This window comes from Microcaecilia unicolor, chromosome 6, assembly GCF_901765095.1.
Source record: "Microcaecilia unicolor chromosome 6, aMicUni1.1, whole genome shotgun sequence".
NCBI classification, from domain to species: domain Eukaryota; kingdom Metazoa; phylum Chordata; class Amphibia; order Gymnophiona; family Siphonopidae; genus Microcaecilia; species Microcaecilia unicolor.
In genome coordinates, this window is record NC_044036.1 from 314,749,819 (window position 1) to 315,038,176 (window position 288,358).

Below are 288,358 nucleotides of genomic sequence, written 5' to 3' on the forward strand. Positions count from 1 at the left end.
TAGAAATGGGAGTATGGGTTTACTGGGAGCTAAGTGTTAAAGTATCTGAATCTATTTTGAGAATGCTGCAACTACTGTTTGTATTATTTTGAAGTATTTTTAAAAATTGTTTTGGCAAATAAATACGATATCTATCTACTACTAATCACTTCTATAGCGCTACAAGGCATACGCAGCACTGTACACCATACACATAAAGACAGTCCCTGCTCAAAGAGCTTACAATCTAAAGGTAACAGACAGAACACTTAAGAGGTAAGGGGAATAAGGAGGAGGGGATAAAAGGTACAGGCAAGTAAGCAGTGGTTAGGACTCAAAAGCAGCGTCAAAGAGGTGGGCTTTTAGCTTGGACTTGAAGACGGCCAAAGACGGGGCTAGACGTACATGCTCGGGAAGTCTATTCCAGGCGTGTGGTGCAGCGAGATAGAAGGAACGGAGTCTGGAATTAGCAGTAGAAGAGAAGGGGACAGACAAGAGTGATTTGTCAACAGAACGGAGTGCCCGAGGGGGGGGGGGGGTGTAGGGAGAGACAAGTGGAGATGTTCTGGGGAGCAGCAGAGTGAATATACTTATAGGTCAGTAAGAGAAGTTTGAATTGAAATGCGCCAGTATCTAACGCTATGTAGCAGATTCTGTGTGGATAATTATCAGTAACAGAGTTACTAGGGAAGGTAACTGGTGCAGATGCACCATAGCCACACTGAAAGGGTCCTTCCTTGCTTTATTCAAATTGCTCCATGGTCTCTTTACTGTGAATATAATTATTACCCCCCATCCATCCCACCCATTTTAGCCTTCCCAAACAGCTAAGTCACCCAGTATCTACACTTCAAATTTCTCTCATGCATATTGATTAGAGATATCCTGAAAACCTAGCTCTTGCATGACTGGGAGGGTGAAGAAAAAGGAACCAGGACCAGATCAGCTTTCAGCAAAAAGATCATTTGGAGATTGAGCATCTTTGTGCGTGGGCAGCCTAGAGGTGTTCAGACACAGAAACATAGGTCTTCCTAGATTCCCAGAACTGGGCTAGTCACACTGGAAGACTCCCATCGACACGCTGCCAGCTCTTTTCCAGTTAAAGTACTGGCAGAGGCATCTAAACTCAAGAGCTGCAGCTTTTACTTCTTACAAAACATAGCGGCAAAATAAATAGGGCTTATGCAACCTGTGAGCCATGGTTAGCAACAGGGAGTGCAAGAGCGTAAAGGAACAAAAGGTATGAGGTCAGTTCTCTTGTTTTGAGGTTAATGAGCATTGTTAATGTGGGCTTGCAAGATGCTCCTTACTTATCAGAAGATTCTGCCAGGCTTCAGATAAAAGATCAAGATCTCCACAGACCAGCAGAGTACAGTCCTTACAGGGACTCAAGCATAGACCTCGCCCTAGGCAACTGCTCTTCATTATTTTTCAAGCAAGGGTCACATTGGCAAAAAAAAAAAAAAAAAGTTCAAGGTGAGAACAAGACACCTTGCCAAAGCAGCCAGTGCCCCTGGCAATAAAACAAAAGGGAGGTCCTCCTGCAACAATGCATTCAGTCAAGTGCAGGGGTTCTCAACCCAGTCCTCAGGGCACACTCCTATCCAGTCAGGTTTTCCATGAGATAAGTTTGCATACAATACAGGTAAGCACATGCAAATCTTTCTAATGCATATTCATTGTGGTTATCGTGAAAACTTGATTGGCTAGGTGTGTTCCGAGGACTGGGTTGAACCCCCCCCCCCTCCCCGGTCTAGCTGTTCAAAGCATACTCAGATCAACATCTGTAACTAACAGGACAGCCACTTCCTCAGACTATCCCTGAACCCATCCTGTCTCCCTCCCCCCCAACACATAGTTCGCCCAAAACCTTCTCTAACCAGTCTCAACTCCCATCACCCTACCCCCTTTCTCTCCGAGCCAAATCACCACTCAGTTTGTTAATATGCCCCACATTCTAGACAGTTTTTCAGGGGGGCGGGGAGGGGAGGGCAACACCTTTGGAACTGCTCCTTTTTTTTTCTTTCAGCATCCAAAGGCAGTTCTGTTAACAGCACACCTACCTTTCAACACTTATTGTAGGAAAGAAAACATCTAGCCCCGCCTCCCAACCACCAGAGCTGGTGGTTGGGAGGCAGGGCTAGTGCTGGGCAGACTTATACGGTCTGTGCCGGGGCTGGTGGTTGGGCAGCGGGGATAGTGCTGGGCAGACTTATACGGTCTGTGCCAGAGCTGGTGGTGGGAGGCAGGGATAGTGCTGGGCAGACTTATACGGTCTGTGCCAGAGCTGGTGGTGGGAGGCGGGACTGGTAGTTGGGAGGCGAGGATAGTGCTGGGCAGACTTATAGGGTCTGTGCCAGAGCTGGTGGTGGGAGGCGGGGTTGGTGGTTGGGAGGCGGGGATAGTGCTGGGCAGACTTATAGGGTCTGTGCCAGAGCTGGTGGTGGGAGGCGGGGTTGGTGGTTGGGAGGCGGGGATAGGGCTGGCCAGACTTATACGGTCTGTGCTCTGAAGAGGATGGTACAAATAAAAAAGTAGCACATATGAATTTATCTTCTTGGGCAGACTGGATGGACCGTGCAGGTCTTTTTCTGCCGTCATCTACTATGTTTAGTATTGACAGATATGACAAGGTGTATAGCCCGTCAGAGGCAGGGAGAACCCCCTCCCCCCCCCAACTCCAAAAAGAAAACACCACAAAATCATACAGAATGACAACTTGGGTCTAGTCCCTGCTAACACAGTTAAGGTGAACATCTGGAACCATGCTTGGATGGTTGTAGCTACACAGGGAAGGCTACGGGGGAGGTGGCAGAGGAGAATTAACCTGTCCAGAAGTTGTTTGGATAATTCCCTGTGCGTTGAGTGATAGAGCAACTCAGAAACTGAATTGCAACCTAATTAGCATACAATTTGCACAGGTGGACAAACCAAGAGTTTTGACTTGTCCACAAGTCCTAGGAGGAGTAAAACAAGGCCCTGTTAGCCCTAGAGGGGCCAGGGTGGGAGTACTGGTGCCCACTGTTCTGCACTGATTCCAGAGGTAGGTGGAACTTTTGAGGGTCTTGGCTTCCACCCAAGCAAAGAGTGGGGCTCTGATCAGGGCCTGACAGGGGAGACCAGGAGATTAGAGATTGATCTCTGCTTTCTGGGAGGTAAGAGATCTTTTGGCTTGAATGGTCCTCTTGCCAAGGACTGCCATTGACTAACTCTTGTGTTAGATTATTGGCAGTGGATAGATAATCATACCTTAAGGTGGGCAGCGGAAGGTTGCAGGATACTCGGCCCATACCATTGGGTAAGTTTGAGCACCCACAATCTGGTAATAAACCATAACTAAGAGTATTCTATAAGTTATATGCTACTAGGAAAAAAGGCCAGTTTCTGACAAATGAAATGGGCGCTAGCAAGGTTTTCCTCGGAGTGTGTGTGTGTGATACAGAAAGAGTGAATGTGTGAGTGTGTGTGACAGAGTGAATGCATGAGTGTGTGTGACAGAGAGAGTGAGACTGTGTGCGAGTGTGTGAGAATGAGTGTGTGTGCCAGGGGCCCCCTCTCACCCAGTTTCTGGGTCCGCCTGCGCCCCCTCCCAGTTTCAGGGTCCGGACCCCCTCCAAGTTCCAGGGTCCGCTCTCCCTCCATCCCTCCTACCCACCCAGTTCCAGGGTCTTCCTCCCCCTCCATCCATCCCAGTTTCTGGGTGCGCCTGGTCCCCCTCCAAGTTCCAGGGTCCGGCCACCCACCATCCAAGTTGCAGCAGCCGCCCACCCTCCCACCCAGTTCCAGGATCGTTGCCCCTCCTCTCTCCCTCCCAGTTCCAGGGTAGTTGCCCCCTCTCCTCTCCCCTCCAGCCACCCACCTGCAACATTGTGAAGCTGACTCCGTGGCTTCATTGAAGTGAAAGGTTCGTAATTTTCGTCAGGTTCGTCGTTCTTTAACCATCTCTGTCGCCCCCGCGCCACTGATAGGTCCACCACCTTTGACGTCGAAACACGATGACATCGATGGCAGCGGACCTATCAGAGGCGCGATGGCGGGGCCGAGCGAGATGGTGACAGAGCAACGAACCTAACGATCCTTACGAACCCTTCACTTGAAGCCACAGAGTCAGCTTCAGAACATTGAAGGTGCCTTTTATTATAGTAGAGATGTGTGCCCCACCCAGATTCTGTATGTGTAAAATATGCATAGTTATGGAATAGCATTTATATACATACACAAATATATGTCAGTATTCATTTATACATGTATTTGTCATGTAAATGTTGGTACTTTATTTATAGAATTACCTCAGAGAAGAGGGATTTGGGTATAATCATATGTGATGATTTTAAGATGGCCACACAGGTAGAAAAGGCAACAGCAAAAGCCAGAAGGGATGCTTGAGTGCATAGGGAGAGGAATAGTCAGCAAGAAAAAGGATACTTTTTTTAGTGGCTGCTGAAACCTCATTTAGAGTACTTTGCAGAGAGACCTGCACCTTCAAAAAGACATAAGCAGGATGGAGTTGGTCCGGAGGGCAGCTACCAAAATGGTCTGTTGTCATCATAAAGCATATGGGGGACCAACTTCAAGATCACAGTATGTATATTTCAGAAGAAAGGCAGGAGAGGGGAGATATGATAGAGACATTTAAATACCTCCATGGCATAAATGAGTAGAGGCCGAGTCTCTTTCAACTGAAAAGAAGCTCTGGAATGAGGGGGCATAGGATGAAGGTGAAAGACTCAGGAATAACCTGAGAACACTTCTTCTCAGAAAGGGTGGTGAATTCGTGGACCTTTCCAGTGGAAATAATGTCAGCAAAAACTATCTTGAATTCAAGAAAACTTGGGATCTCTAAAGGAGAGAACGGGATAGCAGAAGGCACGGATAGGCCGACTGAATAGGCCACATGGTCTATCTGCCATCATTTTTCTCTGTTCTTATGTTTCGCTGCTCTCCAAACCATAGGCAGAACAAGGTGGACTTTTGAAGATTAGTTGTTTGTGGGGTGAGAAGAAAATAAATAGCATCAATGCCTGCCTCTCCCCCTGAATGGGCTGAATTCTTTGGGAAAGAGTGGAGGACCCTGTTCGTTTGCACCAACTCCCTTCTCTTCCTTCCCTCCTCCACAAGAAAAACATGACATTTCTTTCTAAAGCAGAACAATTCTCTCCCAGTAACTAAGTCTTCCATCACCACCACAAAAACTATGGAATTAGTTGCCGGAGAACGTGGTGAAGGTGGTTAGGTTGGCAGAGTTTAAAAAGGGGTTAGACGATTTCCTAAAAGACAAGTCCATAAACCACTACTAAATGGACTTGGGAAAAATCCACAATTCCAGGAATAACATGTATAGAATGTTTGTACGTTTGGGAAGCTCGCCAGGTGCCCTTGGCCTCGATTGGCCGCTGTCGTGGACAGGATGCTGGGCTCGATGGACCCTTGGTCTTTTCCCAGTATGGCATTACTTATGTACTTATATAAGTAAGTCTGGGGAGCCCAAGACCAGAATTTTGTATTTAATTCTACAGGAGACAGGGGAAAAAAACCTGAATGTAATCTCACCTTATTGTACTCCAATCTGTACATTCTGTGACTGAAAAAGTAAGCACTAGCACATGTGATGAGGGCATCTGCCTAGTTTAGTAGCTTGTGGGGGGGGGGGGGGGGGGGGGGGGGGGGGTAGGAAGGAATAGATAAGTTAGAGTGATCATGTTTTCTGGTTCATTCTGTTTAAAAAGTGTTTCAATAAAGATAAGTTTATTAAAAAAAAGAAAAAAAGAGAGAGAGAGAGAGGAAAAAGGGCTAGCACATGTGATGAGGGCATCTGCCCAGCTGGGGGGAGGGGGGAATAGATGAGTTAGCGTGATTATGTTTTCTGGTTCATTCTGTTTAAAAAGTGTTTCAATAAAAGTAAATTAAAAAAAAAAAGGGGGGGGGGGCTTGAGCTACAGACTGAAATCCTCAAGTATCATCCCACCATCAAAAGTACCTGTGGATCTTTATGTCCCAAGCAGAAAAAATCCTACAGTCTGATCTCACAGCATGGATCCCAGCACCAGGTTTTACAGTGCTCGCCATATGATGACAGAGCTGCAGACCCCAGAACAAGAGTCCAGTATAAGTGAAAGAGAGAACAAAAGTATCCAAAACCAAATTCACAATGAACCAGTAGAGACAGGAGCCCTTGGAGGAAACCAGTCTCTGAAGTCCACCAGAAAGCTTTTGTAATCTTTGGCCCACATCTTTTGCTAGGCTAGTTTTATCTTGCAGGAGATTATATTGGCTGTTTCTACAGGCAGCAACACTGCCAGTATGAGATTAATCTCCTGCTTCTGAAAGCTCTGCAGGAAGGCGTTTGCTTTCACAGTTGGTTTTAGGACGGTAAAACAGGGTAGAGTGTAAGGATTATAAAATGCCTTCCTGTGACTTTCAGACACTGGTTTCATGTATCAGTTTTGTAGTTTTCTTTATGAAGAGTTGCTTGCTTGGAGCCTTTCCTTTGTTTGTTTTGCTTACTGTATCAAACCCATGGAACCTCAAGGGTTGTGTTCTTTTAACCCAATGTACTCTCTGCCCCACAAGCGGAACTCAAAAGTTGTCTTTTGCACCAGGGCGTACATTACTCCCCCAAGTATGATTTTTAGCCCTTGTATGCTCTCTACCTCTCCTCTAATGGAACCTCAAGAACATGGGTCCGGGGGGGGGGGGGGGGGGGGGTCATTTGCCCTCCCCTGGATTGGCTACTGCATAAGAACATAAGCGTTGCCAGACTGTGACAGACCAAAGGTCCATCAAGCCCAGTATCCTGTTTCCAACAGTGGCCAATCCAGGTCACAAGTACCTGGCAATATCCGAGAACAGTAAAACAACACCCTTCCTAGTATAAGCTACTGGATAGAAAGGTTTGTAGGGTAATGCAAAAAAATTACTTTGCCTCCCTCCTTGGAGAAATTCCTCCCTACATCGCTGCACTCTTTCTGTCTCAGGGCGCACTCTACTCCCTCAGCAAGGACCAAACTGCAGCCAAAACATTGATTCAGTCAGAGGCACACCTAACCAGTATTTCCCAGTACCAGAAAAGTAAACCAAGGAAAACCATACTAGTTGTGTTTAAAAAAGTGATTATTTTTTTTTATTTTCTTTAAATTAAAAATAACCCTTCAACCTGCTTTAAGCATGATTCCAAAACTAAACCACCGACAACACAGCCCTCTGTTCCTTTGATGCCACGTGCACAAAACAGTCTTTTAGAGTTCAAGGTCCACAGCAGACCAGCTGCACAGGGTGAGCAGGCTGGCCTATTTTCCGCACAGGACTGGTGGCAGGGCGAGTGTGCCGACAGTCTGATTACATGCCCATACAGTGCCTTTGCTGGGGAGGGGGGTGCTATCGGCGCTTTCCCCCCCCACAACCTCCTAGCTGGGGAAGACAATCACTTCTACATGGTAACAAAAACATGCTCTTCTGCACATCCCATGAGCAGCCACAGGGTCTTGCAACCCTTCCCCAGGTTAGTGAAGTGTTTCAGCTGCCATGGTAAACCTACAAAGTTTTTATATTTCTTTTGTTTAAAAAACAAAACAAAACAAAAAAAACCTCAGCACCATTCATCTTGGTACCAGTAACTCTCCGACGCTGGAAAGATGCAGTCTGATTTGCCATGAATCTGCAGAGGGGTGAGCAGTAACTGGAGGTGGAAAGAAAAAGCCATTCCTCCACCAAGTCGAGAAAAACCAGCCAGTGGAACATTTGTCCTAGGACATCATTGCTTACAGGTGTCAAATTCTTCCTTTCCTTCGAACAAGAACCAGCTGTAGAGGCAGAGGCTGAGAAACCTATGGTTGCAGTTCTGAGAAACACATGTTGCCTGGTTTATTCAGTTATGATGGATTATAAACACGGGGGAGAAAATGATTCGTCCTCTTCCCTCTCCCACCCCTGCTGCTCCAAACTACATGCATTAGAAAACTTTCATTGACCAAGAGTAGCATAAACTCCTCAAAAGTCACATGGCCTACACGGGAGAGTCAAACCCACAGAGTCCCATGAACATGCTTCTACCTGCCCCCATAAGCAACACAGAAGGACTTTCTAGGTCTTAAGTGGTGACACGTCCTTCATAACTCTTCTCACCAAGTTGGATGAAACATCCACAGAACCAAACCACGGAGGAAAAAAAGTGGTGAAGAGGGGGGTCGTGGGTATGGTTTTTCCAAAATGGCTGTACTGCTTTCTCCACTGCTGCAGTGATTTAACCAAACATCACCCTCACAAGGCCATGTTTGGTGGCGAACTTCCAAGTCTCTTGCTTCTCAGATCCTCTCTGGGCATTTATGTACATTACATATATTTATATATTTATATATTATAGTTATATATTAAAAAGAGAAAGACCAGTTAATTTGACTCTCCTGAAGAAAACAAGGCCGAATTGCTGTATCTGATTTACAAAAACAAAAAAGAAAAATAGAAAAATCTTCCAGTCTGTTCCACACGGGGATGCCACCATCTCTAGCCCCGGAGGTTCTTCTCAATCCCCCATCCTACTTTTGGTAGGTAGGTACCAAGTCTTATCTCTGTCCCTCCATTGCAGTCATAGCCTTTGGTTGAGCCTTCCCTTGTTGGGACACGGGGGGCCAAACCGGTTGCTGATGGTGGAGGTGATGATGGAGGTTGTGTCCTGTTGGAGACGAAGGTGGCATCCAGCCAGGCTGGTGGTTGGGTGGGGAGGATGCCCAAAAGGGGCTGAAGTTACCCGGAGGGGAACATGCCATTGAGGTGATGGGGCTGTTGCTGTTTTGTAGGCTCTCCGAGGTCCGTAGCTTTGAAAACATGGCCAAGGCATCGGGGAAGTTGGGTGGTGTTGCTGGGGTGTTACTGGGGGTACACATCTGCAGAGAGAAGAGGACAAGAGTAAGTCACCGGAAAACAATAATGGATGTTCACAGGGCAAAAGTTTTTCATTCATTTGCTGTTACCACCCTTCCCCCAACCTCCTTAGGTGTTTTGTTGGTTCATTTTACACATTTGTTTTAATAATAAAACAATATTTTTAACATATATTAAAAAAAAAAACTTTGTAATGAACACTAATCAACTTAACATGCATTTATTTGTAGGTTAACGCACAATCTACTTAGCACATAAAATTTAAAGTGCACTAATAAATCAACTAGAAACAATATACATTAACTATGTTACAGACTGATAAGATTCTGATTTACAGTCGTAGACCAAATTCAATGTATGGAAAAAATATATACACACACACCCCACCAAACAGGAAAAATGAAGTCCAGTTATCAAATGTCTTGATTGGTGGCAACCTAAGATCAGTTTTCTTTACTTCCTAGGGATTCCAAGAAGAGGTCTACACTTCATTTCTTATAAATATTTATTACACACACACAAAGCCCAAGTTGCTTTTCTCAGTTATGACTGTTCTTATGCACTGGAAATTGAGTCCTATCCAAAGGCTTATGAACTACAGAGGTAGTGCTAGGTCCAAATAAAACTGCTTAAAACAAATACTGTGCGAGTCACCTGAGAAAGCCCATTTGCTCAATAGATTCCTTGAACTGCAGAAAGAAAAAGTGCTTAGTCATTTCACACAGCACCAAGTGAAGGTAAAGGTAGCTAACTAATTATGCGAGGAATTGACTACATCTTATTGCTGGGTGGTTGAAATCTTGACAATTACACGATTGTCCCTATTAAGGTAACATCATATGCCCCTGAAGAAAGCACAATCTGAAACATGGCAGCATTGGGCAGATGATGACCTTTGTACCAGAAAATGAACTAAACATTATTAAAAGACTTTGTCCCATACTGCTTTCTGTTCTCAATTTTTATCCAACTCTACGTTTTGACTGGGGGCTGTTTGTTGGGGTTTTTTTTCACCTCTCTTTGAGAGTCTAAATAAAGCAACTTTTGGCAACTGACATGAAAAAATAGTAGTAGATTTAAAACGAATCAGAGAAACTTTTTCTTCACTCAACGTGTAATTAAACTCTGGAATTATTTGCCAGAGAATGTAGTAAAAGCAGTTAGCTTAGCGGGGTTTAAAAGAAGTCTGGATGGCTTCTTAAAGGAAAAGTCCATAGACCATTGTTAAAATGGGGAAAACCCACTGCTTATTTCTAGGATAGGCAGTTTTGTACTTTTTTGAGATCTTGCCAGGTACTTGTGACCTGGATTGGCCATTGCTGGAAACAGGATGCTGGGCTTGATGGACCTTCGGTCTGTCCCAATATGGCAATACTTATGAATTTATGTATATTATCCCTTCAATTTATGTATATTATCCCTTCAATTTAAGTGATGCCAGGTGTTTGTTTATTTTTGTCCATGTATTTAGTATAGCTCCTAAGGCCCTATTTTTAATTGGTACTACCTTTGATTTATAGTTTAATGTATATTGTGACTTTACATATATAAATTATGTATATTTGAATTTAGCTCATGCTTTTTCAGTAGTAGCTGAAGGCATGTTACATTCAGATGCACTAGGGATTTCCATGTGTCTAAAGGGCTTACAACTTAAGGGCCCAGTTTACCAAGCTGCGCTGTAGGCGCACTAACTTTTTAACACACGCTAAAAAGTTAGCGTGCCTACAGCGCAGCTTAGTAAACGGGGCCCTAAGTTTGTACCTGAGACAATGGAGAGTTAAGTGACTTGACCAACATCACAAAAAGCATCAGCAGGATTTGAATCCCAACTTCCCAAGTCCTCAGCCCATTGCTCTCATCATTGGGCTACTCCTTCACTCTGATACCGTATCTTAAACGGCCCTTAAATACGCCTTCCAAACTCCTAATCAAACAGAATATACACAGCAATCAAAGCATTCAAATATTCCATCAAGATCTATGCTAGAAGAATCCTGCCCAATATGACACGCAGCATTCAGAGTAAATTCTGCTCCTCGGTAAACCTACATTAACAGAGGTTTGTCTAAGAGAGGTGCACACACAAGCAGTCACAGGTTTCCTCCTCCTCGAAGGTGTGCACTCAGCTTGGTCTGCTTTGGGCGCTTCCTCTGTGGGTTTTCTTTTAAAAACCACACCTGGAACGTTCCGAGAATAAAACTGCACTGCAGGGCAAAGGCCTTTTACTTTCATTTTACTGATCTTGAACTGGAAAGGCAAAGACAGACAAACAAGGGCTGGAATGCGGAGTGCTGGCAGGTGTCCAGCTCTCCAGCCGTAAGACCTTTATCATCACAATGTCTCCTAAAAACCTAACAAACAAAATTCCACAGCATTCTACTGTTTCATCATCGTTATAGGATAACCAGAAAAAATAAAAACATGATAGGCGTTCCAAAATTGATCAATAATATCACGTGCCAAGAATATTCTCAGCTTCCTTTACCAAGGTACAGGGGAGCAAGCATGAAAACACCTTCAGCCCAGATATGTGACCCAGGTTGAAGGTCACCAGATATGTGACCCAGGTTGAAGGTCACCAGAGTAATCTAGCCTTCCCAGTCTTCACCTCTGAGGCATGAACACAGACTCACAACCTAGGTGCTTTGACTCAACCCCCCCCCCCCCCCCCCCCCCCCCCCCCCCCCCCCCCCGAACTAACCCAAGAGATTTTACAGTATTCAGTGTTCTATCCAGATGATTCTGGACACCTACAATAACAAAAAATAAATATTTCTTCTGCTCAAACCTGTGGAAGGGAGTATCAGCTAGTCAATAAATATATTAAAGTCTATGTACTCTTACATTAGAAGGCTGCTATTTTTGGTTTGATTTCTCCTTTTCAGTTGGAAAGGTGCCTCTGCTCACCACCACCAGGAGCTTTCCTCATTTTATAGTCTCTCCTCCAACTCACACAACCCATGGCTCCTTCAAAGCACAAAGCCTACCATCTTATCTCCAGCTACTAGATATCACTGCTTGCATGATGACTGGGACACTCAAAGGTTGAGAACACTGGCTCCACAGCATCCCCAGCTGGCTCAAGGAGCAGAAGCTAGGCCCACAAAACGAAACCCAGATGATCTATACACTTAGGTCTCGTTTTTCACACATTCCTACTGCCAGTGTTATTCAATGTTCCATTCAGGAGGAAATACAAAAACAAAACACCCCCCCCCCTTAATCCCTTCTCTATCATCAGTACCATACTATTGGGGGAAAATTCTACAATTGTGGGTGTACATATGGGTGCCCAGAGAGCCCCCAACTGGTACATAATAATAAAACAATTTATAACCCGCTCAAGTCTAGCAGTTCACACTAAGAGGCTGGTCAAATCCAGTAATTACATAACTTTATGATAAATCAATGTAATAACTGTCAAAAAGGTATGACCCCAGAACCAACGTCCAGGCAGGGAATCCCAACCCCACCTCCAAGCTTCCAGCTGGAAGCTTGGAGGTGGGGCTGGGATTCCCTGCCTGGACGTTGGTCCCGTTGGTGATAAGGGGTGGCTCCCCCTAAGGAAGAGCTACGAAATGCAGTCTTGCATTGGGGAACTTTGGAGTATACCAACAATGTGGGTTTATTTATCCCTGGAAGCCTCCCACTTACCTGAAGCATTTTTTGGCTGCCTTTAATTTAAAGGTTTGACCGTGTGCAGGAGGTTCACAGTGCTTCTCTGCGGTTTTTTTTTTAATCACAGGGATAAGAACAGTGGTTTTATATTGCAGTGGAGTTTTTTCTTTCTTCACTTGAGAACTTGTTGGATACAAAGATCAGCAATGTTCAACATTTGCTACTATTATTAAGAACTGGGTTCAGTGTGCCCTGGTTTTTAGGGCTTATTGACTGATCTTTATTGAGACTGTGCTCTGATGATACACAGAGACTGAAGAAACTGCAATTTAGAGTTTATGTTTAATGTTTTTCTTTTTGTGGGATTTGCATATGTGATCAGGGTATAAGTTTGGTGTGGATGGCAGTGTGAGTGAGTTGCAGGGATATTACTTAATAATTCTTTTAATGTACTGATTTGTTTTCACTAATAAAGACTTTGTAATTTATACAGAACAGGAGTACTGTTTGTTGTTGATGTTTTAGGTACCTCCTATTATATATATATATATATATATATACATATATATATACAGTGGTGGAAATAAGTATTTGATCCCTTGCTGATTTTGTAAGTTTGCCCACTGACAAAGACATGAGCAGCCCATAATTGAAGGGTAGGTTATTGGTAACAGTGAGAGATAGCACATCACAAATTAAATCCGGAAAATCACACTGTGGAAAGTATATGAATTTATTTGCATTCTGCAGAGGGAAATAAGTATTTGATCCCCCACCAACCAGTAAGAGATCTGGCCCCTACAGACCAGGTAGATGCTCCAAATCAACTCGTTACCTGCATGACAGACAGCTATCGGCAATGGTCACCTGTATGAAAGACACCTGTCCACAGACTCAGTGAATCAGTCAGACTCTAACCTCTACAAAATGGCCAAGAGCAAGGAGCTGTCTAAGGATGTCAGGGACAAGATCATACACCTGCACAAGGCTGGAATGGGCTACAAAACCATCAGTAAGACGCTGGGCGAGAAGGAGACAACTGTTGGTGCCATAGTAAGAAAATGGAAGAAGTACAAAATGACTGTCAATCGACAAAGATCTGGGGCTCCACGCAAAATCTCACCTCGTGGGGTATCCTTGATCATGAGGAAGGTTAGAAATCAGCCTACAACTACAAGGGGGGAACTTGTCAATGATCTCAAGGCAGCTGGGACCACTGTCACCACGAAAACCATTGGTAACACATTACGACATAACGGATTGCAATCCTGCAGTGCCCGCAAGGTCCCCCTGCTCCGGAAGGCACATGTGACGGCCCGTCTGAAGTTTGCCAGTGAACACCTGGATGATGCCGAGAGTGATTGGGAGAAGGTGCTGTGGTTAGATGAGACAAAAATTGAGCTCTTTGGCATGAACTCAACTCGCCGTGTTTGGAGGAAGAGAAATGCTGCCTATGACCCAAAGAACACCGTCCCCACTGTCAAGCATGGAGGTGGAAATGTTATGTTTTGGGGGTGTTTCTCTGCTAAGGGCACAGGACTACTTCACCGCATCAATGGGAGAATGGATGGGGCCATGTACCGTACAATTCTGAGTGACAACCTCCTTCCCTCCGCCAGGGCCTTAAAAATGGGTCGTGGCTGGGTCTTCCAGCACGACAATGACCCAAAACATACAGCCAAGGCAACAAAGGAGTGGCTCAGGAAGAAGCACATTAGGGTCATGGAGTGGCCTAGCCAGTCACCAGACCTTAATCCCATTGAAAACTTATGGAGGGAGCTGAAGCTGCGAGTTGCCAAGCGACAGCCCAGAACTCTTAATGATTTAGAGATGATCTGCAAAGAGGAGTGGACCAAAATTCCTCCTGACGTGTGCAAACCTCATCATCAACTACAGAAGACGTCTGACCGCTGTGCTTGCCAACAAGGGTTTTGCCACCAAGTATTAGGTCTTGTTTGCCAGAGGGATTAAATACTTACAGTGGGGGAAATAAGTATTTGATCCCTTGCTGATTTTGTAAGTTTGCCCACTGACAAAGACATGAGCAGCCCATAATTGAAGGGTAGGTTATTGGTAACAGTGAGAGATAGCACATCACAAATTAAATCCGGAAAATCACATTGTGGAAAGTATATGAATTTATTTGCATTCTGCAGAGGGAAATAAGTATTTGATCCCCCACCAACCAGTAAGAGATCTGGCCCCTACAGACCAGGTAGATGCTCCAAATCAACTCGTTACCTGCATGACAGACAGCTGTCGGCAATGGTCACCTGTATGAAAGACACCTGTCCACAGACTCAGTGAATCAGTCAGACTCTAACCTCTACAAAATGGCCAAGAGCAAGGAGCTGTCTAAGGATGTCAGGGACAAGATCATACACCTGCACAAGGCTGGAATGGGCTACAAAACCATCAGTAAGACGCTGGGCGAGAAGGAGACAACTGTTGGTGCCATAGTAAGAAAATGGAAGAAGTACAAAATGACTGTCAATCGACAAAGATCTGGGGCTCCACGCAAAATCTCACCTCGTGGGGTATCCTTGATCATGAGGAAGGTTAGAAATCAGCCTACAACTACAAAGGGGGGAACTTGTCAATGATCTCAAGGCAGCTGGGACCACTGTCACCACGAAAACCATTGGTAACACATTACGACATAACGGATTGCAATCCTGCAGTGCCCGCAAGGTCCCCCTGCTCCGGAAGGCACATGTGACGGCCCGTCTGAAGTTTTCCAGTGAACACCTGGATGATGCCGAGAGTGATTGGGAGAAGGTGCTGTGGTCAGATGAGACAAAAATTGAGCTCTTTGGCATGAACTCAACTCGCCGTGTTTGGAGGAAGAGAAATGCTGCCTATGACCCAAAGAACACCGTCCCCACTGTCAAGCATGGAGGTGGAAATGTTATGTTTTGGGGGTGTTTCTCTGCTAAGGGCACAGGACTACTTCACCGCATCAATGGGAGAATGGATGGGGCCATGTACCGTACAATTCTGAGTGACAACCTCCTTCCCTCCGCCAGGGCCTTAAAAATGGGTCGTGGCTGGGTCTTCCAGCACGACAATGACCCAAAACATACAGCCAAGGCAACAAAGGAGTGGCTCAGGAAGAAGCACATTAGGGTCATGGAGTGGCCTAGCCAGTCACCAGACCTTAATCCCATTGAAAACTTATGGAGGGAGCTGAAGCTGCGAGTTGCCAAGCGACAGCCCAGAACTCTTAATGATTTAGAGATGATCTGCAAAGAGGAGTGGACCAAAATTCCTCCTGACGTGTGCAAACCTCATCATCAACTACAGAAGACGTCTGACCGCTGTGCTTGCCAACAAGGGTTTTGCCACCAAGTATTAGGTCTTGTTTGCCAGAGGGATTAAATACTTATTTCCCTCTGCAGAATGCAAATAAATTCATATACTTTCCACAATGTGATTTTCCGGATTTAATTTGTGATGTGCTATCTCTCACTGTTACCAATAACCTACCCTTCAATTATGGGCTGCTCATGTCTTTGTCAGTGGGCAAACTTACAAAATCAGCAAGGGATCAAATACTTATTTCCCCCACTGTATTTCCCTCTGCAGAATGCAAATAAATTCATATACTTTCCACAATGTGATTTTCCGGATTTAATTTGTGATGTGCTATCTCTCACTGTTACCAATAACCTACCCTTCAATTATGGGCTGCTCATGTCTTTCTCAGTGGGCAAACTTACAAAATCAGCAAGGGATCAAATACTTATTTCCACCACTGTATATATATATATATATATATATATATATATATATATATATATATATATATATCCCCTATTAGGATTAAGATTAAATTTTAACTGCCAGACCCTCAACCATTCTTCTAACTTTCAGAGATTCCCTTCTCATCGTTTCTACTCCCTCCAGGGTATCCACTCTATTGGCTATCTTTGTGTCATCCGCAAAAAGGCAAACCTTTCCTTCCAACCCTTCAGCAATATCTCTCACAAATATATTAAACAAAATGGGCCCCAGCACCGACCCCTGAGGAACCCCACTGCTCACCATCCTTTCCTCCGAGCGGATTCCATTTACTACCACCCTCTGCCACCCATCGGTCAACCAGTTTTCTATCCAGTTCACCACTTTGGGTCCTAAGTTCAGCCCTTTCAGCTTATTCACAAGTCTTCTGTGGGGGACCGTATCAAAGGCTTTGCTGAAATCCAAGTAGATTACATCTAGCGCATGACCTTCATCCATTTCTTTTGTCACCCAGTCAAAGAAGTCAATGAGATTGGTTTGGCAGGATTTTCCTTTGGTAAAGCCACGTTGGCTCATCGGTTTCTAGAAAGTTAACTATCCTTTCTTTCAGCAGCCACTCCATTAATTTTCCTACCACCGACGTGAGACTTACCTGTCTGTAGTTTCCCATTTCCCACTTCTTCCCTGTCTCCACTTTTGTGAAGAGGGACCACATCCGCTCGTCTCCAATCTCGCAAAACCTCTCCCGTCTCTAAAGATCTATTAAGTCTTTAAGAGGTCCCCGCCAAGACCTCCCTCAGTATCCTGGGATGTATCCCATCCAGCCCCATAGCTTTGGCCACCTTCAGATTCTCCAGCTGTTTATCAAATCTTTCTTCCGTAAAGAGCGCAGTAACCACTCCATTCCCAAATATTCCTTCAGCAGCCAACCACGGTCCATCACCAGGATTTTCCTCCGTGAACACCGAAGAGAAGTAATTGTTTAGCACATTCGCTTTATCCTCCTCACTTTCCACATAACCATTCTCATCTTTCAGTCTCGCAATTCCATTCCTATCTTTTCTCCTTTCTCCAATATATCTGAAAAAAGTCATCACCTCTCTTTACATCTGTAGCCATTTTTTCTTCCGCTCGCCGTATTTCCCTCTTCACTTCTTTGAGTTTAGTCCGATAATCTTTTCCGTTATCCTCTCGTTGTGTTCTTTTATATTTCTTGAACAAAGCTTCTTTTGCTCTTATTTTTTTCAGCTACTTGGTTGGAAAACCATATAGGCTTCCTGTTTCTCTTGGTTTTCTTTACTTTCCTCGCGTAAAGATCAGTCGCCATATTTATAGCATCCTTCAGCTTTGACCACTGATGTTTCACTTCTCCTACGCCTTCCCACTTCAACAGCTCCTTTTTCAGGTATTCCCCATTTTATCAAAACCAGTACGTCTGAAATCCAGTACTTTTAGTTTTTGCCTTCGCCCTTATATCAAAAGCATACGGTGTGATCACTATTACATACGTGGGCACCCACCTGAATATTAGAAACAATTCTTCCATTCGTGAGCACTAGATCCAGCACTAGATCCTTCTTCCCTCGTGAGTTCCGTCACCATTTGTCTGAGCAAGGCACTTTGACAGGCGTCCACAATCTCCCTACGTCTTTCCGATTCCGCAGACGGGACATTCCAATCCACATCAGACAAGTTGAAATCTCCCAACAGTAGCACCCTCCCCTTTCATACTAATCTTTTGAATATCCTCTATCAGATCCTTGTCCAGCTTCTCTATTTGTGTCGGAGGTCTGTAGATAACCCCCATGTGGATACAGGTTCCATCTTCTCTTTCCAGGACAATCCATAAAGCTTACTGTAGATCACTTTAATACTTTATAAAAAAGTGTTAAGCAGTATGTCAATAAATCAAATCATGTTCCACTTCAGTGTATCACAATAGTGATTTTTTGCTTTATATCTTGCACTACAAAATGTGTCACACATGTCTTATGCTTCAAAATAAAACACTAATATATCTCAGCGATCTTTCAGCAGTTTTCAACCCAGTCCTTGGGGACCATCTGGTCAATCAGGTTTTCAGGACACTCACAATAAATACGCATGACAGATATTTGCGTACAATGAAGAACATGCTAACACATTTCATGCGCATTCATTGTGGGTATCCTGAAAACCTGACTGGCCAGATGGTCCCCAAGGATTGGGCTGAAAACCACTATCTACGACATGACGCAAAATGGCTTGCCTTATGTTGGGTGGGCTGTACACAGAATGCCATGTAAAATCCTGAAGAGAGAGTTTTCAGCGTGCACAGACAACCCCTGCAATACCGCTCCCTGTAGTTGTGGGACTGTAGACAGCAGGGTTAGCTCAAACAAGGCCAATTTATTGGCCCTGCAGATGACTTTTGGCCTTATTCCTAGGTCCTATTCCAGGTTCTTAGTTTGTTTTTTTCGTATTCTAGTATATCTTTGGAATATAAAAAGGGTACCATGACCATAACTGTTTGCTTATTTATTTATTTTGATTTTGTTCACACCTTTTTCAGTAGTAGCTCAAGGTGAGTTACAATCAGGTACTCTGGATATTTTTCTGTCCCAGGAGGGCTCACAATCTAAGCTGGTACCTGAGGCAATGGAGGGTTAAGTGACTTGCCCAAGATCACAAGGAGCAGCGGTGGGATTTGAACCAGCCACCTGTAGATGTCAAGACTGGTGCTCTAACCACTAGGCCACTCCTCCACTGGCAACATTCCATGTAGAAGCCTGCCCTTGCAGATCAGCAATGCGGCCGCGCAGGCTTCTGTTTCTGTGAGTCTGACGTCCTGCACGTACGTGCAGGACGTCAGACTCACAGAAACAGAAGCCTGCGCGGCTGCAAAAGGGCAGGCTTCTACATGGAATGTTGCTAGTGGAATAGCAACATTAACATTCCATGTAGAATCTCAAATAGTAGCAACATTCCATGTTCCACTGCACTAACCACTAGGCTACTCCTCCACTAACAACATTCCGTGTAGATTCTCACATATTTATTTATTTGGATTTTGCTCACACCGTTTTCAGCAGTAGCTCAAGGTGAGTTACATTCTGGTACTCTGGATATTTCTCTGTCCCAGGAGGGCTCACAATCTAAGTTTGTACCTGAGGCAATGGAGGGTTAAGTGACTTGCCCAAGATCACAAGGAGCAGCGGTGGGATTTGAACCAGCCACCTGTAGATGTCAAGACTGGTGCTCTAACCACTAGGCCACTCCTCCACTCCTGTTCTCTCCTTAAATCCACACCATGCTGAATTTACAATTAATCAGAACTGTAATAACAATATATTGAGACCTAAGCAAATACAAAATTTGTAGGCCTCCGTTTGTGTTTTATGTCTCCCCCTCCCCCTCTTTTTACTTCTACATGTAATCCTTGCACTTACTCACAAACCCACTGCCATACTGGAGGACCAGGCCCTGCAATGTTCCTTTTGGGAAACAGGAGTGGAGGGAGGGACTGGAGCAGGGCTAGATGGGAAGAGAGGGGAAGTGTGGTTTCATGGTTTGTTTGTTTTTAGGGGGAGGGGGGAAGAATGGAGCTATACAGAGGCAAGTAAAGCATGTCTACTGCTAGGAATGGAGCCCATTGCTAGATTATTGACAATTATTTTGCTGATTTAAAAGGATGTCTGTGAGTAAAATAACCTTTAAGTAAAGCTGCTGCTTGGAAACTCTACTCGCCTTCACTGTCACAGCTTTTATCATTCTCAGGTGGGACATTTGGCAGGTCTGTGGACTCCCTCTTGGCTTTGAGCCCCAACACCAGAATGAGGGTTACAAAAAAAAAAGTGTCCTCTGAGGGACAGCAAAGGACAGCAGCACCTTGGTTTACAGCTCAGAAAATCATGCCAGTGGCTCAGACAGGAGCCATAAATTTTAAAAAGAAAACAAGACATATGTAGGAAGTAATCTTACTCCTTACAACTATTTCAGTTCTATTGGGGGGGGGGGTTTCTCCCCACAGGTACTGCTGCTTATAAACATCAAAGCACCATAAAAGCCCAAAATGTTTTAAAATGCTAAAGTTATATTTCTATTTATATCATACAGAGTGTGCAAGAATACTAAACTCTCCTTCTAGCTGTCTTTGTGATGGGAGGCACTCTGATTACAACAGCTTCCCGTGGGGATTACCAAAAGGTCCTTATGCAGCGGAAACTGAAACTTGCTCCAAGGCTCCATCTGAGCAGACTCCGATCTATTTTTACCATTGAAAACAAATGACCATTACTGCTGAAGGAGTCATCAAGACTGGGCCAAGAGCCAAAATAAATCACAATGACTTTACTAATACAACCAAATACATAAAGGACATCTTGTGGCAGCCCAATTATAGACGGTTCATTTTCAAAGCAGCTCTAAAACCATGAAACAAAACACCTTCCAGGGTAGAGAGAGTCAGGTAGCCTTATAGACCTGTATGACCTCCTATAACTAGATCACGCCACACGGGTTTAGCAAACAAGTAGGATCTTATACGTTGGCAATAAAAAACATCCTATAAAGCTGTTACCTTCTGGATGGGACCAACAGGTGAGAGTTTCAATTATTAAACGTGAAATGAAAACCAACAAAGGTACAAAAACACACAAGCAATAAAATGCTCTCCTCACTGGGAAGGGACAAAAGCCACACTCCACTGGCGCCTCCGAGTGCTACAGCAGTGGTGCAGGGCACTGGCGAAGTGACACATCCCTCTGCAGAACGTACAGTGAAGCACGGTGTCAAGAGTAGCGACCTTTGCATTTCAAGGGGCTAACATATTGCATCAGTCTTTTTTGTCATTTGAATTTTGTATTTTAAACTAGTCAACATACTACATCCCTACATCAAACAGAAGTATAAGAATATCCCTTCTCAATATTAATAACTTTATCTGTAATTGTATCAATAACATCAATAAAATTGTGCTAACATACATTCCTTTGTCAATTTCTGCAGCTCTCTCGTCATATAATCGATTGATTTAAATCCTGTTCAAACCAAGGGGTCCTTACGCTAAGGCATGCCAATGGATTTAAATGCATGCTAACAAATTAGTGTGCATTAAATGCCATGCAGCCCACAGGTATAGTAAAAAGGCCCCCAAATGAGGTAGTCTTTCCTCCTAAGAGGAATTCAGCATTGATGGGGGAAGCAAAAGCTGTTTAATTTTCCTCCTTATACAACGTTCAGTCCAAGATCCCAATCACACAGTTCTTCTCAAATTCTCCAGCGTATCTGCTCTTTGCCCCATCTGACTTTTTTTTCCCTACCCCCAAGTGAGATTCCAAACCCTGAACTCTCCCCTAAACCCCAAGTCCCTCTCTCAACAATCCAACTGAGCACTGCAACACCAAACCCTGCAGCAAAAAGTTCCACATAATTCATTTTATTACCTTGTGCAATGCAAGTTCTACATTTTGGGGGGTTTTTTTTTTTTTACATTTAATTAAATCCCACTCAGTACCAACAGCCCAAACCATGCAGTAAGAGGTCTCCTGTCGCTACACAGCAACCATCCCAACATCCCAGTTCGTCAAGTGGTGAAAGCAGACAAAAACATGTTGCCACAACATTCCTGCTCCCTATGTCAGCAAAGTGTTTTCTGTTTCCATCTACCTTATCCTCCCCAAAGGGAGTAACAGAAGACAGATCCAAGAATCCAGGGTAAGCAAATGGACAAAACACAGTGATGAGGGAAAAACAGGGATGGGGGGTAAATTCTAAAACATAGTAGGTTGATTCCTAGAGCAAAACCAATGCAGGCCAGTTACCTCTCCATGAATCCCATCACACATTACAGTCTAATCACACCTGTGGAAACAAAGTGCATTAAAAGTCAAAACATGCCTGGAGCGGAGAAATGTGATTCTTGAAAGAGGTAACTCGCATGCTAGGACGACTGTCAAGGACAAGAAAGCGGGTGTCCTGCAGCAAGGTGAGACACGCTCACAGGCAACCATGTCCCTTCTGGCTCAACTGTCAGAACACGTCCTTGTTTGTCTGTTCTTAGTGGGCATGCATGAGTTCAGATCCCCCTCCCCCCTCTGGTTTGAGATAGTGATGGCTAAACATTTGCTACTTTAATTGAGGGAGGGGGGGGGAGGGCTGCAGACCTGTCATATCCCCTCCTTTAAAGAACCCTTCATCCTCTTTGAACAGATAGAGGGGGCCAAAGACTCCAATCTCTTTGGTAGGTCACTGGCCATTCGCCAACCCTCCTTTCCTCTCCATAGGGTTCCCATTATGAACAACAGGAGCGGAGGCAAAAGAAGTACAAAATCATTTAGTACCAAAATTATAACGATGATGTCATCAGCAGCACAATATAAAGGTAATATAAATGTTTACATCCTCCAAGTGTTAGTTTTATTAACATCATTATACTTAAGCCGGTAACGTCAACGTAGAATTTTACTGAACAAAGACCATGTAATCATAGGAAATGAAAAGTCAAACTCCCTGTCGATATGTCATGGCTATTTTTCAGGTTCATGCCAGCAAGAGGGTTATGTCATACAACACTAGGAAGAAAAGAAACAAATATGATTCCAGCGATAATCCAATAATTAGAAGCAGCAACAAACTCTGGTTACACCTATGAAAAACATAACAATAATATAAGGAAATGTGTATTTCTGGCATGTCCTTTTTACATAACAGATGAAATGGAGAAGTGGAAAAAAATATTAATAAAGACTTAACTATTCAAGGCAGACAAACAGGATTAGAGACTGGGGTGCGGGAACGATTAAAAACATGGGTATTAAGGGAAAGGGAAAGGGGGTTAAGATTTAAAAGGTAGGGTTTTAGACTGGGAATGAGATAAGCTCAAGGAAACTGTAGACAAAGCACCTAATATTTAAAAAAAAAAAAAAAAATTCCAAAAGGAATCACTCTCTCTCAAAATGCAAGTTTAAAAGAGAAACCTCCCAACCCCCCCCCCCCCCCAAAAAAAAACACGTTAATTTATAATAATGGACTTCAATGCCTATAGAAGTAATATTACTCCTTTTAAGGCCTTCTCAAAGACCTTTCTTATGAATTTCCTCTTTTTATCGCTGTTTTTCATTTACACTTGCAGTAACACACACATTGCCTCCTTCTAGTTTATGTTTTCCATAGCTACAACATAATTTGGGGTCCTTTCACTAAACTGGGGCTAAAAAAAATGGCCTTAGGGCACCCTAAGTGAGTCCTGGAAGGGAGGGAGAGTGCTGGAGCTTTGCTTGGAGAGAGGGCTGTACTAGGAGAGGAGGAAAGGATTATGGCTGAAGCTGTGATTGGGGGGGGGGGGGGGGGGGGGGGAGGGGAGAGAAGTGCCAGGACCTTGGTTACAGTACACTAATGCCTGAACTGTAACCAAAAGACTTTCCTTGAAGGTCCTGGTACTCCCCCCCTCCCCAATCATACCTTTCCCCTCCATTTTCCTCCCTCTCAGTACAGCCCCAGTCCTCATCCTCCGTCCCGTCAAATATTAAACTTCCTAGACCAGAGTCGTTATGTTTGAATAACTGGTTGAACTATGAATAGCATTTTAAAAGGCACATGACAGTTTTGAAAGTTTAAGCAACAGTACCATACTGATTTTCACTTCTGTTTCAGTATTACATTTTGTTGGCATGATACTTTATGGCCTAAAATGCACACCATTCTAATCGCATGATTAAAAATTTCAGTCGTCGCCCACCCCTAGTTATAATTATCGCATTATTGCCAAACCATTGAAAGGTTTTAATGTTCATTCTTTTTAACTGTTGAATGCTGAATAGTACTTTTTTTTTTTTTTTAATGTAACTCTAATGCAGCCATTAAGCTGAAACACGGCCATGTCAGGTCAACACCGAGTGTGATGTTTTGTATGATTAAATAACTGGCTGTTTATTACATTTCTACATTGTTTTTATCCTATTTTTATCATAAACCTGTCTATTGATCAAAAGAGCAAGGGCCAACCTAACCAGAACAGCTGCTATAACAACATTAAGGCTCTTACAATAACGATTCAGTGCTAACAGTTTTCCTAATTTAACAACCCCCCCCCCCCCCCCACACACACACACACCCTTTTTCCAACCCCAACTCCTCCACCCCTGCAAGGTTAAAGGTTCCATGGAAATACTACAAAGGGCCTTGTGTCTTATGGCCCCCTGTGAATAACCAAACTAACCCCACCCCACACCCACTCTAACCCTGCATGTATCAAACTACTCATTCCCTTCCCCCACCTTCCCCAAAGTCCTCCCTACTTTTCCTGTACCCCACCCTGTCACCGTTTTTACCCTTTTTTTTAAAGTATACTTTTTATATCTTTGCTTAAGTTTTACTAATTATTTATTACAACCTCGATTGTACTATTTATATTCTGGGTGTTAAAGAGTTTTAACACCTACTTTACATTATATTTTTATGGAATGGGACCATTGCTAACATTTTTTTGGTTTACAATCAATAGTTTTTCCTTTGCCTAAACTCCTATTATTGTCTGGACAAATGATGTGCAAACCAGAGAAATCTACAAACTGATGTGTCATTTCAGATACAATTTCTACCTCCAACTGTACCTATTCACCTTAGAACAGAAGTATCACTACAGCTGAGTCACCCTTTCAAAGTAAGAAAGCAGGGTAGCCAGATCAAGGAAAACCTGCAGAAATCTTGTTTTAATCAACGGAAACTTTCCACAAGTTAAAGAAAAAAAAAAACCCCAAACTGCTCATTTTCCTGTTCATGGAAACCTTTATTTTTGGATATTAAAGAAACAATGTGTCAAGTCTCTAAAGCATTCACCTACTCCTTCTCCCTAACACACAGGCTTTTAAAAATAATGTTTCCACACTTTAAAATCATATATTTTCTATGAAACGTTAGCGCTTGTGAAAGGTGCTGGATTGGCAGAATGGTCCTGCCAGTGTACCCCAAACCTGCTTTGCAAGAACTCTCTCAAGAGGTGAGGGGGCAAGTTAATCTCTCTAACGGAGAACATGAGAAATACCATGCCGAGACAGACTAAAGGTCCATCAAGGTCAGCATCCCGACCATGGCCAGTCTAGGTAACCTAAGAGCTAGCAAATCTTAACATCAGCGTCCATGTGGAGGAGTAGCCTAGTGGTTAGTGCAGCAGACTTTGATCCTGGGGAACTGGGTTCGATTCCCACTGCAGCTCCTTGTGACTCCGGGCAAGTCACTTAACCCTCCATTGCCCCAGGTACAAAATAAGTACCTGAATATATGTAAACCACTTTGAATGTAGTTGCAAAATACCGCAGAAAGGCGGTATATCAAGTCCCATTTCCCTATTTGAGATTCTACATGGAATGTTGCTGTTGGTACTATTTGAGGTTCTGGAATGTTGCTACTGTTTGAAGATTCTACATGGAATGTTGCTAGTGGAGGAGTAGACTAGTGCAGGGGTAGGCAACTCCGGTCCTCGAAAGCCGCAGGCAGGTCAGGTTTTCAGGATATCCACAATGAATATGCAGGAGATAGATTTGCAAGCACTGCCTCCATGGTATGCAAATCTATCTCCTGCATATTCATTGTGGATATCCTGAAAACCTGACCTGCGGCTCTCGAGGACCGGAGTTGCCTACTCCTGGTCTAGTGGTTAGCGCAGCTGACTTTGATCCTGGGGAACTGGGTTTGATTCCCCTGCAGCTCTTTGTGACTCTGGGCAAGTCACTTAACCCTCCATTGCCCCAGGTACAAAATAAGTACCTGTACATATGTAAACCGCTTTGAATGTTGTTGCAAAATACCACAGAAAGGCGATATATCAAGTCCCATTTCCCCCATCAGTGCAGTCATAACATATATAGTAACATAGTAGATGACGGCAGAAAAAGACCTGCACTGGCTTCTGCATCATCACCATCTGTGATGCCCATTGCAGCAAAACTGTGGTAACTTTTAGGTGATACACACTGAACCCATCAACTTATCACAGACTACCGAACAACTTTCAAGACCAATCACAAGTTGCAAGACCTCAGAACTACAGCTGGGCATGTCATTTAATGTTTTTCAAACCAATATAGGAAACACACATAAAAACACTTTCTTTTTCATGTGTCATTAACAGTACACACTCCATGAAAATGCGCACATGCGTGAAGCTCACACACACTCCCTCTCTTTCCAAAACAGCAAGGCTCTATGACACTATTCACAAAACAAGGCCAACATCTCAATATCTCCTCCCCCCCAAAACAAATAATCACTCCCCTAAATGACACAAGGCGCAAAATTTTCATGCTGCACACTCCTACCTCAGGACCATGTCCTCTCTCACCTAAATGAGAGGAAAACCACTCAAATCCCACTCCACACGCCCACGCCTCACCAATGAAAGAGACAAGTCTCCCAAATTTTCACCTCTCCAAAATAAAAATCTCCCATCCCTCCTCCCCAATCTATCTGTACAAGAAAAGCCTCCGAACCACACCATATCAAACCACACAAAAATGTGCCTCTGAACTCCACCCCTCACCACCTACCCCTGCTCTTCCAGGGGCAATGGAACTCCTTGTTGGTTGGAGGAATCAAATAAGCCATTCTCTGGCCACACCCCCAAGCTCTCTAGTTACTGCTGCTATATTGGGCAAAATATTGCTAGACCATTCTGCTGCTTATGTTCCAACTCCTCTTGCCCAAAGGGCTGAGCTTCCCTCCCTCCTAACTCATGCAAGAGAGAAGCCTCATAATCCTCTCACCCACCCATTTATTTTCCGCTTCCTGAAAAACACACAGTAAAACTGCTCAAAACGCACAGCATGATGCATGCCACACAAACATCCCATTTAACTTTTTTTTTTTTTTTTTAATTATTATAACAGTGTTCTCCAAACCATCAGTGGGCAAACTGTAATGCCTTAGCTGAAGCAATATTACATCCTAAGGTAGGGACATCGAAAGAAAGCAAGCTCATTTGCTAAGGTCTATTTATATTTTCATGTTTTAAGGTGTGTGGGGCCTTGCCCTACACAGGACGTGGTTATGAGTCCCAGGAGAGCGGTTTACTTTCCAAAGTACTATGGTTGTGTTAGTCCACCTAAATGGGTGGAAATAAATATATACTATTCGGGTTTTTTTTTGTTTTGTTGTAATGAATTTTTATTACCAGATTAGCATTTGTGAGCTAATATCCTCTTCAATAGGTCTATACTAAAATTAGGTTGGAGTATAAGGAATGGTTTGCTTGATCATGTCAAATGGAATTGATCCCATTACACTGGTGGTGGGGAGACAGGAAATGAAGGGGTTTCGAGTCAGAGCAATAAGGTGACAGAGGTACAAAATGATATCTTCTAGCAAGTTAAAAATAAGAACCCCCCCCCCCCAAAAACACACACACAAATCTCTGCGGGCCCCTTTTACTAAGCCACGTAGGCGCCTATGCGCACCAAATGCGTGCCAAATTGCAGTTACTGCCCGGTTACCAAGTGGCGAGTCTGAAAAATATTTTTTATTTTGGGGCACGCGTAACGGATTCGCGACAAGTGACATCTGACGCGCAAAGGTCATTACCGCCCAGATTCTTTACCGCTAGGTCTATGAATGGCAGTAAGATCTGACACAAAATGGACACACAGCAATTTTGATTTTGCCACACGTCCATTTTCAACAAAAACAAAAAAAAAGGGGGACTTTTTATACAGGCGTGTTGAAAAATGGATTGGCGTGCACCTAAAACCTGCATGTACACTACCGCAAGCCATTTTTCAGTGTGCCTTTGTAAAAGGACCCCTTAGTCCTCATATGTAAGTTCCAAAATGTTTTACCTTTTTAACATCAAAATGTCTTATGTTCCTGGACTGCGTTGACTTTTCCTTTTAATGCCCTGTCATCAAAAGACCATTAATACACTGCTCTGGTTCTGAAAAATACAATCTCCCTCCTCCCCCAGGTGTTATATGGGAATACATCAGAATTATTAATTCAACTTTTTTCTTACTGCTTAATTCAGTTTGAGTTTGCAATAGCTTACTATTAAAATTTCCGTTTTTTAAGAATATATGATTTAAGCGTCAGCTTGGTTCTCCGTTTCCTTTTCAAGCTATCTCTGAGTGGAATAATTTACCTGGTTTAATTAGTTCAGAATTAGATTATATGCGTTTGCGTAAGAGCCTGAAAACTTTTTTTATTTGATAAATTTTATGGATAATTTTTATTTTATGTATTTTGTTATTCCTCACTTTGTGTGACTTCTTGTATTGTAAACTGCCTGGAACCTTCTGCTGGGATAGGTGCGGTATATAAAACTGTGAATTAGATTAGAACACACCCCTTAGAAAAGCGCGGGTTGTCCTACTCTACGAAGTGAAAACAAGCTGTGGGGCCCCCGTAAGTGTTCTTCCACCCTCCAGCTCAAGCACACTCGGCAGGAGAAATAGGCAAACCCTACCCAACACATACCGGGAGGGCAGGCAGCAGAATCTGAGAAGTGTCTTTCAGATGATGACTTATGGGTGGCTGGCAGAGGTGATGCAAATCTCACATGAAGTAATTACAGGCCATTGGACAATAAGAGCAGCAGTGGCAACAAAAGGTAAAATTAAGTTACAGGTAGGGTAATTGCTCAGAAGACCAGCAACCTCAAAGAGAAAGCATGCATACGCTTAGGAGATAGAACTGGCTCTTTTTGGTCACTAGGATACCAAAACCAGGCCATGTAAGTGCGTGAGAAGTTGGATGCTTATAGCCCTGTCTCCCACAAATTTTCTTTACCTTACTTATGTTTTGTAATTAAGCAGGAGGCAGTACACAGAGGCCTTTCCTAGAACCAACCTCCAGGATAATGAAAAACAGAAGCCCACTGATTTATGAAAAGAAAACATATTTCACTTCTCTAAAATAATTCCAGGACAGTGTGCAAACTGTGGCTTCTGAGGAGGGATCTGACAGCTGATGCCAGAAGAAAATGCAAATTAGGCCCTGGCAGGCTAAAGGACATTTTATGCACCATGGAAACAAATTCAAATTGAAAAGCTCTGTTTTCTGGACACTCACGCATGTACAAAACCCCTTTATGAGCACAGGGAGCAGGTACAATATTACACAGTTGGAGAGCTGGGTTGCTGGAGGCACATGGTGTGAAGAGACTTGCTCAAGGTCATAGTGTCAGTGGTGAAGGAATCTGAGCTCGCATCTCAGCTTTCACCCAATTCGTACTGAAAGCATTCGCTTCCAACAGCATCAGTTTTCTTCCTAAACTGGTATTTTAACTTTGATCACCTCTAGATGCACAAAACATATGGAGTCCAAGGCTGTTTTCAGCTTCACACAATGTACTGTGTGGTATGTGTTCTAAAATATACCCAAGATCCAGAATCTAGGTCACCACTCTGAAATTCACTAAAATCAATGTATTTCATTGGGAAAGGGAAATGGGATTTGATATACCGCCTTTCTGAGGTTTTTGCAACCACATTCAAAGCGGTTTTACATATATTCAGGTACTTATTTTGTACCAGGGGCAATGGAGGGTTAAGTGACTTGCCCAGAATCATAAGGAGCTGCAGTGGGAATCGAACTCAGTTCCCCAGGATTAAAGTCCACTGCACTAACCACTAGGCTACTCCTCCACTAGCAACATTCCATGTAGAAGCCTGCCCTTGCAGATCAGCAACGAGGCCACGCAGGCTTCTGTTTCTGTGAGTCTGACGTCCTGCACATATGTGCAGGACGTCAGACTCACAGAAACAGAAGCCTGCATGGCTGCGTTGCTGATCTGCAAGGGCAGGCTTCTACATGGAATGTTGCTAGTGGAATAGCAACATTCCATGTAGAATCTCAAATAGTAGCAACAGAATCTCAAACAGTAGCCAACATTCCATGTAGAATGTTAGATAGTAGCAACAGAATCTCAAACAGTAGCCAGCATTCCATGTAGAATCTTAGATAGTAGCAACATTCCATTTAGAATCTGAAATACGGAAAGGGAAATGGGACTTGATATACCACCTTTCTGAGGTTTTTGCAACCACATTCAAAGCGGTTTTACATATATTCAGGTACTTCTTTTGTACCAGGGGCAGTGGAGGGTTAAGTGACTTGCCCAGAGTCACAAGGAGCTGCAGTGGCAACTCTAATATTGGTATTCAATCTAAATAAGGAAACTACTACATTTGCATTGATTCGAGAGTCATCATAAAAGTATCTATACATGGAAATAGTGGTATTTGAACATGTAGATCACACTGCCTACATGTATAAATGGTGATTTCAGTAAGCTGCTGCTTACAGGTACACATCTCCGCCGGATTCAGATATTTCAAAGGGGCAGGGTACTATTGGCTAAACATTTATGCGTGTATTTTCCATTCACAATAAACACATGTATACATAAATGAAATTTCACTGTCTGGTTTTGCCCCAGCTCAGAGGCATGCACAGGTTTAAAAAAAAAATAAAAATAAAACGCTTCCTTCTCTATCCCTCCCTATGACAGGAAAGTGGCAACAGACCCAAGAGTAAGAGGTGCTAGCTGTTTTCAGTGATGCAAGGACTGAGGGGGGAGAGAAAACGGGAAAGGAGAGTTAAAAGGGAAGAGGGTAAGTGGAGCAAGAGGGGAGGATACAAGAATGTATAAGAGGATGTATGTACCGTATCTCACCCAAGCCATCAGCCACTCATCTTCCACTATCCCGAGGGGCAGCAAATTCGGGGGTGGAGTTAAGAAGCTGGGTTATCTGCTACTCTCCTGGGAACCCCATCTCTCTCTTTCCCCACTATATGAAAAATCAATTAAAAAGGGTCAGACATGATCCTCTGCATCCCCTCCTACTCGGGCAATTCTTCTCCCTGTCCAACGATTCATGAGATACTTTTGGGGATACCTACCTAAAGGCCTGCTCTCATTTCATGTCATAGGAGGGAGGGAGACCATTTAATGCATCCGGTCCTTTGCGTTCTCATTTCTCCAGCCATCCAACAACTCATGACGTAATCTAATCCACACACAATGCAGCTTTCTATGTGAACTTAACTCGTGTGCACATGCTTTTAAGTACAGCACCATCAGATTTCACAAGGAAAGCGTGGTGGTGACCACAAATATCACTGAAACTATAGTGATCATCTCTCATACAAGATCAATCATCCCCTAAACAGAAAAGTGTCACAGAAGAACAGGGAAGTCTTAATAACAAAACTGAAATGTTCAGTGGATTAAAAAAAAAAATCACTGATACACCATTCTGTGGGTAATTTTCCAAGTTTAATGTATAACTAAGCTATTCCAGGAACTAACGTTGCTCCCATGAGTTATCTACAGTTTGCTTGAAATGGATCCAAAACGTTTACTCCCTCACACAGACATGAAGAGCTGAGGGCAAACGGCAGAGAGGTTCAAGTACATTCGATAAAGGGACAGTTCTAAAGAATTTCAGCGGCATACAACATTTTCCAAAAAAACTCACACACACTGACCTACTGGGAGTAAGCTAACTCTGGTCCTCCAACATGTCTGGTTTACAGGATATCTGTAATGGATATTCATATTGCAGAATGAGGGCAGGTGAGTGCCAATCTGAAGGAAGGATAAAAATCAAACTCAAGCACAGCTAGGAGGGAGGCCACAAGACAAATTCTACTAAAAGAGGCCTGAGATTAGTGTCTTATGATTTTAAAAAAACAGGTGCAAAAGTGTATGAACCATAACTGCTCACCTTCCACCCCTCTTTACAAACGAGAAAGACAGGAGTTGGTAAGCCACTTTCGGGCTCTTTTACTAAAGCATAGTACACGCTAAATGCTGCACGTCCTATTTTGTACCAATGAGTTACATGGCGCTTAGCACATGCTAATTCCCATCATCTCAGGTATCCGCCTAGAGTGTAAACTTGTCACCGTGTAGATGCAGTAGTTCTATAAGTGATTATTAAAAATATAAAACAAAACTTCAGATGTACAGAAAAGGTGGAGAATCTTAAAAATCCTGAGGATGTCATGAAATGTTAAAGGGGGGGTGGGGGGGGGTTAAGACTTCCAATTTCAGAATGATGTGGTGAGGACAGAAGTCTGAAGGCTCCTGCTCCCTCCAGTTTAATCTGCATCATCAGATCCCGACTGGCCCTTCAAAGGATTTCCAGACCATTTCTCCACGCTTGGGGGGGGGGGGGTCTTTTTGCTGGCTGTTGATGGCTTCAAGACTCGCAAAAAATAACTGCGAGAAAGGCCATGTTGCAGAAGTTAAAATAGCAGAAAAGAGCGCGCCACAGTCCCCTTCTCCTAGCTCCGAGTGGGCGGCAGAGATCATAGCAGAGGTGAACACTGCTATGGAAACAATGGGGAAGCAATTTCATCGAATAATGGACAAACTGGATATCACGGAACATAACTCTCACTAAAGATTTCCAGGCTATGCAGCAATGTGTGGGCAACGTGGAAGAAGTGGTGCGTGACCTAGAAAAAGATAAACCCTAAATGGCTGCACAGAGATTGGTGATCACGCTATGATATAGATTCAGCTTCATCTTCCTGAGGGTGGGAACGGGGTTTGGGGGGGGGGGCAGAGTCACTGGCGATTCTTTGTTAAGTTGTATGAGGATCCTTACTTTCATGATTTCTTAATTAAAAAATGGCAGTAATCTTATGGACTTAATAAGACCCATTTGGACAGACCGATTTTATTCTGGGAAGCAGCCAAGGCTGTTCTGAGAGGTGAAGTCATTGCTTATGTATGCCATAAAAGAAAAATGAGAGATGAATATTTTGTGCTTGGAGGGGAGAGTTCATCATGACACAGCCCAATTTGGGGCCTCACCAACAGAGGTTAATAAAGCCAGCCTGCTTGCTGCTCAGCCTGAGCTTAATGAACTGATACACCAACAGGCCATAAAATCGCAAAATGTATTATAAATAACAGTTATTCATCCATGGTAATAAAAGCGGGAAACTCTTATCCCATTTGATAAATCAAAGGATGAGCCCACAGCAAATCCTTCAGATGAAAAATGAGAGGTGTCATCTGACCCACTTAGATACTGAAATTTTAGATATCTTTCGGAAATATTACTTAGCTTTATATGATAGCGAGCATGATGCAGGATTGGATGGCTCCTTATACCTTTCGAATTTGGAACTTCCTTCAGTTATTGCTGGTCAACTGACCTCCCTTAACAATCCCAACACCCTAGATGAGGTTCAGTTAGCCAAAGCGCACTTGGTAAGACTTCGGGTTCCAAGCTGAAGTCTACAAAATCCTCTTTGAGGAAACTAGTTCATATTTAACCTCTATGTACACTGAAATAATACATCACAATAATACGCTGGACTCTTTCCATCTGGTGCAAATGATTGTTTTGTTAAAACTGGGACGAGATCCTTTAATACCATCCTCCTACCGTCCAATTTCACTTTTAAATTACGAATCTAAGTTGCTGGCAAAGATATTGGCTAATTGTATGGGCTCAGGTTTTGCTAAGTCTTATAGATGACTCACACGTTGGTTTTGTTCGAGAGCGAACAGCCACTAAGAATATTCGGGCTATATTGGTTTCCTTGGAATATGTTCAACATCACAGCCTGCTCTCCCTGCTTATCAGTTTTGATGCAGAGCAGACCTTTGACGGTGTATCCTGGAGTTTTTTTTGTTTGCACTCATGGACACGTATGGTGTATGGGATTCAAGGTCCCTTTGTTGAGGCACTCAAAGTACTATATTCCTGTCCACAGGCACTCATCTTGCTTAATGGGGTGATTCCTGCCCCCTTCCCTATCCGAAGGGGAACTATATCCAGAATATCCCTTTGTTTCCACTTTTATTTGTTCTAACCTGAAGATTCTTTGAGACATTAAATTCCACCCATAGGTTCAAGGCATAAAATATCTGCATTTGCAGATGATTTCTTGGTTCATGTCCTCAGCCTCCAAATGTCCTTACCAGCATTAATGGACACTTTCGAGGAATATGGTGATTTTTCTGGGTTTAAGTTAAATTTCACCAAATCTCTGGCATTAGCATCTTGGCGAGACCTTCGGGATTCTTGGCATGGTGTATTCCCTCTTAAATGGGCAGATCTTTCTTTCCGTTATCTCGGGATTTAGCTCACTATGCAGACATCACAGTTATATCGTCTTAATATAGATCGGTTCCTGTAAACTACTTCTGAAGCCTTACTTCGTTGGAGACACTTTCCCCTGAGTCTACATGGTAGAATTCATCTCTTTCGAATGATAGTTTCCACGTTGGTTATATACATTACAATTGTTACCACTAAAGCTTTTACATAGAGATATACAATACTTTTGATCAAATTTTATTTGGGGGGGGGGGGGGGGGGGGCTAGGATGCCCTTTAGACTACTCTTGGAAGGAGCGGGGATTTGGTATCCCTGACATCAAGAAATATAATAGGAGCATGCTTATTACAACACTTGAGAGATTGGCTTCTGGACTTACATGATTATACACCTCTATTATTGGAACAATACTTTAGGCTTGGCATCTTCAATAGCTCCTTCATGCCCTTTTACATGCTCTGCCTTCGCCACTCAGGTTCCGTATCCTGCTTCGTCCTTTACGAGATCTTTGGAGGGAACTTACACCTCTCTGGCAAATTTCAGCAATAACCTCTGATTTATAGCCTATTCAGGAAAATGCTTCCTTTAAGCCAAGCCTGGATGCCACTTACTCAATGGAGAGCCAGTGACCTCCAATATTTATCTCAGATGCTGGGTGCTGATGGCAGGTTGCAGACTGTCGCGCCTTCATAACTGGGGGCGCATTGAAGCCACTTCAGGGGGTGTCCAGTGGCAGGCGGCGCCAGTGACTGGTGCGATGGAGGCACGGGGTCCTCGTTTCTAGTGGCATGCTCTTGTGGCGTGGCTTCCACATGTGCATCTCTGTAGCGCTGGGGGTCTCCACCCCCATGTTTGATGGCATTAGCCCGCTGTGACATCTGCTACGTGCTCCATTTTCTTCTGACCACGCGGCCTGCTACCTGCCTTGACCCAAGTTGACTTCTGACCACACTGCCTGCCTTTACCTCTGCTGACCTTGCCGTCTGCTGCCTTGACTTGAGCCGACTTCTGAACACGCGACCTGATGCTTGCCTTGACCTGAGCTGACTTCTGACCACGCTATCTTGCCTTTTGCTGACTTCTGGCCATGCTGTTTGTGGTCTGCCCCTGTCCTGAGCTACCTGCCTCCAGACACCAACATTTCCTGGCTGTGGACTAGTCCTGCTGGCTGCCTGAACCTGAGGGCTCAACCTTCGGGGGAACAGCAGTTGGTCATGGTGAAGAACCCAGGGGTTTGTTGGCCGTCTTTGGTCCTCCTGGACTAGGAGTTAGGGCTCACTTCCTTTAGCTCCAAGGCCAAACAGTACACAGCCTCTAGTGAATCTTGGCGATGGCTCTCTACCTAGCCCAGGGGATTGTTTCACATACCATCAGCTTTCACACTATGTTGCTTCCCTGGATACCGAAGCCCTAAAGGCTAAAACACACACTCCGCATTCAGACGTTTTTTCAAGGGGCAGGGGAGGATCACTTGTCAGTATCTGTTCTTCACAAACGGCTTATCTTAATATACCCCCAGCAGGAATTATCTGATCTGTTGCGCCGCTGGAGCATTACACCCTCTCTCTTCCTTGGACATCTGAAGCTTTGATTAAATGAATTTCAACCCTTACTGTCAGTGCTGAATTAAGGGAATGTCAATTTTGTTTGATGCACGGAGCATATCTTACTCAAGAACACTTATTTAAGATGGGGAAATTTGATCCCTGCTCCTGTGAACACTGTTTCATGCTTTTTGGGATTGTCCATGCATTCAGGATTTTTGGCACTCAATTCATGATTTTTTTGGTGTCTTTATTGAAAACACCAATCCCATTTTCCCCCATGGGTTTTTTATTGGACAGATATGAGCTCTTTGTGCTGCAGGGTAGGTGTACATGCCAACTGTTAAGGAAAGCTTGCCTCATGGGGAAAAAGATCATTTTAGGGGTTTGGACACAGCTGGACTAGCCATCCTTTTGGGCCTGGCGTAACAAACTCCATGCTTTGATGCTTTTGGCGAGCACAGGGGTTGGGAGCTTAAACGGGAAAAAAGAAACATCCATTTGGGAGGTGTATATTCAGTCTCTGTCATCCACAGAATGGAATGAGATTCTTAATACACTTTGAAGGGTTCCCAGACTGGCCAGTACAGCCTAGCTTTAATTTTTTTTAACATTTACAGAGATTATTGGTGATGGCCGGGAGGTCATCAGAGTACAGACCTCTTGTTTCTAGATTACTGGCTGTAGATGAGAGATGTGAATGGGTGTATTGGGGGGGGGGGGGTGTCTGATGAATATTGAAAGTTGACCACCTGTTTGCTCTTGATGCAAAGCTGTTTTGGTTATTTTGGTCTCAATAAAAATATTTTCAAATTAAAAAAAAAAAAAAAAACTCTAAATGGCTGCAAAATTGCAGGACTGAAGACAAGCTGGAAGAACTGGAAAATAGATCTAGGAGGAATAACCTTCGTTTGGTGGGCCTCCCCAAATCTCTATCAGACCAGGATTTACGATCATTTCTGGAGAGGTGGCTTGTGGATCCACTCCAACTCCCGCAGGCCAATGGTCCTATACAGATCAAGAGGACCCATCATTTTGGCAACACCGAGACCAACACAATGAAACCTTATGTGGTTATCTTCAAACTTCTGAACTATGTCCACAAAACGGATATTCTACACGCCATACGAAGGGGCAGAAAGCTGGAATATGAAGGGGCTGCTATGTTTTCAAGCTTACTCTGCAGCTGTTTCAACGGCGTGGAAAGCTTTTACAACTCTCTGTACCAAACTAGTCCAAAAGCAAATATGTTTTACATTGGCTTACCCAGCAAAAATAGAATTTTACATAATGGCACTTCCAAAGTGTTTGGCTCTTCTTTGGAAGCAACTACTTTGTGGATCCTCATCTTCATCTCCATGCTGAACTGCACCAAGGGTGCATCAATACTATGCTTGTTGTATATTTTTTCAGTTCTACCACAGCCCTTTTGGAAGGCTAAGCTGCTCATATCCAACTATAGCACTTTAAATTTCGGACACAGTCTAGAGGAGACAGTTGTTTATTTCAGGTATTTGAGCTTTGCATGGTCATAGCATTCGGGGCTGCAGTCATACTTTGGGACTTCACGTCCAGTGGACGTTGGGTTCTGTGATGGTTTAACAGGGCTCTGCTGTGGCTTCTACACAGGAGCAATTTGTTTTATTATTTTCTCATGTCATTTAGCACTCTTTGCTCATTTCTGGGACAACGAAGTGCTCGGACTTTTCCTTTGAGCGCTCCACACTGCTCCTGCAGTGCTGATTCTTCGTTTGGTTCTCATGTTTGCAAATTTATTACTGTTCAGACATTAATCAGAAGCCGCTCACATCCTTTTATTGATGTTCTTGCTGGACGTCAGCTGGTGTTGTCTGGGTTGCTGGTTATCCTGAAACCCGCACTTTCTGGCTATGGTCATCTTCAGTTTTTAGTTGTCTGCAGAGCGTTAGAGTTTCAGGACATGTGGCCCTCTTTTAGTGATCTGTACTACATATTTTGTTGGGCTCTTATTCGGTTTGCCTCTCCAATTATGACCCTGCTTATATTATTTGTTCCTAGCACAAGAGGTTGTGGTTGATTGTCGGTGGTTGTTTGGGGTTTGTACATGAAATTGAGTGCGTGTGTGGGACACAGGGGTTGATGCTACCTTTTATTATATTCTGTTAGGGATGGGGTCTCCAGGGAATGAATACCTCTATTGAGTGGTTGTTTTCTTTTGGGAGGGGCATTTGGTGTGGGAGAAGGTACAGATGAGGGTGTTGTGGGGTGGCTATGTGATATTTTATCTCATGTTTCTTCTCTTTCTTGGCTGGGGCGGATGGAATATGATCACTTCATTGGATGTAGGGCAGCCTGGGGATGTGGGTGGGGGTCGATCCATGACACAGCGGCTATGACTGTTTTACTTGTCTTACTTAGTACATCTTACTAAATTACAACACTCGCTTGAAGCTCTGATGGAAAATATTTAAAGAATAAGGGGATTTTTCCGATTTTCATCTAAACTTCCAAAAGTCCCTGTCTTTTGTGTCTTCAGACCGAGTGTGGCAGGGGTTGAGAGGGACCGTTCCCATTATGCTGGGCAACTCACTCCTTTCGATATTTAGGGATCTGCCTTTTCATGCAGAACTCAAAGTTATATCATCTCAATATCTCCCGACTGTTAGACTCAACTAAAACTACTTTATGCAGCTGGCAAATATTACCTCTGGGTCTGCATGGCAAGATCCATTTGTTTAAGATGGTGGAATTTCTCAAATGGCTGTACACTCTCCAGATGCTCCCATTTAAGATACAGCAGAAAGATCGTAGCACTCTTCTCTTTATTGCCAATTATCTTGTTTTTGTTGGGAAGTAAAAAAAAAAAAAAAAAAAACAAGCTCCCTATACACCTATTACTGGGTAATTGGTGGGTTGGAGGCTTAGGTTTACCAGGCCTGTCTTGCTAGACATTTGGGAGATTAGTTTTTGGATCGAGAGGACTATATTCCTATTAGAATGGAGAGGGAGCTATATTACCCTTGGCGTTTTAGCTTTCTTTTACAGGCGCCCAACAAGGACCTTTCAGTAACCGTGCAGGGCAGCATTTTGTTACAACCTTTGCAGGACTTATGGAAGACCCTTATGACTTCCTGAATTGTCTCTCCTCACACCTCCACTCTGCTGCCTAGTCAAGGTAATGCTAAGTTTCGTCCTGGGACTGACAACAGAATCTTTTGTAGGTGGGAAACATTGGGGATCTCCAGTCTCGAATATGTGTTCACTACAGAGTGCTCTTTGTTACCACTGCGGGCTCTGAGGGAGGGTATTTCTGTCCAAATGGCAAACGTGTTTGCTTATCACCAGTTGCATCACTATGTTTCCACTCTGGATGGTGCTGCTTTGGCTGCTGGTCATGTTGCTCAAGTAAGTCCCCTTCTCAATCTGGAAGATCGGGACCGCTTATCAGTCTCCACGAAACAAAGCTCTCCTGCACTTCCCTCCTAAAAACACTTCAAAACATGACTGCCATATTGGCGGAGGACTTACACAGATTGCCTGCTTCTCTGGACCTTGGTAAATTGATTGCTTGCATCCCACTGCTGACGATAGCAGCAGACTTACGTGAATGTCAGTTTAGAGTGATTTATCGTGCATATTTCACCCAGATCCAACTATTTCACATGGGCAGCGCTAACACTCCCCTTTGTTTGAAATGTTCTCAACAGCTTAATTCTTGCTTTCTTTCATACGATCTGGGAGTGCCCTGTGGTACATCACTGTTCGAAGCACAGGGTTCACTACTTGAAAGGCCTGCTGGGTTCGGCTATTCCAATATCAGCTGTTTTTTTTTTTTTTTTAATTTGACAGATATGATCCCTTTCCAATGCAGAGCGGGGGTCGCCGTTTGCTTCTCATGGTCTGGACAGCATCCGAATCCCCTTCTTTTTGGGGTTGGTGTAGTATGATCCACCACAATACATTGTCGAAGTAGGGGGTGGGCCTATCCTTTAAGCGCAAGAAGAGTTTCTTGGGTGGGATGGTTAGGGGGGCCAGGTTGAGGGATTGGAGGCTAAAGGCACAATGTTCTTTTCTTTGGGACGGAAGCTATAAGAACCAAAGCCTGTCTTCCTGTTTGTGTACAGTTTTGTGTGAGTGATTTTGTATTTATTTATTGCATTTGTATCCCACATTTTCCCACCATATGGTAGGTTCAATGTGGCTTACATATTGCTAAAAAGGTGGTTACAAAATTTAGATTTGGAGAAGTCTAGTACATAATACAGAAGTACAATAAATGCTCAGGTTGATATATTAGCATATACGGTTGTGTGTGTGTGTGAGAGACTTTGTATGTATATATATATGTATATGTGTGTGTGTGTGATTTTGTGTGTATATATATGTGTGTGTGATTTGTTTTGTGTTTCAGTGACGTAGCTATGGGGGGGGGCCTGCCCCCCCAATTGGCACTGGGGTCCCTGGTTTGGCTGGCGCAGGGTCCACGACCCCAACCACCACCAGCTGAAGTGTGTATCTGTCCCGTGTTGGTCTCGCACTAGCCTCCTCTCCTGTTTCCAGTCGCGCCGTGCATGCTCTCGTTTTAATGCTGTTTCATTAAAATGAGTGCACAGTGCACGGCGCGACTGGCTCTTCACAGTGTCGCTCTCTCCTTGTTCTGTTTCCAACCCATAGTAGCTTCTATAATACTGATAAGGCTGGGAGGGGAGTAGGGGGTTGGTAGGGTGGGGAGGCATTTGAGGGGACTGAGTGGAGAAGTAGCCTAGTGGTTACTGCAGCGGACTTTGATCCTGGAGAACTGGGTTCAATTCCCACTGCAGCTCCTTGCGACTGGGCCACTGCCCCAGATATAAATAAGTACCTGTATATACTATGTAAACCACTTTGCTGTAGTTGCAAAAACCACAGAAAGGCAGTATATCAGGTCCCATTCCCTCCCCCCCCCCCCCCCCATCAAATAGGTTTTATAGACTGTTTTAGGATTTGTTCTACCATATCTGTTTATGCTAAATAGGTTGGGGGGGGGGGTCATGGAAAGTTTACATTGTTCAAAGCTGAGATATGTATTATTGTATTCAGGGCTTTTTTTTGAGGGGATACTGAATACCGGCACCTTTTCCATTGTCTGCTAAAATTGACCCATGGTCCCAAGTTTTAACGAGCTCAGGCTTTACACACCAATTCTACCTTGTCATAGATTCTGTGACTGGTTGCAGGGGGCCTGACTATTGTGGGGTGGGTTCCTTAGTGATTACCCCAACCCGGAAGGGTGGCCAGGCATTTGAGTAGAAAAAAAAACGCACCGATTGTATTTTTTATCTTCCTGTTTATTTCAATAAAAAAAATGATTTACAATAAAAAAAAGGGGGGCCCTAAATTCAAAACTAGTTTCATTGGTTTAAACAGAGCTGGTGAATACTGGATGAAAAAAAGTGCGGCCAGAAGCCACCACTTCAATGGCTAAGAATGGGTAATGCACTTTGGACCAGATTTGTAAGAGGTTTTTCCAGATACTGGCAGGAGGAGGAAGGAAATCTTTATTGACCAAGGCCAGCACAAGCTGTAAAGATGATCAAAACGCTACAAAGCAAACTAAGATTTTACTACAGTTACTTAAGTGTTTACAAGACAACCACTAAGGGCAACGCTGTGTGCAAACAAGATTCTTATTGACGAGATTCAGTGTTATATACCAAAGCAGCACTGCCTGTTTATTCAGCAGCAGCAGCTCAGAAAGACAAAGCAAAATATTTTTTCCAGACAGGACTTAGGACCTGATTCACTCACAGGACTTAGGACCTGATTCACTCAGCTTAGTTTTATTTTTATTTTGTATTTTTGTTACATTTGTACCCCGCGCTTTCCCACTCATGGCAGGCTCAATGCGGCTTACATATTGTATACAGGTACTTATTTTGTACCTGGGGCAATGGAGGGTTAAATGACTTGCACAGAGTCACAAGGAGCTGCCTATGCCTGAAGTGGGAATCGAACTCAGTTCCTCAGGACCAAAGTCCACCACCCTAATCACTAGGCCACTCTTCCACTGTTGCTACTATTTGAGATTCTACATGGAATGTAGAAGTCGGCTCTTGCAGATCACCAATGTGGCCGCGCAGGCTTCTGCTTGTCTGACATCCTGCACGTACGTGCAGGACATCAGACTCACAGAAACAGAAGCCTGCGCAGCCTTCTACATGGAATGTTGCTAGTGGAATAGCAACATTCCATGTAGAAGCTCCAATAGTAGCAACATTCCATGTAGAATCTCCAGTAGTATCTATTTTATTTTTGTTACATTTGTACCCTGCGCTTTCCCACTCATGGCAGGCTCAATGCGGCTTACACAGGGCAATGGAGGGTTAAGTGACTTGCACAGAGTCACAAGGAGCTGCCTGTGCCTGAAGTGGGAATTGAACTCAGTTCCCCAGGACCAAAGTCCACCACTCTAACCACTAGGCCACTCCTGTAGTGTTCTATAAAAGGTGCACATTGCACCATCATTGTGTTGCCCATTGTAACTATAATAGATTAGCTACTCTATTAGACATCAACAGTCTATCAAGGTATTGCAAATAAAACAGTTCTACAATTATGCCCCCCCCCCCCCCCCAATATGCCATATCCCCGCCCACAAAAACTAAACATTTAAATCTCACACATTGTTACAATAGGTAAACCCATTTTCGGGGTTGCATATATCTTGTTAGGGAAAGGCGATAGGATTTGATAAACCGCCTTTCTGTGGTTATATAGGAGGTACTTATTTTGTACCTGGGGCAATGGAGGGTTAAGTGACTTAACAGGAGCTGCATTGGGAATCGCACCTGGTGCAACTGGTTCTCAGGCCGCTGCCCTAACCACTAGGCTACTCCTCCATGCCATCTGGATTATACAGGTTACAGTGAATCGTTCAGATCATGGCTTCTCTGCTCTCCCACTCTGGAAGTTACCATCAGCACAAGCAGAAATTTAAATGTGAGCAGCAAGCCCCAGCCAGCATCACCACCTCGTGAACAAAGCCAAGAACAGAACCTATAGAAGGAACTTCTACACCGCATGCTCACAGCAAGCCCAAAGAGAGGATTGGTTATTATTTTTTTAATGAGTTAGTCATAATTCAAGTCTCATATCTTTTTAATGCAAGAAGTTTACTTCCATTGCCAGGACAAGGATATTCATGTCATTGTGTACATAATGGGGTTGGGTAGTGAGATGTTAAACACTCTGTTGTGCAAGGTTGTAAAAGGGGATCAACTTCAGCTCAGACCGTACACTTGGATCTTGGCCAAAAGGCTGGGAATCCAAATTAAATTCCATTCCAATGCACTGCTGTGTACCAGTGTAAACACACTCCTTGCTCAAACTTCTTAAACACATCACTAACTCACCTCATTCTCTTTACAAGGAGGTGGGAGGGGTAGTTGAACTCTCTCAGAAAAGTGTAGTGAAAGAACACTTTATCGGGACATTTCCAGCTCTAGCGAGGGGGGTGTGAAACGCTGGGCAGTGCAAGGTTCTAATAAAAAGAGGCGCAACATAGACCCTCCACCACCCAAACACTACCCTGGAATAACTCAACAGTTAAAGCAGCAGAGAGTGCACCAATGAAAAGCCAGGGTTCAAATCCCGCTTCTCCTACTGACGTGCCTTGTGAGCTTAGGTGAGTCACTTAGCTCTCCACTGCCTTAAATAAAACTAAAGGAGGAGAAGGGGAGAGGGGAGTGGAATTATCAATGTGGGCTACCCTTAAGGCATTTTATTTTACTGTTAACTAGATCTCATTGCATAAAATGGAACCTGTGCTAAAATAGCAGGAGTTAGCGGTAAAATAACACACCATAACAGTAGCCCACATTGATAACTTCCCCCCTTAGTGTGAAGAGCTTCTGGCAACCAGAGCTGATATTGTGATGTCATAATGCCTCATTCTACCAATGGACTAAGAGCCAACCTCCCTCATCAGTGATGTCACAATAGCTTAATTACCTTATACTTGGCTCATCTAATATAATAATTTGCTATGTGAACGTTCTAAAGTGTCTCAATGGGATCGTAACCACCTGCTGACGTCACTGGCCAGCACTAGAACCCTGCTTGCCTGACGTCAGCAGGGGGTTACGGACCCAGTGAGAGACGCGCGTTGAAGAACAGCGGGAGCGGGCAGAGATGTCCCTAAGTGCATGCCGCCCCCAACTCCAAAATCGCCAACCCTCCCCCTCTGCTACCCTCCCCTCCCTCTTACCGGGGTCCCGGCGGCAGCAGTGAAGAGCCTCATGAGTCTGCTGCCTTCCCTTCTCTTCGCTCTCAGCTCTGACTCTGGTCCCGCCCTCATTTCCTGTTGCCACAGGGTGGGACCAGAGTCAGAACTGAGAGCAAAGAGAAGGGAAGGCAGCAGACTCGCGAGGCTCTTCACTGCTGCCACTGGGACACCAGTAGGAGGGGGGGGGAGGAGAGGGTAGCAGAGGGGGGTTGGTGATTTTGGAGGGGGGGGGGGGGTGCGACGTGCACGTAGGGGAATGGGCGGGGCCAGTGTCGGGGAGAGCCGCGGGTGGAGGTATCGCAAGGACGTGTCTGTGAGACAGAGAGGAGGGGGGACTGGAACTCGGGGGAGGGACAGAGGGAAGGAGGGCCTGGAAATCGGAAGGGAAGAAAGGGGGCCGTGGGACTTGGAGGGGACAGAGGGAGAGAGCGAGGGAGGGAGAGAGGGATAACCTTGCTAGCGCCCGTTTCATTTCATACCGAAACGGGCCTTTTTTACTAGTTTTTATAGGAAAAGTTCTCTTTAATAAAGACATTATTTTTATTGTTAACCGCAGTTGTTAGTAACTAGGTCTCACTGCATAAAATGGCACCTGTGCTAAAACAGCATGAGTTAATGGTATAACAACATGTCTTAATGTTAGCCCACATGGATAACTACATCCCCTAGACTGTAATCTCTCTGGGGAAGTTAACTGTACCTGAATTTAACTCACCCTGCTTTGGAAGGGCAAGTAATTAAACCTCAAATCCACTTAATCACAAAGATCATAGAAGAAAATGCGGAACTTTGTCTCTGCAGGCTACCAACGCTAATACACCTTTATTATCCACAGCCAGCCCTTTGAAAACGGGAGCCAAAGCCCTGCTTTCCCTTCAGCATAGGGAGATATGCTTCCAAGCACAGGCCTGTGGAGTCTTGACAGCCAAGTCACACCCTAAATAAGGATAAAGCATTGCCCTTATAGGAATGAAGTAAAACAAAGTTCCCATGCTCGATTTATTGTGTCTGCACCACTGTTTGCAAAAGGAGAGAGCATGTGAATGGAGTACGTTTCTGCCCCATGACACTCCGCTGCAGTCTGACATCATCATTAAGCTAAAAATAAAGACTGCAATATCCCAAAGGAGCACAATGGATCTAAGAAAGCAGCAGCGCCATCAAGAACGTATTAACATTCAGTGTGCAGTGCTAAACTAAACCATTCAGCTCATCCTTTTACATTCTGAGAGTAAAGTTTGACAGCCGAAGCCACATCCACTAAGCGGAAGACTATTAAAAGATTTTTCCATGTGTAATGTCCATTTTAAACATAGAAAAGGGCATTTATGAAGTCAACCCGTGGTACACGTATACATAAGGAAATGTACTTATACTTGTGCTGGGGCCATAATTCAGGTGGAGCAGAAGTAGACATGTGATGCATCTATATTTTATATACAGTACATGCATAGAACATATATTCTGCACTACTGTACAGGTTCTGGGAACCTGTTTTAGAAAGATGAATAAGCAGCTATGATACCTCTTCCAAATACCTGCCACCCATGTTTTGTTTTAAATCAGTCAGATCATCAGAAGGTAAATCTGGCACGATGATTCGGCAAAAGACGTTTTCACCATAACTCCACATACATCCATTGTTCCACTATATTTACTTGTACTAAAATATTGATATAATTTTTTTAAAGCTCCAAAAAAATCATTTAATAATCACTGCTCTGAAAAACATGCTCCAAATCACTTATGTTCATATGTAGTGTGAATATACTGGAACGATGGACTTTATAAAACTGGATCTATGAGGAGTTATAATGAAAACGTTTGTGCTGAATCATCACGCCAGACACACTATCTGATGATCTGACTGATTTTAAAATAAATGACTGGGTGAAAATCTTTTTGTACCAGAGTCTAGTGTGCCTTTACAAAACAGGATTATAAAAATCACCTTTTTGGACTTCTCACATAGTTTACCTGTTATAACATCAGGCCCCAAGGGAGCATAAAGGCACAGCCATGCCAATTCTTACTACTTTCTCCCGTATCTCCTCCTGCTGCCCCATCTTTAGCATAACAGACTGGAACTCGGTACAAACTGTGGCCAACAAGAAGAATACAGTATGTGTGGTCGTAACGGCTAGCTTTTCTTTACAGAATCAAATGAACTGAACACTGGAACCAAAGTGAAACCAGATATAGAAAAAGAATGAAGAAGAAAAACCAAAGAAAAGTATCAGGATGTAAAGAGAGTGGAGGAGTGGCCTAATGGTTAGGGTGGTGGACTTTGGTCCTGGGGAACTGAGGAACTGAGTTCGATTCCCGGCACAGGCAGCTCCTTGTGACTCTGGGCAAGTCACTTAACCCTCCATTGCCTACTGCATTGAGCCTGCCACTAGTGGGAAAGCATGGGGTACAAATGTAACAAAATAAATAAATAAAACATATCTAAAGTTACTGTGACACTCGTGAACAAGGCCTGGTTTCATCTGAATGGGTTAGACGTGACTGCACAGTGTGGATGAGCCCAGGACTCAACTAGACCAGAGGAACCTTGCAGGAACCTCCCTGGGTGTATTTAAGTTCCAACGTGATATTATACGGAAAAAAAACATGAAGACACTGACCTCCTAAAACATTGTTTTACAATGGAATAAAAGGTCATCTGTACAGTCAAGAGTCACTTAACTCAGTTCCAGCTCTTAAATCCATTCTACTCTGTAGGTATGCATCAACAAACATCTGAAGTACTCTTTGTGTACTTACAACCCCTAAAAACCAGGGATCAAAAATCCAGCACATCTCACTGATCTCTCTGTGACCTTAAGCGAGTCACTTTCTCTCTTGTTTAAGGCTGACTGTAAGCTCCTGTGGACAGGGGCTACTTCAACCTGCAGATGGCTGCCTTAAGCAACATTTGAAAAAGGCTGGCTACAAATTCATATCTAATCCAATCAACAACTGTTCAACACCCAGAGCAGATGGCAAATACACAGTTCGTGTTCAAGTATTGTAATGAACTAGAAAATTAAAAAATGTCAACACAAGGAATCTAGACATGTAGCACAGACATACAGCATGCTATGAAAGCATGCTTCAGCGCTACATGAGTGCATTTTGGCAAGAGACTGAAGTGGCATTTATAGCCCTGAAAAACCACAGTTCCTGGTTAAGCAGAAAGTCAGACCACCACCGACCTGCTGATTCTAAAAGGGTTTTGCACATGTGCCATCAAGGACAGCAAACTGACAGGCAGATGATCAAAAGCCCTGCGCTGTTCCAAACAGCGCTCTAAAATAGCGGTAGAACAGCGCGGGGCGCTATTAGGCCTATGATCAGAGATAATGCATGCAAATTTAAGCAGTGCAATTATCTCTGATGATGGGGTAGAAGTGCGGGAGAATTGTGCCCGAGCATGCGCTCAGCACAATTCTCCCGCACTTGTTTGACAGGTCTGGGCTGGAGACCAATGAAAAGAGAAGGACGCCCATCTTTAAATCGGAAGATGGACGTCCTCAACTGCCCTGTTGCAGGGACGGCCAAATTTCAAGGAGGTGTCGGAGGTATAGCGACGGGGCAGTTGAGGACGTCCAAAATTGGATGATTCTATGAGAAAGACATCTTTCTCATAGAAACATCCAATTTTGGACATCCTTAACTGCCCATTGCAGAAACATCCAAATTTTGGACGTCCTCAACTGCCCCATCACAGAAACGTGGACGTCCTCAACTGCCCCGCCACAAAAACGTGGACGTCCTCAACTGCCCCGCCACAGAAACATCCAAATTTTGGACGTCCTCAACTGTCTTTGCTGGCAGGTTTGCTGTAGGAAGGAATGGGGGCCTGCCAGCATGCAAATGCATGCTGGACAGGGCTCACCATTCCTCCCCAATGATCTGCAAACCCTAACACCACCTTGGAGCTGGCGTAGGGTTTGTCGCGGCCAGCGACCCAATCTTTGGCGCGCTGGACGCTGATCATTGGGGATGAATGCGTTAAGCGCTGATTAGCATGCATTTGCATGCTACTTGCGCTAAGAGCCCTCGAGGGCTCTGATCATGGGGCGGTAGCAAACGCCGGCACTAACAGCCTCTAGCGCCGGCATTTGCTTTTGATCATCTGCCTGTCAATACTTAAGAACCAGATCTCGCCACCCCAGAAATTCCCAAGGCCAGTGGCTCACATCATTTCACAGAACTGCAAATAATTTTTCCTTCCAAATATTTTGAATCTGGAAATTACACATTTTGCACATCCTCTGTACCCCCAAACATAGGGTTATGTCTATGTAGAAGGTAAAGATAGGGCTTAAGACAAAAATTCATGGTATCAACATATCATGAGTGGGTTTATCTACTTCTAAAGACGATCATTCAAGATTTAAAAATAAAAAAGAAGCCATATCTACTCCCACCAGAATGGTTCAGTTACTAGATACTAGATCTGATAGTATATTTTAGCAACTGCATAATGAGATTTGTTTATGTGAAGGGAAAGAAAAAAAAAACTAACACCAAAGCTAAGCAACCATCTCAGGCCTTTTATGTTTTGACCATCCTTTACCTGGAAGCAAACAAAATCATATCTGATTAACATTCCTGCCTAGATCTTAGAACAAAGTGCCCATACTTGCTACAGACATACTGAGTTGGTTCAACGTAAAGCAGAGTTTCCCAAGTCCGGCCCTGGAGTACCCCTTGCCAGTCAGGTGTTCAGGACATCCACAATAAATATGCATGAAAAGAGATTTGCACATAATGCAGTGTATGCAAATCAAGTTCATGCATATTCATTGTGGAAATCCTGAAAACCTGACTGACAAGGGGTATTCAAGGACTGGACTTGGGAAACTCTGACGTAAAGGATTCGCTTACAACTTGTTGACCCCTTGCTTCCACATACCCGAAAGCACCAACAAAGCATCCATGATTCTTTATAATGTGGGGGGGGGGGGGGGGGGGGGGGGAGAGGGAGCATACAGGGTTTAAAGAATGCACACTGATCCCAAGGACAGCAAAATGATATCAAATCCATACCTATCTGTACTCTAATACAGGCTTGTCCAAGTTCATTCCTCAAGGGCTGCTAACAGGCCATATTTTCAGGATAGCCTTAGTGAATATGCATACAATGGCGGTGGTTGGCAAGCAAATGTGTCAAGCTTATTGATTAGGGATATCTTGAAAACCTGGCTTATTTCCGATCATCAAGGTCTGAGCTTGGACAAGCCTGCTCTAAAACCAACTGAGTGCAGAGAAGCCACACTGCACAGGCCAACTGAATGGCTCAGTGGAGGCTGACATGGGGACCACTTGGTCTAACTTCCTGGTTCAGGACTTTCTGGGTTTCCCATGGATGATGCAGTGGCAGCACTCCCAGCCCCTTTGTGGGGGTGGGGGTGGGAAGGAGTCCCAGAGCTCACACAATAGTAACAAGTAATGATCAGATTTAGGGGCCAAGACTGTAAGATCTCAAAATGCCCTGGGGTGCAGACCTCAGCCAAGGGTCATCTCTGCAATGACTGTATGGTAGGGATGGGGAGGGGGGGGGGGGGGGAGGAAAAACAAAGACAATCAGAGTCTGAAAAATCACTAGGTAGATCTAAATGAGGCCCACAGCACCTGAACCCAGCTCAGATTCTAACTGACTTAGAAACACAAAGGAGCAAAGGTCACAAAATACAGCGATGACTGATAACGACAAAATTTAGTTGCGATAATCCCCCGCTCCATCCTTTGACTTTCACCCAGGTCTTGCTCTGCTCCACTTTCTCTGCAAGGTATGTTTCTCCTTCAGCCTCAAGCCACTCGCCCCCTTTCTAATTGTTTTTAACCAAGCTTTTGGCCCGTTTGTAGTCCACTTGCCTTTCTGATCCTTCCCTACCCTCACGCACTGTGCATTCTTTTAGCATCACATTGCCTCTTATTATGCCTCCATGTTTGCCCTTTCCTCCCCATGTACTTTCCACCAGAATATAAATGCCATTTATGCGCTTACATTTATACAATACTAGAATTTATAGGGTTCAGCGTTCACTTGCACACATTAAGGGCCCTATTTACTAAGCAGCGTTATACATGCGTTAGCCATGTACGTGCGTTAACTGTGTACACGTCAACAATATCCCTGTACGCACCTACACGGTCAACACGCGCGCTAATTGTAGGTGCGTTAAAAATGCTAACGCGGCTTAATAAACAGGGTCCTAAGTGCAATTCTATACGTGACGCACACAACAAGCTTAGACCATAAATGCAAGTGGGAGTTGACAAGGGAGGAGCATGGATAGAACCATTTACATGTCTAACTTACAAAGTGCTGCATTTAAGCCTATTGACATGACATAAGTGGGCATTACTAAACACGGCTTTCATTTGATGTAGATTTATGTCAGTATTCCAGGATCTTGGCATCCAGAAGCCATTGAATTGTGGCTCCCAGTTATACAATTGTCCCCTTACTCTGGGATTCTATAAAAGGAGACTAAAAAGTTTGCACGTGTAGCTAATTTGCGTATACAATTGCTTGACAAGCTAATCAGCACCAATAATTGGCCACTAACAAACCAACTAATTAAAATTTATGCACGCAACTTTCTAAGCATATTCTGTAAGGCGGTGCGTGTAAATTCTAATGTGTGGATCTCAAAAGCAGGCATGGCCATGGGAGGGGCACAGGCTGGTCATGGGCGTTTCTAAAAATGATCCACACCGTTACAGAATATGTCCGATCCACATCTAAATTAGGTGGGGGCATTTGCATCAGGTTTTACTTGGTGTAAATGGCTGCACCTACATTTTAGTTGTGGGGCAGCCGCTACGCGGATTCTATAGGACGTGCCTAACTTAAGGCGAGGTTCATTGAATAGTGCTAAGCGCATGTTTTTTTCGGCACCGATAATAGAAGTTCTCCCTTAATGGGTCAAACAATTTGATACTGTGAAATCGCCTCTCGCCCTGGAGGAGGATGAGGAGTTAGTGAAAATGAACTGCAGAGCAACGGGCACCAGCACTATGGAGGCAGTGTTAAAAGACATCTTTTTATTTATTTGTTACATTTGCACCCAAACCCCTGGATTCTATATAGTGCGACTTGCACAGAAATCCGGTTACATTCTGGATTTGCGCATGCAACTTAATTAGCTAGCAAGCCAATCTGCGCTAATTGGCAGTTAACAACTGACACTAATTGGCAAAGTGATATGCTTAAATTCTGACGCATAGCTGAAAACGGGGCATGGCCACGGAACAAGGTCACAGGCATTTCTAAAATCTATGTGCGTTGTTATAAAATACACCCAGTCCGCGCCTAAATTTAGGTGTCTAGCATTTACACCAAGTTTTGCCCTAAATTTAGTTGTGTGAATGGACACTCCACGTATTCTACAAACTGCGTCAAAATTTAGGCATATTCTATTTTTTTTCCGGCACCGATTTTTTAGGTCTGGTATATAAACGTAGCCAAAATGTAGTTCCCATCCCTGTTCTTCCTGAATGCGCCCCATGTGCTGAAGACCACAAATAAATTCACAAGCATAATTCACACTTTGTCACCAACAAACTCTGCCACAGAAATCAGCACAGTGTTTAAATAGAGAAGCCACCAAAATCCCATAGCAACTCACTTTTCAAAGTGCATTATAGTACTAGGTAGACAATAATCAGAGAGCCTAAAAACATTCTTTTTTTTTTTTTTGGGGGGGGGGAGAAACAAAATCCTCTGCCACAAAAGCAATATTTCACAGATAGATTGACAGATGGGCTTTGTGTTTTTAATCTCGTTATAATCCAAGTTTAAATTTCCCCTACAATTTGCAGATCTAAGTACTGGTCTACATGTGCAGGGCTGAAGCAATAACCGCCTCCTTATTGAGAAAGCTGAAACACAAAAAGCTCAACTCAGCCATTTCCTGGAAGACATTTTGGGTCTTGTTTACATTTGGAGGGCTGGCTGTGTGTGCCTGCCTTTTAGCTGCTTGTACAATATGGCTGTCAGAAAGGGTCCCATCGTGCCCAATGCAAGACTAATAATCCTGCCAGCAGCTTCCTCTTCCTGCTATTACAAATACCAGTTTTCTATGTTTAAAGTTCCAAACGCTGCACTACAAAACCCTCATTACCCCCACAACCTCTTCCCCTTTAAAGGGCTGTGTTCTTTTAAGACCCTGGGACTCAGGAAGCAAACCCACATCTACCTAAAAACAGATACAACACTTCTCCATTCAACCTAAGTAAAAAGTGTCCAGATCTCCATCTGAAGGGCAGCCTAGTCCTATTTAGAAATGCATTTATTTATTTTGGGGGTGGTGGTTGTTTTACATGTATGTGCATCCAAGACACATCTACTTACCATCTGATGATGGTGGTGGCTGTTGGGAATGTTAGTTTCTTGAAAAAACGTGCTCAGAGCGGTCTGCATTGAAATAATAATAAAAGGAGATCTTAGTAACATCCCAGCATAAGTTGCAAGTAAACAACAAGCTTTCTTAAGTGTAACAATGAAGGCGCTGAATTCAAATATGGAGCTGATTCTGTAAACAAACACCCTCCCCTCCGCAAAGCAGTTCTGACAGCGCTTCTCAGCCCTTTTGCCATCTGATTGCACAAAACATAAACAAAAACACATACAAAAGCGAAATGAAACAAAACGCTCCGCAAAAAAAAAAAAAAAAAAAAAATACACACACACTATATTCACCGGGATCCTAACCAGGAAGTGAGGAGAAAAAAATGGAAGCATGATGATAACAAATAAATAACAACAAAATGGAAGAAACTTGAAATACCACGAGGGGGCTTCGTTTCCAATTCTCCGAAAGTGAGAGATCCGCTTCCGGATAATTTACTGCGCCTTTCATTAAATCTCCCAACACATTGATTAACACAGCGCAGAAGGAACTGTTTGTAAATAGTATTTTCAGAGGGAGGAGGTCGAGATCAATCACAGTTTGATGCCCTCCTCAGAAACACAGGACAAAGCATTGCAAAAATAAATAAATAATAAAGGTCTCCTTGCAGTTATATCACGGCTCTTTTGAAAGAACACACACTAGAAATTGAAAAAAGTGCTACCATAAAAGGGACGCTACGTGTACAGGGGTTTCAAACATCCAACACTATATTGGCAATGTTTTCACGCACATTGGTTCACAATGTAAACAAAAATAAAGAATTGTATTTATTGAACCAAGGAAAAGCGGAAACTACGTCCGTCAAGCTAAGCACATTTGTTAGAAAGGAATGCGAAAGGTCACCCCCCCCCCCCCCGCGGTCATAACATAAAAATAAGATTACTACAAAAATGCGCGTGGGGTAAGCCTATGGGAGCTCGGTCTCAGGGGTTTAGCGCACATTTTAGCGCTGGAGAGTGCGCGGAGTCTCTTGCTCTGGCAGCTCTTAAGCTGCTTCTATTACATTGTATCTTATAAATAGCTACAAGAGAATTTACAGGGGACTCAGCCCTTCTATCCCCGGGAACACGATCTGAATAACCCTGCCCCACATGCCGCCTCTCGACGCTGCAACATAATAATAATAATAACAACAACAACAACAACAATGCATCTGCTCCAGTTCCCGGGTCCCCCCATTCAGCAGAAGAGGCCGCCGGGCCACGTCCTTCTGTTTGTTGTTATTTAGGGCTTGCGATCCTGACTGCTGGAGGGGGAGGGTAAGGGGGAGAAGACAGGGCCGTCCAAATCGCCCGTTCGGGGGCGAAGAGCAGTCCACATTCCGCATGTCCCTCTCGTGATTGGGGGGGGGGGGGGGTTCGGGACACCCACCTCGAACTGCCAGTGGGCCGCCTGCAGCAGCTGCTTAGCTTGATCCGCCGCACACCCCGCCGCCAGCACAAACTGGTTGATCATGACCTGGTGCCGCAGTTCCTCCATATTCACCGACATGGCGAAAAGACAGGGGAACGTAACCGACCAGAGAGGCTGCAAACAACAAACAAGAGGAGGCAAGCGGCGGCCGCCGAACCGATCTACACCGGAGGCGGAGTGGGAGGAGGGGAGGGGGAGCGGGCGGGGGACGGGGAACGGAGAGGGGGGAACCCGAGACACCAGCGTGAAGAGGAGGAGGAAATGATCCGAACGCACGACTCCGTGCGGCAGGCCCTCGTTCCCTACTCTGCTCCCGCACCCGCAGGTAGCGCTTGTTTGTTATCGCTCAGCCCCGCTTCCTCCCACCCTCCCTCTCCGGCACAGTACACAACAGCGGCCCGCTGCGCGTCAACCACGTGGGGTGGAGCCTGCAAGTGTCTCACCACCTCACTTCACCCCTTTCTCCCTCCGAACGCTCGGCAGCAGTGGCGCAGCGCTGATTGGCCGGCCGAACTCCTTCGAAGGTCTCCGACCACTCCCCCAAACCTGGTTGGTTCCACCTATATTGTCTCGTCTCGGATTCATTGGGCAGCGAAGAGAAGTGGTAGCTGCAGCTTTCTCTCCTCCCATTAAGCTTCGGTGTGTTGAGCTATGTTTTGGAATACTTTGATTGGACTGTTGCCTGTCGAGCGTATCCCGGTTGGCTGCAGGATTAGGAGAAGGAGCTCTGCTACTGCTGATTGGCTCGGTGCGAATAGTTTTGAAACAGCAGTAGAAGCACGTCTTCGCCCGCTGATTGGTTCAGATTTTCTGTTTCTTTTGTAGCAAAGGGTTTGTAGCAAGTTCATTGAAGACTTCATTGAAAGGAACGTGCTGAAGCCTGAAAAACAAGAAACGGCAAAACCTGACCATTTCCTGTAAATCGATCAGCAGCCTGATTCCTGAATATAAAAACTGTCGGAGACAGAGGCTGCAGCTGTTATCTCATTTGCGCGCAGTGTGTGTAAACTCAGGGCTTACTTTTTATTGTACCGTTAAAAGCGATTTTATTTGGTAAAGCATGTACTTTGCACATACAATCCCTTCAGAGACCAAAGTTCAGATTTATCCCGGCCTTTTCCCGTTTTGATGGGCAACGGCTGAATTTGTTTTTGGAAGCTTCTGTCTGCAGTTAATTATCCCCGTAAGCGGAAAGGGCCGAACGCGTCCAGCTAAAAAGGCAGTTTTCAAGGGCTGACAATTACGGGGCCTGGAGAAAAAATGTTTGATGTCCAAGGAGGACTGTGCTAAAAATAAGCGTGTAAAAATAAGGGCAAGATGATCATCCCATGTATATTAGTGTCAAACAAGAAAATGTTAATGAGGTGGTTAACAGTGCCTGGGGGAGGAATAATCTCTGTAACAGAGAGAGCATAATAATTTCCTTGTATGTTTTCCACTCTAAGCCTGAAAAAGCAGCGTAGCAGAAGTGAAGTAAGTGTTAGTCATCCACTATGTGGGCAGAAGATAATAACATTACCGTTTCTTAGTCCTTTCAAACAGCCTCTTCTCGAGCTTTGTTTTGTCAATAACTTTTTTATGATTGCACCTTGGCTTCTTTTGTATGTTTTAAGAAAGGCTAAAGCATTGTCAATGATATTAATTAATATGATTGAATTAGAGAACCCAGCACTATGAATCTTTTATATGCCTTTGTTGTTATAGGGGCAGGTGTGACGCTAGCTTTGAAAGCCAAAAAGACTAGATTCAATAAATGGACACAAAGTTAGGACCAGGATGATCTGCGCTAAGCTAGTATTCTGTAAAGGGTGCTGCATGAAGCACCCTTTATAGAATACTAGCTTAACAGGCATTCCCCCCTCCCACCGATTCTAAATGTGGCGACAAAAGTTGCTTGTGTAGATTTGGCAGTGTGGCCAAATTGGAAATGCAATTTAATTGTTTAACAAGATAATTGGTGCTGATAATTGGCCAATATCAAGCAAATTTTTTTCTTACATTTGTACCCTGCGCTTTCCCACTCATAGCAGGTTCAATGTGGCTTACATATTATATACAGGTACTTATTTGTACCTGGGGCAATGGAGGGTTAAGTGACTTGCCCAGAGTTACAAGGAGCTGCCTGTGCCTGCAGTGGGAATTGAACCCAATTCCCCAGGACCAAAGTCCATCACTCTAACCACTAGGCCACTCCTCCACCATTTAGAATTTATGTGTCATGGAACACCTAACACCCACCTGGGGTTAACCCTATGGCCAGCTGGAGGGCCTGTCCCCAGCACTGCTAAGGCCCGCCTGTACTTGGGCACATGCTCTACTAGCACTCTCCATCCCACTGACTGGGTCTAACTTGCCTCTGGGCAAGTTTCCCCACTCAAGTTATTCCTCAGTGATTTCTAGGACACTGGGATCACACAGTTCCTAGAAAGCACCCACAGACCCAAAATACAAACCACTAGGATTCTTAGTCAGTCCAAGACAAACAGAGCTAATAAATGAATTGATTTATTATCATGAAAAATTTGAACGATCTAAAACAGATGGAAAAGTAACAAGCAATTACAAGTAACTGAATAATGATCAATATTTAAACTATCTAAACACTTGTTAATACTGCTCATAAATCTTGAACAGGGTTTCAGGACAGAGATGTTTCTTCTCTGTACCCCCAAGCTGAGACTAAAGATAAAGAAAATCCAGTACCTCCTGGCTAGATTTGAACTCCAGGGACCATCAGAGCCCAGGGCACCAGCTTTGAAAGTATCTGGTCTATGGTACTACAGATTGCCTTTCACCAAGCTTATTCTGGGAAAGAAAAAGTCTTTTTCTGCAACAGCTTTAAAACACAAAACAAACATCAGCTTCTGGCCAATTAGGAGAAATACACTTCATGAAATAATATAGTTCACAGGCTTAGGAACTCACTACATTATGCATGCAACTTTCTAAGTGTATTCTGTAAAATGGTGCACATAAATTCTAATGCACTGATCTCAAAAGGGGACATGGCCATGGGAAGGGCACGGGTGTTCTTAGAAACTATGTGCACTGTTAAAGAATATATATGATCCACATCTAATTAGGTGTGGGCATTTACATCAGGTTTTAGTTGGCATAAATGGTTGCATCTAAATTCACTTTTCAATCATGAGGCTTCCTCATGATAGCAAATATGAGACTACTTCAGACCAGTTCTGTGTAGGAATAGTAGTAGGTTACAAAATCATAAGTCATGATATCAAAGGTTGGTCTACTATCCAATTTCTTGTCCCCAAGATAAATATTATGACCTTGTTTGCAACTCTGTTTTATCATATCCAGTGGACCTGATTATAGTTTGTAGAACAGAGCTCCCTTATCTGTCCTGGAGAAAACTGGATTCTTCGTAGATTATTATTACTTTTATTCAGTGCTGATTTTCCTTTGTGAATTGTAGCCGTTTTCTTCATTTTCCACTCTGTAACTGGAATGGAAGGGAAAATGGCCTGGATCTGATACCTTTTTATTTTTGAAGAAAATTATCATTCTTTTGTTAATCGGATCAAGGCAATGGTAAAAAGATCTGAGGTGGTGCAAGGGTACCCTAAGCCAGGAAACCTTCAGCTCCCCCCCCCCAAATTAAATTCAGGGCAGGAGTAACCCTTTAGAGAGACCTAGGCAGTGCAATTAGGCTCCACTGTAACCTAAGCTCATTTTTAAAGCTTCCACCAACAGGGAGGGCCCCACTTAGTTCTGACTTTGGAGGGAAATCAGCAGAAGAGGAAGCAATTTAAAAGGTTTTGCTCACCAGCTCCTCCTCTCAACTGGAGGACAATGCACAAGGAGTAGGGCGAATAGAACTTAGCAGGCATTGTGACTGTGATTCCCCTCTCCCACCCTGCTTTCTGCCGGAAAATGGCTTAGCAGGGCAAACAATCTGCCTTAGGAGTCATTGAGTTAACACAGTGGTTCCCAAACCTGGTCCTGGAACCACCCCAACCAGTCAGGTTTTCAGGATATCCAAAATTAATATTCATGAGAGAGAGATGCATGCAAATGTATCCCATGAATATTCATTGTGGAAATACTGATTCACTGGGGTGTCCTCCTCCAGCACCAGATTTGGGAACCACTGAGTTAACACATCTGAGAGGGCCTTTCCAAAACATTGGGGCCCTAGGCACTTGTCTTATTTACCTATGCCTTAAGCCTGCCCTGTTTATTATTATTATTATTATTATTTATTGCATTTGTATCCCACATTTTCCCACCTATTTGCAGGCTCAGTGTGGCTTACAATATTCCGTTATGGCATTCGCCATTCTGGAGTAAGAAGATACAATTGTGTTGCATGGAAAACATAGTAACATAGTAGATGACAGCAGAAAAAGACCTGCACGGTTCATCCAGTCTGCCCAAGAAATGTGCCACTTTTTTGTGTATACCTTACCTTGATTTGTACCTGTCTTTTTCAGGGCATAGACCGTACAAGTCTGCCCAGCACTATCTCCGCCTCACACCATCGGCTCTGGCACAGACCGTATAAGTCTGCCCAGCACTATCCCCGCCTCCCAACCACCAGCCCCGCCTCCCACTACCTGCTCTGTTATCCAATCTCGGCTAAGCTCCTGAGGATCCATTTCTTCTGAACAGGATTCCTTTATGTTTATCCCACGCATGTTTGAATTCCGTTACCGTTTTCATCTCCACCACCTCCCGCGGGAGGGCATTCCAAGCATCCACCACTCTCTCCGTGAAAAAATACTTCCTGACATTTTTCTTGAGACTGCCCCCCTTCAATCTCATTTCATGTCCTCTCATTCTACCGCCTTCGTATCTCCGGAAAAGGTTCATTTGCGGATTAATACCTTTCAAATATTTGAAAGTCTGTTCTATTTGTAGGCTCAGTGTGGCTTACAATATTCTGTTATGGCATTCGCCATTCTGGAGTAAGAAGATACAATCGGTGTTGCATGGAAAATATGGATGACAATAAAGAATTAATCTTATAGTGTTTCGGAGTAAAGATATAGTTGGTGTTCCATGGAGTGCATGGATATCAGTGTAGAAATTAAGCAAACAGATAAAGCGAGAAAGTGTTCAGAGTATAGTTGAAGTGGTGATGTGTTATAATTAAATTATAGCTCATTAGGGTATGCTTGTTCGAATAGATAGGTTTTCAGAGATTTATGAAAATTGATTATGCTTATGGTCCCCCCGGTAATCATGATTGCCCCAATATCACCCCTCCCAGAATAATCAGGGTAAGTGGGCTATTTGAAACGTACCTACCCACCCTGCTGGTAAAAATACTTCCTGTTTCTTTAAGTTACTGTGGTTATCAGGAGCTATTGTTTTGCTTTGACTAGAGCTGCCGTAGGCGACTACTAATAGTTGGACTGGCCCTGCAGAAGATGCTATTGTATATGAGCTTTTCAGAGCATGTAGAACTCCTCTTAAAATGAAGCTGATGCTGGAGTCTTTCTACAAGTTGGGGTGCCAGTATCAGAGAGAGTTTTTGTTATGCCCTTGAGGTGATTTGTTACTTATGCCTCTCCCACACCAAGATCGCATGACTTGCCCTCATAAAGGTTTTTTTAATATTTGAAGCCTGCTTTGCATGCAGAAAAGGTTTTTTTTTATTATTGTGCAATCATATTTTATTTATTTATAACCCACCTATACCAATATTTGTGTAAGTACTATGAGGATCCTGGGGAAATAGGTGGGGAAGTTGCTAGGGAAAGGAGCAGGAAGGGAAAATATTACCCTGAAAACTTAAAGAACTACAAATCCCAGTTCCCATGTGGCCTGCCCCTCCTCAGGGACACAAGCGGCTTATTTCATATGTGACTGAGGAAGACTACAGTTCCCAAGAGCCTCTAGATAAAACCCCCCAGATCCCATTAGGAAGGAGAGCAAGAATTACAGGTCCTAGGCTCCTGGTGAGGAGGGAGGGGACTGGTTCAGGGAGGCTAAGCAGGAGGATTTGGGACAGCTGGGGAGGGGGTTAGAAGGAGAGAAGCTGATGGACTGGCAGCCGGTAGCAGGAGTTGAGGAGTTGTCCCGAGGGGGAGAAGCAGCTGATTCTGAACCTATGGATATCTCTGCACTGGCCAAGGGAAAAGGCTAAAAGGGTTTATAATGGCCCTATTCTCTACCTTGGGTGAGAAATAGAAGAGTGTTTGATAACAGAAGCTCTGGGAGGGTGAAAAGGGGAGTCAAGGGGAAACGCACTGCAGAAGCGGTGCCTGAAGCTAGAATTTGTGCTGAACTGCTCAAACCTTAACCTTATGGGTGGAATCCAGGTGTTTGTGGCTGGTAGTAAGGGAGAGGGTCCCCTCAACCTCTGTATATATAAGAGGTGAAGGAAAAGAGGTTTGAGCTGGAAACAGTGAACTGTGGTATTAAAAAAACTTAATCTCCAGAAGAACTGCATTCTTTGGGAATCAATGAACTTTGGGCTACTTCAATTACTAAAGATTGAAAGGCAACTACAAAGGTCCTCTCTGCTCCTGCGGACTGAGGACCTTATACGGACTGTATAACAGATACGAGAAAAGCAACTTAGACACAGGAGACTGAAGAGGGGGGGGGGGGGGGAGTTGTTGCGTGTTAGGGCTGCCCTAGGCAGTGCCAAGAGGGAGTCAGAGACTCCTGGCTCCAGATCCGGAAAAGTGAGAAGCAGTATTTTTTGGGGACCTGCCTTAAAGGAACTAGCAGAATTGTAATAACTGTAAACTATTTGTATTTTGAAATGGACATATCTTTGAGTTATTAAAAAGAACCTCACCAAGCCAGGTGTGTTGGAGTTCAGTCTCAGAATCGTCCAGGACAAGCTGAAGCGATAGCGGTCCCCAGGTGGGAGGCGTGACGACAGTACACACACCACAAAGATTACATGTAGGTATTCCTAGGAGTATAGTTTGGGTGGAGCAGAGACAGAGTTGCAATGTATGTACATATTTTCTAAAATATGTGAATACACATGGAAATTACATGTACAACTTTATACTTTTGGAAATAGTGTAAATTTGTGCACTATTGAGTCTGGTTTTGGGGGCCTATTTTATGAAGGCACTTAGGCATCTCTGTTACCTTTTTAAAATAGGCACCTTTGTGGATGTTTTACCTAGGTGCCTTCTTTTAAAATTACCACCCCATGAGGGAGATTTAAGAAAGGCTCACCTGTGTGTAAAACCAGTGTTACCCATAGAAAGAATGTTATGTAAAATTTGCTACTATACACATATATAAAAGTATACATAATCCGGAGAGGCGTTACAAGATGGCTGCCTGAATGCTGCTCGAGGTTGACTGAGAACGCTGAAAACTTTTTCCTCTTTGAAATATGCCACATACCAAAAGGAAGGGTGCGACGAAAAGCCTATTGCCGAAGGCAACAACTTCGACCCCAACTCAGCAAACCCTTGATCACTTCTTGCAGATTATCCCACCAGAGATCGGTTTGGCGAGCCCGATGCTAAGCCCCGACGGAGGAGCGTCGGCGCTTCTGGGCTATGAGGTTTCTCTCACGCCGCCGGAATTGATCCCCCTCCCTGCCCTGCTTCGACCCGAGGTGGGGAAACCCCGCTGGATGCGGAAGGCGCTGCTAGGGGGATCTCGCTCGGCAAGCTACCTCGGAGTTCTGACGGGGAGGACTCAAAAGTCCCAGGAAAATCCAGGAGAGGTCACATTAACGGAAGTCTGGAAAGTGGTTCAAGCTTTGACGGTCGCAGTGACTAAGTCCACTAATGAATTTGCCGCAATTGTGAGTAAACTAGAAAAATTTGATGCCTCATTGGAAAAAATTAAAAACGATACTAACACCCAAACTCAACAGATACAAATTGAAGTTAATGGTTTAAAATCTTCAGTAGAAGCTCTAATCAAGGACAAACAAATAATATTCAAACGTCTATTATTATTCTCCATTAATTCAATTTTCCGATGGATGAGACTCTTGACCTTCCCTATTTCTTCATTGATAAAACCAGATGAGTTATTTAAAATGTATTTGAAGGAAATTCTGCAGATACCAGCTTCAAATTTACCCCTATACAATAGGATTTATTATTTACCTCTGAAAAAAGGTTTGAATACAGGTTCTGCAAGAAATTTACAAGGGGACTCTCAGGAATCCCATAATCTGACTGCATTCCTGGAAGATTCCAATATGGAGATAACTGATAGAGGAACATTATTGGTTCAATTTGTGTTTGAGCAAGATTTAAACCATGTATTTAAATTATACTTCAAAAATTCCACTAAAATGTTTTATGGACAGAAAATATGGATCTACCCAGATGTTGCGAAGGCAACTCAGGACAGAAGGAAACAATTTTTGAACTTAAGAAATGATACTAGAGCTTTGGGTGCATCGTTTTTGCTAGCTTACCCCTGTAAGTGTAGGATTAACTTTCAGGGGAATAAATATGTTTTCTCTGATCCTTCACAGCTACGATCTTTCCTAGAAATGAAAAAAGTACAGGCACCCGTTTTGTAATAACATCAGTTATCAACTAATAGTATGTGTGGGTTTAAAGGCAAGCCGAATTATACAAATATTTTTTGATTTAAATGTCTCCTCATGTTTCTTAACGTCTCTCAGTAATAGAGGTCTAAGGAAGAATGTATTTCTATCATTTTAGATAGATATATGCATTATAATGTTACATGAGATTGTTGCTTTCTGTTTTTCCTTTGCAAGTTGATGTACTTGTAATTTAAAATCAATAAATACTTTTAAAATAAAAAAAAGTATACATATGGAATGGTCCATATGTATTCCATATGGAGGAGTGGCCTAGTGGTTAGAGCACTGGTCTTGCAATCCAGAGGTGGCTGATTCAAATCCCACTGTTGCTCCTTGTGATCCTGGGCAAGTCACTTAACCCTCCATTGCCTCAGGTACAAACTTAGATTGTGAGCTCTCCTGGGACAGAAAAATATCCAGTGTACCTGAATGTAACTCACCTTGAGCTACTACTGAAAAAGGTGTGAGCAAAATCTAAATAATAATATGTTTATATATATATATATATGAAGTAAGCATTCCCAGGGGTGGAATTTGAGGTTTGTAAGTATAAATTGTAAAATACAAAGTAAACAGGCATAACTAGGCAGACATATATGTGTATACCAGCTCTGAGTGTGCTTGCTGCAACTGAGTGCAGGGGCATAGCTAGACACCCAATTTTGGGCAGACCTGGGCACAAAGTGGGTGGGTATGGCAACACCACCCCCTGGCATCTCTCCCTCCCCCCCCCAGATGATTGGGAGGTCACTTAACTCCACTCCCCCGACTCCGCCAGTCTTCTGTGAATAGGAAGTTGCATCAGAGGGAAAACTCAGGCCAGCGTGGGCTGGGGGAATATGGTGCTGTTTGCTCCCAGCTGTTGGTGGCACACTGGTTGAGAACCACTGATTTACACAATATCAGCACTGTCCTTGATCTTTAGAATCTTGTTACTTCCCTATAGCTGTGAAGAGTGAAAAAAGTGGAGGCCAGGGTCACCTAGAACAAAGCCTGGGTAGCAGGGCCGGAACTTGAGATCTCATCTTTGGAACATTATTCCTGTTAAATGTATACCATTTATATAATACTAGTAAAAGAGGCCCGTTTCCAACAGAAATTAAACGGGCGCTAGCAAGGTTCCACGCCCCCCTCCCTACCTCCCTCCCTCTGTCTCTCTCCGACAAGTTCCATGCCCCCCTACCTCCCTCCCTCTCCGAGTTCCAGGCACCCCTCCCCTTTGAGTTCCATGCCCCCCCTCTCCGAGTTCCAGACCCTCGCGCCTCCCTCCCTCTCTGTCCCCTCCGAGTGCAAGCACGATCTGTCCTCCAGCAGCCCCTCGCCTTCCTAAGTGCCGGCTGTAATTTAAAAATTCTTACCTCGGGGTCCGGCGTCAGCAGTGAAGGCGAGTGGCGCTTCAGACTGCCTTCCCATGTGTCTCAGCTCTGCCTCTGGTCCCACCCTCATTTCCTGTTTCCGGAAGGGCAGGACCAGAGGCAGAGCTGAGACACATGGGAAGGCAGTCTGAAGCACCGCTCGACTTCACTGCTGACGCCGCACCCCGAGGTAAGAATTTTTAAATTACAGCCGGCACTTAGGAAGGTGAGGGGCTGCCGGAGGACAGGTCATGCTTGCACTCGGAAGAGAGGGAGGTGGGGGGCGTGGAACTCGGGGGGAGGGGGGTCCTGCAACTCGAAGGGGAGGAGGCCTGTAACTCGGAGGGGAGGAGGTAGGGGGACCTGGAACTCGGAGGAGGGGGTCCTGGGCTGGAACTTGGAGGGAGGACAGGAGAGGGAGGGGGCGATTCTCTACTCACCTCCAACGTTCTGTGGCTGGCTGGTGCTGGCTTCCCTTCCCTCTCATTGATCCACCCTCTGACATCGCCAGGGCAGACCAATGGGAAGTGCGTTACCAACCCAGGCATCCAGATGGAGGTGCAAATTATTATGTAGGATAATTCCCACCACACCCCCTTCCTTTTAACCTGCCCTGTTTTTCAGGGTAACAACATTGCTATGCCCTGCAAACTCCATTAACAGCAGGGTTAGTAGCCCATGGTGCCAGTGTCTGCCGTGTGAGTGGGGTTTACTTTCATATATTAAAGTCATATTGCAGGCCTACTACAGTAACTGTATGTACACTCACTCCAGCTGTTGGCAAGCTGTGGTTCCTCATTTGGGTTTTATTTTCCAGAGTTGATAAATCCTCTAGATATGAGAAGCCTTTAAGCTGCCTGAAGAGGATTAATGCCTTGGCTTCCAGCTCTGCACAGAGCACACATACAAATGTCATCTAATACTGCTTCCTACTGTCACCATGTGGAAAAGGAAGGCCCACATGCAGAGACACATTTAACCCTTCGGCTGTATCAAGGCTTTGTTCTTTGAGAGCTCTGTGGGTGATTTTAAGAGTATGTGATTGATCTACTGAGTTCTCAACCCAGTCCTCAGTCCACACCAAGCCAGTCAAGTTTTCAGAATATCCGTAATGAATATGCATGAGACAGATTTGCATACAGTGGAGGTAGTAAATGTAAATTTATCTGTTACGTATTCATTGTGGATATTCTGAAAACTTGAGTGGCTAGATGTGTCCCACAGATTAGGTTGAAAACCTCTTGTGTAGACCACTTGAAATGAGAGCTTCAATAGGTCTCATGACCTTAGAAATCCTTTCATGTGACCAATACCCTTTAAAATACTTTCATAATTCATATTAAAAATATTTTAAGTGATATTTGAATTAATTCTAATGTCATGAAGTCCCACTGTTGAATTGTCTGCAGTATGTTTGTGTCGGTAAATTTCGCCAAGGCACTGGGACAGCCATCTGACCTCTCAAGTGTGTGTGGGGACCCTATTCAAACTGTGGCTGTGGTGAGCCTAGAAGCTTTACCCCTTGATGTTGCACCAGGTGGCCTAAAACAAGGGTGGGCTATGCAAGATCGACACTTCCAGTGGTGGGGTGGCTACCTGTTGAGAAGTTCAAGGTTCAAATTTATTAGATATATCACCAATAAAGTAAGCAGTTTACAATAAAATAGTAGATGAGTAGAAGGAAATGGGATATAAGTTCAACAAGGGAGACCTAAATTGCAATAAATCGTACAATAAAATAGGGGTAAGGGTTACTAGTGGGATTAAAAAAAAAAAAGATGCCTAACGTGCAAAAGAAATGCAACAAATAATAATAATAAAGAGAGGTAGGAGAGGCCAATGCCATGTTTGGCATGGTCCACCCCTAGCTGCACTCCTTCAGGTTGTACCTCCACCCAGCGTTTCTTGTTGGCATTAATCTTCCATTCCATGTTTTGCTCAAGCTGTTCTGTGCCAAGAGTAGGTGGGTGGGTGCACGAATAGAAAAGAGGCTGAGCCCAGTAGCTCAACCCATTTTAACCCTTACCTGTAGCCTACCTCTTGGCTGATCAGGTCCACCTTTGACCTTCCACTTAGCCCAATTGCCTAGTGGCAAGGGGTCACCACCTCCTCCAGGAGGAAGGGGGAGAGGCAATGACACCAGGTTATCCTCACCTTCCTGGACATGCCAGCCCAGGGGCTCCCTTGACAATTCTGCACTCCATAATCTATGGTAGCCATTTCCAACCTAGTCCTCGGGGCACTATCTATGGTAGCCATTCCCAACCTAGTCCTTGGTGCACACTTAGTCCATTGGGTTTTCAGGATATCCACAATTAATATTTATGAGTTTCATTTGCATGCAATTGAGGCAGTGCTTGCAAATCTATTTCATTCATTGTGAATATCCTGAAAACCCAATGGGACTAGGTATGCCCCAAGGACTGGTTTGGGAATAGCTGATCTATGGCAGGGGTTCTCAAGCCAGTCTTCGGGACACACCTAGCCAGTGAAATTTTCAGGATACCCCCAATGAATATGCATGAGATAAATTTTCATGTGATACCTCCATTCCATTCAAATATCTCTCTTGCATATTCATTGGGGGTATCCTGAAAATCAGACTAGCTAGGTATGTCACGAGGACTGGGTTGAGAACCCCTGATCTATGGTATCCTGCAGTGTCACCAGAAAACTCTTTTCATATCAGAAATAGGGCCTCATGGCCCTCCCACTTTCCTACCTTGATGGTGAGATATGCAGTGTTTGCTCAGAAAACTCTGTTGCCTCTGATGTACAGTCTTCTGTTCCCCAATCATCCCTCCTCATTATGGATAGCTTCCTCCTCTGGCAGGTTTTTTGCCCTCTTTCTACCAAACCAAACTGTATACAGTCTACAGTGTATATGCTCTGTCTCTCACAAATGGCAAAAGACAGGTGTGGACTAGGGAACTAAGGCCAGTACCAGACGGACTTCTATGGTCTGTGTCCCGCAAATGGCAAAAGACATGAAGATCATGTGTTCATATTGTACACTATTATCACATGCTATGAATGAAGTTGCTGTGCATCTCATGGGGGGAGGAGAACCAACTTAATGTTGAAATTAGCAAATGAAATACTGTTAGCAATACTTTTGGTTTTAAAATATTGTCCCAAGACTGCATCATATTTAGCTACCTATGGGGGTCTTTTACTAAGCCTCGGTAGCGTTTTTAGCATGCACTGATTAACACACACTAAACGCTACCGTGGCTTAGTAAAAGACCCTCTATATGTGGTTGGCATGATGGCAAATTGCCAACCAGTGCACGAACGCCTACAACCTGCACAGAATGGTGGGTGCAGCTTTAGCTTTGTTGTTGCGCAGACTGGATGGATATTATGGGTCTTTATCTCTTGTCATTTACTGTATTAATGTGTGTCTACTTTCCATTTCACAGATACAACTGACAAAAACTGTTTGAATGCAATCCCTGTCCGTATACTGTAACGGGAACAGTGATGGGGCCATTGTTTGATATACTAATACCTGACTTTCTGCAGTTATTCAGAACTTTGGGGAAGTAAAGTTCTGGAAATGGGTAGCAGTGAGGCGTATTGATGGTAGCTTTTTAAGAGAGTTCTTTGAAATGGAAATTAAGGCGCAGCACCCAGCAGGCAAGCATAAAATAACAAAGCTTTCTAGTTGGTCAAAATTTAGCGTACCAAAGGCAGGGTGGTCCACCCCGGGTACAGGCATGCAGCAGTTGGCTCTGGCGGTCCCTGCCCCCTATGACATCAACTTCCTGTTCCGGGGCAAGGGACTGACAGAGCTGACACCCATGTGCCTGCTCCATGCAACCCCTTGCTTGGAGGAGGGGGTGCCCTGCCCCAGTTCACAAATAAGGTAGACGTGCCACTGGCTCAAAAAACATGTTTATGAACGATGACAACCTTCTTTTAGATACAGTGGTTAAGCTAAGGCATGTTTCGGGTAGGAATGGAGGGCTGCATCTCAGAATGACAAGGTTTGTTTAGTAATCTGTTCAGAGAAAGTTTGTTGTTGAAGACAAAGGAGGTTTTTATATGTTGTCTGATTAAAATACTGGAGATGATGATGGAAGCAAAATAAAAACAAAGTAACTGGATGCTATGTATTTAGCTGGGCGGATGCTCAGTTTTCTAACATGGCAAGCGAGTGCATGCTATCCTGGGATGCGCTGGATTGATCTTTGTCTGCTATTCTAAGGTAAGATATCCAGTAGTTCCTTGCTCTTCCCTAACTCCCCTTCTCAGTCCCCAGGCCTGGCGCCTTCTCTTATTCTCCTGGTAGTCAAGCTACCGGGGAATCCTCAGAGGTTGCTTACTCTGACCTTGCTTCAGTGTGGAAATCTGCTCTAGCCCTGCCTTATTCCAACCTGCTCCAATCCAGTTTAGTTTCAGCCTTGCCAAGTTTCAACTTGCTCCAGCCTCAGGAATATCCACCACTAGCCTAAGTGCTCTCCTGTGCCAGGCTCCTCACAGTATCAGCGTCTCCCAGGACATTTTCCAGCTTCATGAGATTTATATTTTCAATAGCTACAAAATACATCAAAACAAGCTTTGGGTGGGAATTATAATGCTGATACCATAAAGATCAAAGGAACAGAATGACCAGCTTACAAAAGATGACATAGAAGGATTTGTTTTCAATACAAGCCAGTTAAAAATTAAAAATGTAACTCCTTTGGAGGCTGTTCAAGATGTGCATCAAGTCTACAGACATTTGCAGCTTAAAACGATACATATTGCAGGATTTCTCCTTTCAAACATATTTGGAGGGCACATTTGTGTTGTGCACTACAGCATTTGGGCAGTGGGCTGGTTGCAGCTCCTAAACTGTATGAATATAATCCACAGTATAAAACTAAACACTGGAAACACTTTGTATACTGCGGACTACGTTGAGAGTACAACAGGTTTCAGCCCTATTCATGTTATGCACCAGATATTTCCTGTTTTGTGTATTTACAGTGCAATTTGTGACTCCTGATGCAGGTGGCTGTGCCCACCGAAACACGGCTCATTTCAGGTCTTTATTGCTGGTGCTCTGAATAACGTTTTCCTGACTTCAAGTCCCGTGGCGTCATCCTCTACTTCTTTTGGATGTTTCGTGCGATATTCAGTACTTACCGTGGAAGATAGGACTGACTTTTACATGGGCCAATATAACTGCTAAATTTAACCGCATAAGTGCCAACTCTGCCCACAGACCGCCCTCAAAGTAGCTGGCTTTTAATTTAGTGGTCTGTGGTGATTCAGTGGCACTAACTGGTTGTGCCACTCTCAGTGGATAGAAGGAAAGGGGATGGGATTTGATATACTGCCTTTCTATGGTTGCAATCAAAGAGGTTTATATATTATATACTAGCCTTTGAGCCCGTAAAAACGGGCTATTATAGGAAGGGGGGGTTGAAAGGCCCACCCCCGCTGCCGAGTTTGCCGCTGCCCCTCCCCCTCCGAATTCGCGCCCCCCACCGAGCCGTCACCACCCACCTTCCACCCGCTCCGCTATTGAAACAGCGAGGGTCCGGGAACGCAGCACTGAGCTCTGCTGAGCTGCCGACGTCGGCCTTCGTTCTTCTTCTCTGCCTGTCCCGCCCTTGTGTGACGTAACATCGTCGAGGGCGGGACAGAGGCAGAGAAGAAGAAGGAAGGGCGATGTCGGCAGCTCAGCAGAGCTCAGTGCTGCGTTCCAGGACCCTCGCTGTTTCAGTAGTGGAGCGAGGGCCCGACCGGGTAGAAGGTGGGTGGCGGCGGCGACTCGGGTGGGGGGAGCGTTAGACGGCGGTGTCCCTCCCTCAGAAATGCGCAGTACAGACCCTCTGTGTTCCGGCCCCCGTCATCACGTATTGACGCGGGGGCGGGGCAGAGGTCTCTACTGCGCATTTGCGAGTGAGTACGGTCACTCGCCGTTTATATATTTGATAGGTACTATGTTTGGTACCTGGGGTAATGGACAGTTAAATTACTTGCCCAGAGTCAGAAGGAGCTGCAGTGAGAACTAAACCCAGTTCCCCTGGTTCTCAGGCCACTGCACTAACCATTAGGCTACGCCTCCACTTGTTTGAGGATAGCCTCAAACAAACCATTTTAACCAGCCAGAAGCCGTTGCTGGCCAGTTAAATCACTTTCAATATCAACCCCAATGCCTTTAGCCTATTGTCTATTATTTATATTGAAGAATTTAGATGAACTGTACCTTCAACCAGTTAGAATGTGTCCTAGATATAGCAGGAGAAAAGTGTTCATGAGTGTCATCAGTAAGACCATGAAGCTCCTTTTAGGTGATAATTATACTTGTCGTGTGGGCTGAGAATGACAGCACGTAATCAGACATTAGCCTCCCACTGTGATATTGTATGGCCTGATACAATGAGCCAGATGCACTACATGGAAAAAAAAAACAAAAAACTTTTGGTACATCTGGCCCAAAATGTCTTCAGCTAGAGAAGCATTTTAAGAGACTTCAAGTTAACTGGAAGTTAATCATAGCTTATGCTTGCAAAACATCATGGGTACAAGTTTCCAAATAGTCATAAAAGAAGAAAATCAGATAAAAAGTGGAGTGGCGGAGTGGCCTAGTGGTTAGGGTGGTGGACTTTGGTCCTGGGGAACTGAGTTCAATTCCCGGCACAGATAGCGCCTTGTGACTCTGGGCAAGTCACTTAACCCTCCATTGCCCGCCGCATTGAGCCTGCCATGAGTGGGAAAGCGCAGGGTACAAATGTAACAAAGAAAATAACACAAAATGCTTTTCTTCCAGAGAGAGTGTGTGGTCTTTGAATGGACAATGGGTGAAGCATTTGCATTACTATCCTCTGATCATTCTGAGAGGAGGAAGCTGCAGCAAGAGTATTGTCACCTAAAGCAGAGAGAGACTAATCTACAATTTCATTTGGGGGTGGTATATATCATTCAGTGTAAAAAATGTAACGAAGGATGCTATATTGGAGAAACAGGCCAGATGCTTAAGACAAGAGTCAAATCTGCACAGACATCACATGAAAATAGCCGGTGCCAGTCAAGCCCCCACCCCTGTGGGCCAACACTTTACAAGATCAGATCACTGCACCAGTGATTTCACAGTAAGAATACTGAAAGGGAATTTTAAAACAATACAGGAACGTAAGACCTTTGAAATAAGAATGATTGAATATTTTGACACCCAACAAACAGGACTTAATAAGGATCTGGGTTTTCTAACCCATTATAAACCATGAAGCTGTATTTCTCTGTTTATTTCTCTGATTATTACCCTCCTGTCACCTACCAACCAGTGGCGTTCCGACCCTAGCTGACACCTGGGAAGGATCGCTGATGCGCCCCCCCCCCGGGTGCAGCGTGACCCTCCCCCCCCCCCCGGCGAAATGACACCCCCCTGGGTGCACGCCGCTGGGGGGGGGGTGCCGTGGCGCTCGCCTGTTGCCTTGTCTCCGAGAAAGTTCACAATTCGTATGTGTTCACTGCTCCCTCTGAGTCTGCCCCGGAACAGGAAGTAACCTGCTCCGGGGCAGACTCAGAGGGAGCAGTGAACACATGCGAATTGCGAACGTTCTCGGACTGAGACAGGGGAACAGGCGCACGCTGCGGCACCCCCCCCCCCAGCGGTGTGCACCCGGGGCGGACCGCCCCCACCTTGGTACGCCACTGCTACCAACACCCATCCTGTTAGAATATCAATGAAATGCTTTGATGTCCCCATGCATACCCCCACCCTCCCACTCTGTCAGACTGTCAAAGTGATGCTTTGATGTTTCTCTTATATATACTGTCTGCCAACACCTTTGCTTATTTCGGATCTGACGAAGAAGGGCAACCTTCGAAAGCTAATCAAGAAATGTATTAAGTTATGTCCAATAAAAAAGGTATCATCTTATTTTCTTTTCCATGTTTTATTTTGTTTGATTTCTATTGATAACATTTGGGGGTGGGAATGGGGGCTTTGGCTGACCTCCAGAATCTGCTACCTGTGTTCCTGTGCATACTCTGCTGAGTGCCTGTGGCTAAAATTATGCACCCATGCTGACTTCCTTTCAATCTGCTATTGCACTTGCCAATCTATATCCATCTGATAAACTCTTTGTCTCCAACCCTTGCTGTCTCTTTGCCACACTAAACTCCCTCCTCAACACCTTCAATTCCCCCCCTCTTCGCTTTCTGACCAGTCAATGGCTGAGTACTTCCATGACAAGGTTCACAATGTTAATTTTCAGTTTTCTGCCAGATCACCTCCCCACATTTTATTCTCACAATCTTCTTCAACCTCGATCACCCTTTCTTCTTTTTCTAAAAGCACAGAAGACACTACACATCTTCTCTCTGTCTCCAAACTCACTATTTGCTGTGCTATACCACTCCTCAAAAAACCTTTACTGGACCCCCTAGAGCTTCCCAAACTATGGGTTGGAACCCCAAATAGGGTCACAAAACTTGTCTTTGGGATCCCAACCTAGATGGCCATTCCATAGGTTCTTCGTTATTCTGCACCTCCGGGGGGGGGGGGGGAGTCGCTCAGTTTTATTTGACGGCAATCATCGGGTCAAAGCCACAACAAGATTGGGAAGCACCTACCTGTTCTTCCAACTATTGTCCCATCACCCTCCTCCCTTTCTTATTGAAGCTAATTGAAAGAAAGTCAAAGATAGTGATGGTGAACAGTATGTTAATCTCAGGCTATTCTTGATCCACTCCTATCTGGCTTTCACCCTCTACTTTCAGAAACGGCCCTTGCCAAAGTATCCAGTAACCGGTTTCTTTCCAGGTTTAATGGCCTTTATGCAAAGTGTACTGTGGGTCTCCAGTGCCCAAGTGTCAATGCTTACATTTGTATCCTCCCCTTCAACACACACTACATGGCAAAGGACTCATGCTTTTTTTTATGACTCTCTAGCTTCAGCACCTCCCTCAGGTTGGCACCTAGGTGCCAAGGCCCTTTCCTGCCCCCCCCCCCAAGAGTACACCAGTTTGTGAATGATATAGCTTTACAATAATAACAATGCTATATAACAGTTCAGCTCACTGACAACTGGTATAGTCTTTTTATTTGACTGCTGACATAAAATAAATTCCAAATTAAGCCTGAAAGGATTATGCCTATTTTTCTTTCTAAGGTCAATTAATTTTTCAAATTTTATATTTGTGACTTAGTATAGAAACTTGAAAGCAGACTTCAAAACATTTCTCCCTTGTCTTTTACACCTTGTCTGACTCACCCATAAGTGTGCATTTCAAGTTTATATCTACTATCCTGCCCTTTGGGGTGCATTCGGAGCTTATATTCTAAAATATCATAGAAAAGGAACAAGGTCAATAAAACAAAAAAGAATTTCAGACATGACCATTAGGGTAGGGGGGAGAACTACAATAGTTAATAGGACGGGGAGGGGAGGAAAGAACGAAAGGAAAAGCTACGGGTATCTTCCAGGTACGTTCCGGTCCACCTGCTAGAGCTAGAGACTCATTTATATGCATGCTTGAAAAGGTGCATTTTAAGGTCAGTTTTAAACTGATCTAGTGATGTCTGAAGACGAAAAGCTAGAGTGAATTCCAGAGAAATGGCTCTGACATGTCTAGGGTGCTCAAGGGTTATTTCTTGATAGCTTAGTATCACTAATTGATTTCAGTGGGGTAGTCACAGGTAGGCCAGTGCCCACCCATTTTGGACTCTGGTCCACTCAAAATTGTGGAACTCTTGCTCTGGCTAGAGGGGATCCCCAAGCTTCACTAGCAGGCAGATGATCAGAAACTGCATGCTGTTATAAACAGCGTGGGGCTATAATACCCCTATGATCAAAGCTAACAGCATGCAAATTTATGTGCACTATTAGTTCTGATCATAGGGGTACTTCTATGGGAGGATTGTGCCCGGCAGCACCCCCCCCCCCCACCTGCGACCTACCTTGTCCATAGTTGGAGGAGGGAGGAGCTAGCACCCTCTTTCTCCTCTTCGGGAACCTCCTTGGTACCCGAAGAGGAGGGAGGGAGTGCTAGTCCCACCCTCCTCCAACTATGGACAAGGTATGTCCGTGCTGCAGGGGGGGGGAAGAGTGCCGGGTGGGACGGAGGAAGGGAGGGAGGGCTAACAATCTCACTAGACCACCAGGCCATTTTTCTCATTGTCGATGGGGGGAGGGGAGTAGCAGTCCCACCGGCCACCAGGGTTCTTTAGTGTTTGGTGGGTGGTGGGTAGGCTTAGGTTTGACATGTCCGGGAGAAAGTCCTGGACCTGTCAAACCTCTTCAGTGGGTCTCCCCCATTCCTCCCTTGCTGGTAAACTCTAATGCCAGCTCAGAGCTGGAATAGGGTTTGCAGCAAGAGCAGTGTCCTTGTTTGGCACGCTGCCCGCTGATCATTAGGGAGGAATGTGGGAGACCCTCGTTTGCATGCAATTTGTGATCAGAGCTGGCGAGCGTGTTATTTCACGTGCTCACTGGCTCTGATCCTGGGGTGCAGGCAAACGCCTGCGCTAGTCTGGATCTAATGGTGTTATCGTCCGCATTTGCTTCTGATCATCGGGGCCTAGCTGAAGACCTCCTCTCTGTTCAGCAGGGAGGAGAGGAGAGCAGGGTGAGGGCAGAGAGAATTTCGTGCACACCCACCTTGAGCTCAAGCCTGCCTGAAATTGGCCATCTGACTACACAACTGGTGCATTTGAGTAAGTCACTTGACCAAGGCTTACATTTATGCATATTGTGGCCCCCTATAACAAGGTGGCGTAGCCACGGATGGGCCAGTGCCCACCCACTTAGGGGTTCAGGCCCACCCAACAGTAGCAGATGTTTAGTGGTATCCCAAGCTTAATTCAGCTGAAGACTTCCCCCTGATGGTAACAAAAACACTACTCTCCATGACACTGGCACATGCTCAGTTTTCAGGGCATGCCTGCTGCAGACTGCCAAGGTGGAAAGAAGGGAAGGGAAATGGGACTTAATATACCACCTTTCTGAGGGTTTTGCAACTATATACATTGAATATATACATTCAAAGTGGTATATATATACCACTTTGAATGCATATATTCAGGTACTTATTTTGTACCAGGGGCAATGGAGGGTTAAGTGACTTGCCCAGAGTCACAAGGAGCTGCAGTGGGAATCGAACTCAGTTCCCCAGGCTCAAAGTCCACTGCACTAACCACTAGGCTACTCCTCCGTTTTCCTGCCAGCTGAGATATTTTTTTGGTGGTTGGGGGGGGAGGGGGAACACTTGGTGCCCACCCACTTCTTGCCTAGGCCCACCCAAAATCTGTTGTCTGGCTATGCCCCTGCAAAGAACACCCCTCCCCTGATTAAGTACCTTTTAGGTTTAATAATTTTCCATGCTAGCGAAAAATATCAATAATAATAATGAGGTCCCTTGCAATATCAGGTCGTATGCTGTAGCTTGTTTAGCTTATACATAAATCTGACCCTAAACTTGACCCTACATATGTACATAAGTAATGCCACACTGGGAAAAGACCAAGGGTCCATCGAGCCCAGCATCTTGTCCACGACTGCGGCCAATCCAGGCCAAGGGCACCTGGTGAGCTTCCCAAATGTACAAACATTCTATACATGTTATTCCTGGAATTGTGGATTTTGCCCAAGTCCATTTAGTAGCAGTTTATGGACTTGTTCTTTAGGAAATCGTCTAACCCCTTTTTAAACTCTGCTAAGCTAACCGCTTTCACCACATTCTCCGGCAACGAATTCCAGAGTTTAATTATGCGTTGGGTGAAGAAAAATTTTCTCCGATTTGTTTTAAATTTATTACACTGTAGTTTCATCGCATGCCCCCTAGTCCTAGTATTTTTGGAAAGCGTGAACAAATGCTTCACATCCACCTGTTCCACTCCACTCATTATTTTATATACCTCTATCATGTCTCCCCTCAGCCGTCTCTTCTCCAAGCTGAAAAGCCCTTGCCTCCTTAGTCTTTCTTCATAGGGAAGTTGTCCCATCCCCGCTATCATTTTAGTCGCCCTTCGCTGCACCTTTTCCAATTCTACTGTATCTTTCTTGAGATGCGGCGTCCAGAACTGAACACAATACTCAAGGTGCGGTCGCACCATGGAGCGATACAACGGCATTATAAAATCCTCACACCTGTTTTCCATACCTTTCCTAATAATACCCAACATTCTATTCGCTTTCCTAGCCGCAGCAGCACACTGAGCAGAAGGTTTCAGTGTATTATCGACGACAACACCCAGATCCCTTTCTTGGTCCGTAACTCCTAACGTGGAACCTTGCATGACGTAGCTATAATTTGGGTTCTTTTTCCCCACATGCATCACCTTGCACTTGCTCACATTAAACGTCATCTGCCATTTAGCCGCCCAGTCTCCCAGCCTCATAAGGTCCTTCTGTAATTTTTTACAATCCTGTCGCGAGTTAACGACTTTGAATAACTTTATGTCATCAGCAAATTTAATTACCTCGTTAGTTACTCCCATCTCTAAATCATTTACAAATATATTAAAAAGCAGCGGTCCTAGCACAGACCCCTGAGGAATCCTCTATCCTCAGGTACAAATGTAACATTGCAATGATATCTCTGAGGACAGGACAAACCTCTACAGTATTTGAATGCAACTCGCCTCGAATTACTTTTAATGAAAAAGTGTGAACTAAACAAAGTAAAAAGAAAAAAAAAATCCCAAAACTGAATATATTGTTGCAAGAAAGCGGGAAAGGCGAAAAAGTACTTTAATCCGAATTGAAAATGTAAGGGAGCCGCAGCCGACTTCCGTTATTAAGGGCTCGCGCCTCGCGTCTCGCGACGAACAAGCGATCGGTTCGGGTTGCTCTGGCAACACGAACTCTCCTACCCCTTCCTCCTTTTGTCCTCCCAGCCCTATTGGTCATAGGTCGTCCGTTCGACGAGCCGCTGGTGACGTCACAAGGTGCCTCCGCCCCGCTGCTTAGCCCGGCGGCTTGCGGCGCCTCATTCGTCGTCCAATCAGCGGTGTATTCTTGGCCGCTGAGCCAGTGCCGCCGCGACAATGGCTGCAGTTTCGAGTCAGCCTTTACCGAGGCTGAGCCCCGCCACCTCCGAGGTCCACTAGAGAGAAACCCGCAGTGGGAAAGGGACTTGCCAAAAATGGCCGGGCCGTTCCACGACGGTTTGCCGGCGCCTCGCGCTGACTGACTGACGAGCGCCCGGCGTCTCGCGCTGACCTACTGACTGACGAGCGCTCTACTTGGGTTAGAAGTGTTTGAGAAGGAGGACCCGTGAGAATCATTTGCCTTCTTCCCTCTCCTTGCACCCGCTGCCCGGACTTCCCTTTGTAGTCTCTCTCTGTCTCTCCCCCTCCTTGAACCGCAGAGGTTTCCCTGCTGCTGAAAGATGGGGGCGCTGACCAGCAGGCAGAATGCCGGAGTGGAAGAGCTGGACATCCCTTCAAATTCCGTCTACAGATATCCTCCCAAATCTGGTAAGTATGCGAAAGTTGTAGCTGATCGGGAGCACGTGGAAAACGACGGGACCCTGGCACCAATCCTGGCCGCCACTGCCCTGTATCCAGACCTGGCGAAGGTGAGCCGGCCAGGGGATGCACTTAGCTTGATTATAGTACATGAATAGCACAGATTCCTCTCCCCTCCCATTTAAATCTTGGCATTATATACGTTAATCCATTGTCATCACTGCAGTGGAGTACATCAGCTTTTCAGGAAGGATGGAGGAAAACTGGTGGCTTAACCTTTTCTTAGTACAGTGCACTAAGTTTGCAGATACTGCTAGTTATTTACAAGGGTATCTTCCAAATATACTTTCAAGTTAACGTGTGTATGTGTTTTTAGTGACAATTTTATTTAAGTACCCAGTTATAAAATAGCCATAATGAGACCCAAATCCCCCCCCCCCCCCCCGTTAAATATTGATACCAGAAAAATGACCTTGGATGCCATTAAAATGACAAAACATACACATGGATTTGGTACGTTTTCAGCATTGGGATATTTGGGGGTTCATTGAGCTTAATTTGACAAAATGAAATGAAACTGTTGGGCAATACTATAAATTGTTTTATATTTTATTTTGTGCAGAATTCCAGTTTAAACAAATGGTAATTAAGAGATATATAGCAACCACCCCAGACTAAGTCATTTGTAGTCAAAATATCTGTTTTTGCAGGTGTATAATTTTTAATCTTGCATTAAATGGTGTAAGTGCTAATTGATGCATTTCTCAAAACTGTATTTCATGAAGGTCCTTTCATAAGAGTGTGCTGTGGGTGTAACATTTACAAGAACAGGTGGAATGTGTATTCCCTTTCTAATGCCTTCTAGTTTCAAAACCATTTTCTTACTACCTTCTATATGATTAAAATCTAATAGCATTCTTAATGCTAACTTGTGATGATGATAGGAGTTTTCATTGTAGCAAGGATGTTGCTATAAGGATAGATTGTTGGTAAATTACTGGGTCCTGTATTACTACAGAGGTTTGCCCTTTGACATTGTCTGTTGCTAGTGTCCCACTTTTAGTGGTGGCTTCCACAGTAAAGTTTAAGAGGGCAAGTTATTAAAGTTACACTTAAGACAGGTTATGTTACTGTTAACCTGGATTGTTAATAACTAGGTCTCAGTGCATAAAATGGGACCTGTACTAAAATAGCATGAGTTACTGGTAAAATCATCAATGTTGGCTACTATTAAGACAGGTTCATTTCCCCCCTAAGGAAGCTTTCAATGTTGCATTGAGCTAGGAAGAGAACCTTTTTGACATTTATTTTGCAGCTGACTAGAGCCCAGGTCACTAATAGTCTGGCCAGTGTCTCTAATCTATACTAACACTAGCAGAACTTTGTATCACTCAGTCTTCAGGTACTAGTTAATGTTTTTTATTGATAGCTTTTAATAATGCGACTCCTTGTCAACTGAGGACAGGATTGAAAACATTCATTCTTGTGTAAGTAGATCTGAGCATCTGCCTTGTTCTTAAGAAGGACAGTGGATTGCTACAAGTATCCTTTACGCCTTTAAGTATCCAGTGGCAAACAATTGTGACACAACAGGACTATGTTTTGATTACTAACAAATTCTTTTGGGTTTCTCTGCTATAGCTGGGCTAAAGCACTATTGGCTTTTATAGACAACTGCTTGGGGTTTATATCTCAGCCCTGTAGCCCAGTCATTAGTCCATAGACTAGTGGTTCCCTTCCTAGCAGGGGTGTAGCCAGACACCCAATTTTGCCCAAGATGGGTGGACAGAAGAACTCCGCCCTGTCCCACAAGTGATTTGGTCTCTCCTTCTCTCGCCTGCATGCCAAATACAAATAAATAAAATATGGTCTCTCAAACATCCCCCCTCCCCTGCATACCTTTTAAATAGCAGATTTTCACCAGCAGCGAGCAGCAACTAATACACACTGCTCATGCTGGCCCCATAGTCTTCCCTCTGATGCAACTTCCTGTTTCCGCATATGCGGGAATACATCAGAGGGAAGGCTGTTGGGCCCATGCAAGCAGTATATATCATTTGCTGCTCACTGCAGGTGAAGATCGGTATGCGGGAGGGACAGTTGTTGAGAGTTTTTGGCTGGTGGGGCTTGGGGATCCCTGCCAGCCACATCATAGGTGTGTTGCTACTAGGTGTTCCTGGGCCCACCCTTGGCTATGCCATTGACCTGTAGGCCAAACAGTACATGTTCTGTTGTGATGTCTGGAGCTCCATTGTCTTTCTCCTTCCTGGGAGGTCTGCATGCTGCTCTGGCAACCCCAAGAAAGAGATGCTGAGATGCAGATTTTCAAAGCACTTAAACTTTGGAAGTCTATGCTCTTTGGAAATGAGCCCCTAAGTCTTTCATCTTGTCAGTGCTACCATGAAGGGAGATCTAAGTTTGATGCCAAGTACTATAGCGAGTGTCAGCAGTAAATCTGAGAGACTAAGGTCATACTGCACGTAGTCTACGGTAGCTTATATGAGAGGTTCATTTCTGTCATGGTTCAGTATGTGCAACAGTAACCCTTTTGGAGATGTTGCCTTCAAAGTAGCATTGAAACTAACTTGTTGCCGATTGAGTTTTCTTTTTTTTGATTGGCTCAGACTATTTTAAATATTTTCCCAGGTAGCATGCCAGGGGTGACTCAAGTTTTATCTCTAGTGAATGACTAAAGAATAACCACTTCCTGACTTAGGCTAAACCCTTCAGCACCAGTTGTCTGCCAGCAGAGGCCTTTGGAGTGGGGGATATTTCCCTCTGAAGTGCATCATGTCAAGTCTTGCCAGCTCTTTTGGACAGTGCTATGGTCAGTGATGAATGATGCTTTATTGAGTTTGATTTTTCATATAGTAAAGTTTGAAATAAAGCTAAGTAGATACATCTTGACTCGTTAGCTAACCCTTTAACAGTAATGTAAGAGTTGCCCCACTGGGTCAAACCAAGGGACCATCTAGTCCCAAAAAGTGGCAAGATTTCATGCTACTTAATCCAAAGGATAAGCAATGGCTTCCCACAGTTCTGCCTCAATGTTTTATGGACTTTCCTCCAGGAATTTGTCCAAACTTTTTTTTTTTTTTAACTCAGTTACGTTTTCTGCTTTTACCACTTGCTCCAGCAAAGTGTTTGAGCTTAACTCTGCACTGAGGATTAGATTCTATAAATGGTGCCTAAAAAATCGGCACAAAAAATATTTAACTCTATTCTATAAATCACGCTTACAGTTAGACATAGTTTACAGAATAGCAGTTGGCGCCAGGAACTGCAACTGCATTTAGGCGTGACCATTTACATCAATGAAAATCTTATGTGTATCCCCATGCTTAAATGAGATGTGAATCCCCCTAATTCTATATCAACTTGCATAAATTTTAGGAACACCCTCGACACCAGCTTATGCTTCCTCCCATGGCTACACCCCTTTTCAGATCCACACACTAGAATTTACACATATCTCTTTATAGAATACACCTAAAGAAATGTGTGCGTAAATTCTAATTGCCAGTGCTGATAATTGCTTATTTCTCAATTATCGGTTCTGATTGGCTCGTTCAATTAAATTCCATGTGTAAATTAGACATGCACAAAAGTGCTGTATAAAATCCAGGGGCAAGTGTAAAAATATATTTTTATTTGTGTTAAAATGTGCTAATATGTAACTTCATATAGTGTCTTCTAGTCTTTGTACTTTTTGAAAGATAAGCAATCGATTTGTGTTTACCTGTTCAACTCCATTCAGGAATTTATAGACCTGAATCATATTTCCCCCTTAGCTGACTGTTCTCGGAGTTAAAGAGCCCTAATGCCTTTAGCCTTTCCCCATAAGAAAGTATTGTCATCCAGTGGCGTAGGAAGGGGGGGGGGGACGGACCGCCCCCCCCCCCGCCCTGGGTGTACGCCGCTGGGGGGTGTTGGCTCCGCGCTGGTGCACTGCCCTCTCTGCCCCGGAACAGGTTACTTCCTGTTCCAGGACAGAGAGAGCAGTGAACCAGTGCAGAGCCGACACACCCCAGCAACGTGCAGTCGGGGCGGATCGGCCCTCCCGCCCGTCCCTCGCCGCAGGTATGCGCTCCGGGGGGGGGTGCGCCCCAGCGGGAGGAGGGTGCGCCGTGCTGCACCCGGGGAGGGGGTGCGCAGCGGCGACCCACCACGGGTGTCAGCTCCCCTCGCTAAGGCTCTGTTGTCATCCCCTTAATCATGTTGGTTGTCCAACTCTGTCTTTTTCAGTTACACTAAACCTTTTTGATGTAAGGCAACCAGAATTGCACATAACACTCAAGATGCAGTCTCACTATGGAGCAATACAGAGGCATTGTGATATTTTTTGATTTATTCTCTATTTCTAACATTGTTTGCTTTTTTGACCAAGACCATACATTGAGCAGAAGATTTTAATGTATTGTCCACAATAATACCTAAATCCTTTTCCTAGTGGTGACCTAGCATCATGCAGCTATAGTTTGGGTTATTCTTTGCACTTATTCATATTAAATTTCATTTGCTATTTGGATGCCCACTCTTCCAGCCCCTGGTCCTCCTTCGGTTTCTCACAGTCTGCATGCAGTTTAACAACTTTAACTTTGCAGTTGACACAACTATTCAATCACCTCAGTCATTCCCATTTCAAGATCATTTATGAATATTGAAAAAAAACAACCCACTGGTCTCAGTATAGATCCCTGGGGCACTTTGCTATTCACTTTCCTCCGTTGAGAGACATAATGAGACTTATTTTCAAAGCACTTAGATTTACAAAGTTGCATAGTAATCTATGGAACTTTGTAACTCTTAAGTGCTTTGCCCCATGGTCATTAACCTTACTCTGTTCTGTATCTCTTTAACCAGTTTCCAGCCCTCAACAGAATATTACCTCCTATCCCATGGTGTTTTAATTTTCTCAGGAGCTTTTTATGAGGGACTCTGTCAAAAGCTTTCTGAAAATCTAGATACAGTCTGTCAACCAGCTCATCCGCATATTTATTTCTGCCTTAAAAAAAGGTAACTTTTCTTCTTTACTTACCATAAGGGAGTGCAAAGGTGCTTTATGGAGCCTTGGACACCAGTCATATAAGTAGCAGTTTCAGCTTTGAAGGGCTTGCATGGGACATCGCTGGTGGGAGGGTCAGTAGTGCCCTTGGAGCTGGAAGTGTGTCTATCTCTGGAGCAGTGGTTTCCCATTTTAATGCTGTGAGTGAGCCATAGCCTGGAGCTGAGTATTTCAGGCTCTGTAGAGGAGGTTCCTGTGAAGGCCAGAGTAACTAGAGGGGCATGGCAGGGGGATTGCAGCAAGCAGTGAAGGTGGCTCGTGCTCTGGGGATGGACCAGGACACAAGTACGCCTTCAGTTCCTCTGGCTGTAACTCCTGGGATAGCTGTTCCTTTGGCTTCAACTCTGGTGAGACCTAAACTTTTTTTATTGTTCAGACTTTGTGGGAAGGCATAGTACATTTGGAGCAATATTTTTCAGGTCAATTGGATCTTTGTTGCAAAAAATAAAGAGAGTTTCTTAACAACAAGACTCCGTGCAAGCGGATATAGGAGATTAAGAATCTGATTATCACCAGAAAGAAGTAGCGGTGGTTAAAGATATGACTGTGGTACACCGGAGATTAGAAGCATTATTAGATAATGCCAACAGGAAGAAAAATCTGAGTTATTAATTTTCCTTCGCATGGCAACTATATCTGCATTGGATATGTATTAGAAGTTTTGTTATTACTGTTCTGAAGGTGTCTGCCGATTCAGTTCCCACAGGCGAAGAAGCAAAAGGAGACGGAAATTGCTCCCTCTCTAGAAGCTGATAGTTTGGACTTGACAGATTTTTTTTTTTGCAAACAGCTGACTCGGACCCTGTGGTATCTACCTTGTTGGTTACTTGTGTGCTTAATCCTGATTGAGATTGGCTTCTTAAATTGTTCTTTCATGCTTTATGAACTCTAAAGTTTAACGTTTTCTGGATGTCTCTAAAGGGAAGAGGAGGTGCCAATTTTTGTTGCTTAAACCTGCACTTTTGAAGCTAGGAGCATTATTTGTTCTTTGTAACCCCTGTAAATGTCTAGTTAAATTCCAGGGAGCACGATATCTTTTTATAAACCTCAACACTTGTCTGCTTTTGTGTCCTCAAAATCTCTTTGAGTTGCAAGTAGTTACTTCTCCTGCTGAAATTGTTGCAGCTAGCTCACCGTAATTAGGATCTTGTTTACTCTGCTGACTATGGGCCCTGTTTACTAAGCATTAATGTTTTTAGCGTGTGCTAATGATTAGCACGTGCTAAAAGCTAAGTCACCCATAGGAATATATGGGCAACTTTAGCGTTAAGTAAACAGGACCCTATGAATATAATACTTTTCTTCATTTAATTTGTCTTGTAAATTGTGAAATGGATAAGTACATAAGTAATGCCATACTGGGAAAAGACCAAAGGTCCATCGAGCCCAGCATCCTGTCCCCAACAGGGGCCAATTCAGGTCAATGGCACCTGGCAAGCTACCCAAACGTACAAAGATTTGGAAGTTATAATCTTAAGTGTTATAATTTCATCTGTACATTTATTTTTCATACCTCACAAGTAATAAAACTTGCTACAGCAAAGAAGAGGTGTATTTTCAAAGCACTTGCCCTCCTGTTTACTAAGCCGCGCTAGCGACAATGCCGATACAGCCCATTTGAAGTGAATGGGCTTTGTCGGCATTAGTTACTTGGCTTAGTAAACAGGAGGGTTAGACTTAGAAAGTTACATTAGTAACCTATGGAACTTTGTAAATCATAAATGTTTTGAAAATAAGCCCCTATGTAACTTTGTAAGTCTGTGTGCCTCACCCCACTGATGCTAGGCCTTGGCAATTTTCCTTAATTTTTCTTTCTCTCTTCTCAACAGTCCTTCTTACCCATCTTGTATTTGTCCATTACTGTTTAGAGTGATTTAGAGTTGTAGCTCTTTCCTGCTCCGTGTGGTATGGGCTGATGAAGCATCTCAAGTGCTTACTCCATCTGCTGGCCAATGCAGTCTGCTGTCACATGCGGGCAGTGGCACCCCTGGTACTGTTGGCGTCTCACAGTGATGTATATACGCTTGCTAATCCAACCCTACTGTTATCTAACAGATGCCAATTCGCCTGCCTTAAAGTGTGTTTTACTAATTTGAACCCTATGTGTCCAGTATGTGCATATATAGAAACTTACTAGCCAGATTTTCTTCCATCCTATTACATGGGACTATAGACCTGGAAATAAATGCAAAGAGGAACTTTCTGCCCATATTATTCCCAAACCCCACCAAATGTTTGGAAAGACTTTATAGGGGGTATTGATTAAATGAGGATGGTAATCATACAAGGGCCTTTGGATCCATCACAGCTTTGCTCCGTGATTTTCTGTTGGTTGTTGCTGCCATTGGCATGTAGACAGCTGTTTCTCTAAGATGGTTGGCCAAGGCTGGATTTAGGTGTACAGGACCAATGAGCAAAGGACCACTGGGGATGGAAGTACCACTGAGATTGGAAAATGGGGGGTTCCTGAGCTTCAGGTTTCGGCACCATTGGAATTTGGCTTCCTAGGCGCACCTACCTGTGTTCATGTTTAAATCCAGCTCTGTGTATGACAGCTGCTGAAGATAGAGATGAATGTAGCTTTCTGTCTTTGGGCTCGGGCTGCACGTGGTTTGGAGCTAAAGCGTTTTAATTGCTGAGAGTTTGCTAATGGAAAACCAAATGGATCTTTTCCATAATGCTGGGTGGAGATTGAAGTGCTTTCATCCCACTGCATCCATTGGCTTGTTATATGCAGACCACCAGGAAACAACTGTAAATCATCTTGTCAACAGTAATATGGCCAGACATTTTGTTCTTGAAATGAATTTACCCACAGTGGGGGACATCTAGTTCTGAGGTTAATGATCATATAGAAATACTTAACTAGTAAAGTTTTTTTGTTTTTTTTTTTGGGGGGGGAGGCTTAATTTGACATTTTCTTTCTTTCTTTCTTTCTTTCTTTCTTTCTTTCTTTCTTTCTTTCTTTCTTTCTTTCTTTCTTTCTTTCTTATCTCATTTGTACCCCACAGTTTCCCAACAGTGTCAGGCTCAATGTGGCTTACAATGCACCACAGAGGCAGGCGCCAATGCAGTAAAATGAAGCTAATACAGCAAACCTACAAGAGATAATGGGGAAGAATAGGAATGGGTGGAATATCTTAACTAAATCTAGCTTTAAAAAAAACAAAAAAAACATTTTACCTGATTGGGTAGTAAAATATGTGGGAATATTTAAGCATCAGTGTTTCCCTTTAACAGCACCATTTGTAGTGTGCTTACATTTTATTTCATCACACATTTCTTTACAAAGACAATTGATCAAGTAGTTATTTGATAAAAAGGCTTCAAATAAATGTTTTACTTTATGTAGAAGAAATCTGTTCTGTTGGCCTTTTTCTTGGAATATATGAGAAGTTGAAGCAACGACCTTAAAAAACATCATATAAGAACATGAAAGTGGGGGGGCAAGGGATTTTGGATTTAGCCCAGCTACATTCAGGTACAGTAGGGAGCATACCTGAGGCAGTGGAAGGTTGTGACTTTCCCAAGATTACAAGAGACCCACAGTGGGATTTGAATTCTGACTTCCCTGATTCCCAGCCTGTTGTTCTAACCATTAGGCTACTTCTCCACTCCAAGTGCCATGCTGAGACTGAGCAATGTTGCATGAAGCCCATCATTGGCTAGTTCCCTTTTGGAAATACCTAGCATAAAATGGGGAGATCGATCATTCTCTGTTGGGATCCCCAATTCTCCCTGGTCAATAAGTGTTAATGGACTCATCCTCCTGAAATGTGTCCAAACTTTTTTTTTTTTTTTTTAACTCAGATGTACTATTGGACAACCACATTCTGTGGTCACAAAATCCACAGGACACATTGTGCATTGACTGAAAGCATGCTTTCTTAAACTTTGTTTTAAATGTTTTACCATTTTCATGGAGTGTCCCCAGTTCTAGTAATTCTTGAAAGAGGAAACAACTATTGCCTGTTTACTTTTCTACACCAGTCATGATCTTATTAAATTTCTCTCCACACCTCTCCCACCTTCTTCAAGCTCTCTATGGGTTGTGCTATTTTGCACTAGTGCATGCTAAAACAGGATGAAACTTATCAAAACAAAATTAAAAAAATTGCTCTACATAAACCCAGTTGTCTCTTCTCCAACCTAACCTGTTTAGCTTTCCATCTTAAGGCACCAGTTACATTCAGCTTTCCATTTTTCATTCCTTTCTCTGTACCTTTTCTAGTTCTGCGATATCATTTTTGGGATGTGGTGACAGGACTTGTATGTGCTCAAAGTGCAGTTGCGTCATGGGTTAATGCAGGTATTATAAGATTCTCAATTTTTGCCTTCTAGCCAGGTAGATTTGGGAGAGCCATTGCTTAGCCTGGAAGTTGATCCTACATCTTGGGATCTTTGGTTACCTATGATCAAGACTGCCCTCTTGTTGAAGACAGGATGCTGGACTCTATGGTCCTCTTTTCCATATATTCTTATGTAAATAATCTCTAATTTTGCTTTTTGTCTGCTGCTGCACACTGAACTGAACATTTCATTCTGTTTTCACAGTCACTGCAAGCCCCATTTCCTGAGTGGTGACTCCTGATATGGAAAACATCATTTTGTACATATATTTAGGAATATTTTTCCCTATACGCATCACTTTGCACATGACCACATTAAATTTAATTTGTCTTTTTAGATTTTCAGTTCCCTGGCTAGGCCACATCCTTCTGCAAATCTGATAACCTTGCTCTTCACTCCCATTTTAAATCATTAATAAATGTTGATCTGCATTGGTCTTGATTCAGATTTCCTGGAGCATTCCACTACTAGCCTGTTGGTAAATTGACAATAGGATGTTGCCTCCCTTCCCAGGCTGTAATTTCCTGGGGAACCTTTCATGGGGAATCTTTGAATCTGGATTTTCAGAAGGCATTTTGAAACTAGACAGGTTTCTACAGGGCTTACCCTTATCCATGTTGTCTTTATACCTTAAGATTCTAATAGGTTACTGAGGTGTGACTCGCCTTTAGATCAAGGGTGAGCAACCATGGTCCTCGAGAGCTGCAACTCAATCAGGTTTTCAAGATTTCTACAATGAATATGCGTGAGATTAATTTCCATGTACTGCTTCCATTGTATGCAAATAGATCTCACGCATATTCATTGTGGAAATCTTGAAAACCCAACTGGATTGTGGCCCTCATGACTGTGGTTGGCCACCCCTGTTTAAGGTACAGCTACTAAGATTGTGAGCCTAATAAGGACAAAGAAAGTACCTGAATGCAATATGCAAAACACTTACCCCTCTGTTTACTAAGCTGCGCAGCAACATCGGTCTTAGTGCACCACCAGCTCCTAGCACGGCTTAGTAATCGGGAGGGGTTTGATGATATCACACAAAAGCAGTATATAAATAGGCTGATTTTGCTTTTGAAAGCAGTGGTTTGGCTTGGCTGAAATAATTTTGAACTGGTAGGATGAATTTAATGATTGCTGTTGCTGAGAGCTAATACTTAGCTAGGCCTTGAAGGCTAGCCAGACTCTCTGGTAGACTGTTTTTGTGGTTGAGTGCATACCTAATGTAGGCTACTGTCCATAGTTTCTTGCTATAAATGGTTTGGATTGGCTTGTTAAAATTGTATTGCTGTGAAGAGATAGGAGGAATTCAACCCTGCTACTATCTACAGGGATTTAAAGCAAAGGTTAGGTATTGTTTATCTACGTGGAATTTCACATTTCCATTAGACTAAGCTTGGTGATAAGAGTCAAACTCAGTTTGATGTTAGTGCCTCCCCCCCACAATGCAGTCCATAAGTGGGCAGAGTACTGGAAGTTTGGGCCTCTTGGATGTCATGGCTGGGAAGTGAGGGAGAGGGTTGGTTATTCTCCTTTGGATGTTATGGCCAACTGACCATAGGTAAAATTACAGAAAGTATATTAACACATCTTTTAAAGCAATTAAGCATATATATATATTTTTTTCTATCACTTGTGCTGTGAATCAACTACTTGGTTACTTAACCTTGAGTATAGTAGAGCCGGGTGCAGTGATGGGAAATTGTATAAATCTCCTTCAGCACTCCCTGTATTTATGAGCACCACTTTGCCCCACTCCATCCTCCCTCTAACAATGTGCTGTGGAGTGCCACTCACCATGAGCACGATGAATGGAGGAGTCCCCTTAGATCTTCCTCCTTGTTGCTACCACTGTTTCCTTGTCACCTGCAGCAGATGAATCCAGGAACTGGTGGGTTAAGTCCGCCTACCAGCAGGTGGAGATAGAAATAAACAAACTGAAGGTAGTGATGCCAGATGGCCAGCCCCTTTCTCAGTTAGTATGTTTCTATCTCCAGCAGGTGGTGGACGGCTTTTCTCCGGCTCCTGGATCCAAGGCTGCTGAGGGTGCTCCTGGGCCAGTGGCCAGTTTGAGCTGGGGGTGGGTGACTGAAGGTGTCCCCTTTGGCAGCATACCCAGGTTCTGGGTCCCTGCTGCACCTCAAATTCCGTCTGAACAGGCTTTTGCTGTTCTTTTCCTTCCCTATTTGTTTCTGCCTCCGCACAAAAAAAAAAAAAAAAGAGAACCATAAGATTTATTAAAAAAAAAAAAGAAACAGAGGGGAGTTGTGTTTTTTGTGACAGCAGGGCTGTGTTCCTGCCCGTTTTAGTCCGGCCTGTGTTGCCTGCTTGTCTGAGCTCAGCCTGAGATTAGTCGGAGCGTTTCTCCTCGACTCATGGTGCAGGTCCCGCGCTTTTCCCAGCTGTGGGTAAGTGCTACAGGGTTTATTGTGTACGGGGACAGATGGCAGCTGAGGCTGATAAGCGGTGTACCCAATGCGGAAAACGACGTTCGGCAGCGGGTCTTTGTAGTGCGTGGTGTGCTGAGTTGGCGGGACTTGACGGAGTGGTGCCCCCCCCCCCCCCGAGAGCGCACTTTCCTGGCCGGAGCCTAGCGATTCACGTGCCATTTTGCAATCTGCCGTGGAGCCGGCTCCGGTAGCGGTTTTGGGCAAAGCTTCTTCTCCAATGTTAGGGGAGTCTGGGGGGCCATCAGGCACTGCTGGCTGTGGCTCAGGGACCATGGCTGCAGGTTCCTCCATTTCGGGGAAGGGGTCTTCAACGAATTATTTTTGCTCCTCCATCAGGCTTATTTGCTGAAGAGGACCCCCCCCCCCCCCCCCCCCCCCGCTGCAGCAGCAGCTTCTGGCATTGAACCACTTGGGGGGGGGGGGGGTCTGGGGATAGCCAGGGGATGTTGGGCTTTTCCCCAGAGGATTTCTTCTCCCTTAAAAAGCGTAGAGATTCTTTGGGGTCTGAGGAGGGGTCCTTAGTGCAATCGCCTGCAGCCCCCTCAGTGGTGGCTCTTTCTGAGCAGACGGGGCTAGAGGAGGTGGAAGACTGTGTCCTCACTAACCAGGCAGAGGACTATTCGGCTGTGAGGATTTTTCATAAGGAGGAGGTCCTCCTTTATCTCTCAGGCACTGGAAGCCTTGAATATAGAGGACCCATAGGCCTCTACTTCTCAGGCAGTCAACCCCAAGATGGCCAGTACCAGACGGCCTTCTAACGTCATCTGGTACTGGCCATCTTGGGGTTGACCAGTACCAGATGGCCTTCTAAGGCCTTTCTGGTGCATGAGGCTATAGAAGAGTTGATTTTGGCCCAGTGGGTGGACCCGGATGGGGGACTGAAAGTGGCCAGAGCTAGGTCCCAGCTGTATCCGGTTTCAGGGGGTCAATTGGAGGAGTTTGCTTTGCCTAAGGTAGATGCCCTAGTGACGGCGGTCACTAAGAAGACTACTCTTCCAGTGGAGGGTGGTGTGGCACTCAAGTATATGCAGGACAGACGTCTAGAGCCCTCCTTAAAATATGCCTTTGAGGTGGCTGCTTTGACACTTCAAGCTTCTGTTTATAGTTCGTATGCGGCTAGAGCTTGTCTCAGTTGGCTGCATTCTGTCATGGATTCAGTTTCGGAGTCCGATATGCCGGGAACTCCTTAAATGTCGCAGATTGATATAGGCCTGGCGTACTTGGCGGATACCTTGTATGATTTGGTCCGTGCTTCGGCCAAGCTCATGGCTTTGGCTGGTTCCTCTCGGCGTCTTCTGTGCCTCCGTCATTGGGCCGCAGGTATGACCTCTAAGCAGCGACTTATTAAATTGCCTTTCTGGGGGAAATTTGCTTTTTGGGGAGGACCTAGAAAAGATTGTTAAACATTTGGGGGGATTCCAAATCTCAGCGTTTCCCGGAGGATAGGCCCAGGTCTGGTTCCAGGCAGGGAGCTTCGAGGTCGTGTTTCAGAGACGCGACGGTATCACCTGGGATGGTCTAACTCTGCCTTTCAGAGTCCTCATTTTGGGCAGCGTTCTTCCTTTTGCAACGAGAAGCATCCAGCTGGACTCCCCTCTCATCAGGGGGCTCCTTCTTGAGCCTCCCAATGATGGGGCACAAGTCCATTCGGGAGGAGAGCAGATCGGTGGTCGGCTCTTTCTATTTCTTCCAGAGTGGGCCAGTAAGGGTCATGTTCTCTGCCCAGAACTGTAGATGGTGTGGACTATATTTATTTATTTATTTATTCAGAACATTTATACCCTGCTTTATACCACTTAAAGCAGCCTCAAAGCGGCATACAATGAACTGAGGAAACAATTACAATGACAGTAGAGAGGGTAGAAAGATCAGAGGAAGAAGGGAAGTAAAGGGAAAATGCACTGAAAGGCTTTGGCCAGATCAGAGGAGATACAAGTACAATGAAATCAGAAATTGATTAGATAGAAACAGAGAAAAATTGACAATAAGGAAAGGTGAAAAAAGTCCAAAATGGTCCATAAATATGTTGGCAGGAAGGACTTCAGGTGATATTTTGAGGCCGAGGTGTAGGCTGAACCCCTTTTTGCTGCCTGTGCCAGTCTCTGATGGTAGAGAAGGTTTTGACTCAGTTAGATTGAACAGTAGCAACTGGCCACCCAACCGTGGCAGGATGAGATGAGAGCGACCGAACAGGCCAAGTTGAAAAAACAGGCTGCAGAAGAAGTTGAAAGCTGTTCCTCAACCGTCCGCTCCAGCTCCTCAGACGATGGATGCAGCTACCAGGCGACGCAGTTCCAAAAGGCCCAATGGTCCAGCCGCAACGATCAACGGATGATGAACAGGTGCAACCAAAATGCGACAGCAGTAGTAAGCAGCATGAAGAGAAGAGGAGGGAACCAGAGGCAAAAGGCAGCAGCTGGAGACTGTCATCGCTCGGCCCAACAGCTGATCACACGTAATGAAGGTGGGGCCCAGGATGCCAACGGGCCCAGCGACAACACCGCCAAGGAGTAGGGACATTAGTACCCCTATATATATTTATAAAATGGGTAAATAAAATAAGAAACTTCATTTCAGGCTAAACCTCATAGTGTGCTAATGCATTAGTGGTCATTTATTTAAAAAAAAAAAGGAAGAAAATTGATGTTGAGGTAAATGATGACACCCATTAATGCATACTAATGCAATAGTGTACTTTAGTAAATTAATAGCCCTTTTACATTTATGGACTGCCTTTTGCAGGTGGAAGCCCTAACACAGTTTGCAGCAATAAAAATGCAATACATTACAATAGTAACGTAAAAATATAATTTATAAGCACCAAAAGTCATCATAATACACGTGTAACCTAACCGCAAACCCACAGGGTGGGGCAGAGGTAAAGGGATAAGACATGACTAAGCTGGACCCCGAATTTTTCATTGGGATGTCCTAGAAGTACACTATACCCATTTAAGGAACTTAGGGGTCATTTTACCAAGCTGCGGAAAAAGGGCCCAGCACTAGCGAGGACCATTTTTCCAGGGCCCTTTTCCCCCACACACCAGGGCCACACCACACAATGAGATAACTACTCTTACTGTGTGGCCATGCGGCAGGGAGCCCTTACTTCCACCCATTTAGGTGGTGATAAGAGCTCCCATACTAACCTAGCGATTAACCGGGCAGTGAGCGGCGATGCCTGATTACTGCTGAGTTATTGCCGTGCAAGCCTGCAAGTCATTTCCAGGGGTTTTCTTGTTCCCCCAGAAATGGTGTGCGCTGGGGGTGGCCGTAATCCTGGAAGAGTGAGTGCTAAACCTGTGTTGGGCTTACCGCTGCTCTGTTAAAGGGCCCCAAAGTGTATTGCAAGTTCTCCTGGCCCAGAATGATTTTGCCAGAAATTGGAAGTCAGGCTGTGGCTGAATTGAAACATTTGGACTGGGTTTACAAAGTTGGAGTTGTTATGGGGAAAATCTCCTAGTCTTTTTCAGGAAGCAGGTGTGAAATCTGTGGGGACAGGTACTTTTACCTGTAGAGTTTGTACTGGTTTTCCAAAAAAGAAAGTGCACACATGCTTTACTCTTGAATTGCCCAAGAGAATAGTATAGAGGTTTTCACCTGCCATTTCTGTGAATACTTTTGAAAATGCAAACCATGCCCCTTATTTTTATCTGGATTCAGCAGCACTGAATATTGGGCCCCTGATATACTAGATACAGGCACTACCTTATTTGTATGTATGAAAGCCACTCAAGGGTTTGTTAAATTTGCTGTGTTGTCTGACTTCTGTCAAGAGATCCCAAGATCCTGGATAATGCTCAGCCCTGTGCACGTTTTATGAGTTCATTTCTCTTTTTTATTCTCTGATTTATTTTTTTTTTTTCATGCTTGTGAAAGGAACTTGCTGTTTTCAGTTTTAAACTGAAAGTGCACTTTTTTCTTTTAAGTGTACAAGGCCCTGTTTACAAAGGCGCACTATCATTTGTTTAGTGTGCGTTAACTTTGTAGGTGCTCATAGGAATATTGTGAGCGCTTATACAGAGCGTGCTAACGAACGCTAATGTGCCTTTGTAAACAGGGCCCACAGTTTCCTTTCGCTCCTGAAAATCATTAGACCTATTTCAATTTACTGTAACAGAAAAGCACTAGGTTCTGCCAGTTAATCTAGTTTTACCCCTCAAAAGCAAGCAAATAGAATAATAAATATATACATAGAGTTTAAATGTAAGGATACGGGATCACCTGCCATTTGTCTATTTTTGTTTTTTTTTTCTTCTTGATTCTAATCTGTAATGCATTATTTAGTATGCGTAAGTTAAACTACTTGTTAGTGAATGTGAAAAGTGCAAGCTGTTTTTTTTTTTTTTTTTTTTTTGGGGGGGGGGGGGGGGGAGGCATGTATAGGAATGCTGAGGAGTTCCATGTTGGTTTCATGGAGATGGCTTCATTGTATTCCCAGGACTAGGACCTTGCCTATGAATTATGCATGTTACAGATATGGGGCCCAGAAATTGGCAGGCATGAATAATTGATTGCAGAGTCCTAAGTGATCGTTTATCAGCCCTGGACGCTGTATGTTCTATTTGTACATCATCTGAAGCTTGTAGAGGGATGGAACATTTTTGCCTTTTTTTGTTTAAAAATCCCTTATAAAAAAGCAAAATGAACTGTAGCAGGCAGATATGATAACAATAGTCTCTCACTGAAGATGACATATGAATTTTGAGCAACTTCCTTTTGACTACGTTTTGTTTCTGTTGATGTGACTTGAGACTATAGGTGATATAGGGTGGAGGCCTTTGATGCAGGACATGGCACATATTGTAGGAGCTTGCAAAAATCATTTTTATTTTTTCCATATTCATTTTGAGTTGGATACTGCGCCCCATGTCCTTTTCTCTTTGAAATAAAAAAAATGCTAAATTGGCTACCGGGTGTGTCATTTTGCAGTTCTACTTTGACATATGGTACTTCATAAATTCACAATTTATAATTTATATATGTGCTGCTATCATATTTGGAGCATCAGTCAGTCTAGTAACCTGGGGGCCCTTTTACTAAGCCGCGTAGCCTAACGCGTGCCAATTCAGAGTTACCGCCTAGCTACCGTGTGGCCCGTGTGGTAACTTGAATTTTTACGTGCATCTGCTACGTGCGCCAGAAAATATATTTTATTTTCTGGTGCGCGGCGAAAATCGGGCAGTAACTCCGACTTGACGCATGTAGGCAATTACCGCGCAGTTAACGCGAGAGACCTTACCGCTAAGAGAATGGCTTCTGATTGAAGTTAGAGTAAAATTCAAGGTTCTCATTCTGACATATAAAGCACTTCATCTATCAACCCTATCATATCTTGTAAATCTTACTATCCCATACTCACCGACACATACACTTCGTTCACTTTCAGATAATAGTTTAGTAATTCCTTCACCCTTAAGGGCTAGATGGGAATCTACGTGAGCTTCAGGTTTCTTTTTTTTAATCCCCTGCACTGTGGAACTACCTTCCGAAATCAAATGAGAATGGAAGAATCACATTCTTGCTTTCGTAAAGCTTTAAAAACGTATTTTTTTCCAAATATAAAGGGTGCTCAAACTTTATAAGCAGCACTATAACCTCTTGAAATTGTGTATGAATGGTATAATATTTGTTTAGTTACTTCTTTAGTATGGATGTTTTTGTTGTGTCTTATCAATGATGGATTTCCTAGTTTTAAACTAAAATGTGTTTGTGTATATTTAATGTAAACCATTCTGATTTGCTATTGCAATAAGTGACAGTATAGTAAATGATAAATGTTAAAATGGACGCGTGGCAATTTTTATTTTGCCACACGTCCATTTTTGGCAAAAAAAATTTTAAAGGCATTTTTTGCAGGCGCGCTGAAAAATGGAGCTGTGTGCGCTCAAAACACGCGCCTACTCTACCGCAGGCCATTTTTCAGTGCACCTTAGTAAAAGGACCCCTTGTTTAGCAGGCAAGTTACCTCTTGTAAATGGAAGAAGTTACATGCCGGTTGCATTGTGTGTGTTTTGTTTCCATGTTAAAGAATATTTGTTGAACTAATACATACTTGCATGTCATCATAAAGCTGTTAGTGTGGTGAGTGTTTACATTTCTTATTTTCTTTGCAAGCTTGCTTTGTCCGTTTCAGGCCCTGACTTGCACAGTTTGCATACCTTCAAAACATTCTTATTTACCGTGAGAGAGAGTGGTTTAGGTAAAGACAACTTGACTTGTATAGTTCAGCCCTTTCTGTATTTGCTATTGTAACACTCACCCTTCCCCTTTTGATAAGTCTCATAATGAGCCAGTGTGAGTTAAAATAGCCCTTGAACTTAGCTGATATGAATTTTGCCACTGGTGAGGGTATTATTCTTGCAGTGTTCAGATGTTTGCTTTACACCCATAAAGGTTAATAATATGAAAGAAAAAAGTTATCATATGTGCTTCCCAGCTTTTTTTCATTCATTGACACACTTTCAAGTTCAGTCTTTCAGGTACTCTGAACCATTTGTAGGATCCTCAACTCCTCTTTTGGACAGGACCAGAGCTACACTTGCATCAGGCATAGTAATTGTGTAGTGTGGGGATCCTCGAGCTGTACCAGCTGAAGACATCCGGTGCTGCCCCATGAAAGGTAAAGCATGGCAATGACAGGAGGTTAAGCTTCTACTGGCACAGCAAGCATGCTCAGTACTCACGCATTCATGCATGTAAACTGATCATGCTCACATTGCTGGTATCAGCAGGTCAGCTTGCTGCCACTGAATGCTGCGCTTCAGCAGAATGGGGGCAGCTCTGGATTTCTTCAGCTGACAGACCTTGGGCCTGCTAAGGTTTCCAATTTTTTTTTGTTCAACTTAAATTTTTTTTATAAAATTTTCAAAAGAATTAAAAAAAAAAAAAAAAAAAAAGCAGCATTCAAGCCACTCAATGTAATCTAATTATTCTGGGAGGGAGTAAGAGAAATGGGAAATGAAGTGGTTTCTGCGTTTGTCTGTAAGTACCTTATAGGAACACAACAACATAGCTTTAACTACTGTACAGGAGAGAATTGAAAGTTAATGGAAAAAATTAAATCTCTGATTTGATCCTTTTCTGTCTTACCTCATCCCGTGCCTTGCCTGAAATTTTGCATCATCTGTTATTGCAAGATGGCACTCTGTTTTTAAATAGATGCTATTCTCCGCCCCCAATCATAGTTGTTACACCATTTAAAGGGATCTACGTGACTATTAGATTACTCTACACGATAGACTAACACTCTGTCTACAAAAAGGCTTTCCATTCAATCCGACTGTTCAGTCCATTTGGAATTATAGTGTTGAGCTTATTGATCCACCGTTGTTCTCTTTGGATCAATTTCCGATCACGATTTCCTCCACGTACACTTACAGGGATATGATCAATTACATATACATAGAGGCATATTTTCAAAGCACTTAGCCTTCCAAAGTTCCATAGAAACCTATGGAACTTTGGAAGGCTAAGTGCTTTGAAAATATGCCTCATAGTAACATAGTAGATGACGGCAGAAAAAGACCTGCACGGTCCATCCAGTCTACCCAGCAAGATAACTCATATGTGCTACTTTTTGTGTATACTCTACTTTGATTTGTACCTGTGCTCTTCAGGGCACAGACCTTATAAGTCTGCCCAACACTATATACAGCATTTGTAATCCCAGAATGTGTGCATTGCTTCAATACTGTGCGTTACTAAGGGAGCTTCTAGTCTTTGAAATTTTATATTGTGCTTGTGATCACTTAATCGTTGTTTTAATGTCCTAGTGGTTTTCCCTATATAAAGATTGTTACAGGTACATGTCAAAACATACACCACGTGTGCTGCTGCAATCCGTGCTGAATCTCAGCGGGTATCTCACATTATCCAAGGGGTTGATGAATCAATCAGTGGTCTGCATCAATGGGCAAAATTAATATTTTCCACAGTGTCTGTGTCCTGAAGGCATTCTACCTTCAACTTTTTGAGTTTTATGTTGTAGTATTTCCCTAAGATTTTGGCCACGTGCATATGCAATTCTCAACTGATGATTGTGGAAGACGGGGTGCGTCTGCATAATTTTCCAATGTCTTTTGAGAACTGTGCCAGTAGAAGCTTAACCTCCTGTCATTGCCATGCTTTACCTTTCATGGGTCTATTTAAAAAGACCTAATTTGGCTCGTTTGCAAAAATTGCTGCTAAAAAGCTAAGTAGTTTGCTACTTAAGTACATAAGTACATAAGTAGTGCCGTACTGGGAAAGACCAAAGGTCCATCTAGCCCAGCATCCTGTCACCGACAGTGGCCAATCCAGGTCAAGGGCACCTGGCACGCTCCCCAAACGTAAAAACATTCCAGACAAGTTATACCTAAAAATGCGGAATTTTTCCAAGTCCATTTAATAGCGGTCTATGGACTTGTCCTTTAGGAATCTATCTAACCCCTTTTTAAACTCCGTCAAGCTAACCGCCCGTACCACGTTCTCCGGCAACGAATTCCAGAGTCTAATTACACGTTGGGTGAAGAAAAATTTTCTCCGATTCGTTTTAAATTTACCACACTGTAGCTTCAACTCATGCCCTCTAGTCCTAGTATTTTTGGATAGCGTGAACAGTCGCTTCACATCCACCCGATCCATTCCACTCATTATTTTATACACTTCTATCATATCTCCCCTCAGCCGTCTCTTCTCCAAGCTGAAAAGCCCTAGCCTTCTCAGCCTCTCTTCATAGGAAAGTCGTCCCATCCCCACTATCATTTTCGTCGCCCTTCGCTGTACCTTTTCCAATTCTACTATATCTTTTTTGAGATACGGAGACCAGTACTGAACACAATACTCCAGGTGCGGTCGCACCATGGAGCGATACAACGGCATTATAACATCCGCACACCTGGACTCCATACCCTTCCTAATAACACCCAACATTCTATTTGCTTTCCTAGCCGCAGCAGCACACTGAGCAGAAGGTTTCAGCGTATCATCGACGACGACACCCAGATCCCTTTCTTGATCCGTAACTCCTAACGCGGAACCTTGCAAGACGTAGCTATAATTCGGGTTCCTCTTACCCACATGCATCACTTTGCACTTGTCAACATTGAACTTCATCTGCCACTTGCACGCCCATTCTCCCAGTCTCGCAAGGTCCTCCTGTAATCGTTCACATTCCTCCTGCGACTTGACGACCCTGAATCATTTTGTGTCATCGGCGAATTTAATTACCTCACTAGTTATTCCCATCTCTAGGTCATTTATAAATACATTAAAAAGCAACGGACCCAGCACAGACCCCTGCGGGACCCCACTAACTACCCTCCTCCACTGAGAATACTGGCCACGCAATCCTACTCTCTGCTTCCTATCTTTCAACCAGTTCTTAATCCATAATAATACCCTACCTCCGATTCCATGGCTCTGCAATTTCTTCAGGAGTCTTTCGTGCGGCACTTTGTCAAACGCCTTCTGAAAATCCAGATATACAATATCAACCGGCTCCCCATTGTCCACATGTTTGCTTACCCCCTCAAAAAAATGCATTAGATTGGTGAGGCAAGACTTCCCTTCACTAAATCCGTGCTGACTTTGTCTCATCAGTCCATGTTTTTGTATATGCTCTGCAATTTTATTCTTAATAATAGCCTCCACCATCTTGTAAGATGAAGAATTAAAAATAAGAAGATAAAGATAAGAAAGCAATAATAAAAAGAAAAAATGTGAAGTGGGTAGATCTATGAAGAGTTACATGGCGCCCTAAAATGTGGGACGCTGTGCCCAGAAGAGACTGCTAATGAAGATTCTGATGATCCCCATATATATAAAAAAAAATTTCTTTAATGCAGGTTTTTTGAAAAGATTACCTTTCATGGGGGCAGCACCGGATTTCTTCAGCTGGTACAGCTTGAGGATCCCCTTACAGTTTACACTGTGATCTTTTTAGTTTGTATGTGCACTTTTTGTTAATATTTTTTTATATCATGGTGTGACTGTGCTTTTATTTAGCTCATCATTTATTTCACTTCATGTTGATTGTGATTTTCAGTTGTAATATGCATTTTTTATTTTATGATTACTGTGATTTTTTTTTATTATATGTACTTTTCTTTAGCAATATCTTTATTATCAAGTAATAACTTTATGAGAAGATACGTTGTGTTGTGCTGTTACTTCAGCCAGTATTTGTGTTTTGTATGTTCATAGCATGCCATTTGTTTTTTGTGATATTGATGGATTTTAAACTGTATATGTTTGTTGATAGACCCCGACACAGGCGTTTTCTGAAACATGGGCCATGTCAGGTCCTTTAATAAACTTTGCTTCCTCCCATGATTGGCTCCATTTTGTTGTTCCATCTGTGGCCTTCTTCACTTCTCTGTTGTTCCTTTGACTGCTGTTGCCCTCCGGCTTGTTTTGTGAAAGATGCCAGATAGCAGAGTTAACACAAAATAGGTGAAGCTAAAGGGTAGTGATTCCAGATTTCTCTGACATCGGCCTGATGTTTACTGAAGAGATGCTACTTGTTGGAGGGAGAGAGTGGCATTAAAACATGGTTCCTTTCAAATATCTGCTCTTTCCATGGCGTCTCTGTGAAAACTGGTAATTGTTGGGGATGTGATGGTGTTTTCTATGTCGTGGACAACTATCTACTAGGAATTGGATGAGTCTACTTATTCATATGTGTCTTGTCAGGAAATGGCCATAACGCAGCAGTGAATGGGGGTGTTCATTACATCGTACAGCAAATCTGTGCCCTTGTGCAAATTTGAGTTACTCAGTACTCCCTGCAGTGAATATTACGTTGCATATGGTGCATGTGTAGACAACTCCTTTTTAAGGGTTGCAGGCAGTTCTGGTTTTCAGCACAGCCAAAATATACACACAGGCTTGATATCTGAGAAGAGAGAATTGCAGATGGAGGTAACTTATTTTTATTTTGTATTTTTTTTTACAAATGCTTTACCTGATTTATATTTAAGCCTTTACATTCTAGTTTTATAGGTCATCTGTTGGGTTACTTTCTGTAGCATTAGTAGTCGTTCCAGAGGGCAGCTACTAAAATGGTCAGTAGTCGGACAGCCTTATAGATCTCAGTATGTATACTTTGCAAGACAAGCAGGAGAGGGAAGATATAGAGACATCTAGATACCTCCATTAAATCCACAGAAGGCAAGTCTCTTTCAATTGAAAGGAGCCTTTGGAATAAGGGGGCATAGGATGAAGGAGTAATCAAAAGAAATACTTTATAGAAAGGGTGGTGGCTACATGGAACAGTCTTGAGACAGACTATCTGAATTCAAAAAAAGCATTAGAAGGATCTCTAAGGGAGAGGAAGGGATCCTCGATGGTATGGATGGGCAAACTGGACAGGCTTTTTTTTATCTGCCATCATTTTCTCATCTCTATCTAGGTTAATCTTCATATTTTCAGACTTCCTTTCCAATTTAAGCTCAAATTGTTTAAACTGTTTTGTTTCAAATATGATAACATCCTGTGCCAAACAAGTGGCATTTTAAGTGGGTACTGAGTCAGTGGGGCATAGTGACTCATCCAAGGTCACAAAACATCAGTGAGAGATGCATGATTTGAATCCTAATTTTGTTTTCAGCCCATTACCCTAACCACGTGGCTAGGTTAGGCATTCATTGCGGATGTTATAAAAAAAAAAAAAAAAAAAAAAAAAAAGATTAGGTTGCAGCCTTGAAGGACCTAAGCTGTTAACATCTCTCTTGGTTATGGACTAAATTTTATACCTCCAAAGTGAACTAAAAGCAACCTACATTTTACCACTGTCAAAGGTGATGGGAAAACATACAGGACGGTACATGTTGAATCAGTTTTTCATTTTGTTTTGTAAAGGGTTTGTTTTCTTTAAACAATAATTAACCTGTGGGTCAAGGAAGTCTCCTAAACAGAAACTCATCTGGGTAGTTGTACAACATGAAAGATGTTGTGTGTCTGAATTTGAACCGGTGTTTGTGTTCATGCAGTTAACAAGGAAGTCTGTTGCAGAGAATCTTGTCCTGTGGTTAAATAGTAAGCAGACTGCGTGTCAGCAGAGCAAAGCTGAGGGAAATACATGTTCCCCTTGTTTACTGGAAAGCCACATTGCCCTACAAACAAAATCATACATTTTAGATCTAGTATGCTTGCTGTAGACCCTTATTAGGTGAGAGAGAGTACCTGGAAAAGAGAGATGTACTAGAGAATGACATGGGGGACGGGGATCCGTGGTAACCATGGGGATGGGGACAGAGCCTTTGAGGACAGGGATAAACTTTGTCCCCGTGCCACTTTCTACTTTGAAGCCTGTTAATGAACTGGACTGTTATTTATGTTTGAATGATGCAGATGACAATATTTTTATTTTTTGGCAAAACAAGCAAACATGCTGGCCACAGCTAGCAAAACTTGCGTGGGAATCCTGACGACATCTTCTATTGCAGGAGGTACTGTGGAAGACAGGACAGCTATACTGAATCCTGAGATGACTTATTCATCTACAGATTAAAAAATCATAACAGTGCTTCACAGGGCATATTTTCCCCCTCTAGGGCATACAGAACAGGTTGTATTTTGTACCCCTGGACATTTTAACAGGGTGGATTAGGATTCCTTGGAGCAGTAGAAGTCAGCTATTTTTGGGGTTGGAAGGGTAGAGGGTGGTGGTGGGGAGGGTTTATTATAGTTGCTCGTTGTTGTTGTTTTCTATTTGTAATTTATACACAAGTTGCACAGCATATTGTTCCTTTTTATACTTTAATAAAAAGATTTAAATATAAAATCATAAGTGTTCGAGGCCTCTGCAGATGAGAACAGAGCCCACAGGGATGAGGTGGGGACAGGGAAGGAACCTGCAGGGATGGGACGTGGATATAGATGGGACCAAATTTTATCCACACTTCATTCTCTAAGATGTACTTTTTGCCCAGTCAGAGTGTGGTTGAAATGCTACCTGTGGTTGTGTAGCACTAAAATAAAGCACTACACATCCTTGTAAATAGAAAATTTGACTAGATTCCTGTGGAGTTGCTGGAGGAAAGAACTGTTCCCACTGCACATCCACAGAACAGAATTTGAAGGCAGCTGGGTCCTTAGTACCTGAAAGCAAGCCCTAAAGATGTAAGGAATATGACAAGTGTAGCTTCATGGCCACACACCTGTTACGTTATATTATATGCACTTTGAAGTTTCCACTCTTGCTGTGACACCCCCACCCTCTCCATAATCTGAAGCCTATTATGCTGCCAGACTGGTGGGACTTTAAGAATTCAACCTTCACTCTTGCAGGGTCTACAGCTCTGCTGAGGTGACCCAACCATTGCTGTAAATCAGTAGTAACTTGACTGGTCCTCAGGGCTCTCCTCCCTATGTAACCAGTCAGTTTTTCAGGATATTCTTAGTGCATATACATGAGATACTTTGCATGGGAATACATTTCATGCATACTAATTATGGATATCCTCAAAACCTGACTAATAGGAGCTGAGAACTGGTTTTATTTAACTTCCTCAATGCCTGCTTTTTCCATTATGCTCAAAGTAAGAGAACAATCACATTAAACAGAGCAATAACTTAATAATGTAGTAGTAATGTGATAGCCTTATGTTATGATGTCTATGTAAGAAGTTAAAGGTGCCTATTTTATAAAGGCAACGTAGACAACCGTGTGCCTTTTTATATAAAAGTCTCCCAAATCCAGTCCCAGACACAATTCACACCTTGCTCTAGGACAGTGTAAGTTGTGTGTGCATTGTATGCATGTGCTTGCATAATTTATGATTAAGTAATACTTATAGGCAGTCAACTTGTTCACAGAAATAATCCAATATGCAACAACACAAGTTATATCATCTATTACTAGGTCCAAATATATTTTTTTTCTCAAAGAAATTCTCTTTAAAAAGAAGGAAAAAGACTTCAGAAGCTTAGCGATGTGCTCAATTATTCATACAGGACTTTCAGCTGAGCGCAAGCTTCACCAGTTAAAAAAAAATCTCCTTATGTATTTTCTTTTATTATTTTTTAATTTTTCTTATATTTTTCTCATTTCTCCTTTTAAACCCATATTCTGGGTAATGAAGTTAGGACTCCTATCTGAATTTTTTCAGATAAGTGTCCTAACTTCATTATCCAGAATATGGGTTTAAAAGGAGAAATGAGAAAAATATAAGAAAAATTAAAAAAAATAGTAAAGGAAAATATATAAGGAGGTTTTATAAGACGTGAGGAAGCTTGTTCAGCTAAAAGTCCTGTAGGAATAATTGGGCACAATGCTGAGCTTCTAAAGTCTTTTTCCTTCTTTTTGGGAGAATTTCAGAAAAAAAAACATTTGGGCCTAATAGATGATGTTGCATTTTGCATAATTTATAAAATATACATGTTAATTCTGTTCCTGCTACGGCCAAACTACGCCCCCAGCAGTGCCCATGCATAGAAGTACATGCCATCTTGATGGCATTCATACACTGCTGCACCTTTGATAAAAGGCCTCTCCCACATAAATGTTTCCAGAAGTAATCGTCATTATTGCCCTCTGCCCTCACTTCTTCTTCCTTCTCGTTTCTTTGTCAATATTGTTCTATTCAGTCCTAGATAAGAGAAGCACGCAGGGCAGTTGCCTGGGTCCAAAAGTTCTTTGTAAAGAAGTTATTGCAGTCTGAATAGACTAGGAGTATCACAGTTCAGTACAAATATGCTGTTGATGTACTTTAAGCTTCCTGACCACACCATGCCAGTATTTACCCAGAAATTGACTGTAAAATAGGTGATGCAGCTGTAGCATTCACTATGTGCAGGTTTGATGTTGTTAAATTGCGTTATATAAGATGTGAGTAAATTTGTTTTTTTCTCTCTCTCTCTCTTTATTTTGTGGCTGTCTCACCCAATCCAGGGAGCTATTTTGCGAGCCATTTCATCATGGGAGGGGAGAAATTTGATTCAACGCACCCCGAGGGCTACCTGTTTGGAGAGAACACTGACCTTAACTTCCTAGGCAACAGGCCTGTGGCGGTATGCTATTCTATCTTACCTCTGCATTAAGGTGTTTTTTTTTTTAATAGTATTGGACTCGCTCTCAAAATATAGAAAAATCACTGTAAACTGGTTAAAATACTAGAAGTTCCAAAACAAATAACATCAAGCTGACTTATTCAAAAGAAAGTTTTAATAGTATACATTTTTATTTACTATTCTAAACTTTATTTAACTACAAAACTTACACCAATAAATTAGGTTTGGGGTAGGAAAAAACCTTCGGATTTAAAATACTCAGAATTCCCTGGGTTAAACAGCATTCAGTCAACGGCTAAAATCTCCCTATTTTAACATTTTTGGATACAAAACATTTAGGTTCCCAGTATTGCTATTTTTATTCTTTTTCACTATAACTTTCTCTTTAAAATCTCCCCATTTTGTCATTTTTAGGTACAAAACATTTAGGTTCCCAGTATTACTATTTTTATTCTTTTTCACTATAACTTTCTCTTTAATCCAGAAAAGCAGGCAGACAAATCATAACCTAACTTTTCTATAGGTGAAAATCTTCAAGTGAACTGAATTCAGCTTAACGGTAGTTCCTTGTCATCTATACCAGACCAGTCTAGACTAATGGGTTGTGTCCATCTACCAGCGGAAGGAGACAGAGAAAATAGTTCCAAGTAAACCGCCCCTTAAGGGTATCGTGCAGCCTGGAATGTTCAGTATTTTCTCTGTCTCCTAGCGGATGGTGGACGGCTCATGCAGCTGCTCTGGATTGCTGGCTGGTAGCTCCTGTCCCAGATTCTTCTGGTGACAGTGGAGCCAGGGGTGTGCTGGTAGCCATGTTGGGGCTAGTTTTAGATGATACTCAGTGGTCCTGAGTTCCTCATCTGCCAGCTAGGGTGATATCCAGTGACCCTGGTTCCCTCCCCTCCCCTACCTCCCCTGGCTGTCTTTCTAGCAGGGTGATGGTTGATTGTGGCATGGAGTAACTTGTCTCCCCTGTGAAGTTCTTCTCTTCTGTGGTGGTAGGTATATCTGAATTTCTGCCTCTGAGGTAAGCCTTTATTTATTCCTGTCACTAGTGAAGAAGGTTGTTTATATATATATATATATATATATAAGTTTTTTTATAAAAAAAAACCCCTCCTTTTCTGCCTCTGAGGTAAGTCTTTATTAATTTCTGTCACTAGTGAAGAAGATTGTTTAAAAAGAAAAAAAAGAAACTGTTTTTCCTTCTTTCTCTTGCCTGTTTACCTATTTATTTTCCCTCCTTTGGCAATGTATTCTAAGGGGCTGCTTGCGAAGTTTCTTTGAATTTCGCTAACCGGTGTCTGATTCTGGTCTTGTACCCTTCCGAGCTGGTACCAATTGCTTTGATTTTTTTTTTATGGGGCACGGCTCGTGTCTGGATCACGAAACTCAGTTGTTTTTCTTCTCTTCACGGTCCTAGACGGAGGCTGGTTCAGAGGGTGGCCCCGTGGCTGGAACTTGTACCTTCGTGGTTCGGAGGTCTTAGTCTGCCATTTCCAAATTGGGAGAAGTCTCTTGCTGGCTCCGTTTGGCTGCAGACTCGGCCCTTTTTAGTCCAGGGCTATTTTTTAATTCCTGTCAGCCTTACATGGATGTTGGTCAGTTCTTTTTCAGACCGTCTGGTCTCTTCTGCTTCAGGCATCTTGCTTGTGATGCCCTGCTATTTGATTCTTATTTTGGCAGCAGTTTTTCCTCCCTTCCTTAGGGAGGTTATGGTTCTCTCGTCCCCTTGGATCCCTCCTGTCTGCTCTGGTTTGTCTGCAGGGTACTTTCCTTCTGGCAGGGGTCTGAGTTGCCCTTGGTGTGCAACTGCTAGCTCAAATCCCTCTTCTGAGTATCCTTGGGAGCACCATTCTTGCCAGTCTTTTGCTTGGACTCAGTTCAGTGTCTCTTTATGGGAATGTGCTTTTTTAGGATTAGTTTGCCACAGCTCTTCCTTGCTTCCCTTGCTTTCAGGCGGGAGCTTTAGCCTGGCACAGGCGGATTTTGCTTTTTCTAGTTTCAGGTGCCTCTCTCCTGGCACATTTGGCACTCCTTCCTTTTTCTGTAAGGGGCACAGTTCTTTCCTGCTGAGCATATCTATTGCTGTGCATCTGGATTATTGCCTCTTCGCTCTGCACTTTTCTCTTCTTTTCTGCAGGGAAGTGGCTCTGTTCTAGATGTGGAGTTTGACTCTCCCTTAGCTCGTTTTTCCTCAGTTTTTCAGTTTGGTGTTAGTGGCCAGCTTCCTCTTTGTTCCTGGCCTTGCGAGAGTTGTTTCTTCCCACTGAGGATCTCCACATTCAGGTATCCATGGGGGTGATATGTCTGCGTTCATTGTTACTTGGTATGATCTTGTGGTCAGGAATCCTTTGAACCATTTGAGCACTGTACCTCCTACGCCGAAGTATTCTAGTATATGTAGTAGTATTCCATGATTAACCATGTCGAAGGCGCTGGACATGTCGAATTGTAGGAGAAGTATGTTGTTACCAGTTGCAATTGCTTGTTTGAATGAGTTCATTGTGTATACTAGTACAGTTTCGGTGCTGTGATTTGACCGAAAACCTTATTGAGACTCATGCAGAATTGAGTGTTTATTTAGGTATTCAGTGAGTTTTCGTCACTATACCCTCCATGAGTTTGGTTATGAGCGGAATAGATGCTACTGGGCGATAATTGGTTAGGTCCATTGTGCTTTTCATAGCATCTTTTGGCAGTGGAGTAAGTAAGATGCTTCCTTTCTCCGTGGGAAATCCGTGCAAATCCGTTTGTTCTCGTTGAGCACGGATCCTACTCTGTCTGATGAACACAGCTTCGTTTCTGTCCCTTCAGCACTGTTCAGTCTCTGACTGTGGAGCATATTTTCACCTTTGCCTGTTGGGTACTGTTTCACCTTGTCGGTCAACCCCAGCTGTTTTCTGGATACAGTAACTTCTTGGCAGCTGTGGCATACCGCAGTTTAAATTGCTAGACAAGGCTGGCTTGTCTCCTGTTAGCTACCATTCCTGTGGCACCTTTTCTTGCCGTAGCCTGTTGGTGGCTGGCGAGAAACTTCTCCATGGCTAGAGTTTGAATTCATCTCTGCTCCTTTTGTGGCTACTTGGTACCTTGGGGTTCTTTTCCCCACATTGTGGCTCTCGCTCTTTTTGCTTCCTTTTGTTCTCTTGGATCTGTTTTCATCTCTAAGTCCAGAGCGAGCTGGTTGAGGAGTACTCTCTTTCTACGGTTGTACCCTGGTATGCTGCTGCCCTTTTCTTCATGGTTCTCCTGGAGAGACTAGCGCTCCAGTTAGTTGGCTCTCTCGACTCTGGAGTCTCTTCTTGTTCTGTGGAGTTTGATTCTCTCACTAGGCGCGGGTCTGGGTGGTTCCTGGGCCTTGCTTCCTTTCTTCTATGAAGTGTGACGCACTATTTGGGGTCACGTACTCCTAGTACTTGTTAGGGTCACTTCATCCGACCATCTTGGACTCAAGGCAGACCGACAGGTTTGGGAGTTAATCTTTTGTCCTTCCAGGGTTCAGAGAAGTGGATCCTGGTCTAGGAGAGACAGTTCTTCTCCTTGTTGCTCGGATACAACTGTTGCCTTCCTTCCAAGTGGTGGGGGGGGGGGGGGGGGGGTCCTTTGGCATGAGTATCTCTTGCTGCTTCTTTTGCTACTCTCGGGACAGGGGTATGTAATTTTTCTTTTGCTCAGGATATTTGTTTTACGTCCTACGTCTTCAATTCCTTTTCTAGTGTCTAACTCTGTTCCATTTTGGTAGCCTGGTGTTTCGGATATTCGAATCCTTTTCTGCGGATCAGTTTTTTGCTGTGTGTATAGCTTTGTTGATTTTTCAACCTCCTGCATTCTTCTTTTCTACCCCCCCCCCCCCCCCCCCACATCTTTGGGAAACTGCTTTGCTACATCCCATTAGTCTGGACTGGTCTGGTATAGATGACAAGGAAGGAAAAATTATGTTCTTACCTGATAATTTTCTTTCCTTTAATCATACCAGACCAGTCCAGATGCCCTTCCTGGCTAAAGTCTGTCAGTGTTGTTTCCTTTAGGTATCCCTGGCTGTTCCACAACGCTTCAATACGGTGGGATGTCCTACAGCACTGCCTACTTCATCTTCTCTAGTCAATCTCCTTCCACGTGTTGTTGTGCCAGCTCTGTATGACTCCTGTTACTTGGGATCATGGAGTTCTTTTCCCGGATTCAGGGGTAGATCTCTGTCCTTGGGCAAGCTCAGTATGGACCATTCCCTCCTGCTTACTTTACTGTGAGGGGAGGATGTAGTTGCCTTTGGCCAAGCAGGAACAGTGTTTTCTTCTAGACTTCAGAGCACCATTTCTTGGCTATTCGAAATACTGAACATTCCAGGCTGCACGATACCCCTAAGGGGCGGTTTACTTGGAACTATTTTCTCTGTCTCCTTCCGCTGGTAGATGGACACAACCCATTAGTCTGGACTGGTCTGGTATGATTAAAGGAAAGAAAATTATCAGGTAAGAACAAAATTTTTCCATTTAACCTAATACTTCACTAATGCTGCCAGCGTTTTGCAGTACCAAGACCGCTGCATCAGGGAAATAAATTCACTTTATCAAGTACAACATTCAGGGGTCCTCTTAGTAAGCTGCAGTAAAAGGGGGCCTGCGCTAATGTCATGTATGTTTTTGATGTGCGCTAAGGCCCCCTTTTACCGCAGCAGGTAAAAAAGGCTGTCCTTTTTCCTGGAAAAGAAATGGCCGTATGGTAAGGGAACCACTTGCCTTGCAGCCATTTCAGAGGGGAGCACTTACCACCACCCACTCAGGCGGCAGTAAGGGCTTCCGCACTAACCCGGTGGTACATCGCAGCAAAAAAAATATATATATATTTTTGTAGCACCAGACACGGCATGTGGTGAGCGTAGGAACTACCCGCTGGGATTCTGTGATAGCCTGGCAATTGTTCCGATTTGGCACGTGGCAAGCCTGTTGTCACGTGCCAGTCCTTCAATGAAAGGTCCCCTCAATGTATATGAAACACACAATCAACCACCTTGGGTGAATCTCTTCATAAAGGCAGTCAATAAATCCCAGTGAATAAAATAGACAGTATTGTAATATTGGAGCCAGCTGGCTGCAGCTTAAGGCCATTCCTGGTAAAGTTGAGGAGAGAGCATCCTTGAGCTTGAGTGTATATCGAGTTTTCCTCCAGAGATTTTTGCATAGACTCAGAAAGTGAAAAAGTTCTTTATTGTATGTTCAAGATGCCTTGCCAGCACAAGCTGTATAGTTACACGGGAGGGGGGGGGGGGATAGGGGAGGAATCTGTTAGCTGGCCTTAGGCATGCTGTTGAAGTTTTGTGGGGTGGGAGGAAGGCATTTTTCAGTGGTGACCCTTACCAACCAGCCAGAGATGGAGGTGCCTCTCCAGCCTGCCTTGGGGTTAACAAGTATTGGCTTGACATCTGGGAAAGGAGTGGGAAAAGCAGAGACCACAGAGGGCTTATAAGGGGGAACAAGACAAAACAGGTATTGGGGGGGGGGGGGGGGGGGGAGAGAATTGCCTAGAAAATAACCTAGTTCTGATTACAAGTATATTATTTTTTTTTTTAGTTAGAAATGCAGCAGAAGAAATGCAGGCTCAGTAAGGAGCACAGTCCTTGATGGCCAGAACCATTTGGGTTTTCAAAATTTCCACAATGAATATGCACAAAATTGATTCCATCAATGCAAATAGATCTCATGCATGTTCATTGTGGAAATTGTAAAAGCTTGACTGGGTTGTGGCCCTTGAGGACTGTGTTGCTCACCTCTGGTGTAGAGGAACAGAGTCTGACAGCTGCTGTTTGTAAATAAAGCTATACAATGAAATGAATGTTAATGAAGGAATTTGCATTCAATGAAATCCAGTGCCCACTGAGTACCAGCCCAGTGGTTAGAGCAGCAAGCTGAGAACCAGGGAAGTGAGTGTTCAACTTTTGCTCCTTCCACTGATGCTCCTTGTGACCTTAAGCAAGTCACTTCACCCTCTCTTGCTTCGGCTACAGTTTACACTTTCAGCCCTGAGGAGTAGAGAAATAGTTGCAGTATTGGAACTATAACTGGCTTTGAATCAAATCTGAAATCCAGAACCTCCAAAACAGATTTCTCAAATGGATGTGAAGGAGTAGCCTAATGGTTAATGCAGTGATCTGACAACCCGGGGAACTGTGGTTTAATTCCCACTGCTGCAACTTGTTACCCTGTGCAAGTCACATAACCCTCCATTGCTCAAGGTACAAAAACTCATGGGACGATGATCAGAAGCAAATGCAGGTGCTGGAGGCTGTTAACACCATACTAGTGCCTGCGTTTGCTACCGCCTATGATCAGAGCCCCCGAGCACGTGAAACAACGAGCTTGCGGTCTCTGAACGCAACAAGCATGCAAATGTATGCAAAACGGGGCTCATGCAAGTGTATGCTAAATGTATCCCTCCCCAATGATCAGCTTGCAGCACACTGTCCGTGGCAAACCCTGTGCCAGCTTGGAGCTGGCGTTAGGGTTTGCAAACCAATGGGGAGGAATAGTGAGCCCTGTCCAGCATGCATTTGCATTGTAGCAGGCCCCCATTCCCCCCTATACAGCACCCCCCACCCCCCCCAGCGACACGGGGGCTGGAGGTCCGGTGGATCCCCCCTCCCAACCCTCCCTAGCATCCTCTCAGATGTCCCTGGTAGCCCAGTGGGCCGCGAGTCAGTCCTTCTCCCCCACCTGGTGGTCTAGCGGCCCTTCTTCACCCTCCTTTTCCATCAGCGCCATCTCGAAAATGGCAGTGCCCAGCCCTGCCCAGTGCATCCTGGGATACACTGGGCGGGGCTTCACATATAAGGGAGTTTCTCCCTTATGGTGTGATGCACTGGGCAGGGCTTGGCGCCGCCATTTTGAGGCGGCGCTGATGGAAGAAGAGGGAGGCCAAATCCCTCCAACGAAGGTAGGGGGTGGGGAAGAGCTGCTAGACCACCAGGTGGGTGGGGGACTGACCCGCGGCCCACTGGGCCACCAGGGACATTTGATGGGATGCTTAGGGGGGGGGGGTTAGGGGGGCTGGAGACCCACTGGATCTCCAGCGCCCCAAACTTGTGTTGGGGGGAGGGGTTGAGGGAACCGGAGATCTGCTGGACCTCTAGCCCCCATTTTGTTTGGCTTGGAGTGGGGGTACTTGGTGTCTGGTGGTCCCATGGACCTCCAGCCCCTGTGTTTGACAGGTCTGGGCTTTTGACAGCCCAAACCTGTCAAACAAATGCGGGAGGATTGCTCTCAGGCACAATCCTTCCCTGTGATCAGAGAGCATAGCATGCTTAAATTTGCATGTTATTATTTCTGACCATAGGGGCGGTATCCCCGCACTGTTCCAGTACTATTTTTAGAGCACTGTTTGGAACAGCGCGGGGCTTTCAATCATCTGCTCATCAGATTGTGAGCTCTCCAGAGACAGAGAAAGTACTTTCACATAATAAATGTAAAGTGCTTTGGTTGTACCACAGGATGGCGGTATGTCAAATGCATTACTTTTACCCTTATTTGCATTTATTTTCTGAAACACTGCAGAAATCTGTCCTCCTGTTGCCTGCTAGTCAGTCCAATAGCCTGCATTGGTACAGATCCAGCCCCACTTGATACCTGTCTAATTTCCACAGTGGAAATCTTCCCACTCCAAAACATTCCCTAGGTGTAAATATATAAATACTTCCAGGATTCTTAGTCGCAATCTGAAAATGAAGGACCCATCTGGTCTTTAAAACAAAACAGCCCTCCCCCCTATTGTAAATGACAGTGGTGCACCTCAGTGTTTAAAGTGGCTTGGTGTATAATTATAAGAGGCTTTCACAGGGCAGGGGAGTGAGCAGGGCTGACGTCATCCTGAACCTAAGTTCTGCAGGTCATCCAAAACACAGCTGCACGGCAATCACTGGAATCTCAAGATCCGAACATATTACCACAACATTTAAAAAAAATTACACTGGCTCCCTGTGTCATACAGAATTCAATTCAAGACTCTTGTTCTGACTCATCAACGTATATTTGGGAATGCTCCAGCCTGTATTCAAAATACCCTGCTCTCATACAAGCCAAAACGAGCACTAAGATCTCAGATGTCCCATCAGCTCTGTTTACCTTCTGCTAAATCATATAATTACGTAGAGACAAAATTGCGAGCCTTATCCATTGCTGCCCCATCCTTGTGGATCGCTCTACCCGGATACCTTAGATCATGTGAAGACATTCAGAAATTCAAGTGGCTGCTAAAAACGTATCTGTTTGTGAAAGCCTTTTTGACCACATAATGACTTATCTGATCAACTATTACAGAATTCTTTCCTCCCCCCCCCCTTTTCTCTTTCTTTGCCTTTTGTTTGTTGTATGCTAAGACCAGGTTAATGATCTCATTTTAGCATAACGTACCTAGTGACTGTTACATGTTCAAGACTTTGTACATGGATGCTGCTAATATACTTGTCAATTGTTATGTATTCAAGACTATGTATGTGGATATTGTTGCCCACCTTGGATAAAGGCGGGATATAAATGTAGTAAACAAATTATGAACACAACTTACTGAATACAGTAACTTGAGCGTATAAATACCACATTTGATGTAAATGCACATACTTATATTTAGGTGCACCTTTGCCAACTTGCATGTGTGAGTGTCCATTTAGAATAGGCTCACAGTTGTGGAAAATTGGAGAGGTGCTTGACCAATGTTCTTACCCTTCCCCTAAATATTCTCTAATGCACATATTTTCTCACTGCCACTTTCTGACCTTGGTACTTCCTTTCCTTCCCCTTAAATCACTCACCACACTATATTCCATGACTTCTGCTCTGGTTAGTTATGATTATTAAATTCTTATATAACGCTTTTCTGTAGTACAACCAAAATGCACACTAGGATAATCTCCATCCTCCTCCCTCACTCCCCCACTCTACCCATAACAGAGTCCCAAGGCCTGGTATTACAGAGAGCTGCAAGCTTTCTACTCTCCCCACATGCCACCTGAAGACAGAGAAAAGGTGGAGGGTATGAGGCTCAAGCCTATAGACAGGAAGCTAGCCTCCTACCCCCCCCCCCCCCTCACCACCACAATGCTGGCTAGAACAGAGTAGTCACCTGCAAGGGGATGATCAGAAGCAAACGCTGGCGCTAGAGGTTGTTATCGCCATACTAGCTCCGGCGTTTGCTACCACCCCATTATCAGAGCCCTTGAGTGCATGAAACAATGCGCTCGAGGGCTCTGAACACAACTAGCATGCAAATGCATGCTAAACAGGGCTAAACATATTCATCTCCAATGATCAGTGATTAGCGCGCCAAAGATTGGGTCGCTGGCCGCAGAAAACCCTACACCAGCTCCGAGCTGGCGTTAGGGTTTGCAGATCATTGGGGAGGAATGATGAGCCCTGTCCAGCATGCATTCCCCCCAACAAGGCAAACGTGCCAGCAACAGGGGGCTGGAGGTCCGGTGGACCTCGGGTCCCCCCCACCCCAGGGTCAGGGAGGGCTGGAGATCCGGTGGGACTCCAGCCCCCTCAACATGTGCAACCAGTCCCTGGTGGCCTAGTGGTTGACCAACACCCCCCCCCCCCCAGTGACAGGGGGGCTGGAGGTGTGCTGGACCACCGGTCCCCCCCCCCCCCCGACGATCACCCCATAGTGTCAGGGAGGGCTGGAGATCCGGTGGGTCTCCAGCCCCCTCAACCCCCCCCCCCCAGCAAAGTGTCCCTGGTGGTCCAGTGATCAGTCCGCCCCTCTCCCTACCCCCCCTACCTTGTGGGTCGGAGGAGGGAGGTAGCCTGCCTCCCTCCTCCTCCTTCGAAACTGCAAAATGGTGGCACCCAGCCCCGCCCAGCGCATCCCTTATATGGTGTGTAGCCCCGCCCAGCGCATCCCAGGATACACTGGGCAGGGCTGGGCACTGCCATTTTGCGGCATCAAAGGAAGAGGAGGGAGGGAGGGAGGCAGGCTGGCTACCTCCCTCCTCCAACCCACAAGGTAGGGGGGTAGGGGGTGCGGATTGATCACTGGACCACCAGGGACCCTTTGCTGCGGGGTTGAGGGGGCTGGAGACCCACCGGATCTCTAGTCCTCCCTGAACCTTGGGGGGGGGGGGGAACCGGCGGTCCAGCAGATCTCCAGCCCCCCTGTCACTTGGGGTGGGGGTTTGGTCGCCCACTCGGCCACCAGGGACTGGTTGCACATGTTGAGGAGGGGTGATCGTTGGGGGGACCGGAGGTCCGCCGGACCTCCAGCCCCCCCGATGCTCAGGGCAGGGGTAATTGGTCCCATGGACCTCCAGCCCCTGTGGCTTTTGACAGCCCAGACCTGTCAAACATGCAGGAAGATTGTGCTGAGCTCATGCTCAGGCACAATTCTCTCGCACTTCTACCCCATGATCAGAGATAATTGCGTGCTTAATTTGCATGCAATTAGCTCTGGTCATCAGTGCAGTAAAGCCCCGTGCTGTTCCAGCTCTATTTTAGAGCGCTGTTTTGAACTTCATGGGGCTCATCTAGGTGCTGGTGTACAGTGCTTGCTCAGAGACGTATAGAACAGAGGTGGAAAATGGTAATGAAATAAATCTGATTTGCTCATTCCAGTTTGATTAGGCCACATAAAAATATGCTTAAAATCACAGATTAATAAAGTTTAGCAAGACTGCTGTCCTATAAGCAATCTACTGGGATGACTTCTGCCCCTTCTGCATCCCAGCTTCTTACTCAGACTAGATATAAGGAAAATCATACATGTGGGATGAGAACTGGTGTGTGTTTTTGGGCCTTATTTCATTACAGTCCTGAGCAGATCACAGACATGAGGGAGGAAACTCGTACTGGAATATTTTGGGAGGCAAATATCATGCACTGGCTCAAAGGTAAGAGCAAAGTCCTTTTAATGTGCATTCAAATGTGTACCAGATTTTTTAAAAAAAATCTAGAAAGCAAAGGAGGAAATTTGTGCAAGTTCCCCCCCCCCCAGAGGCATACTTTATCTAGAATCCATTGCCCTGTGATGATTTAAGCTCTTCCCTCTTTGTCCTCCCCCCCCCCCCCCCCACCCAATTGCTTCTCTTGTACCTGTCGTTTGCACTGACCAACATGCATGGTTTAAATAATAAAGCTGCTTTTGTACTCTGCACTTCTCAAGTAATCAGTTGTTTAGCTGCACAGTGAATGACTCAGTCCGTGTCCTGGATTTTTATATATTTGGATAGATGAATTATTTACATAAGTACGTAAGTATTGCCATATGGGACAGACCAAAGGTCCATCAAGCCAAGCATCCTGTTTCCGACAGTGGCCAATCCAGGTCACAAGTACCTGGCAAGATCCCAAAAGAGTACAATACATTTTATGCTGCTTATTCTAGAAATAAGCAGTGGATTTTCCCCAAGTTCATTTTAATAATGGTCTATGGACTTTAGAAAGCCATCCAAACTTTTTTTTAAACCCCGCTAAGCTAACTGCTTTTACTACATTCTCTGGCAACGAATTCCAGAGCTTAATTACAGGTTGAGTGGAGAAATTGTGTTTTAAATTTACTACTTCCTAGCTTCATTGCATGCCTCCTAGTCCTATTAATGGATTTTTATTTTATTTGGATTTAGGTCATACCTTTTTCAGTAGTAGCTCAGTATGAGTTAAATTCAAGTACATTAGGTATTTCCCTGTCCTTCGGAGAGGAGGGAGGGTTAAGTGACTTGTTCAAGATCGCAAAGAGCAGGAGCAGCAAAATTTGAACCTGGCTTCCCTGGTTGTCAGCCTGGCCCTCTTAACCACTAGGCTTCTACTCTACTCTTTTTTCAGAGGTCCTGGAATTAGTTTAAAGGACACCTGTTCATTTGCATATTTTGTTATTCCATGTGTATGCAGATATATTGCATGAATATTTATTTGGGTGTCTTTAAAATCAGTCTTGTTTTTATGACTTTCAGGGTCTGCAACTTATCACTCTTAATATGTATACTTGTTTGTTGTTATCTCTTGTTCTTTACTGTCTGGGCATTTCCTATAGGGCATTACATTTGTTTACCAGAGGAGAAGTTGAACTCTGGTCTGCTGCACAATCTAACTGGAGCAATAGGGTCAGTCTAACAGGAATACAGCTTTAAGAATGCCAGTGTGTTGAGGTTTCAACATCCTCAGAATGTATTTAATAGGATTGTTCCTGTTACAGACTGTATTTAATGTTTTTATGTAACATTTTAATATCTGCATAATACAGTAGCATTGAAAATGACAGCAGATAAAGACCAGCATGGTCCATCCATTCTGCCCAGGAAATTGGTGAGTGTTTTCGGCAGAACCTTCCTGCATCAGGGGTCTAAATATTAAAAACATACATAAGTGTACATATTTTTTAAAAATGCAAAATAAAATATACTAAATTTGGATCCTTATAATAATATGATAAACAGTAAAAGAATAAGTAAAATATAAACACAAAATAAAATAAATGAAATCCAATATCAATCCATGGTATAAAAATGGGATCTGCATTGGAGCACACCTTAAGACAATGCTTAAATGTCCAAAAGGTTGAATAAAACAGCAACAAAATACAGCTGAATCTGACAAAAAAGTGCAAAAAAGGAAGAAGAAAATTAAAAAGATGGATGATCTGGTCTGTTTATGAAGGATTACCAAATTTCAGTGGTCAACTCAATCAAACGTTTGGGTATAATACTTGATAATACATTTAATTCCCAGTCCCACATTTCTGAACTTGGGAGAATTTTTAGAACTTATGAATGATTCAGTCTGATGGACCCCTTTTTGATCAGAAATCCACTGCTGTACTCCTTACATGCTGCTCTTCTCTTGAATTGACTGGATTGTTGTAATGCCCTGTTTCAGGGTTTATGAACAGTAGGTACAAGACAACTTTAAACTATTCAAAATGTGGTTTTAAAACTTTTTTGCTGGGAGCAAATAAATATGATCATGTTACACTGTTAATGATACAAAAACATTGATTGCGTGTTTGTTTCCATATCATTTATAAAATTATTTTTGGCAATTTAGATCTATTATTCAGGCAGACCTTTGTTCTGGTCAACGGAACGCTCCATTGATTCTGTCTTTTAGACATACCCATTTGGATCAGCACCATGGAATGGGTTGCCTTGTCACTTCCCTAGATTTAAATTGGCCATGAAAATTCATCTTTTTACCAAGGGATATGATCTGTATTGACAAATTGTTTTCTTTGGTTGAGAGTTTGGTTCTTCTGCTTTGCAACGGACTTCTATTATGTTTTTTTTTTCCTCCTTGAATTATTTGTTGTAACTTTTCATTACTGCTCTCTTCTGTCCTTTATATTTTATTTATTTATTTATGAACATTTATACCCCACTTTTTTCCACATAAAGCAGACTCAAAGTGGCTTACAATGTACAGATTAATGAATTACAATTACATTAGATAGGGGGGAAGGAACAGGGTAAGAAGGGAAAGGGAAGCGAGACTAAGATGGACGGTGGAAATCTAGATGCAGAGATGGCCCAGAGTGGTTCGAACAGTTCACGGCAAGGCGATCCACAATTGGGAGCTGTAGCAATACCCAGTAATATTTTAATTGATATTGGATAGATGTCTGATGAATCGTATATCAAATATTGATTAAACTTAGTAATATTGACTAGATTGTAATCTCCAAGGTATATGGATGATACATGCGTGTCTGCAGTGCATACTTGCAGACTGTACTGTATGACCACACAGGGGAAAGAGGAGGGCCACCTGGAGGCATCTGTATTACAAGATATATAGGCCCAGGACCCAGTTCACAAACCCCACAGATAAACAGTGCCTTACCAGGTTCTTCTTCATTAAGGCTTCCTCCGCTATTTTCAAGAGCTGCCTCCGCTCCATCGCACACTGGAGATAACCTATGCTGGAACACCTAAAGGTCTTTTTTTTTTTTTACCATTGTTGCCAGTTTCTAGTCTTTATTGGCAGTGACGGTGGGCTTCAGTCTGCCATTTCATAGTGTTTATTTTTGGGATAAGTGGCATAAAACTGTTTTACGATCTTGACACTGTTGGAAACAGGATACTGGGCGTAATGGACCTTCGGTCTGTTCCAGTATGGGAACACTTATGTTTTTTATGCACGTGTGCTCTGTGCTGTAGAAAAAAGGATACTATATTTAAGCTGCTTTATGCTAAGTGAGAGTGCATCTTGACATTGGAGAACCTTGTTCACTGGTATGGCATTGACTTTGACTGAACTGCTCACTTCCACTTGAGCTCTACCTTGCCGATCTTATCCTGACGGTTCAGTTTGTTTTCTGGTGTGTCTGGTTTGTTTGTTTTTGTGGCCTGCATGAAAATGAGTCTCCAAGTTATAGTGCAGATGCGGTCATGTAGGCATGTAGGCAAAAGTGCTGCAGAATGCTTAATATCCATAGTACTTGAAGAAACTTGGCCTCTACTCTCTTGCAAAGTATGAGAAATATTTTCTGGTTATTTGAAGCGGGCCTCGTCAGCTTCTGTCTCCTTTCTTGTGTTGTAAAGCAGTGGATAGGATGAGGCACGTATTTGTATATGTGTATGCATTCATAGGTGTATGGTGTGTGTGTGTGTTTTTTCTTTTCTTTCTGTGAGTATGCATCCATAACCTCATGCCAAAAAAAAAAAAATCACCTAGCAAGAAATGCTGTTGGCTGCCAAGCTGCAAGATATGTAAGCTTGTTTCTTCAATGAATCAAAGTAATGCGGTTGCCAGCTGAATGGAATGCAAAGTGAACATAGAAGAAAAATCCTCTAACGAGAAGAGAGCCATTGATTTATTTGTGCTTCATTTTGCTCAAGGTAATAGGAGCAGAGCACTTTATGCCTTCATTATAAGGTACTAGCTAGTGATCTTGAAATAGATAGAGATGAGTGAGAGTAAAATTAAGCAGGTAAGGTATACACTGTCTACTTAGCTATTGCCTGCCAGCTTAATATTCCAGTTTTATCATGACCTGTTGTAACGATTATTTACCATTCCCGCCTTCACCTCCCCCCCACCTCCGCTAGCAATAGAAATGTCCCAGTAACAAGCATAGGAGTGCCTTCATGGTTCGAGGAATGAACTACACACCCATATTTCAAATTAAATTTCAAGAAGAATAATTTGGGGACTTTTAGGTTGCCTTCTCATAAATTCCAGGCAGCACATATCCTTTTTAGAGGTCTGGTACCATAATCCCTACCCCAAAGAATTTAGAACTTAAATGGGTACTTTATACAGCAGGAGATAAATTGACTAGGCTAAAGTGACTAGGGGGCAGATGCACTAAGGTCCTCGGGAAAAGAGCCCTTCCCTTACCGATTCCATAGCGAATCGGTAGGGAACAGCCATGCATCAAGGAAAGGGAATTCAAATGAGCTGCTCCTTGTAGCTTACTTGCATTCTCTATTCCCTCGGACCAGTCGGCCGGTGGAGCATGCACAGAGCAGCCAAGCGTTATGCTGGCTGCTCTGCGCATGCCAAAGATGTCCTTTATGGACGTCCTTCGCTCAAAAAAACCCCCCAAAAAAATAATGGACTTCCCTGACGAGCAGGAAACTTGTCTGAAAAGAACCCCAGTTAATTTAAGTGCTACTGCTCTGTTGTGTAACATTTCCATTGTTTACTGCTTTACATGTTAAAAGGCAGGCTTACATCAGGCAATTCGGAAGGACTTCTCTGAAGAAAAAAAAAAATCCAAGTGCTGGTCAGTGACGTCTAACAAAAGCTGGACGTCTTCCTGCAGCTTTTGTGATGGGCGTCCTTCTTGGACGTGTTTTTCTAACCTGCAATTAGGAAGGACTTCTCTGAAGAAGAAAAAAAAAGGACGTTCCTGTTTTTCTTACCTGCCTGAACTGACCACAACCACAGTTCGCTCAACAGTCCCCTCCAAGGTTGTTTTCATCTTGTGCCCCCCCCCCCCCCCAGGATTGAAACTTTTTGGACGTCCCTCCCTCCAGGTCTCTCTCGGCCAATCCCAGCACATTTAGCTGATACTGGTAACAGCTAAGCGCGCTGTGATTGGCTGAGAGAGACCTGGAGGGAGGGACATCCAAAAAGTTTTGTTTTGGACATCCTCGCATGTCCCGATCTTGGGGGGGGGGGGGCACAAGATGAAAACAACCTTGGAGGGGACTGTTGAGAGAACTGTGGTTGTGGTCAGTTCAGGCAGGTAAGAAAAACAGGGACGTCCTTTTTTCCCCCCCCCCCCCCCCAGAGAAATCCTTCCTAATTGCAGGTAAGAAAAACATGTCCAAGAAAGACGCCCATCACAGAAGCTGCAGGAAGACGTCCAGCTCATGTTAGACGTCCCTGATGAGCACTTGGATGCGGCTAGGCAGTGAAGGACGTCCATAAAGGACGTCCCTGATGAGCACTTGGATGTTTTTGTTCCCGATTTTTTTTTTTTGTTACATTTATAGAAGTTTTTAGAGGGTGCGCAGCCCCAACGAGAGGTACAGACCTCCCGTTTAGATTTTCCACAGGCAATCGGAAAATGGTAGTGCATCTCATTACAATACAATTTATACACATTGGGTACTAATTTGCTCATCTGCATTCCGTTTTCGTTAGCTACTACCGTGATCGGAAAATGGCTCGGAGAAGCATTTAGTGCATGCCACGGTTTACTACTTGCTCATTAATGGCTCGTTAAGTTTAGTGCATCTGGCCCCAAGTCTCTTCAGCTTGGAGAAGAGATGGCTGAGAAGATATGATAGAGGTTTATAAAATGCTGAGTGGAATAGGTAGATGTAAATCGCGTGTCTACTCTTTCCAAAAATACAAAGTTTAGGGGGCATGCAAAGATGCTACTAAGTAGTAAATTTAAAGCGAATTGGAGAAAATATTTCTGCTCAGCGAGTAATTAAACTCTGGAATTTGTTGCCAGAGAATGTGGCAAAAGCAGTTAGCTTAGCAGGGTTTAAAAAAGGGTTAGATACTTACTTAAAAATCCATAAACCATTATTAAGATGGACTTGGGAAAATCCACTGCATATTCTAGGATAAGCCAAAAGAAGCAAAGTACACAAGGGTGGAAGAAAGCCAAGTCCAAAAGACCTCCTTTTCTTTGTGCCCTTTTTGTATTCTAGGATAAGCAGCATAAAATCTGTTTTGTTGTTGTGGGATCCTGCCAGGTACTTGTGACCTGGCTTGGCCACTGTTGGAAACAGGATATTTGGCTTGATGGACCCTCGGTCTGTCCCAGTATGGCAATGCTTATGTTCTTGTTTTTTTATGACTTGTCCACTGGCATTTTATGTTTGCTATACTGCTTCATTTGGGCAGGCAAGTCAAAGCGGTGAACAATTTACAACTAAAAATATTTACAGAATGGGAAAGGAACTCCATTGTACCATACGATAGAAGCATTTGCAGCAGACTGATTCATACCTTAATAGGATAGGAAAGAAGGATTTAAGGTAGGTTGATCAGCATAGTCCGCAGATTGGGAATAGCCGCAAGACTTTGTTTTGTGATGTGCGTTTTTGTTTACCTAATGTAGTGCTCTTCATTATTTTAAGTGGGGGGGGGCACTTTGGATCTAGTAGGACTAGAGCAGGCCCTTGTGGGTCCCCCTGTATCATGACTGACGGGAGTCCACAAAGATTCTGTCCATCTACCACCCTCTGCCCAGAATAGGGCTGGTTCAAGGGTACTCTAGGCAATCCTCCAACTTTGTGCCCCCTCAATTAACTTTCAGGACTCGAGTTCACTCCAACCCCTGAGATTTTGATAATTAAATACCACAATCATGGCCCCAATATTACATTTTGCAGAACAATCTCTAAAAATGCATAACTGGCTATTGCCCTTTTTAAATATTAAACTTTGTTTCATAGATAATGAGGGCAGTTTGCAAGAGCCAAGTATCTATCCCATGCCTTTTTCAGTTGTAGCTCAAGGTGAGGTACATTCAGGTACAGTGGGTATTTGATAATTGACCACCGCCCCCCCCCCCCAGCTTAAATTATGTGTTGATGATTCTTTGATTTTTGCAGCGCTGTTAGGATTGTTTTCCCTAGATCACAGCTGTTCTTTGCTGCCCCTGGGAACCTGCCACCCTAGGCAACTGCCTGGTCTAAAGGTTAAGCTGATCCCGCAGGAGTGGCGTCCTAAGGGTATGAAGGTTAACTGAAGGGAACACGTGGTTGAATGTTCATCTACGGTGTCTCTCTAATACGTTTCCGCCAGCCCTGGGAATACTCACACGTTATGCAGGGAATCCAGTTCTCTGTCCCTGTCCCTGAGTACATGCAGACCTCTCTAAGGCAGGTTTGAATTTTGTCTCAGACCCTCAGCTGATCTCAGTGATTTGTTACATGCTGACAGTGCTGCATGAAAATGTAGCTGTCATTATTCATCGTCAGGATGTTGGTAATTTATAATGCTGCAGAGCTCTCTGGCTCCTTATAGGCTTTGTTTCTTCCATCACTCCATATACGTATGTGTGTGTGTATATATATATATATTTAGATGTTCAGCATTTCTTACGTATACATCATGGTTTGTACAGCAATTCATAGGTTACAAAGTATGAGCCTTTTTTATATCCACGCTGTACCATCATTTCCACTTACAGTATTTGCTTGCAGTGATTACAACCAGCAGATACATTGCAGGCTAGAACACTTATACATATCTAGCCATTTAACTTGAAGTTTACCCCCAGCTTCTTCCTTTTCCACCCCCCCCCCCCCTTGGTTCTGCATCTCTTAACTATGTTGTGCTATTTTGTCCCCTCCCTGCATTGCTGTACTGTCATTTGTTGTGTTTTTAGTATTTTTGTGCTACACTTAGCTTTTTGTAAACCACCTTGATATTCCTAGATCATACGGTGGTATATCAAATTTCCAAATAAATAACCATATTGTATGGCATTGCTGAATACTAGAAAGGAACACTCCTGACCCCCCCCCCCCCCCCAACTTCCCTGCTGGCTCCTCAATTTGTTCTTATCCTAAGTGATACTACTTGTTCTTCCACTGTTAGAGGCCGACAGAATTTTGGTCTAAAATCCTTTTTCTGCCCATATCAGTGTAGTCCCTAAACCTGGAAGAAACGAAAGTGCCTTTAGCTCATATTGACTCATCTCATTGATTAACATGGATATTAAGTGACTGACCACATTTTTATTGTATTGTATGTTTTGTTATATCTCGCCTAGAACTGTGGATAGTGCAGGCAATACATCTTTTTAAATAAATAAAAATAGTGTTTGTACTTTTTTGTTTTCCTGATACTTGTTGTATAGAGCAAAATGATCAGACATGCAGGATAATTTCTGCCTTGGATATCATCTTAGCCGCATGTAAAATGAACCCAATGGCTCACAGGCATCAGGTAGTGTTAGTGAATGGACATAAGAACAACCATACTGGGGGTCAGACCAGTGGTCCATCTAGCCCAGTATCCTGCTTCCAGCAGTGGCCAGTAGTCTTTTTTTTTTTTTTTTTCCCTGCTGAAGAGTCCTAACCTCTTTAGCCTTTCCTCATATGAGAGGAATTGTTTGACTCACTTCCCTCTTTAACATGTAGTGCAATTTGATTTATTTATTTATTGCATTTCTATCCCACATTTTCCCACCTCTTTGCAGGCTCTATGTGGCTTACAATACATCATGAGTAGTGGAAGAATGCTAGAAAATAAACATTTAGTATTACAGAAGGATTTTGGTCAACATGATGATAAGACATAGTAATAGTATACAAGCATATATTATGATCCACTCTATCATTGCGATATAATTTTGCCACAAACCTTTATTAGTAATTATGTGGACCTGTGAATAGTTCCCCATATAATTATAAGGTCTCTTGACTTTTGCTGCTGCTGTTTGTTGGTTTATTATTATTATGTCCAATAACGCTATCTAATTGACCCCATACTTTGAACTTTTTCAAGCTTATTTGGCTTTTGCTAGGTTAACAAGATACTCCACTTTCAGTTTTTCTGTGTTACAAAGAAATGAGAGTTTTACCCTATTGTTTTTATATTACATAGAAACACAGACATTGGCAAGTGAAAGACTTCCAGGTTCACCTACTCTGCCAGTTTTTCTACCTTCTGCCATAGCATATGCCCTACTTGACATGGTTTTCTCTGCTTCCCTCCACCTAAAACATTTCTTTGCTTGGTAGATGCTTTCTTGAGTTTCGGTACTATTTTTGCTTCCGCTAAGAGACTTTTTTCATACATCTACTCTAGCTGAAAAGAAAGACTTTCAGGCCTGTAAATGTGACTTTGGTGGGAGGGCAATTTAAATGGAGAGGATAGTGAAGCATCTTCAATGGGTTGTGTGATCTGAGGCATCTTGAGTTTACTAGAGGGAGATTGTGTCAGACAAATGTGATGCGTATCTTTGATCAAAATTAGATTGTGAGCAAGCACTGGATATATTATACTTTATTTCAGCAAAGCTCGTTATAAATAAACTGAGTACTCGGATATTGGACCTAATGGGATGGACTGGATTATAAACCGGTTTGAGGGATAGACTACAGTATATCATTTAAAAAAAAAAAAAAATCAATTGTGCAGCAGAAAGAGTCGATCCAAAGAAGCTTGATGCGGTTAATATGTAGTTGATGATTATAATAAATGCTCTGCTAAGCATTTGGAATGTGGGTATCTAAAAGAGTAATCCATAAGGATTGGTCATATTCCCGAAACAAAAAAGAAACCTCAAAGTACTGTGTGGTGATTTCTTTCTTTTTTTTTTTTTTTAGGCTAGAGCAGTGGTTCTCAATCCAATCCTCAGGACACACCCAGCCAGTCAAATTTTCAGGATATTCAAAAGGAGTATACATGAGAGAGTTGCCTATTGATTGTAGGTATCTGAAAACCTAACTGGCTGGGTGTTTCTCAAAGACTGGGCTGAAATCCCCCTAGGCTACAGAACAGTTTAATGGTGTGGTGGCAAAAGCCAGAGGTACAGCAAGTAAGAAAAAAAGGAAGTTTATATGTTGTAAGCAATTCTGGAGGCTGTACTTCTGAACGGTAGAGAGACTGGAAGTGATCCAGTGCTAAAATGATGCCCTGTGATGTGAGACTAACTCTGCACTTGTGTCACACTTGGGGTCAGGCGTCGCTGTTTGTAAGTTGGCAGCGTAGAGGCAGGAGCAAGTGAGGCATCACTACTGCCTCCATGCTTCAAAGGGGGGGGGGGGGAAATTAGATTGTAAGCTCTGTCGAGCAGGGACTGTCTCTTCATATTCAAGTGTACAGTGCTGCGTACGTCTAGTAGCGCTATAGAAATAAGTAGTAGTAGTAATTCAGGGGGTCGGGGTCTACTAGACCACCATGAGTTTTATTTTGGGTGTTGTGGGATGGTTATTTGTAGGGTCAGGCATGTTTGTGGGGGTAGAGGGTCTGGGGGCCTTCACTGGGGGTCTGAGGGCAAGTGCCACCCTTCACCTCAGATTACCCTCAGCTCTGAGGTAAAAAAAAATTTGCAAGTTCTCTGCACCTCCTCTGACTTGGCATTAAAGCTCCAGTGTTGTGCTCAGTCTTTCACTCTTCTGCGCATGTCTGTATCTAGCTAAATGGTGTCAGGAGGCTGTTAGAAGGGAATATGCAGGTTTGATTTTTGTTGGCTTTTGCTAGTTTCTTTTGTAACCTTGTTATATTGTGGGGTCATACTTTGTGCAAATGTCTTATGCACTACTACTACTTAACATTTCTAGAGCGCTACTAGGGTTACGCAGCGCTGTACAGTTTAACAAAGAAGGACAGTCTCTGCTCAAAGGAGCTTACAATCTAAAGGACGAAATGTCAAGTTGGGGCAGTCTAGATTTCCTGAATAGAGGTATGGTAGTTAGGTGCCGAAGGCGACATTGAAGAGGTGGGCTTTGAGCAAGGATTTGAAGATGGGCAGGGAGGGGGTCTGGCTTATGGGCTCAGGAAGTTTATTCCACGCATGGGGTGAGGCGAGGCAGAAAGGGCGGAGCCTGGAGTTGGCGGTGGTGGAGAAGGGTACTGAAAGGAGTGATTTGTCTTGAGAACGGAGGTTACGGGTAGGAACGTAAGGGGAGATGAGGGTAGAGAGGTAGGGAGGGGCTGCAAGTCGAGTGCATTTGTAAGTTAGTAGGAGAAGCTTGAACTGTATGCGGTACCTGATCGGAAGCCAGTGAAGTGACTTGAGGAGATGGTTGATATATCAGTCCAGGCGGAAGATAAGACGTGCAGCAGAGTTTTGAACGGACTGAAGGGGGGATAGATGGCTAAGTGGGAGGCCAGTGAGGAGTAGGTTGCAGTAGTCAAGGCGAGAGGTAATGAGAGAGTGGATGAGAGTTCGGGTGGTGTGCTCAGAAAGGAAAGGGCGAATTTTGCTGATGATATAGAGGAAGAAGCGACAGGTCTTGGCTATCTGCTGGATATGCGCAGAGAAGGAGAGGGAGGAGTCGAAGATGACTCCGAGGTTGCGGGCAGATGAGACGGGGAGGATGAGGGTGTTATCAACTGAGATAGAGAGTGGAGGGAGAGGAGAATTGGGTTTGGGTGGGAAGACAATAAGCTCGGTCTTGGCCATGTTCAGTTTCAGGTGACGGTTGGACATCCAGGCAGCAATGTCGTTTAAGCAGGCCGATACTTTGTCCTGGGTTTCCGCAGTGATGTCTGGTGTGGAGAGATAAAGCTGGGTGTCGTCCGCATAAAGATGATATTGGAAACCATGAGAAGAGATCAGCGAGCCCACGGAAGAGTTGCAGATTGAAAAAAGAAGGGGTCCAAGGACAGATCCCTGAGGAACTCCAACAGAGAGTGGGATGGGGGTGGAGGAAGAACCATGAGAATGTACTCTGAAGGTACGGTGGGATAGATAAGAGCAGAACCAGGAGAGGACAGAGCCCTGGAACCCAAATGAGGACAGTGTGGCAAGAAGTAAATTGTGATTGACAGTGTCAAAAGCGGCGAATAGGTCGAGGAGGATGAGGATGGAGTAGTGGCCTTTGGATTTGGCAAGGAAGAGGTCATTACAGACTTTAGATAGCGCCGTTTCTGTCGAGTGTAAGGGGCGAAAGCCAGATTGAAGCGGATCGAGGATGGCATGAGAGGAGAGAAAATCAAGGCAGTGGCTGTGAACGGCGCGGCGCGTTCAAGTAACTTGGAGAGGAAGGGTAGGAGGGAAATGGGGCGGTAGTTGGAGGGACAGGTAGGGTCAAGTGATGGTTTTTTGAGGAGTGGTGTGACTACAGCATGCTTGAAGGTGTCAGGGACAGTTGCAGTGGAGAGAGAGAGTTTGAGGATATGACAGATGGGGGGTGACAGTAGGAGAGATGGTGTTAAGTAAGTTGGTGGGGATGGGGTCAGAGGAACAGGTGGTGCATTTCGAGGAGGAAAGAAGAGGGGCAGCTAGGTTTTTCCAAGTTTAAATTGACGTTCTTTTCCGATTTCTTGTTTTTATTATTTTATTTGTAAACCACTTTAATTTGTTCGCAGCGAAAGCGGTATAGTAAATTTTAGTAAACTATAAACGATTTCCATTGTTTTAAATAGAGAGGTGTAGTAGCCATGTTAGTCCACTTTTAAAGGTAATCAATAGAAATGAAACAAAATAAAACATGGAAAAGAAAAAAGATGCTGCAAACCTGCAGAAAGCTTTGATTCTGCGCAAACCTCTTTCTGCATCATGCATCCTGAAAATGTGTGCTAAGCTGAGCTAACCACCTGCAAAGCCAGAATGCGCTTTATTGCATTGGCCCCTGGCAGGGTTATTTTGGTCTGAATCTGCCATTTACTACATTACTGTGAGTTACCTAAAAGCACGTTTTTGTTCTGCACTCTTGGGGCTCCAAGCCAACGAAAGTAGTTCTGAATGTGTGCTCTTACTGCCTGGTATGCATTTCTGGCTCACATTTTCTCAGACAGAGTAAGCTTTCTCGTTACATTTCTTCCAAGAGCTAAAAGTTTCAATCATTAGCGTAAGTCTAATGAGAGCAATTTTAATGAGTTGTGACCTCTAACTCTGTGTGGAATGGGTGATTTTCTTTTTGACTATTAGTGGTACAGCTAAAAGCCTGATTGGTTTTCCTAGCTTGAAGGTCATTGGTAGCTAATAGTCTCGGGTGTCTGGAATACTGTAGCTTTTCAGCAGTAAATGTAATGAGGCACTTGGACATCTGTTCTGTTTCTCTATGGCTCAGTTTGTGCAGCTCTCAGGGAGACCTGCTGCAGATCTGTGCAACAGCGTTTGAGCCAAATATTTTTTCACATCAGTTTAGAAAAGATTTGTTAAATGGCATAGACCCCGGGTCTATAAAATCTATGGTCAATTTACTTAGCAATACATGGTGAAGTTAAGGTGACGGTCATAAGTTGAATGCTATTGAAACGTATAGAGATGGGCTAGCCTGGTGAATCAGCGTGCTAAAGACCCATTTTCAATTCCTGTGCCTAACTTCTGCTTTCCGAGCTGGCTGGTGCTCAGGATTCTGTATTCTGTAGCTCTCTGAATTTTGTTTTCCAAATATTTGGTGGCATATATGGGGTTTTTATAGATATAGCAAAAAAGAAGAGCAATTCTGTGTTGTTTAGGTCCAGCAGGTGTAACATTTTGTTGCTTAATAACAATTTAATATTTTATTTATTCTGTGTGTAAATTAGTCATGGTGTGTTTCGTGAAGTCTTTTTGAATAAAGTGGTGTGGTAACGTAATAGAAATAAATGAAAGTAAAGAAAATGAGGTGTGATACCTTTTTTTTTTATTGGACAAACAATACATTTTTCAATTAGCTTTTGAAGGTAACCCTTCTTCAGATCAGAATTTTTTTTTTAATTTGTATAATTCTAGATACAGATATATAGCTGAAACATGGCCATGTTTGGTTGCTTTGAATTAAAATTCTCATCCTTTGTTCTGAAATTTAGTCTTGGCAATTTAAAACTGGATTTAAGAGGGTTTTCACATTTTATATACATTTATTCTGTCCCCATTTCTTTTTCTATAATTCCTAGTTTGGCGATATTGACTTCAGCTATCACGGAAGCCCAGTTTTCTTCCCTTCACACCTCTTGTTGGCTAGCTTCCTTCCTCTCTTCCCAGCTTCCCCTTTGCCCTCCGGCTCCAGCTGTTTATATTGCCATGCAAGGGCTTGCAGCATACCTTCCCCTTTTACTGCACTCACAAAGGTTCCACTTCCACAGTGCACCCTTAATGGCATCTGTCAAGGTCATCGCCATGCCGTAGGTTGGAATGACTGAGGGGACAATCTGATTGGAGAGTATTTGTTCTTCCCCCATCCAGCATATGTAGGTATGCGTTCTGCTACATTGGTCTAGTGGTTCAGTGTGACCCCTACAATGTGCTAAACTGTGGATGGTGCCCTTGAATCATAGAACACACTTTTGTTTTTCTTTTGTTAAATATGTTTCAACTAAGTCAGGGATTCCCAAACTTTTTTGGTTCACGGCAACCTTAGTGTCCGAGCAATTTTTTGTGGCACCCCTCCTCACCGACCACATGGGTCCCCCCCCTTCCCCGGGCCGCAAAGGTCTCCCTTTCCCTACAGCCCCCCCTTGAAGCTCCTCCCCTCCCATAAACGCAAACTTGTTTGGAATAATGCAGGATGCAAATATCACAAATAAATAAATCCAGCACACCTCTACCTTCCCCGAATCCAGCATCACTAGCTACCTTCCTTCCTGCAGGTCCAGGATCACTGCTGCTTCTTTCTCCTTCCTCCGCCGCCACTACAGTACTTGCAGCTTACATTTTCGGGCCGTCCGCGATTCACACAGGCAAGCCCTCCGGGGCCTTCCCAATCTGCTGCGCCCTGCCCTCTCTGATGCAACTTCCTGTTACGAGGGCCAGACATGCAGAAGGAAGTCCCCGCAGTGCCTGTATGAATCACGGATGGCCCGAAAATGTAAGCTGCAAGCACTGCAGCGGCGGTGGAAGAAGCAGGGGGTGATGCTGGATTGTGGGCAGCAGGAGGGAGGTCAAGATTTGCCATGGCACCCCTGAGAGTTTGCTGCAGCACACCAGGGTGCCGCGGTGCACAGTTTGGGAAACGCTGAACTAAGTACTTGTTGGGGAGGATCTGTTTTATTTGTCCATCCATATGCACAGGTTTGATTGCATAACCACACCGAAAAGCATGTAAAGAAGAGTATGAAGAAGTGGCAGGGAGATGAAGCCTTTCTACCTGAAGATGAGTTAGAGCTGCGGTAGAAAAGTTGGTACTACAGGACCTCATAACCCTGTCACAGAAGAAGAGGTGCTCTGTTGCAGCGGTGGTGAAAACATGTGACCTGCTCTGTAGGGAACCCCAGGCCTCAAAGCACAGGAAGATGAGGATCTGTTGTGGTGAAGATCTGCCAAGTGTACCACAGGGATTCCAAGTGCTGTGGCACAAGAAGGAAGAGAGAAGAGAAATGCAAAGAGGAGAGGAGGAGGAGGGAGGGAAAGGAGGAAAGAACATAGGATGAGGAAAAGTAGTGAGAACACTGAAATATACTCCATGGAAGCTTACCATGTGCACCCAAACATCTACATTCACTGTACCACCATAAGAGACACATGTACATTTGCAACACCCAGATAATGCCCCAAAACCTGCCACTGTCACACTATCTCTGCACTTTTCCACCTCTCTCTTTCTTTTTTTTTTTTTTAATTCTTTACAATCCAATGGGTATCTGGTGGCAAAATACAATTCACTACAAATTTAACAGAATGAGACCAGATTTAGTGTGAGAAAAACCAGCAAAATACATATCAAGTTTGAAAATGGGCCAGATCAGATTGGGGGTTCCAGAAAAATAAAGCCCCAAATGGTACCGTGCATTTTTTATGGGAGAAATGGCATCTTTTGCAGCATAGAAATATTGATACACTGAAACATAGTAGCTAGGAAATTGCCAGTTTCAAAATTGCTTCTTCCCTTTGCTTTACTCCTGGCATATACACATAGAGCCAGCACAGGTTCACCCACCTAACCAGACACACAAACAAAACACTGACACATACTTTCACGCAGCACACACATAAGCAGACTGGAAATAGTTTCATGAAACTATTCTGTTTGCTTTCCTCACCACCACCACTGCTGCATTCTGGGTTGGCTCTTAGTGATTCAGATGCGTTTTTCAATTTCTTTGTTATAAATTTTACAGTGAAACATAGTGGTTGAGCCATATAGCTTTCTTAATGGTTGCTATGCACAGTGCCACCTAGTGACAACCATATAGTTTGCTACTATTTGTTGTCTGTGTGGCCTCCTGGTGGTGAGCTCATGTGTAATTTGACAGTTGAATTTAGGATTTAGTAAATGAAAAAAATGTAATAATTTCAAACCAATGGAATGTTTGAGTACCTCTCCATTGAAATCATTCAAACACTCTCCCTTCCAGATCAGTGACACACAGTGAGAACAAACACACGTGGTTGGAAAGAATGACATCAGCCATGCTTTACATGTTTTCTCCACTTGTTTTGTATTTCTTACCCTCATTGATGAGCAAAGACTGTCATTACATTACCTGCCTGCTCAATAATATTCCTCATGCTGCCTTATTTGTTCTGTGATATGAAGCTTGTTGTGCTTTTGTAAACCAGTTACCAGCTCATTCACTTTACTCAGGGTCACTTTTGGTGCAGTCTGCATCCTCCCCTTGTCCTTTTGACTTTCATTGCATGCAACTAGAGGATCTGTGCTATAAGCCTGAATGTCTTCTTTGTTTATCTTGGTGTATTTCTCTGTGTCTCAAATGTTTTTATTTTTATAAGCAGAGCAAAACTGTACAGATAATGAGTGCCTCCCATCAATCTTAAGCCCGTGGCTGGGTTTAATCAGGTGAATTTCCATTCATCTTGCAGCTGCCCTGAGCAGAGAATAAACCTTGCTTTCCCTGTGATACAGCTAAGAACATGTTTTGCAGTATCAGCAATCTAAAAATAGCCCAGATTGCAGGCTAGGAATGTGACGCTTCCTCAGAAGGGTGAGGAAGTGGAGTTGTGCAAGAGCAAGGAATTAAAACCAACACTCTTGGAGTAATGGGAACCAGGTAGCACCATATATTTAAGAGCAAACTTGTGTTATCTGTTTTGCTACCCTTTTTTTTGGTGCTATATATTGTCTTCACATTTGTAATACTCCATTCTGAGAAGGATGGCCAACAAATCCCAGAATGCTTTGGGCCTGATGGTTGCATCTCTTAAAGGTGATTTGACTGGAATACGTTTGTCACAGATGTGTTTGAACCTGGAGTATTTTGGTTCCCCCTATGTGGTGGTTTTCAGCCTTTTGAAGCTCTACTTTGATTTAGTCACATCTGAGTTTACCTACAACATGCTGTGGCTACTGAAACTGATAGTTAAGAGCTGGGATGGCTCAAACCCCTAAGCAGTGGGCATCTCTTAAGCCTTCCTTGCTGTCTGGTCTGGTGGCAGTGCTGCCAATTACTATGTGGAAGGCAGGGCCGCCGAGAGACTTGGCCGGGCCCGAGACAAGGCTGCCCCTGGGCCCCCCCCCCCCCGAGGTCGCCGCCGCTCCCCTCCGTCCGCCACTGGGCCGGGCCCCTGCACTATATGTAGATCCTTCAAGAGTTAGTGTCATGATGTTTTGGTGCCACCTCAGTAAGGCCAAAACACAATCTGTCCACTGCAAAACACTATACACAAACTTGTGCAAAAACCCACTCATAACCTTACCAAACCATAACAGCACTAATTCCAAGGACAGGATGAGCTACAACCTTATGCTTGGAAAGGCAGCGCTATAATTACACCGGGATCTAAAACACCAGTACACAACCTAGTGAAACAAAAAAAACAAACAAAAAAAAAAGGCTGCAAATACTACATGCTAGCAGAATACTGCACCTTGATCACACATGAAAAACACATGACAACAGATATGACACAAGGAACTAGAAATAAAAAAAAAAATATGAAGGCAAAATACTGAACTGGAAAGTCTTGAGGTAACAGTATTTTGCCTTCATATTTTTTTTTTCAGACTCAGCATGCAGCAATACTAGAACAATGGAAACGTGCATGAAAAATATCACAGATGCACATTTCCAAAAGCTGACATATTCCAATTAATACATTCTGAATAAAATATTTTTTTCTACCTTTGTTGTCTGATCATTTAGTTTTTCTATTTGCTTTGGTCTCACCGTCTTCTGATGTAGTGTCTTCTTTCCATTTGATATTTTTTCTCTCACCATGTCCACCATCTTCCTGTGTCCTTATGCATCCTGTCTAGCATCTGTAGTCCTGTCCCTGTCCGGTTTCAGCATCTGCCCTCAAAGTGTTCTGATCCAGCCCTTAAATTCAGCAATTTTCCCTCCATCCATATCCAGCATTTCTCCTCTCTTCCCTCCCCTCCATCCATATGCATCTCCTTCCTGACTTACCTCCCCTCCATCCATCCCTGTCCAGCAACTCTCCATTCTCCCCTGGCCTATCCTCCATCCACCCATATCCAGTAAATTTCCTCTCTCCCCTGCTGCCTCCATTCAACCATCCATGTTCAGCAATTCTCCTCTCTCCCCTGCTCTCCTCTCCATGTCCAGCGATCTCTTCTCTCCCCCTTCTCTCCATGTCCAGCGATCTCTTCTCTCCCCCTTCTCTCCATGTCCAGCGATCTCTTCTCTCCCCCTTCTCTCCATGTCCAGCGATCTCTTCTCTCCCCCTTCTCTCCATGTCCAGCGATCTCTTCTCTCCCCCTTCTCTCCATGTCCAGCGATCTCTTCTCTCCCCCTTCTCTCCATGTCCAGCGATCTCTTCTCTCTCCCCCCCTCTCCTGTCCAGCGATCTCTTCTCTCTCCCCCCTGCCTTCCCATCCTCTCCTCGCCATGTCCAGCGATCTCTTCTCTCTCCCCCATCCTCTCCTCGCCATGTCCAGCGATCTCTTCTCTCTCCCCCATCCTCTCCTCGCCATGTCCAGCGATCTCTTCTCTCTCCCCCCTCCTCTCCTCGCCATGTCCAGAGGTCTCTTCTCTCTCCCCCCCTCTCCTTGCCATGTCCAGAGGTCTCTTCTCTCTCCCCCCCTCCTCTCCTCGCCATGTCCAGAGGTCTCTTCTCTCTCCCCCCCCTCCTCTCCTCGCCATGTCCAGAGGTCTCTTCTCTCTCCCCCCCCCTCCTCTCCTCGCCATGTCCAGAGGTCTCTTCTCTCTCCCCCCTCCTCTCCTCGCCATGTCCAGCGGTCTCTTCTCTCTCCCCCCCTCCTCTCCTCTCCATGTCCAGCGGTCTCTTCTCTCTCCCCCCTCCTCTCCTCTCCATGTCCAGCGGTCTCTTCTCTCTCCCCCCTCCTATCCTCTCCATGTCCAGCAATATCTTAGTCCTCACCCCCTGCCCTCCCATCCATTGTCCAGCGGTTCTCCATGCCCTCCCTCAGCTCCCCGACAGGCCTCCTCGCTCACCATTCCTTCCTACCCCTCCCCCCCGCGCGCGCATTTAACTGTTTTACTTTTCTTCATCCGTCACCGGCAGCGCTGCCATTCATTCTCACAGGCAGCTCCGCTCCCCTCTGCCGCGTACAACTGGCCCTACGTTACGTAAACAGGAAGTGCATCAGAGAGGGCTGGATAGACGCGGCAGAGGGGAGCAGAGCTGCCTGTGAGAATGAATGGCAGCGCTGACGGCGGCGGATGAAGAAAAGAATGCTGCATGCAAGGGTCATGCGGCACTGGGCCCCCCTGGAGGCCCAAGCCCGGGGAATTTTTCCCCCCCTGTTCCCCCCTCTCGGCGGCCCTGGTGGAAGGTCCCCAGTTTGAGACGAGTGGGCTCTTTTGCTCAGACTGTTGCAATTTTCACACACATCCCTTATTGAGAAAGGAATTATAGATATTTCTGAAGTGACACCTAGTGGCAGGATTCAGGATGCAAGATTGACACTGCAGTGCCTGGACTACAGTGTACTTGGAGGGGGATATTATTATTATTAGCATTTGTATAGCGCTACCAGACGCACGCAGCGCTGAACACCTGGCACAGAGAGACAGTCCCTGCTTAATAGAGTTTACAATCTAAAAATACAGACAAGACAATTAAGGGCGAGGGAAGTACTGGGTGAGAAGGAACAAGGGGAGGGCAATTGAGTAGTGGCTAGGAGCTAAAAGCAGTGGTGAAAAGTTGGGTTTTCAGCATAGATTTGAAAACAGGTAGAGATGGAGCTAGACGTACAGGCTCAGGAAGTCTATTCCAGGCATAAGGTACCGCGAGGGAAAAGGAATGAAGTCTGGAGTTAGCAGTGGAGAAGAAGGGGGGTGACGAGAGATTTGTCCAGTGAGCGGAGTTCACGGGGAGGAATGTAGGGAGAGATGAGAGTGGAGAGGTAATGGGGTGCTGCATACACAGACTGTATGCGGAAGCAGACAGGGAGCCCGTGAAGTGACTTGAAGACTAGTGTGGGTGTAACGATTTTGGTGGAAAATGAGTCGTGCTGCAGAATTTTGGACAGACTGGAGAGGAGCGAGATGGCTGAGTGGAAGACCAGTGAGAAACAGTGGAAAATTCCCCAGGTAGCTGTGAATGAAGACTTGTAGTGCTAGATGCCTGGCTGTGGATCTGACTGAGATAGAAGCCTAAAGCAACATGAAAAGACTGTTGGGACAAAAAACAAAACACTTTTTTCCTTTTAAGATGATGTTCAGGAAGAAAGTACTGAAAGCTTCATTTACCTAGTTGCAGTTATCTTTTTTCCCCTTGGAAATTGATATACAAGACACAGGTCAAATATTAATCTTCCACCCACCCCACCCCGCCCCCAATCATGCATCTTGCAGTGACTGCACCTGCATCTCTGCAGCTTCAGGATAATAAAACACATTAGATTAGAATTGTTATCAGTTCAAAATATTTGTGCTGATAGCATTTGACAGATTAACAAGGTTTTTTTTTTTTTTTTAAATTTCACTTCAGTTTCCATATGCAGCCCCACCACAACAAGAGCCAGTGAAGACTTTGAGAAGCCTTGTCAACATCCGCAAAGATACTCTGCGGCTAGTCAAGTGAGTTTTGCCTACTGTTTCAGTCCTTAAATTTTGGCCAGCAAGGAGCTGTCTTGGGTATTGCGTTTTGAGGCCGCAGTGCACATTCAGGCGCTCTCCTGTAGAGCTCTTGGCCCCACGTTTTCTTAAATGGGAAGAAAAATTGGGACCGAATACAGAGCACAGAGGATATCCATAACTAATATTTTGATGTGTTAACTGTTTTGAAGTGGAGAATAATAATGATGTATGGTTATTGTTATCTGTCTTGTAAACTGCTTGGTATAAGAAGGTTGGTCTAGAAATAGAGATCATAACACAAATAGATTTGCCTGCACGGTCTCCATGTTTTTTTTTTCAGTATTGATTAATAGGTTTTTTTTTTTTTTTTTGAAGCAAAGTATATTGACCCTTGTTGATTAAAAAAAAAAAATCCTGCCCCCCCCCCCCCCCACCCTTTCACTTTCCAAGTAACTTAAACCTCACAACAGAACTGTGTCCCATCTGCCACAAAATTACTTTGCTTCCATTTTAAGGCACCAGCATGGCGCATTGCTTCCGGCTGTGGGAGCAGCAAGCAGAGACATTAAAAGAGCGCTGTCTGCAAGTTTAATAGAGTACATTAGCAAAATCACTTCTGAATTAAGTAGTGCAACTTCATTTTTATCTCTAGTTTCACAAGTTAAAGTTGTAACTCAGACTTTCTCTGCGGTGAAGTAACATCACTATCCCTGGCTTGTGTAATGGTCATCTAATAATAGCAAAATTTTTTGCCAAAAACCGAGTCAGTAAGAAATGATCATGCTAGCCTATAATGTAATAACTAATTAATAAGAAACCTCATCTGCCCAGAGGAGGCTACAACTTGCATTTAATCCCTAAAGGGCTTCTATCACAGGTCTCACAAAATCGGAAAAAGAATTTAAAAAACGACGTTAAATAGAGAAAAAGTTACCTCTTCAAAAAAACCTGGTTTAACTATATTAAAAAAAACAAAACAATTTCTAGCTTAATCATATCTCACTGAAACAAAAAAATAATTTGAATGGCTTAGACTTGCTTTTTTTTGGGATGTAATTTTATTATAAGTCCATTCCAAATTATTTTTTTTCAGTGAGATATGATTAAGCCCTACAATTTTTTTTTACATAGTTAAAACTGTTTTTTTGGAGTGGTAAGTTGTTGGGGTTTTTTTCCCCTTTGTGTAGAGTTCTTTTTTACCACTTTTTTTTTCCCATTTTTTTGAGATCTGTGATAGAAGCCCTTTAGACCAAACCCTTGCAAAATTTTATCTTCAATATATTTTATTTTTACAAAGGAAACAACCAAACAATGCAATTACAACATAGAAAAAGCAATCATAACCACCACATAGAAGCATCTAAAATGTGACACAGTGTCAATGAATAGCTCCCCCCCCCTTCCCCACACACACACACTCACAGAGGATCCCTTATTCCCTGGAAACAAAAACTTCCCCACTGCCCCACAGCACAACACCAGGCAACTATCAAAGGCCAGTATTCGGACTGTAGGTTCAGAGTATTGAGAAAAGCTGAATGGACTCAGGCATTTTACACCACCCTGTTCCCCAGTGAAGCATTCCATGGTAAGCAGTTCTTTTAAACTTTTAAAGCTAGGGATGAAACTTTTTAAACCTAATCAGAGATTAAATATGTGACAAATTCAGGTTGCATAGAATAGGGGAGATAGTCTTGTGACCAATTTGTAGCTGAGCAGTGTGTGTAATTTATTTTTTCACTTGTCAGATGCGCTGAGGAAGTGAAGAGCCCCGGGGAAGAGGTCAGTAAGGCAAAGGTGTGTTATAATGTGGAGTTCACGTTTGACACCGATGCTCGTGTGGCTATTACTATTTATTACCAAGCTTCGGAGGATTTCCAGAATGGGGTAGCAAGGTAAGGAAAGAGGTCTTCAGGGAGATGGAGATGAGAGGCATGTTACTAGAATTATTTGCTCACTTGCATGGGCCAGAGCTTTCCTCGATCCCAGGGCTTTGTTTAGTCTTTATTTGAAATAACTTTACGTCCAGCAAACATAACTTCCGAATTGCATGGCATGGAAGTAATTAATGTAAAAATATAAAATGTAAACCAGTGAGCATTTTATTATTTTGACAGATTCAGGAGGATATTGCCAAATTTGTTTGCATGGAGGTTTCTTATGTTTTAGAACTTAAAAAATGTGCATGAATCCCCTGCCCTCAAATCTAGTTCTTATTATTTGTTTGTCTGTTACATTTGTACCCCGTGCTTTCCCACTCATGGCAGGCTCAATGCAGCTTACATGGGGCAATGGAGGGTTAAGTGACTTGCCCAGAGTTACAAGGAGCTGCCTGTGCCTGAAGTGGGAATCGAACTCAGTTCCTCAGTTCCCCAGGACCAAAGCTCACCACCCTAACCACTAGGCCACTCCTCCACTGTTGCTACTATTTGAGATTCTACATGGAATGTTGCTATTCCGCTAGCACCATTCCATGTAGAAGTCGGCCCTTGCAGATCACCAATGTGGCCGCGCAGGCTTCTGCTTCTGTGAGTCTGACGTCCTGCACGTACGTGCAGGACGTCAGACTCACAGAAACAGAAGCCTGCGCAGCCTTCTACATGGAATGTTGCTAGTGGAATAGCAACATTCCATGTAGAATCTCCAATACTAGCAACATTCTATATAGAATCTCCAATAGTAGCAACATTCCATGTCGAATCTCCAATAGTATCTATTTTATTTTTGTTACATTTGTACCCTGCGCTTTCCCACTCATGGCAGGCTCAGTGCGGCTTACATGGGGCAATGGAGGGTTAAGTGACTTGCCCAGAGTCACAAGGAGCTGCCTGTGCCTGAAGTGGGAATTGAACTCAGTTCCCCAGGACCTCCCACATATGTTTCATTTTCCTAGAGTGAGGAATATGTAAAGCATTGAAACTGGGAGTATGTATGGTGATAGTACCCCTGTTCTCCTCTGCCTTACCCGTGGGAATCTTGTTTTCATCTTTTCTTTGTTGACTGAGTGAAGTTAGCCTTTGACTCCTCCCACACAACAAGACCAAGACCATTTTGCATTGTAACAGATGTAATACGTTCATAATTGAATGTTAGTCAACAATTCAGATTCTGTCAAAACAACTGAAGTGTGTGGGGGGAAAAACACATCAGTGGGATATGTGAGAAAAACAGTTGAAGTTGAACAAAAATAAAGTAAACATGCATTCAAAATGATATGCCAAGGGACTGATCCTATTCCTGTATGATTGGCAGTTACGTCCCGAAAGACCGCAGCCTCCGATCTGAAACTGTTCACTACAAGCAAGGAGTCTGCCAGCAGTTCTGCCTCCCATCTCATGTTGTGGACCCCTCGGAATGGCTGGAGGATGAGGTAAATAAGATCCCCCTCCAAAATCATTTAAGGGGTTGTTTACCGGACATTTAATGTGTCCTAACACTGTTAACATGCATTATTTCTGCAGGGCCCTGTGGTAAATGTGTGTTAATGGCATTAAGAGTACATTCCCTGAGTTACATAGGGTTGAATTGCTTCCCGGCTTCTGTCAGGGCACACTCTGGGTTTATTCCAGGAAGTGCAAAAACATGCTGTAGTTGCATCTTCCCCAGTGAAACATCAGCGTTCTATCTGGTGATGTCACTTTTGTAGGGGCTTGTTTGGTCTGTGTGTTCATTTTCTTGATAACTTGTCTAGTTATTTACTTCACTGTTTCAGCTTAACACAAAGCAATGACAGACCTCCATTGTAAAACCCATGATATTAACTATAATGCAAGATTTTTGTTTACCTATTCTTCCCCCTCCCCCCAGTCAAAAATATGAGCCCCTATTGCCTTTGATCAACAGTTTAGGGCTTGATTTAACGGGCAAACTACATTTTGCCACATTTGTGGTTATTTTATGAATAGGATTCATTCTGCTTTTGTGCCGAACTGTAAGATTTCACGTGTAAAATGGGCACAATTTCCATTGCTCTATAAATAGAAATGATGCCAAAAAAATCCTACGCTTGTGCAGTTTTCAAATGTTACCTTTTTGCAAAAGCATATGCCAGACTTGACAATGAGCAAAATAATTTGCTTTCATGGGACTTTTGCCAGTACTTAAATTTGTCCCTTTTGAATGGCCTATTTTCACAGGGCTGTTGCTAGGGTTTTTGGTGCCCTCCCCCCCCCCCCCCCCAGTCCAGCATCTCTTCTCCCAACCCCTCCTTATCTACCCTCAAGCTCCACCTCCAGTTCCCACCGGTTTACATTCAATTTTATGTAAATTATATACCCCCTGATTCTATAACAGGGCACCCAAAGTCAGGCACCATCTTCCCTGGATTCTATAAAGAGTGACTTAAGTTGTGCATGCAAATCCAGTCATTCTGGATTTGTGCGCTCAACTTAATTAGTTAACAAGCCAATCAGCTCTGCCATTTAACAAGCAATTATTGATACTAATTGGTATTAGAATTTACATGCACAATTATATAAGCATATTCTATAATGTAATGTGTGTAAATTCTAAGTCTCATATCTGAAGGGGGCGTGGTCATGGGCAGGTCGTGGGCGTTTTAAAAATCCATTTGTGTTTTTATAGAATACACCCGGTCCGCGTGTAATTTAGACAGGCGCATTTACGCCAAGGTTTAATTGCTGTAACTGCCAGCAACTAAATTTAGGCGCACGGACAGGTGTTTGGCGAATTTTATAATCCGCATAGAAACTTAGGCTTATTCTAAAAAGTATGCCTAAATTTAGTTGCATTTTATAGAATATGCCTGGGCATATTTTATTTTGGTACTGATTTTTCAGGCACCATATAGAGACTCTAGTCTCATTTGTGTGTATATTATAGAAATTCTAGCACTTGTGCACATAAGTGTGCGTTATCGCCCTAATTCTATAAAAGTCGCCAAAACTTGCACATTCAATTTAAAATGAATAATGAACCAATTAGCGCCAATAATTGGCTTTTTAGCAATCAGTTATTGGCACAAATTAGATTTAATTGGCATGTACGTAAATTTAGGCATGGGATTTGAAAAAGGGTCTCAGAAATGGGAGGGCATGGGCATAATGGGGTGTTTCTGAACTTAACGTGTGTTATAGAATAACAGGGTTATGCACCTAATGTAGGCATGCACATTTGCACCACATTTCAGTTGGTGCAAATGGCTGTGCCTAAAGTTAGGTGCAATTCCTAAGCATAAGTGCTATTCTATAAACGGCGCCTGACTTCGTGTGGCTTATAGAATAGCGCTTTTTTTGGCACCATATATAGAATCTAACCCTATATGCACATAACTGCTAGAGCACTGTTCTATAATTTTCTGTAAGTTTAAGTGGTAAAGTGTCCTATTAGGCGTGAACCCCCCCCCCCCCAAAGCATCTGTCTGTCTTTTCCCACCCCACCCCCAGTCTGCTGGTTCTGAGATCCCTTTTCGTTGCCCCAGCCCTTGTATTAGCCCCCTTCTAGCATCTCCCCGACCATCAGACCATTGCCACCTTCTAGCTTCTAAATCAGAGCCATTTCCAAGCCCCAGTTCTCTTCTCCTACCTGCCCCATCAGCTCCCAACTCGTGCGCCCTTCTCTACAGGAGCATCTTTTTGCTGCTGCCTTCAAAAGGTCTCTGATAACTAGCACCGGTAACCAGTAGTTGATCTCTGACTTGGAGGAGCACCCAGTGCCAGCCGTCAGAGACCTGTTGAGGGCAGGCAGAGTGGCAACAGCAAAAAAAGGATGTGCAGGGCAGGTAGAAGGAGCAGCTGGGAAAGGCTGAAGTCGATACTGTCGTGGTGCAGGGTCAGCACAATAGGTAAACAGCAGCAGCATTTGGCACCTCCACCCCCTCACCCCCACCCCCCCCCCCAAACATCAGCATCCCCTTGCTGTGCTTACCATGCTAACTGTTGCAGCAGCTTAGAGCCCAGCCAAACTAGGATATTACAGTTTCTGCCAAAACCGAATCTGCAACCGACATTGGTCACTCAGTGTCGACAGAAAGTGCCCCACCTGACCAAAAAAAGCCCCCCTCCCATGCCCACCCCTTGGTGACAGACCCTCCTGGGCCTTCCTTATTGTTAGTGGGCAGGAGCATCCCCGTTCACTTATGTGCATGGCCAGTTCCAGTCAAAATAGCTTCCGGGACTTCCCGCAGCAGCCTCGTAAGACTCTTCTTTGGAGGTCTTGACAGCCATTTTAAGATTGGAACCAGAATGGGTGGGAAACTCGCTCCTGCCCATACTGATTCCAATCTCAAAATGGCTGCCAAGACCTCCAGCAGTGGTCTCTGTAGCTATTTATTGAGCAGCGGCACCAAACAGGAGAGTAGGATTTGTTTCTGTCCTCAGAGGCCACTAGACCACCAGGGCTGCTTAAGGTTAGGCCCAAGGAGGTCCTTTGGGTGGTCAAACAGGATGGCAGGGGTGGGAGGGAGTTTTGAGTTCAGTTGAAAATGCACTGGCATGGCTGAAACCCAAACCCAGATTTTAGGCCAGTTTTATTGCTGAATCTGAAATTCGGTTGGCCTCTACGCTGGCCCTGTCTTCAGGATAGGAATATCTAATAAGTTTTTCTTAGTTCTGAACCTTCTCGGACTGGACTATGGTTACTATTATTATTACTACAGAGCTGCATATGCATTATAGTGCTATGTGTGTATGTTTAATATACACCTGCACACATATATAAGACAGTCTATGCTCCATGCAGCTTACAGTCATCAGCTGAAGGCCTAGGAAAAAATTTATACTAGTTTCTTAACTGTTCCAGTAAAACTTGTTTTAACATGAGAGGGCTAAGAACTTGGAATGAGAAGCATTCTCAAAAAGACTTAAATATGGCCAAAGTAAAAAACAAAAAAAAACAATCCAGTGACTTAAGAAGGCCGGTCCAGGCACACTACCACTGGACAGAAAACATGGAGCCTTGAATTGGCAGGAGAGGATAATGGCATAGGAGAGAGCAGCTTGTTTGAATAGACGTCATAAGGAAGGTTTACTTAGTGCACTGGACTGGTTTCTCTTTTTGTCTTTCTTTCTTTTCACCTTTTAAGAAAAGTCCATCATAAGCATGACCTACTCGGAAAGGTTGTAAATATCATCTCATTTTCCCTTAACTTCTTTTTTTCTTCACTTGTATTTTTGCTCTTCTTTTTACAGATGACCTTTGACCTGGACAGGGAAGTTTACCCCATGGTGGTGCATGCTGTAGTGGAGGAGGGAGATGGTAAGAACAGCAGAATTCTGATTTAACGTATTCTCTTTTCAGGTGAACAAATATTTGTTCCCTTTCTTCCTGTCCTGTGGGAAGGAGGCACAGTGGCATACCAAGGTGGGGGCGGTCCGCCCCGGGTGCACGTCGCTGGGGGGGGTGCCACACGTCTTTCGGCAACGCTTGTTCCCTGCTCCCTCTGCCCCGGAACGGATTACTTCCTGTTCCGGGGCAGAGGGAGCAGGGAACGAGTGAAGCCGACAGGCGCGCGGCACCCCCCCCCCCCCAGCAGGTAAAGATGCACCTGGGGGAGGGGGGTGTCCGTCGTTTCGCCGCTGGGGGGGGGGGGGTGCCGCTCATCTGTCGGCAACGCTTGTTCCCTGCTCCCTCTGCCCCGGAACAGGAAGTAACCTGTTCGGGGAAGAGGGAGCAGGGAACAAGCGTTGCCAACAGATGCGCGGCACCCCCCCAGGAGGTAAAGATGCACCCGGGGGGGGGGGGGTCCGTCGTTTCGCCGGGGGGGGGGTGGGCATCGACGATCCGCCCCGGGTGTCAGCCACCCTAGGAACGCCACTGAGGAGGCATGGTCCTTGGATAGGGTTTTCCAAATTTGATCTTCAGGATGTTCTGTTGGGTCTGGTTTTTAACATGTACACAGTGACTGTTCATGAACAAAATTTTGCTTCTGCTTAGGGTAAGATGCATTTTTAAATTGTCTACTTTGGTTATTTTGAAGCTCAGAACTGTTGAGGGTTAAGTTTTGAAAAACCCTGAGCTGGTGGTTAAAGTATCCAAGCTATGATTTTAAGAGAATATCTGGGACCCATGTTCAAATGTCCTTGACCATTGAATCTCAGTGCGACTCAGGCCAGGTCATGAGAAGATCAAGTGGTCTTGTGGTTAGAATAATGTATTGTGACCTTGGACAGGTCACTTTCAGAGCTGTGGGTGCCTGCCTAGATTTTAACTCTCAGGAGCAGTGTCTTATTGCATCTGTATGTTTAAGATTCATGATGTGCCACCTTTCCATTGTGAACCAAAGCGGTTTGCATATATATAATTTGCTATAACTGTGCTTTGGTTTAGGGTTTCTACAAATCCTATAATCATCTTTCTTACCTTCTGTGCCTCAGTTTACCCAACTATAATTCAGTATAATAGAGCATTTTTCCTTCATGCAGTATTAGGGTTTTTTTTTTTTGTGCTTCTTTGGTAACATGAAAGGTTCTTGGAGTACTAAATCACAGGGAGGGCCATTCAGTCACTTCTGCAGGTAAAATAGTGTTTGTCTTGTGCAGTTAAGGAGTTTGAAGATTATACTCCCTACTACCATACCCACTGCAGAGAAGTTACCAGCATAGGTGTTGTTTACTCATAGCAAAAAGGGGCAGGATTAGGTCAGGAAAGGGAAAACTCATGTGGGGATTTTATTTTCATATCTGTCTGTCTATAATATGAAAATGCAGTCCCCTCATGAGTTTTCCCTTCATAAGGAAGGTTTACTTAGTGCACTGGACTGGTGTCTCTGTCTTTCTTTCTTTCTTTACACCTTCTAAGAAAAGTCCATCGTAAACATGATCCACTCAGAAAGGCTCTTAGCTGATCATAGGGGTGTTATAGCCTCTCTTTGTTCCGGTGCTATTTTTGGAGTGCTGTTTGGAAAAGCATGGATCTACTGATCATCTGGGTGCCAGATTGTGAGCCTTCTGGGGACAGGGAAATATCTACAGCACCTGAACATAACTCACTTTGAGTTACTAGTGAGGAAAAAAAAAGGTGTGAGCTAGATCAAAAATTCCTTCCCTCTCTCTTTCCTTCTAGTATCAGTAAAGTTTTCAGGGCATACGCAGGTGTCCTTTGATAACTCTTTTCAGATGGGACTGGAAGTGGTGGTTTATTTTTCACCATGCATAGGATATACACTCTTTATAGTGTACTAATGTCCAACCAGCCATGTTTTCATGTTCAAGCATGTTAACATCTTGGTGCCTTTCTCTTTTTGTGTCTCACAGAACACACTGGTCACTCCCATGTGCTGCTGGCTACATTTGAGAAGGTATGTCGCGAGCGTTCATGCCATCTTTTCTACCTTATTTGCAGTCTGTGCAGCAGGGCTTTGTGCTAATAAATAACTGCTGAAAATATGCAATATGGGGGAGGGAATTTTCAGTCGCCTGTTTAGGTGCAAACTGCACTGCAAGGTTTGCACTCGCATTTTCTAGGGTGGGGTTAGACAACAGCACATGTAGTTTCATCTCTTTTAAAAAAAAATAAAAAGACTGGTCTGAAAAAAGGACCAGCAGAAAGTGAGCACAAATCTGTGCGGTTGGTTCTCCCCTCCTTCCCCCACACCACTAGTTTTCAAAAAAGGATATGCCATCTGCCCACACAGTTTTGAAAGTCGCTTTGAAAGTGTGGTTGACGGAAAAGCAGTGGGCTTTCATAGGGAGATGCAAGCAATGAAAAGGCCTAGGTATTTTGGAATGACACAGCTAACTTATTGAATCTTACCTGTATATATAAAATCCACTGGGAAAAGGCACTCATGGGCACATGCTCTTCCTTTATAAAGAGCTTACTCTGCATGCAAAACCTGTTTTGCCATGGAAAAGGTCTTTTATAAAGTTGCACGACTGCATACATACCTGTACATCTACAAGTATAGATATATCGCTGTTGTGTTAAACCGGTGTAAAAAATGATACTTACCCCTGGAATCCTTTCTTTATTTCTCCATAGCACGCGGATGGGAGTTTCTGTGTGAAGCCTCTCAAACAGAAGCAAGTGGTGAGCTTTCCTTTTAGACTGTAATGAAAGTTATCGGGTTCAGCTTGTGAAATTTCAATCTAGTAGTAGTTTTTTTATTAGCGGCAATATCCAAAGTTCTGTGCGGAATACAAAAAACATACATGAGCAGTACTAGAATCTGAAACCCCAAGGAAACGCAATGCCTTCTAGATTCTCAGAGCCCAATGAGCTCATAAAGGGCAGTTTATAGCAGCATGTGGAGGTGCAAGGTCTGCTGACTCTTTCTTCACAGCAGCTTGCTAGAAATGAGGCTTCAGGTAGGCTTCTGTCTAAGCAGAGACCCTTTGCAAAGTCTGTTTCCATGAGACTTCCAGAGTTTGCACCCAACACTATTCATTGAACTTGGCCTCTCTGTTTGCCTTCAGGTAGATGGGGTAAGCTACCTACTACAGGAGATCTATGGGATAGAAAACAAGTGGAATACACAGGAATCTAAGGTAAGAGTGTGGTTCTTCAGGTTGGTTGTGATATGGGATGGCAGAGGAGTAGTGGAGGAACTAAGGCACCGATGCAGAAAGCTACCATGAGCCAAACCGCAGGGTTTACATGAAAGTTAATGGTTGAACAATGCAAAAAGGGGTTGGGAATGGGTGTTAACTTGCAAGTAAACATGACCACACACTGTATGAAAATGAATGCAAATGTGGTCATTACCAATTTTGGAGCAATGCAGACCAAACACAGGGTTTTGATGTGTGCACAATGCAAAAAATATTTTTGCAAAGTCAGAAGCAGTGTAGAAGGATTGGCTGAGGAGGGAGTATTTAACAGTATCCTTCCTCCCCCCCCCCCCCCCCCCCCCCCCCACTCACCTGACCTTCCTGTCCTTGCTAGCATTCTGCATAAGTCCTAGTGGCCTCCCTCGCTCTTCTGACCCATCCCCCCTGCCCCTGAACCTAAATAAAAATTCATTGGTTTTCTAGTGCACCCCTACCCTCTTGCCTTGACTTAATAACTTTCTGGCATCTAGTGGACCCCACCCTCCAACTTAACCTAGACACTAGAGATTTGAATTTTTTATTCTCCCATGCCCCCATCCCCCCCCCCCCCCCCCCCAAGGTATACCTTAACAGAAGGCAGCCGCTGACATTTTTCAAGATAGCGGCACTTGAAGCAGGAGCGATTTTTAATACTGCAGTAATTTGCATTCTTAATTACTTGTAGCATGCTGCAGTATTTTTGGAACACTAATTGTGGTAGAAGCCATGCGGCCTTCTGTACCAGCCTCCGAGTATGTTAATTGAGAGAGGACGAAGGGTTTACTACAGTACAAAATACACATCATCCATAAAGACTGTGAGCAAAATGAGAAACACAAAATGAAAGTGTTGACTGTATCTTCACTGTAAGATAGCTTTGAAATGGAGAATTAATGCAGTAAGGAGAGGCCACATTTTCAGCACTGCATTGCTTGTGAGATTATACAAGTATTGTGTTGTTTTATAAGCTGTAAATATGATGAATATTAAAGGCATCTCCTTGGGTGCTTCTTGTTTGGGGTCAGTGCAGCAGACTGCACATATGGATATACATCCTGTGCAGCATTACATGCCATCCAGCACTAGAGGATGTGGAGGTGGTGGGGAAGCTGCAGGGAGCTGAGGAAGTGAGCATTGGCGGGCATCTCAGCTATGCAGCTGCTGTACTATCAGGGTGAACTCAGATGTAAGCTAATTAGGGAAGAGACTTTTGTACCCAAGTACTAGTAATGTTATAAGCTGCCTTGACCATCATTCATAATAGCAGGCAAAAAAAAAAAATTATATTTAAAATGGGGAATGAAGCGCATAGACCATAACCCTAGCAGATTACAAACCTAAAGGAGCAGGGAGAAGGTTGTGGGCAAATAAAACAAATTATTACAAAAAACAAAGTTGGGAAATTTTGCATATTATGCTGGTAATGATTTCTAGCTGGCACCTTGCGGTAACCTCAGAAAGTGATGAGGCTGAACCATATGTTTTTGTTTCTCCTCCCCGGGGGTAGGTGGCTGAGGACGAAGTGAGCGATAACAGCGCGGAGTGCGTAGTGTGTCTCTCAGATGTCCGGGACACGTTGATTTTGCCATGTCGCCACCTCTGTCTCTGCAACACCTGTGCTGACACCCTGCGCTACCAGGCCAACAACTGCCCCATTTGCAGACTGCGTAAGGCCATAAGAGTTTATGCTTATTAAAACTTACTATACCACCTTTCATAGCAATTACAACAAAGCAGTTTACATAACAAAACTCTGGAGAAGCAGGAAGGAATGCCAGTAATTCGACAGGACACAAACGGAGAAGTTAAGAAAACCGTGCCCAGGCGTAAGACTTCATCAGTAAGAGAAAGTAGTAAAGAGGCTATGGGGCTCATTTTCAAAGCATTTAGACGTACAAACTTCCATAGGTTACTATGAGGCCTATTTTGAAACACTTGGAGGTCCTTTTAATAAGCTGCGTAAGGCTCTACGCACCCGACGTGTGCCAAAATGGAGTTACCACCCGGCTACCGTGTGTCTGTTGCGGTAATTCCATTTTTGGTGCGCATCCGATAAGCACGGCTGAAAAATCATTTCTATTTTCTAGCGCACATATCGGATATTCGCCAAGTGGTATTTGGCACGCATAGGTCATTACCACCCAGTTACCGCATGAGACTTTACCACTAGGTCAATAGCTGGCAGTAAGGTCACAGACCCAAAATGGACAACCGGCAATTTTGATCTTGCCGCAAAAATTTTAAGAGGCCTTTTTTTACAGGCGCAAAAATTTTAAACAAGGCCTTTTTTTACAGGCGCGCTGAAAAGTGGATCGGCACGCACCCATAACCCGTGCCTACACTACCGCAAGCCATTTTTCATTGCACCTTAGTAAAAGGACCCCTTAGACTTACAAAGTTTCATGGAACTTTGTAAGTCTAAATACTTTGAAAATACATTTCTGAGTCTAGCATCAAGAAAAAGACAAGAAAATACAGACATAGGCACCATTTCTCAGTCCACTATTTCCTTGAATGGTGTTTGGGTGCACCCAGTAAACAAGAGCATCTGAAGATTGTACTGAAACTTTCTTGCACAATGGTTCTATGTAGAAGGCTGATGCTAAGGCTTTCCAGAGTGATGGTACTAACATAGAAGGTACTGTTCCTGGTAGAATCCAGTCGGGCTTATGAAACAGATGGATTGGATAGAGGGAACTCTTTCATCAGACAAAGGGACCGAGTCAGGGTGTATGGAGTAAAAAAAAAAGGATAAATAGAAGGGTTATCTTGGCATATACTGCCGGATTCTGTATATCGTGCCTTAATTTCCACATGGAAATCAAAGCGTATTCTATAACAATGTGCGTAACTTAATTGGTTATCTAGCTAATCAGTGCTATCAATTAGATGTTAAGCAATTATCAGCACTAATTGGCATTAATTAATATTTATGAGCACCACTCGCTAAGCGTATTACTATTACTACTCATTTCTATAGCGCTACTAGATGTTCACAGTGCTGTACACATTATATGCAGGTACTTTCTTTGACACTAGAGGGCTCATTCAAAGTTTTGATACCTGGGGCAATGGAGGGTTAAGTGACTGCCGAATGTTCAAAGAGCTGCAGTGGGAATCAAACCCAGGTTGTCGGGATCAAAGCCTGCTGCACTAACCATTAGGCTACTCCTAACAAGGTGTGCTTAAATGCTGAATTGCATAGTTGAAAAGGGGTCGGGGCATGGGTGTTTCTAAAATCTATTTTCGCTGTCATAGAATACACCTGCTGTAAGCCTTATTTAGGAGTCGGGATTTACACCAAGTAAAACATGGCGTAAATGGCCACAACTAAATTTGGTTGAGTGGAGAGGCACTCAGCATATTCTATATGCTGTGCAGAAATTTAAGCCTATTATATAAAATTTAATCATACTCTGGAGAATATGCCTAGGCGTATTATTTTTTCCATGTGGAATTTTCAGGTGCTGTATATAGAATCTAGCCCATAGAGTCTTGTGCACCAGGGTCACAATCTTGAACTGTATCCTGTTACAAATAGGAACCAGTGTGACCTCAAAGTACAGCCGATCAGATCTCTTGACTGGCCAAACATTGAGGTGCTGTTTTCAGAAAGAGGTTGTCTTGTTTATATTGCAGACTGCGTTGAAATTTGCAGCAAGTATATTAGCAACCCTTGTCTACAGTGGTTACTGTAATCTATGAATAGAGATGTGGCCATACCTTGGTAGTAGGCAGTCTGTGGAGATCCCTTGGTCATAAGGGAATATCAATATGATTAAATGAAAATTCCGTTTAAATTCACAAAGTTAAACTTCTTTAATTAAAAAAAATGAGAATTTATAAAGCAGTAAAAAAGCAACTAAATCTGTTTAAGAAATATATTTTAAAACAGCATAAAGTTAAAAAAAAAATTGAGACTTGACTCAAGTTCTCCAATTTACTTAAGTCTTCCTCAATTCGTTTCACTTCAGAAAACTGTCGGATGTTTATCTGTTCCTGGATTAGGACTGCCTCAGACAAAGCCTTAATCTCCAATGTATTTTTCAAAGTCAAAGATTGCAAAGAAGAATGCAAGGTATAAGTCCCAGAGTGACCCATCGTCACTACAGCTGGTTTACTCATTAATCCCACTGAAAACTCCGGGGGGGTGCTTTAAGGGTCTGGTTCAAAGTAGTAATTATCTTGGACGGTATATTTGAAATATATTGTCCCACCAGGCCACTCTCCACCATCTCGACTAGCAAGGGCGGGCTCCCTCTCTGCACGTTCCGCTCGTCTTCTCCAGCAAGCTGAGCATCAGGCTCCGCTTCCTTGCTTCCTCCACCCAGCTGTGGGGGAGTCGCACGCACGACGGGGCTTAAAGAAACCCCATCTACACTGCCGGCCGATTCAGAAAGTTCGACTCCAGTATTCGGGGAAGAAGTGGATTGAGGTCCCATCGTCACCCCAAATCTTTCCAGCATCGGTTGCTGTGAAGATTGAGTTCCAGCCGGGGTTGAGGGTAACTCCCGCACCTTCCCTCTCCTTTTTCCCATCTCGTGAAGGGTTCTGGAGCTCTCCTCAGCTCAAACACGAAGCGATTCTGGAGGCGTCTGGTGCAGCATATCTCTATGGTGCATTAGCATGCTCTAAAAATGTAGCGCGCTTACAGCGTGGCTTAGTAAACAGGGCCCTAAATTTGTTTAAGAAATATTTTAAAAGAGCATAAAGTAAAAATAAAAAATGAAAATTTACAAACCAGTAGCAAAAGAAACTAAATCTTTTTAAGAAATATTTTTAAAGAGCATAAAGTATAAAATTAAAAAAAAAAATGAAAATGTACAAAACAGTAGCAAAAGAAATTAAGGGCCCTGTTTAAATAACATACATGGTATGTGCAAGCCACACATGTAAGCTATATATGGAGACCAATATTCAGTCCTTCTACATAGAGTTTATACCAGTGATTCTCAACCCAATCTTTTACTTTATTTCTTATTAGTCGCCAATATTCCCAAAAAGAGTTCAATGCGACTTACATCAAGAAATGAAGTATATCCATCAGAAATTCATAGTAAAATTGACACAAAAAGAAGAGAACTTACATATTACCTAATAAATAAAGTACCAACACTCATTGATTGCTATACATTCCCTAAAACATATCTTTTAAATAAATAAGCTTTTAAACGTTTGCGGAATACCCCATAATGAGTAGTGGTCCTTATCTGTATTGGTAAATCATTCCAACATTTTGTGGATAAATATAGTAAAGTCAGTGCATGTAAGCGGTTTACAACTGAACATACATAATCTAGAACAGTGTTTCCCAAGTCAGTCCCACTTAGCCACCTATCCCCCCTTCAATCTGTTCAGAACTCTGCTGCACGTCTTATATTCCACCAGAACCGATATACTCATATCACCCCTCTCCTCAAGTCACTTCACTGGCTTCCAATCAGATACCGCATTCAGTTCAAGCTTCTCCTTCTTACCTACAAATGCACTCAGTCTGCTGCCCCTCACTGCCTCTCTTCCCTCATCTCCCCTTACGTTCCCGACCGAAACCTCTGTTCACAGGACAAATCCCTCCTCTCATTACCCTTCTCCACCACCGCCAACTCCAGGCTCTGCTCATTCTGCCTCGCCTCACCCTATGCTTGGAACAGCCTTCCGGAGCCCTTATGCCAAGCCCCCTCCCTGCCCATCTTCAAGTCTTTGCTTAAAGCCCACCTCTTCAATGCTGCGATCGGCACCTAACTCTTACCTTTCAGGAAATCCAGACTGCCCCAATTTGACTGCCCCTATCAGACTGACTGTTTACGTGTCCTTTAGATTGTAAGCTCTTTGAGCAGGGACTGTCCTTCTATGTTAAATTGTACAGCGCTGCATAACTCTAGTAGCGCTTTAGAAATGTTAAGTAGTAGTAGTCAGGTTTTCAGGATATCCACAATGAATGTGCATGAAATAGATTTGCATAAAGTGGAGGCAGTGTATGCAAATCAATGTCATACATATTCATTGTGGATATACTAAAAACCTGACTGGAAAGAGGATTCTCCAGGACCAGCTTGGGAAACACTGATCTAAAACCATACAAACCACACAGCACCACAGCTATACATCAACTGCTCTCCCACATAAGAAAAAACCTGCACACAAAATACATTAGCAATCAATTTTCTTCAAACTGCTGAGGTATTATCCTGGTTATACTTGTGTGTGTTCCTGCATCCAAGCCAGACATATAAGCTATATATGGAGGACCGATATTCAGCCCTTCTACATAGATCTTATATAAAGCAAAATGTCTGTGTATGTTGATATGTTCAGTGATACTGACTATAAGTATAATGCTGCTGAATATGAATTTTTTAGCAGAGACAAACACAGCGAAGCTGATTGTGACAGTAACCAGACGATGTAAAAACTTCAAAAATGTATTAGTATCCAAGCCTCGACATGGGCTGTGTTTCAACCTATTAGGCTGGATGTTAACCAATATTTGATTTTGATTTCTGCCTTCGACGCTACCACAATTTATAGAGAAAGTATTCAGCCAACTTTGTTGTTGGACCGACATTTTAATTCCACTTAGCAGAACTGGCACTGTAATTAGACTCTGGAATTCATTGCCGGAGAACGTGGTACGGGCGGTTAGCTTGAAGGAGTTTAAAAAGGGGTTAGATAGATTCCTAAAGGACAAGTCCATAGACCGCTATTAAATGGACTTGGAAAAATTCCGCATTTTTAGGTATAACTTGTCTGGAATGTTTTTACGTTTGGGGAGCGTGCCAGGTGCCCTTGACCTGGATTGGCCACTGTCGGTGACAGGATGCTGGGCTAGATGGACCTTTGGTCTTTCCCAGTATGGCACTACTTATGTACTTATGTACTTATGCTGGGGCATTACAACCAGCATTTTCATTTGTTGTTATAATAGACACCAGACAGACCATTGGTTAACATCCCGTGAAGACGCCTGAATCAGGCCTAAATAGCCTGAAACACAGTCCGTGTTGAGTCTTGGATACTAATACATTTTTGAACTTTTTACATTGTCCGGTTACTGTCTGTCACCTTCACTTCTCTGTGTTTGTCTGTTTGGCTTACTGTAAGGGCTTTTGTTCTTTATCTATGTCGGCTTCTACCTATGAATTATTTGAAACATCTGACTCCATGTACTACACCATACTGAGCTCATGGACTTCTGTGCCATTAGGGGCCCTTTTTACAAAGGGAAGTATCGCCGGGCTACCACAGCAGCACAGCGGTAGTTCCCTCCCCCAGTGTGCACCATTTCTGGCACTGCAAAAAATATTAATTTTTTTTTTGTAGCGCCGGTGTGTGCCTGGCAGTAATCACTGCCCAGTTAGCGCGGACCTGCCTTTTACCCACTGCAATAAAAGGAGGCCTTGACGAGCGTCAAAAACATGCGCCGACACCAGCGCAGGCCCCCCTTTGCCACTGCACTTAAAGCATTAATTATTATCAATGCATTTGCTGTGAATTTGAATCTTGCCTGTACTGTCACATGATAGGTTTTATACTAATGGCGGTCCATTATGGTGTTAATGTGTAAGAGGGCACACAGACTTTATTTCATGCTAGGACTGTACCAAATATTTGGATTCGATGCAGTCCCAAATACGTTATTTGTATTTTAAATTTGAATATGAATAATCCGGAGGTGTACTGTGCTTAATCTAACTGAAATAAACACTTGATCTCTGATTTCACGTTGCTTTTCAAATGATTTTTTAAAGCTGAATGCCTGTTATTTGTATTCAGCTGAATAGTAAAATATACTATTTGGTACAGCTCTAGTTCATGCATACTCTCGAATTTCTTTGATTCCAAAATGAATAAACACTGAACAGAACAGGAATTTTATTCTTGCACTAAATGCATTTAATACTACAGTAAATAGCATAAAGATGCTTCAAGTTTCACATTACATGGATGACAAATTAAAGAGCGAAGAAGCACTGTAGCATTTTAACATATTGAAACAATTTAATTAAATCAGAAGATCACTAAATGGCACTTTGCTTTTGATTTGCAGGCTTCTAATTAGCACTTCTGTGACTCAGCCATAGTACTGAGCAGTATGTTTTTGATATCCAAATTTAGGCATCCTATCCTGGGGATAGGAAGGTGGGGAGGGTGTTGGGTGGTCAGTGGAATAAGAACATACTTGGTGGCAGAGATGAGCAGTGAGCTACAAGCAAGGAGACTCCTGGGAGCTTCTGTGGCTCTATGTGACCTTGGGCAAGTCACTTTTTCATACCTCATTTTGCCCAGGATGGTAATAACATCGTTCTCTCTTATCCTGTGGAAGCTCATATGGATCATACATCAATGCTGATTAGCCTGAGGTGACAGTGTGAATATTTTGCGCAAGCATGTATTGACAAATAATGTTGGAATCCACGTAAGATGGAAGGCTGTGTATAATCTGTCTTTGTATTCCTTGTCATCCTTTGAAAAAGAATGTTGATGTATCTGTGTGTGTCTCTCTCCCCCTCCCCCGTGCAGCATTCCGAGCCTTGCTTCAGATCCGGGCGATGAGGAAGAAACCAGGTCCCCGATCTCCAACTAGATTCAGTCCAGTCATCGCCTCACAGACATCCGATTCAGAGGAACACTTGGTGCGTTCTTACCCTGACATTCCAAAACCCACCGACGCATCCCCTTGTGGCTGCAGAAATATGCCTTTTACCAGTAACTACCAAATTTTATCTTGGATCAGATTGAGTTTTCTTTTTGCACCGGTGGATTTCTCCTTTTTATTTATTTATTATTTTCAGACGCTTAGAGGCTGTGCACAAATGCTTGTCAGAAATGTTTCTCGTATTCAGAACTGAAATGCACAGACCACCTTCTCCTCCCACTCCTTCATTTCATAAAGAGTTACCAGATGAGTCCATCTCTTCTGACATTATCATGTTACAAGTGTGGACCTCTTGTCCTCATTTCTGTAAGAAAACAGGCATTACAGGTCCATGCATACAGTGGAGTGAAGCAAGAACTGGATTAGCTTGTCCTGTAAAAAATGTATAAGGAGTTGGTTAACCCTAAGTCTGCTAAACTTAAGAACCTTAGGGAAACTGTTAGCACTATTGTTTCAGCAGTTTATTCAGCCAAACAATCTGACAGATGGATTTCTGGGGAAATTTCTATTTTAGTCATGCTGAGCAAGCAAAAAGCCACAAGTATTCGATTACTGGTTCCACTCTGTTCAGTCATTAGTTTCACCACAATATGCACATCAAAAAGTCACTTTCTGTATGTTTTAAGTTTGCAAATAAAACAATTAGGGCTTCTTTTACAAAGCCGCACTAGCGATTCCTGCTCAGTAAATGAGCGGAAGCCCATAGGAATTGAATGGGCTTCTTTTCACTTGCCGCACATAAATCGCTAGCACGGCTTTGTAAAAGAAGCCCACAACACTTCCTGACCACCAGGAGACCACTAATAATCGAATCAGTGATTGAATTGTTGCGGCGGCTTATATTGGTTCAGCATGACTTCATTTTTCCAAGTTTCCACAACTTTTTTTTCCCCCAGAATTTCTTCTGTCAAGTTGTTTCATTAAATCACTGAAACTGTTCCTAAAGGTTTTTCATTCATATTTCCACCTTTTAGGAGTGGTGTATTGTGTGAAGTAAATTTAAGAGTGTTATCAGTTAGCTTACTTAGGATGTCAGGGATAATTCAGCAAAACTGAAGTATATAAAAAGATATGGCTGCACCATGTCAGATTCCATAGCATAAGTATTGGGGGCAACCAGACCTGCACACATCTCAAAGATATAGTGCAACTATAAAAGGTTCAGAGGAAGACAGTCAAAATGCAAAAGACGAGTTATGATGAAAGCCTATAAAATCATAAGTAGGTAGAACAGGTAAATTTAGAATGATTTAACCTTTCAAATAAGAAGACGGGGAGAGGGCAGCCTGAAACCTAATAGGTAGTACGTTAAAAAGTGTATTTGTTACTCAACTTAAAAGGCAGTTGTGACATTTGTTAGAAGATTTGGTCAAGGCAATTAGCATAGCTGGGTTTAAAAAAGATTTAGACAACTTCCCGAATGAAAGGTCCATAAACTATTGGCTATGTAGACCTGGAAAAGTCACTGCTTATCGCCAGGTGTGAGCAAGAAGGAATGGATCTACTTTTGGAATCCTGCTGGGTACTTGTGACTTGGATTGACCACAGTTGGGCAAGTTGCTGAGCTTGATGGACCTTGGTCTGAGTCAGTATAGCACATCTTTTGTTCTTAAGTAGAAATTGCTGTCTAAAGGCAAAATTGTGAAGGCCTAGAAAACAGAAAAATTCTAATTTTTCTGCTTGTAATCTGGGAGCAGAGGCGGGCAGGAAATCATTTTTTACTGAAATTTTTGGGTTTTTTTCTGGGCCTGTTTTTGAAGTCATTAGCATCCAATAAAATGAAAGTTTGTCAGCCTTGGCTAGTTTTCTAACACTTGGTTTGGTCCCACAGTCCTCTGATCATGTGCCACCTGGATACGAGGTAGTTTCTTTGCTGGAAGCCCTGAATGGACCCCTCACACCTTCCCCATCTGCCCCACCGCTACATGTTCTCAGGGACAGTCACATGTCAGGGATGCTGCCTTCCTATGGAAGTGACAGTCACCTGCCCCCCATCAGGACACTTTCACCTCCAGACCGCCTGTCCAACAGCAGCAGCAGCCAAGGACTCAAACTCAAAACTGTGAGCAAGTAAGTGCCAGATTTTACATTCACGTTTGACTTTCATCCTCTAAGCCCATCATTAGGGTACAGCAGTGTAGTCTGGTTGCTGTACTAATCCTCTTTTCATGATTCACTTACTTTCTAGTATCACTGCCTTTTTGCCCATTCTGTTGTAACCTGAGGAAGGGAGAGCTAATCAATAAGGGGGTAATTTTTTATAACAGTTTTTACATCATATAAAGCAGGGGCGTAGCCAGACTTCAGCGGAAGGGGGGGGGGGCTAGAGCCTAAGGTGAGGGGGCACATTTTGGCCCGCCATCACTTCTGCCCCACCTTCCCACTGTCGCCCTCCTGCCGCCGCTTCCCCCTCCCACCACTGCGAAGGTACCTTGGCTGGCGGGGGTCCCCAACCCCCACCGTCTAAAGCGTTTGTCCTGTGCTGGTCTCACATTGCCTGGAGCCCTGTTCTGTTTTCAGTCGCTGTGCACGCTCGTTTTAATGCTCAGATTTATTATTATAGTGTGTCAATATTTTACACGTTACAGGGGCTGCTTTATTTTATAAAGGCAACCTAGGCACCTATGTACTTTATAACACAGTCTTAAAATGGACACTTTTTGGGACTTCTTCCGTAGACATCCTGTATATAAAATCAGACCCTAAATATACTTAGTCCGAGGGGGGGGGGGGTTATTTGTTTCCATCATTAGTATACTGATCAGGGTTTATTTGCATGGTTAGTATAATTGATCAACAGTTGGCCTTTCTCATCCAACTCCCCCTAATGATGATCTTTTGCTGCTGCTTCACTGGGGTCTCAGATCTTAGTCTATTGCCACTGCAGAGAAAGTACCTGCATATAATATATGTAAACCGGTTGTACCACAGAAAGGTGGTATATCAAATCCATGACCCTTTACAAGTTGTCTAGTGGCTTTGCCCAAGCCAAACTCTGTGGCAAGAGAACAATTAAATAAAACCAGGAGACCAGCATATACGGATCTCTGGGCAAGGCTATCTGTCTTCTTGTCGAGTTTCCATTGAGGACATTAGGATGTGGGCAGATAGTATGGTTTTTTCAAATAACTTTTATTGTGACTGAGAATAATACTAGAGGTCTTTTTTTTTTTTTTTCATACTGTGGATTTTTGATGTTTCCAGTGTAATGCAGAAGGTTCTGCTTGCTTCTCTGCCAGTGTTTAGGTTCATGTTTTCCTCTCCCTTCTGCATCATTTGTGCACACTAATCCTGCCAATGTGTTCTCTAATTTTTTTTTTTAATTTACCTGCCTAGCCTTGGGCATCTCCCAAGTTAGTTTTTGGGTGAAGTGTCCCACTCTGTATTATAGTTTTCTGAAGTGGATAAATATTCGGTGGGAACCAGGATGAGACTATCAAACTCCATTACAGTTTCTCCTACATCAGCGCCCAAATGTGGAATGCTCTACCAAAAGCCTTGAAAACCACGTATGACCACTTACAGTTCAGAAAATCACTTAAAACCCATCTGTTTAAAAAGGCATACCCTACCGTTCCAACATAAATGCCTGATCTCTGCGACACACCAACATTAAAGTTCGTAATAGTCACTACACAACTCTCCCGTTGTAGGGTTACTCTATGTGATCCTACCACACGAACCTTCATCCTACCACATCACCACCTTGTATTTGTTTACTCCGGAGTCTGCACACAGCTCTCCGGCACGATGTAAGCCACATTGAACCTACAAATAGGTGGGAAAATGTGGGATACAAATGTAACAAATAAATATCAACCAAGTGTCAGCGGAGATTTCCAGAGGTGAGAAGCTGTGGCTTGAATGCCACATCTTTGAAATGGCAGTGGAAGGTTTAGTAGTTTGTGGAATGTCACCAGGCTCAGTTGGGAACCATGTCTAGTGATTTTGTGCAACACTGGCTATTTCATTTCTCTATAATCTTTTTTTTTCCCCCTCCCTCCTCCTTTTCCTTCTGTTTGCTAATCAGATCCATCTCGCAGAATTCCTCAGTGTTGCATGAAGAAGAGTACGAGAGGTCTTGCAGCAGATCGGAAGTCGAACTTTCTAGGAGAAAGTCCTTTCAACATGGAGAGGTGAGGATAAGAACCATGCCTGCTATGGCTTATAGGCTGGCTGAGCTATGTGTCCAGTGCTGCAGGCTGTTCAGAGAAGTCTGATTTTTAATACCAGAACCTGTCGCTGTGGAAGGGTCCATAGTGGTCCAGCTAGCACAGAGTCTCCTAAAAGGCTGAGATACTCACCACTATTAACTGAGCTGAAAATGTAAAGGTAAAATTTAAAAGCCTGGAATGCTCTTCCAGTGAGGTACTGGAGAGGAAAACAGTGACGGAATTCAAAAACGCATGGGATGGACACAAAGGGTTCTTAAATAGAAAGAGAATAGTATCAGAACAAAAGTTAACACATCAACAGGTATAAGTTCATTTATGACGCACAGGAGTGGTGCTTAGATGGTGGCACCAGCAGTAGGAAAGAGAAGTCAATGCCGGACAGACTTCTACAGTCTGTGTTCTGTATATGGCAAGACAGATTAGGATAGGCTGGAGTGGGTTTTGATGACAACTCCAGTAGTTGGGAAGTAGGGCCAATACTGGGCAGACTTTTATGGTCTGACTCCTGAAAATGGCAAGGACCGATCAGGTTCAAGATTGTGTGCTGTATATCTCAGTGGGGGAGGGGAAGACATAGTAAAGAACTTGGGCCCTGATGCTGAAAACTTTGGTGCTACTCTGAATAGTGCCGTAAAAATACCACAGGAACAGTGCAGAAGAACGTCCCCCTAATACACAATGCTAATGAGATGCAAATATAGGCACGCTCATAGTTGAGCATTAGGGAGTTTGGCAGGAGGATTGTGCTTGATGCATTCGCAGAAGAATTCCGTGGTAAGCTCGACTCCTGTGCGCATGCGCCTGGTAAAACCCAAACATGAAGCACACATTGGCATTTGTTTGTTTTCTATGGCCTAAATATAAGCGTTTTTAATTAAAAAAAAATTTTTTTTTTAAAGCTTGAACACATGCAGGAAACAGATGCCAATGTGTGCTTTCGCATGGGTCTGCTGTTTCTCACGTCCTGCGCTTAAGGGCTTGCACGGGCTTCCTTCTGCTTCCAAAAGCAAAACCAGCAGATTTTGCACAAATAATCATGAGAGAATCATGGGACATTCTCACTTCCAACACCCTAATTCCTGCTCTGACTTGGCAATAAATTTTGCAGCGGTAAGGCAGTTTTGTTTCGGGCGCTCTTAACATGAGCTTGACTACATTTGCATGCGAGCAGCTCATTTGCATCCTGTTTCTTCTGATCATTGCTCGCTATTTCCAATTTGATAATTTTTAATGAGTTGGAAATAACGATTGGTGCTTTAACGGGACTTTAGTGCATTGAGATGTGAAACAGCATGAAATATGTTGATAATGCTAAGTATTGGGTCGGAAATGGATTAGTGCAAGATAACACTAACAAGTCTGTAATCAGTCTGTGCAGATTTAGTAAAGGGTGGTGAAAGTCATGGTGTGATTAACTGGGTATTAACACCTCCTGCCTCTCCAAGAGTTTTTGAAGTCCCTTTTTAAGAATTTTTTTGAATAATTTACATGCATAAACATGCAATTCAGAAAACAATCCAGCTTACATTAATGGGGATACAGAGAGAATATAAGAAAAAAAATAGGAAATATATACAATCCACTTATCACCTGGTGATTTCTAAGACCTAATAATCCTCGCCTATCTGACAAAATTAGAAACAAATATCTGTACTCTTTATCCAAGCCTTTTTTTTTTCCTTCTGTGAGAAAGTCCAGATTTCTTGTTCTGAGTTGTTTGTTCTTTACCAAGGAATGCGGTATCACACCAGACAGCGAGAACCTCACCTTTTCCTCCTCTGGGGCCATCGACCAGTCATCATGTACAGGAACGCCTTTGTCATCTACTATCACATCACCTGAAGGTAAGGGATGTTTGTGTGTTCCCAGGGTGGCTAAAGTTGATTTTCATTTCAGAATGATTACTGTGATACTCCGAGATGGTTGAATAACATTTGAGTCCCGGAGAGGAGTACTTGCATAAAGCTTTTTCCATGTGTAAAGTGGTAGTGGGGGCGGAGAACTGGAAGGCATGTTTAGTCACAGGAAGCGAGGAGGTGATCTGGAGGAAATGTTTGTGCTGTAGAAGTGGAGTATATTTGGGGGGGGGTAAATAAAGCCCCCCCCAAATACTCTAATATCTATGGGAGAAGCAGTATAAATACACTGATCCTCTGTATTATAGTGATTATATAATTGTGCCTTTCAAACTGCCTTCTGTCCTGATCAGATGCATAGAAAGCACACACAATGCAAGCATGTAAAGGAAAGGGGATGGGACTTGATAATACTGCCTTTCTGTGGTTACAGTCAAAATGGTTTATACATTATATACAGGCTTATCTTTAAGGGCAGACTGGATGGACCGTACAGGTCTTTATCTGCCGTCATTTACTATGTTACTGTGTTATTTTGTACCTGGGACAAGAGGGTTAAGTGACTTGCCCAGAGTCCCAAGGAACTGCAGTGGGAATTGAACCCAGTTGATCAGGATCAAAGCCCACTAGGCTACTCCTGCTCTCAACACTGCCCCCCCCCCCACGCCCGAAAACATACACAAGCATTTTTGTGCGGATGAGTTGGAAAGAATTCCATGAGCCGTACTCTGTATGATGTCCTCACTTGTTCATGTGTAAAACATTACACAGTCTTAGTGCTTGGGTATATCCATGTAAAAGTAAATGCTTCTACTTTTACACTAACTACACATAGGCATTTTCTGGGGACTAGTTTGGGCATTGTGATGAACACATGTATTTTAATATACGCATGCACACGCATAGTTGGTTTGGGTTTTTAGCTTGTGCCTTTTCATTGGTAGCTCAAGCAGTTACATTCAGGGACAATATGTACATGTGCAAATTTTACACTTTCATTGTACACTAGTGGAGATCATTGTAAGAGCCGGTTCTATAAAGACACGTAGGTTATTGTGTTGCCTTATATAGTAGGATCCACTTTTGACTTTGATATATCTTCAGATTATCTAAGCAATATTGGGTATTGCTGAAAGTGGTATTTGTGGCTTGGTGGGAGTAAAATTTTGCTCTTTCCTTGTGCTACAGTGTAGTGTCAAGGTCTTGGAGATACAAAGCAAAGCTTCTGACTGAACAGGGGTTATCCTTGATCCCTCTTTTCACAGTGAATTTTAGTCCTTGGGATGCGCTGGGCGGGGCTACAGACCATGTAAGGGAATCGCTCCCAGCGTATCCCAAGATGCACTGGGCGAGGCTGGGCGTCGCCGTTTTGCGGCGGCAGCGTCAGCCCAAAGAAGAGGAGGGAGGCAGGCTGCGTCCCTCCTCCAACTGAAGGTAAGGGGGCCGGGAGGGGGTTGTCCTAACACTAGACCACCAGGGACTGCTCGGAGAACGCTGGGGGGGAGTTGGGGTCACTCACTGGGTGGGAGGGAGTTTTGCTGCGACCACTATGGACCAATTTCGGGGGGGTTTGGGGGGCTAGAGACCCACTGGATCTCCAGCCCTCCCTGAACCTGGGGGTGGGGTGGGATCGTGGGGGGGACCGGAGGTCCACTGGACCTCCAGCCCCTGTTGCTCAGGCCTCGGGGCAGGGGACGAGGCAGATCTTTCGGGTGTTTGACAGGTTTGGGCTTTTGACAGCCCAGACCTGTCAAACAAGTGCGGGAGGATTGTGCTGAGCGCATGCTCAGGCATAATTCGCCCACACTTCTACCCGATGATCAGAGATAATTGCGCTGCTTAAATTTGCATGCATTATCTCTGATCGTCGGTGCGGTAAAGCCCCGCGCTATTCCAGCGCTATTTTTAGAGCGCTGTTTGGAACAGCACGGGGCTTTTGATCATCTGCCTGTCAGCTACTAAGAGCAGCTGAACACACCAGCATTTTACAAAGTCAGGTACTGAAAATGTCTCATTTTACAATCTCAACATAATGGCCCAGTAAAGGACACCTGGAGGCTGATACTCAAAAAAGCTGAGCTCCTGCTGTTTAGCCACCTAAAGTTCCTAAATTTGCCCCCCCCCCCCTTCCCCCCTGTTTTCAGCCAAATTCATGGCAGGACTAGTTTGGGGATTTACTTCTGGGGGATGAGCTCCAGGAGTTTATTTGGCAAGTTTTCTGTGTCTTTAACCTGTCCAGTGAATATAAGGATAAGACCTCTCAGAAGATAAATATGCTGTTGCGGGGAGTCGGAGACCAGGCCCTTTCTGATACACCAGGTTATCTGTAATATGATTACAGAGCAATGGGAGACTGAAAATTCATTCATTACCCAAAATTCAGGGCTTAAGTTTTGGGGGACCTTCATTAATTTTGGGGGAACAGTTCAGACTTAGAGCAGCAGGAGTGATCTGCTACAGCACCTCCATTCCAGACAACCTGCAGGGAAGAAGAGTCTGGTGGAAGGAACAGTTACTCTGCACACTAATGCAACCCCTCTTTTCCTGTTGCTCTGCCTCCATTCAGCCTACCTACTCCTCAGTTCCACTTTTTGTCTACAAATTTTGAACCCTCTCTTAATTTAAGAGCCTAATTTAGGTGCCCAGTGCTGAAAATCTGTGCTTTTAAATTCCTTTTTCCTTGGCCTAAATCCATCGTTGTTGCCACTTAAGTATTAGACTTCAGCATTTAGAAGTTTTAGTAAAACTATTGAACATAAATTTAGGTATGCAGCCCTAGCAAATTTATAGAGTGGCAAGTTTAGGAGCCAAATTCTTGATTTTAGGAACCTAAACGCTTTTGTTTAAAATCAAGGGGACAATTTTCAGTGCTTAAGCAGGCTTTGTAAATTGGTACTATCAGCTTGTATCCACTCTAGTTTACCCAGCAGGATAAAACGTTCTGAGAAAAACAAAGCTTTTTCCAGTGGTGTCTGGTATGCCTTCATAAACGTTTTCAATTGTGTTGGTGCTCAATGTAATAAAGCCTAAATTACACCACCTCAGGTACAAGAAATGAGTCTGTGAAATTTAGAGTGGATAGCAGAGAAAAGATTTACTTCTCACCTCCATTTTCAACTTTTTAAAAGCCTGTTATTGAGTTACTAATAAGCAAAAATGAACAGTCCTGAGCATGAATGGCAGCATTTTTACCTTGTTTACCTCTAGATGTCACTGTTCCCTTTTTTTTCTTTAATTCTTAACTGAGAGGTCCTTTTACTAAGGTGCACCAAAAAATGACCTATGCTGTATTGGACGCATGTATTGGACGCGCGCAGGTCCATTTTTCAGCATGCCTGCAAAAAAGGTCTTTTGGGGGTTGGGGCAAAAATGGACATGTGGCAAAATAAAAATTGGCACATGTCCATTTTGGGCCTGAGACCTTACCGCCACCCATTAACCTAGCGGTAAGGTCTCATGCATTAACCAGGCTGTAATGGTCTACGTGCGTACAATGTCAGTTAGCGCCGCGTGCTGGAAATTTTCTGGCGCACTTAGTGGACACACAAAAAATGAAATTACTGCCCGGGTTAAGCGGTAGCTCAAAATTGGCATGCGTAGGATGCACGTGCACGCCTATGTGGCTTAGTAAAAGGGCCCCTGAACAACTCTAGCCATCATTAGGCATAGTACTTGCTGGGGAAAATAATTTAATTTTTTTTTTTTTTTAACCATTGCTGTTGAAAGTTTAAGGAACTGTTACTTAAGACTTTAAATCATATCAGAACTAGGGGATACTCCATAAAATTAACAGGTATCAGATTTAAAGCACATTGAATGAATAAAGGAAAAATGCCTTCTCCAATGAACAGTCGTGCTGTGGAGTTTTTTGCCAGGGATGTCTTTACCTGTTGTTTACTGCTTTGGGTGAATATCATAAAGGCATTTAATAAATCCCAAATTAACAGGAGTTTGGGTAAGTTCCTGAAGGAAAAATCCTTAAAACAATTATTCACTAAGGAGCCCTCTGAAAGCTACTGCTCTTCTGTTGGAGGTAGCTGCAAGAATTGAAGCTTTCCTTAGCGTCCTCACCAGACCGATCCTGAAAGTGTGTGTCCCTCGACCAGCACATGGAGATGGAAGTAAAAACTTTTTGGTGTTTCACCCTATAAGGGCACTTTGCAGCATGATGTAATCAGTATATCTGTGACTCCAGTGGATGGCAGCAGATACAGCAGCTCTTGGACAGTTTGAAGCAGGCTCCTGGTCCAGTTGTAGAACTGGTGGAGCGGAGGTATCCCAAGTTATATCAAATGGACTTTAATTACATTTAAGAGACATTATGGGGAATACTCAGAGGAGTCTGAGTCTCTTCCCCTCCCCATCATTATCCTCCTCCCTTCTTTGCTTTGGCAGTTGGGAGTATATGAGGAAATAGCACTTTTTATAGCTGCTCACTAGTCAGTGACCAGGTACACCACAGCCAGATACTGCTCAAATATTTATGACTTCTTCCCTGAGAGAACTTAACTACTGGCTTTGCACTGGAAGCAGTGCTACTGACGTATGTGTCTTTCTGACCGGGAGTTTTGGTGTCTTTTTTTTTTTTTTTTTTAATCTCAGTACTACAGTCTTGGATCAATTTAAGAAATTTAGGTTTTGTCTGCTAATTTTTCTTTCCTTTAGTCACATCAGACCAGACCCTGCTATATCTGAAGTTTCTCCGTGCAGGTTCTGGGATGCACATGCCAGAGGAATTCTTAACCAGTGAGTACTGGTTAAGGTAGACCTGAGCTTCCTCTTAGCAGGGAAGAGAATGTTATGGAATACTTGGAGGAGCTTTAAGTCCCTTCCCTACTTTCCTCTTGTGTGGTGCCCTTGGAGCTTGGATGTGCACTATCAATATCACAAGTCATGAGAGAGGTTATGTGGTCTATTGCTTTGTCATTTGAAATACTGATGACCTCATGCTGCACAGTGCACTTCTGGTGTGAAGCACACAGAACGTTTTATTTCTCTCTCTCTTCTGGTCGACAAGAATATCCCACACGTTCTGGACTAGTCTTGGGACTAAAGTAAAGAAAGTTAGCAGGTAAAACCTAATTTCTCCATTCCTTGGGATCTGCCAGGTACTACAAATGACCTGGATTGGCCACTGTCCGAGGATACTGGGCTTTGATGTGACTTATCAGAATCTCTGGAGCTGACTTATCCTTGTTGGTTAGACTCCTCTAGTGATCATATCAAAAGCTCTCAAGTCTGGTGTCCATAGTGTGACTCTGCAGGCCCACACAGCTGGAGGAGCAATGTGAGAGACACACAACAGTAACTTAGACTGCCCTGGGATGCTTGTCTGACATGAGAGAAGTTTCAATAGAGGAAAAGAAGGGAGAAGCATGCAGTGAAAATCGAATTTTGGTTTAAGTTTCGGATTCTGCACCAAAACCGACCCAAAATTCAGGTGCGGGTTTTGGTGGCCTCTTTGGGGCAGGAGCATCCTGTGTTGCCCCTGCCTCCAGTGGTTCCTTGTTCAAAATGGTGGTCATGGCTTTCCGCAGCAGACTGCCACTGGAGGTCATGGCCGCTATTTTGGAACTGGGAATAGCATAAGCAGGAGCAAAGAAGCTCCTGCCCCAAAGAAGCCACTAGACAACCAGGTCCTTTAGAATGTGGCCTGGGAAGGTGGGGGGATAGGTTTTCTCTCAGGGAGGGAGGCAGTCTTGCGGCGGTGGGGCCATGGTTCTGATTCCAGCCAAAAATGAGCTGCAGATTTGGTTTCAACCAAAACTGCCGGTTTGTCACCCTCTAAGTGAAATGAAGGTGCAGCTTGAGAATACATTACTTTCTGTTTGTGCCATGCTGTTACTGCCACACTGTGGAAGGGTTCTTAGCTACTGGGACTCTGGCCACCTGCAGTTCATCATGCTGATCTTAGAAGACCTGCAACTGCAGGTGGGAGATAGAATTGAGAGATGCTGAGGGGTAGATAGAAGGCTGGCTGAAGGGGGAGGGAGAGGGTTGGGAGGAATAATGGGCATTAGAGAAGTGACGGGAGAGATTCTAATCCTCTCTTACCTTCACACTGCTTGGCCTCCCCTTACCTTCACTTCCATTCATCCTCTTGTCTCCTGTTTCTCTATCTCATCCCTCATCCCTTCAGTTCAGAGGTTCTCAACCTAGTCTTTGGGACACCCTAACCAGTCAGATTTTTTTTAGGACATCTGTAATGAATATGCATGAAATAAGATTTGTATATGATGGAGGTAGTGCATAACAAATTTATCTCATGCATATTCATTGTGGATATTCTGAAAACCCAACTGGCTAGGCGTGTTCTGAGAACTGGATTCAGAATCCCTGCTTCAGCCCAATGTGCGGCTCTAATCTTCTCCTATGTGCAGTAATTACCCAGTGCAGCCAAAACATAACTTGTTTCCTGTTACACTAAATCTAAAGCAGATGACTCCATTCATTTATGATATGTTAGAAGGTGCTGGGACTCCTGAAAATGTACTTGCTGCATGAAAGCACTTCCTAAATGTGTTCTTTACTATCATTGTTCACTGTTCTTCCATCAGATCCTATCAGCAGCAGCAGTAGCAGCCTGGCACAATCGGTCATGTCCATGGCTTCCTCCCAAAGCCAACACTCGCAGCTCAGCACGGACACAATCTCTTCCATGTCAGGCTCTTACCTTGCTGCAGGGACCGAGGAGGAGGAGGGAGATGCCCTTTCCTCGTCAGCTGCTGCCGCCAGCAGGCTACCCTCAGAAGAGGGAGAGGTACAAAGATAAACCACAGCTTACTAGGAAACATTCTTAGAATTTCAGTGCAGTATGTACTTTTATACTGAAAATAAGAGAATGGAAAGGTGTGCACAAATGCAATCAACATTTTCCCATTGAGGGTTTTTCCCCCCCTCTTGCAGTGGTGTTAACTTTGCATGCCACACTTTGATCTAGAGAATGTAGTTAAATTTATTTATAACCTATCAAACTGAATTACTCTTCTTAATGTGCTAGTTACTGTATCAGGGCAGTCTTGCATCATCTTGTATTTAGAGAGCAGTCTGCAAATATTCCAGGCATTGTGTACTGTCCAGTGTTCCAGAAGAGAATGAAAAGTATGTGGCTGAATATTGAAAGCAATTCACAGCACTGGATGGTAGTGCTCTCTGTTTGCTAATTAAATATAAAAAGATGCATCACCCTTAAAAAAGTTAATATCTGCAATCCATTCTACACAAAGATGTCTGAAAAACACTTTAGGAGTGCTGTTGGTACAGAAGGCACTATGAAATCAGCCTCTTGTCCTGTTCAGCTGGACTTTCTTTTGTTTTCTCATCTAATGAAGGGGTTGTCAATCTTCGGTCTCAGCTTCCTTCTACCTATGCGCACCCATAGCTAGAAGGCAGACTTGGGAGATAGCAACAAGGTAAAGCAAGGCTGGGGAATCCCAACATTGTCAGAACAATTCTTTGGCAGCCCTGTTATCATCTGTGAATAAATGAAGTGTCTCATATTCCCAGATCCAGCTTTAAAAACACTTTTCTTTGAGTACGATTCCAGTTTCCTATAGTAAAAGCTTTACCCTATCACTGTACCTTTTCCATATATATACTTTTTTTTGTCGTTTAAACACCCAGTGCTTAATAGCATGAACCAGTTTTTGCTTTTTTCATTGTTTCCACCCACTTTCTTTAAAGGAACCCCCCCCCCCCCCCCAAAAAAAAAAAAAAAAAACAGCATAGCTTGTTTATCCAGTCAGTTCACCGACACCTGTTGGAGGTTTTAGGTTCAGCCACACAGAAAAGGCCACGACAAAAGAAAATCTATGCCCAGCAATGAGATTGACCACCCCAATCCTGGCAGTAAAAGCCCTGGTATTTCTTGCAGTGTGACACATTCTGTTTTTGCTTAATCACAAGTGGCATGTCTTTTGTTTGTTTGTTTGTGTGTATAACTGTGCTGTGGGCTTTCCTGAGGCCTACTGAGAATGACAAACAGTTGATCCCTCTGGAGAGGGCTTCCTCAGCCCTGTTGTTGTTACTGCATCCAGTACAGCTAGATACAAATGATAACAGAGACTGTGGCTTAGGCAAGGCTTTGACTGGAATGACAGCTGCTCCCAGTAGAGAGAACTTCAACAAGTGACATCTCTGCCTTTCCTTATACCTCTCTTCCTCGGTTTGCAGTTGACACCCATGGAGTCCCCAGATGTAACTTACATCACTGTCACAGCGGAGGAGCTGGATGCAGAGGTAAATTTGCATTCTTCAGTTGATCCCTAACCTTGGCTTGGGGAAGGGGGATATCCTGCGCCTTGCACCATCCTTGCCAGAGGAATGGACGTTTCATATGTGATTGCATGAAGGTGATCTAGCACAGGAGGAGGAGTGTATAAGGGCTTTGTATATCTTTGTAGAGTCTACATATGTATATTATGCAGTGACTCACCTAGAGCACTATGTTAGGTGAGAAATAAATTGAAATAAAGATGGTGGTACTCAAGTAGTCCACATGCAAAGACAGCAAATGCAGACTCTTAAGTAAGACACCCTACCTCAAGGATTCCCAAACCTGTCCTGGGAGAGTACCAACCAATCAGGTTTTCAGGATATCCATGATGAATATGCATGAGAGAGATTTGGATATACTGCCTCCTTGATATTCATATCTTTCTCATGCATATTCATTGTGGATATCCTGAAAACCTGACTGGCTGGAGCTCCCCCAGGACAACCCCTGCCCTATGTGTTAGAGAAGGGAGCCAGGAATGTTGGGAAATAGGGAGGAAGGAGAGAGCAGAGGGAATGGCTAAGAGCTTTAGACAGTGAATGAACAGCATGGTAGGGAAACCAGATCTGGGTGGATAGAATGGAAGAAGGAAGAGGGGCTGGTGTGGGAAACTCTTTGCTGCAGGAATACACTGTACGTTTTCTGTGTCCCAGGGGAATGATGTCGTGGAGGAAGAGAGCGGCTCTCCTATCCAGGAAGATGGTAACAGATATGTGACTTTTATTCCTTTCATTCTGTTCTTTTACCTGAAGATCTGGCAGCTGCTGGGCCAGTGAGGGCAGCTGGGTACTAGGGACTTTCAGATTACAGGGAGGAGTGTTCTAAATCACCTTTATTCTGCACACAGTGAGCACTCATATGGGGAGGTAGGACAGAACATTTTATAGTGCTGGAAATGACCCTGAAATTTCTGGGTGTTCCCAGATTTAATGCAGAATTATCTGGAGTGTTGCGGACTGCTTCAGAGGAGCGCAGAATGAGACATTACTGATTGCACCTGTTAACTTCTAGAACTTCCACCCCACACCTCTAACCCCTCAAAAATGGATTGAAGCACTGATAGGGGATACTGTGTTGGAGAGAATTTATGTAAAATTTATTGTATAGGGCAGTGCTCAGTGATTTCTTAGAGGCGTACCTAGCCAGTTGGTTTTTCAGGATTGCCACAATAAATTTGCATGCAGTGAAGACCCGTCATGTGGAAAATCTGGCTTAATGCACATCCATTGTGGTGATCCGCAAACCTCACTGGCAAGGTGTGTTTCCAGGAGACAGTTAAGCACTGGTGTAGTCAGTACTATGGTGCTGTCCCTCTTGTCCATGACTGAGGTCTCCAAAATGAAAACTTAAAGCTAGGAGACTGAGTGAGTGGAATTTTGTCCTGTGAAGATATATTCATAGACGCCATTCAGTAAAGTGAGAAAAAAAAACAAGATGATGCTTTATCAGTTGATCATTTGTGTGCTTAATTTTTAACAAGTGCATTTTTTCTAAATTCAGACAATAGAACTCCACAGCTACACAGGTTACTGAGTAAAGCATACAAGAATCCATCTTTATAGGGTTTAATTTTGTCCTTTTTTACCCCGAAGGAGGTGAAAGTTCCTCTTTTGTTTCCTGAGATATAGAGACCCCCTTGATACAACCCTGTCATTAATGGTTGACTGTGCTAGAAATGCAATGTCTCTGTGTTCATCCATGCATTAGCACCACCTGAAATGCTTTAAGAAAAGCACTAGAGAGGCTGGATCATGGAAGCAAGTTGAGCTGATCCACTCTGAGACCCCTGGTCCTGTTTCTTTTGATATGCTCTTTTCCAGTGTTCCTGCTAAACACTGTTGGTGCTCAGCTCTGTGAGATCCTCTCTTCTTTCACATACAAAACACACACTTAAACTACCAGAGTACAAATTTAAGACCTGGTACTACAGCGTGATGCAGGTTAACCTAAATGAGCTTATCAGTCATGATTTCTTTTTTTTTTTTTGTGGTACTGATTTGAATAGAGATCCTGAAATACATTATAGAAACAATGTACAACCAATGAGGTTTAGCTTTTGGAGTGTTCCTTCCCCCCCCCCCCCCCAGGTCTTCTGTGTGTTCCCCTGCCCCTATTCCCCCCCCCCCCCCCCCTTTGTCTTCATCTTTTAAACAGATGCGCTGGGCAGGGGCTTCACACCATATAAGAAAGAAACTCCCTTATATGGTGTGAAGCCCCACCCAGCGCATCCCAGGATGCACTGGGCGGGGCTGGGCACCACCATTTTCGAGGCAGCACCGACGGAAAAGGAGGGAGGCCACCTTCCTCCTTCAACCAAGGTAGGGGGGAGGGGAAGGGCCGCTCTACCACCAGGTGGGGTGTGTGTGGGGAGGATTGACTCGCGGCCCACTGAGCCACCATTGACATTTGAGGGGATGCTAGGGGTGGGGAGTACTTTGGGGTCTGGTGGTCCCATGGACCTCCATCCCCTGTGTTTGACAGTTCTGGGCTTTTGACAGTCCAGACCTGTCAAACAAGTGTGGGAGGAATCCTCCCACACTTCTACCCTACGATCAGAGAGAATAAGTGTGCTTAAATTTGCATTCTATTATCACTGATCATAGGGGCGGTAAAGCCCCACGCTGTTCCAGCACTATTTTTAGAGCGCTGTTTGGAATAGTGTGGGACTTTCGATCATATGCTCATGAGAGAAGTCAGTTTTCCTCAGTTGTGGTAGCTCTGAGTAGGCAGCACCAGCAGAAAAGGATTGTCCAGGAGAGCTGGTTCTCAAAAATCCCTCACAGATCTGATTTTCAGGGTAACCAAAAAACAGCATCAGACCTGCAAGTGTGGACAGATTAGGGCGACTGTCCTCCCCTCCTCCTTTCCCTGTAATTGTAACGTGTGTATGTGTGCTTGAAAGTCAAACTTTGATATGATCAGGCATCATTAAACAATGAAAATGTGTCCCATCCTGTAACATCTATGTTGTTGGTAGAATACAGTGCAGTTTTTTTTTTTCCCTGCTGAATTTCACCTCTGTTTTATTTTTCTTTGGAAAAAATCCGACCTCCTGTCCTCACCCCAAATCACTGGGACATATGGTTGAAACCATTTTTTTCTCATTTTTTTTTAGTTTAGAGTTTTTGATGATCCTCCTTAGTATTCTCAAAATTTTCTTCCCTGGATATTCTTTCCCTGCCTGACCCACTTGCTATTTCTATTTCATAATATCAGAATAGCTTTTGTTCTTGTAGACCTCCATAGCACAAATTGTCAAATTGCGTTTTTCCCCTCCACGCCAGATACAGATGGATTGGAGAAACAGCTTGGCATCTAAGAGTTCTCTTATTGCTCACACTCTGTACCTACTCTGTGTTTTGTGTGCCTGTATTTGATTTTTTTTTATTTGTCTTTGTTATTGTAAAGTAATACAACACAAAAGAATAGTGAAGCCCAAAGCTAAGCCTCTCTAACTGCATTAACTCCATTACAGGACAGAGGACAGGTGAATTCCTAGGTATGGAGTGTGGTAATAACAATGACATCGGTCCCGGCAAAGCACTGGATAATAAACTCAGCACTCAGGTCTCCTTAGCTGGTGAGTGGCAGTCTGCTGAACGTGAACTTGAAACTTTGCCCTCTCCCAAACCCCTTTACCTCGCCTCTCCCCTGTTCCTGCTCTCCCACTGTGCCACCAGACTCCATCTCAGAGTTAGGCCAGTGGACCTACTGGACCCAGTGGTGTGCTCAGAGCTAGAGGCCAATGCTATAACGAAAAAGGGGTCAAACTGAATCCTTTGTTCAGAGTAACAGCAGGCAGTTTAAATGTGATGCCTAACTTCCCTCCTTCCCAGTATCCCCTCATTCCGAATAAGTGGCTTTAGCCAAAATTAAAACTGCTGTACTTACCTTCTCTTCCATCCCCTAAAAACAAAAATAGATGGAAATTTTGTTCCAGTTGTAGCATTTGGCTCTGTTTTTGTTGTCATATACAAACAGATGCAACCCCTCCCCCAACCTGTGGGCAGAGGATGGCTGTAAGTGATGGGGCCTTGGTAGGAGAGGATTACTGTTCCTACTTATTCTTCACATTCCTTGAGCTTAAAATGTGGGAGCAGCATGGGGACCTCTGTTGTCACCTCCCCCCCCCCCCCCCCCCCATACATACACTGTGTAGCAAGTGCCAGTAGAAGAGAAGGGTCTTCTGTTCTCTTTGCGCATATGATGTTGGTGAGAGAGAAGTGAGGAGTTGCCAGGACTTATTGCCCCTGTGCTATAAAAATAAGGCCTTTGCATTGAACCAGTTTGGGGGTTTACTGGTCAGACTTTAGGTATAGGCTTGCAATAGAAATTGGTGCAAAATGGCTGTAACTAAAGGGCGTAATGGAGGTGGATGTTGGATTCATAACCGTGAGACAGCATACTATGCATTTGGAATTGAGAACAGATTACTCACTTCTGCAGACTGCTGGAGTGGATGTTCTTTACACTAACGTACTCCATAATGGCTCTTGGAGATGCTTTCAGAAATGTTGCTAAATTTGCAGTGGCTTTCAACCCAGACCTCAGAACACACCCAGGTCTGTCTGGTTTGTGGGATAGTCACAGTGAATATGCATGAGGTAGATTTGCATGCACTTCTGTTGTATGCAAAGTTACCTAATGCATACTAAGGACCAGATTAAGAATCGCTGTACAGGAATGCCTGCCAGTTATTCCAGATACGCTCAAGTACTGAACAAATTAGCATCTCCAACGAAATGTAGAGTTTAGGTGTGGAAAATGCTGGAGAGTAGCAAACCATAGGTGACCTGAAGGGGTATGATCATTTTAGGTTCTGACACCAACCATAGTTTACAGGAAAATGGTTGGAAAGGGCCTTACTATCTCTGTCGTGTAATTGTGAAATGAGATCCATTTAAGAACTCTCCCTTGAATGGCATTTAATATAGTTCCTTAGAGCAGCAGAACTAGATTTTGTAATGAAGTCGGCTTTCTTATTTCATGGTCATAATCTTTATTCCTATCTGTCCTGTCTGTTTTCATCCCCTAATCTGTTTTGCTGCTTTTTGTGTGTGTATATGTGTGTTAGTGGAATTTTTTTTTTTTTTTTTTGAAGAGTGGGGGGAGTGGGAGATGGGTAGGCAGTTTCCTTCTCCTTTTGGACTTCTAGCTGACTCATCATTGGTGCCATGAATCTTCATTTACAACTACCTGTTGGGGAATTCTGTGTGTTATAGTCTCCCAGTTTAGCTCAGCCATTGTAGTGAGATTCCTTGGCTGGGCTACAGACCTGAGTGGCTTTCAGATGCCGATAAGTAGTCATGCACCATGGTGTGATGACTGACATGCCCGTATTCAAAATGAACAGGGCCAGATACTCAAAAGCACCTTCCACGTACTATATGCTATACTGTATGGTCCTTATATTCCGCTAAGTTCAATCAAGATTCTAAGTGGATCACAAACAAAATATCCTTCAGTTAAGGAGAATTACAGAACAAAACTACCTGTTAAACACATAATTTTAAAATGTTTCCTTAATTATCCCTTTAAAATATCTTTCTCAGTAAACCAAAAAAGTCTTTAGAGCCCCCTCCCCCCGGAAAGCATAATACAATGGTATTCTCTGAATGCTGGAAGATAAATTGTTCCAGATCTTCACACCCTGATATAAGGATGACTCCAAAATAGATTTCTTTTGAATACCTTTGATGGAGAATTGAGTTTCAAACTGTGGGTCTGACCTAGCTGAAGAAAACGATGATAGAAAATCTAAATACTTAGACCACTAGAACTTTCTCTATACAATGATTTTTATCATACAAGCAAGTTTGAATTGTAACCTTGAATTAACAGGGAGCCAATGGAGACACTCTTTCATACTTTCTCAAACCATAAGTCAATCTTGTAGCTGTGTTCTGCAAAAATTGTAACTTTTAGCAGCTTTTTAATAAGACTTCCAGACAATTAGCTACAATAATCCAAATATGGAAGAAAACCTGGCTGTGCCAGTGTTCTGAAATTGTCAGGGTAGAGTTTAGAGTGAATTGCTATTAGTTGCTGTAATCTGAAAAAAAATATTTTTAGACAGAACCTTCACATGTAACTTAAAAGATAAACTGGAGTCTGTTATAGCTTCCAGTACTTTAGAGTGGTCCTCAATATGAAATGTCTTGTCTGTTTCCAGTACAAAATGCTTCAGTAACAGCGACTCGTATGCTCCAAACCATACAACTTTGGTCTTTAATCTGTTCCATTTCAGAAAGTTAGCCCTAGCCCAGAAATCAGTTTTAATAACAGTCTCCTTTAAGAAGGACAAAGAATCTACGACTTTTTTCCCCCAAGCTTCACATAATAGAAGAATATCATTGGCATACGAATAAACCATCACTTCCAAAGTAGACAACACACTTCCCATTCTACTACATGAAAAAGTGCCCTATATGCAAATATTCAGTGGCACTACCTTAAATGGTCTTACAGACCACCTTGGCACTGTTTATGTATTTAAAAAAAAAAAACATTTATAACTCGCAGTATCTGAAATTCTCCGAGGACAAGCAGGCTGCTTGTTCTCACGACTGGGTGACGTCCGCGGCAGCCCCCACCAACCGGAAATAAGCTTCGCGGGACGGTCGACACGCAGGGCACGCCCACCGCGCATGCGCGGCCGTCTTCCCGCCCGTGCGCGACCGCTCCCGCCAGTTACTTTTTTTCCGCGACTGAGAGAGTTGTGTTTTCCCCTCTCTCTCGTTTCAGCCGCCGGATTTTTTCGACCGCGTTTACGCGGATCGTCGCTTTTGGCCTGTTCGGCCTCTTCTTCTTCTTCTTTCTTTTTTATTAAAAAAAAAAAAAAAAAAAAAAAAAGAATTTTGCGCGTGTGGAGCACGCGCTCCTTCTTTTCCCTCGCTTTCTAGCGGGGACGCCTCGTTGCGGCCTAGTGGCCGCTCGGTCGGTTTCAGTTTTCGTGGTGTGATTTTAGCCACCATTGCCGACTTTGACTTCGCCGACGCGATTTTTCCGTCGATGTCCTCGAAGGTCCCGAGTGGATTTAAAAAGTGTGGTCGCTGCGGCCGGCCGATCTCGCAGACCGACACCCACGCTTGGTGCCTCCAGTGCCTCGGGCCGGAGCACAATCTCAAGTCGTGTGTTTTGTGTCTCGGTCTCCGGAAACGGACTCAGGTTGCGAGGCAAGTTCTGCGGGACCGTCTTTTTGGAACTTGCGCCGGCCCCTCGACGTCGACCTCGACGGCATCGGTATCGAAGACCGGTTCTTCGGTACCGGTATCGATGCCCGAGACATCGGCACCGATGGCAGCGACCCCAGGAGAACAGGTCCCGTCGGCCCGCCGGTCCGCCGGCGAGAGTGGGGTAGAGAGACCGCGTGGGCAGTCGGCCCCGGTCACTCCCTCAACTCGTGAGCCACGGGACCGAACCCTGTCGGACCCGGTACCCCGAGACCGAGGGGGATCGACCTCCTCCTCCTCCATGCCCTCCGGCACCGGTGACGTGCACCGGAAAAAAGACAAGAAGCGCCGTCACCGGGAGCCCTCGGTGCACCCTGAAGAGGAGTCGACGCCGAAGCGTCATCGCAGAGAGGAGAGATCTCCGTCGGTGGTGGAGGTACCGACGCGTCGGGGTTCCGGCACCTCGGTGCCGTCTCCTGGCCCCCAGCAGCTTCCGGCACCGACACCCTTACCGGCCCCACCGCCTTTCCCGGCAGCGGGCCTGGACGAGTGCCTCAGAGCCATCCTTCCGGGGATCCTGGAAGGGCTGATGCGCCAGGCTGTGCCGGCGCCGGGGGTGCTTGCGCCCTCGGCGCCGATGACTGTGGCGCCGGCGAGCTCTAGCCCGGCGCCGGGGCAGTCGACACCGCCGCCGCTTGCGGTGCCGGTCTCGACAGCCACGCAGGTGGAGTCCCCGTCGACGTCGATGGAGGGAGCTCCGTCCCCGCCGGCGCGGGAGTCCACCGCTCGACGACACCGAGACCTCGGTGCCTCGACGTCGAGCCGGGCCCGGTACCGGACGCAGCTACATGAGCTAATGTCCGATACCGAGGATGAGGACTCGTGGGGGGAAGAGGAGGACCCGAGATATTTCTCCTCAGAGGAGTCTACGGGCCTTCCCTCGGACCCCATGCCGTCACCGGAGAGGAAGCTCTCACCTCCTGAGAGTCTCTCCTTTGCCTCCTTTGTGCGGGATATGTCTATAAGCATTCCCTTTCCCGTGGTCTCTGTGGAAGAGCCGAGGGCCGAGATGCTCGAGGTCCTCGACTATCCATCACCACCTAGAGAGTCCTCCACGGTACCGCTGCACAATGTCCTGAAGGAGACGCTGCTCCGGAACTGGGTGCGACCACTAACTAATCCCACCATTCCCAAGAAAGCAGAGTCCCAGTACAGGATCCACTCTGACCCAGAGCTCATGCGGCCCCAGTTGCCCCATGACTCAGCGGTCGTGGATTCTGCTCTCAAGAGGGCACGGAGTTCGAGGGATACCGCCTCGGCGCCCCCGGGGCGGGAGTCTCGCACTCTGGACTCATTTGGGAGGAAGGCCTACCAATCCTCCATGCTCGTGACCCGCATCCAATCTTACCTGCTCTATATGAGCATCCACATGCGGACCAATGTGCAACAGCTGGCGGACCTGGTCGATAAGCTCCCGCCGGAGCAGTCCAGGCCTTATCAGGAGGTGGTCAGGCAGCTGAAGGCGTGCAGAAAGTTCCTGTCCAGGGGGATTTTTGACACCTGTGACGTGGCATCTCGTGCTGCGGCCCAAGGTATAGTGATGCGCAGGCTCTCATGGCTGCGTGCCTCTGACCTGGACAACCGCACCCAGCAGAGACTGGCTGACGTCCCTTGCCGGGGGGATAACATTTTCGGTGAGAAGGTCGAGCAGTTGGTGGACCAACTGCATCAGCGGGAAACCGCTCTCGACAAGCTCTCCCACCGGGCGCCTTCAGCACCCGCCCCCACGGGTGGGCGTTTTTCCCGGGCACGGCAGGCTGCACCCTATTCTTTTGCAAAGCGTAGGTACAACCAGCCGGCCCGAAGGCCTCGCCAGGCACAGGGACAGCCCCAGCGCGCTCGTTCTCGTCAACAGCGTGCGCCTAAGCAGCCCCCTGCGCCGCCACAGCAAAAGCCGGGGACGGGCTTTTGACTGGATCCACGGGAACATAGCCGCCCTACAAGTGTCCGTACCGGACGATCTGCCGGTCGGAGGGAGGTTAAAATTTTTTCACCAAAGGTGGCCTCTCATAACCTCCGACCAGTGGGTTCTCCAAATAGTGCGGTGCGGATACGCCCTGAATTTGGCCTCCCTGCCTCCAAATTGTCCTTCGGGAGCTCAGTCTTTCAGCTCCCTTCACAAGCAGGTACTTGCAGAGGAACTCTCCGCCCTTCTCAGCGCCAATGCGGTCGAGCCCGTACCACCCGGGCAGGAAGGGCAGGGATTCTATTCCAGGTACTTCCTTGTGGAAAAGAAAACAGGGGGGATGCGTCCCATCCTAGACCTGAGAGGCCTGAACAAATTCCTGGTCAAAGAAAAGTTCAGGATGCTTTCCTTGGGCACCCTTCTGCCAATGATTCAGAAAAACGATTGGCTATGTTCCCTGGATTTAAAGGACGCATACACTCACATCCCGATACTGCCAGCTCACAGACAGTATCTCAGATTCCGCCTGGGCGCACGGCACTTTCAGTATTGTGTGCTGCCCTTTGGGCTCGCCTCTGCCCCACGAGTGTTTACAAAGTGCCTCGTGGTGGTGGCGGCGTATCTACGCAAGCTGGGAGTGCACGTGTTCCCATATCTCGACGATTGGCTGGTCAAGAGCACCTCGGAGGCAGGAGCCCTCCGGTCCATGCAGTGCACTATTCAACTTCTGGAGCTGCTGGGGTTTGTGATAAATTACCCAAAGTCCCATCTCCAGCCTACTCAGTCTCTGGAATTCATAGGAGCGCTGCTGAATACCCAGACGGCTCAGGCCTACCTTCCCGAAGCGAGGGCTACCAATCTCTTGGCCCTGGCTTCGCAGACCAGAGCGTCTCAGCAGGTCACAGCTCGGCAGATGTTGAGACTTCTGGGTCATATGGCCTCCACAGTTCATGTGACTCCCATGGCTCGTCTTCACATGAGATCTGCTCAATGGACCCTAGCTTCCCAGTGGTTTCAAGCCACCGGGAATCTAGAAGATGTCATCCGCCTCTCCACCAGTTGCCGCACTTCACTGCTCTGGTGGACCATCCGGACCAATTTGACCCTGGGACGTCCATTCCAAATTCCGCAGCCCACGAAAGTGCTGACGACGGATGCATCTCGCCTGGGGTGGGGAGCCCATGTCGATGGGCTCCACACTCAGGGTCTGTGGTCCCTCCAGGAAAAGGATCTGCAGATCAACCTCCTGGAGCTCCGAGCGATCTGGAACGCACTGAAGGCTTTCAGAGATCGGCTGTCCTGTCAAATTATCCAAATTCGGACAGACAATCAGGTTGCAATGTATTACGTCAACAAGCAGGGGGGCACCGGATCTCGCCCCCTGTGCCAGGAGGCCGTCGGGATGTGGCGTTGGGCGTGTCGGTTCGGCATGCTCCTCCAAGCCACGTACCTGGCAGGCGTAAACAACAGTCTGGCCGACAGACTGAGCAGAGTCATGCAACCGCACGAGTGGTCGCTCCATGCCAGAGTGGTACGCAAGATCTTCCGAGCGTGGGGCACCCCCTCGGTGGACCTTTTCGCCTCTCAGACCAACCACAAGCTGCCTCTGTTCTGTTCCAGACTTCAGGCACACGGCAGGCTAGCGTCGGATGCCTTTCTCCTCCATTGGGGGACCGGCCTCCTGTATGCTTATCCTCCCATACCTTTGGTGGGGAAGACCTTACTGAAGCTCAAGCAAGACCGCGGCACCATGATTCTGATCGCGCCCTTTTGGCCCCGCCAGATCTGGTTCCCTCTTCTTCTGGAGTTGTCCTCCGAAGAACCGTGGAGATTGGAGTGTTTTCCGACTCTCATTTCACAGAACGACGGAGCGTTGCTGCACCCCAACCTCCAGTCTCTGGCTCTCACGGCCTGGATGTTGAGGGCGTAGACTTCACTGCGTTGGGTCTGTCTGAGGGTGTCTCCCGGGTCTTGCTTGCCTCTAGGAAGGATTCCACTAAAAAGAGTTACTTTTTCAAGTGGAGGAGGTTTGTCGTGTGGTGTGAGAGCATGGCCCTAGAACCTCGTTCTTGCCCTGCACAGAACCTGCTTGAATACCTTCTGCACTTATCAGAGTCTGGCCTCAAGACCAACTCAGTAAGGAATCACCTTAGTGCGATTAGTGCTTACCATTATCGTGTGGAAGGAAAAGCCATCTCTGGAGAGCCTTTAGTCGTTCGATTCATGAGAGGCTTGCTTTTGTCAAAGCCCCCTATCAAGCCTCCTGTTGTGTCATGGGATCTCAACGTCGTCCTCACCCAGCTGATGAAACCTCCTTTTGAGCCACTGAATACCTGCCATCTGAAGTACTTGACCTGGAAGGTCATTTTCTTGGTGGCAGTTACTTCAGCTCGTAGGGTCAGTGAGCTTCAAGCCCTAGTAGCTCATGCTCCATATACCAAATTTCATCACAACAGAGTAGTGCTCCGCACCCACCCAAAGTTCCTGCCGAAGGTGGTGTCGGAGTTCCATCTTAACCAGTCAATTGTCTTGCCAACATTCTTCCCCAGGCCGCATACCCGCCCTGCTGAACGTCAGTTGCACACATTGGACTGCAAGAGAGCATTGGCCTTCTACTTGGAGCGGACACAGCCCCACAGACAGTCCGCCCAATTGTTTGTTTCTTTCGACCCTAACAGGCTAGGGGTCGCTGTCGGGAAACGCACCATCTCCAATTGGCTAGCAGATTGCATTTCCTTCACTTACGCCCAGGCTGGGCTGACTCTTGAGGGTCATGTCACGGCTCATAGTGTTAGAGCCATGGCAGCGTCAGTGGCCCACTTGAAGTCAGCCACTATTGAAGAGATTTGCAAGGCTGCGACGTGGTCATCTGTCCACACATTCACATCACATTACTGCCTCCAGCAGGATACCCGACGCGACAGTCGGTTCGGGCAGTCGGTGCTGCAGAATCTGTTTGGGGTGTAAATCCAACTCCACCCTCCAGGACCCGAATTTATTCTGGTCAGGCTGCACTCTCAGTTAGTTGTTCTTCGTAGGTCAATTTCTGTTGTTTCCTCGCCGTTGCGAGGTTCAATTGACCTGGGTTCTTGTTTTGAGTGAGCCTGAGAGCTAGGGATACCCCAGTCGTGAGAACAAGCAGCCTGCTTGTCCTCGGAGAAAGGGTATGATACATACCTGTAGCAGTTGTTCTCCGAGGACAGCAGGCTGATTGTTCTCACCTTCCCTCCCTCCTCCCCTTTGGAGTTGTGTATTTCATATTTTTTGCTAGTCATTCAACTGGCGGGAGCGGTCGCGCACGGGCGGGAAGACGGCCGCGCATGCGCGGTGGGCGTGCCCTGCGTGTCGACCGTCCCGCGAAGCTTATTTCCGGTTGGTGGGGGCTGCCGCGGACGTCACCCAGTCGTGAGAACAATCAGCCTGCTGTCCTCGGAGAACAACTGCTACAGGTATGTATCATACCCTTTCTAGCTGGGGAACAATATAAACATATAATCTTTTAATACCTAAAATTTAAACAAACAGATGGTACGATAGACTATCATATTTCAGAATTTTCAAGTGCTTCTGTCAAAATTCAACATAAGAATAGCCATACTGGGTCAGACCAGTGGTCCATCTAGCCCGGTATCCTGCTTCCAGCTATGGCCAATCCAGGTCACAAGTACCTGGCAGAAACCCAGTCAGTAACAACATTCCGTGCTACCAATCTCTGGGCAAGCAGTGACTTCCCCATGTCTTTCTCAATAGCAGACTATGGACTTTTCCTCCAGAAACTTATCCAAACCTTATACGCTAACCGCTGTTACCACATTCTCCGGTAATGAGTTCCAGAGCTTAACTATTCTTTGAGTGAAAAAATATTTCTTCCTGTTTTGTTTTAAAAGTATTTCCATGCAATTTAATTGAGTGTCTCCTGGTCTTTGTACTTTTTGAATAAATGAAAAATCGATTCACCTCCACTTTCTCCACACCACTCAGGATGTTATAGGTCTCAATTTATTTTGATTTATTTATTTCTGAATTTATACCCCACATTTTCTTGCCTACTGGTAGGTTCAATGTGGCTTACAGTCATCCAAGAGTACAATAGGTTGTAAGTATTAATGTTCTGAGAGGATTATAAGCTGATTGCCTTGTGGTTTACAGTTATTACAATGAACGTTTTATGTGACTTAGAGCCGTCTAGATTGACGCAGGCTTGGTTCAGTTCTGTCCATTTTTGTGATGATGAAGTGTATATCTGTGATCTTCATGTCTACGTTGAATTGTCTGAATAGGTGGGCTTTCAGTTGCTTTTGAAAGGATGGATAGTTGTCCACAACTTTTATATTTTTTTGGTAGAGTGTTCCATAGTATGGTGAATATATATGAGAGAAGTTGGTGGTGTGTGTGGATTTGTATTTTAGGCCCTGTCATCTAGGGAAGTAGAGGGTGAGGTATGACCTCACGCTTTTGGTTGCATTCCAAATTGGAAGGTCTATTAGTCTGGTCATGTAACCCGGTGAGAGGCCAAAGATTATTCAGTAGGTCAAAGAGCAGATTTTGAAGGATATGCATGCTTTGATGGATACCCAGTGGTGTTTTTGGAGTAAAGGTCTAGTGCTGTTGAATCATTTTTTTTCCAAACATGAGTCTAGCTGCTGTATTTTGTGCCATTCCTAATTTCTTTAGGATTTGGTCCTTGCATCCAGCGTAAATTCCATTGCAGTAGTTGGCGTGGGCAAGAACCATGGTTTGGAGAAGGATGCAAAACACGTCTCTTGGAAAGTAGTATTTTATATGTTTCAGTTTCCACGTTGAGTGGAACATTTTCTTTGTGGTGTTCGCTGCCTTGTTATTGAGGTTGCGATCTATTGTGATTCCTAGTATTTTTAGGTTGTTCTACTATTGAAAGTGATGATCCCATGGCGTTGATGTTGGTATAGCGTTCGGTGTTAGGAGATGATAATATTAAGCAGGGTGTTTTTTTTCCTCTCTTCAGTTTATTTGAAGGCTAATGCCAGGGGATGTATTATCCTTTCGCACCGAGGATATATCTCCAAATGTTGCCCGGGAGGGAAAGGTTAGGACAGCTGTTGTACTTGGTGATTCGATCATTAGGCATATAGATAGCTGGGTGGCTGGTGGACGTGAGGATCGCCTGGTGACTTGCCTGCCTGGTGCGAAGGTGGCGGACCTCACGTGTCACCTAGATAGGATTCTAGATAGTGCTGGGGAGGAGTCCGCTGTCTTGGTACATGTGGGTACCAATGACATAGGAAAATGTGGGAGAGAGGTTCTGGAAGCAAAATTTAGGCTCTTAGGTAGAAAGCTGAAATCCAGATCCTCCAGGGTAGCATTTTCTGAAATGCTACCTGTGCCACGCGCAGGGCCCAAGAGACAGGCAGAGCTCCAGAGTCTCAATGCGTGGATGAGACGATGGTGCAGGGAGGAGGGCTTTAGATTTGTTAGGAACTGGGCAACATTCTGGGGAAGGGGGAGCCTATTCCGAAAGGATGGGCTCCATCTTAACCAGAGTGGGACCAGGCTGCTGGCATCGGCGTTTAAGAAGGAGATAGAGCAGCTTTTAAACTAGAAATGGGGGGAAGGCCGACAGTCGCTCAAAAGAGCATGGTTCGGGATAAGGTATCTTTCAAAGATATCACCATAACAGGGAAGATAGAGTATCCTGATAGTGAGGTTGCAAAAGAGATTGTAGTAGATCGGGTATCTTTAAATAACAATAAAAATCAGACAAAAGATTGCCAATTAATACTGTCAAGTACTAAGCATGATGTACTTAGGAACAACAAACATAGTTTGAAATGTCTATATGCGAATGCCAGGAGCCTAAGAAATAAGATGGGGGAGTTAGAATATATTGCACTAAATGAAAAATTAGATATAATAGGCATCTCTGAGACCTGGTGGAAGGAGGATAACCAGTGGGACACTGTCATACCGGGGTACAAATTATATCGTAGTGATAGGGTGAATCGGATTGGTGGAGGGGTAGCATTGTATATTAACGAGAGCCTTGAATCAAATAGATTGAAAATTCTGCAGGAAGCAAAACACTCCTTGGAATCACTGTGGATTGAAATTCCATGTGCAAAGGGGAAAAGGATAGTGATAGGAGTGTACTACCGTCCGCCTGGCCAGGACGAACAGACGGATGCGGAAATGTTAAAGGAAATCAGGGACGCAAACAAACTGGGCAACACAATAATAATGGGGGATTTCAATTACCCGCATATAGACTGGGTTAATGTAACATCTGTACACGCAAGGGACATAAGATTTCTTGATGAAATCAAGGACAGCTTCATGGAACAGCTAGTTCAGGAGCCGACAAGAGAAGGAAAAATACTAGACTTAGTCCTTAGTGGTGCTCATGATCTAGTGCAGGGGGTAACGATACGAGGGCCGCTTGATAACAGTGATCATAATATGATCGGTTTTGATATTGGCATTGAAGGAAGTGAAACTAGGAAATCAAGTACGCTAGCGTTTAACTATAGAAAAGGTGATTACGACAAAATGAGAAAAATGGTGAAAAAAAGACTGAAAGGAGCAGCTCGCAGAGTAAAAAACTTGCATCAGGCGTGGATGCTGTTTAAAAACACCATCCTGGAGGTTCAGGACAAATATATTCCACGTATTAGAAAAAAGGGAAAAAAGACTAAACGTCAGCCGGCGTGGCTAAACAGTAAGATAAAGGAAATCATTAGAGCCAAAAAACAATCCTTCAGAAAGTGGAGAAGAGAACCAACTGAAAGTAACAGGATAGATCATAAGGAATGCCAAGCCAAATGCAAAGCGGAGATAAGGAGGGCAAAAAAGGACTTTGAGAAGAAATTAGCGTTGGAAGCAAAAATACATAGTAAAAACTTTTTTAGATACATTAAAAGCAGGAAACCGGCCAAAGAGTCGGTTGGGCCGCTGGACGAAAATGGTGTTAAAGGGGCGATCAAGGAGGACAAAGCCGTAGCGGAGAAATTAAATGAATTCTTTGCTTCGGTCTTCACCGAGGAGGATTTGGGGGGGACACCGGTGCCGGAAAGAATATTTGAAGCGGGGGAGTCAGAGAAACTAAACAAATTCTCTGTAACCTTGGAGGATGTAATGGGTCAGTTCAGCAAGCTGAAGAGTAGTAAATCACCGGGACCTGATGGTATTCATCCCAGAGTATTAATAGAACTAAAAAATGAACTTGCGGAGCTACTGTTAGAAATATGCAATCTGTCCCTAAAATCGAGTGTAATACCGGAAGACTGGAGGGTAGCCAATGTTACTCCGATTTTTAAGAAAGGTTCCAGAGGAGATCCGGGAAATTATAGACCGGTGAGTCTGACGTCGGTGCCGGGCAAGATGGTGGAGGCTATTATTAAGAATAAAATTGCAGAGCATATACAAAAACATGGACTGATGAGACAAAGTCAGCACGGATTTAGTGAAGGGAAGTCTTGCCTCACCAATCTAATGCATTTTTTTGAGGGGGTAAGCAAACATGTGGACAATGGGGAGCCGGTTGATATTGTATATCTGGATTTTCAGAAGGCGTTTGACAAAGTGCCGCACGAAAGACTCCTGAAGAAATTGCAGAGTCATGGAATCGGAGGTAGGGTATTATTATGGATTAAGAACTGGTTGAAAGATAGGAAGCAGAGAGTAGGATTGCGTGGCCAGTATTCTCAGTGGAGGAGGGTAGTTAGTGGGGTCCCGCAGGGGTCTGTGCTGGGTCCGTTGCTTTTTAATGTATTTATAAATGACCTAGAGATGGGAATAACTAGTGAGGTAATTAAATTCGCCGATGACACAAAATTATTCAGGGTCGTCAAGTCGCAGGAGGAATGTGAACGATTACAGGAGGACCTTGCGAGACTGGGAGAATGGGCGTGCAAGTGGCAGATGAAGTTCAATGTTGACAAGTGCAAAGTGATGCATGTGGGTAAGAGGAACCCGAATTATAGCTACGTCTTGCAAGGTTCCGCGTTAGGAGTTACGGATCAAGAAAGGGATCTGGGTGTCGTCGTCGATGATACGCTGAAACCTTCTGCTCAGTGTGCTGCTGCGGCTAGGAAAGCGAATAGAATGTTGGGTGTTATTAGGAAGGGTATGGAGTCCAGGTGTGCGGATGTTATAATGCCGTTGTATCGCTCCATGGTGCGACCGCAGCTGGAGTATTGTGTTCAGTACTGGTCTCCGTATCTCAAAAAAGATATAGTAGAATTGGAAAAGGTACAGCGAAGGGCGACGAAAATGATAGTGGGGATGGGACGACTTTCCTATGAAGAGAGGCTGAGAAGGCTAGGGCTTTTCAGCTTGGAGAAGAGACGGCTGAGGGGAGATATGATAGAAGTGTATAAAATAATGAGTGGAATGGATCGGGTGGATGTGAAGCGACTGTTCACGCTGTCCAAAAATACTAGGACTAGAGGGCATGAGTTGAAGCTACAGTGTGGTAAATTTAAAACGAATCGGAGAAAATTTTTCTTCACCCAACGTGTAATTAGACTCTGGAATTCATTGCCGGAGAACGTGGTACGGGCGGTTAGCTTGACGGAGTTTAAAAAGGGGTTAGATAGATTCCTAAAGGACAAGTCCATAGACCGCTATTAAATGGACTGGAAAAATTCCTCATTTTTAGGTATAACTTGTCTGGAATGTTTTTACGTTTGGGGAGCGTGCCAGGTGCCCTTGACCTGGATTGGCCACTGTCGGTGACAGGATGCTGGGCTAGATGGACCTTTGGTCTTTCCCAGTATGGCACTACTTATGTACTTATGTACTTATGTACTTATTCCATTATATTTATGCCGTTTGATTCTGGAGGTGATTTCGGTTGTCAGTTTTCAAAGGAATATAGATTGCTATGTCATTGATGAAGGGGTTGAAGCTATGATTGGATAAAGGACTTTGTGCTGGGGACTAGTATTAGGTTAAATAGTATTGGTGAGAGTGGTGAACCCTGTGGGATTCTGCACTCTGCTTTCCGTGGTGGGGGGAGATCTGAGTTTGATTTTAATTGATAGGATCTGGTGGTCAGAAAACCTTTGAACCATTCAAATACTCTTCCTCCAATTTCAGATGTGTCGAGTATTATTTATAGGATTTGGTGGTCGACCTTCACGAATGCACTGGACATGTCAATCTGAAGTAATAGGATGTTTTTATCTATTGAGATTTCTTGTTTGAATTTAGCCAAGAGTATAATCAACATTATTTCTGTACTGTTTTGAGACCTGAATCCTGATTGAGACTTGTGTAATAATGAGAATTTGTTGATGAAGTCGCTTAGCTAGTTGACCACTATGCCTTCCATTATTTTGGTCATTAGTGGTATGGATTCTACTGATCTATAGTTTTGAGATATCTTCAGCGTCTTTCTTGCTGTCTTTAGGAATTGGTGTCAGCAGTATTTTACCCTTCTCCATTGGGAAGTGGCCTTCATGTTTGGTTGTGTGAATGAGAATTGATGAAGCCTACTGGGGATTGTCAGAGCTTGCAGTTGGCAGCCCTCTGCTAAAGGAAAAATAGAACAGGAGAAACCTCTACGATGAATCGACTCAGTACACAAGGAGTAGAGGCTGACCACAGACTAGACCAACTCGGGAGATAATGTGGATGAAAATACTTTATTGATTGTTCAAGGGACCCGACATGGTCCATTTTTTGACGCCCAAGGGCGTCTGCCTCGGGTCACAAAAGGTATTCACATAGCACATATGTGAAGCAGATTTGTGAACAAGGGTGAGCTCTATAAAATTCTAATTGAGTTTCCTGCACACATCAAATTGATGGAGAAAGAACAGCAGCATGAAAGCAGGAACCTTTCCTTTCCCCATCAATTTCGCTCTGAACAATAGCCATTTTTGTCCTGATGTAAAATGAACACATTCAAAGAAAGACAGAAGATGTAGTCCATGACTTGCTTCAGATTAGACATTGAGGTGAACTTGTGAACATTAAGGAGGTTTATAGACAGAACGGCGGCAACCTGTAACTTTTTCCACCGAATCTGAAATAATACTCATTTCCTGCCACAAGGGGACCTGCTTGTGTCCTGCATTTCCCCCTTTCTGTGCTGCATTAGCTTGTCCTGTAATCTCAGTGGAGGCTATTGGGCAGACCTGTGTGATGCTATTGTTCTCATATCATTCTCACTCCATTCTGCTGCAACACTGCATGTATCAAACATTTATTCCACTGGTGAGGAAACTGACAATGCAGCAACAGGTGTGATTTTGTCAAAAGTTTCCAGATTACAACAGCAGGCCAACCAGAGCCTGTAATTTTAATTTTTCAAAGCTGTTGAAATCCAGCTCCAATAGGACAAATGCACTTTAGGCTGAATTCTGTAATGGGCCTTTTTAAATAAACAACATAGGTGCAACCCTTTTATAATTTGGCCTTCTGATCACCACCTGGAGAGGGGGTGAAAACGGTCCAGGTGGATCAGATCTATTACCAACATGCATAGGATCGCCCCTTCAAGCACATAGCACCAGGAAAAGTTCAGCTAAGGAACTTAACAAGAAGAGGACTTGAAACAGCAGAAAGGGACTTTTTGCTTTTACAAAGCCTAGAATAAGAAGTTGATACAGGTCTTTTCCATTTTGTGTGTATGGCGTTCACTGTTTTTTGTATAATTAGGAGCGCTGGTAGCATCTGTCATTCAATGACAGCTAAGTGATATGAACTGTGCACCTGGGTTGCCTGTGAGATTTGTAAGGATTGATCTGATGAAGCCTGAGCTCCTACTTGTTCCCAGTTCCACCCAGTTCCAACCACTAGAATGAAGGGGGTGGAGACCACCCACTGCACTGTTAGCACTTAGGGCCCTGTTTACTAAGCAGCTTATAGGCACGTTAACATTTTTAATGCATGTTAACCACGTACATGCCTACAATATCCCTATAGGCGCCTACATGGTTAGCGCACGTGCTAAGTGTAGGCGTGCTAAAAACACTAATGCACCTTAGTAAACAGGGCCCTTAGCCTGTTAAAGCTTTTTCTTTTTTTTTTCTTGTTCTGATTCATCACAGCTTTATATTTTTGTGTGTTTTGGGACAGTTTGGAAAATCACAATAACAGCTACAGATTTGTAACTTACTTTTGGTTAAGTTGTTGGGTCTGCTAGTATTTTGTATCTCCTGCTATAGGCACAGTCATTAAAAAAAAAAAAAAAAGCCTGCTAGGGCCCCAGGTGAAGGTAGTTTACTGAGACTGAGCACTACTGCTGTGGAAAAAAATGAATTTTAAAAAGTGATTTTTAATTGTTCTCTAATTACTATAGGTCACTATTCAGCAGTGGTATTTAAATGTATACATATTATGCAGTCACACTATGCCAGTGTTGTACAGTTAGTTTAGGCCTCGTACAACTTATCTGCACAATGGCTGAATGTCACTGCTGTCCAGATAATGTTGCAGCCACCTTTGTGCTGCCCTTCCTCTGTCCTTTTGCTAATACTCTGTGGGTAGTATATGGCTATCTAGATGGATTTTCAGTCCCATACTATCCATTTTTTTTTGTTACATTTGTACCCCGCGCTTTCCCACTCATGGCAGGCTCAATGCGGCAGGCAATGGAGGGTTAAGTGACTTGCCCAGAGTCACAAGGAGCTGCCTGTGCCGGGAATTGTACTCAGTTCCTCAGTTCCCCAGGACCAAAGTCCACCACCCTAACCACTAGGCCACTCCTCCACTGTTGCTACTATTTGAGATTCTACATGGAATGTTGCTATTCCAATAGCAACATTCCATGTAGAAGTCGGCCCTTGCAGATCACCAATGTGGCCGCGCAGGCTTCTGCTTCTGTGAGTCTGACGTCCTGCACGTACGTGCAGGACGTCAGACTCACAGAAACAGAAGCCTGCGCAGCCTTCTACATGGAATGTTGCTAGTGGAATAGCAACATTCCATGTAGAATCTCCAATAGTATCTATTTTATTTTTGTTACATTTGTACCCTGCGCTTTCCCACTCATGGCAGGCTCAATGCGGCTTACATGGGGCAATGGAGGGTTAAGTGACTTGCCCAGAGTCACAAGGAGCTGCCTGTGCCTGCAGTGGGAATTGAACTCAGTTCCCCAGGACCAAAGTCCACCACCCTAACTACTAGGCCACTCCTCCTCCACTGTTGCTACTATTTGAGATTCTACATGGAATGTTGCTATTCCACTAGCAACGTTCCATGTAGAAGTCGGCCCTTGTAGATCACCAATGTGGCCGCGCAGGCTTCTGCTTCTGTGAGTCTGACGTCCTGCACGTACGTGCAGGACGTCAGACTCACAGAAACAGAAGCCTGCGCAGCCTTCTACATGGAATGGTGCTAGTGGAATAGCAACAATCCATGTAGAATCTCCAATAGTAGCAACATTCCATGTAGAATCTCCAATAGTAGCAACATTCCATGTAGAATCTCCAATAGTATCTATTTAATTTTTGTTACATTTGTACCCTGCGCTTTCCCACTCATGGCAGGCTCAATGCGGCTTACATGGGGCAATGGAGGGTTAAGTGACTTGCCCAGAGTCACAAGGAGCTGCCTGTGCCTGAAGTTCCCCAGGACCAAAGTCCACCACCCTAACCACGCCACTCCTCCACTCAAATTCAAGCTCAAATTTGAGCTGAAGATTCACAGATAGACTTTCACTGGCAGCTGATGAATGTATAACTTGTCTAACTTGTTTTCAATATTGGCCTATATATTTTGTGGTCAAGATTACAGAGAGGTGATGCAATTTGCGTGTTCACCAGCTAACTACCACCTATCCCATTTGCTGATGTGTAATTATGTATATTGGACAAATGAAGCGCAAGAGGAATTAGATCCCTGGTGGAATAAATACTGCATATCATACTGTACCATTCAATATGCATTTATGTCATATGATTAGAACAGGGGTTCTCAACCAGTCCTCGGGACACACCTAGCTAGTCAGGTCTTCAGGATATCCACCATGAATATAAATTTGCATGCAGTACCTCCATTTTATGCAGATCTATCTCATGCAGAGTCATGGTGGATATCCTGAAAACCTGACTGGCTGGGTGTATCCCGACGACTGGGTTGAAAATCCCTGGACTAGAGGGAATGATAGCTTTCAGTCATTTGTGGGTGTTGTCCGCCTTACATTTATTTGCAGCTTTGCATCTTGTGTGGTATTTGCACATCCTCACCATGTGAAGTGACAACCATCTTGTCCCCTCTGTCCCCCTATTGTATGTGCATTGACATGTTCTGAATGTTGGTATCACTCCTTGTATTTAATGACAAAGGGTTCTCCAGGTCTTATTCTTTGCAGTGTCCGGCAATCTCATCTGTCTGCAGGTACATGTGGACTCAGGAATTTTCATGCTTTCCCCTCCTCCTGCAGGCAGATAAACTGATGACTCATTGCATGCTCAAATCTTATGTTCCTCTCACTGTTAACCAGTTCTAAAGTGTCTAATGAGTTGTTGATATATTTCTTGATTCCAGAGTCATTGTTTTTCTCCTTCTGTTTCCGTAAGGCTCTTTCCACAGGCTCAACACTATTCTTGCCTGGGTAGGCTACCATCTAAAAACTAACAAGACATTCCATGCAGCAATAATGGAGCCTATTTAATTATATATTTAGGGCTTCAGATTTTAGACTCTTACACAAAATTCAAGGTACCAAAACTTAGAATAAAAGCCAGAGCCACCTTCTTTTGTAGCTGCCGCTGACATAGTTTATATAGCGATAACATCTAAGATATCAGAAGCTGACTAATGCCCTTGTAAGAGAAACAAAAGGTCCAGGAGGAGCCGAGAAGTGTCCAGAAAGTGACCATGTGTAAAACTATAGCCTCAACAGTGTTTTCTAGTCCTATTAATAACTTTCTCCATGAGTAAGCAGAATGAATCATCACACAAGTGGATGGTTTGATCCAGTGGCACAGTTTGTCCCAGAAATAGTGGGATTGGGGAATCGTTCATGAAATCCACCCTGTTTTGCACAGGTCACAGTGTGAAAGGAAGAATGTTGGGAAGGGGGGAGAGGGGGCAGGTCTTATTCTTGTTGAGCAGAGAGAGCCTCACAGAAAAGGGTCTATACATGCAGATCCTGTGTGAGAGTTGCATTTGTTTTTTCAACTGCTGTGTTACACTTTGTTCTGTTGTCTTCTCACTTGTTTCACTGTTGTGCTTTTTTTCGTTTTGTTTTGTCTCTCTTACCAAAAAGCCACAGCCCCGGAGTCCTGTCCGATAAAAATTGAGGAATAGGTAGGAAAAGTAAAGCCCTACTCTAGCTAAAGGAACATAACTATTTGGGATTTTTTTTTCTTTGCTTTCTCCTTAATTACCTTGCCTATGGTTTGAAAATGAAGCTTGAACAAAACAGACAATTTCAAACAGATAAAATACATTTAAGGAGTGTGTGTGTGCGTGCGCGTGCAGATGTTTGCTTACTGTGCAAGGAGAATAAGTATAGTATGTTATACCAATGAAATATCTACATCACCACTGCAGCATTGACTTGTTCTGCATTCTGTATAATTCTGTGTCCTGGTATGGAAAACCCTGTCAGAGAAGTCGGTAGACAGGGTGAGGCAAAAGAACCCCCAAAAAACCTAAGAGTTGTTTTTGTTTCTCAGCAACTGCTTTGAATTTCAAAGAGAAATTTTACATACATACATGCATCAGACATGTGTTTGATGACCTTAAAGTTTCTAAACAGGTAGAAAAAGTGGTAGTCATAGCTAGAAGGATGCTTGGGTGCATAAGGAAGGAAATGACCAGTAGGAACAAAGCGGTGATAGTGCCCTTGTATAAGTCTCTGGTGAGGCCCCATTTAGAGTACTGTGTGCAATTCTGGAGACCGCATCTACAGAAAGATATAAACAGGATGGAGTCGGTCCAGAGGGCAGCTAAAAATTTGGTAAGCAGTCTTGGACATAAAACATATAGAGACAGGACCTCAACATATATAGGCTGGGAGAGAGATATTTAAATGTACCGGAAGTGAGCCTTTTTCAAATGAAGGAAAACTCTGGAATGAGGGGACATATGATGAAGTTAGGAAGAATCTGAGAAAGTATTAATTCATGGAAAGTATGGTGGAAGCATGGAATGGCCTCCTGGTGGAGGTTGTGGAGACAAGGACTGTGTCAGAATTTAAGAAAGCATGGGACAAACACATGGGATCCCTTAGGAAAGTGAAGAGTTATTGGTTATGGAGGATGGGCAGACTGGATGGGTCATTTGGCCTTTATCTGCAGTCATGTTTCTATATTATTGTTAAACATTTAATTATCTTAACAATGTTAATGTTGGCGGCATTTTGGCGTTACTACCTAGCGATTTTTGTGTGTTAAAATTTTTTTTGTGTTAAAAATATTTGAGCTAAAACACATTCAAATAACATCATTCAAAAGATACAATTAACAATGTGTCGGAATTTTGCAGTCACTGTGAATTCTCAGTATCCACCCCCAGCTTTAACACAGGCCTTCAGTCACTTTGGGAAGTTCTTAACAGCCTTGTCTATCAGTCCCTGTCGCAGGCTGTCCCAGATCATCTGCAGTGCTTCCTTGAGTGCAGCTTTGGGTGGCACATGTGATAGGCCTCCAACATTTCCCCTCAGACAAAAGTCTGTCATTGTGACAACATTAACAGTAAGATGGTACCCTTTTTTTTTTTTTTTTTTAATAATGGCAGTGCAAACATTTTTCAATGTGCAAAAATGGCTGGGTGGTCACACTAAAAAGTCTGCAACTTCACCATGTTTAAAGATAATCTCACTCCATTGGCACATAAATGTAGATAGTAACAGCAAATAAAGCTGTAACATTGTACGCTGAGGAAACAGCAAAAAAAAAAAAACTCTAGGGAGTTACTTTTTTTTGCCTCACCCTGTAGAAAATGTGAATAAACAATAACCTATTGAAAAGCCTTTGACTGTTTTGTTGCACATGTATATGTATGCCTGTCAACACATGCATACTTGGAGAGGTGTGTGTGTGTGTGTGTGAATGAATGAATGTATGCTTATTTTTGTTGATTATGGATATGATCTGTTGGACAACTCTTGTCACAAGAGAGAAATATAGTTAAAAGGAAAAATGTGAATTTGGAGTGATCCTAGGCAAATGTGAGGACAGAGTGGTTTGTTATTGCCATTTTCCAGTTTAAACCTTAGTGCAAAAACACAAATCATCTGCACTCCCCTTTCAGAAATTGCTTCCTGGAGCAGACAAGATCTTGTCACCTCTTGGGAGAGAGGAGGATGAGGAAGACACTACAGAAATGGGATACTTTTATGCTAATGTTCTAGTAATTTCAGGAATGTTCTTCAGAAAATCCAAAAGCTGGATGAAGACACCAGTAAATAGATTTTTGCATTTGTACCTTGTCTTCCAAGCTTTACTGTTGCTTTTAAAAATAAAACAGTCTAGATACCGGCTGCTCGTAATGCTCTGAACCTGTGCTTTTCTGTTCTGCAGGATTCCAGCCATTGAAAGACAATGCCACAGATCAGAGGAACAAGCAACACTACCAGCACCTGTCCATGACCAGCATTACCATGGAGGAAAGCGAGGAGCCACACTGCACGATAAGGTCTCTGGCTGTCTGAAGACTTGTAAACTGCAGCTTCCCCCCCCCCCCCCCCCCCCCCCAATCACCTGTGGCTTTCTTCTTACTGCCATGCAGAGGAAGTGGGTGACTTGGCAGATTTACTTCTTCCCCATCTCTGGGATATACTGGAATGAATTTGTGACTTGGGAACCCTTGTTCCTTTAACATGCTGGAAAGTATATCCTCCTATCAGTAAAACTTCAGTATGCATGCAACAGCAAATTTAACTGTAAGCGTTACTGTTCACATGAAGCCTGTAACTCCCAACTTCTCCTGGCACGGTGCAGTTACTAAAAAAAAAAAAAGTTGATGTCCAGGGATAAGCATCCTCATTCAAAGTTACTTCAGGAAAAAGAACCTAGATAATCTGATCTGCAGAGCCCCTCTTGTGGGCTGGATAATTGGCATATGAGCTGGAGTTGCTCTGTCACGTGCAATGAATTGCTTTTAGGTTGTCAGCATTGTATTTGCGTTATATCCCCTTCCCTACCTTCAAGAGCTTCATAACTACTGCTTTACTGGCCTCAGCATAGCAGAAATTTCACCAGTGTCATATGAGCATGATTCTTACAGAAGTAATGGAGAAAGACTGGAGAATAGATGACCACAGATAGCATAAGGGTGACGAGTGCTAATCCCAGTCTCCTTTTTTTTTTCTGACCATATGTTCTAAAGACTCAGTGTTAAAAAGATCCTTACAGCGAGTACCTGTATGCATCCTGCAGCTATTTTAACTAAAAAAAAAAAAAAAAAGAGAGGCCAAGAATATGGTCGCAACAGAGTGGAAACGAAGACACTTTTGGGATGGTCAGCCCTGTGTTAAATTGCTGCTGTTCATGTGGAGCCCGTCTCCACTTGGGCTTTCAAAGTTGATACCATCAAGATCTGCACCCATACTTTTGTAAACTCTGGGAGCTGCAGTTCTTGTAGCAGTATTCCAAATATCATCCTATTGGTACATTTTGACTGTGATGTCATAAATACTGTGTCCTATATGTACCAGTCGACAAGCTGCCTCTTTATTGTATATAGGCTGTGATGCTGTTCTATGCGTTGTTGCTCTAGGGAGTTCAGAAGAGTAGCTGCAAGGTAGATAACTGAAGTTTCAGGTAGTGATTATGATGTATGGTTTTGGTACTTGCCACATGACTCCATAAACATTATTCGCTGCAGTATTGATACATTTTTTAAAAATAGGCATGGATGTCAGGTGGGGATGAGAGTCAAAAGGGAAATAAGAATTTGCATATGTATCCTGTTCCTAGTTCTTTGGTCATGGGGAGGGGGGAAAAGGGATACATAGACAACAGCTAGAGGGTTTGGTTTTGAGTGAAAGTCCTCTGCTCTTTCTCTTTTACTTACCATGCCTTGTACTTGCTCACACACTTATATATCCTTTAACCTACAGCTATGCAAACCACAGCAACCCTCAAACATAGCCTCTGAACATGAATTATTTATACTCCGTTCAAGTGTGCCCATTGATGATCATATGCCTGTCCAGCCTTTTTCTCTAAGCAACGTGTGTGTTTTCTTGCCCAGGACTATGAATGTTTTCATTTGTTTCCAAATGTTATTTCACTTCAAGCTGCTTCTGTGGGACCTATTTCCATCTCTTTCCCCATCCCCTGAATAAGATTGTACTCTATATACTGAAAATCAGAGAGTTGTGCAGCTAAGCAATAAGTTATCCTCACAAGAGTCCAGGCAACATCTACATCATGGACGAGATAGAAGAGCGTTGTCTCATTGTTCTCTAGCCTGGCTTGCAGAGGATGTATCAAGGACCAACTTTCCGTTAATTGTGTAGTTCTTAGCATGAAAGTTCAATAGATTGTGTTAACAAGAGAGCCTACTCATAGCTTGTGTCCTTGCTGTTGGGAGAAATGCTGTGAATTCCCGTGAAATCATGAGTCTTCCAGTCTGCTAGTGAATTTGACAGTATCTGCCTGGAATGAGAGCTTTCAACAGTCTCAAAGCCTCCTCCAGGACCACCACAAAGTCTCTTATCTTTTTTTTTTTTTCTTCGATGATCAGTTTCTGCAGGATGGACCTAAGCATGCTGATCACCCTGTTCAATTAAAGCTGTTTTCCTTTTCCCCAAACCACATGGATCTGTATGTACTTCATTTACTCTTAAACTGAGAAGTTAAAGGAATAATTAGAACCCTGTATCAAAGAATATCAGCACTTAATGACATATGGAAAGAAAATGGATCATATCTTTAAAGAAATACAAAAATTCAGAAAGACTATATGAGAAAGTGATCAAGACATATGCATCGTAAGAAAAAAATGTCCTCTTTTAGGAAAGAAAATTCATTTTGGATATGCTGGAATGTAGTATCTGTATCATTAGAGGATTGTGCGTGTAAGACTGAAATCAAACACTCACACACAGGAAAGACCTATGCAGACAAAGGGGGAGAGGAATTTGGCCACACACACACACACACGGAATTTGGCTCTCCACTGTAGAAAACCTTGAAAAGCATATTGAACATGAAAAAAAGTTTTCACCCACATGGTAAAGGTAAAATGGACAGGCCAAACTGGATTCTGAAATGGAACTGTGCAGGGGATAAGACTTAACAGTTCCTTCAGGGCTCAAGGCTTTTGTTCACCACCTTAGATACAACTGTTTGATGTCCAAGGATTCCACTGCCACCTTCTGCCGCTGAGCTGTTGTATGTGGGAGGCTCTAAGTGAGACTGAGAGGTGCTCTAGACTACCATAGTGGTGATGATTTGACAACTAATTTTTACCACCCAAAAATAGGCTCTCACCTTGTTTTCCTGACTCTGGGTGGCCAAGGTTGCATGATTTCCCTAAGATAAGTAATCTCTTGGATAACTGTACTGCACATGTGTTTTTGGATATATAAATATCTCCATATTTATATGTAAACATTTATGTACATAAATACAAAGCTCTAGATACACAGAACAAAAGAAAAAGAAATAAAATGCAATATTTTATGTATGTAGTTGTTGCTGCATGGATCTACAAAGGAATAAAATTGTTTACAAGGGAAGACTGACAGTGGCTGTGTGTTTTCTGTATAGTTTTTTTTTATTTGTTACATTTGTATCCCACATTTTCCCACCTTTTTGCAGGCTCAATGTGGCTTACATATATCCGTTAACGGCGTTAGCCGATTCTGGTCTGAACAGATGCAAGGTATAACGAATACAAGGTGAAGTTTTGGTAGAATGAGGTACATGTATAGTAGGTATAACTGGGGGGAACTTAGAAAGGGAGAGGAAGAGTCAGGTAATGTCCATTACGGTCTATGGTTACGTTGTGTTGCAGGTATCCAGGTATTTTTGTGTTGTGTCGGTGGGGTATGCTCTTCTGAACAGGTCTGTAGTGCTTTCTGGAAATTTAGGTGGTCGAGCGTAGTTTTTACTGCTTTTGGCAATGCGTTCCATAGTTGTGCACTTAAGTAGGAAAAGCTGGATGCATAGGTGAATTTGTATTTCAGTCCTTTGCTGCTTAGGTAATGGAGGGTTAGGTATGATCGTGCAGATTTTGTGGTGTTTCTGGTTGGCAGGTTGATGAGGTCTGTCATGTATCCCGGTGCCTCGCCGTAAATAATTTTATGAACAGTCGTGCAGATTTTGAAAGTGATACGTTCTTTGATTGGTAGCCAGTGCAGTTTTTCTCGGAGTGGCTTGGCGTTATTAAAACACTTTTTTCCAAGTATAAGCCTGGCTGCTGTGTTTTGGGCGGTCTGAAGTTTCTTTATGATTTGATCCTTGCATCCCGCATAGATTCCATTACAGTAGTCTGCATGGCTTAGTACCATTGACTGTATCAGGTTATGAAAGATTTCCCTCGGGAAGAATGGTTTCATGCGTTTGAGTTTCCACATTGAGAGAAACATTTTCTTTATGGTGGATTTCGCTTGGGTCTCTAGTGATAGGTTACGGTCGATTGTTACTCTGAGAATTTTCAGGCTGTCTGAGATAGGGAGGGTGTATCCTGGGGTATTAATGTTTGTGGGTTTGTATGTGTTTGTATTGGGGTGAGATGATGAGACAATGTGTTTTTTCTGTATTGAGTTTTAGTTGGAATGCATTTGCCCATGATGATGATGGCGGTGGGTTTATCCATGGAACAAAGATCCTTTCTCTGTGGCCATAGTAGCAACATCTACTATGTAGAAATGTACATTAAAATGAAGACTGCAAAACTAATCTGCTCTTTCCTTTTTGTAATGCCACATGCATTAATTAATCTCTAGTTTTCCATTTGCTTCCTTAAAACTAAGGATTCTCGGTGCGTTTTGCATGCATTCCTCAAGTCCAGCAGTACTTTTGGCTCTATGCCTTTGCAGACTCATTGCATGACACTGCATTCTCAAACTTACTTTCTGCTGAAAAATACAGACTCTTGTGTGTTTATACTTTTCTATCATATCCCCTCTCACATAAGCTATATATTTGTATTTATGTCCTTATGTCTCACCTCTTAGGGCTTCTGGTGCAGATGTAGCACCATTTTTAAACAGAGAAATATAAAAATTGATAGCAGAGAAAGACCATATGGTCTATCCAGTCTGCTCATCCATACCAACTACTAATCTCTACTATCCTTTCTTCTCCCTTAGAAATTCTATGTTCTTGTTCCATGCTTTCTTGAATTCAGATACAGTCCTTGTGCCCCTTCCACCCTTACTGGGAGGCTGTTCCATGTATTTTGTCACCCTTTCTGTAAAGAAATATTTCTTTAGAGATTATTTTCCAGTCTATCCCCTTTCACCTTTGACCTATGCTCACTGGTTCCAGAGCCCTACTTTGGACTGCCCCTACTCCATCTATATCCTGTTGGAAAGTACCCTCTAGAATTGGGCCTCTTTTTTTTTTTTACTTGTTATATATCTTCCTTTACATGATAGCAGTTATTTGACTACAACAGGGGTGATCAATAACATAACGCCTGGTCTTGTATCCTGCTTACACTTTGTAGTTCAAAGTAGGTAACAGCCAGAGCCAGAACAATCTTCAGGGAGGACAGTTAAAAAAAAATAAAGTCACAAAGTTAATGTTACTATTGTACTATGGAGGGATTCAGGCGATGGGAATAGATTGTAGCAGTTCATAAAATTTGGATCCTTTTGTTTCATATTCTGATTCTTTGTTCACTCTTTCATTGATTACTTGATCTCATACACCTTATTGTAGATCTTGCATTGTGTTTTTGTTCAGCAATATGTTGTATTACTCTTTTGATCCTGAATAGAAACCATTAAAACTTAGGAAGCAAAAAAAATAATAATAAACAAGGAAAATCCTGCCAAATGAATCTTATTGACTTCTTTGACTGGGTGTCCAAAGAACTGGATGAAGGACTTGCGCTAGATGGTAATCTACTTGGATTTCAGGAAAGCCTTCGATACGGTCCCCCACAGAAGAGTTGTGAATAAGCTGAAAGGACTGAACTTAGGACTGAAAGTAGGAAACTGGTTGACAGACAGGTGGCAGAGGGTGGTGGTGGTGGTAAATGGAATCCGCCCAGAGGAAAGGAGGGTGAGCAGTGGAGATCCTCAGGGGTCGGTGCTGGGGCCTATTCTGTTTAACAAATTTGTGGGAGATACTGCTGAAGGGTTGGAAGGAAAGGTTTGCCTTTTTGCAGATGACTTGAAAATAGCCAATAGAGTGGATACCCTGGAGGGATTAGAAATGATGAGTAGGGATCTCCAAATGTTAGAAGAATGGTTGAGGGTCTTGCAGTTAAAATTTTAATGCCAAGAATTGTAGAGTGATGCACTTGGGTTGCCGAAACCCAAAAAAGAGATACTGGATAGGAGGGGAGAGATTAGTAAGCTCGACTCAGGAGAGAGACCTCGGGGTGTTGGTGTCCGAGGATCTGAAAGTGAAGAAACAAGGTGACGGCTGCATAGAGAGGGGTATAACCAGCAAAAGAAAGGAAGTGTTGATGTTCCTCTACAAGTCATTGGTGAGGCCCCACTTGGAGTATTGTGTTCAGTTTTGGAGGCCATATCTTGCTAAAGATGTAAAAAGACTGCAAGCGGTTCAAAGAAAAGCTACAAAAATGGTATGGGATTTACATTGCAAACTGTACGAGGAGAGACTTGCCAACCTGAACATGTATACCTTGGAGGAAAGGAGAAACAGGTGACATGATACAGATGTTCAAATATTTGAAAGGTATTAATCTGCAAACAAACCTTTTCTGGAGACGGGAAGGCAGAACTAGAGGACATGAATTGAGGTTGAAGGGGGGCAGACTCAGGAGTAATGTCAGGAAGTATTTTTTCACATAAAGGGTGGTGGATACGTGGAATGCCCTCCCGCGGGAGGTGGTGGAGATGAAAACAGTAATGGAATTCAAACACATGTGGGATAAACACAAAGGAATCCTGTTTAGAAGGAATGGATCCACAGAATCTTAGCAGAGATTGGGTGGTGACGCCGGTAATTGGGAAGCAAAACCAGTGCTGGGCAGACTTCTATGGTCTTACACCCTGATCGTGACACAATAGATAGGGATGTTCTTGAGTGTAAATTTTAAGGGGCTATGACGTTAGCTTCAGAACTTTTAGTACAAGAGTACTGGGCATTCTTATATGGTCTGTGCCCTGAGGATGGTAAGGACAAATCAAACTCTGGTATACATATAAAGTATCACATACCATGTAAAATGAGTTTCTCTTGTTGTGCAGACTGGATGGACCATACAGGTCTTTATCTGCCATCATTTACTATGTTACTATCAGGCTTATTTTCAAAAGAGGACGCCCATCTTTCGACACAAAAATGCAAGATGGGCGTCCTCCTCACAGGGTCATCCAAATCTGTATAATGGAAAGCTGATTTTAGGCGTCCCCAACTGCTTTCCGTCGCAGGGATGACCAAAGTTCACGGGGGCGTGTCGGAGGTGTAGCGAAGGCGGGACTTGGGCATGCCTAACACATGGGCGTCTTCGACCCATAATGGGAAAAAAAAGGGCGTCCCTGACGAACACTTGGATGACTTTACCTGGTCGTGTTTTTCTTATGACCAAGCCACAAAAAGGTGCCTGAACTGACCAGATGACCACCGGAGGGAATTGGGAATGACCTCCCACCCTAAAAAAAAATTAAAAAATATTTTTTGCCAGTCCCTATGCCAGCCTCAAATATCATCATACCCAGCTCCATGATAGCAGTATGCAGGTCTCTGGAGCAGTTTTAGTGGGTGCAGTGCACTTCAGGCAGGCGGACCCAGGCCCATCCCCCCTACCTGTTACACTTGTGGTAAATGTGAGCCATTCAAAACCCACCAGAAATCTACTGTACCCACATCTAGGAGCCCCCCTTCACCCATAAGGGCTATGGTAGTGGTGTACAGTTGTGGGTAGTGGGTTTTGGGGGCTCAGCACACAAGGTAAGGGAGCTATGTACCTGGGCGCTTTTTCTGAAGTCTTCTGCAGTGTCCCCTAGGGTGCCTGGTTGGTGTCCTGGCATGTCAGGGGGACCAGTGCACTACGAATGCTGGCTCCTCCCATGACCAAAGGGCTTGCATTTGGTCGTTTCTGAGATGGGCGTCCTTAGTTATCATTATCGCCAAAAATCAGAAATGACCGAGTCTAAGGATGACCAGCTCTAGGGCTGACCTAAATTTCAAGATTTGGGTGTCCCCGACCGTATTATTGAAATGAAAGATGGATGCCCATCTTGTTTCGATAATACGGGTTTCCTCGCCCCTTTGCTGGGATGTCCTACGAGGACGACCTCAGGAAAACTTGGGCGCCGCTTTCGATTATGCCCCTCCACATTACAAAAAAAATTGTTAAAATTGTGGTTAAATATCTTTTTGTAGTACAAATTTCTGAAAGATATTCTTCCTAAATGACAGATAAGAATAAGATAACCAAAATGTCCCGACAAACTCTTTCCAATGACTGGTGGCTTGAAATGCCAGTGTTGTTTCTAACATTTTTAGTTATTTCCTTCTTCTTGGCAAAGGAAAAGAAAACACAGTTGGACAGTTTAGTCTTCTGTCTCTTAAGAAGACAGCAAGTTGGAAATGAAAACATAAATATGTTGGCGCCAGGCCATCTAATATATATATATATATATATATATATACAGTGGTGGAAATAAGTATTTGATCCCTTGCTGATTTTGTAAGTTTGCCCACTGACAAAGACATGAGCAGCCCATAATTGAAGGGTAGGTTATTGGTAACAGTGAGAGATAGCACATCACAAATTAAATCCGGAAAATCACATTGTGGAAAGTATATGAATTTATTTGCATTCTGCAGAGGGAAATAAGTATTTAATCCCTCTGGCAAACAAGACCTAATACTTGGTGGCAAAACCCTTGTTGGCAAGCACAGCGGTCAGACGTCTTCTGTAGTTGATGATGAGGTTTGCACACATGTCAGGAGGAATTTTGGTCCACTCCTCTTTGCAGATCATCTCTAAATCATTAAGAGTTCTGGGCTGTCGCTTGGCAACTCGCAGCTTCAGCTCCCTCCATAAGTTTTCAATGGGATTAAGGTCTGGTGACTGGCTAGGCCACTCCATGACCCTAATGTGCTTCTTCCTGAGCCACTCCTTTGTTGCCTTGGCTGTATGTTTTGGGTCATTGTCGTGCTGGAAGACCCAGCCACGACCCATTTTTAAGGCCCTGGCGGAGGGAAGGAGGTTGTCACTCAGAATTGTACGGTACATGGCCCCATCCATTCTCCCATTGATGCGGTGAAGTAGTCCTGTGCCCTTAGCAGAGAAACACCCCCAAAACATAACATTTCCACCTCCATGCTTGACAGTGGGGACGGTGTTCTTTGGGTCATAGGCAGCATTTCTCTTCCTCCAAACACGGCGAGTTGAGTTCATGCCAAAGAGCTCAATTTTTGTCTCATCTGACCACAGCACCTTCTCCCAATCACTCTCGGCATCATTCAGGTGTTCACTGGCAAACTTCAGACGGGCCGTCACATGTGCCTTCCGGAGCAGGGGGACCTTGCGGGCACTGCAGGATTGCAATCCGTTATGTCGTAATGTGTTACCAATGGTTTTCGTGGTGACAGTGGTCCCAGCTGCCTTGAGATCATTGACAAGTTCCCCCCTTGTAGTTGTAGGCTGATTTCTAACCTTCCTCATGATCAAGGATACCCCACGAGGTGAGATTTTGCGTGGAGCCCCAGATCTTTGTCGATTGACAGTCATTTTGTACTTCTTCCATTTTCTTACTATGGCACCAACAGTTGTCTCCTTCTCGCCCAGCGTCTTACTGATGGTTTTGTAGCCCATTCCAGCCTTGTGCAGGTGTATGATCTTGTCCCTGACATCCTTAGACAGCTCCTTGCTCTTGGCCATTTTGTAGAGGTTAGAGTCTGACTGATTCACTGAGTCTGTGGACAGGTGTCTTTCATACAGGTGACCATTGCCGACAGCTGTCTGTCATGCAGGTAACGAGTTGATTTGGAGCATCTACCTGGTCTGTAGGGGCCAGATCTCTTACTGGTTGGTGGGGGATCAAATACTTATTTCCCTCTGCAGAATGCAAATAAATTCATATACTTTCCACAATGTGATTTTCCGGATTTAATTTGTGATGTGCTATCTCTCACTGTTACCAATAACCTACCCTTCAATTATGGGCTGCTCATGTCTTTGTCAGTGGGCAAACTTACAAAATCAGCAAGGGATCAAATACTTATTTCCACCACTGTATATATATATATACAATTTAAAAAGAACTCTAACCTCAATGGGCAACCAATGAATTTTATCATAAAATCAAAAAATTCTGTCATATTTAGTTAAACCAAAAATCTGGCATACTGCTGTGTTCTGTACGGCCTGTAGTTGTTTCAGTTGCCCCTTAGTATAATACAAATAACCAAGACTGCTGTAATCCAGTTGCAAGAGAGTGCCTATGGGCCCTGTTTACTAAGCCGCGCTGTAGCTGTGCAAACATTTTAGTGCGTGCTAAAAAGTAGTGCATGCTCACGATAGAGACACCCATTATATTCCTGTGGGTGTCTCTGTTTGTTAGCACAAGCTAATTTTTACCACACGCTAAAAAGTCTGTGTGCCTACAGTGTGGCTTAGTAAACAAGGCCCTATATCAGGAGTTTGAATTGATCTTTCTCAAAACAGTTTTGGATGCAGCGGTTTCCTCATCAGAAATAAACAATTTCTTTACCAGAAAGGAGATTTGGACTTCTATGGAAACTGAACTGTCAACTAAAACACCAAGATCTTTATCTGTGTGGATAGCTTGTGTTCTATTTGAATAAAAACCCTTTAGTATCCAATGTTCCCATCAATCTGTTCCCATATGGCTTATTACGGGAACATTGGACACTAAAAGGTTAATACAAATAGAATTGGGAATAGAATCGGGCTTATTGTCGAAACACAGAAATGTGGTCTTATCAGTTTTGAGTTTTGACTTATGGCTAAGCATCCAATCTCCTAGCAAATGTATACACTTGTGAACCCTAGAAAGATTAATCTCTGTTTCAGAGCTTGCGGGAATAAGTACAAAAATATCATCTGCATAACTGTATAACAAAAAAACATTACTTTCTAACACATACCCCAATAAGTGTAGAAAAACATTAAACAATATGGGGGAAAGGGGAGATCCCTGGGGAACACAAGAGTAATGCTGGACATGGGAGAGAATATAAACATAGAGGAAAAATGCTGGATTTGGTGGGGAGAGTTTAGAAGTGAGATGCAGGACAAGGGTGGGGGGGGGGAGACAGAGGGGTGATGCTGGACATGGGAAGAATATGGACACAGAAGGGAGAAACTGAATTTCGGAGAATAGGGACAGAGAGGAAAAATGGATGATGGACATGGGGAGAAAAGGAATGTCAACTGAACAGGAGACCCTGGTAAGAGAATTAAAAGGAAATCAGCCACCAGAGACTGAGACCAAAATGATTAAAAAAGAAATAGAATGACCAGACAACAAAGAGGCCCTGGCTGCAACCCCCCCCCCCCCCCCCCCCCCCACTTCTCCAGTCTATTACATCTGCTATTTAAAAAAAATATTTTTATTATCTTGCACAGTACAAATGGTATGTGTCTCTTGTGTTGTACTGCAATCAAGGCCTGGTTTCTTTGGGAGTTTCAGTTTAATTTCTGCCTGCATATTGTTTATTTTGTGGTCACTTATTCTGTGTTTGGTGTCTATGTTCTCTGTGTCTGACAGGCTGTGGTATTGTAGCAATCTGTATTAATTTAGCTTGTTCAGTTTACCCAATAGATATATTAATGTTCTAGGGCCCACTGTATTATTTAGGGCACTGCCTTTTGATAGGTAAGGTCTTTGTTTTGGAAGTTTGTGCTAGCATGGTAGAATTTCTCTAGTGCTGTCACAATCTGCCTGGTATTTAGAGGGTGTATGTTGCTGTTCATTAGATTACACTAGCATCAGAAATTTCTTTGTATAGTGAGCATTATGGGGAAACTCCCTAGCTCAGCTTTGTATCCATTACAGCAGGAGGGGTGAAGGTCTATGGATGCAGAATTTGGCTTTAATAGTGTATGGGGAAAGCATATGTGTGTTGGGACCGTGGTTCAATGGAAGCTGATGAGTGCAACCTCCACCTCTCCACATTCAGTTGGAAGTAAAAAAAAAAAAGGAATTCATAAAAGGGTTGTGTAAAGAAAGAACCCTGCTTGGATTCTTAGGTGGCAAATTTAAAAAGGATTTCTATGAGTAACTGGGTATTTGCCAACATAAATATTCTTCTAGATATTACGTCCACCCACATCCCACTGGAGAAAGGTCAGTGTGTTGTCCACAAAATGCGTGCTGTGCCCCATGGTGACAAGTTGAGTTGCAGGTACTCTACAGCTCACACTTGGGGACACGATCACCAACCTGTGCTGTGCTGCCTGCAACTGAGTCACAGTAAGAAGGCCAGCCCAGAAGAAGAACCGATTCGTTTTAAATTTACTACATTGTAGCTTCATTGCATGCCCCCTAGTCCTATTATTTTTGGAAAGCATGAACAGACGCTTCTACCCATTCAACTCCACTCATTATTTTATAGACCTCTATCATATCTCCCCTCCGCCGCCTTTTCTCCAAGCTGAAGAGCCCTAGCCGCTTTAGCCTTTCCTCATAGGGAAGTCATCCCATCCCCTTTATCATTTTCGTCGCCCTTCTCTGCACCTTTTCTAATTCCACTATATCTTTTTTGAGATGCGGCAACCAGAATTGAACACAATATTTGAGGTGCGGTCGCATCATGGAGCGATACAAAGGCATTATAACATCCTCAATGTTTGTTTTCCATTCCTTTCCTAATAATACCTAACATTCTATTTGCTTTCTTAGCCACAGCAGCAGCACACTGAGCAGAAGGTTTCAATGTATCATCGACGACGACGACGACAATGACCACTCAGGTAGTGACAGGAAAGTTGACATGTTTTTGCACTGAGCTGCAGATTTGCTGCAATTTTAATGTGGTATGAATTTCAATACTCCTTATTTTGAGCGTGCTGCAGCAATTTCCTGCACTAGATTCGCAGTACAGTTTCCCTCTACTGCACAACCCTTTCAGTATCGGCCTCCCAGATTTTCCTGAAGTCAGGAGCAAAGCCATGATCTGGTCAGAAATCATGAATAGCAGTCTGTACTTCTTTCTTCAATATCTCACTTCCCTTCCTTTTGAGATATGCTGTATGACTTGATAGTTGCTGAATTTTGTGAAATCTTATGAAAAACAGAAGGGTCAGTACTGATTTGTTATATTGTTCTTATATTTGCAAATTCAATAAAATTATGTGAATTTAAAAAATAAAGAAAAGTAGAAAGGATCTGTGTTTGGGATAACAGCACTGCCACATTTACTGTGTTAGAAGATGGGTGCACTAACTAGTGTTTTTCAGCAGATGGCACCCTTGGGCCAAAACTGACTCTGCTTTTGCAAAGTGATTGATCTTTTTCTTTATCTGCATGTACTGCTGCACAGGTTTCACATTAAAAAAAAACCAAACAAACCCAAAAACAAAACAAAACTGAACCACAGCTGAACAGGTTGCATGTATTCAAATGATGTATCGTAGCTTACATTTTATTTCATTACTAGACTTTGAGCCCGTAAAAACGGGCTATTATAGGAAGGGGGGGTTGAAAGGCCCGCCCCCACTGCCGAGTTCGCTGCTGCCCCTCCCACTCCGAGTTCGTGCCCCCCCCCCCCGAGCCGTCACCACCCACCTTACACCCGGCCGGGCCCTCGCTCCGCTATTGAAACAGCGAGGGTCCGGGAACGCAGCACTGAGCTCTGCTGAGCTGCCGACGTCGGCCTTCGTTCTTCTTCTCTGCCTGCAGCTGCCTGTCCCGCCCTCGTGTGATGTAACGTCGTCGAGGGCGGGACAGAGGCAGAGAAGAAGAAGGAAGGGCGATGTCGGCAGCTCAGCAGAGCTCAGTGCTGCGTTCCCGGACCCTCGCTGTTTCAATAGTGGAGCGAGGGCCCGACCGGGTAGAAGGTGGGTGGCGGCGGCGACTCGGGTGGGGGGAGCGTTAGATGGCGGTGCCCCTCCCTCAGCAATGCGCAGTACAGACCCTCTGTGTTCCGCCCCCCCGTCATCACGTATTGACGTGGGGGCAGGGCAGAGAAGGTCTCTACTGCGCATTTGCGAGTGAGTACGGTCACTCGCCGTTTATATGTTTGATTCTCTAAAACGGGGGTGGGGGGGACACAAAACATCCAGGAATAAACCCAACTGTCTTAACTGTTGATCTTTTTAAACTGACAAAAAGTGTAAATTTGACATTTTGCTTAAAGTGAGATAGCTTTGCCATCTCTCTGTGTCTAGGATGATAAGAAAAACTGAAGGAAGGGAGCTGCTCAATGGAAGAGCTTAATCATTAAAGTAATGGATCCAACTTAAATACCTCAACTCTGCAACACAACAAATCCAAAGTTTGCTTGAACATAAATTACCTCTTCTTCCTTATGATCCTAAATCTGTCTCTTATGCACAAACTTTACCACAACTTCACTCTGTATTTGTTCATACCGATATTGGCGATCACCTCTACGGTGCCTGCAAATAGGTGGGAAAATGTGGGATACAAGTGTTATAATTAGATATACTGGCTGCAGTAAGAGCTTGTGTCTACCAGTACTGCAGCAACTTGATTCTTTAGCTGTGCAGCATGAAGCCCTGCCCACAAATGATGTCATCAACATTCCAACACCTTCCACTGGTGGGTTTTTAACAGTGAGCCCAGTCTGAGGTGCCTCGCTTAAGGGGCGTGTCACAAACCTTAGTGTTCAACTTTGGGGGTAACCTTGATTGACTTGATATATTAAGATTTGGGACTACCTCTGAGGAGTTAGCAGCGTTGGAGCACAGGGACAGAATCGTCTCAATCGATCTGCTGCTTCTCTTCTTCCATCAACGACTCTGAGATACATCTGTTTGGTCATTAGCGGTCACTGCGCCTTACTACACCGTGTGAGTGGTTTAGTGACGTTAGTGATGGGCAGTTTGAATGGCGTCCCTTCGTGCGGCTCTTGGGCAGTTCATGGGTGCTATTCCAAACTGGTTTGATATGTTGTTGTTGTCCTTAATTTTAATATGCAATTCTACACTTTTTTTTAAGTACTTCTTGCTGCCTACTTCTTATGGTTCATGTAAAAATCGTAATGTCTTTAAGGGTCTTACCCTATCAAATTTCTCTTTTCCCCAGTCTTACTAATTCATAATGGGATTTCACTTAGTTAGATTGCTCCCATGCTTATGTCTTACTTAGTGAGTCTTCAGTTACATGCACTAGAGGAATTCTACTATATCCCAGTGATTTTACTTCCAGGCATTACATTATTAGGCCTCTCTCTAGGGGAATAGATAGATAATCTATTTGTTCCCATATTGGGGGTGTCCTGCTGTCTTCAATTTTTGCAACTCAGTAGCCTTAATGTAACAGCACATCAGCATGTAGCTCACCTAATTAATATCTCATACTTTCAAGCTACCCCGGATTCTTATTTACTGATACCTATGGATTATATCAATGCTAGGTCAGTGGTAAATAGATCTGAGTTAATATGCGACTGGATTATAGAGGAGTGGCCTAGTGGTTAGGGTGGTGGACTTTGGTCCTGAGGAACTGAGTTCCATTCCCACTTCAGGCACAGGCAGCTACTTGTGACTCCGGGCAAGTCACTTAACCCTCCATTGCCCCATGTAATCCACATTGAGCCTGGCATGAGTGGGAAAGCGCAGGGTACAAATGTAACAAAAATAAAATAGATACTATTGGAGATTCTACATGGAATGTTGCTATTCCACTAGCAACATTCCATGTAGAAGGCTGCGCAGGCTTCTGTTTCTGTGAGTCTGACGTCCTGCACGTGCCTGCGCGGCCACATTGGTGATCTGCAAGGGCAGACTTCTACATGGAATGTTGCTAGTGGAATAGCAACATTCCATGTAGAATCTCAAATAGTAGCAACAGTGGAGGAGTGGCCTAGTGGTTAGGGTGGTGGACTTTGGTCCTGAGGAACTGAGTTCGATTCCCACTTCAGGCACAGGCAGCTCCTTGTGACTCTGGGCAAGTCACTTAACCCTCCATTGCTGCATTGAGCCTGCCATGAGTGGGAAAGTGCGGGGTACAAATGTAATAAAAAATAAATACAAATCTTGATCACAGAATCCACTGTAGGGATGATCTTCCATCCCACTAGAGTTAAGAAAAGAAGCGGTGGCATAGCAATTATTTATAAATCCTTATTCACGCTTACACCTGTTTCTGAATTAATTACTCCTCAATTAGAAATTGTTGCTTGTGATGTCATGAACGATTCTCTGTTTAAACATATTTGTTTGATTCTACTTTACAGTCCTCCAGGCAATTGGAACGTCACAGAATCTTGACATCATTGGAATTCATTGCTAATACGTGTGTTCTTTTGGATAATGTGCAATTACTTGGTGATATTAATCTTCATCTGGATATGTTACATGACTCTCACACCAGGAGTTTTACAGAATTCCTTAATCACTGGCAATTCTCCCTTGTCACTGGTGGACCTTCTCATATCAGTTAGATCTTCTACCATTAAGAATTACGGACACTACTAACTTTTTTTCATCACATATCCAATGTGGTTTCCTGTTCCCTGGTCTGACCTTTACAAGTTAGCTCTGACGCTTAATTGGAACGTAGTCATAGCGGTTAATGTTTTGGCAAATAAAAGAACCTTCTGCACAACCCGGGGTAGAGTTAATGCTGGTGAATTTTGGTTTAATGTACCGTTAGCTAGTGTCATTTTCCTTCTCACCTAATTTCTTTAAATTTTGGGATGACAGTAGGGCAACGTTGGATAGAGTTACACCTGAGACAATGAAACAGGTTCTCTAGGAAACTTCCCCCTTGGTTTACAGACGAAATTCTGGAGGCAAAGCAAAAATGTAGGAGTCAAGAAAGGATCTGAGCTAAATCTGAAGACAATTGGGCCACCGGGAGGAGTCTATGCAACGGGTATAAGCACGCAATTAGGAAACCCAAAACTGCTTACTATGCAAAATATATAGGTGGCTCCAAACTAAGCTTTAGGAAGTTACACTTCTTAGTTAATTCCATGCTCAACGTCCATTCAGTAGCAGCGGTCAATGTACCAGTCCTATCTGCAGACCAGCTTGTGAGCTATTGTGAGAAGAAAATTATTAAAATTGGAAGCAAACTAAGTGGTACTAATATTTCCTTCACTGACCATCTTAGTTTTGCTCATGGTTCTTCCCTAGGTTCGGTCATTCTTTTCTTGATGCGTGTTCTACTTATGTAATGAACGGCACCTGACCATTTCATTAGTTGTCTTTTTTTTCTAACCTTTCTTTCATGCTGTCTTAGAGCTTGTTCCCTACAGACAAAGGAAAACTAATTCTCACGCCTGTTCCTAAGAGCCCCAAGGCTAGCATGAGCACAGTATCTAATTATAAGCCAATGGCCTCCATACCACTGTTAGTTAAAGCCATGGAAGGCCTGCAGTCAAGTCAGGCTCATACTATCTTACATACTTCTCAGTCAGGGTTTAGACTCTCGCACAGTCCTTACCATCCTGATTACCAACTTCAGAACGGACCTAAATTGGGGCAAGAAAATCTTGATCCTACAATTTGATATGTTTAGTGCTTTTGATACAGTGGACCATGATGTTTTATTGGGTCTGATTGATCAATTTGGCATTTGCGGAGAAGTCCTGCAATGGTTTCTTAAAGTCTCGAAAATATCAAGTTACGTCATCTGGTAATTTCACCCTGGCTCTCTGTGGGTTGCCCCAGGGTTCCCCACTTTCTCCCATTCTGTTTAACATAATGATGCCCCCCCTCACGTAGATTCTAGATTTGCATGGCTTTAACACCCTTATTTATGCTGATGATGTTTATTTGCCATTTAAATGAAGCCCTGCCTAGAATTAAATTTAGCTTAGATCTGATGGAATCTTGGGCTGCTGCTTTCAAATTGAAGCTAAATAGAGAAAAAAACCAAGTTCCTAATCCTGCTCACCCAATGGCTAACAAATACTTCTCTATTCATAATGTGTCTTATTCTTTTTCTGCCTCCTTGAAAATCCTGGGAATAACTATTGACCGGTATTTATCATACGCACCACAAGTTTCTGTGGTAATTTCCAGTGTCTTAAATTCCCTGTGGAGATTAAAAAGACATTCAGTATTTCGTTCTTTACTACAATCCTTAGTGTTGTCCAAGTTTAATTATTGTAATGCTCTTTACTCGGGTTTGAAAATCTCTCTTATCATTCAAACAGCCCAGCACACTGTGGCCCGTCTTGCATGCCATTTATTTGGACCAATACCAGTCAGATTTAAATATACAACAGCAGCAAACAAAAGAAATAGAGAATCAGTACACATCAAACAATAGACATAACCACTGAAAATAAACAAGAGTCCCTGTGAATATGACCAACATATACACAAATCTAATAAGACAAGAATCTTGAATCATCAACAAACTTAATGGGACCTGCTTATTAAGCTGTGCTAAGCAGCTAGCACAGGGGTTAGCATGAAGTAGCTGTTGGAATGGATCAATGCTAATGGCTGCTACATGCTAAAAACCAGCTAGTGTGGTAAAAATCTTGCAGTACCTGCTTAGTGTGCATAGGGGTGGGATCAGGGTGGGCCAGGAGGGTAGTTATTTATTTATTTGTTACATTTGTATCCCACATTTTCCCACCTATTTGCAGGGTATGGCTGCCACGGCAGCTAACATGTAGAATGGTACATGAGATGTGGCATTAAGTGCAGCGTTGCTACTGACAGTCCAGAAGTGTGGTAGCTGCCCCCAAAATATATCCCAAATCCCCAATCAGGCTTCCCCCAAGGTCAGTTCCATCTATCAAGAGCCCCCCCCTTGAGCTCCCTCCTGGAGCAAAGCAACTCCCCCCCCCCAACAAAGATAAAACCCTGACCCTCTCCCCATTCCCCTGTCACTTACCCAAGTAGTGTGCGGGTCAGCAGTGATCCCCTTCTGCTCCTGCCTCATCCAAATTCCAGGTTCAAAATGGTGGCTTTGACCCCCTAGCAGTAATCTTGTGTTACTACCACATGGGGTTCATCTGCCAGCCAGGGTTGAGGATGTGGCAGAAGCAAAGTTCACAGGCTGGACTTGATGTTCACATTAGCTTGACTCTGAAAGGGCCCTGGCAAAGGTCTACTGCTGCAATGACTGGGCTGAATTGATATGGGAGGAATATAAATCAGGGGTGAAACTCTGCCTAGTTTTGTATGAGGGCTATGTTGGTAGTGGAGACTGGAACCCACAGGCACCAGAAGAAAACTGATGGACCAAAAAAGAACCCTTGTTATGTTATGTGTGAAAGGGTCCAAATCAAATCACCCAGCACCTATCAAGTTGAAAAATTGCTTTGAATGATACAGTTTCCGTGGGAAATGAAGATGCAGTCTATTTTATAGTGGAGACAGTCCTTGATACAGCAATTCTGCGAAACATGGATTCATGTTGGCGTGAGAAGTCTCCTCCATATAATATATAGAGAATTATGAACTAAAGAAGAAGACGCTTCCAAGCTTTCAAGCTAAGTAACTTGATTTTGAAAGATAAGAGTTTTTTGATAAAACATAATTTATAAGCAAAATATATAAAAAAGTATTTTTATAACTAATCTGCCACCTTTCATAAAGGTTTTTTATTTACCTCAAAAATCATTAGAACAACAGCAACAACAACCGGAAGGGAGGAATTTGGCTATTTCTGCTTTCTTGGAAACATCGGATACTGAATTGGCCACTGCTGCGACTTTGGTTGCAACTGTGGCCTTGCTCCCAGATAAGCAATGGCTACGCCAAATGTTTTTTAAGCATAGGGAGAAGCCTTTCTTAGGTTTGCATATTTCCTTGTTTCCAGACTTTTCAAGAGAGACACAAAGAAGAAGGAAACAATTTCTCATAATGAAACCGGCAGTGATACAAGCAGGGGGGGGGGCTTTCTTTTTGAGATACCCCTGCAAGTGTGTAATTAGGTTTGGTATTACTAAATATCCCTTACTGGATCCATCTCAGCTTTCAGCACTCATCGCCTCCAAGACAACATCCGGAACGATATAAAAAAAAAAGTAACATCATACCCTTCGCATTTCCTATTTCCTTGGCTCTTTTTTTTTTTTCCCTTTTGTTCTCCTCTTGGAATTCTGTAGTGGAGGACTTGAGTGATATATGTAATATTTTGAGGAAATAACTTAGTTTGTAGAAAAAGAATTTTCTTTATGTATCGCTTTCTCTCAAGAATATAGTAACATAGTAGATGACGGCAGAAAAAGACCTGCATGGTCCATCCAGTCTGCCCAAGACAAACTCATATGTGTATACCTTACCTTGGATTTGTATACACATATGAATTTGTCTTGGGCAGACTGGATGGACCATGCAGGTCTTTTTCTGCCGTCATCTACTATGTTACTGGTATGTTACTATGTTATGCTTGATGATAAATATTGTAAATTATAAATAATAAAAAAAAAAGTATTTTAAAATGTTTGGATCAATAACGAATACATGCCCACTCTAAGCAATGCTTGGCTTGATAGATTGAGCCATAGTCATCTGATAGATCCAATAGTGCTACTAAAAATAATTGTATTATTCAAAGCAATTTTTCAACTTGATAGGAGCTGGGTAATTTGGTTTGGAGTTATAGGAGCCCCCTCTGCTGAAAGAACAGGGGGTCCGAGAGCTTGTCTCGAAGGGCCCAATTCAATGAGGGCTAGGCCCGTTCGAGAAAGCTCTAGGGGCTGGGCAGCAGGAGGGGGGAGGTGAGGGTAGCGGGAGCTTTGTCCACACAACGTGGGGGAAGGCATTGCCCTAGGTGATTGGCTGATTTGAAGGGAGAGGCAGTTCAGGGTGGCTAGGGGTCTGGCCATTGGAGGAGAGGGTGGTTAGGGGGCGGAGTGAGGTGAGGATAAGGCTGAAGGAGGGTGAAGTGTTCAGGGCATTCCTGCTGATCCTCGGAGGCGGTTCCCCGCCCTCCCTCCCTTTTATTGGATAGAGTTCTGGTGTTCCTTTTCTTTGGTTTGTTTCAGGCTGTTGGTCTTGGAATTGTTGCAGCAAAAAAAAAAAAAAAAAAAACCAACAACCAAACCCCGAGCTACAGGAGCTCTGGCTCATGGGGGCTGAGCCAGGGCATCAAAGGCGGGTCGGGTGACCCGGAAAAGGTGTGGAGGTCCACACAGATCAGGGCCCTTGCTGTGAAGGTGGAGCCTGGGAAGATGGAGACCGGAAGCGGAAGTTGCCGCTTTCCTGACATGGCGAGTGTTGGGGGGGGGGGGGCAACTGATGTTAGTTTGGACACATGTAGCTCGGGGGGGGGGGGGGAGTAATCTTGTCTTAAGTTAATTAAAGTTAAATTGTTAATAAAGCAAGCTGCAGGCTATAGTTACCCAATTTTGGTTTCAAGAAAGTTATTCTGGCGGGGCTTGGAGAGGGAAAGGGGAAAGTGGGGGGCAAGGTGGGTTGAACGGGTCCCAGCTCCAAGGTTTAGCTAACAATACCATCAATACTGAGAATATGTGAAAGGGTGTTATTTATTTATTTATTATTACTACATTTGTACCCCGCGTTTTCCCACTCAAAGCAGGTTCAATGCAGCTTACACAGTAATAGGGATTGCAGAGTATTGATAAATAAAAATAAGTTTACAGCAGAATAATGAAAGAGATAGGTAGGTAGTGATGGGCAAGGGAGAAAGGGGTGGAGGAGCTGTGAGCAAGGGGTAGGTGTACTGGCAATATACTGCAAACTTGCACTAAAGTTTTTAGCAGGGATAATTTAGCTGTGTGGTGCTTAGGCTCTGGGTAGGATGGGAGTCCAGCAGTGAATCACCAGGTACCATGCTGGTCCTTAAGGCCACTGAGGGGGGATCTCTCTATCAAACTTTTTGAGGTTGCTGTACAGCCTTGAATTTCTGTTTTCCCCTGATCAGAGCCCTCTGGCCTTTAATGATACCTCCCAGAACTTGACTAGATTGTAAACGTTGTGGAGATGGAGAATGGACATAAACTCATATAGGTACTGGTACAGTGTTGTGTACATAGTAACATATAGTAGATGACAGCAGAAAAAGACCTGCACGGTCCATCTAGTCTGCCCAACACGATAAACTCATATGTGCTACTTCTTGTGTATACCTTACCTTGATTTGTATCTGCCATTTTCAGGACACAGACCGTAGAAGTCTTGCCCAGAACTAGCCCCATTTTCAGGACACAGACCGTAGAAGTCTTGCCCAGAACTAGCCCCACCACCCAAACACCAGCCCCACCTCCCAATCTCGGCTAAGCTTCTGAGGATCCATTCCTTCTGCACAGGATTCCTTTATGTTTATCCCACGCATGCTTGAATTCCACTACCGTTTTCATCTCCACCACCTCCCGTGGGAGGGTATTCCAAGCATCCACCACTCTCTCAGTGAAAAAATACTTCCTGACATTTTTCTTGAGTCTGCTCCCCTTCACTCTCATATCATGTCCTCTCGTTCTACCGCCCTCCCATCTCTGGAAAAGGTTTGTTTGCTAATTAATACCTTTCAAATATTTGAACTTCTGTATCATATCACCCCTGTTTCTCCTTTCCTCCAGGGTATGCATTGGTCTGACCTAGTATGGCTACTCTTATGTTCTTATATAATTAATGATGTCAAAATAAATTGGGCACCTTCACCGTTAAGACCCTTGTACCCACTCAGTCCTAAAAAATATTCACAGTTTTCTTGGTGAACAGCTCCGATGTCCAGCCAACTATCCTGCATAATTACACAGAAAATTCGCACAACATTCTTGCTCTGGAAATGATAGATAGAACTGTGTCATCTGTATGTTGACTAATTTTAAAACCTGAGAATTAAAGACTCTTATGTGTAACTATATAATGTAATGTAATGCTGTCTATACAGTATCTATTAGTGCTATAGAAATGACTAACAGTAGTAAGAATACACTCGCAATTAAAAAAAAAAAAAAACAGCACCCCCCCCCCCCCAAAAAAAAAATTTTTTTTTGGTGTGGGTAGGTCACTAAACACACTCAAAAAATGAAGATGTAGCACACATACAGACCACTCTCTTACATTGCTGTCTTTCCCTTTGGAAAGCAGACTAATAAAAACACTTTCAATGTTTGTCAACTTTTTTTTTAAGTAAGCAAACTCAGCACCTAGCAATAGAATTATTTCACTGTAATTTCACAGTTTGCTTACAGCCTAATTATCTTCAGAGTGTGCTAGATGCTTTGAGGAGGAGGAGTTGCGAGCGTCCTCGAAAATCTTAGGAAACATCCATGAATGCCAAAAAAAATACAGAAAACAGCCAGAGGAAATCCGAAGGTCAAGTTGCAAACACTCTTTTTTTTTTTTGGCCATATAAAAGGTGAGACAAGGGGGGAGGGGGCAGGCTTCCCCTGCCTCCAACACAAAACTTGTATTCTAGTACTATATAAATGATCAATGATGGTGGCTGAAAATCCTGACTAACTCAGCTGTTCCTCATGATCTGAACCAACAGAATCACCAATTTTAAACGATATTCCGCGCAAGTTTCTATGCAGACAAAACCAACGAAAGTAGTCTGGCAAAAAAATGAACTATTGAGGGCTAGACTTGTAAATGTATGCAAGATATTATAATTGAGATCAACCAGGCTGGACTAAATGATTTGAAGAAGTCAAGGTATGGTAGAGAGGCATTTTCTATCTTCTTGTTCGGTAAACTGGTGCTATCAGTTTCTCAGCAGGAAGTAAAAAAGTTATAAGCACTAGAACGTTTCGCACTGGGCTACGAGCCAAAGACACGAACCCTGGGAGTTCTGTCTTACTCTAACCTATCCTGAGACGGCTAAACCACTAAAGCTGTGGGGCCTCTTTTTGGCTGGAGTCCCAGTGCAGGAAACGATGGAGGATCCCTTCTGGCTGAGACTGGAAACCTGCCTAGTATGAGGAAGGAAGTTAATACTTCGCTACCAGTTGGGAAACAAGATGATCTACTAAGGTCCCTTTTAAATCTCCAGCTAAAACAAGATAAACTTCAAGTTATTCGGATTTTTGTTGAATATAGCTTTGGCCTTCTTTTTGGCTAAGTCCTGAGTCACCAGATGCCAGGGACGGTCAGGTGTAGGGGAGTTGGAGTCCCCAGCAGAGGATTAAGTGGCATTTTGCCAGAATAAGATGACTAAGATTCTTGGATTTAAAAAAACAACAACAACAACCCATAAAGTTAGCCCCTAAGCTATCAGATTTCACATCATTGCAAGTTTGGACGAAAAAGCGGCAGATTTCGCGGGATCCAGAGGCTGAGACCCCCTCCTCCCACCCCTTTCCCCGTTACAAAAAGCAACTGGGCTGGAACAATGAACCCAGCCCCAGTCCCAGGGCTGCCGGTGTGGCGCGAGATTCGCGAGCAAAGGCGCTGTTGGAATTTTTTTTGCATTTCATTAGATTTTTCCCCGCCATCAGCAGAGCAATCTGCAAAGATAAGATCGGGTAGGGTCCATTATAATGCACACGAGTTTCTAAGGCATAGGGAACCGGCCTAACTACTGTAACATTTCTTTTTTTTTTCCCTCTTTCCTGTGCATACAAATTTGCTTTTGTGACTTTACTTTTACCATGAGCTAAATACATCGTTTAATGCTTTCGGGGGATGAGCAGGGGAAAGCGGTTAGTAATTTATTTTTATTTTTTTTTTCAGTGCTGCAGGCTGACTTGCATAAATTTCCGGACTCGGTGCATGCAAACTTGCAGAAGCCTCTTGAGATTTAGGTGAACCAAGGTATTCACTGTGGTGGAAATGCCGCTGCTGTCTTACAGCTGAGCCACCAGTAGGGGGTGCAAAGCACTCAATCCTCTACTCTGCCCACTAAGCAAAGAAACAGTAGGTGCTTAAGGGTTGACGGAGAGTTAAAATTATTATGATTTTTTTTTAACATTTTAGCTTGTCTCATGTTACAATTTAGCTAGGTTTAATAACCTAGACAGCTGATTAATAAAGATGCTGAGATGCCAGAGGTGTGTGTGTTCATATTCACTTATACCCATTGTATTCGACTGGTTGACTATGGGATGCACCTCGGAGTTTCTCCAACTTTCAGAGCTGAAAATAAAGACTCTGACGCATCGCAGCTGGAATTTGCATTTACTCTGAAACCATTGTATCCAGTGGTAGGAGAACTCGTAACCTTCTTGATGGCTACTCGCTCCCCCCCCCCCCCCCCCCCCCCCCCCCCCACGTCCCCTGACAGTAGTTTCATTGCGATATTTATTATAAAGGTTAGATTAGAATTTCAATTTTTATTTTTCTCTCTGTTGACTGCACAGTTTGTAGGGTCAGACAACGCAAAGATGATAGTTAATATCATAAATAGTCTCAAACAGTAATGCTCCTCCAGACCACCACCTCCTCCACCACCACCACCACAGAAACAGAATAGGGCAGACGTCTGCTCCTTTGGCATGGGCAATGTGTTTCCATATTTAGACTATATATAAAATATCTGTTTCCTTGTGTTATATATTTGAGGAAGGTTAGGGAATGTCATCTTCCTGCGTAAAACTTTCCAAATCTCCCCGGCCCACATATAATTTAACATGGCTTTCTAGCATTAGCAATTCTGCAACAGGATACCCGAGAAATGCTTCATTATTCCGAAGAACTGCTTTGCAATATGCCCCGATTAAAAAGAAGAATAATTTTATACTGGAATCAATGAAGGGCGAAGCCAGGCTAGTTGGGGCCCTGGTTTTACAATAGCCATAATAACCATAACTCTTTTGGTAGGGAAAGAAAGGTGGGGGAGGTAGGTTATGGCTTATTCTCCAAGGCAATACAGTTCATCATAGGAGCCAGCTCTGTGGGTGCATTAGGAAAAACTCCTTGACTGTATCCAGGGATGGGGTAATTCCCATTGGGTATAGCACCCCCCAATCATTTTGAAAAGTTGACACCTTTGCAGTTCATCAACATAGTGGGTCAATGAAGAAAAACATCTGATTATTTCTTAAATGATGACAGGTCTGTGTCAGGCCAGAAGCAGAGAATAACACGGTCGGAGCTTTCCAATTGCGACGAGGGCGACTCTTGGACACAATCTAGCAACCGGCGAGCAGGTCTTTTAATGTATTTATTAGCACCGTTCACTTTCCAGGCTTGAGTTGTGGTAACAATGTCTTTAGTAGCATAATAGAGATCTTTGAGTTATTTCAAGAAGGCTTTAATTTGTCTTAATAAAACTCAGTCTTAACGGCCCCCTTTTTTACAGTAAAATAAATAAACATGCATAACTTTGCATCAGTATAAACAACACACAGAGAACCGCTAAGCCTTGCAGTGAGAGGGAAGAAAAGTCTTCCGTATCAAATGGACAAAAGGAAACGATTCTGCGTTGCAACACGTTTGTGCACTTTTAATTTCATGAGTAATAAATTAAAGACACGAACTAGAGAAAAAAAGTTCTGTCAAAGTTGCAAGAGTAAAAATCCACGGCTGAAACTGGCAGGAAGAGCTAGTTTTCTCCATGGCGACGGCGGGCCAATGGCAGAGGCGAAAGCTGTTTATGGGGGCGGGGCGTTGCTATAGTATCCCGCGAAGCCTTTTGGAGCAGCTACTTAATGACAGTCATTGAGCTGCTTACAAATCACTAGGAGGCTTGCAAAAAAAATGGGACTTGGCAGGCGCTGTGTGCAATAATTTATCTACAGGGTTGGGGGGGGCGAGTAGATATTCCCCTTTCCAGAACCTTCCTGCTTAGTTTGGAAGAGGAGAGATTCGTTCTAAATCAGGTAAGCAATCGTAGGTACTTCTTAAATTTAAAAGGGAGGAAAAAAAAAAAGACCCATGATGATGCATTATCCAGGCTTGCACCATTTTGCTCCCAAAGATCTTGCAGTTATTAAACGAAAACCAGCTACTCTGTTCGCACTGATGTTTACCAAACAGTTTCTAGAACTTTTAGTGCAGCATTAGGATTTTGGATTCTATATCTGTAACTGTCGGAATATGTTCAGTTTTTATACACTCTGTAACCTGTGCTTTCATTCAGAAAAAGATAGGTGCCCAGAATTTGTTATTCGTGGATTTGCTAACTTCAATGGTACTTTGTTTCATTTGAAAAACAAAAAAAAAAATCTTGTTTTGCGAGATAGGTTTTCAGGCGAATTATAATGCAACCAAACTGCACATCATCACCAGCATGCGCATTATAAATAGGGTGTATTCTTCGAACAGGAACTGTAGAAGTTAAAAAAATAAATAAACTTGTTTCTGGGTCAAAAGCCCCTGCTCAGATCAAACGAAAACACTAATTAAGTTTAAATAACAAATTTGCTAGGTTTGCATTTTCTCCCAGAAAATGTACACAAGCGAAGAGACAGTTACTATCTCTTTTTTTTGTTAAAAATTATATCATTTTTTATTTCATTTCTTCTGCCTCCTCCTCCCCCCCCCCAAAAAAAAAAACTAATTAAAGAGTAAATAAATAGAAATGCCTTCAGATTTTGAGTCTCAGCTTTTTTGGACGTTTATCTCATCTCCCTTGTCCACTGCACCCCCCCCCCCCCCCCAAGAATATAGTAGAAGCCTGATTTGTAGCACAGATCCCGTTCGATTAAGCCGACGATAATTATATGTGTTTATTTATGTATGCTTAATTCCCCCTTTGCATTTATTGTCCATCCGGTATTTGTGTTTTGAAAGTAAGTTAATATGGCTGTTTGTTGTTACCCGAACAAATCAAATACTAGTTTAAAAAAAAAAAAGGAATGGCCCATCATATTTTCTATAGAATACATCCGGTCCCAAATGTTTCCCTTGACTGGCACATTACATCACATTAGGATTCAAAGAAAGAGCATTAGAAGAACAATAAAAATGAGATATAACTTTGGTAATGTCGGTAATTTAGTGGTTTCCCTACCTGTCCTGGTGACCTCCACTGCCACTCTGGTTTCCACAATGGATATGGATGAGAGAGGTTTGTAAATAGCGGGTCTCCTATACACGGTATGTGGATTTCTCATTGTATATTCTCATTCGATATCCTGAAACTCCACTGGCTGGGAGGTCAGTGGCACAGGTTTGGGACCCACTAGTGTGGGGGTAAAGTAATATACAACAGTGGACATAAGGTGACCATGTTGTTGTATTTGTTTACTATTGCTTGTACAGTGGTTAGGGTGGTGGACTTTGGTCCTGGGGAACTGAGGAACTGAGTTGGATTCCCACTTCAGGCACAGGCAGCTCCTTGTGACTCTGGGCAAGTCATTTAACCCTCCATTGCCCCATGTAAGCCGCATTGAGCCTGCCATGAGTGGGAAAGCGCAGGGTACAAATGTAACAAAAATAAAATAGATACTATTGGAGATTCTACATGGAATGTTGCTACTATTGGAGATTCTACATGGAATGTTGCTATTCCACTAGCAACATTCCATGTAGAAGGCTGCGCAGGCTTCTGTTTCTGTGAGTCTGACGTCCTGCACGTATGTGCAGGACGTCAGACTCACAGAAGCAGAAGCCTGCGCGGCCACATTGGTGATCTGCAAGGGCCGACTTCTACATGGAATGTTACTAGTGGAATAGCAACATTCCATGTAGAATCTCAAATAGTAGCAACAGTGGAGGAGTGGCCTAGTGGTTAGGGTGGTGGACTTTGGTCCTGAGGAACTGAGTTCGATTCCCACTTCAGGCACAGGCAGCTCCTTGTGACTCTGGGCAAATCACTTAACCCTCCATTGCCCCATGTAAGCTGCATTGAGCCTGCCATGAGTGGGAAAGCACGGGGTACAAATTTAACAAAAAATAAATAAAATTTAAAAAAAATTGTGAGGGGGGGGGGGGGTTGCTTTGTAAGATGCAATTCATGAATACAGTCATGCACCATACTTACGACTTATTGTAAATGCTGCCTTAGTTTCATGACCAGAAGAGCAATAACTCCAACAAGCAGGAGGAGACAGACCTCCTTTCTAGAATGCTTTGGTGTCCCTCCATCCTGGTAATAATGCTGCAGTCTGGGTTTGCAGAAAGTCAAATAATTAGAGGGAATCTTGGAGCAAGTTAGATCTGGTGTGGCAGAATTCTCACTATTTCCTTCCTTGTGCACCTTGGAATCCGTCCTCTTTGAGCCACTGATTTCCTTGTGAAGTTTAAGTCCATGTTGTCAGCTCTGGGATTTTGGATGGCTCTTGTGCACCTTGGTAATGACTCTGGAGGGGTTGATTCCCAAGGGAACTGGAGTATCACTAAGCTTAGTCCTTAGGAAAGGTGATATAATATGAGCTTCAGTGACACACACAGTATGTAAGAATGTATTCTATTTGTAACCTGTTCACTGGCTTCAAATTGACAGTCAAATTATTAGAAAGAAAAAAAGTTATAGCAAGTGTTTATTCCCAATTTGATTTCACTTTGCAGAAGTATAGTGACTGGCATCTTGTAGGAGAACTGCATTGTTAAATGCAAACGGAGGGCTTTACAGCTATTTACAGAAGTTCAGAATCAGAAGCTGAGGGATTTGCTTTACATTGTAAGCAGTGACCAACCTTTAAGCATGAGGTTACTTTGGTTCATGCATTGATCTATGACCATAATTGCAGGTGACTGGAGTGTTCTGAATCCCACCTCTCCTACAAACTTCCTCCCAAGCTTCCTGGATGTTGGACCTGCCCATTGTGGCCACCCCAGACATGGCTGAGTGCTGGCAAAGCCTTCAGGTGGAGGGGGAAGACGTGCAGGAGACCATCATGGGGGACTCGGTGAATCTGGACGATAGTCTAACCAGCCTGCAGTGGTTGCAAGAATTTTCCATCATCAATGCAAATGTGAACAAGTCCTCAACCTCTGCCAATGCTTCAGATCCTCATGGCTATAACAAGATCCCAGGCTCTGCTGCTCCATGCTCTCCTTTGGCTGCTGACCCAGCATGCATGGGCATGCCCCATACACCAGGCAAGCCCATTTCTTCTTCCACATCTAGGACTGCCCACCTTGGGGTGGGTATCCAAGCCCAACCCATGGAGGACATAGACTACAAGACTAACCCCCGCATTAAGCCTCCATACTCTTATGCCACTCTTATCTGCATGGCCATGCAGGCCAGCAAGAAGACCAAAATTACGCTTTCAGCTATCTACAAATGGATCACTGATAATTTCTGTTATTTCAGACATGCGGATCCCACCTGGCAGGTAATCACGCACCCTGGCCTACTTCTCTCTTTCATAAGTGCATAATAGAATTCATTTCAATGCCATTATGAAAATTAGTTTGTACTTTATACCTGTCTACACAGCAGTATTGACCTGAGGATCCTGAAGCTGGTACTTTTAGAAGCTGAACAGGGTCAGGCCAACCAATAGTTCAGGGGGCCACCAGGTACTGTGGCTACAGAAAGTAAAGCCAAAAGTGCCACAGTATTCTTCTAGGAAAAGATCACAGGCCCCAAAATGGGGCTGGTGGCAGGGGCGTAGCCAGACAACAGATTTTGGGTGGGCCTAGACAAGACGTGGGTGGGCACCAAGTGTTCTCCCCTCACCACCACCACTAAAAAAATATCTTAGCTAGCATGAAAACGCTTCTTTCCACCTTAGCACTTTGCAGCAGGCATGTGCTGAAGGTATCGTGGAGAGTAGCGTTTTTGTTACCATCAGGGGAAAGACTTCAGTTGGTGGAGCTTGGAATCCCCACCAGCTACTGCTAAAAGTGTGTTACTGTTGGGTGGGCTTGAGCCCTAAGTGGGTGGGCCCTGGCCCACCCAGGCCCACCTGTGGCTACGCCACTGGCTGGTGGGCTGCCATGCCTAACCTCAACACACAGAAATGGATAGAAAAAGTACTTTGTAATATACACGGATTTAATGCTATAAAAGAAGTGTGTATTGTTATTTTTCTATGCATTATATCACAATCATGGTATCTAGGAGGAAAGGTGCTGATCTTTAGTTGACATCATAAACACACAAATGCATTCTCCTCTCTGCTGAAAAGTGGGGTTCTAGCTTCAAAAATATTTATTTTCTTCATACACAGTCAACAAATAACAACAAAGTGAAACACTCCAATAATTCTGGCTCAATGCTATAATTATTCTTCAGATGGAAATCCAGGGTTTCTTGCCTTGTGGCTACAAAACTCCTGTAGCAATAAGGAGGCATTTCCAGTTATAGTGAGAGGAAAGTCATTAGCTCTGATCACAAGCAACCCGAGTCTGTACTTTTCTTGTCTTGCTGCTTCCTTCTTTTTGCTGGTCTCCAGAGTGCCATTACCGTCACTTGCTGGGCTTCCAGAGAAGCTGTTTTGCTTGAAGGGATAATTTTAAAGCAGAAGCTTTTTCTGACTCTTGTTGGGAAGTTGCTTAAATGCAGCTATAACACAATCAAATTATTATTTACCATCCCACACAGCCCGTAATTATTAATTGCTATACACCTTCTTGGAAAGGAGAGGCATGAAAATGATTTTAAACACCACATTTCATTTTTTATAACATGCTAATCATTTAAAAGGCATAAATAAAACATCTTTTTTTTTCATTGTCTATAAAAGGAAAGAAAAGGTCTTTTTTCTTTCTTTTTTTTTTTTTTTGGTATAATCATATATGCTCCCACATCCCCAGCTACCTGCTGCCATTTGTGGCACACAATATAACATTTTGTATGGCCACTTTAGAGCAGCCCCCTCCCCCCCCCCCCCCCCCACCAAGGGGGCTACAGACAGTTCAGGGTAGAAGCTCAAGCTGAGTTTCTGCGTTCAAAATCTGAAAGTATTTTCAGAGCTCTGAAAATCAAATAGTCCCAGTTTGAGAAGAAACCCTGACAGTTTTCGAAGTCATATTTCTAGGGTTCACCTTCTTTACTTTGATTTTTTTTTTCTCATGTTGCACAATTTTGGAAGCTAATTCTTTGCAAAATGAGGAGGGCTGAAACCCTCCTCCTCCCTCATATCCTCTTCATTCTGAGTTACTAAATGCAGTGCATAAGGAAAGCTCTAATTCTCTATACCATTTATAACATAACTTCAAACATTTTGCTCATTGTCACCTTAATTATTTGGGCCTTAAAGTAACAGCACCAACTGCAGAAGGAAGGAACCCACCTTCTCTAGAAAGTCAGTCATTTCCTTTTGCTTTTAATTTATATAGTCTTGATTTGCAATTTTATTGTATCAGAGTGGATGATAAGGAGAGTACATACTCATATTATTTCCACAAAATCTAATGCTAGAAAGAAGAGCTATTAGCATTGATTTGGCTGAGCCTTAGAGTCATGTGGGCTTTGGGCACCAAAGAATTTTACAACTGGACACTCAAGAATGGACTTAGTCTGTGATAAGTTCTAAAATGAGTCACTCAGTGATACAGAGGATAAGGTTACCAACGGACTCCTTTACAGGGCAGGTTCAGCCCATCCTGGGTCTACCCCAATGCATGCCTGAACTTGTCATGCCTTTCTTATGGAAATTAGAGCCAGAGTTCCAGGCATGCAATGGGCTAAAACCAGTCCAGGGTTGATAATCCCGAGGCACTAGTTTTTAGGACTCAGAACTTATACTTTGGTACTGGTTTTGTACAGCTATGGATGGAGTCCCCAGGGAAAGCTTGTCAGAGAGCAAGTGGCTTTGATCCCAAGCTCCCTACACTGCCAATTCTCTACAGACAAACTTGACAGTCAAGTCCCTTTTCCAAGAATTAGTGAAAAAAATTTTCATTGGCCTTCAGGCCCACCAATAGCTAAATCCCTCCTAAACCTGTTGATGTCATAACATACGAAGAGAGAGTAAAGAAGGGTTTTTCCATTGCTAAGATGTCTTTTGTTGAAATTTTCTCCTAATTTAACAACATGTATGTAATAAATTGTTTATTTACCGGGCACCCTACTCAAGGCACTTTGAGGCATACAAAAATATTATGCAAGTGAAGTAAACATGACAAACTAGTTACAGGGTTATAGTAAGGCAAGTCAATTTGAAACTCTGAAGTAGTTGCTTTGAATAGGTAGACCTTCAACTGTGAGCAAGAAGTTGAGAAAAGATGGAGAAGCTTAGTTCAGCTGTATCTTTAAGGAAGGGAATTACAAACACTGAGCCAGCCAAGAGTAAGAATCCTGAGTTTATTTACTAGTGAAGAACACTGCTTGTAAAGATTCAGAAATGTGTAAGCATTTGAATAGGCTTTGAAAGTGCTGAGGTACTAGTGCTGACACCCCCCCTGACCACTCCTCTCTAAGAATGAGCTCCCTGTTTTAATTAAAACGTTAACAAAAAAAAAAGCATTGCAAGTCCCCTCTCCAAAGATGCAGGTGGTAGGATTGATTGCACCAGGCAAGAATGATTAATGTGCTATCTGACTGGCTAATCATAAACTAGACAAGCCTGGCTGAATGAAAAAGGAGGGGGCTAGGGGTAGGAGGACTGAGTCTGCAGTTCTATGACCCTTGTTAAATTTCATTAAACAGTAAATTCAGTCAATTCTCAATTGCTGAAGTCCAGAATGCTTGGAAAATAAAACTTAGTTGTCACTTTAGTGCATTCCCCCTCCTCTCCTTCTTTCTTCCGCCCTCTCTCTAGCTGTGGCCCTTGTTGTGCCACCCCCATCCCAGTTCCTGTAAGCTCTGACCATCTTTAAAGGTCATACCACCATAATAGAAAGAGACAGAGTGAGGCCTGCAGGAGCTGTGTGCTTTGGAGAGACGCCAAGGCTCTCAGCCAGTGAGCAGCAACCTGGAGTAGATTTTATTCAAAATTCCAGGCACTCAGATTTGCCTTTGCTGCTCCTGCAACAAGGATTATGGATGACTAGACAGGACAATATCTAGGCAACCTTTAAAGTATCTCTCCATTCTGAATCCCTTAGCATCCTCTTTGTCTGCTCGTAATCGGATAACTTGGTAGTATTTTGACTGGTACCTCACCGAGCAGCTGTTTAAAGCATGAAGTCAAATTCCTTGTCCATTGCCTCTATAGTATTAGTTTAATGCTTATTTTAGAAGTTCTGTTTGGGTTTTAGACATGCATAAACTGGCATTTACATAATAACATAGTAAATGATGACAGATAAAGACCTGAACGGTCCACCCAGTCTGTCCAACAAGGTAAACTCATTTTACATGGTATGTGATACTTTAAACCCCAGTTTGATTTGTCCTTGCCATCCTCAGGGCACAGACCATAAAAGTCTGCCCAGCACTGTTCTTGTACTAAAAGTTCTGAAGCTAAGGTTGAAGCCCCTTAAAATTTACATTCCAGCCCACCATATCTATTCAGTTACGATCAGGGCATAGACCGTAGAAGTCTACCCAGCACCGGTTTTGCTTCCCAGTTACCGGCGTTGCCACCCAATCTCCACTAAGATTCCATAGATCCATTCCTTTTAAACAGGATTCCTTTATGTTTCTCCCATGCATGTTTGAATTCCATTACAGTTTTCATCTCCACCCCCTCCCGCGGGATGGCATTCCACATATCTACCACTCTTTCCGTGAAAAAAATACCTCCTGACATTACTCCTGAGTCTGCCCACCTTCTACCTCAATTCATGTCCTCTAGTTCTACCACCTTCCCATCTCCAGAAAAGGTTTGTTTGCAGATTAATACATTTAAAATATTTGAACGTCTGTATCATGTCATCCCTGTTTCTCCTTTCCACTTTATAGTGCGTAAATGTTTAAATCTCAATTTTAGAAAGTAAAACTCTATAAAACATGCATATGGCAAGGGGTTATGGTTTGGGCCTGATTGGGTAGGGCTAGGGTATGTCTAAAAATAAATGTGTATTCCTCATTTCAGAAGGAGGATGCACATCTATATTTGAAAAGACTGATGTAGGTATTTACATCTACTACCCAAGATGTCTAGGTTTTAAAAAAGTCCTTGTAATGAGCAGCACTGGAGAGATTAGGGGAGGTCACTCCCTTGATCCTCCAATGGTTGATGTCCCCCCCTCCACCCCCCTTAAAAAAGCAAAAGAGGCAGGGAATATCAGGCTCTATGACAGCTTCGGGAAAAATAAACATTTTTGTTTCTAAAATGGCTGACATAAACATTTATGTTCCAGTCAGTAAAATGTTTGTGTTGCTATTTGATAACTTATATACTTAATAACTTAATACTTATATAACAGCATAAGAATAGCCAGCCTGGGTCAGACCAATGGTCCATCTAGCCAAGTATCCTGCTTCCAACAGTGGCCAATCCAGGTCACAAGTGCCTGGAAGAATCCCAAAGAGTAGCAAGATTCTGGAATTCCAACAGGTAGCAAGATTCCATGCAGAAACCCAAACAGTAGCAACATTCCATGCTACCCATATTTGAATGTCTCAATTCTGATTTTACACATTTTCTAAAATCCACCTCTTAATACTATAATGGTCCAAATGTGAGAGAAAAAAAGTAAAACTTTAATAAAATGGATTTCCAGAGTGGTATATGAACTGCCAGATTATTGTTATTATTTGATGTTCATTTTCTATATTGGGAGCAAAGCTCTTTCCAAACAGTTGTGTTCAAATTATCTGTTCCACATGCTGTTTGGCAATTAACATAGATTCCTATATTTTGGGGTGGTGGCATCCAACACGTTCTGCTAATTCTATGGCATGGGTTTCTTCTCACTTTTTGATTTTATTTTCTTTTTCTTCTTTTGGGGGGTTTAGAATTCCATCAGACACAACTTGTCTTTGAACAAGTGTTTTATTAAAGTCCCACGGGAGAAAGATGAGCCTGGAAAAGGGGGCTTCTGGAAAATTGACCCTCAGTATGCCGACAGGCTCATGAATGGAGCAATCAAAAAACGACGCTTACCTCCTGTGCAGATCCACCCGGCTTTCACAAACGGGCTTGGCTTACCATCTAACAGTGTGGCTGCTTCAGAACAGAACACCTCCCCTTGGATAAATGGTGGAGTCCTGAACATCAGTATGGAGACCCAGGAACTACTGAGGGAGTTTGAGGAAGCTACAAATGCCCAGAACTGGAACCCAGCAGAAGGAAAGGCTACACACAAGCGCAAACAAACACTACCCAAAAGAGTATGTAAGGCACCTCGTCTCTCCAGTTCCCCAATGCTCACTCATGAGGAGCAGACAGAACTTGGGCCTTTGAAAGGTGATTTTGATTGGGAAGCTATTTTTGAAACCACCTTGAATGACAGCTTGTCCGCATTTGATGACCTAGAGATGACACCTCCTGTGAGCCCAATCACACGAGCAATGGATTTGACTGTGCATGGAAAACACATTGATTGTCCTCAAGAATGGTGCCCAGTTGGGCAAGACCAAGTTCTAACTGAATCAAACCAAAACAACTTGGATATTGATGAAACCTTCCTGGCCACCTCTTTCCTCCAGCATCCATGGGAAGAGGAAAGAAATGATTACCTCTCCAACTCGGTTAACTTGGACCAGTTGTTTGAACTAAACGATGCTTTCCCTACAGACTTGAATGAATGGGCCCCAATGGGGTCTTTTCTATAAAACAGTACAATAATTATAGGCCCAAATGAACAAAGAACCCAGGTATAGACATTTGTCCGTTAGTGGAATGGAGAGTCTGAATGCTGCTGGAGTTTACAAAGGACAGAAAGGAAGACTCTGCTAACTCAAGAAACAAATTATGTAATTGAAACTGTTCTCACATCTAAGACCAATGCTAGGCTGCATGTCACAGGGATGAGAGCAGAGTATCTGGGGAAGCCTCAGCATCTGAGCTTCATAAATAGAGGGGGAAAAAACACCATACTTAAATGTTATATTTGTTCAGTCTGATGCATCTCTTCTGTTTTGTTGTTTTTGTAGAAAACATGATTTATTTAGCCCTAAAATCAAGTACAGTGATTGCCAAATCAGATAACCTCCTTTCTCTCCCTTCTTCACATCCTCTTCATTTTGTTCTCCTTTCCCAATCATGTTCTTATCTGCTTTGCATTCGGGTTTTTATTTGTCTCCTTTTGTCTCTTTTATCACTTCTTTTCTATGTTTTTGTTTCTCTCTCATTTCCGACCTCTTTCCTTCTGATATTTGTCTTTTTTATTGTATTTTGTTTGCCTGTTCCCATATCTCTATGCCTCTCTTTATCCTTTCTTGTCCCTTGCTTGTCTTCCTATAGCTTGACTACTTCCAAGGTAGTGTGTATTCTAGCATAATTAGAAAGTAAAGCAAACAAGGTCCCTCCAGACCCCAAGGTGCTCACAGCTCCCTCCAGACCCAGGGAGGAGGAGCGAAAAGGCGAACTCTGTCCCAACTCCTGTGACAAGCAGCAGAATGACTTTTTACATGTTGTATGTACAAAGTGCTTAGAAAATTGTACAGAAAACCCTGTATTTTTAGAATTGGTGCACAATCATTTTAGTGTTCTTCTGTGGAGATATCTGCTGTCTAAAACATGATTTTGCAAGGGGTCCACACTGGAAGGTACATATATGATGTGCAAAAAGTGCTTCTTACACATGTAAATTAAACATATATATACAAAATCTTTTAGGAACGTCTCCAAACTTTCCAGGATACTGAATAGTAACCTCTACCTTTGAAACAGAACAGCTAAAGTACTGACGTCTTTGTTTCTGCTGAGAAACTTAACAGTAAGGTGTTCCTTACATTGCACAAGCAGATGCTGAGCAGCTGGGAACAGCTGAAAAAAATGATCCATGGACCGTTGCATTTTGAAACCGATTGTTCCTTTTATACTGAACTATTAAGATGCATCCAGAGAGTGTGATTTCATATCTGAGAGCTGTAATTGTAACAGAGGGACTCTCTGTACCCAGGCGCGTGTTAAAAAAAATGGTGCCCCTATTTCCCCGCATCCTTCATTCTCCATTTAACTGGATCAGGATTTCATGGTGTTTTAGAAATGGCTGGAATGGAACACGGCTGAGGCATTCTGACCCTCTTCTGAAAGTTTAAAAGCTTTGTGGGGTTGTTTTGATAGCTAGAGAAAAGGATTGTACAGCAGCAGAGAAATTGTACTGATAAAAACACAATATTTTGGGAAAACAAATTCAGAACAGAGAGATCATCCTTTTTCTCATGGCACTTGAATGGATTAATGTAATGCGTATGCATTGCAAACAGGTTTCGTTTGAAAGGTTTAGTGATAATATGAATTTTACATTAGAAAATGTATGTGATCATGGATGCCTTAGTCTTGCGAAATTCATAGACTAACTTTGCCGATTTGTAGCTGTAGAATTGTATTTTTACACTTGGAAAATATAACCTTGTAATACGATAACTGTCTTTGGAAGACAATGCGATGAAAATGGTTGATTTGGGATTTTATAATGCACAATTTGTGCCTTGTGGAAGAAGCTTGAATGACTGTCACTAAGAAATAGTTTACCCAGGTCTTCTCTCCCTGAGTTGTTGGATGACAACCAGCGACTGCAGGCTCTAGAGGAGTCCTGGACCTTTTATAATGTGTCACAGGGGAGGTGGTGGGAGAGACTTTGAGTCCCTGTGCTGTTGAGAGATCTCATTTAGTAACCTCCAAAGTTTTTCTACTGAACTCTACGTGTCCTAAAGGGCCTGGGATGTGGTAGAAAAAGACCATCTGTTACACCGACCATGTTCCTAGTACCTTCCACCCTACAAAGACTGATTTACAACTTGTATGTAGGTCTGTTATTTTGGGAAAAATATTATGTTTGGGGATTCATTTTTGGTTTGAAGGCAAAGTGAAATGGGAGGGGGTGGGGTAAAGCTTCTTCGTAAGTCATATTAGGCTGAAAACTGCAAAAATTAAAAAAAAAAAAGAAGTGTGCAATTTAACTTTTACATTGAAAGTTATTTACAATAAAAAAAAACCCTTTGAAATAACGTTCAACTTTCTTGTCACGTTTCTGGTGCTTTCTACATTATACTTTCCACCACTTACAAGGATCATCTTGTTTTACTGTGAATATGCTAAACTTGACTATTTCCTGTCTTTAATTATCCGAATAATGCCACTGAAAATCGATGGATGGACCTAGTCCGTGGCACTTATCTTTGTAGCAAGTTCTGCTACCTGGATAAGCACTTTTGAATTTTGGGTTGAGTATTTATATCATAAGTCCAACAGGGTGGTTGTTCTTGCATTGCTTTACTGTCTGGGGGTCTCAGATTGCTTGTTGGACTTAATCCTCTACGCTGACTGCTGTGACTGAGAGAGAAGACGGGCTCACCTGAACACTTGTATCTCTAATTAGAGGATGCAGGGCAGGAGAGGAAGGGGAGGGCCTTGGATTCTCCTACACCAATGAAACTAAAGAACAAGTTCACAGGGTGGTCACCATAGAAACAGCTTCTTTACCTAACCTGACCTCAAGGCTGAGAAATGCTGAAGAGAGACTGGGAGGCAAAGACAGAGGAAAAAGAAGTGAAGAGAGATTCAGAGAAAGACAGATGAAGGGACAGTGAGGCTGAAAGGCACAGATATAGGCTGATGTAATCAGGGGCGCTAAGCATAATGCACCATTGCGCCAGATTTAGCGCACCCTATGGTGAGTTAAACTTTATGATTTAATAAGGTTTATAACTCACAAAAATGTCCATTAAAACGTGAGTGAAAATATGAGCTAAAATTAGCACATATCCATGAAAGACCCATTGAAATGAAGGGATTAGCTGTTACTCGCCAGTGCAGGGATGTGAATTAAGGCTCAGAAGTCTTCTTAAACTGCAGGGTCTTAAGTGGAGTAGTGCTAACTTGAATTTCTGGGGCTAGTGCTGTGCTGGTATGGTATGGTCCTGGGCCTGTAATTCTTGGATACAGGGGTCCTGAACTTGGATCTCCCAACTTCAGCAATCACACTGGCACAGCACTATAGACTAACACTAGCCCAGGAGTTTTTTTTTTTGTTGTTTATCAATAGAAATCAAACAAAATAAAACATGGAAAAGAAAATAAGATGATACCTTTTTTATTGGGCATAACTTAATACATTTCTTGATTAGCTTTCGAAGGTTGCCCTTCTTCGTCAGATCGCCGTGCTTTCCCACTCATGGCAGGCGCAATGCGGCTTACATGGGGCAATGGAGGGTTAAGTGACTTGCCCAGAGTCACAAGGAGCTGCCTGTGCCTGAAGTGGGAATCGAACTCAGTTCCTCAGGACCAAAGTCCACCACCCTAACCACTAGGCCACTCCTCCACTGTTGCTACTATTTGAGATTCTACATGGAATGTTGCTATTCCACTAGCAACATTCTATGTAGAATCTCCAATAGTAGCATAGTAGCAACATTCCATGTAGAATCTCCAATAGTATCTATTTTATTTTTGTTACATTTGTACCCTGCGCTTTCCCACTCATGGCAGGCTCAATGCGGTTTACATGGGGCAATGGAGGGTTAAGTGACTTGCCCAGAGTCACAAGCAGCTGCCTGTGCCTGAAGTGGGAATCGAACTCAGTTCCTCAGTTCCCCAGGACCAAAGTCCACCACCCTAACCACTAGGCCACTCCTCCTCATTCTGAAGACTAAATCCCCAGCTAAGCACTGGAGTAGCCAAGTCGGGACCACTGACTCTGAAGGACTCTGCCCCAGACTCCTCCATCCACTTACCTACTCTCCCATCCATTCATTAACTGGATTGTTAAATTAGTGAGGGTAGTTAGGTGGTGGCAGTGGGTTACTAGAAGAGTGGGGGCGATTATGGATTAGTTCCTCTCGCTCAGAGGTCAAATGCTGGACTAACAGAGCCTTCATTCTCTTTAAGTCAGGGGTGGGCAACCTTGATTCTCGGGGGCCGCAACCCAGTTGGATTTTCAGGATTTCCCCAAGGAATATGCATGAGATCTATTTGCATGCATATTCATTGAGGAAATCCTGAATGCCTGACTGGACTGAAGCCCTTGAGAACTGAGGTTGCCCACCCCTGCTTTGTTAAAAGTGTAAGTTAGATTTAGGAGAAAATTCTATAACAGGGCACCATTATTTAGGTACCAAAATGAAGTGGTTAGTGTGCTTGTTCTACAACAGCACTAAGACGGATTGGAATCAATGTGCTGACATTTAGGTGCTAATATTTATGCCAGGTCTATGGCTGGTATAAATGTTAGAGCTGAAATGTGATATTATTTTGTGTAATTGACAGTATTCTGTAAGTTAAACATTTATGTTTAAACTGTTTTATTGACGATTATCACAGTACAAATTAACTTGGAATATTCATATAGCATTGATTGATAGACAAAACAACATTCTAGCAACATATTCAACATCGCCAAACACTTTTCTTCCCCATTTTTCTCCCCCCTCCTCTCTTAACAATTCCTTGGCAAGTGCTAATATTAGATGTTAAATGACTTTTGTTCCTAATATCATACACTTTAAATACCTCGTTAGGTGAAATAGTGCTTATCATAAAATACCAGAAAACTAAACATCAAAGCTCTAGAGCACTGCCAAGCTTTAGCCCTATACATCTCACTCAACCCCTCCAACCCCCCACCCAATACCTCCCCCCCTTGCAAGCAGAATACCGCTCTAGACTAAATTAGTAAGTTAAACATTTAAAGGTTGGCCCTGTCTATGCCCCTCCCCTGTGCAAGGCCAGCATTAGGGGAGGGCAAACAGGGCAGCTGCCCTGGGCCCCACAGCTGCAGGGGGCCTTGCGGTCCAGGCATTGCCTCCTCTTTTCCCCACCACAGTCCATCTCCTCCACCTCCCTTCCCCTCACTTTCCCGCTCTTCTTTAAAAATTTATTTACCTTCTCAGAGAGACCCCGGCGCAGCAGCCATCCTCACAAGCTGCCTCCGGCTCCGCTCCCCTCTTCCCTCTGACACAATTTCCTGTTTCTGCCGGGGCGGATCGCGGCAGAGAGGGAAAGCTTTGGGACAGCTGGAGGCAACTTGTGAGGATGGCTGCTGCACTGGGGCTCCTCTGAGAAGAGAAACACATTTTTTAAAGAAGACCGCAAGGTGAGGGGAAGGGAGGGAGACAGACTGTGGTGGGGAGAAGGGTAGGAGATGCCCAGACACATTGCAGGTGGGGAGATTGGTGGAGGGAGGAGAGGAGATCAGGGATCAGGGGCCCTCTCTTTAATTTCTGCCCTGGGCCCCACTATGTCTAAAACCGGCCCTGCCCCTGTGAATGCCCAGCTTGCATTTACATGCTAAGCATCTGCACATATGAATACAGAACAGAAGTTGGGCACACTGCTGCCATTTACACACACAAATGACACATTTAGGCAACCTGCTTAAAATGAGGAGGTTAATGTCCACATCCAACCACTCACGTTAAAAACTGGAGTAAGATACTTTACTACCATTGTTCATTCATCTTGAAGGGGGGCAGACTCAAGAAGAATGTCAGGAAGTATTTTTTCACGGAGAGGGTGGTGGATGCTTGCAATGCCCTCCCGCGGGAGGTGGTGGAGATGAAAACGGTAACGGAATTCAAACATGCGTGGGATAAACATAAAGGAATCCTGTGCAGAAGGAAGGGATCCTCAGGAGCTTAGCCTAGAATGGGTGGCAGAGCTGGTGGTTGGGAGGCGGGGCTAGTGCTGGGCAGACTTATACGGTCTGTGCCAGAGCCGGTGGTGGGAGGCAGGGATAGTGCTGGGCAGACTTATACAGTCTGTGCCAGAGCTGGTGGTGGGAGGCGGGGCTAGTGCTGGGCAGACTTATACAGTCTGTGCCCTGAAGAGGACAGTACAAATAAAAAAGTAGCACATATGAATTTATCTTCTTGGGCAGACTGGATGGACCATGCAGGTCTTTTTCTGCCGTCATCTACTATGTTACTATGTTACTATCTTCTGCACCATTTTATGTATGTTTTATTACATTGGTCTGAGAGAGAGAGAAACATGTCTGGAACAACTTTACACATAGAAAAAACCTTTTTATAAAATGACATGGCCACAAACATGTAAAAAGCATGTGCACTGAAAGATTTCTTCATTTACCCTCAAGAATTTGCGTGCACATTTTCTAAGCGCTATTCTATAATGATGCCTGTGCAACTTTTTTTTTTTTACTGCACAACTGAAAAGGGGGCATGGCCATGGGAGGGGCATAGGTGGATCAGGGGTGTTCACTAAAAATGCGTGTAGCATTATGGAATTCTGGGGATTCACACCTAACTTATGTGCAAGGATTTACACCAAGGATTTCAGTTGGTATAAATGCTCGTGCCCAAAGTTGGGTGTGAATCCCAAAGCTACATGCTGTTCTACAAACGGTGCAGAACTCAGAGAACCATTTATAAAATAGCACTCAGTGTGCACTTTACAGCACCCAAATTTGGGCACCGTTTAATGGATCTGTGACTCACCTGGTCACCACAGTGGTACAGTAAACATTCATACAAAACAAGCAACATACACCATAGGAGCCAACTTTTCAAAATTTTTGGGGGTGCTAAGCCCAATGGAAATAACCCCTCCCTGGACACATACAAGGAATTTTCTCAATATTGGGGGTGCTCAAGCACCCACAGCACCCACAGAGTCGGCTCCAATGACATACACTCCATTAACATGCATAAAATCAAGCAAAACAAAGAAACTAAGTACTGGATATTCAGTAAGATTTATCTGGGTAGAGGCAGTTTCTATCCAGATAAATGTCATTCATTGGGTCAATATTTGGATCTCCTGTAGCACTAACTGCATAGTGCTACTGAAAATCTGGACAGACCACCTTGGCACTATCTTGCCAGTACTACTACTACTACTTGACAATTCTAAAGCGCTACTAGGGTTACGCAGCGCTGTACAATTTAACATAGAAGGACAGTCCCTGCTCAAAGACCTTACAATCTAAAGGACACGTAAACAGTCAGTCTGATAGGGGCAGTCAAATTGGGGCAGTCTAGACTACCTGAAAGGTAAGAGTTAGGTGCCGAAAGCAGCATTGAAGAGGTGGGCTTTAAGCAAAGACTTGAAGACGGGCAGGGAGGGGGCTTGGCGTAAGGGCTCAGGAAGTTTATTCCAAGCATAGGGTGAGGCGAGGCAGAATGAGCGGAGCCTGGAGTTGGCGGTGGTGGAGAAGGGTACTGAGAGGAGGGATTTGTCCTGTGAGCGGAGGTTACGGGCGGGAACGTAAGGGGAGATGAGTGAAGAGAGGTAGTGAGGGGCAGCAGACTGAGTGCATTTGTAGGTAAGAAGGAGAAGCTTGAACTGAATGCGGTATCTGATTGGAAGCCAGTGAAGTGACCTGAGGAGAGGGGTGATATGAGTATATCGGTTCTGGTGGAATATAAGACGTGCAGCAGAGTTCTGAACAGATTGAAGGGGGGATAGATGGCTAAGTGGGAGGCCAGTAAGGAGTAGGTTGCAGTAGTCAAGGTGAGTGGAGCACGGAAAGAGTTGGTATTTAACCCTGTTAGTGGTGATATTTAGTCCACTAACCAGGTAACTGCCTGGAAAAATTTAGGACAGCAAAAAGACTGTCCTAACATTATTGGTTCAATTCTCTGTGTACTGGTCTGAGTATCACTGGTAATTAGATAAGCAGCGGGTGGCCAACTTATACCGAATATTCAGCACTGGCTGGTATCTGGATTCCAGTGCTAATATTTGGATATTAAAAAAAAATCTGTGGCCACAGACATTTAGAAAAACATAAATCATGGGGAGAAAGTTATCATGTTCCTCCAAACACCCTCCTTCTTTAACCATATGCCTGACTGAACAGGTATGTTTGAGGCTCTTCTGAAATGTCCAGATGTTTCTCATGGTACGTAATTCATAGGAACCATATTCCATAATCTAAGGGCTTAGATCGAGAATGCTCTCATTTGAGTCATTTGTTCCTATATGCATAAAACATGGAATACCATACGCGCTTTGTGAACATGAATTTACCGGGTACTCAGAGGTTGTAATAATGAGGACAGATAATCTGAGGATGAGATATGTGCAAGTTTAAATGATCAGAAGAAAAAACCTTATATTTGACCCTGAGTTCTACTGGGAACAGTGGAGCTGTGCCAGGATCAGGGTTATATGTTCAAACCTAGACCACCTGACCAATAACCCTGCTGCAGTGCTCTGTATCAGCTGCAATGCCCTCATAAGAGAAGCAGGTAGGCTTTCCTAGATGATGTTACGGCAAGCTAAGCATGGATTGATTAATCCCTCAAAACGCCTCTTCAACTAGAAGTGGTCATAAGCAATGGACTACTTTTACAGTGATATGGTAACATAGAGGGGCATAATCAAAAGGCGCCGGCCAAATAGCTGGCCGGCCATCTCCAGTGCCGGCGCCACAAGTGGGCAGAGCCAACCGTATTTTCGAAAAAGATGGCCGGCCATCTTTTTCTTCGCTAATACGGTTGGGCCCGGCCAAATGTCAGAGTTCGCCGGGGTTGAGATGGCCAGCCTCGGTTTTCGGCCATAATGGAAAAAAATGCCGGTGATCTCAAACCCGGCGAAATCCAAGGCATTTGGTTGTGGGAGGAGCCAGCATTTGTAGTGCACTGGCCCCCCTGACATGCCAGGACACCAACCGGGCACCCTAGGGGGCACTTCTAAAAATTAAAAAAAAAAAAGGTCCCAGGTGCATAGCTCCCTTCCCTTGGTTGTATAGCCCCCCATCCCTACCCCCAAACCCACTCCCCACATCTCTACACCATTACCATAGCCCTAAGGGGTGAAGGGGGGCACCTACATGTGGGTACAGTGGGTTTTGGGTGGGTTTTGAAGGGCTCCCATTTACCACCACAAGTGGAACAGGTAGGGGGGGGGATGGGCCTGGGTCCACCTGTCTGAAGTGCACTGCACCCACTAAACACTGCTCCAGGGACTTGCATACTGTTGTCAGGGAGCTGGGTATGACATTTGAGGCAGGCATAGAGGCTGGCAAAAAAGGTTTTTTTTTGTTTTTTTTTGGGTGGGAGGGGGTTGGTGACCACTGGGGGAGTAAGGGGAGGTCATCCCCGATTCCCTCCGGTGGTCATTGGGTCAGTTGGGGCCCCTTTTTGAAGCTTGGTCGTGAAAAAAAAGGGACCAAGTAAAGCTGGCGAAATGCTCGTGAAGCCTGGCTTTTTTTTTTCATTATCAGGCAAAGCTGGCCATCTCGTGATCACGCCCCTGTCCCGCCTCCATCCCGCCTTCACTACCCTACCGGCACGCCCCCTTGATGTTTCACCGGCTCTGCGACAGAAAGCAGTTGAACCTGGCCAAAATCGGCTTTCGATTATACCGATTTCGCCGGGTTCAGGAGATCGCCGGCCATCTCCCGATTTGTGTCGGAAGATGGCCGGCGATCACTTTCAAAAATGAGCTGGATAGTCAATGATGGCAGATAAAGACCAATATGGTTCATCTGCCCAGTAAAGTGGCTAGATGTGTCTTTGCTGCCCCGTGTAGGTTCCCCCTATGCCCTTCATCTTATGGAAGTTTACAGTTTATTTATTTGTTGATAAACTGCGAATCATAAACATCTAAGCTGTTTGCAATAAAACTAGGTTTAAAACATAGAAAATAATAAAACAAAGGTATAACAACAATATACCATAATGAGAAGACATACAAAATACAAAAGGAATATCTATTTATTATTTGTTACATTTGTTTCCCACTTTTTCCCACTTAATTGTAGGCTCAATGTGGCTTACATAGTACCGCAGAGGCGTTTGGAGACTCCGGTGTAAACAAATACAAAGTGATGTTGTGGTAAGATAAAGTTCATGTGGCACAACGGAAGAGTTGTGTTATGTCCATTACGTACTTTAGTTTTGTTGTGTTGCAGAGATCAGGCATTTATGTTGGACTGGTAGGGAATGCCTTTTTAAACAGGTTAGTTTTTAGTTTTTTTTCCAGAAGTTTAGGTGGTCGTACGTAGTTTTCAAGGCTTTTGGTAATGCGTTCCACAGTTGTGTGCTTATGTAGGAAACACTGGATGCGTAAGTTGATTTGTATTTGAGTCCTTTGCAGCTTTTTTAGTGCAGATTTAGGTACGTTCGTGTTGATTCGGATGTGTTTCTAGATGGTAGGTCGATTAAGTCTGTCATGTATCCCGGGGCTTCACCGTAGATAATTTTGTGAACTAGAGTGCAAATTTTGAAAGTAATACGTTCTTTGATTGGGAGCCAGTGTAGTTTTTCGTGGAGGGGTTTTGCGCTTTCAATTTGCGTTTTTCCAAAGATAAGTCGAGCTGCCGTGTTTTGAGCAGTCTGAAGTTCCTTTAATGTTTGTTCTTTGCATCCTGCAATCTATAAAAGGATGTTCTAATTTACAGTCTTTTGTATCACCCTATTGATATGAGAATGTAATGTGAATTGTTGGTGTAGGATCACACCGAGATAACGCACCTCCAACTTTACTGACAAATCCAAATCCTTCATAGGAAAAGGAAGTGGGACTTGATATACCACCTTTCTGAGGGTTTTTTTTGCAACTACATTCAAAGCAGTTTACATATATTCAGGTACTTATTTTGTACCTGGGGCAATGGAGGGTTAAGTGACTTGCCCAGAGTCACAAGGAGCTGCAGTGGGAATCCAACTCAGTTCCCCAGGATCAAATTCCATTCCACTGCACTAACCACTAGGCTACTCCTCCACTAGCAACATTCCATGTAGAAGCTTGCCCTTGCAGATCAGCAATGTGGCCGCGCAGGCTTCTGTTTCTGTGAGTCTGACGTCCTGCACAGAAACAGAAGCCTGCGCGGCCGTGTTGCCGATCTGCAAGGGCAGGCTTCTACATGGAATGTTGCTAGTGGAATAGCAACATTCCATGTAGAATCTCAAATAGTAACAACAGAATCTCAAACAGTAGCCAACATTCCATATAGAATCTTAGATAGTAGCAACATTCCATTTAGAATCTGATATAGGGAAAGGGAAATGGGACTTGATATACCGCCTTTCTGAGGTTTTTGCAACTACATTCAAAGCAGTTTACATATATTCAGGTACTTATTTTGTACCAGGGGCAATGGAGGGTTAAGTGACTTGCCCAGAGTCACAAGGAGCTGCAGTGGGAATCAAATTCAGTTCCCCAGGATCAAAGTCCACTGCACTAACCACTAGGCTACTCCTCCACAATGTTCTCTCTTTTTATGGTTTGGATACTTTCTGCTGGGACAGTCAAATAAAATCAATTTTTGATTCATTTGAACTGTAGGACTGCTGTGGAGAGCAATTGCTTTGTTAATGATTTTTTTCAGAAGAGCAATATGAAAATTTAAAAATTAGGTATTACATACCAGGTTGGATTGGGGGGGGGGGGGGTTATCGCAGTGGCGTAGCCACAGATGGGCCTGCTCAGTCCCACCCAACAGTAGCACACATTTAGCAGTAGCTGGTGGGGATCCAAAGCTCTGTCAGCTGAAAACTTCCGCCTAATGGTAACAAAAACGTTACTCTCAACGATACCAGAACCTGCGCATGCTCAGTTTTCAGTGCATGCCTTCTGCAGACTGCCAAGGTGGAAAGAAGCGTTTTCCTGCCAGCTTAGATATTTTTTTGGTGGTTGTGGTGTGGAGAACACTTGGTGCCTACCCACTTCTTGCCTAGGCCAACCCAAAATCTGTTGTCTGGCTACGCCCCTGGGGTTATGACCGATGATTAAAGCTATGTACTGTGATTTGAATGCTTTTGATTCTCACATATGACCAGACATTTAGCTGGTTACCACAGCTCTCTGAGGTCTCTCCCCCCCCCCCCCCCCCCCCCGTTTATCCTTTTTAAGGTGTTAATCAATGCAGAGTGTTACTCACTTTATTGTGGTGTATTGAGTATTGTACGTTCATTTGAGTGAGCTTCCCCTTACCTTGGTACCTCTCTTTTTATGGTTCTTAAATAATCCCTCATGAGCAATCCATTGCGCTACAGTTTGAAACAAGTGAACTGTGGTCAATGACTGCACACCCTCTACAACAGTAAAAGGCACATATAGCATTATGTCATCTACATTGTGCGATCGAATTACATTGCACAATGGCTGCAGGTAAATATTAAATAATACACGAGCCACCCCTTACTTCAATTTATACCAAGGCAAGGTGTTAGATCCCACCTGCATCTGCTGCTCAGGCCCAGTCCGATAGGATCGAAACCGTTGTAGTACAACCAAATCATTTCCAAAGCACTGCAGCTGCCAAAGCAAGAGATCATGACGTCCGGAACCAATGGTGGATGATATACTCCAAACAAATAATCCCCAACCCACAACCCTTTCTCTCCAGACCATACACCAGTCTATCAAACATGGAGGCCAAGCGAGTCCCAGTTTTCATGATTCTTTCAAAATCCATGTTGTTGTATATCCAGGGGACAATGTGAGTCTATAAGGCTCTGTAGCTGGGACAATGTAACTCACTCAATCGGTTTTGCTAGGAGACTGGAGACTGGGTGATATGTGTCCAATTTTGAACCCTTTAATAGTGGGCACACCCTTGCTCTTTTAAATTTAGATGAAATTATTCCCATAGATAAAGACAGCCTTGCTATCCAGAGGACATAGTCCATTTCCTGCATTTTATTTTACTTTATTTTTGTTACATTTGTACCCTGCGCTTTCCCACTCATGGCAGGCTGAATGCGGTTTACATGGGGCAATGGAGGGTTGTTATTCCACCAAAGTGGCCGCGCAGGCTTCTGCTTCTGTGAGTCTGACGTCCTGCACGTACGTGCAGGACGTCAGACTCACAGAAACAGAAGCCTGCGCAGCCTTCTACATGGAATGTTGCTAGTGGAATAGCAACATTCCATGTAGAATCTCCAATAGTAGCAACATTCCATGTAGAATCTCCAATAGTATCTATTTTATTTTTGTTACATTTGTACCCTGCGCTTTCCCACTCATGGCAGGCTGAATGCGGCGGGCAATGGAGGGTTAAGTGACTTGCCCAGAGTCACAAGGAGCTGCCTGTGCCCGAAGTGGGAATTTTAACTGCCTTAATCCAGCTGGTAGGGCACGGATCAACTAGAGAGGTAGTTCATAGGAGCTGTGGGTGTGTGAGCACCCCCAATATTGAGAAAATTCCTTGTACGTGTCCAGGGAGGGGTTATTCCCGCTGGGCTTAGCACCCCCAACAATTTTGAAAAGTTGGCTCCTACGGTAGCATTCAAAGCAGCTGAGAATGCTCGGGGAGTCCTGGAGTTGGTGGCTGGAAGTTTGCCACTGACTTCTGCATTACAGAAGAAGCACAAGGAGGCAGGGAACAACTCGGGCACTGGCTGTCAGGGCTTCAGCTTCCCAGCACAGCAAAGGCATGTTTAATACACATGTGGAGGAGGTGGGTAGAGGAGGAATGTGTTGTCCACTCAGTCCACTCCTGGGCCCCCCAATAATTGGAGGGCTGGCTAAGCCTCTGAGTCAGTTAAGACCTTAGAACTCAGTGCATTCCTTAGACAGGCACAGGGGGTTCCCCTAACCATCATAACAAACAGTTCTTGTGGGCAATTTAATGAAATCTGAATCCTGTGGAACAGGTACACCTTCATTCTATCTTCAGCCAACATTCTATAATCTATTAACTTCACCTACAGCTTTCTATTATTTATTAATCCACTTGCACCATAGTCTCCTTGGTCCACTTCCATTTTCTGTCTAATCTACACTGTACCCTCTTCTCTCTAATTTCTGAGCTCTAGCATAGAGCCCTATGTTCCCTCCCCACTGTTCTCTTTGCTGGAGATTGAAGTACAACCTGTTCGATAGTGTTATTCAATTTTCTACCAGATTAACATGTACTATCAGTCTGGAAATTCCTTGTTAAATTTTACAAATCGGCATTTCATCTTACTCCCCCTCCCCCCCTTATAGTCCTGTTACAATAACAGTTCTCCAGCTCTGGAGAAAGTCAGCAAGTAGTGACAGACCATGGGCAACAGGGAGGAAGACCTCACTTTCCTGCCATTTATGCCAGTTGGTACAACAATTAAATCTAACATTATTACCTTTTTCATGTGTTGGGTCACTTGGACTTGTAAGAATCCTAAGACTTGCATTGCTGTCAAAAAACACTCAGTGTCCCTGCTATGATATGTGCAAATTAATGTCACCAATCACAATTTAGAAACATCCAGAATGTCAGATGTAATAGAGTCCAGTAAGGATGATAAAACATGGCACACACTTTTATGCAAACTGCACGTAGGCGTTCCCAAGAGTTTGAGTGGGATTGAGATGGAGTTGCAGTGACATAGCCAGACCTGCTATTTTAGGTGGGCCCAGTTAGCTTGGGTGAGCGTTTCTGACCCTCCCCCCCACAGTTCAGAATCCCCCCTGCCTTTCCCAAACCACTCCCCCCCATAAAATACAAGAGGATATTTTACCTTCCACTCTGCCCCTGCATCAAACATCTCACCCTTTCTCTTTCCTCCCACCCCTTCTGCCCCTGAACCCAACTTCCATTCATCTCTCTTCCCTCCACCCCCCTCCACTACTCGTGGACTGGCATCTGCTCCTCTCTCTGAACCCTCTCCCTGTTCCTCTCTGATGTACCTCTGAGGTGTCAACGGCAGCAGCAGCGATTCATATTTGCTGCCTGAGCCAACCCCGCAGGCCTCTCTTTGCCACATCCTGCCCTCACTGACATCATTTCCTGTTTCCTCACTGAAGGGATGTGGCAGAGAGAAGCCTGCAGGGCCAGTGCAAGCAGTGAATATGCATGTTTTATGATTCCATGTGCAATTTTTCCTTAAGTTAGTCACCGTTATTTCTGTCTAACTCCTGTTACTCTATCTTATCTTTCTATATGTTCCACCTCTGCTTACTCCCATGCTATCTGTTAAGATGTTTCAATGTGTATTGTGTTGACATTTTAAGTAACATACTATACCATAATGTGTGCTGTTATTTGAATATGTTTACTGGGTGGAGGAGTGGCCTAGTGGTTAGAGTGGTGGACTTTGGTCCTGGGGAACTGGGTTCGATTCCTACTGCAGGCACAGGCAGCTCCTTGTGACTCTGGGCAAGTCACTTAACCCTCCATTGCCCCATGTAAGCCACATTGAGCCTGCCATGAGTGGGAAAGCGCAGGGTACAAATGTAACAAAAATAAAATAGATACTATTGGAGATTCTACATGGAATGTTGCTACTATTGGAGATTCTACATGGAATGTTGCTGTTCCACTAGCAACATTCCATGTAGAAGCCTGCGCTGCCACATTGAGTGGCCTAGTAGTTAGAGTGGTGGACTTTGGTCCTGGGGAACAGAGTAACTGAGTTAATTCCCACTGCAGGCACAGGCAGCTCCTTATGACTCTGGGAAAGTCACTTAACCCTCCATTGCCCCAGGTACAAATAAGTACCTGTATATAATATGTAAGCCGCATTGAGCCTGCCATGAGTGGGAAAGCGCAGGGTACAAATGTAATAATAATAATAATTTAAAAAATAAAGTAATTGTCTATTGCCTATGTCTGGTTTCTTGCTGTACACCACCTTGGGTGAATTTCTCCAAACAGGTGATAAATAAATCATAAATATATTTATTTGTTTTTATTTGCTATACTGTCTTTGTCAACTAGCAGTTCAAAGCGGTGTACAATAATTATAAAAACATAAAACAGGAAGAAAAGGAACTACAATATTGGATAGGAAAGAGATACTATAATCTTGCACACAACAACAGAGAAAAATAAAAAGAGCAAAATTACCAAAAAAGAGAAGAGAGGACGAGGGAGGAATAAAAAAAAACCAAAACAAAACAGGGCCAGTCAGCCACAAAAAGCCCAAATGAACTCAGCCAGAAAGAGAAGGGAAGGCTTGCTGAAAAAGCCAGGTCTTAGTCAATGATTTAAATACTTTTGGAGATGATTCAGATTGAATGTAAAGGGGCAGGGAGTTCCACAGGGCTGGGGCCGCAACGTTTAATGGCGTCACGAGATGCACTTTTGGGGCCGGGGAGAATGAGCTGGTGGTCATTTAACGAGCAGAGGGTATGGGTTGGTGAGTATTGGATAGTAAGGAGGGTAGACAAATTGGAAGGCAGATCCTGAGAGCTTTGAAAGTAAGTATGAGTAATTTAAAGATAAAACTTGACCCACTAAATTGGCAAAAAATATGTGAAAATAAAGCACGTAATGTTAAAGGGAAGGAAAAAGCCTCAAAGAGCTCAGCTTTTTTTTTTCGGTCTATAGAGCTAAAAGCGATCAATATGATCTGCTCCTCATCATTGGCTGAAAAAACCTTCCCTCATGTTCAAAAATCATTGCAAAACAAAATATTCAATACTAATAATTCAATTTTAGCACATGCAAAACGTGCAAAACCCAAAACACACCAACTTAGGGGATCACATCAAAAGAGTACTTGGCTCAAACACTCCAGGATTAAATATTTAGCTTGAATGAAGTTGTCTATCCTGAAGTCATATTTTCAACTCTAAACTATCCCCAAACCGACGTTGGCCAGCGTTTCGCTCCAGCTCAAATGAGCAATGCTGCTTCAAGGTCCGTATGGTTGAGGAAAACTGACAGACCTTATCTCTGCCTAATTTTGCTTCTAGGGGTCTGCCAACGTATTGATCGATCTGTTGCTGCAATACATGGCTAGTCAGGGTCGACAAGGGAAACACCTGAACTCTGCCCTGGTGTTTAGATGGCATTTCAGGTAACTTCCAGTAAGGTAACTCCTTGATACGATGTCCTCACTTGGATTTCAGGGCTCTGTTCTTTCCTGGTTTTCTTCTTATCTTTCCCAGCATACCTTTAGCGTATACTCTAGTGGATCCTCCTCTACTTCTATCCCACTGTCAGTTGGTGTACCTCAGGGATCTGTCCTGGGACCTCTTCTTTTCTCCATCTATACTTCTTCCCTTGGTACTCTGATCTCATCCCATGGTTTTCAGTATCATCTTTACGCTGATGACTCCCAGATCTACCTCTCCACACCAGAAATCTCAGCAGGAATCCAGGCCAAAGTATCAGCCTGCCTGTCTGACATTGCTGCCTGGATGTCTCAGCGCCATCTGAAACTAAACATGACCAAGACTGAGCTTCTCATCTTTCCCCCTAAACCAACCTCTCCTCCTCCCCCATTCTCTATTTCTGTGGATAACACTCTCATCCTTCCTGTCTCATCAGCTCCTAACCTTGGGGTCATCTTCGACTCCTCCCTCTCCTTCTCTGCACATATTCAGCAGACTGCTAAAACCTGTCCTTTCTTTCTCTATGTTCAAGTGTATAGCGCTGCATAATACGTCTAGTAGCGCTTTAGAAATGATAAGTAGTAGTAGTAATAAACTGCAGGCACTAGCAGAATGCCGTCAGGAATCACGCTGTCATCTTCTGTATGTTGATGTTTATGATTATTGGCTTCTTACTATACCACATTTCAAAGTAGTTTAAAATAAAAATGAATTAAAGGACAAGACAAAAATCCCCACAAAAAAAGAAATACGCTTACTTGACATGAAAGGAAAGTTTCATTAGCTTCTTGCATGCAATAAGGGAAAGAGCCAGTAAGGAATGGTACACAGTACCGAAGGAGACCAAGCTAAGCTTATGTGTACGACCCACATAGGCCAGGCTGCCATTTCATGGGAGCTGGCACCGCTGAGAGGAACAGATAGAAGGAGGGACAGAAGAAGCTTAAGGAGGAGTGTAGTTCAAAAGGCACAACTAAAGATTTTTATTTTATTTATTTATTTTTGTTACATTTGTACCCCGCGCTTTCCCACTCATGGCAGGCTCAATGCGGCTTACATGGTAATGACCTATGCGTGCCAAATACCACTTGGCGAACATCCGATACGTGTGCTAGAAAATAGAAATGATTTTTCAGCCGTGCTTATCGGATGCGCAACAAAAATGGAATTACCGCAAGAGACACACGGTAGCCAGGTGGTAACTCCATTTTGGCACACGTCGGGCGCGCGTAGAGCCTTACGCAGCTTAGTAATAGGACCTCTAAGTGTTTCAAAATAGGCCTCATAGTAACCTATGGAAGTTTGTACGTCTAAATGCTTTGAAAATGAGCCCCATAGCCTCTTTACTACCTAGATGGCAAGAGGGATCTCATAGGAACACAGATATAACACCAGGCTAGGGTAGGAGACACATTTTCCAACAGGATAGCAGAAGCATTGCCCACCCACCCGATAATTAGAGAGTAAGAGAAGATATAGACTTTGGCAGGTGTAGAAGTTTGACACAGCAGAAGGGTGTAGGAGTGCCTTATAAGCATAATGAAAAGGGCATTATTGGGAAAAGTGGCACTGTTGCTTCAGTTACAAATTCTATTTTCTGTTTAATGAGCGGGCTGAGGAAATAGAACAATACATTAATATTTACATGTGAAGACTTTCATCAGAAGGACATACTGTGCTGTGACCTCATCTGTATTTAGATGTTTTGTTTTCTTGTTACTGTTCTGTTGATGTATTTTTAACTGGAGTGGAGGAGTGGCCTAGTGGTTAGGGTGGTGGACTTTGGAACTGAGTTCGATTCCTAGCACAGGCAGCTCCTTGTAACTCTGGGCAAGTCACTTAACCCTCCATTGCCCCATGTAAGCAGCATTGAGCCTGCCATGAGTGGGAAAGCGCAGGGTACAAATGTAACAAAAATAAAATAGATACTATTGGACATTCTACATGGAATGTTGCTACTATTGGAGATTCTACATGGAATGTTGCTATTCCACTAGGAACATTCCATGTAGAAGGCTGCACAGGCTTCTGTTTCTGTGAGTCTGACGTCCTGCACGTACGTGCAGGACGTCAGACTCACAGAAGCAGAAGCCTGTGCGGCCACATTGGTGATCTGCAAGGGCTGACTTCTACATGGAATGTTGCTAGTGGAATAGCAACATTCCATGTAGAATCTCAAATAGTAGCAACAGTGGAGGAGTGGCCTAGTGGTTAGGGTGGTGGACTTTGGTCCTGGGGAACTGAGGAACTGAGTTTGATTCCTAGCACAGGCAGCTCCTTGTAACTCTGGGCAAGTCACTTAACCCTCCATTGCCCCATGTAAGCCGCATTGAGCCTGCCATAAGTGGGAAACCGCGGGGTACATTACAAATGTAACAAAAAAAAAACTGGTATGCACATTGTATTTTTATATATACAGACCTCTGACGCAGGCGTTTGCTGAAACACGGGCCGTGTCAGATCCTTCAATAAATTTTGCTTCTTCCCATGATTGGCCCCGCTTTGTCATTCCTTCTGTGGCTCTCTTCACTGTTCTGTTGCATTTTTGGCTTGCGCTGCTGTTTCCCTCTGTTCTGCTCTGCCAAAAACGAAGGGGCACAAATGACAGTTCGGCTCATTCTAGTCCTATGGTCATTTGGTTTGTTTATAGGTACATGAAGAAAAATAACCTCATTCATCACACTTTATCAATTAGTTTTAAAACAAATGCACATCTTTAGAACACAAATGTTATTCTAGAAATATCCTATACAATAATTCTCACCTCCAACGTTCTGACTTGTCTACTTCAGAACCTGGGGGGGGGGGGGGAAACATGCCTCACAGCTGATTCATGTCCAGAGGAGGATCGCTGGACATGGGTGGCTAGAGGGGGGGCAGGGGAGAGAGGAGGGTCGCTGGATATAGGTGGCTGGAGGGGGGCAGGGGAGAGAGGAGGGTCGCTGGATATAGGTGGCTGGAGGGGGGCATGGGAGAGAGGAGGGTCGCTGGACATGGGTGCAGGGCCGTGCCAAGGGTCTCTGGCGCCCCCCTGCAGACTACCAGTTGGCGCTGCTCCCCCCCCCCCCCCCCCCCGCACCTGCCTGGCTCCAAGGCAGCAATTCCCCTCTCTCCCTGAGCCCTACTCTCCCACCCATCCATGCCCATCTGTCCCCTGCCCCCGCCATTCATCCCGATCAAGCAATTCCCCTCTCTCCCTTCCATGAACCCTGCCCTCCCATCTATGCTCCTCTCTCCCCTGCACTCCCGCTCCCATGTAGGAACTGCCCGCCCTCTTCTCCCCACCAAGATCCCTTTCCTTTTTTTTCTTTTAAATTTACCTTCCTCCGGCAGCGCAGCGTCAGTGAAGGAGGTGGCACTCCCAGTCCCGACGTCTCTAGCCTTCCATTGGTTCGCTCAGTGTTCCGCCTTCTTCTGACGTCAAGGATGACGTCAGAAGAAGGCGGGACACTGAGCGAACGAATGGAAGGCTAGAGACATCGGGACTGGGAGCGCCGCCTCCTTCACTGATGCTGCGCTGCCGGAGGAAGGTAAATTTAAAAGAAAAAAAAAAAGGAAAGGGATCTTGGGGGGGAGAAGAGGGTGGGCAGTTCCTACATGGGAGCGGGAGGGGCAAGGTAAGCACACAGCAGCGGTGCCCCCAGAGGATAGCACCCCCCTGTGGCGCTTACCCCGCTTACCGCATCGGCACGGCCCTGCATGGGTGGCTGCAGGGGGGCAGGGGTTGCTGGACATGGGTGGCTGGAGGGAGCAGGGGAGAGAGGAGGGTCGCTGGACATGGGTTTCTGCAGTGGGTGCAGGGGGAGAGGAGGGTCGCTGGACATGGGTGGCTGCAGGGGAGCCTAGGAAAACCTTGCTAGCGCCCGTTTCATTTGTGTCAGAAACGGGCTTTTTTTTACTAGTTTAACATAAAGTGTAGTGAAGGTGTTGTGTTATATCACAGCCCACCATATTGCCTATGATTCTTAGTGGAGAAGTAGCCTAGTAGTTAGTGCGGCAGACTTTGATCCTGGGGAACTGGGCTTGATTCCCCCTATAGCTCCTTGTGACTCTGGGCAAGTCACCTAACCCTCCATTGCCCCAGGTACAAATAAGTACCTGTATATACTACGTAGGCTGCTTTGAATGTAGTTACAAAACCCACAGAAAGGCAATATATCAAGTCCAATTCCCTTTCTTGGCAGAATATTGTCAAGTTTTGCCACTACCACCAGCAGCTTATAGTATTTGTTCTTTCCTACTGGTCCCTCCATCCAGGTACCAAGTGAGCATTAATACTCTATTAGCTAATGTTTCTCAGCAAAACTGGGCTGGGAGAGCTTGAAATTGTTATACTATAGAAGCACTTCTTATTCACTTTGCAGTGTGAATGCAGAGCGTGAGTCTGACCCAAAGCTGTGTGTAAAGAGTGCAACAGACTAACCCTTACTCACTTGTTCAGTACCCGTATTTTATCATTCCCACCTTAGTAATTCCCTTATCTCTTATTTGTCCTGTTTGTCTGTCCTAATTAGATTGTAAGCTCTGTCGAGCAGGGACTGTCTCTTCATGTCCAGCGTACAGCGCTGTGTATGTCTAGTAGCGCTATAGAAATGATAAGTAGTAGTAATAGTAGTCTTTGGGATTCCGGAATCTTGTTACTCTTTGGGATTCTGCACAGAATCTTGATACTCTTTGGGATTCCGGAATTTTGCTACTCTTTAGGATTCCACACAGAATCTTGCTACTCTTTGTTCTTATCGCTTATTTGTCCTGTTTGTCTGTCCTAATTAGATTGTAAGTTCTGTTGAGCAGGGACTGTCCCTTCATGTCCAGTGTACAGCATTGCATAAGTCTAGTAGTGCTATAGAAATGATAAGTAGTAGTAGTAACATTGTGAAAGGAAGTGAATTATAAAAAGCAAAATAAGGAGGGAGGGTGATAGACAGGTGGACAATAGATGGGAGAGGAGCACAGATGGAAGGATGGTACAGTGAGTACAGTGGAGAATGTACTGGATTAAACCACTTGAGGTTAATTATGCTCACAAGCTAGTCCTCTGCAAAGATGTTTGGAAAAATAGAATCTAATAAAGGTCAAGGAAGATGGTATATGTTTAATGATCCTGGTGGCTGTGCAGATTCAGGTAAAGAGCTTGCACAGAAAAAGGTGGAAGCTGTGGAGCACAACAAAGGGTCAATACAGCATGGGAAGAATGAAATTGATAGCAGAGATCTGTCTGGCACAGTATCTTACATCATGCATAGGATCTTTGTGGCACGACTCCCAGCAGGGGATTTATTTACTTATACTTCAACTTCATTACATCGTTTTACCCCCAGAGACTTCATCCAGGTGAGGAAAATATCCAGATTATGAGTACTTTTTTTCTGTTTGTGAGTAAAGATCTCTGTTCTTCAGACTGCTTCAAGTGTCCAAAATATAGACTGCTTCCCTGCTCTGTTTCAAGTGGTATCACACTGCTGATGACACCGTGCCCCATCATTTCATGTTCAACATCATATTACAGTTTAGTTCAAGTAGAAGATACTGGTCACCAGGATACTGAAACCTGCAGGGCAAAGAAGGGCACCACACTTAACCCAGTAGCATGGCAGAAAATGACAAGGACAATGGACCCCAAGAGTGGGAAACATGTCTAAGAGAAGATGACAGTAACAGATTTGAAGACATTTCAGCTAGGTAGGCTTAAATCTCTTATAAGGTATCTACCTTCTTGTATGCAGAACATCTTCCATAAATGAGTACAATGAAAGTGCAACTAGAACATCAAGGAATGTACTATATATTGTGCCTTTGAAACAGCATCCTACAAAAATGACCAGAACAGCTAATCTGCAATTAATATCTTCTATATTTCTAGTAGTGCTGTGGAAACGATAACCAGCAGGGCCAACGTTAGACATGCTGGGGCCCAGGGCAGAAATGTGGGAGGCAGGAGCTTAGCCAGACCTGCTATTTTGGGTGGGCCCCAAGTTAATCTGGGTGGGCCCTTCCCACCCCCCGTCCCTGTATACACATAGTTTATTAACCTTTCTGTCTGCCCCTACTCACATATCGTCATCATTCTCCCCCTCTGCCACAGCCCAGCATCCCCTTCCCCCGCCCACCCAGCATCTTCCCATCTCTCTCTGAACCCCCCCCCCCACGTCTACCTCTGAGCCATTACTGGCAGCGATTCCAGTAGGCAATCTGTGCCCGCCCTGCAGGCTTCCCTCTACCACATCCCTGGCAGTGAAGAAATAGGAAGTGATGTCATTGAGGGTGGGATGCGGTAGAGGGAAGCCTGCAAGACAGGAGCAGGTTGCCTATAGGAATGGCTGCCAGAAATGGCTCAAATGTAGACTGGGGGAGAGGTGGGGGGTTCAGAGAGAGACAGGAAAATTCCGTGCTGCCTGCAGAGAAGAGAGAGAGGCGTGAAGCACCATCAATGAAGTGTTTTGGGGGCCATTAGACTGGGTGGGCCTGTGCCCACCTGTAGCTATGTCACAGGTGGAAGGGATCCCCCAAAGTCCGCCAGCAGGCTGTGCTTCCTTCAGTTTCAAACAGGTTTATTTATTTATTACATTTGTACCCCTCGCTTTCCCGCTCATCGCAGGCTGAATGCGGCTTACATAGTAACAAGAGAATACAATCTATAGTAAACGAATCAACAAAGGGGGTATGTGATAGGACAAATGAACAAGGAGTAAATGGGATAGAACAGGTATAAGAAAAAGGATAGGGATAGGTAAGGCGGTGGAGCGATTAAGGAGAAAATGGGAAGAGCATGGAGGGTAAGAAGGTTGGTAGGAGATATTTCTGAGTCATTGTAGATAGTGGTTATTTGAACCGGTAGATAAATGGTTTGCTTACATTTGTTTATGATAGGTCAAGTTACTTGGGTAAACCAGTTTGAATAGATGGGTTTTCAATTGTTTCCTAAAGGGATGATATTCATTAATTGACCGAATGTATCTAGGTAGCGCATTCCAGAGATGGGATCCCAAGAAGGAGAAGTTAGATGCATGGTAAGCTTTGTACTTTAGTCTTTTGCAGTTGGGAAGGTGAAGGTTAAAGTATGATTGTGAAGATGTTGACATGTTTCTGTATGGAAGGTTTATTAGATTGACCATGTAACTTGGTGACACTCCATGGATGATCTTGTGTAGGGCCCCCTGTGTCATGGAGGCTCAAGACAGTTGCCCTGTTTGTCCTCCTCTACCATTGGTCCTGCTAACCAGTAGTAGGTAGCTACGTTAAACTTATTCAGAGGGACAGGTAAAGGTTATAAATAGGCAAGAGCTTCATTTAAGGCAAATTGTGATGGGGCAGTAATGTGGGCATCTCTCCACTGGAAATGGGACAGACTGTCCTGGATAGTCACATGTTAAATGTCATCCATTTTCAGGATACTTAGGAAAGATTCATGTGATGATCTAGGAAGGATCTTACTGTTCAGCCCTAAAGAGACCGAATCCAGTACAATTACACAGATGGGGGTTTATCCTATAGTGAGGCAGCTACACAAGCTCAGTAGATTTTGCTTGGAATTGGTGCACTCTGATTGGCTCTGGGACTCAGAAAGCTTCCGACTTCATACTGCTTAGCAGATGGGTTTGGGATCATATCTCAAGTCTTTCTGTTACCTTGCTGCTGTCACTTATTTTGTAGGTATAGATCACAGTTGACAGGACAATAGCTTCTGCTACCCTTCTAGTCTGGGCTCTGCTTCCATAGTCCATATTTTTTTTTTGTTACATTTGTACCCCGCGCTTTCCCACTCATGGCAGGCTCAATGTGGCTTACATGGGGCAATGGGGGGTTAAGTGACTTGCCCAGAGTCACAAGGAGCTGCCTGTGCCTGAAGTGGGAATCAAACTCAGTTCCCCAGGACCAAAGTCCACCACCCTAACCACTAGGCCACTCCTCCACTGTTGCTACTATTTGAGATTCTACATGGAATGTTGCTATTCCACTAGCAACGTTCCATGTAGAAGTCGGCCCTTGCAGATCACCAATGTGAGGCTTCTGCTTCTGTGAATCTGACAGACTCACAGAAACAGCAGCCTGCGCAGCCTTCTACATGGAATGTTGCTAGTGGAATAGCAACATTCCATGTAGAATGTCCAATAGTATCTATTTTATTTTTGTTACATTTGTACCCTGCGCTTTCCCACTCATGGCAGGCTCAATGCGGCTTACATGGGGCAATGGAGGGTTAAGTGACTTGCTCAGAGTCACAAGGAGCTGCCTGTGCCTGAAGTGGGAATGGAACTCAGTTCCTCAGTTCCCCAGGACCAAAGTCCACCACCCTAACCACTAGGCCACTCCTCCACTGTTGCTACTATTTGAGATTCTACATGGAATGTTGCTATTCCACTAGCAACGTTCCATGTAGAAGTCAGCCCTTGCAGATCACCAATGTGAGGCTTCTGCTTCTGTGAGTCTGACAGACTCACAGAAACAGAAGCCTGCGCAACCTTCTACATGGAATGTTGCTAGTGGAATAGCAACATTCCATGTAGAATCTCCAATAGTAGCAACATTCCATGTAGAATCTCCAATAGTAACAACATTCCATGTAGAATCTCCAATAGTATCTATTTTATTTTTGTTACATTTGTACCCTGCGCTTTCCCACTCATGGCAGGCTCAATGCGGCTTACATGGGGCAATGGAGGGTTAAGTGACTTGCCCAGAGTCACAAGGAGCTGCCTGTGCCTGAAGTGGGAATGGAACTCAGTTCCTCAGTTCCCCAGGACCTAAGTCTACCACCTTAACCACTAGGCCACACCTCCACCTAACACCATTTTGTGTTAATAAAGGGCAGAAGCTTCCTAGAGCACCATTTTTTAGACATTCCTTCAGTATGTGAGGAGATCTCCCAAGCAGGCCCCCTATCCCAACCCAATACTCCACCTTGCCCTTGAATTGACCCCTTTTTCATCCTAATACCATTACTACTACTTATCATTTCTATAGCACTACTAGATGTACTCAGTGCTGTACACTGGAACATGAAGAGACAGTCCCTGATCTACAGAGCTTACAATCTAATCAGGACAAACAGGACAAATAAGGGAAATACTCCGGGCTTTTTTTGAGGGGGTACTTGGGGGTACTGAGTACCGGCACCTTTTCCATTGTCTGCTAAAATTGACCCAGGATCCCCAAGTTTTAATGAAAGAGCTCAGGCTCTACACACCAATTCTGCCTTGTCATAGATTCTGTGACTGGTTGCAGGGGGTCTGGCTATTGTGGGGTGGGTCCCTCATTGATCACCCCACCCCTGAAGGGTGGCCTAGCATTTGAATACTGGCACCTTTTTCCACTAGAAAAAAACACACTGGAAATATTTAAGGTGGGAATGATAATACAGACATGGGTACCAAAGAAGTGAATAGGGGTTAGGAGTTCCCTCCCTCCACAAGATTCAGTTATATTTAGCTCCCATATGTTCACATTTGAAGTACTGCTGAGTCTGTAGATCCAGACCCTATTCTTTCAAAAAAAAAAAAAAACGGTTCTGGGTGCCAGTTACTTCCACCCTTTTGATAGCTTAATGTTTTTTTTCTTCTCACAAATATTTTAAAGAAACTTCTTGAACTGGAATAACCTAATGGGCAACTTCCCTCTATTCATCCTGTTTCCAGTGCGGTGTTTTGTTAGGAACATTAAGGGAGAAAATAAAATAAAAGGAAAGAATGAAAAGAAGGAAAGAGTGAGAAATGTAAAGTTTTAACAAGCTTCAGACTTTCTTACAGCCAGGAGGGGAAACAGAGAAAAACCTTGTAAGACAATGACATTTCTCCCCAGGGTTGTTAACTTTGTCCTTAAACAGTGAATGAGAGGAATGAGGAGAATGTGCCTCTCTCCATGGGCTCTGTGTTTACTGAGTCAGGGGGGGAGGGCAGAGCAAAAGAAATAGAGAAGGCAGAGACACAGAGGGCTAGACAGAAGAAAGAAGGGAAGAGAAAAGAAAAGAAAGGAAAGGAAAGGGAGACAGAGGAGGCTAGAGAGAATGAGGCTGAAGGGGACAGACAGGGAGGGGAGGAAAGAGAGGGACAGGAGTGTTAACCACTTGCCACACAACACATGTACAAATTTGCATGCCAGAAAAGGTTCCCGAATCTGAGACAGAGAGCCAGGGCCAGCTCTGCCTGCCCGGGCTTGCCTGGGAACGCTGAGAGCCAGTGTGGACATTGTAGGACTCAGGGCTGCTGTGCTGGGTGTGGATTCAACCCATTGCCCCCAGCAGTGCTGCACTGCAAAGCAGGAGCATGAAATGGACTCCAGGAGGGCTGAGGACCTTTGGCTGAAAATGAAAGAAAAGGTGGGGCCCTGGAGGGGGGCATTTGCCCATTTGTGAGCAGCATGAATTTATTGGCCTTAATCCCAAACTCACAAAGCAAATAAAGCTGGCTGGGGCTCAGCTAGTCAGATCTGCCTCCTTTGCAAATGAATGATGCATTATTTTTTACCCCTCCTCCCCCCCCCCCCCCCCCCCAAAAAAAAACAGCATGAAATATCAGGAGAGCATCAGGAAATTCTGATGCATAACACGCGCTAAGTGCACTTTGGTCTCGGTCTTTCTCTTATGTTTTTACTGCATCTCTAAACTTGGTTTTGCTTTCTTCTCGCCTTTATTTTATACCCCCTAGGCTGACATAAATGAGGTCTTGGGGTGCACTTGCCTATTGTGCCCACAATCTAAGTTTGAATCCCACACTGGGATTTCTGTCAGGTAGACAGCCTCTGCCAACTCAGCCATCCATCCACTTCCAGTATCTGGCCTTAGGAGAGGGCAGGTGAGGGGACAGAAGAAAAGATGACTGGGGAAGACAATGGTCCACCAACCCACTAATGGTCTGCTAAGAAACCGTCCTACAAATGGCAGCCCCAAGTTGTTTGCTACTTTGTACAAGGAAATACCTTTACCTTTGTGTTGGCATCACTTGACCGCACTACTACCCTCCACAGTGCACTTGTGGGTAGAGCACATGAACCAGGTGAGGGCAACCACAGTCCTCAAGGACCACAACCCAGTCAAGGTTTCACGATTCACAATGAGTATGCATGAGATTGATTTGCATGTACTGCTTCCATTGTATACAAACAGATCTCATGCATATTTATATGGAAATCTTGAAAACCCAACTGGGTTGTTGTCCTTGAGGCCCTTGGTTCCTACTGTTGCCTTAGACCTTAACTGCTCATGACAATTTAGGAAAGTTGGGAGTGCCCTAAGGTTAGGTAGGGCCCTTCCTCCAGGTCTTTAGGGCAAAGTCTCCATCAAACCCTGCACTGCAGTCAAGGCAGAGGGGCATCCTTAATTCACCTTGCACTGTGTTGTCCATAAACCCTCTGCTACTGTACTCTGTCCAAAAAACTACTGTTAATATTTTGGATCAGGTGATTCAGTGTCCTATTACACCTCCTATTCAGCTCTGACTTCTTGTTACATTAAAGACTGGATTTACTAAGGCTCTTCCTCCATTCGGTATCTCTGAGGAAGAAACCTTATTAAATCAAGCCCTAAATTCCAATTCTCTGGGCAAAAGTTATTAACAACTCTTTCCCCTTTTCCATTTCTCTTCTTTCTCTTCATCCAAGCATTGCTCTGGCTTGGAGCCTGGATCCTGGCAACAAGAGGCTTTTCACTTGCTAATTACTCTAAATATTTAAAATCAACACCAAGTGTAAACAGCGTGGATAATCTCCCTCCCTGTTTGGCGATGCTAATCCAAGGGTTTTGTCTCATATATTTTTCAAATTCTTGGCAGGGTCTGTTTGGATTTTATGTATCTCTTTCATCTGAGGTCAGGCAATTTTTCTCATTTCCATTCCTGGAAATGTAGAGGGTCTGAACTGGGATAAAGGAAGAGAGGGAGTAGGAAGGCAGGAATGGGAAAGCAGATGGAATAGGGAGCAAGGACTCTGCAACCAAAAGAGAAGGATAGAGTGCCAGGCCAGTAAACTACTCAACATGATTGCATCAGATGAGGTCTCCCCTTCCTCCATGCATTTTTCCAAAGGAAACGGAGCAGTTCTGAATTTTTTCCAAACTAACCAAACAAAATGTTTTTTTTTTTGTTCTGAATATTCCCAAACAAGGCACCTTTCCGTCCTATTAACATAGAGGGGCATTTTCGAAAGGGACGTCCAAGTTGCGATTTGGACGTCCTTGCAAAATGGCGAAATCCAGGGGCGGGGAAACCCCTATTTTCGAAACAAGATGGATGTCCATCTTTTGTTTCAAAAATACCATCAGGGACGTCCAAATCCTTAAATTTCACCGTCCCTAGATTTGGATGTTCCTAGACATGGACGTTTCTGACTTTCAGCCATTTTCGAAACCAAAGACATCCATGTCAAAAACGACCAAATGCAAGCCATTTGGTCGTGGGAGGAGCCAGCATTTGTAGTGCACTGGTCCCCCTGACATGCCAGGACACCAACCGGGCACCCTAGGGGGCACTGCAGTGGACTTCATAAATTGCTCCCAGGTACATAGCTCCCTTACCTTGTGTGCTGAGCCCCCCAAACCCACTACCCACAACTGTACACCACTACCATAGCCCTTATGAGTGAAGGGGGTGCCTAGATGTGGGTACAGTGGGTTTGTGGTGGGTTTTGGAGGGCTCACATTTACCACCACAAGTGTAACAGGTGGGGGGGTGGGCCTGGGTCCGCCTGCCTCTGAAGTGCACTGCACCCACTAAAACTGCTCCAAGGACACTGCTGTGATGGACCTGAGTATGACATTTGAGGCTGGCATAGATAGGGTTACCATATGGCTCCAGAAAAAGGAGGACGGATTGAGCCAGCCGGGTTTTACTTCCATTGCTTGAAAGCAATGGAAGTAAAACCCGGCTGGCTCAATTACTTCCATTGAAAGCAGTAGAGGCTGGTTTTAAAGATTTTTTTTTTTAGGGTGGGAGGGGGTTAGTGACCACTGGGGGAGTAAGGAGAGGTGATCCCCGATTCTCTCCGGTGGTCATCTGGTCATTTCGGGCACCTTTTTGTGCCTTAGTCTTAAGAAAAACAGGTCCAGGTGAAAACGTCCAAGTGTTTGTCCAGGATGTCCTTGCTTTTTTCGATTATGGGTCAAGGACGTCCAAGTATTAGGCATGCCCAAGTCCTGCCTTCGCTATGCCTCCAACAAGCCCCCTTGAACTTTGGCCGTCCTTGCGACGGAGTGCAGTTGGAGAAGTCCTAAATCGGGTTTCAATTATACCGATTTGGAAGTCCCTGGGAGAAGGACGTCCATCTTCCGATTGATGTCCAAAAGATGGACGTCCTTCTCTTTCGAAAATGAGCCCAATAGTAACATAGTAGATGATGGCAGATAAGGCCAACACAGCCTATCCAGTCTGCCTAGGAAAATTGCTGAGGTTATACCTGCAGTGCGGTACAAGTTACTTTCCCTATGCTCATGTTGTTGGGGTTGTAGGTGTGGAGGAGTAACCTAATGGTTAGTGGTGCAGTGGGCTGAGAACCTAGGGAATTGGGTTTAATTCCCACTGCAGCTTCTTGAGACCCTGGACAAGTCATTTAACCCTCCATTGCCCCAGATGCAAAACTTAGATTGTGAGCCTTCTAGGAACCAGTGGCGTAGCTACAGGTGGGCTTGGGTGGGCCAGGGCCCACCCATTTATGGCTCAGGCCCACCCAACAGTACCACATGTTTAGTGGTAACTGGTGGGAATCCCAAGCTCCGCCAGCTGAAGATTTCCCCCTGATGGTAACGAAAATGCTACTCTCCACAACACTGGCACCTGCGCATGCTCAATTTCCAGTGCATTCCTGCTGCCAAGGTGGAAAGAAGCATTTTCCCAGCAGCTGAGATTTTTTTTTTTTTTTTTGGGGGGGGGGGGGGGAGAACACTTGGTGCCCACCCAATTCTTGCCTAGGCCCACCCAAAATCTGTTCTCTGGCTACACCCCTGCTAGGAACAGAGGAAGTACCTGCATATATTATATATATATATATATATATATATATATATATATATATATATATATATATATATATATATGTAAACTGCTTTGATTGTACCATAGAAAGGTGGTATATCAAATCCATGACCCTTTACCCTTTGTGCCTGCTGTATGGGATTCCATGAATGCTCATCAGATAGAAGTGTGGGAACATTAGCTTAAAAAAACAAACAAAAAAACATCCTATTGGCCAGTGCAGATGATATATCAGAACCTGCAGATGTCCTCCTTCTATGTGACAAGGAGGTGGCCATAACCAGAAGGATGCTGGGCTGCATAGAGAAGGAAGGAGGTGTTGATGCCCCTGTGCAAATCATTGGTGAGGCCCCATTTGGAATATTGTATTCAGTTTTGGAGGTCGTATCTTGCTAAGGATGTAAAAAGCGACCAAAATGGTATGGGGTTTGCATCAGAACACATATGAGGAGAGACTTGAGGACCTGAACACGCAGTGCGTTTTTTCTTACGAAAAAGGTGCCAGTATTCAAATGCCAGGCCACCCTTCAGGGGTGGGGTGATCACTGAGGGACCCACCCCACAATAGCCAGACCTCCTGCAACCAGTCACAGAATCTATGATAAGGCAGAATTGGTGTGTAGAGCCTGAGCTCTTTCATTAAAACTTGGGGTCCATGGGTCAATTTTAGCAGACAATGGAAAAGGTGCCGGTACTCAGTACCTCCGAGTACCCCCTCAAAAAAAAGCCATCTGTAGCTCAAACCTTTTTCAGTAATAGCTCAAGGTGAATTACAGTCAGGTATAGTACGTATTTTCCTGTCCCTGGAAGGCTCCCATCCCAATCTAATTTTGTACATGAGGCATTGGAGAGTTAGGTGACTTGCCCAAGATCACAAGCAGCAGAAGTGGGATTCAAACCTGGCACTCTAGCCACTAGGCTACTCCTCCACTCCATGTTTCTTTAAACCACTCCCATATTGTTGGGCAGACTGGATGGACAGTGCAGGTCTTTATCTGCTTTCATATGATATGTTCTATGGCCTTGGAATGCAGGTCTGGTGCAGCACAGTAAACATGAGACACCAGGAGGAACAGAGCTCTCCTGATATACTTTACTATTTTGCACCAGACCTCATGATCAATTCCTGCTGTGTTCCTCCCCCTCCCCCCTCTGCAACAGGAAGTCACTAAATGGGGCAGGACATGGCAGCACTGCAGTGTGGCCTGTGCTGGAAAACCCCGCAATGCACTGATTTCCTTCGTCTTCTGGCATGGGTGGAGGTCATGTGGCAGTGGTGGCAGGCTTGGTTGGGGCACCTAGGGAATGAGAGATGAGATGCCAGACATAGGGAAGGGTTAGGGTAGGAAAGGTGAGATGCTGAACATGGGGGAAAGTTAGGGAAGGAGAGATGAGATGCTGAACATGGGGGAAAGTTAGGGAAGAAGAGGGGAGATACTGGACACATGGGAGGGTTAGGGAAGTGGAGTGGCCTAATGGTTAGTGCAGTGGGCTTTGATCCTGGCAACCTGGGTTCAATTCCCACTGCAGCTCCTTGTGACCTTGGGCAAGTCACTTAACCCTCCATTGCCCCAGGTACAAAAAACTTAGATTGTGAACCCTTTAGAGACAGAGAAAATACCTGCATATAATGTTTACAACGCTGCATATGTCTAGTAGCTCTATAGAAAATGATTAGTAGTAGTAGGAAGGAGAGATGAGATGCTGGGCATGGGGGAAAGTTAGGGAACAAGCGGGGAGATACTGGACACCTGGGTTAGGGAAGGAGAGATGAGATGCTGGACATGTGAGAGGGTTAGGGGGTTAGAAAAGGAGAGGTAAGATGCTGGACATGGGGTGGGGGTTGTAGGGGGCACTGGAAACCCTAGCTCTGTTCCTCATAGTGTGTCTGCAATTTGAGATGCTGTCACATGGGACAGCATCAGATGAAAAGCAAAACCTCAGTAGGAAACCCAGCCTTGGATTTCTGCATGTTTGTCAGGATTTCAAAAGTACAGCTGGGTAATACTCAAGAACATTATATTCTCTTACCATCATCACCTGGCTCACTTAGTTCATAGTAGACACAATGCCACAAATTACATCACCCTCTGCATGAGCCAATCAGATCCCATTGATGTGATGCCATCTGTGACACTTTTCTGAAACTTACTGTGTGCCAGGCAAAAGGGAATTGTTGTAGGGAAAGTGAATTTTTTAAAACACTGAAAGGTTCAGTATGATCTGAAAGAAGATAGGACTGAGTGTGCTGGGGAAAGGGAGGATGTCCCATTTTTGATTCCCATCAGTAAATCAGTGAATAGTCTTCTGCATCCTAACACAGTACTTGGAATTTTGTTATTCAGTCATGGGTACCATGTATCCCTAGCCATGCATAAACATTCCTGACTGGAGAGAGGAAAACAGATTTAAAATAAGTAGGTTTCAATCTTGCACCATTTTTTTTTCTTTTTAGCAGAAAGTTTAATCCTCCAGATTTGGCAATGGTCATGTCCCCCCAGTGGGGCTGGGTAATAAGGCATTAAATCCACGTATTCTACAGGTTCTCAGTCTCAGCCAAAAGGCCACAGAGGGACCGCCCTCAGCTCATAGCACTCAACTTACACTAGGATCTTAGTCATAAGGCCTTGATTTCTACAGCATTCTTGAGCCGCTTTAGGCCAAATATCTTAAGTATTTATTTAGCTCATGGTATTTCTTCCCCATGCAGTAAAAAAAAGGAAAAGGTATTTGGGTCAGCTCAGGATGCGATATTTGACTCTGTTTTCCAGATACATTATGTCTGTGCACAATTGGGAAATCTGATATACAAGTATTAAATAAAATGAAATAAAATTTGTTTTATACCTTTGAATTTCACTGAATATAAGCATTACAGTCAAAAGTTTAAACTAGGCTCATGGAGGGTAATTTTATAATTGGGCATCTAGTTTTTGGTGCCAAAACTGTGCATATAAAGAAAATTAGGCACTTACGTTTCTTTATATAATATTAAGTATAAGTAGCTGAAAATGCACCTCCATTTAAGGAGTGATCATTTACACTAGCCCTATAGTTGGTGCAATTAAATGCGAGACGCTGTCCGGAGCATTTTTAAAGAGATATCCTACAGCTTTTATTTGGAGGCGATATACTGTCCTTGAGAATCCTGCAGGACATTCCGTGTAGAAGCTTTGTTTCCAAGTCCTACAGTATAATCTTTTGTGAAAGAAAACAAGACTGTTTGTATGGTGAGAAGACTCCTGATGCAGGCCTTGCAGGCCGAAACACAGCTGTGTCGGGTCCTAATCACCGACTTTTTTAAATACATCAATAAACATTTTTAGTTTTCCACATTTGGTTTCTGTGGGTCGTCTTTTTATCTTCACCCTCAGTCATCTTCGCTGTTTTTGTTGATTGTTTTGATTTCTGCGAAGACTGGTTTCTTCTGTTTTTTTGTGTACAAATGATCTACACCCACATTATTTATTTATTTGGTGCATTTCTACCCCACATTTTCCCACATGAGCAGGCGCAATGTGGCTTACATTAAATCAAGAGGATACAATACAATACATAGGTGGCACAGATTCGGAATGAGTCAGGAGGGGAAGGCACATGGGATGGCATGGGGTAAATGTCAGGGGCGAATCGCCAACAAGTGAGAGAGGTTAAACATTGGAGTTGCCAGTGGAATAAGCCATGACGAATAAGAACGTTTTTAAGGACTTCTTGAACAATTGGTGATCGACGAGCTCTTTAAGTTGTTTTGGCGGAACATTCCATGATTTTGGACTGATTAAGGGAAGGACGAAGCATAAAGGGTCTTGTATTTAACATTCCTGCAGGTGGGATAATGTAGAATGAGGTAGATCCTAGCAGTTCTCAGGGCATTTCTAGATGGTAGATCGATTATATTGAGCATATATTCAGGGGCTTCTCCATAAGTAATCTTGTGTGTAAGTGAGCACATTTTAAATGTAATATGCTCTGTTACAGGGAGCCAGTGTAGTTGAAAGCGTAGTGGTTGAGCGGGAACAATGCGATTTCCCCAGTATTAACCTTGCAGCCGTGTTTTGAACTGTCTGAAGCCTTTTCAGAATATAATCCCGGCAACCAGCATATATCCCGCTACAGTAGTCTATATGAGATAGGACCAGCCAGTGAACAAGGGTACGGAAAAGCTCCCTTGTTAAGAAACGCCTGATACGCTTCAGCCTCCACATGGCATGGAACATTCATTTTGCAAGAATGGGTGTAAATTATACTATTCTAGAATGCTTTATAGTTTATTTGGGTTTGCTATGACGCCATTAACTAACTCGCAGAACACAATGGGGTACAAGTCTAAAATAAAAGAAAGACAGAAAGGAACTACAAAATTAATAGGACAGATGTAACTCGGTCACTCAAGACAAAGATCGTGTGAGGAATAGAGAGGGGAAGGGAGGGAAGAGGGGATATCGCAGGAATAATGTGAAAGTAGCTAAAGCCTCAAGTAAAATCAAATGCTTGATGAAACAAACAAGTTTTAAGGGCTACTTTCAACTTTCTAAATGGCAGTTCTGCACGAATTAAAAGCGGCATTGAATTCCAAAGGAAAGGGGCAGCAAAAAAGAAAGCCTAATGCTTGGGTTACATAGAGGCTCATTTTCAAAGCACTTAGCCTCCCAAAGTTCCATAGAAACCTATGGAACTTAGCCTCCCAAAGTGCTTTGAAAATATGCCTCATAGTAACATAGTAGATGACGGCAGAAAAAGACCTGCACGGTCCATCCAGTCTGCCCAACAAGATAAACTCATATGTGCTACTTTTTGTATATACCTTGATTTGTACCTGTCCTCTTCAGGGCACAGACTGTATAAGTCTGCCCAGCACTATCCCCGCCTCCCAACCACCAGCCCCGCCTCCCAGCCACAGGCTCTGGCACAGACTGTATAAGTCTGCCCAGCACTATCCCCGCCTCCCGCCACCAGCCCCGCCTCCCACCACCGGCTCTGGCACAGACCGTATAAGTCTGCCCAGCACTATCCCCGCCTGGGTTGATTCCAGCTGGGCAAAACAGGGGCTGGGGAGACATAAATGGTGATCATTGATTGGGTAAAGCAGATGCGCAGGGGAATAGGAGTAATGAGATTAGATAGGTATAAGAGATGACCTAAACAGTACGCTTTAAAAGCAAGTGTGAGAGTCTTGAAAATAATCCGTTTGTCAACCGGGAGCCAATGGGACTTAATAAAGAGGGGGGGGGGGGGGGAGACAGATCATATTTACAGACATGATGGAGCAATTTGATAGCAGTGTTTTGAAGAGTCTGACGTTTCTTGAGAATTGATCGAGAACAACCAAGGTAAGCAATGTTGCAATAATCAAAGCTAATGACAAGAAGAGAAAGTATCAAAGAATGAAAAGTATCGTGATCAAACAAACCGACGAACCAAACCTTGAAATCTGTTGTGAAAAACGAAGTTGCCAAGAAAATGGAAAGAATCTACTGTCCAAAAAGAGTCAAAGGGAAAGAAGGGGGAGAAAGGCCACCAGTGGAACCAGCATGCTAATGTCTTATCCTTACTGAGAACTAATCTTTGAGAATGGATCCAATCTGAAATGAGAGTATGACAGTTCTGTAAAGGTAACAAGATGATATCCGCATAAAAATGAAAGAAAACCCCTGAAGATTGGATGAAAGTTGCTAAAGGACTCAAAAAGAGATTAAAGAGAAGGGGAGAAAGAATTGATCCTTGTAGAACGCCATAACCAAGAGAGTACTAGAAGAAGAGGAAGCTGCCATACGGACCTGAAATGAGCAGTCTGCTAAGAAAGAAGTAAACCATGTAGGAACAGTACCCGACACAACCAAGGCCTCAAGACAGGAGAGTAGAAGGGAGTGATCAACCAAATCACAAGCTGCAGAAAGATCAAGTGAAACATCAAGAACCATACGCATACTTGTTCCTGCCACTCATGCTTTGCTCAAACTCTGCCCATGAACACATTCACACAGGGCCAGGTCAACCATTAGGCAAGACAAGGTGGTTGTACAGGGCAGCGGCTTCTGGGGTGGGGGACAGCAAATAGCAGCTGCACTTAAAGCAAAACAATAGATCCTGACAGCCACATTCACTCAAAGAACCACTGATGTGTACTTTCACCTGCAGAAAGGTGGGGGGGGGGGGCATTTTCAAATAGTCCATTTAACAGGGTAAAAGACTTTTGGAAATTGCCCTTAGAGAGAGAGAGACAGAGACAGAGATAGTGTGAGAGAGTGTGTGTGAGAGAGAGAGAGAGAGAGAGAGAGAGAGAGGGAGAGAGAGAGTGTGTAGGTGAGAGAGAAAGAGAGAGAGAGAGAGAGAGAGAGAGAGAGAGAGAGAGTGTGTGTGTGTGTGTGTGTGTGTGTGAGAGTGAGAGAGAGAGAAAGACACACACACACACACACAATGTTTAATATTTAAAAGTATGATTTCTTGGGGGTGGGGGTGAGATTGGAGGTCTGTAGGTTAATGGAGGGGCGGTGGAGGTGTAAGGCTGAAGATTTGCCTAGGTTGCCTGATACTCTTGCACTGGCCCTGTATCCACAGTAAAGGTACATATCACACACACACAAGGCACATCCTATTAACACTAGTGAGTATTTTATAAGAAGTCAGTTACTCACATAAGCACCCTCATAGGTGCAAGTGGAGTGGAGGAGCAGCCTAGTGGTTAGAGCACCTGTCCTGATATCCAGAGGTGGCCAGCTCACATCCCACTGATGCTCCTTGTGATTTTGGGCAAGTCACTTAACCCTGCAGACTCCTCTGTCATCAGGATTTTACACAACCCTCTATTACCTTAGGCATAAACTTAGATTTTAAGCCCTCCAGGGACAGAGAAATATCCAATGTAACTCCCCTTGAGCTACCATTGAAAAGATGTGAGCAAAATCTAAATAAATAAATAAAGTACATATACAAGTTTATTCTGTATCTATTTAAGCTGGCCCTCAAAACAAAGCAATTGCTATCCTTCAGGTTTGCATTTTGTTCCTGAGGTGATAATTCTCACACAGAAAGCTGGATACCCACAACATATAATCCTCTTATAGCGCCCCCTGTTTAACTACACTCACTGCCCATCATTCTGAATCAACAGTAATCAGAGGCTAATGCTACTGTCAGGCTGATATCACAGTGACAGATGTTAAATTAGAAGCTGTAAAACAGGGGAAGGTGGACTATGTAGAGTCTAGTAGCGCTATAGAAATGATAAGTAGTAGTAGTAGAAGTATTATAATTTAAAAAAAAAGTAAGAATACGATCATGAAAAAATGGCACATGTGGATACACATTATAAGGAAAACCCCTCATGTTAAGCAACTGAAATTCATAAGAAAATGTATTAGATGTTAGGTATGATACACACTTGATTTCCACTTATACTTTTCCAGCCTATAAGTTATTGCTTTATTTTGACATTATAATTTTGTGATATAAAAAATGGTAAATCTTTTACTTTAAAAGAGTAAAAATACAAAAAAAAGGAGACCTGTGAATTTTTATTTATTTTATTTATTTGTTACATTTGTATCTCACATTTTCCCACCTATTTGCAGGCTCAATGTGGCTTACATAGTACCGTACCGGCGATCGCCAATATCGGTGTGAACAAATACAGAGTGATGATGTAGTAAAGTACAGTTCATGTGTTACAGACACGTTAGGGAATCGTAAGGGGGAAGAGTTAAGTTATGTCCAGTGCGAGATTTGGTTTCGTTGTGTTGCAGGGTTAAGGCATTTAAGTTGGATCGTTAGGAAACAAAACAGGAGCTGGGACAGACTTCTACGGTCTACGCCCTGATCGTGACTGGATAGGGATGGGCTGGAGTGTAAATTTTAAGGGGCTTCGATGTTAGCTTCAGAACTTAGTACAAGAACAGTGCTGGGCAGACTTCTACGGTCTGTGCCATCTTGTTGGGCAGACTGGGATGGACCGTTCAGGTCTTTATCTGCCGTCATTTACTATGTTAACACTGTTTCTCCTTTCCTCCAGGGTATACATGTTTAGGTCAGTAAGTCTCTCCATGCATTTCTTGCTACATAAACCCCCTACCATTTTAAGTAGCTTTTCTCAGTCTAACATCCTATATAATAAAACGCACCTCCAACATTCTGAAGCTGACTGCATGGCTGAGGCATTCCTGCTCTCTGTATCCATCTCCTGAATTGACATCACGTACTTCCGGGTTCGTCACAAGCAGAAGTGACCAACCACAGGAGGTTTCTCGGCTTCAGAATGTTGGAGGTGCATTCTATTAAATAGGATTGGTCAGTTCCTTGAAGCACAGCCAGAGCTCAGTGTCCTGCACAGTAACGCTCAGACACCAGAGAGAGGGGGGGGGGGGGGGGCCTGACACCAGAGAGGGGGGGTATCTCTGTCACACACACACTCTCTCTCTCACAGTCAATGTCTTTCTCTCTCTCACTCTCACACACTGTCTCTCACACACTCTATGTCTCACACTGTATCACATTCACTCTCTATGTGTCACACAGTCACTCACACACTCTCTTGGGCTCATACACTCAGTCTCACAGAGAGTCTGTGTCTCACACACTCTCTCTCTCTCGCACACACTGTATCTATGTGAAACACACTCTCTCTGTCTCACGCTGTGTCTCACATACGCACTTGCACACACTCTCATTCTCACACACACACACTCTCTCTCTCTCACAGACACTCTCGCACCCAGACTCTCTCTCTCACACACACACACTCACACATTCACTCTCTCATACACTCAAACATATACACTCAGAGGAAAACCTTGCTAGCGCCCGTTTCATTTGTGTCAGAAACGGGCCTTTTTTACTAGTAAGTACATAAGTATTGCCATATTGGGAAAGGCCAAAGGTCCATCGAGCCCAGCATCCTGTTTCCAACAGTGGCCAATCCAGGTCACAAATACCTGGCAAGATCCCAAAAATGTGCAAAACATTTTATACTGCTTATCCCAGAAATAGTGGATTTTTCCCAAGTCCATTTAATAACGGTCTATGGACTTTTCCTTTAGGAAGCCGTCCAAACCTTTTTAAAACTCCGCTAAGCTTACCGCCTTTACCACATTCTCTAGCAACGAATCCAGAGTTTAATTACACGTTGAGTGAAGAAACATTTTCTCCGATTTGTTTTAAATTTACTACATTGTAGCTTCATTGCATGCCCCCTAGTTCTAGTATTTTTGGAAAGCGTGAACAGATGCTTCACATCTACCCATTCAATTCCACTCATTACAGCGTTAAGTCTTTTTACATCATTAGCCTCCCCCCCACACACTTGGCCGTCATCCCCACACCCCCAATCGGGCCATCGTTACCACCCATGAATCCCCCCACTCAGGCCACCTCCACCCCCATCCCCCTACCTTCCTGCTTCTGCTCCTCCCTCGGTCTGTCACTCTCCTGCTCCTGTGTGCTGGGACCGGGTTATCGCATCAAATCACCAGGTCCCAACATAGACCATGGTGATGGGCCCCCTTTGGAGGCTGGGCATGGGGAATTTTGCCCCCCCCCCCCCGGCCCTCCTCTCGATGGACCTCAAAAACTGCCTGCCTCTCAGAAGCACAGGTGACTGGGGTATATAGCAAGAGTTCCACCTTTGATAGGATTTCCAAGAGATCACAGATATAGAAATATATATATACTAGCCGTTAAGCCCGTTAAAACGGGCGAGATTTCCAGCTACCCTCCTCACCGCCACTCCCTCCCCCCTCCGTGCTGGGCCCCCTGCACTGACCTGACAGCGCCTCTCACCTCTGTGTGAACGCGCTGCAGGCAGCAGCAGATCGCTCTGCTGCTGCCTGCAGCGCTTCCACACGGAGGTGAGAGGCGCTGTCAGGTCAGTGCAGGGGGCCCGATAGGGAGGGGGGCGGGGATGGGGGGGAGGGTGCAGGTTGGTACGCGCGATGTTCGTTTCCAGGCGGCAGCGTCCGACAGTCCGACTCCGTTTCCCTCTCTCTTTCGCCCTCTGACATCATCACGTCTTGACGCAAGGGTGGGACAGAGAGGGAAATCTCTACTGTGCATTTGCAGGTGAGTTGGTCACTTGCCATTTATATGTTTGATATATAGATTTGTTATTTTATTCTGCTATCGTTGTAATAAATTGTATTATTGTTGTAACCTGCTTAGGGTTGAACTTTGTTCAAAAAAGTCTGTATGTATGCGTGTGTGTGTATATATATATATATATATATATATATATATATATATATATATATATGCCTTTTCCATATAGCCTCATATATACGTTTTTACGTGTGTGTGTTTTCTTTACCGTTCTTTTTCTGTGCTACTCAGGTATTTTGGGTTGAGTAATACCCCTCGACCATTTGATTGCACTCCTTTCATTTTATCTACTGGTTCAATCTGCATGTAGGAAAAAACAAAGACCTGTAATGGATCTGGAGGCCGGGGATTCGGGTGTCGCCGATCGTTTACCTCTTACCGCTGCTATTAATCGAGGCCCCGCCGAGAGACCAGCACAAGTAAACAAATATAAACAGCATCCTTAGCATCGCCTCGCCCGCTGTTTGCTCACGTCTTTGACCCTCTCAGCTGTGCAGGTTCTTAACAGACACAATGGGGCCAGCAGGTCGGGACATGCCCGTGAAAGGCCGGGGGCAGGCAGGGAGGAGGCTGCTGAGCTCAAGCGCCCTAATCGCCTCTTTTCAGCGCCTGCTGCAGGAATGTTGCCTCTGTCAACAGTCGGGGGGGGCTGAGGTTTTGCCATTTAACATACCTGAGCTGGTGTCATTGAAACTGGTCCCACACAGGTGAGCAAAGCAAACGGAAATCGGGGAGGAGGGTGAAAGGGGAGAACTGCCGGGAAGGCAGACTGACAGCAAAACAGCTCTTAACTCCTTGGATGCCGAAGGCTAAACGAATTCCTTGAGCCATGCATGAGTGGTGCTAGATAAAATGCCCTGGAACAACCCAAGGGTATCCGACACCCCATGCATCAACCCCCACCCTCCACCCTCCCTTTACCCACTGACCCCTACATCAGTCCCCAGCTCCAGCCCCTTCTCTCACGTTTTTTTTTTTTAATCTCCAGCCCCATTCATCTACCTGCCCTGTTTTTCTGCTCTGCATTAGCCCATTTCCAAGCCCCACCTGCCCCCCATTTCCCCATCCCTAATATCAGACTAGACAGCATCAACCCCCTTCTCCTAACTGCCCTGCACTTTGGAATGCTTAGCAGTGCTATGGAAGCATCTCTTCTTTCACTGCTGCTGCTCTGCCTCTAGTCAATTAGGTCTGGTGCACCAGCAACACATGTTGCTCCACAGATTAAGGACTTCTGGTTTCATGAAAGATCTTGCTGGGCTAGAGCAGGAGGTGAGGGTGGCAATGGCACACTCCACAGATCCAGCTTTTGGGAGAGCTATCTGTTATATTCCAATCAATATGGAAACTCAAATGAATAAAACCTTTCTTCCCGAGGGCAACATTCCGCAACTTGGTACGATCAATGGTACTAAGTCACCTAGACTATTGTAATGCAATCTATGCGGGATGCAAAGAACAAATCATAAAGAAGCTTCAAACTGCTCAAATCACCGCAGCTAGACTCATTTTTGGAAAAACGAGATACGAGAGCGCCAAACCCCTACGCGAAAAACTACATTGGCTCCCGATCAAAGAACGCATCGCCTTTAAAACCTGTGCTCTAGTTCATAAAATCATCTACGGCGAGACCCCGGGATACATGACTGACCTCACTGACCTACCAGCCAGAAACACTACAAGATCAACATGCACATACTTAAACCTCCATCACCCAAGCTGCGAAGGACTTAAATATAACTACTACTACTTATCATTTCTACAGCGCCACCAGATGTACGCAGTGCTTCCCAATTGAATATAAATCAACCTATGCATCCAGCTTCTCCTTTATAAGCACACAACTATGGAACGCACTTCCATACGCCTTGAAAACAACACACGACCTATCAAACTTTCGGAAATCACTAAAAACCGACTTATTCAAAAAGGCATACCCTAATGACCCAACTTAAATGCCACGATCCTGCAACACAACGAAACTAATACTCGAACTGGACACAACTCAACCCTTCCTCCTTATTCCCTAAAAAGTGTCTGTCATACATGAACTTCAACAATGTCACTCTGTATCTGTTATACCGGAATTGGCGAACGCCATCACGGTTACTATGTAAGCCACATTGAGCCTGCAAATAGGTGGGAAAATGTGGGATACAAATGCAATAAAATAAATAAATAAATATTTATTGCATACCTATGCTGGAGGAACTGTTAATCACTGTATTGAGAGGATGGCCTAGAAATATGAATCCAGAGGAAGAGATGGCTGAGCAACTGTCTATCGAAGAGAGTGACCGTTTACAGCGTCACTTCAACATGCTTACATGACCATTGCAGTATCTAATGTAAACACTGGTAATTGTTGACTCCCGATGCAGGCCCTCCACCGAAACGCAGATCTGTGTTGAGTCACCTTTAAGCTGTGGCAAATAAAGGACTTTTTTGTTGACCTTTGTGTTGGGATTGAATTGGTCCTTCCCTATTTCTTTTTATTCACTGTATTTCTTTGCACTAGGGAAATACCTTCTTTTCTTTGTGTTTCTGTTCCAGTTGTAACCCACATTGATCACTGGGAAATAGCAGCTGTAAATGAATAAAATCTTCATTTAAACTGCATTTTGTGGCATGACCTCAGGAGATCTGTTCATGAAAGGAAATTCTGAAATGTCACAGACTTATACCATACCATCAATAGTTTTATAGTCCGCATATTTGTTAAGGATTCTAAGCGGATTGCAAAAAGAAAACCCCCAGTAATAGAGGGAGTTTAGTAGACTGACTACTAGGGAAATATAAAATCCTAGTGACTGGACTCATTTGGAGTTTAACCCATGAAAAAATTTAAAAATCAAAGATGCAATTTTATAAACTATACATGAATTACCCGGAAGCCAAAGCAAGGTATCCAATATAGAGGAAACCTTTTCAAATTTACCCAAACAATATTTTACAGAAGCTGAAGCTTTCTTTGCAACTTTACAGGTACAATACAATGCAGAAAATTACAATGTACGCGTGCCAATTTTTATTTTCCCTTTGTCCATTTTTGGCAAAAACTTTAAAAAGGCATCTTTTACAGGCACGCTGAAAAATGGATTTGCACTCGCCCAAAACACTCGTCTACACTAGCGCAGCCCATTTTTCAGTGCACCTTAGTAAAAGGACCCCTGATGTTCTTACTCCAGTTTTTCTTCTTATCTATCTATATGTTACATCTTTGCTTACACCCTATGCTGTCTATTAAAATGTTTTATTTGTGTATTGTGTTGGTATTGTAATATAACATACTATGCCATACTTTGTATTGTTGTTTGAATATTTTTACTGCTGTAATTTGTTTGTTGCTTATGTTTGACTTATTCTTGCTGTACACTGCCTTGAATTGCTTCAAAAAGGCAGTAAATAAATCCTAATAAATAAATAAATGAATAAATAAACCAATTGCGGAAGAATTATTGATTGTGCTATAACTCTGAAACTTTCCTTACTCGGAGAAGTCCTAATAGTCCTAAGCTGACGTGGTTTGAAATAGAATTTCTTTGCAAGATATTTATCTGAGATTTATACGTCAATTTGGAATCCAGAAGGATTCCCAAGACTCTTTCTTTTTTTTCTGAGTCTCAAAATTTCACCTGAATTCAGAGTTTAAATCCTTGGCAGGCAGTGATTCAAAATCACCACACCATAAAGATTTTAGTCTTCATTTTATTCAACTTCAAAAAAGTCAAACAAGACCACTTAGCAACCAGGGAACTACTCCGTTTCAGGTTTTGCACAATATCCTCAAAGGTATGCAATTCTGGACTCAGCAAGACAATATCATGGACTTAAGATAAACCAAACATGCCAAGATTTGATAACAATCATCCCAAATATATACATTAAACAGAAGGGGAGAAAGCGGCGACCACCAAGGTAGAGATGCAATTCCATTTTTCTCGACACAGTAATTCAGTTTAGTTAATAAAACTCCCTTAACCTGTTCAATACTGTACCAGTAACACCCAATTCACTGAATCTATATAGCAACTTTGAATGATCTACAGTGTCAAAAACCACTGAAATATCAAATTGAAGGAGTTTCAAGCAGGGGCGTAGCCAGACGGCAGATTTTGGGTGGGCCTAGGCAAGAAGTGGGTGGGCACCAAGTGTTCTTCCTCCCCCACACACACTAAAAGAAGTATCTCAGCTGGGGGGAAAATGCTTCCCTCCTCCACCTTAGCAGTCTGCAGCAGGCATGCACTGAAAACGGAGCATGTGCAGGTGCCAGTATTGTGGAGAGCAGCGTTTTTGTTACCATCGGGGAAGTCTTCAGCTTGCGGAGCTTGGGATCCTCAACAGCTACAGCTAAACATGTGCTACTGTTGGGTGGGCCTGAGCCCTAACTAGGTGGGCCTAGGCCCACCTGTGGCTACGCTACTGGTTTCAAGGAGAGCCACCTGCTTCCCCTTACTCAAGCAAGTTCCAACCTCAGATGTTAAAACTAACAATAATGTTTCTGAGATCTAAAACCATGCTGGGCAAAATGCAAACTATCAGCTACATAAAGGAAATTTGTCAATTGCTCATTCAGCACAAATTCTAAGAGTTTGGCCACCCAAGGAATACTAGCAATGAGTCTAACGTTGTCCACAATTGTAAGATCTAATCCAATAGCTTTAGGTATCCAGTTGTCAGGATAGGTTCCAACATCAGGCAACTTGTTAGTAAACTAAGGAGGTCTTTTGCAAATGCTAAGATGGCCATAGGAATATAATGGGCATCTTAGTGTGTACTGCACACTAAAAATGCTAGCATACCTTTGTAAAAGGGACTTCAAGTTAACCTGTGCCATTTGGTGGGATTCGTCGTCCTGCTCTACTTCGGTAAGGCACTGGCTTTGAGAGTCAAATTTCTCTCGAATTTTGTCCACTGCCGATTGTAATTTACTTAATTTATCCTCCAACGCTGCAGTAACATTTTAAAATATTTCTTGAATCCACTCCCCCACCAGAGCTGTGATCATGGCTGGGCCCTCCGCCATCTTAGCAGCACTAGTTTTGAGCTTGTCACAGAGAGTGTGCTGAGATTTCGAGGACATGCTGACCTGCCCGGCAGAGCCGGTCTTAAGCAGGGGCGACAGGGGTGGTCGCATAGGGCCTCGCATTCCTAGAGGCCCTGCATCCCTGGCAAGTCTGGAACACCTCCCTGCTCCATACCTTAATGTGCATCCACATTTCAGTACAGAGCATCAGGCAGCGGCAGTGATTTTCATATCCTGTCAGCTGCCGAACCCAGAGCCTCCTCGCTGCTGCATCCCGCTCCCTTTTGATGTCACTTCCTGCTTCCGCAAGGGCGGGATGCAGCAGTGAAGAGGCTCTGGGCTCGGCAGATATGAAAATTGCTGCCGCTGTCTGCCGCTCTCTACTGAAACGAGGTGGATGCATATCAAATTATGGGGCGAGGTGGGGTTCCGAGAGCTCTAAACCTCCTTTTAAAATGATTAATTATGGCTTATGGTGGTGGGTACGGGTTGGCGCAGGGCACAGGGCCCCACAATTGCTAAGATTGGCCCTGCTGCCTGGCACCCTCTAAACAAAAAACCCATACTTGGGGAGTTCTAAATCAATCCAGCTATAACTTGGTACCTCCAAATGCAGAATGGCTGAGTTATAGCTGAGATTTTGGGGGGATCTCCACAGGGGCTCCACAACTATATGACTGCTCACCAGGCCAGCATCACATGACTCCCTAGCCTTCCTAATATTATTTCTGGTTCAATGCCAAGACTGCAGTCGATCCCTGGCTTTCCCCTTGCTTCTTCCCAATCGAGGATCTCTAGGGATTTTCTGTTGAGTGTTTCTTTCCTGCTGTCTTGATTCTGTTGCCGCTTTTTAACATGAGGATGGATTCAGTCCATCAGCCTCTGAGTTATGGCCCCAGCACATCTTCATCATACTCTCTGATACACCCCCAATCAGTAGATGGTACCATGGGATTCAATCAGCATCTGATAAAAAGCAGCCACAACTGCGGAGGGACTTGACCCTATCTTCTGAGCTAAAGGCAGAAGCTCTAACAGTTAGTCACACATTTCTGGAGCAGAAATAGGGTGACCATAAACTGGATGTGAAAAGTGACAGGTTAATTCATTGATGGATTTAGCTCATTGTAGATCTGGAGATGTCAAACACAGCATAAAAGGGAGACAAAAAACCCAATGCCGAAAGTCCAGCAGCAAATATCATGAGAAAACAGAGGAAAAAAGTTCAATACTCCTTTAATTAAATCAATCGCTATAAAAAGGACTAGGGAAAGGGGATGGGACTTGATATACTGTCTTTTTGTGGTTACACTCAAAGCGGTTTATATTTTATATACAGGGTACTTATTTTCTACCTTGGGCAATGGAGAGTTAAGGAGCCCTTTTACAGAGCGGCAATAAGCCCAACGCGGGCTTACCACTCGCTCTTCCGGGACTACCGCCAGCCCAACGTGGCCACCAGCAGTAACCATTATACTTCCATTCAGGAAATCTAGACTGCCCCAATTTGATTGACTGCACGTTTTTGTCCTTTAGATTGTAAGCTCCTTTGAACAGGGACTGTCCTTCTTTGTTAAATTGTCCAGCGCTGTGTAACCCTGGTAGCGCTTTAGAAATGTTAAGTAGTAGTAATCCTGCCCCGAGCGTGCTCCATTTCCGGGAGAAAAAAAAACCCCGGAAATGGCTTGCGCGGCAATAATCCGGCAGTAATCAGGCATCACCGCATACTGCCCGGTTACCGCCGGGGTAGCCCTTCTTGCCATCTCAATGGCTCCCTGTGTGTTGGGGCCTTTTTTTAACCCGCTGCGTCCTGGCACTCAGGAAAAAGTGCAGCTTGGTAAAAGGACCTGTAAGTGACTCGCCCAGAGGTGCAGTGGGAATCAAACCCAGTTCCCCATGATCAAAGTCCACTGCACTAACCACTAGGCTACTCCTCCTAACAACAGCTGTATAACGTCTGCCAAAGGACAGCACAATTTAAACAGAACATGTGAGCATTGCAAAGACGCTGAAACTTTGCAGTGCTCACATGTTCTGCTATTGCCAACCGAGAGTGTTAATTTCTGCTATCATTGAGGTGCTTCTCAGCACACTTGACTCAGTATTGCACAGAACACCAAGCCAGTCAGGTCTTCAAGATATCCACAATGCATATGTATGAGATAGATTTACATACAAGGGAGGCAGTGCATAGAAATCTATTGCAAGCATATTCATTGTGGATATCTTGAAAACCCGACTGGCTGAGGGTGCCCCAAGGACTGGATTGAGAACCCCTGCCTTAGGAGTTGTCCTAGTCTGACGCTCTATTGGGGTGTTCCAAGCAAAGGCGCAGTGCCCAGCGGTGGACGGAGCCGACTATAACATGGCGCCGTGCCCTGATGGGCCTGCGCGCCAGTGTCAGCGGGGTGCGAGCGAGGCGAGGCGGGCAAGTTCCCGCCGCTTAAATGCACCCCGCTGGGAATGGGAGGAGAGCAGTAGGGGTTTAAAAACCCCAGGGAGAAGCCTGGATGACCTCTTCAGGCGTCCGGGCACCAGCGTGCACCCAATCCCCCCCTTCCCCAATTTTACTGTGAACTATACCTATATATTATCTTGTCACAGCTTTGGCGGGGTACCCAAGCCTGATGGTGTAAGATAGGCAGCTGGGGTAGCTGCGCTATTGGTTGAGTTCCCTTGCTGTGCGGCGGGGAGCTATGTTTACGATTGGTCAGTCTTGCTAATGACGGCGGACTGGGTTGGAGAATGAGCCAGAGGCTGGATCGGCTTGGGTATACCTTGGATTTAAAATGTGTGTGTATAAATAAAGCTGCGGCCGAGTTGTGCCATCTGAAGAAAATACCTTGTGTAGTGTTATTATTGTGTTGTTATTGTAATATCAGAAAACCTTTAGGCCCGAGGGGTCTCGGCTGCCTATGTTAAACTTTGCTTGAGTCTGCTATGGACACTCTGCTTGGGGCTTGAGGCTAGGGGCTTGCAGGAGGTCTAGGTTAGCTCTGCTGGCTATGACACATATTAACAAGGAGGAATGTATAAACATTCCAAAGGTCAGTTCAGATAAAACACAAAGGATCTTATTGAAAAAGAACTTTCTGCCTGCCTATGGGAAAAAAATAATTCGTCATTGAATGAGGGCTAGGGGGCTTTAAAATATGTCGCAATCTTCAAATAAAACTTGATCAATATCTTTTGCACTCTGTGGAAAGCAGACTTTTGGCCACTGCCAACAAAATGCGCCATGTATGCCCTAGGTTTGCAGGACTGGTTCTAGGGAGGGCGGGAAGGGCAATTGCTCGGTGCTTCAGCACCACAAGGAGCCCCTTGGTGAAGCTGTGTGATGCCACTGAACGGCAGCTTCAAGGTGACTGGCACAGGCTAGGTCATTTGTTTGTGCCATGGGTTCAGCTGTGTCCAATACTGGCCTTCTAGGTTTGTCATCATGGCTATCCACATAAAACCATGCATTACTCTGGATTAGGAACATCTGATACAGAAAAGAAAAATTTTAAGATAAAAGAATCCCACTGATCATTCTGAAGGCCAGCATTAAATTGGAACCTGGGAAGTCTGATATGGAAAAGAATGTGTGAATTAAATTTGTTTGGGTGATAAGAGTAAAACACAACAAAACAAACCTGAAAACTCTGAACAACAAAACATATCTCAACCCATAGTTTATCATAATATGAAGGCTGCCACTCTGAACTCACTTGTCTATCTCTACTTGGGAGAGCTGGGCTTTCATCTACTTTCTGAAGTAACATAGTAACATAGTAGATGACGGCAGAAAAAGACCTGCACAGTCCATCTAGTCTGCCCACGATAAACTCATATGTGTATACCTTACCTTGATTTGTACCTGTCTTTTTCAGGGCACAGACCGTATAAGTCTGTCCAGCAGTATTTCCCGCCTCCCAACCACCAGTCCCGCCTCCCATCACTGGCTCCGGCACAGACCCCGTATAAGTCTGCCCTCCCCCATCCTAACCTCTCAACCACCAACCCCTCTTCCCCCGCCACCCAATTTCAGCTAAGCTTCGAAGGAATGGATCCATATGAGTTTATCGTGGGCAGACTAGATGGACCGTGCAGGTCTTTTTCTGCCGTCATCTACTGTGTTACTATGTTACTTCAGAAAGTAGATGAAAGCCCAGCTCTTCTCCCAAGCTGTGAATGGAAATGGCAACTAACAAGAACTAATATCAACTACACATCCTGTAGCATTTTCCTTCACCTTTTCTGACTTCACATACAATTTTCCTGAAGTTTGTCACCCTTATTTTCTAGGATCTCTAAGGGAGAAGAAGGGATAGTAGATAGCATGGATGGACAGACAGACAGACTGTATAGGTCATATGGTCTTTACTTTCATTTTTCTCTGTTTCTCTCTAACTCCTGTTACTCTGTCTTATCTGTCTCTATGTTCCACCTCTGCTTAACCCTATACATAGTAACATAGTAGATGACGGCAGAAAAAGACCTGCACGGTCCATCCAGTCTGCCCAAGAAGATAAATTCATACCGTCTACTAAGATGCTGTAGTTTGTATTGTGTTGACATTGTAAGTAACACACTATGCCAAAATGAGTACTATCATTTGAATATTTTACTGTTGGAATTGTTTTTTTGTTTAAGTCCAGGTTATATTGGCTACATACCACTTTGAGTGAATTTCTTCAAAAAGGCGGTAAATAGATTGTAAGCTCTTTGAGCAGGGCCTGTCCTTTTATGTTAAATTGTACAGCGCTGCGTAACCCTAGTAGCGCTTTAGAAATGTTAAGTAGTAGTAGTAGTAGTAAATAAGCCCTAATAAATACATTTGGTGATCTCAACTGGCCCCAAAATTTCCAGACAGTACTGAATTTTATTGTATTTTTTTGCAAACTGAAAGGAAAAAAACCTGTAGTGGAGGTCAGACACACACTTAGGTGAGACTAGCGTTCATGGTGTGGGAAGCCGAAGGAAGAGATGCTCCCAAAATCTGCCACCTGCCCACCCCCAGAAGCCATGCTGAGTCTCTTAACAGGAGAATAAGGAAGCCTATGGAAATGGGTAGGAAGCCCATTAGCTGTTGCCCACCTCTTCAATAATCCAATGTATCAATACACAAGTAAGACCAGCTGAGGTGGGACTTGCAGCCTGAATGAAAAGTGAGACCCCACTGGCCTCCTTCTGTGTGACAGGGGAAGGAGATGGACAGTGAGAAACACCACACTTTCACTGCAGGAAATAGCACTTAAGGTGCTTAGTGGGTCAGAAGAAAATGCTGTGACACCATTAACCTTGTACACAAACCATTCAGGGGATTGGAATTGGTAAACTAGGAAGCTGAGCTAAAACCCAGCAGGAGATGGAGGAGGTGGGGGTCTCTACAAACTCTCCCAGTACCCTCTGTCAGAGGGAAAGGAAGGCAGTGTGTATGTGTCTGCCTGAGGTTGGTGACTGAGAAGATAGTTAATGTTAGAAGTTGTCAATGAGGCCTCACTTGGGATTATTGTATTTCATTTTGAAGGTTGTATCTGAAGCAGAAGCTACCGGCAGTCTAGAGAGAAATGATCAAAACTGCGCAGGATCTGTGCCAAAAGGCATATGAGATGAGATTTGAGGACCAAAATATGTATACCATAGAGAAAAGGAGGGATTGGAAGAGATAGAAAACTCAGGTTTAAATTTTTGAGGGGAAGCTGTAGAACTGGGGGACATGGTATGAAGCGATATGGAGGGGCATAATCGAAAGGGACACCCAAGTTTTGCTGAGGACGTCCTCGCAAAACATCCCAGTGGAGGGGCGGGAAAACCCGTATTATCAACAAGATGGACATCCATTTTTCCTTTCGATAATACGGTCGGGGACGCCCAAATCTTGAAATTTAGGTCGTTCTTAGAGATGGTCATCCCTAGACTTGGTCGTTTCTGATTTTCGACGATAATGGAAACCAAGGACGCCCATCTCAGAAATGACCAAATGCAAGCCCTTTGGTCATGGAAGGAGCTAGCATTCATAGTACACTGGTCTCCCTGACATGCCAGGACACCAACCAGGCACCCTAGGGGGCACTACAGTGGACTTCAGAAATTGCTCCCAGGTACATAGCTCCCTTACCTTGTGTGCTGAGCCCCCCAACCCCCCCCCCCAAAACCCACTACCCACATCTGTACACCACTACCATAGCCCTTACGGGTGAAGGAGGGCACCTAGATGTGGGTACAGTGGGTTTGTGGTAGGTTTTGGAGGGCTTACATTTACCACCACAAGTGTAACAGGTAGGGGGGATGGGCCTGGGTCCACCTGCCTGAAGTGCACTGCACCCACTAAAACTGCTCCAGGGACCTGCATACTGCTGTGATGGAGCAAAGTATAACATTTGAGGCTGGAATAGAGGCTGACACAAAATATTTTTAAAGATGTTTTTTGAGGGTGGGAGGGGGTTAGTGACCACTAGGGGACTAAGGGGAGGTGATCCCCGATTCTCTCCGGTGGTCATCTGGTCAATTCGGGCACCTTTTTGTGCCTTGGTCGTAAGAAAACAAGACTAGGTAAAATCGTCCAAGTGCTCATCAGGGATGCCCTTTTTTTCCATTATGGGTTGAGGACGTCCATGTGTTAGGTACGCCCAAATCCCACCTTCGCTACGCCTCCGACATGCCCCCATGAACATTGGTCATCCCCAGAACGGAAAGCAGTTGGGGACGCCCAAAACTGGCTTTTGATTATTCCGATTTGGGTGACCCTGTGAGAAGGACACCCATCTTCCGATTTGTGTCGAAAGGTGGGTGTACTTCTCTTTCGAAAATGAGCCTGATAGAGATAAATATCAGGAAATATTTTTTTTTATCATGGAAATGGTGTTGGAAATCTAGAATGACCTCCTGGAGGAGGTGGTAGAGACAAAATTAATGATGGTATTCAAAGAGGTGTGGGATAACCTGAGAAGATCCTTATATAGCAAAAGGAAGGAAACCAAGCTCTAGATCACTTCAGCTCAAAACAGCAGGGAAATGCCTTTCTCAATGCTGAAGGGGACATGAGATGGTAAATTTATGTGGATTTTATTCAGACCTTTTTCAGTAGTAGCTCAAGGTGTGTTACATTCAGGTACACTGGGTATTTCTCTGTCCCTGTCACAATCTAAGTTTGTATCTGAGGCAATGGAGGGTTAAGTGACTTGCCCAAGATCACAAGAAGCAGCAGTGGAATTTGAACTGGCCACCTCTGGATTGCAAGACTGGTGCTCTAACCACTAGGCCACTCCTCCACTCCACAATTGCACAGAGTGACAGCAGGACTGGCACTAGGGAATACAAACAAGATAACAGGCGGCCCCAAACTTGAAGCTGAAGGATATAAAGCCTGCTGGTGATCTTTGGGGCTCTCTCCTAACTTTCTTCCCCCTGGTCCTATGTTTAACACTGGCCCTGAGTGGCAGTTTTAGCTCTAAACAAGGCATGTGGGTAACCTGCACAGAGTGACAGTTAAACCCTAATCACCTTTCTGGGCAAACTAATTGAGTCATTTCAACCTGCATCCCGTCTCCTCAATAATGTTGCCATGGGGGTTTTTTTTTCTAGAACCTTTTGACTAGAAAACCTCTAGTGTAGAACTTCCTAACCTTATCCTGGCAATTCCATAGTCGGGACTTTAGGAAATCCACAACGAATACACTGCAAATCAACTGGCATAGATTGGAAGACCTGTATATATATATATTTTTTGTTACATTTGTACCCCACGCTTTCCCACTCATAGCAGGTTCAATGCGGCTTACATATTATATACAGGTACTTATTTGTACCTGGGGCAATATGCACATTTCACTCATATCTATTAACTGAGGAATATCCAATCAAACCAGCTGTCTGCAGGGTCACCGGCCCTGCTTTAGTGACAGTAAATTCCTAGCCCAGCAGTTTCCATTTCAATCTGAATCAGCCTCTACTAGGGCTAAAGCACCAGTGCACCCAATTGAATGGAGGAGTAGCCTAGTGGTTAGTGCAGTAGACTTTGATCCTGGGGAACTGAGTTCGATTCCCACTGCAGCGCCTTGTGACTCTGGGCAAGTTACTTAACCCTCCATTGCCCCTGGTACAAAAGAAGTACCTGAATATATGTAAACTGCTTTGAATATAGTTGCAAAAACCTCAGAAAGGCGGTATATCAAGTCCCATTTCCCTTTCCCTATATCAGATTCTAAATGGAATGTTGCTACTATCTAAGATTCTATATGGAATGTTGGCTACTGTTTGAGATTCTGTTGTTACTATTTGAGATTCTACATGGAATGTTGCTATTCCACTAGCAACATTCCATGTAGAAGCCTGCCCTTGCAGATCGGCAACATGGCCGTGCAGGCTTCTGTTTCTGTGAGTCTGTGCAGGACGTCAGACTCACAGAAACAGAAGCCTGCGCGGCCACATTGCTGATCTGCAAGGGCAAGCTTCTACATGGAATGTTGCTAGTGGAGGAGTAGCCTAGTGGTTAGTGCAGTGGAATGGAATTTGATCCTGGGGAACTGAGTTGGATTCCCACTGCAGCTCCTTGTGACTCTGGGCAAGTCACTTAACCCTCCATTGCCCCAGGTACAAAATGAGTACCTGAATATATGTAAACCACTTTGAATGTAGTTGCAAAAACCTCAGAAAGGTGGTATGTCAAGTCCCATTCCCCTTTCTCTATTTCAGATTCTACTATCTAAGATTCTACATGGAATGTTGGCTACTGTTTGAGATTCTGTTGTTACTATTTGAGATTCTACATGGAATGTTGCAGGACGTCAGACTCACAGAAACAGAAGTCTGCGCGGCCACATTGCTAATCTGCAAGGGCAAGCTTCTACATGGAATGTTGCTAGTGGAGGAGTAGCATAGTGGTTAATGCAGTGGACTTTGATCCTGGGGAACTGAGTTTGATTCCCACTGCAGCTCCTTGTGACTCTGGGCAAATCACTTATCCCTCCATTGCCCCTGTTACAAAATAAGTACCTGAATATATGTAAACTGCTTTGAATGTAGTTGCAAAAACCTCAGAAAGGCGGTATATCAAGTCCCATTTCCCTTTCCCTATATCAGATTCTAAATGGAATGTTGCTACTATCTAAGATTCTATATGGAATGTTGGCTACTGTTTGAGATTCTGTTGTTACTATTTGAGATTCTACATGGAATGTTGCTATTCCACTAGCAACATTCCATGTAGAAGCCTGCCCTTGCAGATCGGCAACATGGCCGTGCAGGCTTCTGTTTCTGTGAGTCTGTGCAGGACGTCAGACTCACAGAAACAGAAGCCTGCGCGGCCACATTGCTGATCTGCAAGGGCAAGCTTCTACATGGAATGTTGCTAGTGGAGGAGTAGCCTAGTGGTTAGTGCAGTGGAATGGAATTTGATCCTGGGGAACTGAGTTGGATTCCCACTGCAGCTCCTTGTGACTCTGGGCAAGTCACTTAACCCTCCATTGCCCCAGGTACAAAATGAGTACCTGAATATATGTAAACCACTTTGAATGTAGTTGCAAAAAACCTCAGAAAGGTGGTATGTCAAGTCCCATTCCCCTTTCTCTATTTCAGATTCTACTATCTAAGATTCTACATGGAATGTTGGCTACTGTTTGAGATTCTGTTGTTACTATTTGAGATTCTACATGGAATGTTGCAGGACGTCAGACTCACAGAAACAGAAGTCTGCGCGGCCACATTGCTAATCTGCAAGGGCAAGCTTCTACATGGAATGTTGCTAGTGGAGGAGTAGCATAGTGGTTAATGCAGTGGACTTTGATCCTGGGGAACTGAGTTTGATTCCCACTGCAGCTCCTTGTGACTCTGGGCAAATCACTTATCCCTCCATTGCCCCTGTTACAAAATAAGTACCTGAATATATGTAAACTGCTTTGAATGTAGTTGCAAAAACCTCAGAAAGGCGGTATATCAAGTCCCATTTCCCTTTCCCTATATCAGATTCTAAATGGAATGTTGATACTATCTAAGATTCTATATGGAATGTTGGCTACTGTTTGAGATTCTGTTGTTACTATTTGAGATTCTACATGGAATGTTGCTATTCCACTAGCAACATTCCATGTAGAAGCCTGCCCTTGCAGATCGGCAACATGGCCGTGCAGGCTTCTGTTTCTGTGAGTCTGTGCAGGACGTCAGACTCACAGAAACAGAAGCCTGCGCGGCCACATTGCTGATCTGCAAGGGCAAGCTTCTACATGGAATGTTGCTAGTGGAGGAGTAGCCTAGTGGTTAGTGCAGTGGAATGGAATTTGATCCTGGGGAACTGAGTTGGATTCCCACTGCAGCTCCTTGTGACTCTGGGCAAGTCACTTAACCCTCCATTGCCCCAGGTACAAAATGAGTACCTGAATATATGTAAACCACTTTGAATGTAGTTGCAAAAACCTCAGAAAGGTGGTATGTCAAGTCCCATTCCCCTTTCTCTATTTCAGATTCTACTATCTAAGATTCTACATGGAATGTTGGCTACTGTTTGAGATTCTGTTGTTACTATTTGAGATTCTACATGGAATGTTGCAGGACGTCAGACTCACAGAAACAGAAGCCTGCGCGGCCACATTGCTGATCTGCAAGGGCAGGCTTCTACATGGAATGTTGCTAGTGGAGGAGTAGCATAGTGGTTAATGCAGTGGACTTTGATCCTGGGGAACTGAGTTTGATTCCCACTGCAGCTCCTTGTGACTCTGGGCAAATCACTTATCCCTCCATTGCCCCTGTTACAAAATAAGTACCTGAATATATGTAAACTGCTTTGAATGTAGTTGCAAAAACCTCAGAAAGGTGGTATATCAAGTCCCATTCCCCTTTCTCTTCCCTCCAATCTGGCCCAGTCACTGCAGGGACAATCCATAGGCTGCAGCTCTCTCTATAACCTGGTACACATGCAGTCTGAGACTGGCCACTAGGTGTTACTATTGCATGACTGCCACCTCTCCCTCACCACCTTTATCTTCAGGGCTGTGAATTCTGTCTACATAGTATCCCCAGCCAGCTCAAGAAATCTTAAGAAAATTTTAGGGAGGCTTGTCCAACCTCCAGCCCACCAAGAATGTTATTCTGGCCCTCAGAAGCTTGGAAATCTTTGTGGC

General features: G+C 44.0%; 3 protein-coding genes and 1 long non-coding RNA gene across 11 annotated transcripts; 2 read left to right on the forward strand and 2 right to left on the reverse strand.

The window, feature by feature from the left end:
* Positions 1-7,071: 7,071 nt before the first annotated feature.
* UBALD2 (UBA like domain containing 2) lies at positions 7,072-54,261 on the reverse strand. 2 transcript variants are annotated; one of them, XM_030208206.1, is made up of 3 exons: positions 53,837-54,261; positions 52,405-52,467; positions 7,072-8,858 (listed from the first exon to the last, which is right to left on the reverse strand). In XM_030208206.1, the coding sequence occupies exons 1-3, from the start codon at positions 53,954-53,956 to the stop codon at positions 8,538-8,540; spliced, it is 504 nt and encodes a 167-aa protein (XP_030064066.1). In that variant the 5' UTR covers positions 53,957-54,261; the 3' UTR covers positions 7,072-8,537. The 2 variants fall into 2 exon arrangements, with proteins under 2 accessions (XP_030064066.1, XP_030064067.1); XM_030208207.1 differs by lacking the exon at positions 53,837-54,261 and adding an exon at positions 52,841-53,326.
* Positions 54,262-76,659: 22,398 nt separating this feature from the next.
* Positions 76,660-198,220, forward strand: RNF157 (ring finger protein 157). 6 transcript variants are annotated; one of them, XM_030208208.1, is made up of 20 exons: positions 76,660-77,168; positions 103,897-104,015; positions 135,876-135,964; positions 137,713-137,859; positions 139,217-139,334; positions 143,113-143,179; positions 145,177-145,220; positions 145,904-145,951; positions 146,338-146,409; positions 147,959-148,118; positions 154,972-155,084; positions 156,939-157,177; positions 159,138-159,243; positions 161,015-161,126; positions 167,696-167,898; positions 169,311-169,376; positions 170,067-170,115; positions 172,889-172,993; positions 195,006-195,120; positions 196,547-198,220. In XM_030208208.1, exons 1-20 carry the CDS (start codon positions 77,081-77,083, stop codon positions 196,575-196,577), a joined length of 2,091 nt encoding a protein of 696 aa, XP_030064068.1. In that variant the 5' UTR covers positions 76,660-77,080; the 3' UTR covers positions 196,578-198,220. The 6 variants fall into 6 exon arrangements, with proteins under 6 accessions (XP_030064068.1, XP_030064070.1, XP_030064071.1 ...); XM_030208209.1 differs by lacking the exon at positions 76,660-77,168 and adding an exon at positions 79,931-79,986; XM_030208210.1 differs by lacking the exon at positions 172,889-172,993.
* A 22,479-nt stretch (positions 198,221-220,699) lies between these two features.
* FOXJ1 (forkhead box J1) lies at positions 220,700-233,393 on the forward strand. 2 transcript variants are annotated; one of them, XM_030208215.1, is made up of 3 exons: positions 220,700-220,769; positions 224,256-224,846; positions 230,306-233,393. In XM_030208215.1, exons 2-3 carry the CDS (start codon positions 224,313-224,315, stop codon positions 231,122-231,124), a joined length of 1,353 nt encoding a protein of 450 aa, XP_030064075.1. In that variant the 5' UTR covers positions 220,700-220,769; positions 224,256-224,312; the 3' UTR covers positions 231,125-233,393. The 2 variants fall into 2 exon arrangements, with proteins under 2 accessions (XP_030064075.1, XP_030064074.1); XM_030208214.1 differs by lacking the exon at positions 220,700-220,769 and adding an exon at positions 221,360-221,441.
* On the reverse strand, positions 225,645-272,984 carry LOC115473341. The gene is made up of 3 exons (XR_003942645.1): positions 272,907-272,984; positions 250,611-250,767; positions 225,645-226,021 (listed from the first exon to the last, which is right to left on the reverse strand). It is a non-coding gene; the product is annotated as an uncharacterized LOC115473341 (long non-coding RNA).
* Positions 272,985-288,358: the final 15,374 nt, after the last annotated feature.

What these genes read in the sequence shown, in the direction of transcription:
- UBALD2 (XM_030208206.1), bottom strand. Translation starts at nt 53,956, where the DNA reads ATGTCGGTGAATATGGAGGAACTGCGGCACCAGGTCATGATCAACCAG. An exon ending in CGGCCCACTGGCAGTTCGAG is followed by an intron (nt 52,468 to 53,836) that starts GTGGGTGTCCCG and finishes ATTTCAATGCAG; the next exon opens with ACCGCTCTGAGCACGTTTTT. An exon ending in GCCACCACCATCATCAGATG is followed by an intron (nt 8,859 to 52,404) that starts GTAAGTAGATGT and finishes TTCTCTCTGCAG; the next exon opens with ATGTGTACCCCCAGTAACAC.
- RNF157 (XM_030208208.1), top strand. Translation starts at nt 77,081, where the DNA reads ATGGGGGCGCTGACCAGCAGGCAGAATGCCGGAGTGGAAGAGCTGGAC. An exon ending in TTCCAGAATGGGGTAGCAAG is followed by an intron (nt 137,860 to 139,216) that starts GTAAGGAAAGAG and finishes TATGATTGGCAG; the next exon opens with TTACGTCCCGAAAGACCGCA. An exon ending in TACTATCACATCACCTGAAG is followed by an intron (nt 161,127 to 167,695) that starts GTAAGGGATGTT and finishes TTCTTCCATCAG; the next exon opens with ATCCTATCAGCAGCAGCAGT.
- FOXJ1 (XM_030208215.1), top strand. Translation starts at nt 224,313, where the DNA reads ATGTTGGACCTGCCCATTGTGGCCACCCCAGACATGGCTGAGTGCTGG. An exon ending in ATGCGGATCCCACCTGGCAG is followed by an intron (nt 224,847 to 230,305) that starts GTAATCACGCAC and finishes TGGGGGGTTTAG; the next exon opens with AATTCCATCAGACACAACTT.